The sequence below is a fragment of the Ranitomeya imitator genome, chromosome 10, assembly GCF_032444005.1.
Source record: "Ranitomeya imitator isolate aRanImi1 chromosome 10, aRanImi1.pri, whole genome shotgun sequence".
NCBI classification, from domain to species: domain Eukaryota; kingdom Metazoa; phylum Chordata; class Amphibia; order Anura; family Dendrobatidae; genus Ranitomeya; species Ranitomeya imitator.
The window spans coordinates 128,359,655-128,570,234 of NC_091291.1; the positions used below are offsets into that span (position 1 = coordinate 128,359,655).

The 210,580-nt window shown below is 47.2% G+C and overlaps 2 protein-coding genes across 3 annotated transcripts; one reads left to right on the forward strand and one right to left on the reverse strand.

Moving 5' to 3' along the window:
* Nucleotides 1-24,527: 24,527 nt before the first annotated feature.
* Nucleotides 24,528-89,729, reverse strand: KLHL17 (kelch like family member 17). 2 transcript variants are annotated; one of them, XM_069741767.1, is made up of 12 exons: nt 76,484-76,681; nt 58,772-59,033; nt 52,922-53,043; nt 49,951-50,172; nt 41,986-42,102; nt 41,695-41,908; nt 37,874-38,018; nt 37,498-37,665; nt 36,103-36,191; nt 35,771-35,844; nt 29,361-29,542; nt 24,528-25,633 (listed from the first exon to the last, which is right to left on the reverse strand). In XM_069741767.1, exons 1-12 carry the CDS (start codon nt 76,487-76,489, stop codon nt 25,405-25,407), a joined length of 1,830 nt encoding a protein of 609 aa, XP_069597868.1. In that variant the 5' UTR covers nt 76,490-76,681; the 3' UTR covers nt 24,528-25,404. The 2 variants fall into 2 exon arrangements, with proteins under 2 accessions (XP_069597868.1, XP_069597867.1); XM_069741766.1 differs by lacking the exon at nt 76,484-76,681 and adding an exon at nt 89,520-89,729 and having other exon boundaries at nt 25,293-25,633.
* Nucleotides 89,730-90,566: 837 nt separating this feature from the next.
* Nucleotides 90,567-192,557, forward strand: NOC2L (NOC2 like nucleolar associated transcriptional repressor). The gene is made up of 19 exons (XM_069741769.1): nt 90,567-90,652; nt 114,090-114,272; nt 115,304-115,478; nt 115,791-115,913; nt 122,050-122,167; nt 122,358-122,445; nt 124,623-124,701; nt 125,664-125,774; nt 126,846-126,959; nt 127,473-127,661; nt 137,788-137,927; nt 139,119-139,230; nt 156,241-156,354; nt 156,630-156,731; nt 163,682-163,825; nt 166,292-166,405; nt 182,513-182,645; nt 187,673-187,789; nt 191,837-192,557. Exons 1-19 carry the CDS (start codon nt 90,633-90,635, stop codon nt 192,004-192,006), a joined length of 2,346 nt encoding a protein of 781 aa, XP_069597870.1. The 5' UTR covers nt 90,567-90,632; the 3' UTR covers nt 192,007-192,557.
* Nucleotides 192,558-210,580: the final 18,023 nt, after the last annotated feature.

Below are 210,580 nucleotides of genomic sequence, written 5' to 3' on the forward strand. Positions count from 1 at the left end.
ACTGTAGGACAGCTAGAAAACACCATCGGGACCACCGTTGTGAGTGTTCAAGCTGCGGTGAATTTACCAGGTGACTAGCCCCCCATACCTGATAGCTGTCGGCGGACAGCTGCTTTTCCTGACTCCGCCATACACCAGAGTGCTCTGATCGGTTTGGGAGAGAGTTCCTGGGTTCTCAATAAGAGAGTCACCGGTGGAAGCTTGTTTCAGAGAGCGCAAAAAGACTGGTAGTCTGAAATCAAACATGATGGTTCCTTCTTTCCCCCGACAGCTGATGGGGCCTCCATACACTTTAAACTGTCGACCTATATTGGTGGCTTTGGCTGACGCTATTCTAATATGTATGGGAGGAGGTTACGACGTTGTAGACATTTGTCTGTTGATCGTCTTTTGAACCCCATACACAATAGGCTAAAGTCGGCTGAACCCAACAATACTGACGGGTTTGGCCGAAGATCTAATGTTTATGGAGGCACCGGCCAACTGATGGTCGGGAGAGATGTCGATCCCGTATGTCTGATTTTGTACTGCTGATCGCCTTGATCTCCATGAGATAAGTCGTTGGTCGACATGTCAGTTGGTGGCATTCTCTTAGGGAACACAGGAGGGCTCATCCGAACGAACGCTCCTGTGAACGGTAGAATCGACTGAATGATCAGCCAAAGCATCAATCGGTCGACAGCCATCTAATGTGCATGTCCAGTCTTACTCTCCTATCCTCTACATATTTACGTGTTCACCTTTGTTTTTCCCTAGATAAGTGGAGTCAATAGGCAACCAGAACCATTTATCTCCGTTCTACATAGATAATTATTTTATCATATTGGCCGTTGTTGTATTAACTTTTTATAGGATGACAGTGTTTCCGGCGGTGATCACACACACACACACATAACTCACTCTTTGTATTGAGTGCCCTTTGGCCCTTCCCTGTGTAATACATAATGTATGAGGCTTGGACAGCTCGCAGGTTCTGTGATGGGATCTTCACAGTCACTTTCCACACATGCGTCAACTATTGTCCCTGAAGATCGATGGTCCAGACTGAGCCCTGGGACACAGAACATGATAGTGTTGAGTGATCGGGTGTCCTACAGGTGTCTGGGAATACAAGGGAGACTGGAATACTTATCACTGTGTGCCGACCGCCGTTCACTCAGGTGTAGAAGACGCCGATTTTGTGTCAACACAGTCTTATCTTATGGAAACACAACCACCAGGCGTAGGCGACTTGAGACCCATTGTATACCTCTATTGAAGACGCGTTGTGCTGATTGCTTTATGGACTTAGGATCGGTGACAAAGCACATCGGACATTTTCTGCAGTCACTTGACATAATCCGATTCTTCTATCGTTTGTTGTTTTCCTCTGTTGGAGACGTTATTATGATGAGTGATTATGTATAGAAAAATAGCAGATATTCTGTGCATTACAACAGGTGTAGTGAGGTTATCCAGTGGTTATAGGCCCTGACAAAACAGCCAAAATGAGGACTCCAATGGTCCATCACTATCTGGTAGGTGACCATTCTCCTCTGCTCCAGACAGGACCCCTTCGCGACTTATGGCCTCCTGTCTCTCTCACCTCTCCATGAGTGTTTGCAAGTCTCAGTCCTTGCTCCATCCCAAGATAACACCAGGTTGTTCCTATGTCTGGACAGTCCTCCATCACTCAAAAACAGGGGCATAACTACAGTGGGCACAGAGGTTGCACCAATACCAAAGGCCCTGGAGCCTGGGAGGTGGGTGGCAAAAAAGTTCCTTTGGCTAGCATGAGAAGACCAATACTTTTAAAGACCTCTGATAGTTGAGGACCCTTTTGGAGATTTTGGATTGGCACCCACAAGTTTCAAGTTACCCACTACCTGGAAGACCACCATTCCTTATCCAGTCTCAGCACTATACAATTAATGGTGTACCAGGGACTGATACTGATGCACCTGCAAAGTAAAGCACGATATATACAGTGTAAGACAACATATATCCATGGTAACACAACATCATCAGAGCAGTATTTCAGTAGGTTTCTAGTCCTGGACGAAAAAAAGACAAAAACAAAGACTAAATGGAAGGCACGTAGGCCACAAAGTTCTTCTTTCTTACAAGCTTTAGGGGTGTAGGAAGCTAAGTTCTGGTGTTGTTCAATCCAGGTCATGGTGACTGAGGGGCCCAAAAAGCCCCTCTGCTAGTAGATTATAAATGGAAAATGGTAGGTTGGCGCCCAGGACCAAAACCACCTGGTTCCATGATTTAATTCACATCTACTACTCGTTCACAGTAGACTTTTACCTATTAAGATAAGCCTCCTACAAAAGCACAACGTCTAATATTTGGGAGCACAACGTCTAATATTTGGGAGAACAACGTCCAATATTTGGGAGCCCAATGTCTAATATTTGGCAGCAAAATGTCTAATATTTGGGAGCACAACGTCTAATATTTGGGAGCGCAACGTCTAATATTTGGAAGTCCAATGTCTAATATTTGGGAGCCCAATGTCTAATATTTGGCAGCACAACGTCTAATATTTGGGAGCACAGCGTCTAATATTTGGGAGCACAACGTCTAATATTTGGGAGCACAACGTCTAATATTTGGGAGCACAGCGTCTAATATTTGGGAGCACAACGTCTAATATTTGGGAGCACAACGTCTAATATTTGGGAGCACAACGTCCAATATTTGGGAGCCCAACGTCTAATATTTGGGAGCACAGTGTCTAATATTTGGGAGCACAACGTCTAATATTTGGGAGCACAACGTCTAATATTTGGAAGCCCAACGTCTAATATTTGGGAGCCCAATGTCTAATATTTGGCAGCACAACGTCTAATATTTGGGAGCACAACGTCTAATATTTGGGAGCACAACGTCTAATATTTGGGAGCACAACGTCTAATATTTGGGAGCACAGCGTCTAATATTTGGGAGCACAACGTCTAATATTTGGGAGCACAACGTCTAATATTTGGGAGCACAACGTCCAATATTTGGGAGCCCAACGTCTAATATTTGGGAGCACAGTGTCTAATATTTGGGAGCACAACGTCTAATATTTGGGAGCACAACGTCTAATATTTGGAAGCCCAATGTCTAATATTTGGGAGCCCAATGTCTAATATTTGGCAGCACAACGTCTAATATTTGGGAGCACAGCGTCTAATATTTGGGAGCACAGCGTCTAATATTTGGGAGCCCAATGTCTAATATTTAGCAGCACAATGTCTAATATTTGGCAGCAGAATGTCTAATATTTGGCAGCACAACGTCTAATATTTGGGAGCACAATGTCTAATATTTGGCAGCACAACTTCTAATATTTGGGAGCACAGCGTCTAATATTCGGGAGCCCAATGTCTAATATTTGGACCATTTCAGGGACCAGGCACACACCAAATGAATATCAGCCAACCCAATATTTTTGGAAGAACCAATTTTTTTTTGCAGGTAGCAAGAAAAAAAAAATGCAATTGCATTTTCAAGTGAAGAATATCAGTTCTCTGGGAGATATACTTCAGAGGAGTCCAGGCGAGGGTTCCTGTGTATGGGGGGTCATGAGAGATCAGTGTCAGCCAAACGATCATTTGTCGTCAGCTGTCCTGTGTGTATGGGGACCTTTAGACTTTATGCATTTACAACTGCCAGCAGGACATGTTAGGACTTGTAGTACCCAAATTGTCAGTTCACTGTACAAGGTAGGACATGACTGCCTTTTCTGATACCACTAGATAAGTAAAGTGCTGATTAAAGGGATGTAAATGTCATTGTAATTAACTGATGTTAATTGCACAAACAATGTTATCCTGGACAGGATTTAACCCATTGGAGTTTACTGTAGATAAAATCACTTATGCAAATTCTACATCTGTGAGGACTGGTTTCCTTTTTGTTTTATTGGGAACCAATCAAGACTAATGCCAAATCAAAATACATTTTTTAAAAGGGTATTTGACCTTTTACCCAATACCTGGCCGTCCATCTCTGTATCTATAGGTATAACATGGCATTGTGGCTCGATCGCTCTCTAGCCATATTTATTGTTTATATGTTATACTTTATAATCAATAAATTATTATTTATTATTTAATGACCTTCGGATCACTTTGGAGCCATGGCGACTTGATGGATGAACGCTCTGTAGGAAGATCAATCTTGTGCAGCCTAGAGAGGTCCACCAGGGTCTTCTCCGCCGTTATCTTGATAGTATCAAGCCATCGCTTGCTGGTCTTCCTCTTCCCCTTGTTCCTTCTATTGTTCTGACCATGATGTCCTTCTCCAGTGGTTGCTCTCTTCGTATGATGTGTCCAAAGTAGACAAATCATAGCTTGGTGATCCTTGCTTCCAGTGACATGTTTGGTTTGATTTATTCCAAAATTGATTTGTTTATTCGTCTTGACATCCAGGAGGTTGGTAACATCTTTCTCTAGCACCACATTTCGAAGGTGTTGGTTCTTTGTAACGCTGGCGTCCCTGCATGTTGTTTCCCCCTCCCCCCAGCAAGGATGCTGATATGATTACCACAACAGCTTCTTGTCGACAGCATCTCCATCCCCTGCAGCGGCTGCTGGCTCTCAGGACCTGGGAACATTGCACAGGTTTCCTGGCAGCGCACTTATGGCGTGTGTTCCTCAATTCGTAAAGGAGCAGCATGCACTCCAGAAAATGTCCCCAGCCTAATAGCTAAGAGACATTAGGTATTTAAGGCACACTCCCTTGTAGGGAGGTGCCTGAACAACGTCTAGTCAGTCTTGCACTTGCTACTTAGTTGTCAGGTCCCCATTCCTGAGTCCATCCTGTCTGAAGCTGTACCTGTAGCCTGAGTCCATCCTACGGTCTTGAAACCACTCCATCTGAACCCGCACCAATATCTGTTGCGGCCGTGATCCTGTCCCTGTTCTACCAGCTACTCCGATTCTGTACATCCGTCCCTGTCCCCTTGGGATTCCTGCTGCGGTTCTAGGGTCAGTCCTGGAGTGGTACCTGGCGACCATCTGGGGCTCAAGTCTAACCCGCTCCATGATTGAGTGGGTCCACACCCACCAGCGTGACATTCTTCTTCTGTCTTGTTTCTTTATTGTCCAGGTTTCCCATCCGTATGTTACTACAGAAATCACCAAACTATGTACAAGCCGTGTCTTCATCGCCAGTGACATGTTCCTCGATTTGTAGACCTTGTCCAGTGACTTCATTATTGATTTGCCCATAGCTATTCTATTGACTTCCGATGTCGTTGCTGCATCTTGAGTGAATTGATCCAAGTAGATTGAAGTCCTTTACAACTTCCAGTTCGTCACCGTCCATATGAAATGTGTTCCGGTTGTACCTGGCAGCAGTCAATATTTTTGTCTTTGTGTTGAGTCGCAGTCCCATGTTCGAGCTTTCCATCTTGACCCTCCGTAATACGTCCTTCATTCCATCTCCACTTGTTGCTATCAGTGTTGTATCGTCTGCATAATTAAGATTCTTGATGATTCGTCCAACTGTTTTGATTCCTTCTTCGTTCACTACAACTGCCATACCCAGACAAACGCCGCTGACCCTGAAAACGCCACTAAAAAGCACAAACAAGAAAACGTTTTCTATAGAAATTCCAGCATAAGATCTTTATAATATTAATAATAATAATAATAATAATTTTTATTTATATAGCGCCAACATATTCCGCAGCGCTTTACAAATTATAGAGGGGACTTGTACATACAATAGACATTACAGCATAACAGAATTGATAAATAATCATTTAAATTTAGATTGTAACTTGAGCAACGTAAACCATGATATAAAGGCTTCCAAACTGGACTATTTCCTTCCAAATTTAGAGAAATTCACAGGTCCCCTCCCAATTGATCCCGAAAGACTCACAACAAAGGGAGAGGTCTGTACTTGTCTGTTTGCCTAATCTAGGATATTCCAAGAGCGCTGATGTCATCCAGTGAAACTGCAGTCACTTTGCAATTATTTTTATGGTTTTTATATTATGTGTCTGTGCTTTAGGTGACGACGATCATTAATAGAAAATGTGAGTATATTGTGAAGTCAGTCTGTCCGCCAGCGTCCTGATCCCCGGCTACAGCTCATACCAGAAGCTGAGAAATGGAGCTGATGAGCACAGACAGGTGGCGGCCAGAAGTCAAGTGTGGAGGGAACAGAAAGGCCAAAGTGATAAGTGGGGGAGGGGTACAATCTGTAACATCTACTACTTTGCCAGATCTAATGTCCGCTATGTAAAGAGGAATTTTCGCTTGATTTTTAAAGTTAAACTGAGCACCTCGTCCAATTCTCGCTGCTCTACTGACTCTGTAACGATTTTTATTTTCTAGCGTGCAGTTCCGTTCCATCCAAAGTTATGTCCCCCCCCCGGTAACAAAGGTGTAAACTTTCCTTCAACCAACTGGACATACACCACAGAATTCTTTGGATGGATTTACAACCAATCAGATACACGAAGGATAAGTATCTGCCTGTATTTCTCAGCAATGAGGACAACAAGAAGTGGTCCACGTTGAGGTTGAGGAGTGTAGATGTAGTGATCGCCCAAAGAAACTTAGTGTAGCAGATGAAAGAGACATCATGCTTATTTCTCTTGGAAATCGGAAGATGTTCAGCAGTGCCATCAGCTCAGAACTGGAAGCAACCACCAATGTTTGGAGACGTCTGTCCAGAAGTGGTCTTTATGGAAGATCTGCAACCAGAAGCCATACCATCAGCATGGAAACAAAAGATCAAGTGACTCAACGATACACAAAAGCATGGAAACTAGGGTGCAGAAAAATGGCAGCAGATGCTCTGGACTGAGGAGTCAAAGTGTGAAACAATTGGCTGTAACAAAAGGCGGTTTTCTCACGGAAAGTCTAAAGAGTGATACAATTATTATTATTATTATACATTTTTATAGCGCCATTTATTCCATGGCGCTTTACATGTGAATACGGGGCAAATATAGACAAATACATTAAACATGAGCAGATAACAAGGCACACGAGTACATAAGGAGGGAGGACCCTGCCCGCGAGGGCTCACAGTCTGCAGGGGGTGGGTGAGGATACACTAGGAGAGGGAAGAGCTGGCTGTGCGGCTGTTCAGTAGGTTGAGGATCCTGAGTGTCTGCAGGAACAGTGAAGCATGGTGGAGGGTCCCTGGCAAATTTGGGGTTGTATTTCACTAAACAAGATTGGGGATTTAGTCGAGATTAATAGTATCCTCATTACTGAAAAATACAGACAGATACACTTATCCATCATGGAATACCAGAAAGGTGTCTGATTAGCTCCAAGATTATTCTGCAGCAGGACAAGGATCCCAGACATCCAGGCAATGTCATTAAGAATGATCTTCAGTGTACAGGAGAACAAGGAATCCTGGAAGTGATGATTTGGCCCCACAGAGACCTAATGTCATCATCATCCATTCGGTGTGGGATTGCAGGAAGAGACAGAAGGATTTGTGCAAGAAGATCTGTGGTTAATTCTCCAAGATGTTTGGAACAATCTCCTGCTGAATGCCTTCAAAATATGCGTGTAAGTGACTGAGAAGAACCGTCGAAGGCAAAGGGCGATCACCAAATATTGATTTAGTTTAGATTTCTCTTTTCACTTTGCGTTTTAATTCATTAAAATAAATTATTAACATTTCTATGTTTGAATACATTCATACTTTGCAACCCTTTTGCTTCGCATCGCCCTAAAACTTTTGCATGGTACTGCATGTGCCGAGTGTGTATTAGATTGCAGTACTGCTTATGTGTGTAGTGTATCGCACTATTTTTATGTACGGTATAGCACAATGTATGGCATATTATGTTTTTACAAGTGTGTGAGTGTGAGTGTACACATTTGGGGGCTCCACACTAAGTTCTTGGTCCCAGGTAAGGAAGATGTCCAGGAGACCGCAGGCAAGCAGGTGGGATGCTGGAAACTGGTAGCTGGCAGGAAACATCCAGGAGACTGCAAGCTGGTAGGAGACGTTCCGGAGACCACAGACAGCAGATGAGCAGATCGAGGTGTAAGGAGCAAGCCAGAGTCTAAAGCCCCCGTCACACAAAGCGAGATCGCTGCTGAGTCACAAGTTTTGTGACGCAACAGTGACCTCAGTAGCGATCTCGCTATGTGTGACACGTAGCAGCGACCAGGCCCCTGCTGTGAGATCGCTGGTCGTGTCGGAATGGCCTGGACCTTTTTTTGATCGTTGAGGTCCCGCTGGGTAGCACACATCGCTGTGTTTGACACCTTACCAACGACCTCGTTGACAGGACGTCCCTCATTGAGGTCTGAATCGTCATGAAATAGCTGCCATGTGACATCGTTGTACAGGTCGCTGCATCGCTGCTGGGTCGTTGGGGAGATCTCACTGTTTGACATCTCACCAGTGACCACATAGCGACGCAGCAACGATCCCTGACAGGTCGTATCGTTGTCGGGATCGCTTTAGCGTCGCTAAGTGTGACGGGGCCTTTAGTAATCCTGAAGTCTTAGTAATACTGAAGTCTTAGTGCTAAGATTCAGGTGTGTGTTTTGGTGAGCCTCATATGGCCCCAGCAGATGATCACCTGGGAATACGCCGGGCCATCTGCAAAGACCAGAATTTAGCAGACCCGGGTGAGGGAAGCAAGGCACAGGTCCGAAACAGGTGTATAATAGTAGTGGTATGATAGATGTTATTTAGAACTGTACGATTTCGTAGTCTTATTTCTCTATATGCTGTTACCAACATACTGACTGTAAAAGCATTGACTCAGATTCATCATTTGAGGGTTTTTTTAAGTCACTTTTTGTTTTTGTCTTGTAGTTTTCAATGCTGTCTTTTCTGCCAAATTCTTCAAACTATCACAGGTGTTTCTGAAATTCGGCGCAAAATAAAAAAGGCTCTCAAAAGTCGCACGTTCACAAAATCCTCCAAAAATTGTGCCAAAAGTAACTGACGTACATAGAGTCACTCAGGAGGAGGAAATTTAGTAAATTTTCAGAAAAGTTTATGACTTTTTCTTTAAAGAAATGTTGACGTAAAGATCAGAACACGAACTGAACCACAAAACAAAATTTTTATAAAAAAGGCGCAAGTTGTTTGTTGCGAAACAAAAAGTCACTAATTGAGAGATAGTCACACGAGAAAAAAAACTGGAGAAAATGCAATGGTGAATCGGACCCGTTGTGTTGGTCAGTTCTCTTGGATTGTGCGGACTCAATCGTGGTGGTTTACAAGACAAATAATGAGCCTGCTGACACTGGCGAATTTACTAGAATTCCTGTGTTACTCACACTACGTGCAAAGCCCGGCTTTCCAGAGACAACCTGCCGTATACACAGATAACCCAGCCCGATGCTCCGACGGAGGAATGCACTACGGATAAAACTAGGCTAAAGCGGGTGATGAATCCTGCGCTAGTGTATATAAACGTACAAAAGCGCATTCACAGCCCGGTCACTGACTACTTATTATCGATGACGTTTTTGGTACTAGGACCTAACACGCTGATTTGATGCAGCATTTTACATATTTGGGCTGAATTATTGATACGTAGATGACATTAGCACAAAGACCAAATGAGGACAACATGAAACCAATAGAAAACACAATGTCTAAATCTCTAGGGGTCCATGATCCATTTCAGTTGTTTGTTTCCCGAACAAGTATTGGAGGGGAGCATGAAAAACTATATTGGGATACTCCAATTTTTATCCCTGGTGTTCTTAGGCCTCTTTCACACTTCCGTCGGTACGGGTCCGTCGCAATGCGTCGGGCCGACGTACGTTGTGAAAATTTTGCACGACGTGGGCAGCGGATGCAGTTTTTCGACGCATCCGCTGCCCATTCTGCAGTCCGGGGAGGAGGGGGCGGAGTTTCGGCAGCGCATGCTCGGTCGAAAATGGCGGATGCGACGGACAAAAAAACCTTCACTTGAACTTTTTTTGTGACGACAGTCTGCCAAAACACGACGGATCCGTCGCACGACGGACGCGACGTGTGGCCATCCGTCGCTAATACAAGTCTATGGGCATAAAACGCATCCTGCGAGCACATTTGCAGGATCCATTTTTTTCCCAAACGATGGATTGCGACGGATGCCAAACGACGGAAGTGTGAAAGAGGCCTTAGGCACCAAGTGTGGGATCCACCAAGAGGCTTGGGTAAAGGTACCTTCAAACTGAGCAACTTTTGAACGATAACGATAGCGATCCGTGACGTTGCAGCGTCCTGGATAGCGATATCGTTGTGTTTGACACGCAGCAGCGATCAGGATCCTGCTGTGACATCGCTGGTCGGAGCTAGAAGGCCAGAACTTTATTTCGTCTCTGGATCACCCGCAGACATCGCTGAATCGGTGTGTGTGACGCCGATCCAGTGATGTGTTCACTTGTAACCAGGGTAAACATCGGGTTACTAAGCGCAGGGCCGCGCTTAGTAACCCGATATTTACCCTGGTTACCATTGTAAATGTAAAAAAAAAAAAAAACTACATACTTACATTCCGGTGTCTGTCGCGTCCCCTGGCGTCAGCTTCCCTGCACTGTGTCAGCGCCGGCCGGCCGTAAAGCAGAGCACAGCGGTTTACAGCCGGCGCTTACACAGTGCAGGGAAGCAGAACGCCGGGGGACGTGACAGACACCGGAATGTAAGTATGTAGTGTTTTTTTTTTTTACATTTACAATGGTAACTAGGGTAAACATCGGGTTACTAAGCACGGCCCTGCGCTTAATAACCCGATGTTTACCCTGGTTACCCGGGGACTTCGCATAGTTGGTCGCTGGAGAGCTGTCTGTGTGACAGCTCTCCAGCGACCACACAGCGACGCTGCAGCGATCGGCATCGTTGTCTATATCGCTGCAGCGTCGCTTAATGTGACGGTACCTTAATGTGGTGCACAGTGACCGGTGTCCTTGGATTTCTATCATCGGACTTGGCCTAATTCCCCTTGTTGGTGTCGGGCACTTTGTAAATACTTTGAGCACCTATTTCCTTGTTGTACAAGGCTTTAAGAGGGAGAGCAAATAGCAGCAAGGTCAGAACTTCCAGCAGATAAGATCTTCATTCAGCTTCTTCTAGTGGATTTTATCAGCCGGGTTAATTGTGTTCAGACCCCCAGCAAACACATTTGGTGTCTTTTTTTTTTTTTTACAATTAATAATTATTTTATTGATTAAGAAAAATATTATTGAGAGTAGCAGTTTATTTCAAATGGATAAATTCCTATCAACCAGTCATTGGTCTCCAAGCCGCTCCATGTCTCCGTTCTAATGGTTCCAAACACATTAAATGAATGTCTGCCAAACCTGAGGATTGTAGCAGGACCAGCCAACCTTCTAATATGTATGGTGGTGTCGCGACTCGCTGGATGGCAGATGAAGGCATCGTGGATTTTAAAGGACAGGAGCCAAAGCCTGAAAGCCAAGCCCATAGCATTATCTCTCCACTACCAAACGGTACAGCGCGCCCAGTGCAGTCAGGGGGTAACGTTCACCTGGTATTCACCAAACCCAGACTCACCCATCAGCCGCCTGATATAGGAGTGTGATCCGTTACTGCACAGAACACGTTTCCTCCAGAGACCAGTGGTGATGGCTTTACACTACTCAATCTGACACTCGACATTGTGCTTGGTGATTTAAGGCCGCCTGCAGCTGCTCGGCCATGAAGCTCCCGGCGGGGGGTCCAGTGCTTGTGCCGTTTGTCAGCAGAGTGTTGGTGACTTTTCTTCCCTCTGCTCCTCAGCACTCGGTCCCCTGTCTTGTAACATTACGGGGTCTCCACTTCATGGCCGACTTGCTGAGGTTCCTTCCACTTATCACTAATATCGCTCACAGGTGATGGAGGAATATTTAGGAGGGAAGAAATGTAATGAACGGACTGTTTGCACTGTAGGCTCCCATTACAAGATTTTGCTTGTGGGAAATGCATTTAGACATAAGTAAGGGTAATGAACTGAAGCTTTGCCCCAATTTATAGAATGTCTAGCTGTGCTTCCGTCCATTTCAATTACTTTTTTCAAGATGGACTACTTGAGAAATTACTTGATCATTTCCACACACAATGATATTTAAGTATTATGGGACCCTTGATACTTCATCCATGAAAAATGCTGGTGAAAGGCTAAACCTGGTGGAATCGCGGATTATCTAAGAGCTCACTGAATTACACCCCTGCCTAAGAAATCATAGTTTCAGAAAACGATCGGCCAAAGATGGAACTGATCAGCAGGAGACGAACCTGTGACCTCTGAAGAATTTCTACAAGACGGCCTTGTAGACTAGTCCACATCATTAATAGGAAGAAAGCTATTATTTAATGAAAGTCAATGCCACCATTCTGGGGCGAAACAGTTTTATTTGACAACTGCATGTTTGTAATGATTAAGAAAAAAGACATGATAAATGGAGAGGGATTAAAAATAAATAAATAAAAAAAACAATAGATATTGTAATACCAGGTAAACAGAATTGCATCGTAGGGAAATCTTAACAAGTCGGTTCTTTTACTTTTATTATTGCAACCAGATAAGTTGATTATTTGGTACACATTGCAATGTGGGATACATTCGTCAGAATTAGTAATACATACACCGCATAGTTTTATTCCCCCCGCCAACTTCTCAAAAGTCATGGAAATGATCATCGATCACAATGGTACGTAATCCTGCAACTTCTTATGGGATACATTTAGTAGTTTCTGCACGGGTAACACAAGTGCTCCGGAGCACAGACTCAATAGAAGCACGTTCTTTGCTATGCCAATGAGCAATCGCTGGGTTTTACACCCTTTCCTAAAAATACCAGCATTCTCCCTTCCCTATCGGAACACAGTTGTCACAGATGTCAGAACATTATTGAGATGGAAAATCCTGGATGAAGCAATAGAAAACCAGAAACACAATCTGAGCTTCCGATCATGAACGTGGTCCCAAAAGTCCCTTATTCAATGGATCAAAGAGATAACAGGCATTACCTGTCGACTGTCCTGTAATAGTAAATCCTGGGTAACAAAGTCCTTACACTTTGGGAAACAAGCACAGATGTCTCCTTTCAGGCTATGTTCATGCGGAATCTTTTTGCTAAGTTTTTCGGAACGGAAACAAACTATTTCAAGAGTTTAGAGATTTGGAGAGTTTCTGTTCCAAAAACACCTAAAAAAACTCAATGTGCACTTAGCCTAAGGGCCGGGGCAGACGGCCATAGATTTTTTTTGTTCACCAGAGAGAATTGGGTTGGTTATGCAAATTATACTCTGATCCAACTATGTTCAGAGTTTGAGCATAGAGCGATGTGATTCTCTGGGATGAGGAGAGGGAGAAAAAAAAATGTCTCCATCTTCTCCATTGTGTCCACGTACGGAAATCGAACTTCATTCAGAGGTCATCAGAATGCGGTCTGATCTTAACCATGGACTCATTGACCAAATATCTGATCAGACGTGGGTATGCAGCAATTATCGGACACGTGCATGACCCCATAGACTAACATTGGTCCTACATTTTGTTAGCTCGCACTCGGACCAAAAATCTGCCCGTCTGCTCTTGACCTTAGACTGACTTTTTTTCCGAAACGAGAAACTTTACAGAGCTTCTTCTACATTCTGACTATCTGTGGAGGTAGAACATTATTTTTACATAACAGGAAGGCGTGCAAATGTCCTTTCCAGTCTCTAGTTTCCCACAAAATCGACGATACACATATTTGCGCTTGTGGTTGGTAGAGCTAAAGCTAGCCTGAGATCTGATAACCTAAAACCACTACATCAAGAGCTTACAAGATAGAAAATGGAAGATGACGGAGGTGCGAACACAAACTTTATCAACCCCAAGGGTTAGGGTAAGTCCGAAAACACTAAATCGTACGAATTAGCAAAGTTAATGGTTCAATTAGTGTGAAAGCCCAAATACCCACACCAACACACATCTGATATACCATCCGGCAGAGCTCCTGGGTCCCCATGCAAAAATCTGTACCAGATCCCCCATCCACCACGTGCCATGTCCCCCATCCAGCATGTGTACCTTCTCTTTTACAGAAACATACCCAAAAGCTAATCATGCACATTACAACATGGTTGGCTGACCCCACCATTGGCAGAGGGTCCCTAAGAACAGATTGTATGAGGGTTGAAAATTCACTATGGACAATCGCCCTCCTACAAAGTACTGACCCTCCTTGGCGTGACTGGCCGAGGATGTGGTAAGGGTTAGCATTGTAGACGCGGCCCAAGTTACTTAAAGGGAATCTGTCACCAGGTTTTGGCCACCTAGAGTAACACAACGTAGGTACCCTGATTCCAGCTATGTGTCACTTACTGGGCTGCTTGCTGCAGTTTTGATAAAATCCCTGTTTTATCAGCAACCGATTATCATTAGAGGACTAGTAAACCTTCTGCCACATAGTCCTCCATATTCATGAGCTCTGTATAACCACGCCCCCACCACTGATTGGCAGCTTTCCGCATATGCACAGTGTACACAGAAAGCAGCCAATCAGTGGTGTGGGCGGGGTTATGCACAGCTCAGCATTCCGAGCTCTACTAGATCTGCAGAAGAGAAAACACTGATTATATCAAAACTGAAGCACCCAGTAAACTAAGTGACATATCACTGAAATTGAGGTCTCTGCCCCTACATCATGCTGCTCTCTGAAAAAGACAGCCTGGTGACAGAATCCCTTTTAAAGGCCAATATTCTAACACTAGGGGACAATCCCAGAGGACAGGAGCAGCAGATTGGGGTTCTGCGTCCTGTATAGTTATCTATGGTTATGGGGGCCATTAGTTAACCTCTGCAATTCCTTACCCAAGGACTTTAAGGGTCATATATGGCTATGATGCTGTAAGTTGTGGCCATTGGACCTGAGGTTCGGGCAAGTAGGTGGGCCGTAATATGGGGGGGCAGATGTTTTTGGATTCCCCTCCAGTAATAAATGACAATGATGTCCCCAGTAAAAAAAAAAAAATAAATTATTTCTTCCATTGCTGCATGTGTGAGTCACAAGTGGATGTCCGTGTGCGGGAGACCTGCATTGTGTCTGCGCCGGGATCTTCTAAACCAGGGATTCAAGCTTCAGGAGGCTAATTTGCATATTCCAGGTGCCTTCTGGGAGAAGCGAAGTCTCCCTAAGCTAGAAGATCGTTGGGTACAGCCGGGACCAGCTGCTTCGAAAGCATCACCAAACCAGGGATTCAAGCTTCAGGAGGCTAATTTGCATATTCCAGGTGCCTTCTGGGAGAAGCGAAGTCTCCCTAAGCTAGAAGATCGTTGGGTACAGCCGGGACCAGCTGCTTCGAAAGCATCACCAAACCAGGGATTCAAGCTTCAGGAGGCTAATTTGCATATTCCAGGTGCCTTCTGGGAGAAGCGAAGTCTCCCTAAGCTAGAAGATCGTTGGGTACAGCCGGGACCAGCTGCTTCGAAAGCATCACCAAACCAGGGATTCAAGCTTCAGGAGGCTAATTTGCATATTCCAGGTGCCTTCTGGGAGAAGCGAAGTCTCCCTAAGCTAGAAGATCGTTGGGTACAGCCGGGACCAGCTGCTTCGAAAGCATCACCAAACCAGGGATTCAAGCTTCAGGAGGCTAATTTGCATATTCCAGGTGCCTTCTGGGAGAAGCGAAGTCTCCCTAAGCTAGAAGATCGTTGGGTACAGCCGGGACCAGCTGCTTCGAAAGCATCACCAAACCAGGGATTCAAGCTTCAGGAGGCTAATTTGCATATTCCAGGTGCCTTCTGGGAGAAGCGAAGTCTCCCTAAGCTAGAAGATCGTTGGGTACAGCCGGGACCAGCTGCTTCGAAAGCATCACCAAACCAGGGATTCAAGCTTCAGGAGGCTAATTTGCATATTCCAGGTGCCTTCTGGGAGAAGCGAAGTCTCCCTAAGCTAGAAGATCGTTGGGTACAGCCGGGACCAGCTGCTTCGAAAGCATCACCAAACCAGGGATTCAAGCTTCAGGAGGCTAATTTGCATATTCCAGGTGCCTTCTGGGAGAAGCGAAGTCTCCCTAAGCTAGAAGATCGTTGGGTACAGCCGGGACCAGCTGCTTCGAAAGCATCACCAAACCAGGGATTCAAGCTTCAGGAGGCTAATTTGCATATTCCAGGTGCCTTCTGGGAGAAGCGAAGTCTCCCTAAGCTAGAAGATCGTTGGGTACAGCCGGGACCAGCTGCTTCGAAAGCATCACCAAACCAGGGATTCAAGCTTCAGGAGGCTAATTTGCATATTCCAGGTGCCTTCTGGGAGAAGCGAAGTCTCCCTAAGCTAGAAGATCGTTGGGTACAGCCGGGACCAGCTGCTTCGAAAGCATCACCAAACCAGGGATTCAAGCTTCAGGAGGCTAATTTGCATATTCCAGGTGCCTTCTGGGAGAAGCGAAGTCTCCCTAAGCTAGAAGATCGTTGGGTACAGCCGGGACCAGCTGCTTCGAAAGCATCACCAAACCAGGGATTCAAGCTTCAGGAGGCTAATTTGCATATTCCAGGTGCCTTCTGGGAGAAGCGAAGTCTCCCTAAGCTAGAAGATCGTTGGGTACAGCCGGGACCAGCTGCTTCGAAAGCATCACCAAACCGCGCGCCTTACGGCGCGCGAATTTTTGCCTGTAGGACATTATTGCAAGAGAGCTTGGCTGAGTAGATTACACAAGAAGGAAAACACACAGCAAGTCAGCAGGATCTAGGAGCAACATGGCAGATGTGACAACCTACATGGTGAGCTGCAGCATGTGCTACATGTTCACAGATCGACCAGAAGAAGAATCCAATTTCACCTGTCAGAAGTGTAGACTAGTGGCCCTTTTAGAAGAAAAGGTGCGGGGTCTGGAAGAAAGAATAGCAACTTTGAAACTCATCAAAGAGAATGAAGACTTTCTAGACAGAACAGAAGCATCTCTACTGGTCACAGAAGGTGCAAAAAGTGTCAGAGAACCTCCAAAAGCAGATGAGTGGAAGCATGTGACCAAAAGAAGCAAGAAGACCATGGAGAAATCACCAACCACACAACTGAAGAACCGATATCAAATCTTTGTAGAGGATGAAGATGGCACACCTAAGAATGAAGCAATACCAGCAAGCAAAAAAGAAAAGGGCACACAGCAACAAGTGACAGCAAAAAGTACAGCCAAGAAGCAACGAAGAGTGGTGGTGGTGGGAGACTCACTACTGAGAGGCACCGAAGCAGCCATCTGCAGACCGGACATAACTGCAAGAGAAGTATGCTGCCTTCCAGGTGCGATGATCAAGGATGTGACCGATAGGATACCAAAGCTCTTCAGCTCCAAGGACGTCCACCCATTTCTTCTGATACATGTTGGCACCAATGACACGGCAAGGAAGGACCTACCGACAATCTGCAAGGACTTTGAAGAGTTGGGGAAGAAAGTAAAGGAACTGGATGCACAGGTAGTTTTTTCTTCTATCCTTCCAGTAGACGGGCATGGCACCAGGAGATGGAACAGGATCCTTGATGCAAACAACTGGCTAAGACGATGGTGCAGACAACAAGGATTTGGATTCCTGGACCACGGTGTGAATTACTGGTATGATGGACTCCTCGCCAGAGACGGACTACACCTCAACAAACCTGGGAAACACACATTCGCCAGAAGACTCGCTACACTCATCAGGAGGGCGTTAAACTAGAAGAAGAGGGGACGGGAAGAAAAACATTAGACTCGAACAAAGACGACCCAGGAAAACATACTCAGAAGGGAGGTAAGAACATTTCTAAAACAATCCACAGTGAGGAGATTGGAACAAAACAAAATCCTCTAAACTGCATGCTCGCAAACGCCAGAAGCCTGACAAACAAGATGGAAGAACTAGAAGCAGAAATATCTACAGGTAACTTTGACATAGTGGGAATAACCGAGACATGGTTAGATGAAAGCTATGACTGGGCAGTTAACTTACAGGGTTACAGTCTGTTTAGAAAGGATCGTAAAAATCGGAGAGGAGGAGGGGTTTGTCTCTATGTAAAATCTTGTCTAAAGTCCACTTTAAGGGAGGATATTAGCGAAGGGAATGAGGATGTCGAGTCCATATGGGTTGAAATTCATGGAGGGAAAAATGGTAACAAAATTCTCATTGGGGTCTGTTACAAACCCCCAAATATAACAGAAAGCATGGAAAGTCTACTTCTAAAGCAGATAGATGAAGCTGCAACCCATAATGAGGTCCTGGTTATGGGGGACTTTAACTACCCGGATATTAACTGGGAAACAGAAACCTGTGAAACCCATAAAGGCAACAGGTTTCTGCTAATAACCAAGAAAAATTATCTTTCACAATTGGTGCAGAATCCAACCAGAGGAGCAGCACTTTTAGACCTAATACTATCTAATAGACCTGACAGAATAACAAATCTGCAGGTGGTTGGGCATTTAGGAAATAGCGACCACAATATTGTGCAGTTTCACCTGTCTTTCACTAGGGGGACTTGTCAGGGAGTCACAAAAACATTGAACTTTAGGAAGGCAAAGTTTGAACAGCTTAGAGATGCCCTTAATCTGGTAGACTGGGACAATATCCTCAGAAATGAGAATACAGATAATAAATGGGAAATGTTTAAGAACATCCTAAATAGGCAGTGTAAGCGGTTTATACCTTGTGGGAATAAAAGGACTAGAAATAGGAAAAACCCAATGTGGCTAAACAAAGAAGTAAGGCAGGCAATTAACAGTAAAAAGAAAGCATTTGCACTACTAAAGCAGGATGGCACCATTGAAGCTCTAAAAAACTATAGGGAGAAAAATACTTCATCTAAAAAACTAATTAAAGCTGCCAAAAAGGAAACAGAGAAGCACATTGCTAAGGAGAGTAAAACTAATCCCAAACTGTTCTTCAACTATATCAATAGTAAAAGAATAAAAACTGAAAATGTAGGCCCCTTAAAAAATAGTGAGGAAAGAATGGTTGTAGATGACGAAGAAAAAGCTAACATATTAAACACCTTCTTCTCCACGGTATTCACGGTGGAAAATGAAATGCTAGGTGAAATCCCAAGAAACAATGAAAACCCTATATTAAGGGTCACCAATCTAACCCAAGAAGAGGTGCGAAACCGGCTAAATAAGATTAAAATAGATAAATCTCCGGGTCCGGATGGCATACACCCACGAGTACTAAGAGAACTAAGTAATGTAATAGATAAACCATTATTTCTTATTTTTAGTGACTCTATAGCGACAGGGTCTGTTCCGCAGGACTGGCGCATAGCAAATGTGGTGCCAATATTCAAAAAGGGCTCTAAAAGTGAACCTGGAAATTATAGGCCAGTAAGTCTAACCTCTATTGTTGGTAAAATATTTGAAGGGTTTCTGAGGGATGTTATTCTGGATTATCTCAATGAGAATAACTGTTTAACTCCATATCAGCATGGGTTTATGAGAAATCGCTCCTGTCAAACCAATCTAATCAGTTTTTATGAAGAGGTAAGCTATAGACTGGACCACGGTGAGTCATTGGACGTGGTATATCTCGATTTTTCCAAAGCGTTTGATACCGTGCCGCACAAGAGGTTGGTACACAAAATGAGAATGCTTGGTCTGGGGGAAAATGTGTGTAAATGGGTTAGTAACTGGCTTAGTGATAGAAAGCAGAGGGTGGTTATAAATGGTATAGTCTCTAACTGGGTCGCTGTGACCAGTGGGGTACCGCAGGGGTCAGTATTGGGACCTGTTCTCTTCAACATATTCATTAATGATCTGGTAGAAGGTTTACACAGTAAAATATCGATATTTGCAGATGATACAAAACTATGTAAAGCAGTTAATACAAGAGAAAATAGTATTCTGCTACAGATGGATCTGGATAAGTTGGAAACTTGGGCTGAAAGGTGGCAGATGAGGTTTAACAATGATAAATGTAAGGTTATACACATGGGAAGAAGGAATCAATGTCACCATTACACACTGAATGGGAAACCACTGGGTAAATCTGACAGGGAGAAGGACTTGGGGATCCTAGTTAATGATAAACTTACCTGGAGCAGCCAGTGCCAGGCAGCAGCTGCCAAGGCAAACAGGATCATGGGGTGCATTAAAAGAGGTCTGGATACACATGATGAGAGCATTATACTGCCTCTGTACAAATCCCTAGTTAGACCGCACATGGAGTACTGTGTCCAGTTTTGGGCACCGGTGCTCAGGAAGGATATAATGGAACTAGAGAGAGTACAAAGGAGGGCAACAAAATTAATAAAGGGGATGGGAGAACTACAATACCCAGATAGATTAGCGAAATTAGGATTATGTAGTCTAGAAAAAAGACGACTGAGGGGCGATCTAATAACCATGTATAAGTATATAAGGGGACAATACAAATATCTCGCTGAGGATCTGTTTATACCAAGGAAGGTGACGGGCACAAGGGGGCATTCTTTGCGTCTGGAGGAGAGAAGGTTTTTCCACCAACATAGAAGAGGATTCTTTACTGTTAGGGCAGTGAGAATCTGGAATTGCTTGCCTGAGGAGGTTGTGATGGCGAACTCAGTCGAGGGGTTCAAGAGAGGCCTGGATGTCTTCCTGGAGCAGAACAATATTGTATCATACAATTATTAGGTTCTGTAGAAGGACGTAGATCTGGGTATTTATTATGATGGAATATAGGCTGAACTGGATGGACAAATGTCTTTTTTCGGCCTTACTAACTATGTTACTATGTTACTATGTTACTATGTTGAAAGCACTTGAGATGCCAAGTGGTGAAGGCTTCGGTGAAGAGATGCATTGTGGGAAAGGCATGCCTCTGCCACTCGCCAGTAGGAAAATCCATGTCGGAATGCATGCAAACAGGAGAGAAGGTATGAAAACCACCAGCGAGGACACGTGGAAAAGTGCTACAGCCGAGTTCCCAGGCTCGAAAAGAAGTCTACGTCATCACTTATTGCAGAAGTCGGGTGAGGTTATTCAGGCATGAGATGCATAAATAAAAATCGAGGAGCGACGTCGTTATCTTTTCCTCTATAAATAGTTTAGAAACAGAATTATGCGGAAGTGCAACAATTCAAGGTAACTTTATACAAGAACACGTAAACCATGGCAGCCAGTGGTTCTTAATAACGCAAGTTAGAAGCACCTGGAAAAAAAAAGAGAGAACGTGCAAATTGTGCCATTTGCAAAACGAAGATGTTAATTAAGACGATAGCACCCAGAGGAGTGTGGCGGAGATCCGAATAAAACATTTGCTACATGACTATGAATGACCTAATAACGAGGTGCAAATGTGCATGATATATAGCGGTCAGTGAGGTTATAGACAGAGGCGGATAGTCAGCACTGACCCTACCTTCAATGGAAGGAAAGAACTCCGATCTAACACTTCAAGAGGACTCGAGAAGTGGGCACTTCTTGCTCTCATTTTATTCCCGTTTATTCTCTGAGTATTTTCCTTTTAAAAAATTTTTTTTTTAGAGTTTTGGATCTTTTTATTTGGTGTTCATTTTTATGGTCTTTACATGGGGGTGTGGCTCATAGGATCAACAGGAGCGTGTCTTTAGACTGCTTGGCATTATTTTTTTTTTTACAGCCACGCCTCCTCGATAGAGAGCATAAAATATAACAGTAAATAAAAAAAGAACTATCTGAAACCATATGGTGGATAAAAAAAAGGAATACTCAGGAAAGCAGTGGGAATAAAATAAGAACAAAAAGTGGACACATTTTATTTGATGACAGGTCTTCAGTAAGATGGACCTGTCAAGTTGCCATAAATATATATATTTTTTTCCCCCGGTGTAAACGCCACTGATCTTCTGAATCCGGCGTTGTTTTTCCTTTGCTCCTGAGATATGGCTACTTCTTCTTTGTATGTTACTTAAGCTTTTTATCCAAATGGGTGTGGTCCTCAATTTTTCTCTGTGGGGGTATTCACTGAGGACCACGCCCAGCTGGATAAAAAAATGACTAGAATTACATACAGGAAAGAAGGGTCTATAGCTTAGGACTACAGGAACAAAAGAAAAGCATTGCCGGATTCAAGAAAACAGCGGCATTTACAACAACAGGTGAAAAAAATGACATATTTATGGCAAGTGATAGGATCATTCGAGACCCTTTCACATGGGCCAATAATCAGATGGGGGAGCATTTGGAGGAACAATTATTCCAAATCGTTGAGCAACCAGCCAATGAACAAGCAAAATGATCTTTCACGTGGCCTAAAAAAAATCATGGTAGTCGGCAGCTCATCTGTCCGTGTCTGGCTGCCAATGATCTCAGGTCTACGGTCACCTTGCCGTAAGTTATTATGAATATAGAATCATATGGCCATTACCAAGGATACAACCTACTGATGGTCTTTCACCGGAGGTGCCAACAGAACAAACTACCGTAAGTGAAATGGTGACATTACACAGGCAGATTCTAACCCACCATGACCATCAATCCTCTAAATAACAAGTGATCAGCACTCAGATAAAGTCCATTTACACGGTACTAATAAAAACTGTATACAGGCCAAACATTAGCAATGATCATCCGATCCCTGTATACTGTGGGTAAGCACACGACGGATAAAGTCCTACCGACAACAATGGATTAAGCCACAGAAACGAAGAACAAGCCTTTTGCCTATTCATGGACTGGTGGGAAGTTTACACAGGTCAGTAACTGACGATGAGTCAATTAGTGGCCCATCTAAATGGTCTTAATGGCCAATATGGCGGCATACTTCCAAGCTCTTCACTCCTTTACATCAAGATAGGACAGGCAATATATTCAGATTTGATCAAAGTGATATATATATACTGTATATGTACACACAGGTAATTAGTTGCTTAGATATACTGCACATTTGCACCTCGTTGGCAATGTTCTTGGTCGTTGAAGAGGATGTGAACCTTTTGCTGCTTCCACCCACGTTACCAATAGTAGACTACACAGGGCAACTTAATTCATCGGATATTATCATACTCCATCCTTTTCTCTCCACAGACATAAGCACTTCCATATCTAGCCAAATATAAAGCATGCAAGTTTATGTTTTTTGGGGGGCAGAAATAATGTTCGACCAAGAGCTATCTTATGCGTGTGGTCAGCATTTGAGACTAGAGATGAGCGAACCCGAACAGTAAAGTTCGGGGTCCGTACCGAACACCCATTATTCAGGCACAGACCCCGAACACGGACTTCACCAGGAAGCCTGTGTTACTGTTTGGGTTCGGCACCCTGAACACAAGATGTTTCTTGTGCTGTCATGTGCATGACAGTGGGCAAACACCGCCTCTGATCGGCGGCAAAATCATTACCGCAAGTCAGACGGCTGCGGTTCGTACACTGTGAAATGACAGTGTGTGCCCGCAGCTGTGATTGGTGGTGAAAAGTTTATCTCCGGTCACCGTCGCCTGCGTTCTAAATAAACAATTTTAACAAAAAAAACGTCCTGGGTTCCCCTGTATTTTTGATAACTAGCCAGGCAAAACTGACAGCGCTGTCAGCTTTAGCAAGGTTGGCTATCGATAATAGAGAGGTCCCCACGCCATTTTTTTTCTTACTTTTTCTAATTATTTCAAGAAATAATAATAATAAAAAAAAGATGTGGTCCCCCCATTTTAGAAAACCAGCCAAGCTAAAGCAGACAGCTGGGGCTAGTAATCTCAGGCAGTAAGGGGCCATGGATATTGGCCTCCAGCCTAAAAACAGGAGCCTGCAGCCTTCCAGAAAAGACTCATCTATTAGATGCACCAATTTTTTTGCACTTTGCCAGACTCTTCCCACTTGACCTGTGTTTATTTACAATATAACTATAGGATTAGTAATGGAAAAGCGTCTTATAGACGCCTCTCCATTACTAAGCCGTGGGCTAGATGTCACCGGACAATACAAAAGTGACATCAACCCCACAAATAGATGCGCCTTTTCTGGGCGACTGCAGGCTGCTATTTTTAGGCTGGGGGGCCAATATTCCCCAGCTGTCTGCTTTAGCTTGGCTGGTTGTCAAAAATAGGGTGACCCTATGCTGGATTTTTAAATTATTTATTTATATATTTTTTTTAAGAAAACAGCATCGGGACCTCTCGATTCTTGATAACCAAGCTTGCTAAAGCTGACAACTGAGGGTTGCAGCCTGCAACTGTCAGTTTTGCCTGGCTTGTTATCAAAAATACAGGGGAACCCAATCCATTTTTATTTTATTATTTATTTGGAGCGCAGTTTCTGGCTCACGGATACTCCTACATCAGCCGCTGCCTGCTCACTCTGTTATTAGCGGGAGCAGGCATAGGCTGATGGGAGTAGTAGTCCCATCGGCCATCACCAGTGACCGGAGGTAAACTTTTTACCTCTGATCGCAGCTGCAGGCTCACGCTGACACTTGAAAGCGTGGGAACCGCGACTGTCTGACCAGTGGTAATGATTTTAATGCCGATCAGAGGCAGTGTTTTCCGCGATGTCATTCACATGACAGCGTAGCAAACACTGGAGGTCTGGGTTCAGGTACCCCAAACCAGAACTTTTTTTCACTGTTTGGCCAAACCCGCAGAACATCCAGGGGTCCGCCCATCTCTATTAGAGACCCCATCTTCTTGGCATTTACCTAGGTGGAAGAACGTAGTTCATCTTCATGCTTTGTAAGCGGCTACAACCAAAGGTGGCCCATCCTCTCTAATCGAACAATACATTTCAACATAGCAAATGTGTGCGATTTCATTTAAGTTCCTCAGCAATTTTCCAGCATTTTGCCAACGTTGGAAGATAAATGGAGAGATGTTTTATGGTATGGAAGCTCTCTTAAATCTGAGGATGTCAAAAGTTTCTTAGCAGAAGCCTGTTCAGACCATGTAGTCCAGGGTTTGGTGACTGCATCGTACTTCTGCTCCTAATCCTGCGTCAATGTCAAGGCTGGTACTCTTCTGAGTAGACAGTGCAAAAGCGGCCATAGCCTTATATACATGTAGTGCCTATTTCCAGGATTTTTGCTCTGCATTACATCAGTCCACAGAGGATAGACCAAATATTAATATTCGTATACCAACTGCATCCAAAAGATCCTTAGTCTATTTGTATATGAATAGGGACATTTCAGGACGGATGGCATAGGCGCCATCGATTGCCTTACAGGCAGAAGACTTCCGCTTTTCAATGTAGAGCTGTGGGTTAAACTCCTTTTCTGCTCGAGGGACCTGCACAGTGCAAAGAGGAGAGCAAAGATCAACATCTTCCCTGATGCCTTATGCTACGGTGTAATGTAATGTCGCATTCAGGGAAAACCATTAACCAGAATATCAGACTGGTCTTAGGTAAAGTCGTGTCTTTACATGGCAAAGAAGTATCTGTGCAATGAGATGCAGGCCTTTCCGGCAGTGAAGAAGAAGTTACATGGACAAATGGCAAGGATCAAGAAGAAGCCCTTCAGAAGCGAGAATCTACGGTTCTTCTCCAATGGATCCACTTCATCTACGTCATACATTGGTGGCTTCTCCTGGATGTAAAGAACCTGATTCTTTGTCAGAGGCTGGTCGAGGAGACAGAAAGAGTGGGAGACGAGGGAGGAGGAAAATTGAGTAGTTCTAAGACTGCGACCCCAACGCTGCTCCTCCTGGTGAACATACAGGAGGCCGCTACCCACTTGTTGGTACGTGGGTTGTACTTCTCAATAGAGTTTAGGCTTGAGCTTCCATCATTACCTCCGACTGCATAAAGCCACCCATCCATGGCCACGAGATCATGAGTGCTTCTGTAAACAGACAAGAAATTAGATATAAATCTAAAGATGACGCACTGCCCAGGAGTACTAAGGAGATTGAATGAAAATTATTCTCCAGGCCCAAAAATGTATACATAAATGAGTGTTATAGAGTAAGGGTCCATGTACGTTGCAGGATTATCGTTCCTAGGAAAGCTCGTTTCACAATAATCTTGCAATCTGTACAGGCTGATGATGACCACCCAACGAACGAGCAAAATGATCTTTTGCAGGGTCAAATGATATCTTTTGGTCTGCACAGATCATCGATCTTGGCAGCGCATCGTCCTGTGTAAACAGCAGCTGTGCTGCCGAGAACAATGGCAGCCTACGAGGATACAGCGATCTATTACTTATTATTCAGTGCTCATCAAAAGTGCTGGGGTCGGGAAGTAGTGGCAAACTAAGGCTATGTTCACACTTTGCAGATTCCACTGCGGATTTTTCCGCAGCAGAATTCCAAATTCCGCAGTGAAAACCCGTCGCGGTTTTTACTGCAGATTTATCGCGGTTTTTACTGCGGTTTCTTCTGTGGATTTTCATCTGCAGTTTCCTATTGGACCAGGTGAAAATCCGCAGAAAAGAAGTGACATGCTGCAGAATGTAATCCGCTGCGTTTCCGCGCGTTTTTTTTCCGCAGCATGTGCACAGCGTTTTTTGTTTCCCATAGGTTTACATTGTACTGTAAACTCATGGGAAACTGCTGCAAATCCGCTGCGGATCCGCAGCAAAATCCGCAAAGTGTAAACATAGCCTAACAATCCTGCCACTGGGTGTAATAGCAAATATAGAAAAAAAAAAAGACCAGCACGTCCAAGCTAGTGTGAACAGGTGCCAACCAAAAAAAGGGTATAACTTGAAAAACGATAAAGGTTGCACCACGATTTACCAAGAATGATTACTCTAGAACACTGAAACTGCATTACCGCCATAGAAAATGGGGAAAAAAGGAAAACAAGCCCTATATAATGTATATATGAAATATTCTTATTTTTTTCTCTTTTTTCTCTATTTGTATCAAACCCTTTTTGGGCATGTGCACTCCCATTCCCATCAGCCACAGGTGATTTTAAGTAGTTAGCTAGTCCATTCCTTCCCCATAAATTGGAGGCTTTTTTTGCCCAGGAGAGGTGACATATCAGGACATAACTTTAGAAGGACGCCTTGACATGGCAGTTGGGATCACATATACCGTAATTGCCTATCTATTCGCCAATTACCTTCTTTTTACTGTATTTTTCATAGCAATTTTGCAGATGAATATTTCATATATATTATATAGCACTTTTTTCCCCTTTTTTCGCATTTTCTATGGCAGCAATGCATTTTCAATGTTCTAGAGTAATTATCCTTGGTAAATCATGGTGCAACCTGTAAATTATTGCAGACATCACTGTCCCCATTGGGGCTCACAATCTAAATTCCCTATCAATATGTCTTTGGATTGTGGGAGGAAACCGATGCAAACACAGGGAAAATATTGAGGGAAGGGGGTTTGAACCTAGGACCCCAACATTGCAAAGCACCAGTGCTAACCACTGCACCGTTCTTGCTGGAAGGAAAAAAAAGCAACTTTGCAATTTTAATTTTATTATTGAAAATCCTCTCCATTTTTAATAATGGAGGGATTTAAAATGTTATTGTTTAATGCTCAGTGGCTAGGTTAGAAGCCACTGGCTGCTGCAGGCTATCAGAAGTGGCTGGTTTCCTAGGCAAGGAGCGCTCATTGTCGGGAATCGTGGAGTTTCTACGAGCGCTTGTTGTCGGGAATCATGGAGTTCCTACAAGCGCTCATTGCCGGGAATCGTGGAGGCCTACGAGCGCTCATTGTCGGGAATCGTGGAGGCCTACGAGTGCTCATTGCCGGGAATCGTGGAGGCCTACGAGCGCTCATTGCCAGGAGTCATGGAGGCCTACAAGTGCTCATTGCCAGGAATCGTGGAGGCCTACGAGCGCTCATTGCTGGGAATCGTGGAGCCCTACGAGTGCTCATTGCCGGGAATCGTGGAGGCCTACGAGTGCTCATTGCCGGGAATCGTGGAGGCCTACGAGCGCTCATTGCCAGGAGTCATGGAGGCCTACAAGTGCTCATTGCCAGGAATCGTGGAGGCCTACGAGCGCTCATTGCTGGGAATCGTGGAACCCTACGAGTGCTCATTGCCGGGAATCGTGGAGGCCTACGAGCGCTCATTGCCAGGAGTCATGGAGGCCTACAAGTGCTCATTGCCAGGAATCGTGGAGGCCTACGAGCGCTCATTGCTGGGAATCGTGGAGCCCTACGAGTGCTCATTGCCGGGAATCGTGGAGGCCTACGAGTGCTCATTGCCGGGAATCGTGGAGGCCTACGGGCGCTCATTGCCAGGAGTCATGGAGGCCTACAAGTGCTCATTGCCAGGAATCGTGGAGGCCTACGAGCGCTCATTGCTGGGAATCGTGGAGCCCTACGAGTGCTCATTGCCGGGAATCGTGGAGGCCTACGAGTGCTCATTGCCGGGAATCGTGGAGGCCTACGAGCGCTCATTGCCAGGAGTCATGGAGGCCTACAAGTGCTCATTGCCAGGAATCGTGGAGGCCTACGAGTGCTCATTGCTGGGAATCGTGGAGCCCTACGAGTGCTCATTGCCGGGAATCGTGGAGGCCTACGAGTGCTCATTGCCGGGAATCGTGGAGGCCTACGAGCGCTCATTGCCAGGAGTCATGGAGGCCTACAAGTGCTCATTGCCAGGAATCGTGGAGGCCTACGAGTGCTCATTGCCGGGAATCGTGGAGGCCTACAAGTGCTCATTGCTGGGAATCGTGGAGGCCTACGAGTGCTCATTGCTGGGAATCGAGGAGGCCTAAGAGTGCTCATTGCCGGGAATCGTGGAGCCCTACGTGCGCTCATTGCCATGAATCGTCCAGTGTATATGTACCTTAGGCTAGGTTCACATTGCGTTAATGGGTTAACGCTAGCGGACTCCGTTGCATGGCGACATTGTTGCAATTAACGCCATGCAAAGGATCCGTTAGCGCACCCATTGACGGCAATGTGCTAACGGATCTCTAGCGCATCGCTAGCGCATGCCATTTTCGGCACGCGCTAGCCATGTCCCGTCAGTTTCGGACGGACCGCGGATGCTGCTTGCAGCGTCCAAGGTCTGTTCCTCGCTAGCGCAGATCTGGTATCTGCGCTAGCGGGATCGGCAAACGCGATCCCTTTTGGGACATTACGTTAGCGCAGTCCGTAGCGCTATGCGCTAAACGGACTGCCCTAACGCAATGTGAACATAGCCTTAACTTTCTCGAAAAATTCCTACCTATAGAAAGGGACAGCATAACAGACGTTAGATTACATATATTAACTGTTACGTATGGACATGAAACCTTCACTGAACAAAGTTTTCATCACCACAAATGAATTACTCCTCATTACAAAGCCCCCTGAGGCTACGCAGCAGGGGGCTATAGAAAGTCCCCCATCCCTAGTGTCAGCACCAATCTCCCATCTGGAGCTTATCTGATGGCAGACAATCACGTACATAAAGAGAGTTTATGTACAAGACCTTCCTTTGATGTGATATAAATGGAGGAGATGGATTATGTTGGACGGCAACTTCCGTTAGATCCGTTTACGGTTAGAAACCAATTAAATTATAAGGGCTTAGTATTTGTTGAACAGGAAATATGGGTGTTTGCGTGTGATGGTGGTGGGGTCACCGTCTGCCATATCCTAGGTTACCTCCTAATGTTCATCGGGGCCACACTCTCCCATGTGTTAGCTTTCGGGTTATATCTCTCCACAGAATTCAGGCAGCTTGTGCCATCATTTCCTCCGGCAACGTACAACATTCCCTCCAGAACGGCCACTCCAGCGCTGCTACGGCGGCTCAACATGTTGGCAATCGGAGTCCATGTGTTTATCTGTAAAGAAAAAAAAAAAGGGTTGGATAGATTTTGGATGCACCAATATTGGATTACAGGAAACTAGATGATGCCCTGATTCTAGCGCATCGGGTACTCTAGAACAGAGGTCCCCAACTCCAGTCCTCAAGGCCCACCAACATGTCATGTTTTCAGGATTTCCTTAGTTTTGCCCAGGTAATAATTGCATCACCTGTGCAATGCAAAGGAAATCCTGAAAACATGACCTGTTGGTGGGCCTTGAGGACTGGAGTTGGGGACCTCTGCTCTAGAATATGTATGTATATAGCAGCCACATAGTAGATAGCACAGGCCACGTAGCATATAGCAGACACGCAGTATATAACACAGCCACGTAATATATAGCACAGCCCACACAGTATATAACACAGCCCACGCAGTATATAACACAGCCCACGCAGTACATAACACAGCCCACGCAGTACATAACACAGCCCACGCAGTATATAATACAGGCCACATAGTATATAACACAGCCCATGCAGTATATAACACAGCCCACACAGTATATAACACTGGTCACGTAGTATATAGCAGCCACGCAGTATATAACACAGCCCACGTAGTATATAGCAGTGTGGGCACCATATCCCTGTTAAAAAAATAATTAAAATAAAAAATAGTTATATACTCACCCGCCGTTGTCCAGCGAAGCTGTGCCGATGCGCGCGCTGCTGCCGCCAGCTTCCATTCCCAGCAATGCATTGCAAAATTACCCAGATGCATCTCTGAGAACGGAAGCTGGCGGCAGCCGCGCACGCATCGGCGGACGACGGAGGTGAGAATAGCAGGATTTTGTTTTTTTTAATTATTTTTAACATTAGATCTTTTTACTACTGATGCTGCAGCATCAATAGCAAAAAGTTGGTCACACAGAGTTAATAGCAGCGTTAACGGAGTGCGTTATCCGTGGCATAACGCGGTCCGTTAACGCTGCCATTAACCGTGTCAGCTCTGACTGGAGGAGAGTATGGAGCGGGTGCCGGGCACTGACTGGATGGAAGTAGAGAGGAACTAATTCTCGCCTGGACTGTGCCCGTCGCTTATTGGTCGAGACCTTGCAGTCAATCATGGTGACCCTGCAACGTTACAGAGCGGGGGGCCGAGTGCTGAGGAGCAGAGGGCAGAAAAGTCACCACCACTCTACTGACTCCATAACAACAAAGACCAGACCTTCTCTGGTATAACATCAGCACAAGCACTGTGCCCACCCGGGAGCTTCATGGCCGAGCAGCTGCATGCAGCCATAAGCACAATGCCGAGCGTCGGATGGAGTGGTGTAAAGCTGTCACCACTGGACTCTGGAGGAAAGTGTTCTGTGCAGTGATGGACCATACATTTCTATCTGATAGACGGGTTAGGGTTTGGTGAATGCCAGAAGGATGTTACCCGCCAGACTGCATTGTGCCATCTGTACTGTTTGGTGGCGGAGGATAATACAAAGGGCTTGTTTTTCAGGAATCAACCTCTGCCCCTTAGTTCCAGTCAAAGGAAAGGTTAGTGCTTTGCAACAAGACATTTTAGACAATTGTAGCTTCGAGATTGTAGGATAAGTTTGGGGAAGACCCATTTCAGTTCCAGCTTAACAAAAAGCAAGATCCATGTAGACATGGTTGGGATAAATTAGAAGGTAGGTTGTGAGCCCGGCCTTTCCTCCAACATCAGTGTCTGACTTCACAAAGGCTATACTGGGTTGTAAGGCAAATGATATATGAAGGTCACTATGTGTCCCCCATGTGCACAGAAACATACTGAACACGATGGAGTGCATCGTAATTACAGCCACAGCTGAGGCTACCATGCCAAATAAAAGAGTGTGGACTTGGTAAAACTATTTGACCAAGCCAGATATAGGAAAACCTGACATGGGCTTTTATTATCTTGAGAGTGGCCCATGTCCACGATTCCCATTTAAACTTTCAGTTAAGGTTTGGGTGTGTCAGTATTGGGTTTTGCAAACAACAGAGCAGGAAGCTCTGTGAATGTCAGTCTCTGTAAGACTAAACACAAGCCAATGCCAAGAGGGCAAAGCCATTCCCGCACACACGAGTTACACGGTGGTGCTGTCGCCCATGGCAACAGACCGATATGGATGTCCGGCTGTGAACTGGAGGATAACGTTATGGAATTATTTTTTTAAGTTGGCTAAATAAAGACACTTAAGTTAAACTGTTTTGGGTCATGGCCTCATTACCGCATTGTTGTGAAAGCCTCTGCCTTACAGAGTGAATAGCCCAAAATTCCCACAGTTAAACTCCAAAATCTTGGAGAAATCCATCCCAGAAGAGTGGAAGTTGTTATGGCTCCAAAGTGGGAACCAACCATATTAAAGGTCAATGGATATGCGAGTTGGAGGTAATAAAAGCTGCTGTGGGTGTAATGTGGAGGTTTCCCAATACTTTTGTCCATAAAGGGTAGATTGACGACAGCTTTTTTTTCTCGTCTTCCCATTATACATGCAAGAGGCTTCGGAACAACTTACAAGGGAGCCGAAAATAGGTTCTGCCCGATACCCCACTTCTGGCATCAGCGTCTGACTTTTTACTACAAAAGAATCAGGCAAGTTGAATTTCAACATGGCTGACCCTTCTTTACCCCCAACTTCTGCAATTTAGGGAGGTTCGCCTTCACCAAAGAAATAAATAAAAAATAAATAAATCGGTTGTTTATTCAACATTCATCTAATGTGTATGGCCACCTTTAGGATAGATGGCGGAGTGCCCCCCCAGCCACCACATTAGTGTACACCGAGTGTGGCTAGTTCGGCATCTCAGCCCATTCAAGTCAACAGAGTTGACCCGCAAGACCAGACACGGCCACATTGTTACCGGCCTCATAAATGTATTAGGGCATACAGATCTCATAGAGAGGACGATTGAGATCCTGGTAAAGTGGAAAGTGGAAGAGTGGCTCATGCTCAGGCAGACTTGGCATAATCACGTATGACCCAGCCGTTCATTTATTTCTATGAGCGCCATCCAATATTAAACATTCCTCCTAATGCCACATTCTCCATCTGTTTTTGTAAAATTTTAAAATGCTAAATAAATAAAACCTAAGGCAAAAAAAAAAAAAAAAACATAAATACATTACATCTGTGTAACATTAGCAGGGCTAATTATACCCGAACACTTGTGGCTGATCTATACTTTTTTTGGCATGCCCCAGGGAAATAATTAGCACTCCTAATTAATGAAGTATTCAATGTATGTGGAGGGGAAAAAAATAGAACAGAGATATTCTGGTGAGGAAATGTCATGATCTGGAAGTGTCCATCTATACCCCTGGTATAGAGAAATGGAACATACCGTACGTCAAAAGTTTCCTAAAAGTGCAATGACTTTAATGTTATGCATGGAAAAATGGTCTTCTATGGGGTTAGGACGAGGGTGGTCCTCACAAAGGAAATGGCCCATGTATATTGTATATGATGGAACTGAAAACATGTTCTAGATATTGTGGAAATCTTTCCATAGAGGTGGTCCTGTATAGGTACAAGGGGCTATGCCCACCATTAAAATTGTATGAGGAATTTCTTAAAATTAAGTTTTCATTTTAAATGTGTTTTTAGTTTTATTATAATGATATGGGGAAAAAAGCATTATCTACATGAAAAAAATGTTGTGTAGGCTTTTTAGCAGTCTCATTATCATCACAGTCAGATTTACAATGATGGATAACACTGTCGATTACAATGTAGACAGCACAGGATCCACAATAGGTGATATCAAAGCTCACCTCCTCCTCCTCCTGTACAATGACTAATAACACCTCTATATACAGTAGATAACACAGGATCCACAATAGGTGATATCACAGCTCACCTCCTCCTCCTCCTGTAAAATGACTGATAACACCTCTATATACAGTAGATAACACAGGATCCACCATTCACAATAGGTGATGTCACAGCTCACCTCCTCCTCCTCCTGTACAATGACTAATAACACCTCTATATAAAGTAGATAACACAGGATCCACAACAGGTGATGTCACAGCTCACCTCCTCCTTTTATTGTACAATGACTTTTGCCCTGACTAGGGCATGCTCAGACACTGCTTCATTTTAGCATACCCCACTACACATAGTGGGGAAATCTGGTTGGTCGTTACATGGTCCTCCAGTTATGATTCATGTATAGCCTGTTTGGGTTTTTTTTTATTGTTTTTAAATGTGTGTGTTTTGTTTTGCTTGTATTTTTGTATTTCAATAAATCTAAGTCATTTTCTTATAAATAATAATAATTTTTATTTTTATATAGCGCTAACATATTCCGCAGCGCTTTCCAGTTTGCACATATTATCATCGCTGTCCCCGATGGGGCTCAGAATCTAAATTCCCTATCAGTATGTCTTTGGAACGTGGGAGGAAACCGGAGAACCCGGAGGATACCCACGCAAACATGGGGAGAACATACAAACTCCTTGCCTAAATGGTGATCCTTGCCTATGTATACAAACTTTTTATCTTTCCTTTTATTGTGCCTTTTTCAAGTGTGTGGCTAGTGATCCCTTATACATATGCTTAAATATATTTGTAGTGCCCTCAGTAGTTTGTAATAACGCTTCTCTCACTTACCCTGCTGTCTGTTGCTGGGCAGATGTTCCCTACAACACAATTTTACAGTAAACTATGTCTTATACTGTACACTACCAGCACTATGCTAACAATACTTATATTATACCTTAAGGTACCGTAACACTAAGCGACGCTGCAGCGATACCGACAACGATCCGGATCGCTGCAGCATCGCTGTTTGGTCGCTGGAGAGCTGTCACACAGACAGCTCTCCAGCGACCAACGATGCCGGTAACCAGGGTAAACATCGGGTTACTAAGCGCAGGGCCGCGCTTAGTAACCCAATGTTTACCCTGGTTACCATCGTTAAAGTAAAAAAAACAACCACTACATACTTACCTACCGCTGTCTGTCCCCGGCGCTCAGCTTCTCTGCACTCCTCCTGCTCTGGCTGTGAGCGCCGGGCAGCCGGAAAGCAGAGCGGTGACGTCACCGCTCTGCTTTCCGGCCGCTGTGCTCACAGCCAGTGCAGGAGGAGTGCAGAGAAGCAGAGCGCCGGGGACAGACAGCAGTAGGTAAGTATGTAGTGGTTGTTTTTTTTACTTTAAAGATAGTAACCAGGGTAAACATCGGGTTACTAAGCGCGGCCCTGTGCTTAGTAACCCGATGTTTACCCTGGTTACCAGCGAAGACATCGCTGAATCGGCGTCACACACGCAGATTCAGCGATGTCAGCGGGAGATCCAGCGACGAAACAAAGTTCTGGACTTTCTTCCCCGACCAGCGATCTCCCAGCAGGGGCCTGATCGCTGCTGCCTGTCACACTGGATGATATCACTAGCCAGGACGCTGCAACGTCACGGATCGCTAGCGATATCGTCTAGTGTGACAGTACCTTTACTCCACCACATCCTATATTACTATACACTATGCATACCACACTTTCAGTGCTTATCACACTATACACATCAAACGTCAACACATGGGCCCTTTGTAGTCTGAATCAAGGGTGGACAAATCATTGGTGGAACCTGTACAGCCACACAGGGGTCCAAGAGGTAAGGGCCCCATTACCACCTCCAAAGTCGTAAAGGGGAGCATTAACACGAATGTTTGGACTGCAAAAGGCTTGCATGCTGTTTTTTCTCTTGGGTCTCATCATAGTGCACCCCTTTATCAGCTTTGGAGGCGAAAGGCTGCACCATACCATTGGTCCATCCCTGGGTTTCGGATATATGGGTGTCATGTTTGTATGCCCACCTATAAGGCATATTTCATATATTTTTCATTGAAAGTGTAGAATATAATTCCCCTATTTAATAGGGTGAAGAATAAGCCCCAAAACCTTATAGAGAAAAATGCTAGTAAAATTTTCGAGAGTCAAGTATGTTATACGAGAAGACTGGAAATCACGAAAAGAAGAGACTGCTCCTTACTGGTGACACCTTGAACTGCAAGGAACGACAGCAATGGAGCAACTAGTGGCCGCTCTCCAGTGTCTGATGCTTCAAAAAGGGAAAGACGGGACTGCATGTACATAACATATCTAATAAAAGGTCAAATTAATTAGGTATATACTCGCATAATGGAATTATTACTAAGCAATATCCTAAAGCAAAAGCAGAATAGAGGGAAAATAATCTCTTTATTAATCACAGATAATATTATATCAATGGTTAGACACTTACTTGAGGTTCATATTTTTCCACCGTGGCCAAGTGAGAAGAACTGTCGTATCCCCCAACTGCATAGAGGTTACCATCTAAAAAGGATTAAAAAGCACAAAATAATTGGCATCATATGTTCTCCTCTTTCTCCCCACGTCTGCCCTAGAGGTGGCCATACACATGGGATTCACATCCATTTTGGTGGGACCAACCATCGAATATGGGGCAGAGAATGATGACGGAGCTAAGTGCAATGTGTCAGATCTCATATATTATTATTCCATGAAGATGGGCACAAGGAGCATGACGCTTCATTGCTAGGAAAGGAGTCTTCTGGGTAGAAAAACGCTCACCAAGTGTTGCCACGCGAACATATCTGCGTCTAGTGCTCATCGCAGCAATGGACGTCCATGTTCCGGTGAGGGGGTCATAACGCTCTGCACTGCAATGATAGCGCAATATTAGTAACGATATAAGAGTAACCATAGACCAGTAATTAATGATAATATCACCAATGAGGCTGTGCAAAGCCCGTTAAAGCAGGGGCAGACATTCATTGGTGCAACCGCAGAGGGGCCCAGGTGATAAGGGGACCGCTACCACCTCCTAAAAAGGTGCATTATGATGAGCTATCGGACTGGAAAGGGCCCGAATATTGTTCTTGCACAGGGGCCCTCATCTGTCTGTGTCCGCCAGTGCATCCAAGGATGTACACGTCTCTCTGCCCATTAGTATTGGCAATAGAGCCACCATTAAAAGAGGTTATGCACTACTCCGGCCTCCCGTTATCTGGCCTTCCAGTGTGAGTCATCAGGCGACCGCTGCAGCCAATCAATATCAGCAACAGTGGAGACTGTTTCTTCCTACTCAGACGTAACGTGACAGCTGCAATCAGGGGTCTAAGATTGGCTGCAAGAGTCACCCAAAGCCGCCTGTAGCAAGCGAAGAGCCGCACAGGGCAACTGCAGCAATGCATGAGAGCGTCAGGGGTCTGATAGGTCAGAATGGTTTTTTTTTTTACTTTAGCACCACCATGGAGCCAATTATAAACTAAGATAAAGTAGCAGAAAACTTTTAAAGGGGTTGTCAAATGAAATTGACTATTTTTATTTTTTTATCCACGATTGGGCGTGGGATACCTGACCGCCGATAAATTCATTCTCTATGGGGCCGCTGGAAAAAAGTCAAGTCCTACGACTCATAGGGAAAGAACGGAGCGACAGGAGGGCAGACGCATTCCAATGGGGATAAAAGTGCCTAATTTTGCCAATTGGTGCGGGTCCTAGCTGTCGGACCCTCACCGATCAAAAATTATTACCTATCCTGTGGGTAGTTGATAACGGGGTTCTCTTGTATGATATGTTATACACGGTACTATTGATTAGTAAGGCACCGGATACTGAGACCGCCAACCAATTGCTCGCCAAGGGGAAGAAGAGGCATGAGCAGTACGTAGACTTTCCATTGAGCCAATACATCTCTCTGCTCACAACTGAGAATAAGCTGCCCCTTTGAACAATCATTGGGGGGTCTCAAAACTATTAAAATGGTCATTTTTAATAGTTTAGTTACCGTTTAAAAGGAAAATCCTGGGATAAAATTTTACTCATTGAGTATGTTGCTGACAAATATTAACATTGGAGAGGAGGTCCCCCGATCCATTCTTATCACATGGACCCCAAGCTGCCTCTGCACCCCAGATAATACAAATAATCCTGCTGATTAGTGGTATTATTAGTATTCTGCACCTGTTTAGACAAGAAGCACCATCATATCCACCGGCAGCGTACAGCAGTCCATGAAGCACTGCCACACCAAGGCAACTTCGCCGAGTTCCCATAGAGACTTCCGGCTGCCAAGTGTTTGTCACGGGGTCGTACGACTCTACTGTAGCGAGGTCAGACGTCCCATCATAGCTGTAATGGGGAAGAAAATGGATCAGGTCCGCATAGTAACTAAATAACATTACAACAGGTCGGAGGAAGAAGATGCCACGCACATCCGGTAGCGGGTTATCTGCCCCGAGAACAGAAGGATCAGGCATGTTATAATGCAACAGCCCGATCTTTCTATCCCCCTTTTCGTATTTATTCGAGTAACCCATTCATTGCTATGAATACTCACCCACCCACTGCATAAAGCTTATTTCCGATAGCTGCAACACCCACGCGGGCCCGTCTTGTAGACATAGAAGCCACCATGTGCCACCGGTCAGTACGGGTATCATATGCTTCACAGTCACCATGTATGGCAAAGAGACTGCCACCACCTACAGACAAACAAGAAAAAAAAACACACAAAAGTGTAGGTATATAACAAAACAAGTAAAATATACACATACTAAACAAGTGTCACTTTTGTGTTGAGGGAGAGATGGCCTGGCCTGGAGGGCTTATAATCTACAAGGTAAGGGTGAAGAAGATCGCAGAGGAGAGTGGAAGCAGCTCATATGGGAGTGTGGCGGCAGCAATGGTATTGTAGGCTTTTAGCTATTCTGATTAGGTGGTGATTTAGGTTATTTATGAAGTTTTGAAGGTGGAGACTGTCTGATGTGTTGAGGTAGTGAGTTTGAGAGCATGGGGAAAGGACAGGAGAAATCTTGGAGATGGTTGTAAAAGGAGCAGAAAAGACAACAAAGAAGAAGGTCTGGTGATGACGTGAGGAGGTATCAGGAGATTAGGACAGATGTATGGAGGGGACAGGTTACAGACTGGAGATTAAATGCTGGGAGGTATCAGGGGATGAGGGCAGAGATAAATGGAGGGGGCAGGCTATAGACTGGAGATTATGAGGGGAGATATTAGGAGATTAGGGCACAGATTTATGGAAAGGACAGGTTATGGACTGGAGATGACACGTGGGAAGGTATCATGAGATTAGGACAGAGATATATGGAGGGGACAGATTATATGGGGGAGGTATCAGGAGATTAGGACAGAGATGTATGGAGAGGACAGGTTATGGACTGGAGATTACATGTGGGGAGGTATCAGGAGACTAGGGCAGAGATGTATGGAGAGGACAGGTTATGGACTGGAGATTATATGGGGGAGGTATCAGGAGATTAGGGCAGAGATGTATGGAGAGGACAGGTTATGGACTGGAGATTACATGTGGGGAGGTATCAGGAGATTAGGACAGATGTATGGAGAGGACAGGTTATGGACTGGAGATTATATGGGGGAGGTATCAGGAGATTAGGACAGAGATGTATGGAGAGGACAGGTTATGGAATGGAGATTACATGCGGGGAGGTATCAGGAGACTAGGGCAGAGATGTATGGAGAGGACAGGTTATGGACTGGAGATTACATGTGGGGAGGTATCAGGAGATTAGGACAGATGTATGGAGAGGACAGGTTATGGATTGGAGATTACATGTGGGGAGGTATCAGGAGATTAGGGCAGAGATGTATGGAGAGGACAGGTTATGGACTGGAGATTACATATGGGGAGGTATCAGGAGATTAGGGCAGAGATGTATGGAGAGGACAGGTTATGGACTGGAGATTACATATGGGGAGGTATCAGGAGATTAGGACAGAGATGTATGGAGAGGACAGGTTATGGACTGGAGATTACATGCGAGGAGGTGTTAGGAGATTAGGACAGAGATGTATGGAGAGGACAGGTTATGGACTGGAGATTACATGTGAGGAGGTGTTAGGACTAGAGATTAGCACAGAGATGTATGGAGAGGACAGATTATGGACTGGAGATTACATGTCGGGAGGAATCAGGGGATTAGGACAGAGATGTATGGAGAGGACAGGTTATGGACTGGAGATTACATGCAAGGAGGTGTTAGGAGATTAGGACAGAGATGTATGGAGAGGACAGGTTATGGACTGGAGATTACATATGGGGAGGTATCAGGAGATTAGGGCAGAGATGTATGGAGAGGACAGGTTATGGACTGGAGATTACATGCGGGGAGGTATCAGGAGATTAGGACAGATATGTATGGAGAGGACAGGTTATGGACTGGAGATTACATGTGGGGAGGTATCAGGAGATTAGGGCAGAAATGTATGGAGAGGACAGGTTATGGACTGGAGATTACATGTGGGGAGGTATCAGGGCATTAGGACAGATATGTATGGAGAGGACAGGTTAAGGACTGGAGATTATATGGGGGAGGTATCAGGAGATTAGGACAGAGATGTATGGAGAGGACAGGTTATGGACTGGAGATTACATGTGGGGAGATATCAGGAGATTAGGACAGAGATGTATGGAGAGGACAGGTTATGGACTGGAGATTACATGTGAGGAGGTGTTAGGACTAGAGATTAGCACAGAGATGTATGGAGAGGACAGATTATGGACTGGAGATTACATGTCGGGAGGTATCAGGGGATTAGGACAGAGATGTATGGAGAGGACAGGTTATGGACTGGAGATTACATGTGAGGAGGTATCAGGAGTTTAGGGCAGATGTATGGAGAGGACAGGTTATGGACTGGAGATTACATGTGAGGAGGTGTTAGGACTAGAGATTAGCACAGAGATGTATGGAGAGGACAGATTATGGACTGGAGATTACATGTCGGGAGGTATCAGGGGATTAGGACAGAGATGTATGGAGAGGACAGGTTATGGACTGGAGATTACATATGGGGAGGTATCAGGAGTTTAGGGCAGATGTATGGAGAGGACAGGTTATGGACTGGAGATTACATGAGGGGAGGTATCAGGAGACTAGGGCAGAGATGTATGGAGAGGACAGGTTATGGACTGGAGATTACATGTGGGGAGGTATCAGGAGACTAGGGCAGAGATGTATGGAGAGGACAGGTTATGGACTGGAGATTACATGTGGGGAGATATCAGGAGATTAGGGCAGAGATGTGTGGAGAGGACAGGTTATGGACTGGAGATTACATGTGGGGAGGTATCAGGAGATTAGGACAGAGATGTATGGAGAGGACAGGTTATGGACTGGAGATTACATGTGGGGAGATATCAGGAGATTAGGGCAGAGATATATGGAGAGGACAGGTTATGGACTGGAGATTATATGTGGGGAGGTATCAGGAGATTAGGACAGAGATGTATGGAGAGGACAGGTTATGGACTGGAGATTACATGTGGGGAGATATCAGGAGATTAGGGCAGAGATATATGGAGAGGACAGGTTATGGACTGGGGATTATATGTGGGGAGGTATCAGGGCATTAGGACAGAGATGTCTGGAGAGGACAGGTTATGGACTGGAGATTATATGGGGGAAGTATCAGGAGATTAGGACAGAGATGTATGGAGAGGACAGATTATGGACTGGAGATTACATGTGGGGCGGTATCAGGAGATTAGGGCAGAGATGTATGGAGAGGACGGGTTATGGACTAGAGATTACATGTGGGGAGGTATCAGGAGATTAGGATAGAGATGTATGGAGAGGACAGGTTATGGACTGGAGATTACATGTGGGGAGGTATCAGGAGATTAGGGCAGAAATGTATGGAGAGGACAGGTTATGGACTGGAGATTACATGTGGGGAGGTATCAGTGCATTAGGACAGATATGTATGGAGATGACAGGTTATGGACTGGAGATTACATGTGGGGAGGTATCAGGAGATTAGGACAGAGATGTATGGAGAGGACAGGTTATGGACTGGAGATTATATGGGGGAGGTATCAGGAGATTAGGACAGAGATGTATGGATAGGACAGGTTATGGTCCTTGTTAATATTTTGAATGGAGCTTGTCAGGCAGTGGTTGCAGGTGAAGGGTGAGGAAGAAAAGTAATGTGGGCTCAGGTGGATTAAGCGGGCAGCAGAGATGGAAGGCTGTAAAATAGCAACAATGGGAGAAGATGAAGAATTCTACATAATTTACCAGTCATTTAGTCCTGGCATTCCAGACCTACTCCAATCTGTAACAAGTATAGGAGTGTTTCTAGCCATAGTATATAGAAAAAGGTATTTTATCTTCTCACCTACTGCAAAAAGCACAGTGCTTGCTCCCTCGCATCGCCTTGGTCGGGTTCGACTGTTACTGAGAACCCCACGCTGTTCTGGCATCAGGTGGTACTTGAGCGCCTCAATCAAAAGGTCTTTGCACTCCGAATGGTGACGCACAAGAAGCTCTGTGTCTACACTGCTCATCAGGAAATCCCGGCTCAGCAAGGGCAGCCGCACACACTTCATTAACTGCAGGAAATATGGAGAGTCAGGCACCACATCAGATGCTGCAGGCAGATTTGTGGGCTCATACGTATGATTCTCACCCGGGGAACGTGCTGTCTCCTACCATCCACATCATGTTTGACCCAGTTTAGGACAGCTCGGTACACCTCCTCCTCAGAAGGGACATTCAGACTGTCGCTGGAGATTAGGTCCAGCACCTAGAACCGCAAACACATTATATAAATTAGAGACTATGAGATGAGGACCATAACAACACACATGCATGGCGCAAACACTTCATTTATTTAGGCAGATTTCAGCTAACAAACAAGCAGAGATTGACCACAAATGGAAGAAAAAAAAAAGGAATAAAAAAGAAAGCAAAAAATCCTGAATGATCGACTATAGCAAATATATATTAATCATCTTTTTAGAACAAAAATCATAAAAATAAATATAGTATATAACGGATAAAAACTGAGTGTGCAGAAATGAAACAAGGAGGACCTTTAAATAGTATCAAGTAGTGCAGAAAAAAAATTACATCCGCCCAATACAAATAAATAGTATACATAAGACCAAGTATAATGAGTGCCAACAAGAAGGCAGAGAGACAATTAGCCAACAATAATTGTTGCAAAAATAAAATCTTAAAGGGGTTGTTCACTAATGCGCTATCCCTTTTCAATGTCCCTATTGTGCCTAGGCACAGTATGGCTGCCGTACATGGCAAAATCATAACCAACCAATGGTGGCCAATGGACACAACATTTTATAGGGTAAGGGTATGGCCAAAAAGTGTGGACAACCACATCCAGCTGAAACACCCTCAATCGTCATGGCGAACATCCATGGACCTGGTGTGGGTGAGCAAACATACTGCCTGGCTGTACCCCAAAACTGCTCATTACCTGCCATATTGCATGAACATTAATAATCAATTAGAAAACCGCATCTTTTACATGCAGGCATGGTGCAACACAATCTGTAGAGTCATAATGCACTCAAAGGTTTGGTTCAGACTTTGCATATTCGATGTTTATTTTACGTGCAGATTTTCCGCTGCATTTTACAGTATCTAAAACTGGAACTCAGACACATGCTGCTTTTTTTTTTTCTTTTGTGCGGAATCCACAAATTGAAAGAGAATTTGGCTGATTTTGCTCTGTTACTGCAGTCTATAGGATAAACAATCAATTGTGCAAAAAAAAAAAAAAAATTCTGATAACTAATCAATTCGGCTAAAAAGCTAAAAATTGTTTAAAAAAAAATATTGAAAGCAAACATTATAAAAATTCAAAAATCATATCAACAGAAATGAGATTAATCAAAATATACAATTATTTAAACCATAAATTAACTGCAAAAAAATAAAATATTAAATTGGAATAATAGAACTGCCATTTCTCGACTGCTCCACTTAAAAAAAAAATGCAATAAAGTGCTATACCTACCACAAAATAGGGCAAAAAAAAAAAAAGAAAAAAAAATCAGAAAATAATGAAAAAAAAATGTTTTTATATTTTTTTTTTACTATTTTTTTTGTCACCACTAAAATAATAAACAAACTGCAAAGCTTTAGCGTTACGGTAATCGTACTGACCTAGAGAATCATGTTACCAGGTCATCGTAAAAGAAAAGCCCCCCCCAAAAAATGGCTGAATTGCGGGGAAGTTTTTTTTTTCTACAATTTCACAGCACTTAAGAATTTTTCCCCCCGATTTCCAGTGGTAAAATGGTAAAATGAATGGTATAATTACAAACTACTACTTGTCCTACAGTAAAAAAAAAAAGCCTGACGGAAAAATAAAAATCATGACTTTTAAGAACGAGCAAAATAAAAAGAAAAAAACAAAAGTGCCCCCCAAAAAAAGAAAAATCCCCCAGTCCATAAGGGGTTAAACAGCTGGCCTGGCGTTGGTTGTTTCTGCATTTATTGGTGCGTTTCTGCAACTAAAACACATAAGTACTAATGATGAGTGAATGTGCTAGGATAACGTATTATCCGAACATGCTCGGGTGTTATGCGAGTATTTTAGGCGTGCTCAGAAAATATATTCGAGTCCCTGCGGCTGTGTGTTTTGCGGCGGTAGACAGCCATAACACATGCAGGGATTGCCTGTTTGTTAGGAAATGCCCGCATGTGTTATGGCTGTCTACTGCCTCAAAACATGCAGCCGCAGGGACTCGAATATATAATCCGAGCACGCCTAAAATACTTGGATAACACCTTATCTGAGCACGTCCGCTCATCACTAATAAATACACATGTCTCGGATGTTACTCCGAGAACATTTTTTTTTTCCATAAGAACGTAATGACTCCATCAGTATTGGATTATTGAAGGTGGCGGGGGCAAAACGTCAGGTCGCTGCAATAAAGCACTACATAATAATTAGAAGTGCCAAACCGGAGCAGAAACCAGTACAGAATTAAAGTGGAAATACGAGGAAGGTAAGGAGTTAAAAGGTAAAATATAAAATGATCTTGCATTGGAGCACAGTAGCAGCCGAAAACAGGAAATATCGCACTAATGTGACAAAACAACAGCTTGACGGAGACGCTGGCAGCCGGTGACTGGAGCTTGCAGGAAATAACACAAATAGTCATTAAAAATGTGTAGAAGAAACACAGTGGGAATGGAGCCATTGAAGGCGAACAGCTGGGGACGGTTGCAGCTGATGCGCACGCAGCTTCCTGTTATGGAGTTCCCCCTTGCATTATGTCTTACAGGCCGTTGCTAGGAGACATGGCAATTATACACGGGCGCCTGGGTTAAGTTGCGTGTGCGGGTTTGTGAGGGGGCTTCAGAAAGGCGCACAATCTGTGTGGGAAGATGGAATAGAAATTATCCGAGAGACTCTCGTTACTTGGACGTCAAGGGATTAGATAAAACCCGGGGTGGGATGATGACGTGAGGGGATCAGCAGCCACCCAAAGGGTTACTTATCGATCACCACCACAACACAGTACAATACACCGGTCAATGTTTCCCAGAGTATTGCATATTTTTTTCCTCTTTTTTAATGGATGATAGAGAATACTAGGAAATGATGATAAATAGATAGATAGATAGATAGATAGATAGATAGATAGATAGATAGATAATAGATAGTCCATCTATATAAAAAATAATAAACAAAGTAATAATAAAAAAATAAGAACATGCTGACTTTTCAGCAGTCTCATTATAATCACAAACAGGTTTACAATGACAGCTATGATATAGAGATATAGATATATATATCTAATATATAAAGCGAAGTGTGTGTGTGTGTGTGTGTGTGTGTGTGTGTGTGTGTGTCCGGGATTGGCATCTGCACCGTCACAGCTACAGCCACAAAATTTTGCACAGTCACACGTCTGGACCCCGAGAGCGTCACAGGCTATATTGTGAGGCGAAATTTTAACCCAGCGCGTTCCAATTCACCACACAATTTTGCCCCTATCTACATAATGGGGAAAAAAGTGAAAGGAAAAGTGTTGGAGGCAAATTGACAGCTGCCAGATGTGAACAAGGGGGACTTAAAGAATGAGAGCGATGGCGCCAAAGAGTATATACCGTACAGTTGCTAAGGTGGGGCCCCGACATGGGATAGTCACCACACATGGGGATGTGAACACACACACAAAATGCGCCACACACTACCACGTGCTTGAACACATACACCACCCTCAGCACACATTTCACCACACATACACCAACGTCACCACATAAAAGTCAAAACACAAATGTCACCGCTCAAAACTCGCCACGCGCAAAATTCACCACATGGAAAACTCACCACACGCAAAACTTGCACACGCGGAAAAATTACCACATGCACAAAAGTTGCACCACATGCAAAAGTTGCCTCACACATACTCAAAAACGCACCACACATAAAACTTGCCACGCGCAAAACTCGCCATGCGCAAAACTTGCTGCACACAACTTGCTACACTAACCTGTCACGTGCAACTCGATACACAAAAAGTTGCTACACGCATGTCGCCACACAAAACTCAACACACACAACTTGACACATGAAACTCGCCCTAAAACACACACAAGTCTGGTATTATCCTTCAAAAATAAAAATCTGATTATTAAGCAGACAAACTACAAGAGCAACAAATGTACCATATAGGAAATATGGTAGCTGTCAATCACATGACCTGTCTATTATGTGTATGTGTGAGCTAATATATACTGCCAGGGGGAGGGCTTCCTGCTGGCTGGGGATTTATCAGGCTGCCAATTTAGCTTACAAATACTGAGGTCAAAATACTGACCAGATAACGTGTGAATGCGGTCTAATACAGGAGGAGATGACATACAGGTACATACTATACAGGGGAGATGACACACAGGTACATTATATACTATATACAGGAGGAGATGACTTACAGCAGGGGTATCAAATTGCATTCCTCGAGGGCCGCAAACCATGCGTGTTTTCAAGATTTCCTTAGCATTGCACAAGGTGCTGCAATCATTATGTGTGTAGGTGATTAAATTATCACCTGTGCAGTACAAGGAAATCCTGAAAACATGACCTGGTTGCAGCCCTCGAGGAATGTAGTTTGACACCTCTGACTTACAGGTATATACTATATATAGGAGAAGATGACATACAGGTATATACTATATACAGGGGAGATGACAGGTATATACTATATATAGGAGGAGATGACACACAGCTATATACTATATACAGGAGGAGATGACATACAGGTACATACTATATACAGGAGCAGATGACACACAGGTATATACTATATACAGGAGGAGCTGACTTACAGGTATATACTATATACAGGAGGAGTTGACACATAGGTATATACAATATACAGGAGGAGATGACATACAGCAGGTATATACTATTTACAGGGGAAATGACATACAGGTATATACTATATACAGGGGAGATGACATACAGGTATATACTATATACAGGAGATGACAAACAGGTGTATACTATATATAAGGGAGATGACAAACATGTACGGTATATAACGAGGGGAACATGAGAGGTGTGAGGTGAAAATGAAAAGATGTGAGTGCAAAATGAGAGGAATGAGGGAAAATAGTGGAGTGATCAGAAAATGACAGATGTGAGGTCGAAATGGCAAGTGTTAAGGGGGAAGGGGGAAAATGAGAGATGTGAGGGAGAAAATGAGAGATGTGATGAGAAAATGAGAGAAGTGAAGTGCTGTAACTAACCACAGATATTTACTATGCCCAGGCAACGCCGGGCTCTTCAGCTAGTATATATATATATATATAACCCTGGCAAGTGCTGTGGCCTATTGTCTGCCATGTTTGCAATTATTGTTGTATTGCGGTGGTTTTTTTTACAAGCAATTTCTAGCTCAAGTCCCCTAGAAATTAAAAAAAATTGTAAAAAGTAAACTATGAAAATTATGTACAAAAAGGGTGTATATATTACATACACACATACTATATTATATATATTACACACGCATATTATATATTAGTCAATTTCACTGCCTTTTCTGGAAACGCAAGTAAAATCTAAAAAATACAAAGATACATCTTTGGTATCACCACAAAGTAATAAAATATTATGTTTGTCCCAAACAGTGAAAAACAAAATTAAAAAACAAAAAAAACCACTTTTCCCCTCCAATAAAATAGAGTTGAAAGAGTTCAAGAAGTTGTATGGAACCCAAAAATAGTAGCAGTAAAATCTACCACTCATAAGGACCAAGGAATTAAAAAGATATAGCTCTTTGAAGGCAAAGAGGGAAAAACAAAGACAAGAGAGAGAAGTGTACTTTCGCCCAAAGACCAGCATAAAACTTAAGCCGGCCTTGGCTAATATTCATAGCTCACTTCCTACCTCTCTCTGCACAGATTACAGAGAATGGCCATTCTCCCACAGAAGTCAATGAACATTTCCAGACTATAGTTTCCTTTTTTTCTTTTCTTGTACCCAAGAGAGCTTACGCATATTGTCACAGGTTTACTGCAACACACAGGGGCCAGAAGTAAGGAGTCTGATTTCTCATATTCCTGCACTAATTAGAAGCACTTCACATTGCAGGTTCTTGCTAGCAGTGCAGGGGTTAATTTGTTCAGTTGAGCGTTCCTGAAGCTTTCCTGCTTTGATGGTCTCAGCTGTTCCGTGTTGGCCACTCCCCTTTGAAAGATATACTCTCTTTTGGGAATCAGGGATTGCCAGTGTTAGTGTCATACCGCCTGATTCTTTAAGGAGGCGTTTGAAGCATTGTTGAGAAGACTGTTGCTTAGTGATGTGTCTGTGTGCATATCCTCTTCCTCTCATTTGTTTTTTCCTTCCTTTACTTTCCTGTTGTGAATTCTGTTGTCGGGCTCCCTCCTGTGGTCATGAATGGTACTTCGGCTGGTTCTGTCCATGGACTTCCTCTGGTGGGTGTTTCTGAGTTTCCTTCCACAGGTGACAAGGTTAATTCGTTAGCTGCTGCTCTATTTAACTCCACTTAGATCTTTGCTCCATGCCACCTGTCAATGTTCCAGTATTGGTCTAGTTCACTCTTGGATCGTTCTTGTGACCTGTCTTCCCAGCAGAAGCTAAGTTCCAGCTTGTATTTCTTTGGTTTGCTATTTTTCTGTCCAGCTTGCTATTTTTATTGTTGTCTTGCTTGCTGGAAGCTCTGGGACGCAGAGGGAGCGCCTCCGCACCGTGAGTCCGTGTGGAGGGCCTTTTTGCGTGTTCTGTGTTTGTATTTTCATCTTTACTCACAGTCATTATATGTGGGGGGCTGCCTTTTCCTTTGGGGAATTTCTCTGAGGCAAGGTAGGCTTTATTTTTCTATCTTCAGGGCTAGTTAGTTCCTTAGGCTGTGCCGAGTTGCATAGGGAGCGTTAGGCGCAATCCACGGCTATTTCTAGTGTGTTTGATAGGATTAGGGATTGCGGTCAGCAGAGTTCCCACGTCCCAGAGCTCGTCCTTTATTATCAGTAACTATCAGGTCATTCCGTGTGCTCTTAACCACCAGGTCCATTATTGTCCTGACCACCAGGTCATAACACTTTCCGGTGTGCCACTCTGTTTGTGAGTTCATATTTCTATGTTTGGGATTTTCATTTATCCCAGTACGTCTTGCCATGTTAGTCTGGTTGCGTATTCTTATGCACTACAACTCCTCACTTCCCTGGGTGTGGGAGGGGACATATAAGGACTGATTTAGGAACTCAGCAAGGCACGTGGTCCTGTCATTTTCACCATCAGAAGTAATCCGGGAGCAGAAATAGCTAGGGCGCCCCTTTAGGGAAAGAGTCAATAGCCCGGGATATCCTGCAACAGTGCCTTGACAGATACACTAAGCCTCAGCCCAGAAGTGGCTTCTGTGCATATACTTCATAGAACAATCACACAAATCACAGAAAATCACAGAAAATCCATAGCACGAAGCTGAACTGAATCTCCTAAACCTTAAAAAAAAACTTCCAGTCATGCAAAGTGACCATAGACTTCTCTTGGAAAGCAGAGGCACTGATGGGCATTCCTGGTGCCAGGGTGCTATGCCATCTCCACAATGTGGAAAGGTTATAGTCAGCACTCCAGGTAGATGGTGGTGCTTAGTGGTAGGATGGATATCACACCATGGATTGCCTATTTCATCCTCCACTTATAGTACTGCGATAAAAGTAAAGCTTTTGGCTCCCAACTTCTATTCTTCATACACCAAAACCTTTTTTGTGCCAGCTGTATAGTGTCCAAGTTTAGCACGGTCATCATAAATATATGGTCTCTCCCCATCTGTCACCCCTACGGGTCAACAAGGACAATGTCCTTCAGAATGGCACATAGTGGAGAGACATACATAAGTATAGGAGAAAACACGACCCACAGCACAAGGAATTAGAGGAAATGTCCAGAAATATATAAACAATTAAGACATTTTATTCTAAGACACATGCTGCAGAAACAACCCCATTCAGACGCATAGAACAATTTTAGGGTGCCGAATTTTCTTCACCAAACCTACCCCAGAAAAATCCCCTATATTTATATATGGGTAGATATGGTGCCCCCTTTTACCATATTACAATACCAACATATCTGAATTCGGATTACCTGTTTTAAAGGCAGAAGCATGAACTCTTCAGTCTTGGACACCTCTACAAAGTGTTGCAGGACATACTTGTGCGCAGACTTGAGCAGGTCGCTACAAGAATGTGTGTCTGCAAAGCCGCGTATGCCAAGACAGTTGGAAGGGTCGAGCTGGCTGAGCAGGAACTTGCAGCAGGCGTCCCTCACTCCGTTCAGCTGCAAGAGACTGGCGGCCGGCAGCAGAGTCTGGAAGGAGAAAATCTGGGACGTCAGCCGGTGATTCTGCAATGTGATTCTACACAACTGCGCAAAGTTTGAGTTTGCAACGCGCGGTGCGATAATTCAGCACGATTAAGGTCAAGGGATCATCCCATTTTTTATCTGGTTTCAGGGGTGATTTTCATATTGCCCACACCTGTTACTTACCACCATAATTTGCAAAATAAATCTTGCCAAATGTGATTTTCTGGATTGTTTTCTCATTTTGACGCTCATAGTTGTGGTCTACCCATGATGTCAATTACAGGCCTCTCTCATCTTTTTAAGTGGGAGAACTTGCACAATTGGTGGCTGACTAAATACTTTTTGCCTCACTGTGTGTATGTGTGTGTGTGTGTGTGTGTGTGTGTATATGTGTGTGTGTGTGTATGCATCAAAACTATGAATTAACACATGTGGAATTATATACTTAAGTGTGAAACAACTGAAATTATGTCTTATGTTCTAGGTTCTTTAAAGTAGCCACCCTTTGCTTTGATGACTGCTTTGCACACTCTTGGCATTCTCTTGATGAGCTTCAAGAGGTAGTCACCGGGAATGGTCTTCCAACAATCTTGAAGGAGTTCCCAGAGATGTTAGCACTTGTTGGCCCTTTTGCCTTCACTCTGCGGTCCAGCTCACCCCAAACCATCTCGATTGGGTTCAGGTCTGGTGACTGTGGAGGCCAGGTCATCTGGCGTAGCACCCCATCACTCTCCTTCTTGGTCAAATAGCCCTTACACAGCCTGGAGGTGTGTTTGGGGCCATTGTCCTGTTGAAAAATAAATGATGGTCCAACTAAACGCAAACCGGATGGAATAGCATGCCGCTGCAAGATGCTGTGGTAGCCATGCTGGTTCAGTATGCCTTCAATTTTTAATAAATCCCCAACAGTGTCACCAGCAAAGCCCCCCCACACCATCACACCTCCTCCTCCATGCTTCACGGTGGGAACCAGGCATGTAGAGTCCATCCGTTCACCTTTTCTGAGTTGCACAAAGACACGGTGGTTGGAACCAAAGATCTCAAATTTGGACTCATCAGACCAAAGCACAGATTTCCACTGGTCTAATGTCCATTCCTTGTGTTCTTTAGCCCAAACAAGTCTCTTCTGTTGTTGCCTGTCCTTAGCAGTGGTTTCCAAGCAGCTATTTTACCATGAAGGCCTGCTGCACAAAGTCTCCTCTTAAGGTCGGAGTCACACATGCGAGAAACACGTCCGTGTCTCGCATGTGAACAGCAAGCTCTGGCGCCGGCACTTCGGAGCGGAGCGTGCGGCCGCATAGCAACACATGGAGCCGAACGCTCCGCTCCAAAGTGCCGGCGCCAGAGCTTGCTGTTCACATGCGAGACACGGACGTGTTTCTCGCATGTGTGACTCCGGCCTAACAGTTGTTGTAGAGATGTGTCTGCTGCTAGAACTCTGTGTGGCATTGACCTGGTCTCTAATCTGAGCTGCTGTTAACCTGCGATTTCTGAGGCTGGTGACTCGGATAAACTTATCCTCAGAAGCAGAGGTGACTCTTGGTCTTCCTTTCCTGGGGCTGCCCTCATGTGAGCCAGTTTCTTTGTAGCGCTTGATGGTTTTTGCCACTGCACTTGGGGACACTTTCAAAGTTTTCCCAATTTTTCGGACTGACTGACCTTCATTTTTTAAAGTAATGATGGCCACTTATTTTTCTTTACTTAGCTACTTTTTTTCTTGCCATAATACAAATTCTAACAGTCTATTCAGTAGGACTATCAGCTGTGTATCCACCAGACTTCTGCTCAACACAACTGATGGTCCCAACACCATTCATAGGCAAGAAATCCCACTGACAGGGCACACCTTTGAAGTGAAAACCATTCCCGGTGACTACCTCTTGAAGCTCATCAAGAGAATGCCAAGAGTGTGCAAAGCTTTTCATCAAAGCAAAAGGTGGCTACTTTGAAGAACCTAGAATATAAGACATAATTTCAGTTGTTTCACACTTTTTTGTTAAGTATATAATTCCACATGTGTTAATTCATAGTTTTGATGGCTTCAGTGTGAATGTACAATTTTCATAGTCATGAAAATACAGAACAATCTTTAAATGAGAAGGTGTGTCCAAACTTTTAGTCTGTTATATATATATATATATATATATTACACGTTTACTATTTTTTAATACAGATCGCTATAATATATATACCGTATATATGAAATGTAACGTAATGAAGGAGGTAGGTCATTTACTGAGGACGCGTTCACACTAAGCTGGCCAGTCATTAGTATACACTTTTCTCCTCCTATTAACATTGCAGAATGTAATACATTGAAAACAAGAATCTAATCTACTTATTGCTTAAGACTAGTGATCAACCAGATTATCAAAATCTTTGCTACAACTTCAAAGAACGGTGCCAAGTTTTCATAAGCAAACAATAATTTTCTGCAGTCAGGTGATAAACTGGAATAATAAATCTTTATTTAGATTAGTTGGATTCTGTGCAGACACATCCAAAATACCAAAAGGATTATCCTCCTGTGTGACATGGGACAGGGGTGAACCCGGGGCAGACTGCCTGCCTGGCTTATGTTGGGTGCGGGGACCCTGCCTGCCTGTGCTCTCTCACTGTCACATATGGGAATGTATGTATGTGGAAATGTCATAGTAGAGTTCACAGAGCATATATCACAATGTGTGGACATGTAACCTTGGTCCTTGGCAGATGTGAAGCCGTGTTTAAGAATACCACTGCATTCCCATACCTGCACATTCCCCTCTCCCACCATTATCTCTGCTGTGTAAGCATACTGCACCAGCTGCTCCAATGCTTGAGGGTCAATGTCATGCAAGGTCACATGAGTCTGCCGACTCTCACTCATCTCATCTGCAAAAAAAAAAAAGAAAAAAGAAAATACAATTATAGAAACCAATTTGGATTTTGCTCAGAGCAAACATGAAATAATATAAATCACTTAAAAGCACATTATCACATTTTATGGATAGTTTGTGCTGAGACTTGCGGCATTTGTGCACGCAGACCTGTATCTGAGCAGCCTGGCGTAGAGCAGGAAGAGGCGAGCAGATTAATATAATTTCATAATAATGTGCCACGTGTAAAAATAACAAAGAGAATAACATTATTTGTGGCCATTATATGACTTGAATTTTGAATTTTTTAGTAGTTTTTTCCCCATCTGCAGCTTCACTCTCTCTAATTTCCAGTCGTCTCTGAGCTAGTGAGTAGAGCCTGGAGGCTGTAATGTCTTCCCATACATAGCACACCGTAACACCACTTCCTTCGTCCCTGCATGGCTTCCCGTCCCCCACCATTCAGGGACACCAGCGTACTCACCACTCCAGGCTGTGCAGTGAGCTGCTTGTCCTCTGCTTGCTGTGTGAAGTGAGCTTCTGGTCCTCTGATTGCTGTGCATGCTTAAGGCGCCCGCACTTGCACTTTCTGATTCTTAAAGAGACAGTACACGCATTCCAAATGTGTCCCCAGCCTATTGCTGAGAGGCACTTGGTACTTAAGGCACCTCCACCTGTTGGGAGGTGACTGAGCAACATTCCCTTTCAGTGTGTTTGTGCAACTGCTGTGTTACCAGGTACTTTCCTGTTCCTGCCACCCGGGGGGCTGAATACCCAGGCCTGAACCCTGAATCTCTACCTGTGTCTGTCCTTGTCTGGATTACGACCAAGCCTGAACCTTTTTATATCTAGTCTGGATCCTTTCCTAAATTCCCTGTGTCTGAACCTACACCTATCTCTGAAACCTGAAGTGTTTGAACATGTACCTATCTCTATTCTGTTGTCACTGTGCAACATTAGTTATTAGTGTGTACACTTACTACTTCATTGTAGATATCCTTTGTGATCTTGGCCCTGTCTGTGTGTTCCTGTGCGCATCTGCCGTTCCTTGCCTGTCTGCATCTGCCGTTCCCTGTCCGCATCTGCCGTTCCCTGCCTGTCCACATCTGCCGTTCCCTGCCTGTCTGCATCTGCCGTTCCTTGCCTGTCTGCATCTGCCGTTCCCTGTCCGCATCTGCCGTTCCCTGCCTGTCCGCATCTGCCATTCCCTGCCTGTCCGCATCTGCCGTTCCCTGCCTGTCCGCATCTGCCGTTCCCTGCCTGTCCCCATCTGCCGTTCCCTGCCTGTCCGCATCTGCCGTTCCTTGCTTGTCCGCATCTGCCGTTCCCTGCCTGTCCGCATCTGCCGTTCCCTGCCTGTCCGCATCTGCCGTTCCCTGCCTGTCCGCATCTGCCGTTCCTTCCCTGTCCGCATCTGCCGTTCCCTGCCTGTCCGCATCTGCCGTACCCTGCCTGTCCGCATCTGCCGTTCCCTGCCTGTCCGCATCTGCCGTTCCCTGCCTGGCCACATCTGCCGTTCCCTGCCTGGCCACATCTGCCGTTCCCTGCCTGGCCGCATCTGCCGTTCCCTGCCTGGCCGCATCTGCCGTTCCCTGCCTGTCCCCATCTGACGTTCCCTGCCTGCCCGCAGTTGCCGTTCTCTGTATGCGCACAACTGCCGTTCCCTGCCTGCCCATATTTGCCGTTCCCTGCCTGCCCACATCTGGGGTCTTGTACACCCTTGTCAAAGGCCCAATTATTCTTGAAGCCATTCCTGTTCCTCCAGTCTGAACTGGGTCCTACACCTGCTTGCCTGTACATCAGTTGTGTCCACCAGCACCTTCATATCTCGTTGTGGGTCAGCTGCCATGTGGCCGAGGTCAGTCCTGGTGTAGCACCTGGTCACACCTCCCTGGGTTCTCCTCGGATCACGGCACTGTCAATTCCCGTGCATCCTGGGTCCGTATTGGGTAGACACTTAGTAACCCCCTCCAGGCTCTTTTCGATCCACAGCACAGTGGGACCACGAATCCTGCTCACACGAAACTGTCTTGCCGCGAGCGTAACACACACAAAGACATGAAGGATACTCACTATCCCATCTCTCAGTAGCTCAGGTTGAAAAGTAGTAGCAAGATGTTGTAGCACTAAGGTGGGATGAAACACTTACTAGAAAGCTGCAGATCCTGTTCCTCTACCTGTTTCATTCGACTTTTCCCCTCTGCAGCTCCACTCGCTCTAATTTCCTGTCGTCTCTGAGCTAGTGAGTGGAGAAAGGCCGCTGTGATGTCTCCCATACATAACACAGAAGCAGCACTGTGTTGTAGCGCTGAGGTGGGATAGAACACTAACTAGAAGGCTGCAGATCCTGTTGCTCTACCTGTTTCATTTGGCTATTCCCTCCCTCTACCCCCACCCCTCTTCATAGACTTCAATGAGCAGCTACTCTGATCACTGAGTGACATGGCAGTGGGTCTAGTATAGACCAAAATTGATTTTCACTGGTTTTCAATGTGATTAATGAGTTCAGGAGGTAGGGAAAGAGAAGAAGTGGCTCCTAGATGGAGAAAGAAGCATACATCTCTGACAAGATATTACAAAGTTTCTTGTATTTGCTTGTATTATTGAGTCATGTAAAGTCAGTGACTATGCATAGGACAAAGTCCAGTGATTCGGGGAAGGCCAGTAGTCACTGAATAAGACCGCCCACTGGACTCCTAACTATTAAAAAAGCAGGAATATCAATAGATAAAATTCAAGATGTATGAAATCTTTTTCCAAAAATTGTGTAAACAAATCTGCTCAGTTCCTTGTTTTTCTGCCGTTGGCAGCGTTGGCTGACAAGACTGCATGCTCAATGTGAAAGGTTCCCATGTTTATTTCAATGGGAGAGTGTAATAAATCCTCTATTAGATATCTCTGGCATTGGCTTATCTTCCATGGATAGAAAGGTCAGCCATGCTGACGCTCAACATGCCTAATCCTTCTATCGCAAAACATTTACTGCCGGGAAAAGTAAAAAAACTCACCCTTGTCTAATATGAATGGACACCTTAGCAAACAAGAAGAGCGTTGGGAAGGGTTTGTGTATATCCGTATACATCCCTGACTGGGTGACAAAAGGAGGGTCTCCATAGCTCACAAAATGGTTAACCGGGACCAATTTAAAAAATGAAAGAAAAACAGTTCCAAGATAAATGGCTGCTCTAACAACTGGGATAGAGCTAGGGTCACATTTATGTAAGTTTTTATTTTTCGACAAATGCAGCATCAAAATATACTGGATATTTCGGTTCAGCCAATTCTATTGTGAATCAACTTGTGGTTTAAAGGGAACCTGTTAGAAACGTTAACACCCCCAAAACATTTACAGTGCCTTGCGAAAGTATTCAGCCCCCTGGAACTTTTCAACCTTTTCCCACATATCATGCTTCAAACAAAGATAACAAATGTAAATTTGCTGCGCCACCTTTTGCTGCAATTACAGCTATAAGTCGCTTGGGGAATGTCTCTATCGGTTTTGTACATCGAGAGACTGAAATTCTCGCCCATTCTTCCTTGGCAAAAAGCTCGAGCTCAGTGAGGTTTGATGGAGATCGTTTGTGAACAGCAGTTTTCAGCTCTTTCCACAGATTATCGATTGGATTGAGGTCTGGACTATGACTTGGCCATTCTAACACTTGGATATGTTTATTTGTGAACCATTCCATTGTAGATTTTGCTTTATGTTTGGGATCATTGTCTTGTTGGAAGACAAATCTCCGTCCCAGTCTCAGGTCTTTTGCAGACTCCAGCAGGTTTTCTTCAAGAATGGTCCTGTATCTGGCTCCATCCATCTTCCCATCGATTTTAACCATCTTCCCTGGCCCTGTTGAAGAAAAGCAGGCCCAAACCATGATGCTGCCACCACAATGTTTGACAGTGGGGAAGGTGTGTTCAGGGTGATGAGCTGTGTTGCCTTTACACGAAACATATCGTTTGGCATTGTTGCCAAAAAGTTTGATTTTGGTTTCATCTGACCAGAGCACCTTCTCCCACGTGTTTGGTGTGTCTCCCAGGTGGCTTGTTGCAAACTTTAAACAACACTTGTTATGGATATCTTTGAGAAATGGCTTTCTTCTTTCCACTCTTCCATAAAGGCCAGATTTGTGCAGTGTACGACTGATTGTTGTCCTATGGACAGACTGTCCCACCTCAGCTGTAGATCTCTGCAGTTCATCCAGAGTGATCATGGGCCTCTTGGCTGCATCTCTGATCCGTCTTCTTGTTTGAGATGAAAGTTTAGAGGGACGGCCGGGTCTTGGTAGATTTGCAGTGATATGATAATCCTTCCATTTCAATATGATCGCTTGTACATTGCTCCTTGGGATGTTTAAAGTTTTGGAAATCATTTTGTATCCAAATCCGGCTTTAAACTTCTCCACAACAGTATCACGGACCTGCCTGTTGTGTTCCTTGGTCTTCATGATGCTCTCTGTGCTTCACACAGAACCCTGAGACTATCACAGAGCAGGTGCATGTACACGGAGACTTGATCACACACAGGTGGATTATATTTATCATCATTATACATTTAGGACAACATTGGATCATTCAGAGATCCACAATGAACTTCTGGAGTGAGTTTGCTGCACTGAAAGTAAAGGGGCTGAATAATATTGCACGCCCCACTTTTCAGTCTTTGAATTTCCACAAAAATTTTAAATAACCAATAAATTTCGTTGAACTTCACAATTGTGTTCCACTTGTTGTTGATTCCTCACCAAAAATTTACATTTGGTATCTTTATGTCTGAAGCATGATATGTGGGAAAAGGTTGAAAAGTTCCAGGGGCCCGAATACTTTCACAAGGCACTGTATATGACCGTTCAGCCCTTTAAAATATAAATAACTTGATCCCTTTATGACCCCAAAGCTCTATTCCAGCTGTGAGAAATTGTGCTTGTAAGTCGTGTCCGGAAGTGCATTGGGGCAGGTCGGTGCACTTACAGCTTCTCAGCCTCACGCTGTATTCCTACATGGTAACACCCTCTTCCACTTGATTGACAGGTCTTTTGCTCTAGTACACGGCCACTGAGCCGTCAATCAACCAGAGGAGGCTAGCACTAGGTAGGGTCTACAGTAGGAGGCTAAGAAGCTGTAAGTGCATCGTTACACTTCAGTGCACTTCCAGACAACATCAAAAAGCGATTTCTCACCACTGGAGAAACACTTTGGGGGGTCATAAAAGTATACACTGGCTTATCTTTTAAAGAGGTACACAATCATATTAATGATTTATTAAAAGTTTCTGCTAGGTTCCCTTTAACAACTGGTCAAAAAGGTGGACGTTTGGACATTCACGAGAACTTTAGAACTTTTGCATACAGAACGGACGTCCTAAATAAAGGTCAACAGAATAGAAAAATGGCCGACAGCACATGGGATAAGTGGATGCACGTCCTAGTTCCACTGGACCCCCATGGAGAGTGTACATACCAAGTAAACAATGAAGGACAGCATCCAATCCAGGTGAAAGTGTTCAAAAATGGATTCCTTTATTTGCCAAAGTGCAACGTTTCAACCCACATGGGTCTTTGTCAAGCATGACAAAGACCCATGTGGGTTGAAACGTTGCACTTTGGCAAATAAAGGAATCCATTTTTGAACACTTTCACCTGGATTGGATGCTGTCCTTCATTGTTTACTTGGTCCTAAATAAAGGTATCTGGAATAATAATTTTACATGGATGTGTTTTTTTTTTAGATGTGTAACAGGTACTTACTTGTAAACATGGCGTGAAAATAAGGGCTACAGGACGCCAGCACCACTTTGTGGCCCTTAATTTCCTTGGTCCCCACGTGCAGCACAATGTCACACAGGAGCCCCCGTTGGCGCATTCGGTTCATGCAGACGAAGGCATCGTGGTAGTGCCGTTTCGAATTGTGGGAGATGCTGTGGCCCTCCCGGGTCAGAAGCTGCACCGCCCCTTCCATGGCTGGGGACTGGTCTCCTGATTTCTCCTTCACTGGCTTCACTCGTTGAAGCTGTGCAATAAAAAAAAAAAAAACATTATTATTATTATTTATTATTATAGCGCCATTTATTCCATGGCGCTTTACATGTGAGGAGGGGTGTACATAATAAAAACAGGTACAATAATCTTGAACAATACAAGTCACGACTGGCACAGGAGAAGAGAGGACCCTGCCCGCGAGGCCTCACAATCTACAGGGGATGGGTGAGGATACAGTAGGCGAGGATAGACATCTACATCTACATAAAGTTTATCAGCAAACTCCTCATGGGCGTGTAACCTTTCACCGATTGGTCTAATTGAGTAAACGTAACATTATGGAATCAAAGTGGTCTCGACAACATGAAACCTTCTCCCTTCTATCCGGATTGTATACTGGGCATCACAAGGTACATATCCAAAAATAGAGACAAAACGGAAGCTTTGTGCCAATAAAAAACATTAATTTTTATTAATAAACTTTAAAAATATCAATAAAGTCCAGTAACAATCAGTGGAGATACAAAGACAGAATATACTGTCTGCTAAGGAAAATATATATACAAAACCTACCAAAAATTCTAGTAATCCCAAAAATATTTAATAAGGCTCAGTAAATTACAAAGAGGCATGAATAATAGTCCGTAATAATTACATTACGGGGGGGGGGGATAAATCCAATATCCTCAAATGTTGACAGATGCAATGGTAATAACCAGCAACAAAACAGGCACCACTTTATTTGTACCTATAGGGCCCCCTTTCCTCTCTGTATGCCCCAGCAGACTTGCCAACAACAGTATTGGTAGAAAAGGGACATTTTTAAGCCCTGCCCACGAGCAGCCACTTTTGTGCTTGGTTTATAAAAATCGCTTTCTTCCAAGAACAGCGCTACACCTGTCGACAGGTTGTGCGTGGTATTGCAGCTCAGTTCTATTGCAGTGTATTGATCAGAGCTATGATACCAAAAGCAGCCTGTTGGCCAAGGTGTCACTGTTTTTGGAAGAAAGAAGTATAGAATACATCATATTAAATGTTGGAAGGGGCAAGAGGTAGCCGTCACACCCTAGCCTCGTGCCTGAGAGGTCCTGAAGTCTAATTACATGGCTAAAGGGCCATCAGTAATATAAAAGTACATGGTAGCTGGGGGCCCCGTTATAGAGTTCTCAATGGGGGCCCAAAATCAGTTCTAAATAGAGAAGATCTAGCGTATCGTGGCTATAGCTCAATAGCAAAATTATTTTATGGTCTTACAGTAGCTAATGAGAAATGAGAATTCAAGTCGTATCCCAGCCTGAACCCAACCCTATTGTTTGCCGCTCCTTTTACGCTGCGACAGATGAATAATGCATGACTGGTAATTACCCGAATGACTAACAGCGGGAGATCAGAGAAGAACAACTGGGATTTTGTTATATTATTTGCATGCACCCAGTATTGGCCCCATTATGATCTGGTTGTATCATGAATACACGGTAAAAAATTGTTCTAAAAGTGAATGATAATTGCACAGGTTTATATTCTATTGTTCTAATTTACATGAAAAAAAAATCCCATGGCTAACACTTATATCAACTCGCAGTGAAAACGGTCCAAGCAGAGGAGTATGTGATGGAGAAGATGGTGTATTAAAGTGCCCCTCTCAATTTCCCTGTACAGCTTTACACCACTCCATCCGACACTCAGCATTGTGCTTGGTGATGTAAGGCTACACACAGCTGCTCAGCCTTCTGGCGGGGTGCAGTGTTTGTGCTGATGTTAATACCAGCGGAGGTCTGGACTCTGCAGTTATGGGGTCAGCAGAGCGGTGGTGACTTTTCTGCCTTCTGCTCTTCAGCGCTTGGCCCCCTGCTCTGTAATGTTACAGGGTCTCCACTTTGTGGCTGATTTGCTGTGGTACCTTCTACTTCTCAATAATATCACTCACAGGTGATGGCAGAAGATGCAGGAGGAAGAAATGTCATGAACGGACTTGTTACCCCGGTGGCTTTTATTACAGGACTGAGCTGGTATCAGTGAGCTCCACACCATCGGCCAATCTGTCTCACGTTAGTAAAGGTAGACGGCATGGCGGGGGCCCGAGGTCATACACCAGGGGCGAGAGGTCAGATGTAATACACCAGGGGCGAGGGGCTGGATGTTATACACAAGGGGCCGAATGTTATACACAAGGGGCGAGGGGCCGTATGTAATACACCAGGGGCGAGGGGCCGGATGTTATACACCAGGGGCGTGGGGTCAGATGCAATACACCAGGGAAGAGGGATTGGATGTAATACACCAGAGGCGAGGGGTTGGATGTAATACACCAGGGGCGTGGGGTTGGATGCAATACACCAGGGAAGAGGGGTTGGATGAAATACACCAGGGGAGAGGGGTTGGATGTAATACACCAGGGGCGAGGGGTTGGATGTAATACACCAGGGGCGAGGGGTTGGATGTAATACACCAGGGGCGAGGGGTTGGATATAATACACCAGGGGAGAGGGGTTGGATGTAATACACCAGGGGAGAGGGGTTGGATGTAATACACCAGGGGCGAGGGGTTGGATGTAATACACCAGGGGCGAGGGGTTGGATGTAATACACCAGGGGCGAGGGGTTGGATGTAATACACCAGGGGAGAGGGGCCGGATGTAATACACCAGGGGTGAAGGGTTGGATGTAATACACCAGGGGCGAGGGGCTGGATGTAATACACCAGGGGCCTGGGGTCAGATGCAATACACCAGGGGCGAGGGGCCGGATGTAATACACCAGGGGAGAGGGGCCGGATGTAATACACCAGGGGTGAAGGGTTGGATGTAATACACCAGGGGCGAGGGGCTGGATGTAATACACCAGGGGCGTGGGGTCAGATGCAATACACCAGGGGCGAGGGGCCGGATGTAATACACCAGGGGAGAGGGGCCGGATGTAATACACCAGGGGAGAGGAGGTGGATGTAATACACCAGGGGAGATGGGTTGGATGTAATACACCAGGGGTGACGGGTTGGATGTAATACACCAGGGGTGAAAGATCAGATGTAATACACCAGGGGCGAGGGGTTGGATGTAATACACCAGGGGAGTGGGGTTGGATGTAATACACCAGGGGAGGGGGGTTGGATGTAATACACCAGGGGAGAGGGGTTGGATGTAATACACCAGGGGAGAGGGGTTGGATGTAATACACCAGGGGCGAGGGGTTGGATGTAATACACCAGGGGAGAGGGGTTGGATGTAATACACCAGGGGAGAGGGGTTGGATGTAATACACCAGGGGAGAGGGGTTGGATGTAATACACCAGGGGAGAGGGGTTGGATGTAATACACCAGGGGAGAGGGGTTGGATGTAATACACCAGGGGCGAGGGGTTGGATGTAATACACCAGGGGAGAGGGGTTGGATGTAATACACCAGGGGAGGGGGGTTGGATGTAATACACCAGGGGAGAGGGGTTGGATGTAATACACCAGGGGAGAGGGGTTGGATGTAATACACCAGGGGCGAGGGGTTGGATGTAATACACCAGGGGAGAGGGGTTGGATGTAATACACCAGGGGAGAGGGGTTGGATGTAATACACCAGGGGAGAGGGGTTGGATGTAATACACCAGGGGAGAGGGGTTGGATGTAATACACCAGGGGAGAGGGGTTGGATGTAATACACCAGGGGAGAGGGGTTGGATGTAATACACCAGGGGAGAGGGGTTAGATGTAATACACCAGGGGCGTGGGGTCAGATGCAATACACCAGGGGCGAGGGGCCGGATGTAATACAACAGGGGAGAGGGGCCGGATGTAATACACCAGGGGTGAAGGGTTGGATGTAATACACCAGGGGCGAGGGGCTGGATGTAATACACCAAGGGCGAGGGGCCGGATGTAATACATTAGGGGCGAGGGGCCGGATGTAATACACCAGGGGCGCGGGGTCAGATGCAATACACCAGGGGCGAGGGGTTGGATGTAATACACCAGGGGCGAGGGGTTGGATGCAATACACCAGAGGTGAAGGGTCGGATGCAATACACCAGGGGCGAGGGATTGGATGTAATACACCAGGGGCGAGGGGCTGGATGCAATACACCAGGGGCGACGGGTTGGATGTTATACACCAGAGGCGAGGGGTTGGATGTAATACACCAGGGGCGAGGGACTGGATGTAATACACCAGGTGCGCGGGCTCAGATGCAATACACCAGGGGCGAGGGGTTGGATGCAATACACCAGGGGCGAGGGGCCGGATGTTATACACAAGAGGCAATGGAACTGAACAGCAATCCTAAATTCAATTATTAAAGAGGTTGATCAGTATTGAACACCCCTTTTCCATGCCCACAAGTTACTGGAAAAAAATAAGAAAACCCGCATACTTCCTTTATACACTTAGCGTCGGCGCCCCAAGCGCTGTGTACATATAGGGAATATTAGTTCACAGGCGTTGAATTATGGTTCCCTATGAACAAGCACTGATACCCCATGCTGGCATTGGAGCAGTAAAAACAACCCTAATAAGTACAGAAACACCTCTGTGTCTTGGGAAACACTGAACATGGCTCAGGCTTTTCATTCCACTAATCCGTGGGAGGCTTGTGAATTGGACGATAACCAATAAGACAGCTTTATTTCTGGTCGACCTGGCTTCCAGTATTAAGAAGTGTTCCTATTTTTTCACATAAAACCTGGAGAAAATAATGGTCTTTCTGCCTCCAATGCCAACATCAAATTTTAACTGTATTTTTGGTGCACAAACCGATCTAATATGTCAAAGAACTGTTCCCATTCTCATACTCGGTAACTTGCCATCCACTTGTCCTGGGGGGCGACTGCTTGTCATCATCAATATTCTCCCAGCTCCTCAGATTATACAGCGAGTCTATCCAATGGCTTCCCTCCTCTCACCGCTCAGCCTAGATGCAGGGGGACAGACAGGAGAGCAGGAGCAGAGACAGACAGGAGAGCAGGAGCAGAGACAGACAGGAGAGCAGGAGCAGAGACAGACAGGAGAGCAGGAGCAGAGACAGACAGGAGAGCAGGAGCAGAGACAGACAGGAGAGCAGGAGCAGAGACAGACAGGAGAGCAGGAGCAGAGACAGACTCGCTCCCAGCTTCCTGTAAGACGGATCACACTTGGCAACAGACCGTATACAGCGAGTTACACAGAAGAGAGAGGCCTAGCAGCGAGTTTTTGTGGATAAGACAGCATGATTGCTAAAAAGACAGCATGATTGCTAAAATACTAAAAACACAACATAACATTTTATTACCAAATGGGATCAACTAGGCTGATAGGGCCAGGAGAATTAAAATAATAGAATCCTAAAATTTTAAAGTTGGAAGGGACCTCCAGGGTCATCGTGTCCAACCCCTGCTCAATGCAGGAGTCACTAAACCATCCCAGACAGATCTCTATTTGAAGACTTCCATTGGAGGAGAACTCACCACCTCTCATGGAAGCCTGTTCAACCCATCGATCACCCTCACTATCAAAAAGATTTTTTCTAATATCTAATCTGTATCTTCTGCCTTTCAGTTTCGATCCATTGCCAAATCTTGAAAATGCGGCAGAGGAAAGAACTCAAGGACTTCGGATTTAAATGTAAGCACTCAAATTCTCCGCCTCCCATAAGAAACCATAGAAATGCAACATGATGTGGTCTATAGTGGGATGCGTTACACGACGGGGGGCTCCCTCTCTTCCCATACACCCCCACGGACGCAATCATCTGCTACAAACAAATGCTGAGCAGCCCACCATGCATTATTCATACAGGATAAACGCGGCTGCAGAACTGATGACTAAATGCATTCAGGAAAGATGTAAAAACATAAAAAAATCATAGATAAAAAGAAGCAGGAGGCGAATGTCACCCTGCAGCCTTCAGCGACTCATCAGCGAACGTTCTCTGCCATCGCGCTCCATACACCTACATGGTGCTGATTAGTGCCGGTAAAAATAGATCCTCGGGAAAAAGCAATTTCTACACATTAGTAATCACTTTTGGAAGCCGTGACGCGCAGCCCCCTCCTATGGAGGACGAAACGAGGAGGATCAAGGCAAACCAGGGTACAGATCTATAGGACGGCCATATACAGGCGGGTCAATGACTGTTCAAGAAATCCAATTAGGCTGGTAATGGCCTAAAGAGTCAACTCTTCAGTCTATAGGATCATGTTCACATGTGGTGGATTTCTGTGCAGAATTTGCATTGAAAATCCAAACCAAAGTTAAAGTTCAATGCATGTAGAGTCTATAACATGGGGGAGTGGCTTACAGGGTAATTACGCGCAGAGCAGCCTAAAGACACGCCCCCGAGGAACTCCGGAAGCCATAAAATTAGCGCTACATAAAAAGGCCCATATCTCTGGAACCGTATGGTGGATCTAAAAAAAAATAAAATGACATACTCCATGAAGCAGCAGGAATTAACTAAGAGAAACAGGATACCATTGATCCGGTAACGTTTGTAGGTGAAGCTGCAATAAGTTAGGAGCAAGAAACATTTATGCTGCTTGATGTTGAACAGAACAAAAAAAATAGAAAAGCCTCCTACAGTCCAAGAATGTTTACTGGGCAAATATAGGTACGGCACAACCGGACACAAGATGACGAAAGCTGTTATGAATAGGTAATTCAGAACCACAATGGACCTTGAAGTTCAGAGCACACAAAGTGACCTGACAATTACCCAAAAACATAGGACGAGCTCTGAGACGTGGGAACTCTGCTGACCGCAATCCCTAATCCTATCCAACCACACTAGAGGTAGCCGTGGAGCGCTCCTGACCAGACCTATGCGCCTCGAGCACAGCCTGAGAAACTAGCTAGCCCTAAGAAAGAAAAATAAGCCTAGCTTGCCTCAGAGAAATACCCCAAAGGAAAAGGCAGCCCCCCACATATAATGACTGTGAGTTGAGATGAAAATACAAACGCAGAGATGAAATAGATTTAGCAAAGTGAGGCCCAACTTACTGAACAGACCGAAGATAGGAAAGATTGCTTTGCGGTCAACACAAAACCCTACAAACAACCACGCAGAGGGGGCAAAAAGACCCTCCGCACCGACTAACGGTACGGAGGTGCTCCCTCTGCATCCCAGAGCTTCCAGCAAGCAAGAAAAACCAATATAGCAAGCTGGACAGAAAAAATAGCAAACAAAAAATAACACAAGCCAAACTTAGCTTATGCAGGATAGACAGGCCACAGGAACGATCCAGGAGAAAGCAAGACCAATACTAGAACATTGACTGGAGGCCAGGATCAAAGCACTAGGTGGAGTTAAATAGAGCAGCACCTAACGACTTAACCTCAACACCTGAGGAAGGAAACTCAGAAGCCGCAGTACCACTCTCATCCACCAAAGGAAGCTCATAGACAGAACCAGCCGAAGTACCACTCACGACCACAGGAGGGAGCTTGGCCACAGAACTCACAACAGAAAGCTGAGTCCATCTGTAACTTAAAGAGCTTGTTAAAGCCGAAGAGTATAAACAGGTTATCGAAAATCACTGCAACAATGATATTCGCCCAAACACATGCATTTAGGTAAAGATCTGGTGCTCAAATTCAACATGCCCAATCCCGTTTTCTCCGAAGATTCCGAAGCTTTCATACAAGTGTGATAGTTTACCGGTCCGGATGGAAATGGCAAGTTGAACCAACTTTGTTATGAACATCTTAGGTAAAAAAAAAGAAAAAAGAAATAGAATGTTAAAGGACGGACCAAGTTGTACTCACTGTGTAAAGTCCGCAGAACGCAGCCTGCTTTACCCTCCTGACCATCATGTGTCAGAGCTCTTCAGTTTTCGGTAGACTGTGTGTGAATGTATCCGCCGCTTTGTTATATGAAGTCCGGGCATCTGCCGCCCACTTCCTGAGCGCATGGATAAACGAGGGATTGTTCGGCGGTCCTGGGACGCACCACCGCTATGCATGCTTTTTCGATAAATGACTGGCCTTTGCTAAATTAGCATTTTTTTTTCCGTACAGTGAGCAGCATATGAAATTCCAGAATTTATTTAGACCATTAACTGTTTGCATTTTGCAAAATCAGAAAAATGTCCATTTTCGAAAAGGATTTTTTTTTTTTTTAAATTCCCTTTAATGACATATTGCAGCGAAATCTATTGCACCCCCCAATGACTTCTTTACTTCTATACCAAAAAGAACTCGAACTGAGAAGATGCTGTTACAGAGCCCCCTTTTTCTTGAAAGGGCCATGTTCCAAGTGCCTTGTGTCATGGTGCAAACGGCCTCATCTACTTTTAGGCTCGGGTGACACCAGTCTATACACTGTGTGCAGAATTATTAGGCAAGTTGTATTTTGATCACATGATCCTTTTTATACATGTTGTCCTACTCCAAGCTGTTCAGGCTTCAGAGCCAACTACCAATTAAGTAAATCAGGTGATCTGCATCTCTGTAATGAGGAGGGGTGTTGTCTAATGACATCAAAACCCTATATAAAGGTGTGCGTAATTATTAGGCAACTTCCTTTCCTTTGGCAAAATGGGTCAGAAGAGAGCTTGACGGGCTCTGAAAAGCCCAAAATTGTGAGATGTCTTGCAGAGGGATGCAGCCGTCTTGAATTTGCCAAACTTTTGAAGCGTGATCACCGGAAAAATGAAGCGTTTCATGGCAAATAGCCAACAGGGTTGCAAGAAGCGTGTTGGGCAACAAAGGCGCAAAATAACTGCCCATGAATTGAGGAAAATCAAGCGTGAAGCTGCCAAGATGCCATTTGCCACCAGTTTTGCCGTATTTCAGAGCTGCAACGTTACTGGAGTAACAAAAAGCACAAGGTGTGCGATACTCGGGGACATGGCCAAGGTAAGGAAGGCTGAAAAACGACCACCTTTGTACAATAAATATAAGATAAAACGTCAAGACTGGGCCAAGAAATATCTTAAGACTGACTTTTCAAAGGTTTTATGGACTGATGAAATGAGAGTGACTCTTGATAGGCCAGAGGCCGGATCAGTAAAGGGCAGAGAGCTCCACTCCGACTCAGGCACCAGCAAGGTGGAGGTGGGGTACTGGTATGGGCTGGTATCATCAAAGATGAATTTGTGGGACCTTTTCGGGTTGAGGATGGAGTGAAGCTCAACTCCCAGACCTACTGCCAGTTTCTGGAAGACAACTTCTTCAAGCAGTGTTACAGGAAGAAGTCGGTGTCGTTCAAGAAAAACATGATTTTCATGCAGGACAATGCTCCATCACATGCCTCTAACTACTCCACAGCGTGGCTGGCCAGTAAAGGTCTCAAAGAAGAAAAAATAATGACATGGCCCCCTTGTTCACCTGATCTGAACCCCATAGAGGACCTGTGGTCCCTCATAAAATGAGAGATCTACAGGGAGGGAAAACAGTACACCTCTCGGAACAGTGTCTGGAGGCTGTGGTGGCTGCTGCACGTGATGTTAATCGTAAACAGATCAAGCATCTGACAGAATCTATGGATGGAGGCGGCTAAGTGTCATCATAAAGAAAGGTGGCTATATTGGTCAGTAATTTTTTGGGGGGTTGTTCTTGCATGTCAGAAATGTTTATTTCTAAATGTTGTGCAGTTATATTGGTTTACCTGGTGAAAATAAACAAGTGAGATGGGAATATATTTGTTTTTTATTAAGTTGCCTAATAATTCTGCACAGCCATAGTTACCTGCACAAACAGATATCCTCCTAAGATAGCCAAATCTAAAAAAACCCACTCCAACTTCCAAAAATATTAAGCTTTGATATTTATGAGTCTTTTGGGTTGACTGAGAACATAGTTGTTGATCAATAATAAAAATAATCCTCTAAAATACAACTTGCCTAATAATTCTGCACACAGCGTATTCTCTCATCTTAGAGAACAGGGCCGACTATGTGTATCACACTCTGATCAGAGTGTGATCCGATTTTCTTGGATGAGAATATGGAAAAATAAAATTTCTCCATCTTCTTCCCTCTGTCAGACAGCGCTCGGATGTCATCCAAGTGCAGTTTGAGGTTTTCCACGCGACTCAATGACTTTCATGGTCGAGTACGACCAGAATATTAGATAAAACTCAGGTATGTAGCAAATTTTTTCCTTGAACAGAGAAAAAAAAAATTGGGCAAGTGCACAGACCCATAGAACAATATTTGTCTGAGTATGAGCTGATGTTTTGTTAGATCCAACTCTGTTCAAAAATCTGGTCATGCGCACGCGCCCTTGGACCCGTCTATTTGTTTAAAACACTGTTGGGTGCTCCCTCGAACAAAGGAGTGGCTTTTTTTGGGAGGGTGCAGCTAAGTCAAAGGAGTGTATCTAAAAGGGGATGGCCACCGCTAGGGCAACCCCTTCTTGATGTTTTGCCCCGATGAATCATCTGTGCATGCGCCATTCCAGCGGTGTCGGCACTCGCGGTCCCGGGGATCTCATGCAGCTGTATGACACGTGGTGCCTGGTGCCCAATCAGTTTTCCAAAATCTGTAATGAGGGGACCACGGGGTCAGTCAATGGCTGCGTAGTTGCATGATGCCATCTTCCAAGACCCGGAAATGCCTCCCCAAAGATCATTCCGATAGAATCAAATGCTTGAATTTTTCTTAATGCCCCAAACATAAAACGATTTGCAGGGTGTGATGACATAACGGGGGTCCTAGAATCTCGACAGGCACCCAGATTCGAGAGCTATATAATAATAATAATAATCTTTATATGAGCAAGTTCTTAATGACCTGGCTCTGGCAGGACTCCGAACCAGGATCCTGTGAATCAATTTTCTCAACTCTGTATGATGAATATCAGTTTAAACAATGAATAATAAAAAAAAAACACAATGTTCTGTAAAGGTATGGACTCTTTTCTTAGCAAAAATGAGTGGAAAGTTTCTGTGGAGTTTTTAGACTTGGTGAGAAGGATTTGGAAAGTTTCCACTCAGCTTCTGTTCCAAAAAACTCCACCATAAATGGGCATTGCATGGTTAAAAAAAAAAAAAAAAAAAGATGTTCCAGTACCTATAGTGCTGGGAGAATTCCAATGACTAGGAACCTCTCATTGAAAACGAGTGGATGACAAGTTAGGCTGGTTTCACACTTGCGTTTCAAAACGCATACGTTTAAAAAAAAAAAACGCACAGTGAAAAAACGCATGTAAACGCGTGCAAACGCTGCGGTTTTTTTTACGCATGCGTTTTTGCATGTGGTGAAAAAAATGCGGCGTTTTAACGCGTTTACATGCGTTTTTTCATGCGTTTGCGTTTTTTAAACGCATGCAGATAAATGTGTGACAGCTGCCAATCATCAAAATAAAGTAAAAAACCCACTATAAACAAAAAGAGCTAGGGTTAGGGGTAGGGTTAGGGGTAGGGATCCTAACCCTAACCCTAAAGGGATCCTAACCCTAACCCTACCCCTACCCCTAACTCTAACCCTACCCCTACCCTTAAAGGGATTAGGGTTAGGGTTAGGGGTAGGGTTAGGGGTAGGATCCCTTTATCAATTTTATGGTGTGGGGTGATTTATTAGTGTGTTTTTTTTTTTTAAACGCATGTATTTTTAATGCATGCAAACGCATGTGGTTAAAACGCATGCGTTTACATAGACAGCAATGCATTTTTTTGCCGCAAAAAAACGCATGCTTTTTTTTTGCGGAAAAAAAAGGCCCCTAAAAATACTACATGTTGCATTTCTGCAACACAACGCATGCAGAAAAATACGCATGCGTTGCAAAAATGCGTCAAAACGCATACAAAAAACGCATGCGTTTTTAATGTTAAATATAGGGGGAAAAAACGCATGCGTTTTTTGCATTTTTTACCGCAAAAACGCAAAAAAAAACCCGCAAATGTGAAACCACCCTTACAGAGCATGAGAAAGAGGACACTTCCTGGACATATTAGACTGGTGTGTGCCAAAAGCAGTTTTTTACTTCTTGTGCCTGTTAAGGGCAGGTTTTGTGTGAATGGACAGCGACTCTTTATTTCTTTTCAGTAATAAGAGATGAGGATTTTTTATTTTTTTTAAACATTGCTAATTAGATAGGTCATCAATAGATGCAAATATATTCCCGCAACCTTACGCTGAAAACTGACTTTACTCATGAGATAAATCAGGCTATAATAATACTTACACCCAGAGGAGAGGAACAGAGGGGATTCCCTATTAGCAGGGAACATATTCATTGGCAAGCTCTCACAGAGAAGGATCTTCTTGCTGTGCTAGTATTTGGGAGCTCAGATGCTTGGAGTTTCTCCTTATTAGCGGCAGATAATTAGGCGAAGCAGAAGAAAAAAACGTGGAGCTTTCCAGAATGCTAGAAATATTTTGCAGTAGCAGTCCATAATTAGAAAGTGAAGCAAATTTTCTCAGGGGGAAAAGGGGGAGGCCATTGATGCGGATAGTACACAACACAAAAAGTTATTCTAGATTGTGAATGCGGAATGCCAAAGCTTAACCACATTTGCAGAAAGACTTTCTCACTTGGGGGAGATTATTACAAGAAGGAGCCAGGATGGGGTATCTTTTTACAAGAAGGAGCCAGGATGGGTGATATTATTACAGGGGTGCGAACATGTACAAATCAAACTAAGAGTTTACATATACTATATAAAAAGACACATCTGCATGTTTTTCTGAATATCTGACATGAAAACAGAGTAAAACTTTTCCCGTATCGTGGACCAGACTCTAGTTGCGCCACTGTGGGCATGAAACAGACTATAGCAAGACTGAAAACTGGTACCAAAGAGAAGACACAATCTGACTTAAGGGTTTATTCCATACTTGCCAACTCTTCTGTGATGTTCAAATGGCTCCTGAGAGAAGGCAAGACTACCCAGTCTCCAGAAAATGCGTACATTATTAGTAGTTCTTTTCGACCTGATGAGGCTGGGGTACTTACCATGAAACTTGACGTCAGAACGGCTGTATAATCCTTACATTGAAAATGGTGGAGGCCCACAAAGCAGGAGAAGGCTATAAGAAGATAGCAATGCATTTTCAAGTTGCCCTTTCCTCAAATCAAAATATAATTGAGAAATGGCAGTTAGCAGGAACAGTGAAGGGTCAATATAAGATCTGGAAGACCAAGCAAAATTACAGTGAGCGCTGCTCGTAGAATTCAAAGAAAGGCAAATCAGAACCCCTGATTGACTGCAAAAGACCTTCAGAAAGATTTAGCAGACTTTGACGTTGTGGTACATTGGTTCAGAGACACCTGCACAAATATGGCCTTTATGGAAAAGTCATCAGAAGAAAACTTCTCCTGCATCCTCACCATAAAATTCAGCAACAGAAGTATGCAAAAGAACATCTAAACAAGCCTGATGCATTTTGGAAACAAGTACTGAGGACTTGTGAGGTTAGTATAGAACTCTTTGGCCCTGATGATCAAAGGTATGTGTGGAGAAATAAGGGCACAGAATTTCAGAAAAAAAGAACATCTCGCCAACCATTAAGCATGAGGGCGGACCAATCATGTTCTGGGTTTGTGTTGCAGCCAATGGCGCAGGGAACATTTCACAGGTAGAGGGACGAATGAATTAAATGAAATTTCAACAAATTCTTGATGGAAACTCAACATCTGTAAAAAAAAGCTAAAGTTGAAAAGAGGATTGGATTGCTTCTACAAATGGATAATGATCCTAAACACATGTTAGAATCCACAATAGACGACCTCAAAAGGCACAAGCTGAAGGTTTTACTATGGCCATCACAGTCCCCTGATCTGAACATCATTGAAAATTTGTGCCTAGACCTCAAAAAACAGCAGAAGAAGCAAGACACAGGAATCTCACAGAACTGGGAGAATTTCCCAACGAAGAATGGATGAAAGTCCCTCAAAGAAGAATTGAAAGACTCTTGGCTGGCTACAAAAAGCGTTTACAAGCTGTGATACTTGCAAAAGGGGGTGCTAATAGGTACTAACCGCGCAGGGTGTCCAAACTTTTGCAACCTGGTCAAGAAAAGCAAACAATGCAAATTATACAGGATTTATTCCGCACCTACATGTACATGCACAAATTTGTAAAAAAAATTTTTTTATCTTCTTCACATGTTCAGGATGTCTATCTCTGCAGAGATTGTTTTTCCTTTTTACTTAAATGCATGTACAGGTCCTTCTCAAAAAATTAGCATATAGTGTTAAATTTCATTATTGACCATAATGTAATGATTACAATTAAACTTTCATATATTATAGATTCATTATCCACCAACTGAAATTTGTCAGGTCTTTTATTGTTTTAATACTGATGATTTTGGCATACAACTCCTGATAACCCAAAAAACCTGTCTCAATAAATTAGCATATTTCACCCATCCAATCAAATAAAAGTGTTTTTTAACAACAAACAAAAAAACCATCAAATAATAATGTTCAGTTATGCACTCAATACTTGGTGGGGAATCCTTTGGCAGAAATGACTGCTTCAATGCGGCGTGGCATGGAGGCAATCAGCCTGTGACACTGCTGAGATGTTATGGAGGCCCAGGATGCTTCAATAGCGGCCTTAAGCTCATCCAGAGTGTTGGGTCTTGCGTCTCTCAACTTTCTCTTCACAATATCCCACAGATTCTCTATGGGGTTCAGGTCAGGAGAGTTGGCAGGCCAATTGAGCACAGTAATACCATGGTCAGTAAACCATTTACCAGTGGTTTTGGCACTGTGAGCAGGTGCCAGGTCGTGCTGAAAAATGAAATCTTCATCTCCATAAAGCATTTCAGCCGATGGAAGCATGAAGTGCTCCAAAATCTCCTGATAGCTAGCTGCATTGACCCTGCCCTTGATGAAACACAGTGGACCAACACCAGCAGCTGACATGGCACCCCACACCATCACTGACTGTGGGTACTTGACACTGGACTTCAGGCATTTTGGCATTTCCTTCTCCCCAGTCTTCCTCCAGACTCTGGCACCTTGATTTCCGAATGACATGCAAAATTTGCTTTCATCAGAAAAAAGTACTTGGGACCACTTAGCAACAGTCCAGTGCTGCTTCTCTGTAGCCCAGGTCAGGCGCCTCTGCCGCTGTTTATGGTTCAAAAGTGGCTTTACCTGGGGAATGCGGCACCTGTAGCCCATTTCCTGCACACGCCTGTGCACGGTGGCTCTGGATGTTTCCACACCAGACTCAGTCCACTGCTTCCTCAGGTTCCCCAAGGTCTGGAATCGGTCCTTCTCCACAATCTTCCCCAGGGTCCGGTCTCCTCTTCTCGTTGTACAGCGTTTTCTGCCACATTGTTTCCTTCCAACAGACTTACCATTGAGGTGCCTTGATACAGCACTCTGGGAACAGCCTATTTGTTGAGAAATTTCTTTCTGGGTCTTACCCTCTTGCTTGAGGGTGTCAATGATGGCCTTCTTGACATCTGTCAGGTCGCTAGTCTTACCCATGATGGGGGTTTTGAGTAATGAACCAGGCAGGGAGTTTATAAAAGCCTCAGGTATCTTTTGCATGTGTTTAGAGTTAATTAGTTGATTCAGAAGATTAGGGTAATAGGTCGTTTAGAGAACCTTTTCTTGATATGCTAATTTATTGAGACAGGTTTTTTGGGTTATCAGGAGTTGTATGCCAAAATCATCAGTATTAAAACAATAAAAGACCTGACAAATTTCAGTTGGTGGATAATGAATCTATAATATATGAAAGTTTAATTGTAATCATTACATTATGGTAAATAATGAAATTTAACACTATATGCTAATTTTTTGAGAAGGACCTGTATGTTGGAGTAAAAAAAAAAAACAACAAACGAACACATTTTTACAATTCTGTTTAATTAAAATTTTTTCATTGTTTAACTTTAAGGGCTCTTTTGTTTCTCTGCATATTCATCATGGATGTGATCTCTGGTCACAAATATGCTGACAGGAGCTCGGAAAAAGACAGATAAAAGAGTTAGTTACTCTCCATCTGGTCTGTCAGAACGAGCTCACTGAAGGATTCTTATTAAACCCGTTCTGCATCCATCAATAGACAATGAAATAGAGGCTAAAAAAAGCAAACAGTGCCAAATGTTTAATCACACCCAATTACAAGAAAGCAAAAATTGTCCTCCTTCTCTCATAAATTATATGTTTTCCACCACTTGTTTTCTTGTTGCTCAGTACAAGGGTAGAACAATCTGTGGACTTAGCAGGACTGGAACATATTATTCGAGCGCGCTGAAGTCACTTGGTTAGCACCCGAGCATGCTCAGATAACACCTTATCCCAGCACGTTCACTCATCACTACTAAGCTCCCCAAAATCTGCGGAGTAAAATTTTTGCTGGAGAAAAATAATACATAAAAAAAGTCAACACAAACAAACATAAATAATGCAACAGTAAAATGGCCTGGGCTTACACAATGACTTCAGCCAAGTCTGCACCTATGTATGAATATTGTGTGCGGCATGAATAACAATCTGTGTGGCTCAGCAGGGCTGCAATCAGGCTCGGACTGGCCCGCAGGAGAATAGGAAAATCCTCCGGTGGGCCCCCATGCCAGAGTAAGCGGTAATTGGCCAACACATTAATTCACTGTGTACAGACAAAAGCAGCATCTCATCATTCATTCAACAAATGAAGCTAAACAAAGCCCCCCCAAGTCATTGTTACTGGTGGGTCCCTGCCCCCGCAGTCCGACACTGGCTGCAGTGCAGAGCTACAGGCATAGGTCTAATACACTGACGGGCAGAGACAGAAAAGGCCCCTGTGCAAGAACAGTATAAGGGCCCCATAGATGATCCTAATGCAGCACCGTTTCACCTCTTTTGGAGGCGGTAGTGGCCCCCCACCTCCTGGGGCCCCAAGGTGCCACCAATATGTCTGCCCCTGGCCTAACAAGGACAGGTGAATTGCACAAGATCGGATCATCCATTTTCCAAAATGAAAAATATAAAAACAAAACCATTCAACTTCATAGGATGGAACCTTACTGCCCCGCCATGCAGGAACCTTCCCTCCATCTATGGACTCTTGTGCCCGCAGGATATAGACCACCCCGCCATTGACCCTTTATCGGGGCCCTGATTACAGCGTCAGCAGATGTCTTCCATCCTCTACTGATACATTGTTTCATTAGAACATCATTGTCTGTAAACAGTGCTGATACTTTGTTGCAAAATCTGTCAACACTGAGCTATAATATGTATCTAGAAACAAGCAGACCCTGGAGATCGTCTGCAGCTGAGTGTCCTCCTCTGCTCCATTGCAGTCCTGGTCTTGGCTGTCACTGCAGCCCTTCTAAAGACCTGCAGTCCTATCACTGGGCCCTCGTACACAACCAGACCCGGTGCAGAAAATAATACCGCCACCCGCTGTAACATATTGGATCAGGATGGCATATCATTACACGTCGTCAATGCAAAAAAAAAAAAATTACAAAAATGCAAAAAATGCAAAATTGTGTTTCCTCTATGGGCATGGAAGTAATATTGCAGCATGCGGATGGCAGAGATGAAGTCTCTGGGCTTTGTCCATAGATACTACACAGACACAGATACTATTAGTGCCAGCAGCAATGATGTGGCGGATACTCACAGACATATGGCTGTAGGTGCAGATCTTATGCTGGGAAGATGCCCGGATGCCCCGCACTCATCATGCTGCCCACTTCATTAGACCCAGCACACACTGAGAATGCCTCTGTGCACAGATCAGGCTGCTTAACTTTGGATGCCAGGGCCGGGAGCAATCCGGTTCTTTGTCATTATCCTGGAAAAAGAAGAAAAAAAACCCACCTCTCCAGAATACTAAATTGTCATGGGCTGAAACTGACGCAAATCTGAACCAACCGGGTGCTTGGATGCTTTTAAGGACGCTCCTCCCTAATAAGCCACTGCAACCGGTTTACAAAGCAGCAGGATGGGAGTGGGGGGGGGATGATTCCGGGTATTGTGCATGTTATATCCTCTACATGTCACCGACACGTCTCATTTATCAAATGGGGAGAAGCCATGGAAAGGAAGCAGCCAATAGGATCACAAGTCAGTGCCACCTTAAATATCAGAGCTGCTGCTGCTGCATGCTGAGGCTGGGAACTGGCCGCGCCACCTTAAATATCAGAGCTGCTGCTGCTGCATGCTGAGGCTGGGAACTGGCAGTGCCACCTTAAATATCAGAGCTGCTGCTGCTGCATGCTGAGACTGGGAACTGGCCGCGCCACCTTAAATATCAGAGCTGCTGCTGCTGCATGCTGAGACTGGGAACTGGCCGCGCCACCTTAAATATCAGAGCTGCTGCTGCTGCTGCATGCTGAGGCTGGGAACTGGCCGCGCCACCTTAAATATCAGAGCTGCTGCTGCTGCATGCTGAGGCTGGGAACTGGCAGTGCCACCTTAAATATCAGAGCTGCTGCTGCTGCATGCTGACGCTGGGAACTGGCCGCGCCACCTTAAATATCAGAGCTGCTGCTGCTGCATGCTGAGGCTGGGAACTGGCCGCGCCACCTTAAATATCAGAGCTGCTGCTGCTGCATGCTGAGGCTGGGAACTGGCAGTGCCACCTTAAATATCAGAGCTGCTGCTGCATGCTGAGGCTGGGAACTGGCAGTGCCACCTTAAATATCAGAGCTGCTGCTGCTGCATGCTGAGACTGGGAACTGGCAGTGCCACCTTAAATATCAGAGCTGCTGCTGCATGCTGAGACTGGGAACTGGCAGTGCCACCTTAAATATCAGAGCTGCTGCTGCTGCATGCTGAGGCTGGGAACTGGCAGTGCCACCTTAAATATCAGAGCTGCTGCTGCTGCATGCTGAGGCTGGGAACTGGCAGTGCCACCTTAAATATCAGAGCTGCTGCTGCTGCATGCTGAGACTGGGAACTGGCCGCGCCACCTTAAATATCAGACCTGCTGTGAAATATCGGTGCAATTATTGGATATGATGTGTATAGACACTGGCGGACATAGACAGGAAAGGACCCCTGTGCAAGAACAGTATATGGGCGCTCTGCAGTCCAATATCTCATCATCATGCACAATTCCACCTGCTCTGGAGGGGGTAGTGACCCCCTTTACCTCTTGGGCACCAGGCTGCACCAATGACACGTCCGCCCCGGTGTATAGACGCGCTTGTGTCACTGGCGCAGCCGCGTACTGCTGTATCTACATGTGACGGTGCCACCTTAAGAGCCGTGTGCTGCTTCTATAGCTTGTATGTAAAGATGGGGCAGTCACTGTTTGCCGTCGCAGGCGCCGTGCTTCGCTTTGTGCAGCTACTGTTTGTTGTACCCATATGTTGTAGCTAGGGCTCGTCACAGTGGCATGCAAAAGTTTGGGCACCCCCGGTCAAAATCATCGTTATTGTGAAGAGCTAAGCAAGTTGAAGATGAAATGATCTTTTAAACGCCTAAAGATAAAGATGACACATTTGCTTTTTGTATTTTAGGCAAAAAATGTATCGGCCCAGTCTCCTTTCAGTAATTTTTTAAAAGTATATATTAATTTTTTTCATTTTAAAATGGCAGAAAGGAAAATGGGCCAATGCAAAAGTTTGGGCGCCCTTAGAGATTTATGTCCTCAGATAACTTTGACCAAGGTTTCAGACTTTAATTAGCCTGTTACGGTTATGGTTCGTTCACCATCATCCTTAGGAAAGAAAAGGTGATGCAGCTTTATAAAAACGCAGCCTCCTCTAAGGTTGTGCTAAAAAAAACAGCAGCCAAGGGTTCTTCTAAGCAGCTGCCCAGCACGCTGAAAATGAAAATGGTGAAGATCCATACAACAGGAGAAGGCTATAAGAAGATAGCAAGGCGTTTTCAACTTTCCCTTTCCTCAGTTAGAAATGTAATTAAGAAATGGCAATTGGAGGTCAAGATAAGGTCTGGAGGACCAAGCAAAATTTCAGTGAGAGCTGCTTGTACGATTGCTAGAGAGGCAAATCAGAACCCCCGCTTGACTGCAAAAGATCTTCATAAAGATTTAGCAGACTTTGCAGTTGTAGTACTTTTGTTCTACTGTTCAGAGACACCTGCACAAATATGGTCTTCATGGAAGAATAATCAGAAGAAAACCTCTCCTGCGTCCTCACCATAAAATTCAGCGTCAGAAGCAAAAGAACATCTAAACAAGCCTGATGCATTTTGGAAACAAGTCCTGTGGACCGATGAGGTTAAAATATATCTCTTTGGCCACAATGATCAAAAGGTATGTCTGAAGAAAAAAGGGCACAGAATTTCAGGAAAAGAACATTTCACCAACCATTAAGCATGGGATGGATCAATCATGCTTTGGGGTTGTGTTGCAGCCAATGGCACGGGGAACTTTACAATCGACCAATTTTCCCTTTTGTGATTTTTAAAATGTAAAAGATGAAAATATTATGTTTGGCAAAAATACAAAGGACTTGTGTCATCTGTAACTTTGGACGTTTTAGAGATCATTTCATCTTCAACTTGCTTAAACTGTTCACAATAACAGTAATTTTGACCCGGGGTGCACAAACTTTTACATGTCACCATAATTCAGGTCATTTTCCTTGTGGAAAGAGCAGGGCAGAATGCTGAAGAGGAGGAGAAGGAGGAGAATGAAAACAAGGACAATGAGGAGGAGAATGAGTAGGAGAATGGGGAGGAGAATGAGAAGGAGGAGAATGAGAAGGAGGAAAATGAGAAAGAGGAGAGTGAGGAGGAGAATGAGATGAATGAGAAGAATGATAATGAGGAGGAGGAAGGGGAGGATAATGAGGAGGAGGAGGAAGGGGAGGATAATGAGGAGGAGGAAGGGGAGGATAATGAGGAGGAGGAGGAAGGGGAGGATAATGAGGAGGAGGAGGAAGGGGAGGATAATGAGGAGGAGGAGGAAGGGGAGGATAATGAGGAGGAGGAAGGGGAGGATAATGAGGAGGAGGAGGAAGGGGAGGATAATGAGGAGGAGGAGGAAGGGGAGGATAATGAGGAGGAGGAGGAAGGGGAGGATAATGAGGAGGAGGAGGAAGGGGAGGATAATGAGGAGGAGGAGGAAGGGGAGGATAATGAGGAGGAGGAGGAAGGGGAGGATAATGAGGAGGAGGAGGAAGGGGAGGATAATGAGGAGGAGGAGGAAGGGGAGGATAATGAGGAGGAGGAGGAAGGGGAGGATAATGAGGAGGAGGAGGAAGGGGAGGATAATGAGGAGGAGGAGGAAGGGGAGGATAATGAGGAGGAGGAAGGGGAGGATAATGAGGAGGAGGAGGAAGGGGAGGATAATGAGGAGGAGGATCACATTTTCATTTTACTAGGAAAAATAGGAAGCATTATGGACAGGTGATGCAGACAAAAAATAATAATAAAAAAAGAAGCTTCCACATTGCCGGCCATATGTATCGGATTAATGTCAGCTGAAACTGCAGGCTGGACCGGACAATTATTGGGGTGTATTGGGGTGTCCCAAATTGCTCTTGATGGTAGATTTGTTGGAAAAGAAAGAACAGGCTATCAGATTCCAACACGCCAGATCCAAGTGTGATAAGTCACTGCCAGAAGTGTCTGGAGGTAGCTTACTACCCTGCGTGTCTATGGAAGGTGCAGAGGTCCCCAGGCTGTGAGCCTAAAGGTACCTTCACAGTGAGCGACTTTAGAACGATAATGATAGCGATCCGTGACATTGCAGCGTCCTCGCTAGCGATATCGTTGTGTTTGACAGGCAGCAGCGATCAGGATCCTGCTGTGACATCGCTGGTCGGAGCTAGAAGGCCAGAACTTTATTTCGTCGCTGGATCACCCGCTGACATCGCTGAATCGGCGTGTGTGACGCTGATCCAGCGATGTCTTGTAACCAGGGTAAACATCGGGTTACTAAGCGCAGGGCCGCACTTAGTAACCCGATATTTACCCTGGTTACCATTGTAAATGTAAAAAAAACAAACACTACATACTTACATTCCGGTGTCTGTCGCGTCCCCCGGCGTCAGCTTCCCGCACTGACTGTGAGTGCCGGCCGTAAAGCAGAGCGGTGACGTCACCGCTGTGCTTTACGGCAGGCAGGCGCTCACAGTCAGTGTAGTATTTTTTTTTTTTAGGTAACCAGGGTAAATATCGGGTTACTAAGCGCGGCCCTGCGCTTAATAACCCGATGTTTACCCTGGTTACCCGGGGACCTCGGCATCGTTGGTCGCTGGAGAGCTGTCTGTGTGACAGCTCTCCAGCGACCACACAGCGACACTGCAGCGATCGGGATCGTTGTCTAGATCACTGCAGCGTCGCTAAATGTGACGGTACCTTAAACGCGTTCAGTCATCAGCTGTCCAAATTGTAAACCAACTAATCACATGTACATTTAGGAAGACCTAACTGCAATCAATGGGGCCATTTGTAGAATATTTTCTTTTTTTTTTTTTTTTTTTCATGTAAATGCAATTGAATTGAAGAACTTAAAAAAAACAAAAGTTCAGAAAAACCAACAAGGAACTGGAAAAGGTTCCCATACATACTGGACAGCTATTCCTTCAGCTTTTACAAGAGGAGTTAGGGCATAAATGATGTTCATGTGCTAATGCTGTAGAATAGAGAGTACCAAGACTGATCGCTCATCAATTAAATGGAATCTGTCAGCACAGAATGACTGTTCAAACCAAGCGCAGGCGATCAGTGCACCCTTGGTGTGGCAAAACAGTTCTGTGCATCTTCCCACCTAGTTGTTTTCCATCTATCCCCACCCTACTCTGGTTCCTGGAAAGCCAGAGCTGTCAATTAAAGAAGTGAAGGGCAGTAATAGATGTAAACCAAGTAAATGGGAAAATGCTATGAACTTTTTGCCAACGTCATGGTGTACCGAGCTCCTGTGCTTGGTTTGGACAGTCATTTTGTGGTGACAGGTTTCTGGTGCAAGCAATTACTTTTATTAGTCCCATGCTTATTGACATGATGTCCCCCTGTGTGAGATCTAAGTGTCACATGTCGGTCAGCATATACACTTTACCTTTTCTGAAAGGCCACAGAACCTGCAACACCATTAACAAGAGGTAACACCAACCAAACACCACCATAAAGAGCAAGGAGATCTCCAAACACCACGGAGACCAAGGAGATCTCCAAACAACAGCATGAAGACCAAGGAGATCTCCAAACAACACCATGAAGACCAAGGAGATCTCCAAACACCACCATGAAGACCAAGGAGATCTCCAAACACCACCATGGAGACCAAGGAGATCTCCAAACACCACCATGGAGACCAAGGAGATCTCCAAACAACACCATGGAGACCAAGGAGATCTCCAAACAACAGCATGAAGACCAAGGAGATCTCCAAACAACAGCATGAAGACCAAGGAGATTTCCAAGCAATATCATGAAGACCAAGGAGATCTCCAAACAAGTCAGAGACAAAGTTGTTGAGAAGTACAAGTCAGGGTTTGGTTAAAAAAAAAAATTCCCAATTTCTGATGATCCACCAGATCACCATCAAATCCATTATCATCAACTGGAAAGAACATGGTGCCACTACATACCTACTAAGAGCGGGCCATCCACCAAAACGGTCAGCCCAGGCAAGGAGGGCATTAATCAAAGAGGCAGCACAGAAACCAATGGCAACCCTGAAGGAGCCTCAGGGTTCCTAAGCAGAGACTGGAGGATCTGTCCATACGATCACAATAAGCCGTACACTCGACAGAGGTGGCCTGTATGGAAGAGTGGGCAGAAAAAAAGCCTTTTCTTACACACAAAAATTGTAAGGCTCATTTTGAGTTTTCCAAAAGACGTGGTAGATTCCCCAAATGTATGGATGAAGGTGCTGTTGTCACATGAGACCAACATTGAACTTTATTGGCCAGCAAGGTAAACGCTGTGTCTTGTGCCAAACCAACACAGTTCATTACCCCAAGAACACCATCCCCACTGTGAAACATGGTGGGGATGTTTTTCCGCAGCAAGGACAGGGAAAATGGTCCGAATAAACGGGAAGATGGATGGTGCGAAATACAGAGATATTCTTGAGCAAAACCTGTTTCAGTTGATTTGAGACTGGGACAGAGGTTCACCTTCAAACAACACAATGACCCATAGCATACTGCTAGAGCAACTGTAACGGTTTTTGCCAGGACAGAGAGGAGCCAGAAGAACGCTGCGTCTGATTTCTCCTACTCCTGCACAGATTAGAAGCACTTCAACTTCTTATTAAATGGTGTAAATTTATTTTGGCAGTGCAGGGGTTAATCTACTCTGTTGAGCGCCCCTGGAGCCACTCCCTTCTCCTATATAATCTGGGCCCTGGCTAGCACTCATTGTCAGAGTTAGCTTTTGCTGCATAGCTGGAGGCTGTTGGTTATTATTTGAGAAAGCCTTGGTGGATTTATCTGTGACTGTTGCTAGGTTTTCAGTGTATTTGATAATTTCCTTTCTTCTCCTACTTAACCCCATCCTCCAATCCCCGATGCATTCCTCGGCTGGCTGAGTGAGCATATTTGTATGTTTGGTATTTTTCGTTATCCCTGTTCGTATTACCTTATTAGTCTGGTTGGTGTATTACTATACACTACTACTCCTCTCTTCCCTGGGTGGTGGAAGGGTACAGACTGAGGGCGGATTCAGGAGCTAAGGCAGGGTACGTGGCCCCGGCATCTTCACCATCAGAAGTAATCCGGGGAACAAGGCTAGCTAGGGCGTTACATGTTAGGTTAGGGTGTAAATGTTTTGGAGTTGCCGAGTCATAGCCCACACTTTAATCCAATTGTGAATCTGTGGAAAGACTTGTAGATCGCTGTTCACCAGAGCAAACATCTAACATGAAGGAGCTGGAGCAGGTTTCCTTGAGGAATGGGCAAAAATTCCAGTGGCAAGATGTGGAAAGCTCATAGAGACTTATCCACAGTGACTTGCAGCTGTAACTGCCACAAAAGGAGGCTCTACAAAGTACTGACTTTAGGGGGCGTGGGTGGGCTGAATAGTTATGCACACTGAAGCTTTCAGTTATTTTGTCCTATTTGGTGTTTCTTCACACACACACAAAAAAAGAAAACCAAATGTTCACAGTTGTAGGCATGAACTGATGCAAATCCTAAAAGATATCAAGGTATCCATCATTTCTTGCCAGCATTAAAAGTTAGCGAAGCCCCAGATTAGTGACTTCTTTTGCAATATAACCCAGGGCCCGATTTTCTACACCATGTAGTAGCAGCTGCAGAGTGGAATTTTTTTTTATTTCTTCATGGCGGAGATATTAGCAATCAAAGTATCTGGCGCCTGATGAGTGAACTTTTGTGAGTGGGCCTCATCAGATAACAAGTCACACAGGGAGGAGTGCAGGACTCCAGTGATAGCACCCACTGGGACTTAAAAATTAACTCATTATGTATCAAAACTTTGCTAATATCTCCACAACGGAGAGGTAAAAGTGGAAGAAAAAAAAAAAAAAAGCAACGTAAAATTTGGTGAAAAGGTTCTCCCACGTAACATAGAAATCCTCATATACTGGCCAGTGCTGCTCCTGCAATGTTATGTCACATGATCACTGCAGCCAATCATCGGCCACTGACCGGCGTCAGCACTCGATGTACTTATGAAGGCTGCAGGCGATCAGCGGTCACTCATTGGCAGAAGATGTGTCGTTGCAAGTATATGATTTGCAGTGGCTACTAGAGTCCAAGATTAGAACCTGGGCCCCCTTTCATGTTGGACAGATGTATGGGCCCTCGTAGAGCTCTAAATCATTTAGAGACATACAAGACGCACCAGCTCTCCCATTATGTAGTAATGTCCCCCTCCTGGGCATATCCTAGTATATATGCTCCACTTCCTTGCCCTATCCTGGTATGTACAGTGCCTTGTGAAAGTATTCAGCTCCCTGGAACTTTTCAACCTTTTCCCACATATCATGCTTCAAACATAAAGATACCAAATGTAAATTTTTGGTGAAGAATCAACCACAAGTGGAACACAATTGTGAAGTTGAACGAAATTTATTGGTTATTTTACATTTTTTTGTGGAAATTCAAAAACTGAAAAGTGGGGCGTGCAATATTATTTGGCCTTTACTTTCAGCGCAGAAGTTCATTGTGGATCTCTGAATGATCCAATGTTGTCCTAAATCCCTAATGATGATAAATATAATCCACCTGTGTGTAATCAAGTCTCCGTGTACATGCACCTGCTCTGTGATAGTCTCAGGGTTCTGTGTGAAGCACAGAGAGCATCATGAAGACCAAGGAACACACCAGGCAGGTCCGTGATACTGTTGTGGAGAAGAATAAAGCCGGATTTGGATACAAAATGATTTCCAAAACTTTAAACATCCCAAGGAGCACTGTGCAAGTGATCATATTGAAATGGAAGGAGTATCATACCACTGCAAATCTACCAACACCCGGCCGTCCCTCTAAACTTTCATCTCAAACAAGGAGAAGACTGATCAGAGATGCAGCCAAGAGGCCCATGATCACTCTGGATGAACTGCAGAGATCTACAGCTGAGGTGGGACAGTCTGTCCATAGGACAACAATCAGTCATACACTGCACAAATCTGGCCTTTATGGAAGAGTGGCAAGAAGAAAGCCATTTCTCAAAGATATCCATAAAAAGTGGTGCTTAAAGTTTGCAACAAGCCACCTGGGAGACACCAAACATGTGGAAGAAGGTGCTCTGGTCAGATGAAACCAAAATCGAACATTTTGGCAACAATGCCAAACGATATGTTTGGCGTAAAGGCAGCACAGCTCATCACCCTGAACAGACCAACCCCACTGTCAAACATGGTGGCGGCAGCATCATGGTTTGGGCCTGCTTTTCTTCAGCAGGGACAGGGAAGATGGTTAAAATTGATGGGAAGATGGATGGAGCCAAATACAGGACCATTCTTGAAGAAAACCTGTTGGAGTCTGCAAAAGACCTGAGACTGGGACGGAGATTTGTCTTCCAACAAGACAATGATCCCAAATATAAAGCAAAATCTACAATGGAATGGTTCACAAATAAACGTATCCAGGTGTTAGAATGGCCAAGTCATAGTCCAGACCTCAATCCAATCGAGAATCTGTGGAAAGAGCTGAAAACTGCTGTTCACAAACGATCTCCATCAAACCTCACTGAGCTCGGGCTGTTTGCCAAGGAAGAATGGGCGAGAATTTCAGTCTCTCCATGTACAAAACTGATAGAGACATTCCCCGAGTGACTTGTAATCGCAGCAAAAGGGGCGCAACAAAGTATTAAGGTAAAGGGACCAAATAATATCGCACGCCCCACTTTTCAGTTTTTGAATTTCCACAAAAATTTAAAGTAACCAATAAATTTCGTTCAACTTCACAATTGTGTTCCACTTGTTGTTGATTCTTCACCAAAAATTTACATTTGGTATCTTTATGTTTGAAGCATGACATGTGGGAAAAGGTTGAAAAGTTCTAGGGAGCCGAATACTTTCGCAAGGCACTGTACATTTCACCATCCTGGTATATATGGCCCCCATCCTGGTATATATGGCCCCCATCCTGGTATATACAGTTAGGGACAGAAATATTTGGACAGTGACACAATTTTCGCGATTTGGGCTCTGCATGCCACCACATTGGATTTGAAATGAAACCTCTACAACAGAATTCAAGTGCAGATTGTATCATTTAATTTGAAGGGTTGAACAAAAATATCTGATAGAAAATGTAGGAATTGTACACATTTCTTTACAAACACTCCACATTTTAGGAGGTCAAAAGTAATTGGACAAATAAACATAACCCAAACAAAATATTTTTATTTTCAATATTTTGTTGCAAATCCTTTGGAGGCGATCACTGCCTTAAGTCTGGAACCCATGGACATCACCAAACGCTGGGTTTCCTCCTTCTTAATGCTTTGCCAGGCCTTTACAGCCGCAGCCTTCAGGTCTTGCTTGTTTGTGGGTCTTTCCGTCTTAAGTCTGGATTTGAGCAAGTGAAATGCATGCTCACTTGGGTTTAGATCTGGAGATTGACTTGGCCATTGCAGAATGTTCCACTTTTTGGCACTCATGAACTCCTGGGTAGCTTTGGCTGTATGCTTGGGGTCATTGTCCATCTGTACTATGAAGCGCCGTCCAATCAACTTTGCAGCATTTGGCTGAATCTGGGCTGAAAGTATATCCCGGTACACTTCAGGATTCATCCGGCTACTCTTGTCTGCTCTTATGTCATCAATAAACACAAGTGACCCAGTGCCATTGAAAGCCATGCATGCCCATGCCATCACGTTGCCTCCACCATGTTTTACAGAGGATGTGGTGTGCCTTGGATCATGTGCCGTTCCCTTTCTTCTCCAAACTTTTTTCTTCCCATCATTCTGGTACAGGTTGATCTTTGTCTCATCTGTCCATAGAATACTTTTCCAGAACTGAGCTGGCTTCTTGAGGTGTTTTTCTGCAAATTTAACTCTGGCCTGTCTATTTTTGGTATTGATGAATGGTTTGCATCTAGATGTGAACCCTTTGTATTTACTGTCATGGAGTCTTCTCTTTACTGTTGACTTAGAGACAGATACACCTACTTCACTGAGAGTGTTCTGGACTTCAGTTGATGTTGTGAACGGGTTCTTCTTCACCAAATTAAGTATGCGGCGATCATCCACCACTATTGTCATCCGTGGACGCCCAGGCCTTTTTGAGTTCCCAAGCTCACCAGTCAATTCCTTTTTTCTCAGAATGTACCCAACTGTTGTTTTTGCTACTCCAAGCATGTCTGCTATCTCTCTGATGGATTTTTTCTTTTTTTTCAGCCTCAGGATGTTCTGCTTCACCTCAATTGAGAGTTCCTTTGACCGCATGTTGTCTGCTCACAGCAACAGCTTCCAAATGCAAAACCACACACCTGGAATCCACCCCTGACCTTTTAACTACTTCATTGATTACAGGTTAACGAGGGAGACGCCTTCAGAGTTAATTGCAGCCCTTAGAGTCCATTGTCCAATTACTTTTGGTCCCTTGAAAAAGAGGACGCTATGCATTACAGAGCTATGATTCCTAAACCCTTTCTCCGATTTGGATGTGGAAACTATCATATTGCAGCTGGGAGTGTGCACTTTCAGCCCATATTATATATATAATTGTATTTCTGAACATGTTTTTGTAAACAGCTAAAATAACAAAACTTGTGTCACTGTCCAAATATTTCTGGCCCTAACTGTATGGCCCCCATCCTGGTATATATGGCCCCCATTCTGGTATATATGGTCCCCATCCTGGTATATATGGCCCCCATCCTGGTATATATGGCCCCCATCCTGGTATATATAGCCCCCATCCTGGTATATATGGCCCCCATCTTGGTATATATGGCCCCCATCCTGGTATATATGGCCCCCATCCTGGTATATATGGCCCCCATCCTGGTATATATGGCCCCCATCCTGGTATATATGGCCCCCATCTTGGTATATATGGCCCCCATCTTGGTATATATGGCCCCCATCCTGGTATATATGGCCCCCATCCTGGTATATATTATCCCCATTCTGACGCTGTTCTTTAATGCATAGAAAAAATAATTATTATACTCGGCTTACCCCGCCGTGCGGCATCTTCTTCTGGACCAGGCAGCTGACTTCACCGTGCAAGTGATGGGAGCACAAGTCGATATCAGCTGCTGGCCTCTGATTGGCCGGCAGCATGTATTGCAGCACACAAACCCGAGGTCGCACATCCAGTTGAAGTCTGTGCTGGCCCCTCACCTGCACGGGTTTGCTCGTGATCGTGACCCCCCCCCCCCGGTGATTTGCATACATATGGTCACAAGCAGACTATTGGGGTGCAGCCTAACGCAATGCCAGTGAATTGAGTGTAGCTGGGCAAGTCTAGTGGACATGTGGCCAGAGGTTTGCTAATCTCGTCCTTGTGGTCCTGCGCCTTCCACGCCGTGCGCACGGTGAGGATTCACCAGTCTGAAGGCACACAGAATGACTGCAGACTTGTACAACCCCTTTAATGTGCCACCTTTGATAAGTATGGAGTCATTTAGGAACCAGGGCACCGGACGTCCTCTTTTTTCTATCTTGATAATGGCTCTCCGTGGACGAAATGTTGTGATTTTTTTTTAATGTGCCAATAAAGTTTACAAAGACGTCCGGTGCCCTGACGGAGCTGATTTGCCACAAGTTACGTCCCAGGTGATAAATATGGGTCTATACTTTCCGGAGTGTCGGGCATTATTGTTTTCATTTGTTTTTGTTTTTTTTAACATATTGTAGATCACAATATTACAAAATATTATTGGTGTGACTATAGCGCCAAACTTACCAGGATCATTTATCACCAGTTATATTCTCCCTTCTCATAAGCGATCAGGGTCGGCAAAGACCCACCAGTAACAATAATTAACCAAAAATAACCTGACCCTAGGACACAAATGTATTTGTACCTCTATGTAATATTGACTTGGCTAGCTTGTTGAATAAATTATTAGATTATACCTTTTTCTGCAGATTGTAAGTGTAATAGCACTACTTATTAGCAATCCTTCTCAGGTGCGGCCCACCGGAGGATACTCCTGCTCTCCCGGGGGCCAGTCCACGCCTGTGTAACACAATTGGTTATGTGCGGAAATCCATTATTGCTTCCATCCATTACTTTCCTTTTCTGTTATGTACTATCAAACATGGACAGAACTTCGCTAAATGTTTTTTTTGCGAATAGATCAGGTACTCACCCTCTCCGCACTAGACCACCACAGCAAGTTCATGAAGGCAGATCTCAGGGTCTTCGTGGACACAATCACTCCAGTCTGTATATAGCATGATCTCCAGTCCATGGATCACAAATCAGCATCTATATTAAGGACAGCAACACCCACCATGATCACTGGCCAAGAAGTGTTGTCAGAGGGAAGGTGGGGGACTGGGGATGGCTGCAGCAAAGGGTTAAGTGATAGAATGCTGCACATGGATACATTGTAGCCACCTACAAAGCTTTATGTGTGCACAGAGGAACGTCAGGGCACGTGATGAGAGCAGATACAATGGAACTTGTCTGTATCAGTGTGTAAATCAAATACAGACAGCTGTAGGGACAATCACATACAATCCCTCCCACCAGAGAGGAAAATATTCGCTGGAAATGCCCCTCCGCATCATATGTATCACATACAACTTCTCTAAGAGTTTAGAGAAAAAAAAAAAAGAAGTTTATAAAAAGTTTTATAAAAAGTTAATTAAAGTTAATAAAATAAATGCCCTCCCGCACCATATTTCACAACCTATTCTACTATAGTCAATAAATACGCCCGACCGCATCATCATATTCGCCAAACATAGAATCACTTCCAATAGAGAAAAAAAAAACAACCTCCCGCACCATCTATATCACATAAATTTTATCTACAATAAATTGTCAGTTAGATACGCCCGACCGCAGCATAATTATAAGCCTTTTCACTCTATGAAGTAAAATGATATAAATCGATCCGCCCGCATCACGCACAGACTGGGTACTATTGAAATGTTGTCTAAGCCCGACCGCGCAGGGTTTTTTTTTAGATTTTTTTTTCCATAAAAAAAATAAAAATAGTTTTTTTTAAAACTTCGCATTCTTTGCTGCTGTTCTAGTTGAGGTAAAATGACATGTAAGGGGGAGTCTACAAAAAATAATATCTATTTTCTAACTAGTTGTGAAATAAATGGTGCAGACAGAGTTCTGGCCGCCCGAGTCGCGTTTCTACCAGTTACAGTCCAGAAACGAAGGAATGATGGGCAGTCGCGTTGCATTGTGGGACTACAGGAAGCTCAGAGCACGTTTGTCCCGTGAAGGAGTAAAACGCAGAAGCATGGCGGCGTCCGGGAAGAGGTGAGAACCGGCCGGAGAAGCGATAAAATGCCGTTAGTCTGTGCTAGAAGCGGAGGGTCGGCGGCACATGTCTGCTGTGCAGATACCGGGCGGCACGTGTGTGCTGTGCAGATACCGGGCGGCACGTGTGTGCTGTGCAGATACCGGGCGGCACGTGTGTGCTGTGCAGATACCGGGCGGCACGTGTGTGCTGTGCAGATACCGGGCGGCACGTGTGTGCTGTGCAGATACCGGGCGGCACGTGTGTGCTGTGCAGATACCGGGCGGCACGTGTGTGCTGTGCAGATACCGGGCGGCACGTGTGTGCTGTGCAGATACCGGGCGGCACGTGTGTGCTGTGCAGATACCGGGCGGCACGTGTGTGCTGTGCAGATACCGGGCGGCACGTGTGTGCTGTGCAGATACCGGGCGGCACGTGTCTGCTGTGCAGATACCGGGCGGCACATGCGGTTTGGCCTCACAGCTTTGTCTCTGTGCAGCCGGTTCTCTCCTCACATGTTGGTCGCTGGTTTTGGTGTCTCCTCTCATCGCCATTTTCCATAATTGTAACAATGCGGCAGTCCGGCTGTACTGTACTGTGAGGGGAGGCCGGCTGTACTGTACTGTGAGGGGAGGCCGGCTGTACTGTGCTGTGAGGGGAGGCCGGCTGTACTGTGCTGTGAGGGGAGGCCGGCTGTACTGTGCTGTGAGGGGAGGCCGGCTGTACTGTGCTGTGAGGGGAGGCCGGCTGTACTGTACTGTGAGGGGAGGCCGGCTGTACTGTACTGTGAGGGGAGGCCGGCTGTACTGTGCTGTGAGGGGAGGCCGGCTGTACTGTGCTGTGAGGGGAGGCCGGCTGTACTGTGCTGTGAGGGGAGGCCGGCTGTACTGTGCTGTGAGGGGAGGCCGGCTGTACTGTGCTGTGAGGGGAGGCCGGCTGTACTGTGCTGTGAGGGGAGGCCGGCTGTACTGTGCTGTGAGGGGAGGCCGGCTGTACTGTGCTGTGAGGGGAGGCCGGCTGTACTGTACTGTGAGGGGAGGCCGGCTGTACTGTGCTGTGAGGGGAGGCCGGCTGTACTGTGCTGTGAGGGGAGGCCGGCTGTACTGTGCTGTGAGGGGAGGCCGGCTGTACTGTGCTGTGAGGGGAGGCCGGCTGTACTGTGCTGTGAGGGGAGGCCGGCTGTACTGTGCTGTGAGGGGAGGCCGGCTGTACTGTGCTGTGAGGGGAGGCCGGCTGTACTGTGCTGTGAGGGGAGGCCGGCTGTACTGTGCTGTGAGGGGAGGCCGGCTGTACTGTGAGGGGAGGCCCACTGTGCTGTGAGGGGAGGCCGGCTGTACTGTGCTGTGAGGGGAGGCCCGCTGTACTGTGCTGTGAGGGGAGGCCGGCTGTACTGTGCTGTGAGGGGAGGCCCGCTGTACTGTGAGGGGAGGCCGGCTGTGCTGTGAGGGGAGGCCGGCTGTACAGTGAGGGGAGGCCGGCTGTACTGTGCTGTGAGGGGAGGCCGGCTGTACTGTGCTGTGAGGGGAGGCCGGCTGTACTGTGCTGTGAGGGGAGGCCGGCTGTACTGTGAGGGGAGGCCCACTGTGCTGTGAGGGGAGGCCGGCTGTACTGTGCTGTGAGGGGAGGCCCGCTGTACTGTGCTGTGAGGGGAGGCCGGCTGTACTGTGCTGTGAGGGGAGGCCTGCTGTACTGTACTGTGAGGGGAGGCCGGCTGTGCTGTGAGGGGAGGCCGGCTGTACAGTGAGGGGAGGCCGGCTGTACTGTGCTGTGAGGGGAGGCCCACTGTACTGTGAGGGGAGGCCTACTGTACTGTACTGTGAGGGGAGGCCGGCTGTACTGTGCTGTTAGGGGAGGCCGGCTGTACAGTGAGGGGAGGCGTACTGTGCTGTGAGGGGAGGCTGGCTGTACTGTGAGGGGAGGCTGGCTGTACTGTACTGTGAGGGGAGGCCGGCTTTACTGTGCTGTGAGGGGAGGCCGGCTGTACAGTGAGGGGAGGCTGGCTGTACTGTACTGTGAGGGGAGGTCGGCTGTACTGTACTGTGAGGGGAGGCCGGCTGTACTGTGAGGGGAGGCCGGCTGTACTGTGAGGGGAGGCCGGCTGTACTGTGAGGGGAGGCCGGCTGTACTGTGAGGGGAGGCCGGCTGTACTGTGAGGGGAGGCCGGCTGTACTGTGAGGGGAGGCCGGCTGTACTGTGAGGGGAGGCCGGCTGTACTGTGAGGGGAGGCCGGCTGTACTGTGAGGGGAGGCCGGCTGTACTGTGAGGGGAGGCCGGCTGTACTGTGAGGGGAGGCCGGCTGTACTGTGAGGGGAGGCCGGCTGTACTGTGAGGGGAGGCCGGCTGTACTGTACTGTACTGTGAGGGGAGGCCGGCTGTACTGTACTGTACTGTGAGGGGAGGCCGGCTGTACTGTACTGTACTGTGAGGGGAGGCCGGCTGTACTGTACTGTGAGGGGAGGCCGGCTGTACTGTGCTGTGAGGGGAGGCCGGCTGTACTGTGCTGTGAGGGGAGGCCCGCTGTACTGTACTGTGAGGGGAGGCCGGCTGTACTGTACTGTGAGGGGAGGCCGGCTGTACTGTGCTGTGAGGGGAGGCCCGCTGTACTGTGCTGTGAGGGGAGGCCGGCTGTACTGTGCTGTGAGGGGAGGCCGGCTGTACTGTGCTGTGAGGGGAGGCCGGCTGTACTGTGCTGTGAGGGGAGGCCGGCTGTACTGTGCTGTGAGGGGAGGCCGGCTGTACTGTGCTGTGAGGGGAGGCCGGCTGTACTGTACTGTGAGGGGAGGCCGGCTGTACTGTGAGGGGAGGCCGGCTGTACTGTGAGGGGAGGCCGGCTGTACTGTGAGGGGAGGCCGGCTGTACTGTGAGGGGAGGCCGGCTGTACTGTGAGGGGAGGCCGGCTGTACTGTGAGGGGAGGCCGGCTGTACTGTGAGGGGAGGCCGGCTGTACTGTGAGGGGAGGCCGGCTGTACTGTGAGGGGAGGCCGGCTGTACTGTGAGGGGAGGCCGGCTGTACTGTGAGGGGAGGCCGGCTGTACTGTGAGGGGAGGCCGGCTGTACTGTGCTGTGAGGGGAGGCCGGCTGTACTGTGCTGTGAGGGGAGGCCGGCTGTACTGTACTGTGAGGGGAGGCCGGCTGTACTGTGCTGTGAGGGGAGGCCGGCTGTACTGTGCTGTGAGGGGAGGCCGGCTGTACTGTACTGTGAGGGGAGGCCGGCTGTACTGTGCTGTGAGGGGAGGCCGGCTGTACTGTGCTGTGAGGGGAGGCCGGCTGTACTGTGAGGGGAGTCCCGCCGTGCCGTACTGTGAGGGGAGTCCCGCCGTGCCGTACTGTGAGGGGAGTCCCGCCGTGCCGTACTGTGAGGGGAGTCCCGCCGTGCCGTACTGTGAGGGGAGTCCCGCCGTGCCGTACTGTGAGGGGAGTCCCGCCGTGCCGTACTGTGAGGGGAGTCCCGCCGTACTGTAAGGGGAGGCTGGCTGTGCCGTACTGTGAAGGTAGTCCTGTCATATGAGGGGAGGCCCGCTGTAATGTACTGTGAAGGTAGTCCTGCTGTAATGTACTGTGAGGGGAGTCCCGCTGTAATGTACTGTGAAGGGAAACCCGCTGTACTGTGCTGCGAGGGGAGGGCCGCTGTAATGTACTGTGAGGGGAGGGACACTGTACTGTGAAGGGAAACCCGCTGTACTGTGAGTGGAGGCCCGCTGTACTGTGCCGCGAGGGGAGGCCGGCTGTGCCGCGAGGGGAGGGCCGCTGTAATGTACTGTGAGGGGAGGGACGCTGTAATGTACTGTGAGGGGAGGGACGCTGTAATGTACTGTGAGGGGAGGGCCGCTGTAATGTACTGTGAGGGGAGGGCCGCTGTAATGTACTGTGAGGGGAGGGCCGCTGTAATGTACTGTGAGGGGAGGGCCGCTGTAATGTACTGTGAGGGGAGGGCCGCTGTAATGTACTGTGAAGGTAGTCCTGCTGTACTGTGAGTGGAGGCCGGCTGTACTGTGAGGGGAGACCTGCTGTAATGTGCTGTGAAGGTTGTCCTGCTGTAATATGAGGGGAGGCCCGCTTTATTGTGAGGGGAGGCCCGCTGTAATGTACTGTGAGGGGAGGCCCGCTGTAATGTACTGTGAGGGGAGGCCCGCTGTACTGTGAGGGGAGGCCCGCTGTACTGTGAGGGGAGGCCCGCTGTAATGTACTGTGAGGGGAGGGACGCTGTAATGTACTGTGAGGGGAGGGACGCTGTAATGTACTGTGAGGGGAGGGACGCTGTAATGTACTGTGAGGGGAGGGACGCTGTAATGTACTGTGAGGGGAGGGACGCTGTAATGTACTGTGAGGGGAGGGACGCTGTAATGTACTGTGAGGGGAGGGACGCTGTAATGTACTGTGAGGGGAGGGACGCTGTAATGTACTGTGAGGGGAGGGCCGCTGTAATGTACTGTGAGGGTAGTCCTGCTGTACTGTGAGTGGAGGCCGGCTGTACTGTGAGGGGAGACCTGCTGTAATATGAGGGGAGGCCCGCTGTAATATGAGGGGAGACCCGCTGTAATGTGCTGTGAAGGTTGTCCTGCTGTAATATGAGGGGAGGCCCGCTTTATTGTGAGGGGAGGCCCGCTGTAATGTACTGTGAGGGGAGGCCTGCTGTAATGTACTGTGAGGGGAGGCCCGCTGTACTGTGAGGGGAGGCCCGCTGTACTGTGAGGGGAGGCCCGCTGTACTGTGAGGGGAGGCCCGCTGTACTGTGAGGGGAGGGACGCTGTAATGTACTGTGAGGGGAGGGACGCTGTAATGTACTGTGAGGGGAGGGACGCTGTAATGTACTGTGAGGGGAGGGACGCTGTAATGTACTGTGAGGGGAGGGCCGCTGTAATGTACTGTGAGGGGAGGGCCGCTGTAATGTACTGTGAGGGGATGGCCGCTGTAATGTACTGTGAAGGTAGTCCTGCTGTACTGTGAGTGGAGGCCGGCTGTACTGTGAGGGGAGACCTGCTGTAATGTACTGTGAAGGGAGTCCTGCTGTAATATGAGGGGAGGCCCGCTGTAATATGAGGGGAGACCCGCTGTAATGTGCTGTGAAGGTTGTCCTGCTGTAATATGAGGGGAGGCCCGCTTTATTGTGAGGGGAGGCCCGCTGTAATGTACTGTGAGGGGAGGCCCGCTGTAATGTACTGTGAGGGGAGGCCTGCTGTAATGTACTGTGAGGGGAGGCCTGCTGTAATGTACTGTGAGGGGAGGCCCGCTGTACTGTGAGGGGAGGCCCGCTGTACTGTGAGGGGAGGCCCGCTGTACTGTGAGGGGAGGCCCGCTGTACTGTGAGGGGAGGCCCGCTGTACTGTGATGGGAGGCCCGCTGTACTGTGATGGGAGGCCCGCTGTACTGTGATGGGAGGCCCGCTGTACTGTGATGGGAGGCCCGCTGTACTGTGATGGGAGGCCCGCTGTACTGTGATGGGAGGCCCGCTGTACTGTGATGGGAGGCCCGCTGTACTGTGAAGGTAGGCCCGCTGTACTGTGATGGGAGGCCCGCTGTACTGTGATGGGAGGCCCGCTGTACTGTGAAGGTAGTCCCGCTGTACTGTGAGGGGAGGCCCGCTGTACTGTGAGGGGAGGCCCGCTGTACTGTGAGGGGACTGTGAGGGGAGGCCCGCTGTACTGTGAGGGGACTGTGAGGGGAGACCCGCTGTAATGTACTGTGAAGGTAGTCCTGCTGTAATGAGGGGAGGCCCGCTGTACTGTACTGTGAGGGGAGGCCCGCTGTACTGTACTGTGAGGGGAGGGCCGCTGTACTGTACTGTGAGGGGAGGGCCGCTGTAATGTACTGTGAGGGGAGTCCCGCTGTACTGTGAGGGGAGACCCGCTGTAATGTACTGTGACGGTAGTCCCGCTGTAATGTACTGTGACGGTAGTCCCGCTGTAATGTACTGTGACGGTAGTCCTGCTGTACTGTGAGGGGAGACCCGCTGTACTGTACTGTGATGGTAGTCCTGCTGTACTGTGAGGGGAGGCCCGCTGTACTGTACTGTGAGGGGAGGGCCGCTGTAATGTACTGTGAGGGGAGGGCCGCTGTAATGTACTGTGAGGGGAGGGCCGCTGTAATGTACTGTGAGGGGAGGGCCGCTGTAATGTACTGTGAGGGGAGTCCCGCTGTAAAGTACTGTGAGGGGAGTCCCGCTGTAATGTACTGTGAGGGGAGTCCCGCTGTAATGTACTGTGAGGGGAGTCCCGCTGTACTGTGAGGGGAGACCCGCTGTAATGTACTGTGACGGTAGTCCCGCTGTAATGTACTGTGACGGTAGTCCTGCTGTACTGTGAGGGGAGACCCGCTGTACTGTACTGTGATGGTAGTCCTGCTGTACTGTGAGGGGAGGCCCGCTGTACTGTACTGTGAGTGGAGGCCCGTTGTACTGTGCCGCGAGGGGAGGGCCGCTGTACTGTACTGTGAGGGGAGGCCCCCTGTACTGTACTGTGAAGGGAAACCCGCTGTACTGTGAGTGGAGGCCCGTTGTACTGTGCCGCGAGGGGAGGGCCGCTGTAATGTACTGTGAGGGGAAGGACGCTGTAATGTACTGTGAGGGGAGGGACGCTGTAATGTACTGTGAGGGGAGGGACGCTGTAATGTACTGTGAGGGGAGGGACGCTGTAATGTACTGTGAGGGGAGGGCCGCTGTAATGTACTGTGAGGGGAGGGACGCTGTAATGTACTGTGAGGGGAGGGCCGCTGTAATGTACTGTGAGGGGAGGGCCGCTGTAATGTACTGTGAGGGGAGGGACGCTGTAATGTACTGTGAGGGGAGGGCCGCTGTAATGTACTGTGAGGGGAGGGCCGCTGTAATGTACTGTGAGGGCCGCTGTAATGTACTGTGAGGGGAGGGCCGCTGTAATGTACTGTGAGGGGAGGGCCGCTGTAATGTACTGTGAAGGTAGTCCTGCTGTACTGTGAGGGGAGGCCCGCCGTAATGTATTTTGAGGGGAGACCTGCCGTAATGTATTTTGAAGGTAGTCCTGCTGTACTGTGAGTGGAGGCCGGCTGTACTGTGCTGTGAGGGGAGGCCGGCTGTACTGTGCTGTGAGGGGAGGCCGGCTGTACTGTACTGTGAGGGGAGGCCGGCTGTACTGTGCTGTGAGGGGAGGCCGGCTGTACTGTGCTGTGAGGGGAGGCCGGCTGTACTGTGAGGGGAGTCCCGCCGTGCCGTACTGTGAGGGGAGTCCCGCCGTGCCGTACTGTGAGGGGAGTCCCGCCGTGCCGTACTGTGAGGGGAGTCCCGCCGTGCCGTACTGTGAGGGGAGTCCCGCCGTGCCGTACTGTGAGGGGAGTCCCGCCGTGCCGTACTGTGAGGGGAGTCCCGCCGTACTGTAAGGGGAGGCTGGCTGTGCCGTACTGTGAAGGTAGTCCTGTCATATGAGGGGAGGCCCGCTGTAATGTACTGTGAAGGTAGTCCTGCTGTAATGTACTGTGAGGGGAGTCCCGCTGTAATGTACTGTGAAGGGAAACCCGCTGTACTGTGCTGCGAGGGGAGGGCCGCTGTAATGTACTGTGAGGGGAGGGACACTGTACTGTGAAGGGAAACCCGCTGTACTGTGAGTGGAGGCCCGCTGTACTGTGCCGCGAGGGGAGGCCGGCTGTGCCGCGAGGGGAGGGCCGCTGTAATGTACTGTGAGGGGAGGGACGCTGTAATGTACTGTGAGGGGAGGGACGCTGTAATGTACTGTGAGGGGAGGGCCGCTGTAATGTACTGTGAGGGGAGGGCCGCTGTAATGTACTGTGAGGGGAGGGCCGCTGTAATGTACTGTGAGGGGAGGGCCGCTGTAATGTACTGTGAGGGGAGGGCCGCTGTAATGTACTGTGAAGGTAGTCCTGCTGTACTGTGAGTGGAGGCCGGCTGTACTGTGAGGGGAGACCTGCTGTAATGTGCTGTGAAGGTTGTCCTGCTGTAATATGAGGGGAGGCCCGCTTTATTGTGAGGGGAGGCCCGCTGTAATGTACTGTGAGGGGAGGCCCGCTGTAATGTACTGTGAGGGGAGGCCCGCTGTACTGTGAGGGGAGGCCCGCTGTACTGTGAGGGGAGGCCCGCTGTAATGTACTGTGAGGGGAGGGACGCTGTAATGTACTGTGAGGGGAGGGACGCTGTAATGTACTGTGAGGGGAGGGACGCTGTAATGTACTGTGAGGGGAGGGACGCTGTAATGTACTGTGAGGGGAGGGACGCTGTAATGTACTGTGAGGGGAGGGACGCTGTAATGTACTGTGAGGGGAGGGACGCTGTAATGTACTGTGAGGGGAGGGACGCTGTAATGTACTGTGAGGGGAGGGCCGCTGTAATGTACTGTGAGGGTAGTCCTGCTGTACTGTGAGTGGAGGCCGGCTGTACTGTGAGGGGAGACCTGCTGTAATATGAGGGGAGGCCCGCTGTAATATGAGGGGAGACCCGCTGTAATGTGCTGTGAAGGTTGTCCTGCTGTAATATGAGGGGAGGCCCGCTTTATTGTGAGGGGAGGCCCGCTGTAATGTACTGTGAGGGGAGGCCTGCTGTAATGTACTGTGAGGGGAGGCCCGCTGTACTGTGAGGGGAGGCCCGCTGTACTGTGAGGGGAGGCCCGCTGTACTGTGAGGGGAGGCCCGCTGTACTGTGAGGGGAGGGACGCTGTAATGTACTGTGAGGGGAGGGACGCTGTAATGTACTGTGAGGGGAGGGACGCTGTAATGTACTGTGAGGGGAGGGACGCTGTAATGTACTGTGAGGGGAGGGCCGCTGTAATGTACTGTGAGGGGAGGGCCGCTGTAATGTACTGTGAGGGGATGGCCGCTGTAATGTACTGTGAAGGTAGTCCTGCTGTACTGTGAGTGGAGGCCGGCTGTACTGTGAGGGGAGACCTGCTGTAATGTACTGTGAAGGGAGTCCTGCTGTAATATGAGGGGAGGCCCGCTGTAATATGAGGGGAGACCCGCTGTAATGTGCTGTGAAGGTTGTCCTGCTGTAATATGAGGGGAGGCCCGCTTTATTGTGAGGGGAGGCCCGCTGTAATGTACTGTGAGGGGAGGCCCGCTGTAATGTACTGTGAGGGGAGGCCTGCTGTAATGTACTGTGAGGGGAGGCCTGCTGTAATGTACTGTGAGGGGAGGCCCGCTGTACTGTGAGGGGAGGCCCGCTGTACTGTGAGGGGAGGCCCGCTGTACTGTGAGGGGAGGCCCGCTGTACTGTGAGGGGAGGCCCGCTGTACTGTGATGGGAGGCCCGCTGTACTGTGATGGGAGGCCCGCTGTACTGTGATGGGAGGCCCGCTGTACTGTGATGGGAGGCCCGCTGTACTGTGATGGGAGGCCCGCTGTACTGTGATGGGAGGCCCGCTGTACTGTGATGGGAGGCCCGCTGTACTGTGAAGGTAGGCCCGCTGTACTGTGATGGGAGGCCCGCTGTACTGTGATGGGAGGCCCGCTGTACTGTGAAGGTAGTCCCGCTGTACTGTGAGGGGAGGCCCGCTGTACTGTGAGGGGAGGCCCGCTGTACTGTGAGGGGACTGTGAGGGGAGGCCCGCTGTACTGTGAGGGGACTGTGAGGGGAGACCCGCTGTAATGTACTGTGAAGGTAGTCCTGCTGTAATGAGGGGAGGCCCGCTGTACTGTACTGTGAGGGGAGGCCCGCTGTACTGTACTGTGAGGGGAGGGCCGCTGTACTGTACTGTGAGGGGAGGGCCGCTGTAATGTACTGTGAGGGGAGTCCCGCTGTACTGTGAGGGGAGACCCGCTGTAATGTACTGTGACGGTAGTCCCGCTGTAATGTACTGTGACGGTAGTCCCGCTGTAATGTACTGTGACGGTAGTCCTGCTGTACTGTGAGGGGAGACCCGCTGTACTGTACTGTGATGGTAGTCCTGCTGTACTGTGAGGGGAGGCCCGCTGTACTGTACTGTGAGGGGAGGGCCGCTGTAATGTACTGTGAGGGGAGGGCCGCTGTAATGTACTGTGAGGGGAGGGCCGCTGTAATGTACTGTGAGGGGAGGGCCGCTGTAATGTACTGTGAGGGGAGTCCCGCTGTAAAGTACTGTGAGGGGAGTCCCGCTGTAATGTACTGTGAGGGGAGTCCCGCTGTAATGTACTGTGAGGGGAGTCCCGCTGTACTGTGAGGGGAGACCCGCTGTAATGTACTGTGACGGTAGTCCCGCTGTAATGTACTGTGACGGTAGTCCTGCTGTACTGTGAGGGGAGACCCGCTGTACTGTACTGTGATGGTAGTCCTGCTGTACTGTGAGGGGAGGCCCGCTGTACTGTACTGTGAGTGGAGGCCCGTTGTACTGTGCCGCGAGGGGAGGGCCGCTGTACTGTACTGTGAGGGGAGGCCCCCTGTACTGTACTGTGAAGGGAAACCCGCTGTACTGTGAGTGGAGGCCCGTTGTACTGTGCCGCGAGGGGAGGGCCGCTGTAATGTACTGTGAGGGGAAGGACGCTGTAATGTACTGTGAGGGGAGGGACGCTGTAATGTACTGTGAGGGGAGGGACGCTGTAATGTACTGTGAGGGGAGGGACGCTGTAATGTACTGTGAGGGGAGGGCCGCTGTAATGTACTGTGAGGGGAGGGACGCTGTAATGTACTGTGAGGGGAGGGCCGCTGTAATGTACTGTGAGGGGAGGGCCGCTGTAATGTACTGTGAGGGGAGGGACGCTGTAATGTACTGTGAGGGGAGGGCCGCTGTAATGTACTGTGAGGGGAGGGCCGCTGTAATGTACTGTGAGGGCCGCTGTAATGTACTGTGAGGGGAGGGCCGCTGTAATGTACTGTGAGGGGAGGGCCGCTGTAATGTACTGTGAAGGTAGTCCTGCTGTACTGTGAGGGGAGGCCCGCCGTAATGTATTTTGAGGGGAGACCTGCCGTAATGTATTTTGAAGGTAGTCCTGCTGTACTGTGAGTGGAGGCCGGCTGTACTGTGAGGGGAGACCTGCTGTAATGTACTGTGAAGGGAGTCCGGCTGTAATATGAGGGGAGGCCCGCTGTAATATGAGGGGAGACCCGCTGTAATGTGCTGTGAAGGTTGTCCTGCTGTAATATGAGGGGAGGCCCGCTTTATTGTGATTGGAGGCCCGCTGTAATGTACTGTGAGGGGAGGCCCGCTGTACTGTGAGGGGAAGCCCGCTGTACTGTGAGGGGAGGCCCGCTGTACTGTGATGGGAGGCCCGCTGTACTGTGATGGGAGGCCCGCTGTACTGTGATGGGAGGCCCGCTGTACTGTGATGGGAGGCCCGCTGTACTGTGATGGGAGGCCCGCTGTACTGTGATGGGAGGCCCGCTGTACTGTGAAGGTAGTCCCGCTGTACTGTGATGGGAGGCCCGCTGTACTGTGATGGGAGGCCCGCTGTACTGTGAAGGTAGTCCCGCTGTACTGTGAGGGGAGGCCCGCTGTACTGTGAAGGTAGTCCCGCTGTACTGTGAGGGGAGGCCCGCTGTACTGTGATGGGAGGCCCGCTGTACTGTGATGGGAGGCCCGCTGTACTGTGAAGGTAGTCCCGCTGTACTGTTAGGGGAGGCCCGCTGTACTGTGAAGGTAGTCCCGCTGTACTGTGAGGGGAGGCCCGCTGTACTGTGATGGGAGGCCCGCTGTACTGTGATGGGAGGCCCGCTGTACTGTGAAGGTAGTCCCGCTGTACTGTGAGGGGAGGCCCGCTGTACTGTGAAGGTAGTCCCGCTGTACTGTGAGGGGAGGCCCGCTGTACTGTGAGGGGAGGCCCGCTGTACTGTGAGGGGACTGTGAGGGGAGGCCCGCTGTACTGTGAGGGGACTGTGAGGGGAGACCCGCTGTAATGTACTGTGAAGGTAGTCCTGCTGTAATGAGGGGAGGCCCGCTTTACTGTACTGTGAGGGGAGGCCCGCTGTACTGTACTGTGAGGGGAGGGCCGCTGTACTGTACTGTGAGGGGAGGGCCGCTGTAATGTACTGTGAGGGGAGTCCCGCTGTACTGTGAGGGGAGACCCGCTGTAATGTACTGTGACGGTAGTCCCGCTGTAATGTACTGTGACGGTAGTCCCGCTGTAATGTACTGTGACGGTAGTCCTGCTGTACTGTGAGGGGAGACCCGCTGTACTGTACTGTGATGGTAGTCCTGCTGTACTGTGAGGGGAGGCCCGCTGTACTGTACTGTGAGGGGAGGGCCGCTGTAATGTACTGTGAGGGGAGGGCCGCTGTAATGTACTGTGAGGGGAGGGCCGCTGTAATGTACTGTGAGGGGAGGGCCGCTGTAATGTACTGTGAGGGGAGTCCCGCTGTAAAGTACTGTGAGGGGAGTCCCGCTGTAATGTACTGTGAGGGGAGTCCCGCTGTAATGTACTGTGAGGGGAGTCCCGCTGTACTGTGAGGGGAGACCCGCTGTAATGTACTGTGACGGTAGTCCCGCTGTAATGTACTGTGACGGTAGTCCTGCTGTACTGTGAGGGGAGACCCGCTGTACTGTACTGTGATGGTAGTCCTGCTGTACTGTGAGGGGAGGCCCGCTGTACTGTACTGTGAGTGGAGGCCCGTTGTACTGTGCCGCGAGGGGAGGGCCGCTGTACTGTACTGTGAGGGGAGGCCCCCTGTACTGTACTGTGAAGGGAAACCCGCTGTACTGTGAGTGGAGGCCCGTTGTACTGTGCCGCGAGGGGAGGGCCGCTGTAATGTACTGTGAGGGGAAGGACGCTGTAATGTACTGTGAGGGGAGGGACGCTGTAATGTACTGTGAGGGGAGGGACGCTGTAATGTACTGTGAGGGGAGGGACGCTGTAATGTACTGTGAGGGGAGGGCCGCTGTAATGTACTGTGAGGGGAGGGACGCTGTAATGTACTGTGAGGGGAGGGCCGCTGTAATGTACTGTGAGGGGAGGGCCGCTGTAATGTACTGTGAGGGGAGGGACGCTGTAATGTACTGTGAGGGGAGGGCCGCTGTAATGTACTGTGAGGGGAGGGCCGCTGTAATGTACTGTGAGGGCCGCTGTAATGTACTGTGAGGGGAGGGCCGCTGTAATGTACTGTGAGGGGAGGGCCGCTGTAATGTACTGTGAAGGTAGTCCTGCTGTACTGTGAGGGGAGGCCCGCCGTAATGTATTTTGAGGGGAGACCTGCCGTAATGTATTTTGAAGGTAGTCCTGCTGTACTGTGAGTGGAGGCCGGCTGTACTGTGAGGGGAGACCTGCTGTAATGTACTGTGAAGGGAGTCCGGCTGTAATATGAGGGGAGGCCCGCTGTAATATGAGGGGAGACCCGCTGTAATGTGCTGTGAAGGTTGTCCTGCTGTAATATGAGGGGAGGCCCGCTTTATTGTGATTGGAGGCCCGCTGTAATGTACTGTGAGGGGAGGCCCGCTGTACTGTGAGGGGAAGCCCGCTGTACTGTGAGGGGAGGCCCGCTGTACTGTGAGGGGAGGCCCGCTGTACTGTGATGGGAGGCCCGCTGTACTGTGATGGGAGGCCCGCTGTACTGTGATGGGAGGCCCGCTGTACTGTGATGGGAGGCCCGCTGTACTGTGATGGGAGGCCCGCTGTACTGTGAAGGTAGTCCCGCTGTACTGTGATGGGAGGCCCGCTGTACTGTGATGGGAGGCCCGCTGTACTGTGAAGGTAGTCCCGCTGTACTGTGAGGGGAGGCCCGCTGTACTGTGAAGGTAGTCCCGCTGTACTGTGAGGGGAGGCCCGCTGTACTGTGAAGGTAGTCCCGCTGTACTGTGAGGGGAGGCCCGCTGTACTGTGATGGGAGGCCCGCTGTACTGTGATGGGAGGCCCGCTGTACTGTGATGGGAGGCCCGCTGTACTGTGATGGGAGGCCCGCTGTACTGTGAAGGTAGTCCCGCTGTACTGTGATGGGAGGCCCGCTGTACTGTGATGTGAGGCCCGCTGTACTGTGATGGGAGGCCCGCTGTACTGTGATGGGAGGCCCGCTGTACTGTGAAGGTAGTCCCGCTGTACTGTGAAGGTAGTCCCGCTGTACTGTGAAGGTAGTCCCGCTGTACTGTGAAGGTAGTCCCGCTGTACTGTGATGGGAGGCCCGCTGTACTGTGAAGGTAGTCCCGCTGTACTGTGAGGGGAGGCCGGCTGTACTGTGAGGGGAGGCCGGCTGTACTGTGAGGGGAGGCCGGCTGTACTGTGAGGGGAGACCGGCTGTACTGTGAGGTCAGGCCCGCTGTACTGTGAGGTCAGGCCCGCTGTACTGTGAGGGGAGGCCGGCTGTACTGTGAGGGGAGGCCGGCTGTACTGTGATGGGAGGCCTGCTGTACTGTACTGTGAGGGGAGGCCCGCTGTAATGTACTGTGAAGGTAGTCCTGCTGTAATATGAGGGGAGACCCGCTGTAATGTACTGTGAAGGTAGTCCTGTTGTAATATGAGGGGAAGCCGGCTGTACTGTGAGGGGAGGCCGGCTGTACTGTGAGGCTGTACTATAGCTGCAGGGTGGTCTCTTCCGTCTCCAGTGGCGGTAGCCCATTCTCTATGTGCGGGGCGACCTCCATCTCCAGCAGGGCCCCTTCTATAGGTGCTGGGAGGCCTCCTCCATCCTCTGCGGGGCCCTTTCTATAGGTGCTGGGCACCTCCTCCGTCCCTGGCTGTAGCCCGTTCTATAGCTGCTGGGCGACCTCCTCCGTCCCTGGCTGTAGCCCGTTCTATAGGTGTTGGGAGGCTTCCTCCAGGGCCCGTTCTATAGATGCGGGGCCACATCTACCCACCATGACAGGGACGAGCCCTGAAATCATTCTCAACAGGTGGTAAGAGTTGAATCCAACCTGCAGTCACCCCTCCGCGCTGCTCCCCACTGGATGTCACATAAGTCATCCTCCATCTAGCTTGTACGGGGGGCTCCGGACCGCCCCAGGACACAGAGGTTGGGGTACAGATACTTTTGTTTGACCCCTCTGATGAGGAGTCCGTTAGACTTTGTATGTAATGTGTTTACTCAGTTTCACTCCATACATGACCGCTGCAACCAATCACTGGCCTCTGCAGTCTTATGCTATATGTACTGACATCATTGATTGGCTGCAGCGGTCATGTGATCCCTGCAGTGAGTGGCCTAATCCTTAATAAATGATGGACTTAGATTTCGTCTGAAACATGTAAGAAACAATCTCCTATTTCTCAGATGTTCCAGGATCCTCGGTGTTGTCACTTTTTGAATCTTGTTTAGGCCCCTTTCACACATCAGCTTTTTTGCCAACAGTCGCAAACCGTCGATTTTGAAAAAAAATAACGGATCTGGCGACTGATGCCGCTGGATCCTCTCTTTTCTCATAGACTTGTATTAGCGACGGATTGCCTCACGTTTCATCCGTCTTTTGCCGGATCCGTTTTAAAATTGTTTGTCTGGCGGCCGGAAAGAACGGACAAAGTAACGTTTTTTTGTGTACTTAGTAAAAACGGACAGCGATGACGGATCTGTCGCCGTCCGTCATTTGCTGGAATGGAAGCCTACGGGCCCCGGAACCGTCAAATGATGGAATCCGGCGTCAGATTCCGTTTTTTTAAACTGAGCATGCTCCAGTTTTTTTTTTTTTTTAAATTTAGGATCCAATTAGCCAAATCCGCTAGTCGTATCCGGCTAAAAACGGATCAAATCGCTTCAGTTTCTCACAATCTGCAACCGATCTGTCGAGCCAATGGATTGTGTCTGATGGCAAAAAACTGATGTGTGAAAGGGGACTGTAAGGGTACCGTCACACTATACGATTTACCTACGATCACGACCAGCGATATGACCTGGCCGTGATCGTAGGTAAATCGTAGTGTGGTCGCTGGGGAGCTGTCACACAGACAGCTCTCCAGCGACCAACGATGCCGAGGTCCCTGGGTAACCAGGGTAAACATCGGGTAACTAAGCGCAGGACCGCGCTTAGTAACCCGATGTTTACCCTGGTTACAAGCGTAAAACTAAAAAAAAAACAAACAGCACATGCTTACATCTGGTGTCCGTCACGTCCCTTGCCGTCTGTTTCCCGCACTGTGACTGCCGGCCGTAAAGTGAAAGTACGTCACCGCTGTGCTCTGCTTTCACTTTACGGTCGGCAGTCACAGTGCGGGAAGCAGACGGCAAGGGACCTGACGGACACCAGAATGTAAGTATGTGCTGTTTGTTTTTTTTTTAGTTTTACGCTTGTAACCAGGGTAAAAATCGGGTTACTAAGCGCGGCCCTGCGCTTAGTTACCCGATGTTTACCCTGGTTACAAGCGAACGCATCGCTGGATCGCATCGCTAGATCGGTGTCACACACACCGATCTAGCGATGACAGCGGGAGATCCAGCGATGAAAGAAAGTTCCATACGATCTGCTACGACGTACGATTCTCAGCAGGATCCCTGATCGCTGCTGCGTGTCAGACACAGCGATATCGTAACGATATCGCTGGAACGTCACGAATCGTACCGTCGTAGCGATCGAAATGGTATAGTGTGACTGTACTCTTAGACTCATGCTGGTGTGGTAGATGGAGGCAGGTATATCTCGCCCAGGTGTTTGTCCTATGTGAATTAGGCCACTCAGTATCTTCAGGGTGCTAATGGGTTAATGGTTGCAGGAATAAAAGATGACCAGCTGGGTGTTTCCAGCGTCTGCCTGGGGCACACAGATTGCCTGCCTGTGTGAGACAAACATGAGTGAAGAGCTCTGCTCAAGATCTGTGTGATGTTAGCTGGGTGGGAGAAGCCCCCCAGTTGTTGAGATGGCAACGTATTTGTTTAGTTAGTGCCGGACAGGCTAGGATTTATTTTTATGTTTTGTTTTGTTCATGTTGCTTTCACGTTAATAAATCTGACCTGAGGTCAGCCTGCTCAGAAACCTGCTGTATGCCTCAGATTCAATGCACAAACCACGTGACCTTTCATCCCAGAGTGTTTTGTCACATTGTGGTGGAGAACGCGGGCATACCGTGGCACAGGCGACAGCATGGAAGACGTGGTGAAAGCCTTAGTACAGTCCACTGCCGTACAGCAGCAGGCCACTGCCGCACAGCACGAAGCTAATCGCTTGATGGCCGCACAGCTGAAGGAGTTACTGGACATGACGGTTGCAGACCGCCAACTTCTCCAACAGGTGGCGCAGCGCCTGGTGAGCATGCCTGACGCTGACCCGGAAGCAGAGTCCAGAAGGATCCATGTGAGTCGATACTGGCAAAAGCTGACTGCAGAAGATGACGTCGAGGCATACCTGACAACGTTTGAGCGGACGGCATTGAGAGAGAAGTGGCCGAAGGCACGATGGGCCGATTTGATTGCCCCGTTTCTCTCCGGCGAGGCCCAAAAAGCTTACCATGATTTGGACCCGGAGGTCGCTCAGGACTTTGAGAAGCTGAAAGCTGAGATCCTGGCCCGGCTGGGTGTGACGACGGCTGTCCGTGCACAGAGGGTACATCAGTGGACATACCAGCAAGATAAACCGGCGCGGTCTCAGATGTTCGACCTGATCTACTTGACAAAGAAATGGCTGCAAACCGAGGTACTGACAATACCCGAAATAATCCAGCGTGTTGTCCTGGACAAGTACCTGAGAGTACTACCCCCAGCGCTGAAAAGGTGGGTAAGCCAAGGAAATCCCACGACAGCGGATCAACTTGTGGAGTTGGTCGAGCGTTATTCCGTGGCAGAAGGACTTCCCGACGACACCGCCAACCCCCGGTCTGTGCCTCCTCGTGGAACCGGTAAGACTGTTCCAGGGACCACGGGTGAAGGAAAATCGCTTAAAACTGTGGGGGAGGAGTCCGGGACTGTTCGCACTCCGAGACCAAGAGTATTGGACGGTGGTCTCAGTAGGGGACCTGTTAGGTGTTTCCGCTGCCATGAGAAGGGTCATGTTTCTGCGAACTGTCCTGTTACCGCTGAACCCATGCAGTGCGACGTTATAGACTCTAGAAAACGCATGTCTTTGGTTACACAGCTAGTGAGTGTGAATGCGGGTCAAAATGATACAGTGAAACACCTGTGTGAATTATCTGTTGATGGGAAAAATGTTGTGGCATTACTAGACTCTGGAAGTGTGGTGACTCTGGTGAAAGCTAGTCTGGTGGCACTTCCGTCTGGTCCGTCTGACAAGTTTTCTGTGACTTGTGTGCATGGTGATACCCGCTCGTACTTAACAGCGGTCATATGGATTTCTACTCCCTATGGGTCAGTGCAGCACAAAGTGGGACTCGTTCCCGCATTGTTACAGGATGTAATCCTGGGCAGGGATTTTCCCTATTTCTGGCAGTTGTGGGAGAATCAGTTGCTCCTTCACGGTAGCTGTACCCGTGAATCTTCTCCCATGCCATCTGGAGGTCCCGAGTCCCTAGAGGAGACCCCACAGGAAGATGTTGCTGGGGAGGTTAGTGAATCTAACCTTCAGTACCCCTTCTCCGTCATGGCGGGGGAAACAGAGGAAACTGAGGAACCTCAGCGAGAGGCGGAGGCAGACATCCATCCGGCACCCTGCCTGCCAGATTTGGGAGTCCAGGTGGATGACTTCCACAGCGAGCAAATGAAAGATCCTACCCTGACTCCGGCTAGGAAAAATGTAAAAATGATAGATGGGGTACCCGTAGAACCTGACACTAGGCTAGCGTACCCGTATATGGTTCTTGAAAATGATTTGCTCTACCAGGTAGAAAAAAAAGGGGAAGACACAGTGCAACGGTTAGTGGTACCCAAACCTTATCGGCGGAAGGTACTGGATTTGGCCCACGGACATAAAATGGGGGGACATCTGGGGGTACAGAAAACCACAGAAAGGATATTGCATTGTTTTGTTTGGCCTGGAATACATTATGATGTGCGTAACTATTGTGAGTCCTGTCCAGAGTGCCAAATCGCGGCCCCTAAATCTCAGTTCCGTAGCCCTTTGGTACCCCTTCCTATCATCAGGGTCCCTTTTGAGAGAATTGGAATGGATTTGGTTGGGCCCCTTCCCCGATCCGCACGTGGGCACCAACATATCCTCGTCATCGTGGACTATGCCACTCGTTACCCGGAAGCCGTCCCTTTGCGTAACACAGCTACCAAGACGATCGCCAAGGAATTGGTACAAGTGTTTAGTCGGGTGGGAATTCCAAAACAGATACTCACCGACCAGGGGATTCCCTTTATGTCGAGGGTAATGAAGGAGCTCTGCAGGCTCTTACAAATAGACCCGTTGCGTACGTCTGTCTATCACCCTCAAACAGATGGCCTGGTTGAGCGCTTCAACAAAACCTTAAAACAGATGCTCCGGAAGGCGATAGACAAAGATGGGAAGAACTGGGATTACTTGTTACCCTATTTGCTGTTTGCCATTAGGGAAGTTCCCCAGTCTTCCACAGGATTTTCGCCTTTCGAACTGTTGTACGCCCGTCGTCCCCGGGGACTGCTGGACGTCGCAAAAGAAACCTGGGAAGGTCAAGTCACTCCCTTTAAAACGGTGATCGACCATGTAACACAAATGCAGGATCGTATTGCCGCTGTCATGCCCATTGTTAGGGACCATATTTTACAGGCCCAGGGAGCACAGAGGCAAAGTTATGATAGAGGCGCTAAGGTCCGTACATTTGCACCCGGCGATAGGGTGTTGGTCCTAATCCCTACGGTGGATAGTAAATTCCTGGTGAAATGGCAGGGCCCATTTGAGGTCCGAGAAAGAGTTGGTGAAGTGAACTATAAAGTGTACCAGCCGGGTAAGAGAAAACCGGAACAGATTTATCATGTGAATCTGATAAAATCCTGGAAAGACCGCTCTGCCCTAACGGCCTGAAACGGGCTTTGTGCTCTCAGCCCCTACTACATAGTAACATAGTAACATAGTTAGTAAGGCCGAAAAAAGACATTTGTCCATCCAGTTCAGCCTATATTCCATCATAATAAATCCCCAGATCTACGTCCTTCTACAGAACCTAATTGTATGATACAATATTGTTCTGCTCCAGGAAGACATCCAGGCCTCTCTTGAACCCCTCGACTGAGTTCGCCATCACCACCTCCTCAGGCAAGCAATTCCAGATTCTCACTGCCCTAACAGTAAAGAATCCTCTTCTATGTTGGTGGAAAAACCTTCTCTCCTCCAGACGCAAAGAATGCCCCCTTGTGCTCGTCACCTTCCTTGGTATAAACAGATCCTCAGCGAGATATTTGTATTGTCCCCTTATATACTTATACATGGTTATTAGATCGCCCCTCAGTCGTCTTTTTTTCTAGACTAAATAATCCTAATTTCGCTAATCTATCTGGGTATTGTAGTTCTCCCATCCCCTTTATTAATTTTGTTGCCCTCCTTTGTACTCTCTCTAGTTCCATTATATCCTTCCTGAGCACCGGTGCCCAAAACTGGACAAAGTACTCCATGTGCGGTCTAACTAGGGATTTGTACAGAGGCAGTATAATGCTCTCATCATGTGTATCCAGACCTCTTTTAATGCACCCCATGATCCTGTTTGCCTTGGCAGCTGCTGCCTGGCACTGGCTGCTCCAGGTAAGTTTATCATTAACTAGGATCCCCAAGTCCTTCTCCCTGTCAGATTTACCCAGTGGTTTCCCGTTCAGTGTGTAATGGTGACATTGATTCCTTCTTCCCATGTGTATAACCTTACATTTATCATTGTTAAACCTCATCTGCCACCTTTCAGCCCAAGTTTCCAACTTATCCAGATCCATCTGTAGCAGAATACTATCTTCTCTTGTATTAACTGCTTTACATAGTTTTGTATCATCTGCAAATATCGATATTTTACTGTGTAAACCTTCTACCAGATCATTAATGAATATGTTGAAGAGAACAGGTCCCAATACTGACCCCTGCGGTACCCCACTGGTCACAGCGACCCAGTTAGAGACTATACCATTTATAACCACCCTCTGCTTTCTATCACTAAGCCAGTTACTAACCCATTTACACACAATTTCCCCCAGACCAAGCATTCTCATTTTGTGTACCAACCTCTTGTGCGGCACGGTATCAAACGCTTTGGAAAAATCGAGATATACCACGTCCAATGACTCACCGTGGTCCAGCCTATAGCTTACCTCTTCATAAAAACTGATTAGATTGGTTTGACAGGAGCGATTTCTCATAAAACCATGCTGATATGGAGTTAAACAGTTATTCTCATTGAGATAATCCAGAATAACATCCCTCAGAAACCCTTCAAATATTTTACCAACAATAGAGGTTAGACTTACTGGCCTATAATTTCCAGGTTCACTTTTAGAGCCCTTTTTGAATATTGGCACCACATTTGCTATGCGCCAGTCCTGCGGAACAGACCCTGTCGCTATAGAGTCCCTAAAAATAAGAAATAATGGTTTATCTATTACATTACTTAGTTCTCTTAGTACTCGTGGGTGTAAGCCATCCGGACCCGGAGATTTATCTATTTTAATCTTATTTAGCTGGTTTCGCACCTCTTCTTGGGTTAGATTGGTGACCCTTAATATAGGGTTTTCATTGTTTCTTGGGATTTCACCTAGCATTTCATTTTCCACCGTGAATACCGTGAAGAAGAAGGTGTTTAATATGTTAGCTTTTTCCTCGTCATCTACAACCATTCTTTCCTCACTATTTTTTTAAGGGGCCTACATTTTCAGTTTTTATTCTTTTACTATTGATATAGTTGAAGAACAGTTTGGGATTAGTTTTACTCTCCTTAGCAATGTGCTTCTCTGTTTCCTTTTTGGCAGCTTTAATTAGTTTTTTAGATAAAGTATTTTTCTCCCTATAGTTTTTTAGAGCTTCAATGGTGCCATCCTGCTTTAGTAGTGCAAATGCTTTCTTTTTACTGTTAATTGCCTGTCTTACTTCTTTGTTTAGCCACATTGGGTTTTTCCTATTTCTAGTCCTTTTATTCCCACAAGGTATAAACCGCTTACACTGCCTATTTAGGATGTTCTTAAACATTTCCCATTTATTATCTGTATTCTCATTTCTGAGGATATTGTCCCAGTCTACCAGATTAAGGGCATCTCTAAGCTGGTCAAACTTTGCCTTCCTAAAGTTCAGTGTTTTTGTGACTCCCTGACAAGTCCCCCTAGTGAAAGACAGGTGAAACTGCACAATATTGTGGTCGCTATTTCCTAGATGCCCAACCACCTGCAGATTTGTTATTCTGTGAGGTCTATTAGAATAACAAATCTGCAGGTGGTCGGGCATCTAGGAAATAGCGACCACAATATTGTACAGTTTCACCTGTCTTTCACTAGTGACTCCTGATTTCAGCAGCGAGTTTGTGGTACAAACTGATGCCTCTGATACTGGTGTCGGAGCTGTACTTTCCCAGGTGAGGGACGAAGTCGAACACCCGGTCCTCTATCTCAGTCGGAAACTGAATGTACATGAGCAGAGGTATGCGGTGGTTGAAAAAGAGTGCCTAGCCATTAAATGGGCTCTCGACTCCCTCAAGTATTACCTGGCTGGTAGGAAGTTTAGGCTGGTCACAGACCATGCCCCTCTCAAGTGGATGCACCTCCACAAGGACCGTAATAGTCGGGTAACCCGGTGGTTCCTTGCCCTGCAGGCTTACTCTTTTACGGTGGAGCACCGACCTGGGGTGCAGATGGGGAACGCCGATGCCCTATCCCGAGTGCACTGTTTCAAAAGTGTTCTTGCTCGACCGGAGTGGTCTGAGCAAGGGGGGGGGATATGTAAGACTCATGCTGGTGTGGTAGTTGGAGGCAGGTATATCTTGCCCAGGTGTTTGTCCTATGTGAATTAGGCCACTCAGTATCTTCAGGGTGCTAATGGGTTAATGATTGCAGGAATAAAAGATGACCAGCTGGGTGTTTCCAGCGTCTGCCTGGGGCACACAGATTGCCTGCCTGTGTGAGACAAACATGAGTGAAGAGCTCTGCTCAAGATCTGTGTGATGTTAGCTGGGTGGGAGAAGCCCCCCAGTTGTTGAGATAGCAACGTATTTGTTTAGTTAGTGCCGGACAGGCTAGGATTTATTTTTATGTTTTGTTTTTTGTGTTGCTTTCACGTTAATAAATCTGACCTGAGGTCAGCCTGCTCAGAAACCTGCTGTACGCCTCATTCAATGCACAAACCACGTTACCTTTGACCCCAGCAAAGGCGATCCCAGAGTGTTTTGTCACAGGACTAATCTGAAAAGCAACTGGAAAATCCTTTTTCTTTTGATTTATGTTTTGGCCACATGGGGCAAGAGTGGTGATTCCAGCGCCCGAATATCCTGGAAGCTGCAATCAGGTGAGCTGGTGTATGCGTGGCTCCAGCTAAAGCCCCCCATACACGTAAGACTGATGTCAGCGAGCGCGGCCGATGGTCTAATGTATATGGGGGTCCTTGGGGAGAGAAGGATTTGGCACATCTGATTTCGGACCGCCGATCCCTTTGTTCTTGGTGTGAAAATCCACCCCACTAATTATGGGGAAGTCCGAAGAGATGAGGGTCCGGCGGACGGCCATCTGTTCTGTGCGGGGGGGGGGGCTTACTTTTCATCATTGATTGCAGTCTCTCTGCTGACCTTGTTACTGATGGTGAACTCTGCGTTTTTTTTTTCTTCTTCTCCCAATTAGAAAACTTGCTCAGCTGAGTGTCGATGAGTTCCTGACAACCGGCTTTGATTCAGACGATGACTCTGCCGAGAAAGAGATCAACGTATCCAAGAAGGAGACGAAAAGCAAGAAGGTAAAAAAGCTGAAGACGATGAAGAAGAAGACGACGGAATTGGAGGGCGCAGCGACTACCAATGGGAAGATGTAAGTGCTCATATAGCGAGATGTTACTTATGATCACTGTTCTGCCGTCTGGAGGTCGTCAGATATTAATTGTGGTACTGTTTGATATGAACGTAAAAATGTAAAGTTGCGCTGCCCTCTCCGACCATAAAGCTTAAGAAAATATATACCCAGAATGGTGAGAACTAAATAATTTCTTACCTCTCTCTTGCTGCACTGTCCGCTTCCCCTGCTGCCCCTCCTCCTGCCACACTGCCCTTTTCCCCCTGCTGCCGTTCCTCCTGGCACACTGCCCTCTTCCCCCCGCTGCCGCTCCTCCTGGCACACTGCCCTCTTCCCCCTGCTGCAGCTCCTCCTGGCACACGGCCCTCTTCCCCCTGCTGCCGCTCCTCCTGCCGCACGGCCCTCTTCCCCCTGCTGCCGCTCCTCCTGCCGCACGGCCCTCTTCCCCCTGCTGCCGCTCCTCCTGCCGCACGGCCCTCTTCCCCCTGCTGCCGCTCCTCCTGCCGCACGGCCCTCTTCCCCCTGCTGCCGCTCCTCCTGCCGCACGGCCCTCTTCCCCCTGCTGCCGCTCCTCCTGCCGCACGGCCCTCTTCCCCCTGCTGCCGCTCCTCCTGCCGCACGGCCCTCTTCCCCCTGCTGCCGCTCCTCCTGCCGCACGGCCCTCTTCCCCCTGCTGCCGCTCCTCCTGCCGCACGGCCCTCTTCCCCCTGCTGCCGCTCCTCCTGCCGCACGGCCCTCTTCCCCCTGCTGCCGCTCCTCCTGCCGCACGGCCCACTTTCCCTCTGCCGCTCCTCCTGCCACACCGTCAGCTTCCCCTGCTGCCGCTCCTCCTGCCGCACGGCCCACTTTCCCTCTGCTGCCGCTCCTCCTGCCGCACGGCCCATTTCCCCCTGCTGCCGCTCCTCCTGCCGCATGGCCCACTTCCCCCTGCTGCCGCTCGGCCGTCTTCCTCTGCTGCTGGTCTTTGTGTTGTAAATAAATATTGGAAAAAAACGTATTTTATATGAATCTGTACAATAACTCTACAAAATTGTTTTGTTATTATAAAGGAAGTTAAAGAAAGGCAAAGCTTCTGAGCACAAGGACCAACTCTCTCGCCTTAAAGAAAAAGACCCAGAGTTTTACAAATTCCTTAAAGACAATGACCAAAATCTCTTGAACTTCGATGACTCCGATTCTTCAGATGAAGAAGGGGCTCTTCACCAGCTCCCTGACCACCTAGAGGTTAGTACAGAGGTTTAATCCAACATCCTTATTCAAAATATTTGGAAACCCCGTCCCCTTTGGTGTCCAACTGCATTTTATAACCACATTCGACAGGAGGTGATCGGTGGGTTGCATCAGTCAAACCCGCAAATTCTGGTATTATAGTGATATTACTATATGGTAGGGGAGAAGGTATGTCCCAGCATGTTGGGGGTGTTTTTGCAAGATTTTTAGAAGATCTCGGTGCAGAAGCGTTGTGGCTAAATTTGCTTTCATGCTCTCTCATGTTTGCAGCCTTCTTAAGGATACAAGTCTTATTTTCTGTTTTAGGAAGCAAGTGATGACGATGATGAAGATGGCGATGAAGAAAACGATGATGACAAGAAGAAGAAAAAACTTGATCAGATCATCGTTACTTTGAAAATGGTGCAAGCATGGAAAGCAGAAATCAAGGTGTGCAACTTTTCACATGAGTTATGTATATTACACCTTTACCTTTTTCTTCATTGTTAAAACTACTATATCTACATGGACAATGATTTCAGCTAATGCTAGTAGACAACTCTAGTGTTGAGCCAATGTGCTCGGATAAGGTGTTATCTGACCATGCTCCGGAGCTAACCGGGTGACTTTGGTATATTCGAGTCCTTGCGGCTGCATGTCTCACGGCTGTTAGACAGCTGCAACACATGCATGAATAGTCTATTTGTTAGGCAATCTCTGTATGTGTTGCAGCTGTCAAACAGCTGCGAGACATGCAACCATGGGGACTCGAACATATTCGAGCATTCCGAAGTCACCCGGTTAGCACCCGAGCATGCTCAGATAACACCTTTTATTCGGACTCCCATGACAGCACACGAGAGAGGGGATCCGCCCTTAAGGAACAGGAAACCTACAGATACAAAAGGGCGGCACCTCTCCCCATGCATCAGTTGGTTTCCTGTTCCTGAAGGGACTGGATGCCTATAGATACTACAGGAGTCCAGGCCGGCCGGACCGATTCTGGTGGCGAGAGGGTCTCCCACTTCGGCCGGTGCGGGTACCTGAAGTAGTCACGGTGGCCCTGGCAGGGCGGCACGGCGGTGACTAGGCAGCGAGGAGCGGTCGCCAGGGGGTGTCCGGTCTCCGGGGCCAGCGTCTGGTAAGTCGCCCTTCCCGTGGGCTGTGGGTCTCTCTGGAGCAGGGGGGAGCGCGGCGGCATCTGGGGGGCGCCGATCGGATCGTAGCTGGCCGGCCTCGGCGTTCCACGAGAGCTGCAGCGCTGACAGGAAGCGCTGTAAGCTGTGGTGACGTCGGGGGGCGGAGCCAGCGACGTCTTCCGGATCGGTAAGCTCCTGCGCATGCGCGGGGGCTCCAAGATGGCGGCGCCCACCGGAGATCATGCCGCAATCCCTCCGGAGCGATGATTGATTCCCCACAGCTGCGGGGGGGCGGGAAAATTAAACAAGCAAGCTGGGCAAGGTGCGCTGACCGAAGGAGGGGCCTTATAAGGCGGCTCCAGCAGCATGTTCCCGGGTTCTGGCTCCAATTTACTGAAAATGGATTCAGATCAGGATCAGCAGGTTGTGCTGCTGGAACAAGCATCCCAGAGACCCAAGGAGAAGGAACATGAAAAAAGAAGCGATGGTTCGGGCCGCAGAAGCTCCTCCAGACAGGGGTCTGGAGGGTCAGTCAAAAAGGATCCCCCTCGTGCTTCGGTATTTCTGGGTGTGAGCAGCCACTGGTAAGTGATCTTCGAGAAAGTTCACTTAGTGACTAGTCTCCCCTCATGTGTTTTATGCAGGGAAGGAAAAACGTCAGTAAGGCGAAGCATAGGGAATGTGCCATCTGCGGGGTTCCCTTGCCTGACTCACACCCTAAAAAACTATGTGACCCCTGTATCCAGCAGACGGTGAGGTTCTGGAAGGAGGGGACGGGGTATAGCATGTAGATTTTACACTCTAGTCTACCTTACTTATCCCCGTAGGTAGCCGAAGAATCCTCCTCTATTACGGCCAGTCTCAAGGAGATGATTAGAATGGAGGTTAAAGAGTCCTTTAAAAACCTTTCACAGTCAGGAGGTTCTAGGCAGAGAACTGAGTGGGCATCGGATTCGTCTGTGGAAAAGGACAAGTCCGAAGAATCAGACAATTCAGCAGCATCATCCTCCTCTTCGGAAGAAGACGCTGCTCGGTTTTGCCTACCCCTAGAAAGGATAGACAAATTGGTAAAGGCGGTCAGAGGCACAATGGGTATATCGGAACCCAAGCCTCAACTATCCAAAGAACAAATGATGTTCAGTGGATTGGAGCAAAAGAAGCGCAGAGTGTTTCCTTTAAATGAGAAAATACAAGATCTTATTAATAGGGAATGGAGGAAACCTGAGAGAAAAGGCTCCTTACCACCTGCGCAAAAACGCCGATACCCTTTTGATGACCCAGCAGTAGGTAACTGGGAGAAAGCACCCAAGCTGGATGCAGCAATTGCCAAGGTAGCTAAACGATCTTCTCTCCCATTTGAAGATATGGGAACACTTAAAGACCCCCTGGATAGGAAAGTGGATACCTTCCTGAAGGGAACCTGGGAGATGGCAGCTGGCTCCTTAAGACCTGCGGTAGCTTCAACCTGCACGGCAAGGTCAATGATGGTCTGGCTGGACCAGTTGGAGACCCAATTAAAACAAGGGGCCTCTAGAGAGTCCATTCTCTCAGCATTACCTGTAATCCAGGAGGGGGCGGCTTTTTTATCAGACGCCTCAATTGACTCCGTAAAGTTGGCAGCTAGAGCAGCAGGACTTTCTAATGCTGCAAGGAGAGCCCTATGGCTGAAATGCTGGCCGGGGGATATGCAGGCAAAAGCGAAGCTCTGCGCTATCCCTTGTAAAGGCGAATATTTATTTGGGCCTACCCTGGATGAACTCCTGGAGAAAGCAGGAGATGATAAGAAAAAGTTTCCCAACCTGTTCAATCCATACCGTCGTCCCTTCAACAAAAGAAGGTTCAACCGGGGAGGAAAGCGAGCCTTTTCACCAGGGAGAGATCGTCCCAGATGGGAGGATAGGCGAAAGCGAGGTACAGGTCTCATGTTTCGCCGTAACCAGACGGAAAATAAAAAACAAGACCAATGACTGGCAATTCCAGTGGGAGGGAGACTATTGCATTTCTCGGCAGAGTGGTCGAAAATCACAAACAGCGTTTGGATAAAAGACACTGTTTCCCATGGTCTCAAGCTGGAATTTGTTCATATTCCACAGGACAAATTTAGGTTAACACCCTGGCGCTCATCTCCCACTGAACAATTCGCCCTAGAAGAGGAAGTGAGGACTCTTTGTTCCAAAAATGTTTTGGTAGAAGTGCCGTATTCTCATGCAGGGGAAGGGTTTTACTCTCCCCTGTTCCTAATCCAGAAGCCTGATAAATCTTACAGGACCATTATAAATCTTAAGGGTCTCAATAAGTTTTTGGTGAAACATACTTTCAAAATGGAGTCCATCAATTCGGCAATAAAAATGCTTTTCAACAACTGTTTCATGGTAGTAGTAGATTTGAAAGATGCCTACTATCATGTACCCATTCATGCTGATTTCCAACGATACCTGAGGGTAGCGATACTAATGGGGGGTAGGATTCGACATTTTCAATTCAGAGCGCTCCCCTTTGGGATCACCTCGGCACCTAGGGTGTTTACTAAAATAATTGCGGAAGTTATGGCGCATTTAAGAGAGTCAAATATCCTTATAGTCCCCTACTTAGACGATTTCCTCATTGTAGGTAACTCGGTAGATCATTGTCTGTCACAATGGGAGATTGCTAAAACCAAACTAGAACGGTTGGGTTGGATCATAAACTTTGAAAAATCTAAATTACAGCCCCTAAATGTTCAAAAATTCCTGGGGTTAATGTTGAATTCAGTGACACAGCAGTGTCTCCTCCCTATAGAGAAAATGGACCAAATTCAGAGTTTTGTATTAAGAGCAATCAATACACCTTCCATGACACTTAGGCAAGCAATGTCTCTACTTGGGTCACTCACATCTTGCATCCCAGCAGTTAAGTGGGCTCAGTTCCACACCAGGTCCCTACAAAATGAAGTCCTGTTCCATGACAGAGCCTTAGGAGGCGCATTGAATGGAAAATTGACATTGAGGCCGATAACATTGAATTCCCTTAGATGGTGGCTAGATAAACAAAATTTATCAGCAGGGGTTCCCTGGATGATAGATGTCACCCACGTGATAACCACGGATGCCAGCTCTTCAGGGTGGGGAGCCTATATGGGAGACATGGTGGTCCAGGGACAGTGGGAACCCTTCACAACATTTTCATCAAATCAAAGAGAGTTGTTGGCGGTTGAACTGGCTGTTAAAAAATTCCTCGTATATCTGCAGGGCCAGCACGTCAGAATTCTGTCGGACAACAGAGTGGCGGTCGCTTACATAAACCGGCAAGGGGGAACTCGTTCCGAAACTTTAATGCAGATCACGGATCGGTTGTTCCAGGTGGCAGAGCTCAATTTTCTATCTTTGACAGCTCTTCACATCAAAGGAAAAGAAAATGTGGCAGCAGATTTCCTCAGCCGAAATGTGTTAAAACAGGGAGAGTGGTCTCTCAACGAGGACATTTTCAATCTTGTCGTCCGCAGATGGGGTCAACCAGTGGTGGATCTATTCGCCACCAGAAACAACAGAAAAGTAAAACTTTTTTGCTCCCTAAATCCCAGGGAGAATCCCCTGGCGGTAGACGCGTTTCTCATAAAATGGGATTTTCCACTAGCCTATGCTTTCCCACCACTGAACCTGATACCTCTAGTGGTGAGGAAAATCAGGGAGGATCGAGCGAAAGTCATCCTTATCGCCCCCTTTTGGCCCAGAAGAACCTGGTTTGCCTGGCTCAAGACAATGTCTGAAGCGGTCCCCTGGGTACTGCCAGAGATCCCGAACTTGCTTTCGCAGGGACCGATCTCCCATCCACAAGTGACGGGGCTCCATTTGACGGCATGGTGTTTGAACGGTCACTATTAATGGGAAAAGGCTTCTCTCCAAACTTGGTGGAGACGCTCCTAAAGAGTAGAAAGCAAATAACTACGAAAATCTACTCTAGGACTTGGAGAAAGTTCTTGTCTTGTTCAAAGTTTAATATCCAAGACGGGGTGCCAGTACAACAAATCCTAGAGTTCCTACAAAAGGGGTTCGAGTTGAAACTCTCTCCTAGTACCCTTAGGGTACAGGTCTCAGCTTTAGGTGCCCTGTTTTCCTGTAATATAGCGAATAACTACTGGATAGCGAGGTTTATGAAGGCAGTTAGTAGATCTACACCACTGCATAAAGACAGAACAGTTCCATGGGATTTAAATTTAGTTCTGTCCTCTCTAACTAAACCCCCCTTTGAACCTCTGCAGGAGGCCTCGATCAAAATGTTGACACTTAAGACAGCCTTCCTGATCGCCATAACCTCAGCTCGCAGGATAGGGGATATACAGGCACTTTCCAGAGCTCCTCCATACACTGAAATCTTGTCAGACAGAGTAGTCCTTAGACCAGACCCAGCATATCTGCCAAAGGTGGCGACACGGTTCCATAGATCACAGGAGATAGTTTTGCCGTCCTTTATTCCTAATCCCTCTAATCCTAAAGAGCAGGAGTTTCATACGTTAGACGTCAGGAGATCTCTTCTTCAGTATATTTCAGCTACTGATAATTGGAAGAAGGATGGGGCACTGCTTCTTTCCTTCCAAGGTCCAAAGAAAGGATTTAGAGTATCAAAATATTTACTGGCTAAATGGATTAGGGAAACTATCTCTCTAGCTTATACAGCAGGTGGGGGGCCAGCTCCGCAGAACCTAAAGGCACATTCCACCCGGGCCATGGCGTCATCCTGGGCAGAAAGATCTGGAGTGTCAGTGGAGCAGATATGTAAGGCGGCCACATGGTCATCCCCTTCCACTTTCTTTAAACACTATCGGTTGGATTTGGGGTCCTCCTCTGATCTTTCCTTTGGGTTAAGGGTGCTACAATCTATAGTCCCTCCCTAAGGTAGCTTACATCTCTGTAAATCTCTCGTGTGCTGTCATGGGAGTCCGAATAAAGCATTAAGCTACTTACTGGTAGCGGCATTTTTCGGAGGCCCATGACAGCACCCTTAGTTCCCTCCCTATTCACGTGGGGGTAGCACTTCCTGATATGTATATAGCGTAATATGTAAATCTCACGTATGGTGTCTTATTACAATAATGGGTTATTTTGTTTCAAATGTATATAATGTATATATTGTATATTTGTGTACCACTAACCGCGGCAGTCCTCTCAGGCTCTGAAATACAACTGATGCATGGGGAGAGGTGCCGCCCTTTTGTATCTGTAGGTTTCCTGTTCCTTAAGGGCGGATCCCCTCTCTCGTGTGCTGTCATGGGCCTCCGAAAAATGCCGCTACCAGTAAGTAGCTTAATGCTATCCATGCACGTTCACTCCTCACTACACCACTTTTTAGAGGGACCCTGTCGACAGATTCATTATACCCTGACCACAGGAAACATGATTTTATTTTTTTAGTAATACAATATAATGCTCAAGTTCTGTGAAGTTATAGCCATCACTTTTGTTTGTGTTCAGGTTGATCTCCGGCCAAGACTCTTTCATGAAATTGCCCAAGCTTTTAAAGCCGCTGTGGCCACCACACAAGGAGAAGAAGGCGGTGATCCCAGTAAATTCAAGGTCGCCGACACCGCAGGTGAGGACCAGAACTTTTTTCCCTTTGCGTAGAATACCTGGGATCCATAGAAATAGAAATGATCTTTTTATTAGTGAGTCCACATAGTTTTTGGATGTGTCTCCTAACTCCTATAAGAACCTCCTGGAGCCTTTCTCCTGACTTGGTGGTCTTTTATCAGGCTATTGACTAATGTATTTCCTCTCCGTAGTGTTCAATGCTCTGGTCACATTCTGCATTAAAGACCTGTTCGTGCTCCTCGAGAAAAAGCTTCAGCTGAAGCCAGCGAAGGGAACAAAGTAAGCGTTCAAATGGTGTTTTTGTTTAATTCTTTCCCCCTTCATGACTTATACATTTGACTTGGAAATGATGCTGGTACGGGAGCCGTCTCGGGAGCTTGCTCTGCTCCACACAAGGCAGGGGTTGGTGTATGTGCACACCACGTCCTCAAGTGGGTCTGCTCCGTAACCTTCCTGAAAAAGCGCTCAGAAGAACAAACATCGGCATCTTTATGTAAGAACGACTTGCCGTTGAGATTCTCAATGTTTTTGAGGGTCTTTTAACCACTTCAGGTTTCAAAAGATGCCGAGTGGCTTAAAGGAGCGACGTGACCATTCTGCAGACGGCTTCCGATTAGAAGGTGCTTCATGCTTGCAGTTAGTCAATCAGAAAGCTCAGAAGACATCATATGGTTAAAATTCTGTTGGAAAGGACAGAGAGGAAACAGGAATTTCAGAGATTTGCTTATTACCAGTAGGGGGAGACTGTGGGCCACATGCTGTCGCTGGTGGCTTCTGCCCAGAGGATTACTTAGTTTGTCCATTCGCTGGTTTTGGGGAGTGGCACAAAGGTGTCGGAGACTCCAGAGATTTTAAGTCTTCACTGATTTTTATGCAGATCTATACTCTCGGGTGGATGGATCGGTGGGAGACACTGGTATTTTTTAGAGGGACGTGGGTTGCTTAGGTTGGGTGATGATGATGATGATGGGGAAAGTTAAGAGGCACCCATTACAGATGAGGAGTTATCGGGCATTACAGTCAATGGCAAACGGAAAGGCGCCAGGAGTGGACGGGTTACCTGCTGAAACTTATAAAAGTATGGAGGAAGTGTTAGTGCCCAGATTAAGGATGGGTTTGGAGGAGGCTGAGTAGAGGGACTTCCATGAGAGAAGCCATAATAGTGGTAATTCCGAAGGAGGATAAAGATTTATGGCAAACTGAGTCATTCCGCCCAATTTCTTTGCTCTTTGCTGTATTTATGGATACAGCAAAGCCATAAAAATGCTGTAACAAGCAATCAAGAAGTCACATCTATTGTTTAAAACCAGCCAAGGTAAATCAGACAGCTGGGGGCTAATATTATCAGCCTGAGAAGTTCCATGGTTATTGGGCCCTTCTCAGCCTAATAATGCCAGCCCACAGCCATCCCAGAAATGGCGCATCACATTAGATGCCTGACTCTTTCCGATTGCCCTGGTGCGCTTCCAGTTGGGGTAATGGTAGACAAAGGTGATGTCAGTTGTGATTTTCCCAATAACACATCTGTCATCAAGCCCTGGGGTTGGTAATGGAGGTGTTAGACACCCTCATTACTAACCCGGTAAAAAAAAAAAAAAAACACTTTATTTGAATAAAAACTTCCCCCACACTATCCCTCATTTACCAATTTAACAAAGTTCTGTCATAGTGCATGTACCTTGATTTTGGGCTCCGGCGACTGAGTAGCAGTAAAGGTACTGCTATTCACAGATGCTGGGTAATGACAACTCTCATCGGAGCCTCCGAGTCTCAAACAAATGTTTTTTTTTTTAAACGTTTTTTTATTACCAGGTTTGTAATGGGGGTGTCTGATGGACATCTCCGTTACTAGCCCCAGGGGCTTATGGCAGCTGTGATTTTTGACTAATTGTCCCAACTACCTTTACCACCGCACCAGGGCAATCATGAAGAGCTGGGGAAAGCGCCAGAACTGGCTCATCTCTGATGCGCCAATTCTGGAGTGGCTGCGCGCTGGTATTTTTTAAGTTGGGATGGGCCCATTAACCATAGACCTTCCCAGCCTGAAAATATCAGTCCGCAGCTGTCTGCTTTCACTTGGCTGGTTATCAAAAATAGTGGGGGTGCCACGTCATTTAAAAAAAAAAAAAGATTGCTCTGATGGAAGATCGAAAGGGTTATATGGCTCTTTTTAGAAAAGGGAAAGCCAAAAGTGCAAAAAAAAAAGTGAGGGTGAGTTGACAGGTGGCCACATTTTGGAGCTGAATCTGTTCTGTACGTCTGAGGTTGTTTTGGCGGCGGGTGCATGGATTTCTGCAAGTCCCATTCAGATAAATGAAACTGTCGTATGGATTTTTGTTTGATTCTCCCACTAATATGTTGTCGTTTTCGCAAATTATTTTGCATATTAAAAGCGGCTTTATTGTACGTCATATGGAGAAGTATAAATACAACGGACGTGTTTTTATTATTTCTAGGCTGGTGAACCCGACAGACAGCGCCCTATGGAAAAAGCTTCGTCTAGACATAAAGATGTATCTGAACTCCGTCATCCAGGTAACCGGCTGGTTATACCGTAATTATGATGTTTACACATTGTGCAATAAATAAAAAGATTAACAATGATAAAGAAGTAAGACCTCATTCAGATGGAGTTTTACGTGATCTATTTTTTTTATTTATTATTTTTTTTTAATGTGCCCCGTTGTAAGTGTGTCTTCGGAATTAGTTGGGGTTGATAGAGTTCCTATCTTTTGTGTCAAAATTAAAGTGCTAAAGTTCACCATCTTTAGGACAGTCTGACTCTATGGGCTGGGGAGGTCCAAGGTAAGGTGCATTGAACTACCTGGTGATGCCAAGGGTGCACGGAGTGCCTGTGCTTGGTTTGAACAGTCCTTTTATGCTGACAGGCAACATTGCTTATAAGGGTTATCCAGGACTTGGCTTATTTTTCCCTAACAGACTAAGAACTTGGAGGAAATTGCCAACTATCTTCCTTCAGTTCACAGCGATTACAGACCACTCCTGACAGTTCTTCCTCTGCGGATGCGGCATTGCTGCTGATTAATGATGTGCGAGTGTGCTCGGATAAGGTGTTATCTGAGCATGCTCGGTAGCTAACAGTGTCTTCTGTGAGCTTTAATAGCCTGTTCGAGTATCCTTGGCTGCATGTCTCACGGCTGTTCGACAGGCGCAACACATGCAGGGATTACCTAACAAACAGGCAACCCCTGCGTGTGTTGTGGCTGTCGAACAGCCGCGAGACATGCAGGTGTGGGGATTCGAGCACACCAAAGTCACACGATTAGCTCTTGAGCATGATCAGATAACACCTTTTCCAATCCTGTTCAGTCATCACTCTTGCTCATGTTATGCTGATTGACAGCAGTTAGGAGTCAGGAAGCTGTCTGTCAATCACCATATCAGCAGTGACACCATCAACAGAGCAGAGCGGAAGAGAAGAGGCTGCTCTGTCGACATCGCCAATGATATATGCAAACACTGTGTTTATTTTCCAGCTGCTTAACTGCCTCACCGAATCCACAGTCAGCGCCGCCGTTCTCCAGCACGTTAACAACACTGTGCATTTTTACCTCTGCTTTCCAAAACACACACAACAACTTCTTAAGGTAAGAGCTTCTCTGCCTCTGGAGTTCCGGCCTCTCCATGCAATGTACGACAGGCTATGGATTTGTAAAGATCATGTGTTGTTCCTGCAATTGCTGCCCATTTAAGTAGCAATCAGTTTCCAACTACACTTTTATTTATTTTTTATCTTCATCTAATTGCTATCAGCTCTGCTCCCGGTCCCCTGCTGCAGCGCTGCCTCCCCACTGCTGCAGCGCTGCCTCCCCACTGCTGCAGCGCTGCCTCCCCACTGCTGCAGCGCTGCCTCCCCACTGCTGCAGCGCTGCCTCCCCACTGCTGCAGCGCTGCCTCCCCACTGCTGCAGCGCTGCCTCCCCACTGCTGCAGCGCTGCCTCCCCACTGCTGCAGCGCTGCCTCCCCACTGCTGCAGCGCTGCCTCCCCACTGCTGCAGCGCTGCCTCCCCACTGCTGCAGCGCTGCCTCCCCACTGCTGCAGCGCTGCCTCCCCACTGCTGCAGCGCTGCCTCCCCACTGCTGCAGCGCTGCCTCCCCACTGCTGCAGCGCTGCCTCCCCACTGCTGCAGCGCTGCCTCCCCACTGCTGCAGCGCTGCCTCCCCACTGCTGCAGCGCTGCCTCCCCACTGCTGCAGCGCTGCCTCCCCACTGCTGCAGCGCTGCCTCCCCACTGCTGCAGCGCTGCCTCCCCCCTGCTGCAGCGCTGCCTCCCCACTGCTGCAGCGCTGCCTCCCCACTGCTGCAGCGCTGCCTCCCCCCTGCTGCAGCGCTGCCTCCCCACTGCTGCAGCGCTGCCTCCCCACTGCTGCAGCGCTGCCTCCCCCCTGCTGCAGCGCTGCCTCCCCCCTGCTGCAGCGCTGCCTCCCCACTGCTGCAGCGCTGCCTCCCCACTGCTGCAGCGCTGCCTCCCCACTGCTGCTCCCGGCCTTTTGTTGACGTGCTGTAATACAATCCCTGGCTCAGCGGCGCCCCTCTCTCTCCCTTCTGGCATCATAGATTTTAGTGAAGATTTTGCGCTATCTTATCTCATCGCTTTATGTTTATGCAGAATTAAGCATTGCGTTGTGTGTCATTTATAATATGTCGTCCTACTGCAGAAAGCCATTCATCTGTGGTCTACAGGAGAGGAAACTGTCAGAGTTTTAGCATTTTTGGTTCTGAACAAGATCTGCAGATACAGAAAAGACTCGTACCTCAACCCGGTGCTGAAGGTAAGTCCTGGGCTTTCCTACTCACTGCCATTCACCCATTGATCCAGTTACTGTAGGGGCTTCTGGCTGTCAGTAAAGGGATCCTGTCCGCCATCTATAGCTTCTGTGCTGCGCTGACTGACTGCAGAATGATAGAACAGAGAGTCCATCAGTGAGCTTGGTGGAAAGGTTATAACCCTTATGAGCTCCTCTAAACTGATTTATTTCCACCTCAAAATTTAGCCCATCTGTCGTGCGTTCATAACTCAGCTGAGAGGCACGGAGACAAAAATACTTATAATCCCACTCTTTAGCTCTCGTACAGATCCTCAGTTTGCTCATTCTGCAGCGAACTGTAGACAGTGCAACACAGAGACTATAGAAGGCAAATGGGTCCTTTGTTTTTTTGTTGTTTTGCAATTGTATTAAAAACCAAGAAACAAACTATTGTATTTTCGGAAACATTGAAGAACCCTCACGTGTTGCAGCTCGTCCTCTTCTAAATTAACAAGTGTATACGTTTCTATACCACAGAAAATGTACATCGCCTACGTGAAGAACTCGAAATTTACTTCTCCCAATGTCCTGCCGATGATCAACTTCATGCAGAGAACTCTGACGGAGATGTACGCGCTGGACGTGCAGAGCTCCTACCAGCACATCTTCATCTACATCCGGCAGCTGGCCATCCACCTGCGCAGCGCCATGACCCTCAAGAAGAAGGTAGGCAGCCGCCCGTCCTGCAGAGCAGCCGCTGTCCTGAGCTTCCAGAGCAGGACCTCCCCCAGTCCAAACTGGTGTTCCTTTGGAGAGATTCTGCTCCCAAAAAAGTTGTGAACACACCCTTATAGAAACCTCCTTACTGGTTGCTGTGGCCAGTTTGCTTATGTCTTACCTTTTGTTTTATTGGTTCAGGTTTTTATGACGTATCATGGTGGTTTGACAACTTAGCACACATTATGCGTCTTAACAGCGCACACACTCTGCCTCCAGCATGGCTATGGTTAATCTGCTAAAGTGCAGCCACAGCGCCACCTGCAGTCCGTTATATAGTAGCGCTGCTCAGTAAATTATAGCTGGATAGATAGAATAAATGAGAGAAAAATGTGAGTATTCATATATATGTGTGTATATATGTGTCTGCGTGTGTATGAATATGTATGTATATATCCAGATATATATATATATATATATATATATATATATATATATAATCTCTCTCTATTATTATTATTATTATTATTATTATTATTAATAAAAAAAAAAAAAATATATATATATATATATATATAATATATATTTTTTAATTGCACGATGAGCTATTATCATATTAATAGTAATATTACGCCATGGTGAAGGTGTGATCCAGGTCAACATCCATCTGCAGTGGCCAAATGAAGGTCCCTGGGTCTGCCATCCTTGTCTATTAGGGTGGCAGAGGCAGTGCTTCATTTGGCGCCCTGTTAGCGGGATATATATGTTTTTATTTCTTCGTTCTTAAGTGTCATGCCTTACTCCTCCCTCCTGCACCTCTGCGGCCCGTGTTGTGTGCCTATCACTGTGTGATGGTAAGGTGTTTGCATTTTGTTAGTGCAGCCTCACTGCCCCCTACAGTCCGTTCTGTAGTAGTGCTGATCAGGAAGGGAAGCTGGGGATTGTCAAAAAATTTGTATTTTTATTTCCACTTGTGGAGAGCGAATTGACTTTTGGAGGTGGCCCATGGTAGGAATGACGATCGCTTTCTCTCCCCCTTGTGGTGATTGATAGAACAGATTCTACATGAATCCTGAAGAAGGCGCAGACCTGCCGCTCTGGGAAAATGGCGTAAGGGCAGAAACTGCTGTACCCTCGCTGTATCACTTGCGTCCATCACAAATTACCACTCGCAATCAATCAACGTTCATTACCTCTCCGGTTCCCCTTCTCCATGTTGGGGTAGAGGCACTCGCCTTATACTCTTTGGTAAAATAATAGAGTAACACGGTCGTCGTAGACGTGTGCCAGCCTGTGGAGCTTTTTAGGGCATTTCTGCCAGGTCTAGAATTGGTATGAATCGATCCATAGGATCCAGTCCATCGGCGATCTGTGGTCACTGGACCGGAGACTGGTGTATCACCTCTGGCATCCATGGCTCTTCTTTTTGATTAGTCGGCCTCGCAAGATGTCAAGTGTCACGCCAGACCGGCTAATCAGGAGCGGAGCCATGGACGCCATAAGGTAATCAGCAGAGTCCTCCTGCTCTTGTCCAAGTCGTGAGCAGTACAGGTCTACTCTACACCTTTGTCCCATGTTTCCATACTGGGTCGGCATTAAATCTTACTCTGAGCTCATTCACCCTTCCGATTTTTTTCCACTTACGAGAAAAATGGACCCTGAGTTTGCGATGTGCTTTGTAGAGGATAAAATAAGACCTCAGCGATACAGCTCACATGGCGTGCGACATCGACGCGTTTCAGGTGACCTGGTACCCTTATCCATGGTCAGGTCGCCTGAAACGCATTGATGTCGCATGTCATGTGAGCTGCACACAAACAATAAAGTAAAGGAACGTTGTGTATACACTTGGAATATTAGCCCCTTAGTGCCAAATTTTTAAAATCTGACCAGTGTCCCTTTATGTGGTAATAACAATGGAACGCTTCAACACATCCCAGATATTTTGAAACGTTTTTTTCAGGACACATTATACTTTATGATAATGGTAAATTTAGGTGGATATGTTTTGTGTTTATGAAAAAAATCAGAAATTTTAGAAAAATGTTACAAAATAGCAATTTTTAAACTTTAGATGATTATCCCTTTAATCTAGATAGTCATATCACAGCAAAATATTAATAAATAACATTTTCCACATGTCGGCTTTCCATCAGCACCATTTGTAAAATGTTGTTTTATTTTGTTACCATTTTAGGAGGTTTAAAAATCTAGCAGCAATTTTTCATTTTTTCAAGAAAATGTACAAATTTTTTTTTTTATTAGGGACTTATCCATGTTTGAAGTGCCCTTAGGGGTCTCATATATTGGGAAACCCCCAAAAGTGATAGCATTTTAAAAACAGCACCCCCAGACATATCGAAAACTGCAGTCGGGTAGTTTATTAACCCTTCAGGTGCTTTACAGGAATTAATGCAAAGTGGTATGACAGAAATGAAAATGTGCATTTTTACCACATAAATGTCGCTAACTTATAAACAGGTTACAACAGCCGACAGACTCTAAAGCCGCTATTTGGTCGTGAATTGCCATGGCAAACATCAGGACAACAAAATCATGATCTGAGGGCACCAATTGGGATAAAGAAGCCCCCACACTCTGTTAACCATTTATATGATGTAGTCACTATTGACGGCAGCATCTAAGGGGTTAAACAGAGTTGGACGGTGCAAACACTGCTCGTGGGTGATACAGCAGATTGTCAGCTATAGTGGGCAGCCGACAGCTGCTGGATTGTCACCTGTGTGGGGAGGCTATTCTCTAATATCTCAGGTCAGTTAAAAGACGTATTTGCTGTCATTAAGGGGTTAAACCTATAAATACGATACACAACTGTGTATATATTTTTTTTTTTTATTTAACAATCTGATCAATAAAATTAGAAATCACAAAGGAAATTTTACTCTGGTTGAGCTTTTTATCAGGAGGTGTGGTTGTCACATAATATCACAAATTACCGTATTTACTCTAATCATTTAATGCCTAAAAAAATAATAAATAGCAGAGAGGTCACATAACAATATATAAAATCTAGTGGTATGATCTTTAAGGTGACATGTGCCAGAAAGTGATAAGTGCTCAATGATCTATCAGAGTAAAGTGCTCGTATAAGGAAAAAAAGAGAAGCTGACAGGTATGCACAAACCGCACTCTCGCTCCAACGCGCGTTTCGCCAAACCTTTCACTGTGGATATTTATACATCAAATGATTAGGGTAAATACGGCAATTTATACAATGACCTATCTAAATAATCATGTTATGCCTGCCTCAGATGATGGGCACCTTGCCAGCTCCTTATGTATGCTGACTAAACTGGTGCATTGTATTCTTGGGTTCAATTTGCCTTTATGATGAATATTAGATTATGCTAATCATGTTTATACGTATTTGACATCGTTCAGTACTTTTATATTCATTTATTTTGGCTATCAAGGATTTATTATATCAGTATTATCTAATGGATAGATACTCACAATCATTGAGTATTTGTGATATTATGTGACAACCCCACCTCCTGTCAACTTTTACTTTTGTTGAGTTATTTTCCTTTGTGCTTTTTAATAATTTTGGCATTCTGATAAAATTAAATTTTATATATTTAAAGGGAAGCTGTCACCCCGAAAATCGCGGGTGAGGTAATCCCACCGGCATCAGGGGCTTATGTGCAGCATTCTGTAATGCTGTAGATAAGCCCTCGATGCTACCTGAAAAAGGAGAAAAAGACGTTATATTATACTCACCCAGGGGCGGTCCCGCTGCTGGTCAGGTCGGATGGGCGTCTCCGGTCCGCTGCGGCGCCTCCCATCTTCTTTCCATGACGTCCTCTTCTGATCTTCAGCCACGGCTCCGGCGCAGGCGTACTTTGCTCTGCCCTCTTGAGGGCAGAGGATAGTACTGCAGTGCGCAGGCGCCGGAAAGGTCAGAGGCCCGACGCCTGCGCACTGCAGTACTATCCTCTGCCCTCAACAGGGCAGAGCAAAGTACGCCTGCGCCGGAGCCGTGGCTGAAGATCAGAAGAGGACGTCTTGTAATGAAGATGGGAGGCGCCGCAGCGGACCAGAGACGCCCATCCGACCTGACCAGCAGCGGGACCGCCCCTGGGTGAGTATAATATAACTTCTTTTTCTCCTTTTTCAGGTAACATCGGGGGCTTATCTACAGCATTACAGAATGCTGCAGATAAGCCCCTGATGCCGGTGGGATTACCTCACCCGCGATTTTCGGGGTGACAGGTTCCCTTTAAATACAGTTGTATATAGTATTTGTCGGTTTAATATGTCAAGTGAACTGTGTCGCTGATGTCTTATTTTATCCTCCACAAAGCACCTTGTGAATAAAACCCTTTAACAGTTTGAGCTGAATTCACGGTTTTTTTTTTTTTTTTACTGTTGCTCCGCACCCTGACGCAGTGTCTTCCGAGCTCCAAAAGAACCCAAGATGTCGTTTGCGCAGAGTGTTTGCGCAGAGTGTTTGCGCAGAGTGTTTGCGCAGAGTGTTTGCGCAGAGTGTTTGCGCAGAGTGTTTGCGCAGAGTGTTTGCGCAGAGTGTTTGCGCAGAGTGTTTGCGCAGAGTGTTTGCGCAGAGTGTTTGCGCAGAGTGTTTGCGCAATTCACATCTTGGATAATATATTCCGAGATACCTGCTGTCTGTATTTTCGGTGGTAGCCTAGATTGGTCTTGTGTAGTGATGAGCGAATATACTCGTTACTGGAGATTTCCTGAGCACGCTCGTTAGTGCTCGGAGATTTGGTTTTCTTTGCCGCAGCTGGATGATTTACATCTGTTAGCCAGCATAAGTACATGTGGGGGTTGCCTGGTTGCTAGGGTATATGTCCGTTTTGAGAATAAGCTGGAGATTTGCGCTCTGTATAGCACTGTTGATATTTCCAGAATTGCCATTCACGCACTGCGTAGAAATGACGCACAGAACATCGCCTGGCGCTGCAGATTTGAAGCTCCATTTACTCGCCCTTTGCATTGTGAACTGTGCGTAAATTCTGCTCATTTTTTATTTATTTTTTTGCTGCGAAAATATCAGTTTTATGGCGTGATTTGCACATCCATGTTTCACGAGCCGACTACGGGCCATGATGCACAAATCTGCCGTGGTCTCCTGACCCAAACCTGACAGCACCATAGGCATATATTATTGGGCTGTCCCATTCGGATCAGGAGACCCACGAGCGGTCCGTACTCAGAATGTGGCGCACAGATCTTTGGGGCTTTTTCTCTGATTTACTGAGGATACGCTGTGTGGGAAACGAACCTATAATAGTGGCGGTGTTTGTAGAAATGGGTCGTATCATCCGTCTCTAAATCCCAGGTATCTGGCGGTAGTGACCGCTCATTTACCTAATCCGGGCAGCAGACACTTGCGATGGTGTTTGTTTCATTACCCTCGTTTAATGGAATTAGGTTTAATGCTGTTTGCGGCGTCTGGATATGTATCCAATCCCTTTTACGTTCAGGTTTAAGGGTGATTAGTTCCTGCAGACTCATCAGATTGCTTTACGAAGCTTGTGAAACCTAGTGTTCATGTTGTCACTCTTGTCTGGCTCTATGACCTCTGTTAGAAGCTTATCCCTATGGGGCAGACTCTCCGGTGAAGGGGGGTCTTAGGCTGGGGCAGACTCTCCGGTGAAGAGGGTCTTAGGCTGGGGCAGACTCTCTGGTGGGGGGTGTTAGGCTGGGGCAGACTCTCTGGTGGGGGGTGTTAGGTTGGGGCAGACTCTCTGGTGGGGGGTGTTAGGTTGGGGCAGACTCTCCGGTGGGGGGTGTTAGGCTGGGGCAGACTCTCTGGTGGGGGGTGTTAGGTTGGGGCAGACTCTCCGGTGGGGGGGTATTAGGCTGGGGCAGACTCTTCGGTGGTGGTGGTGGTGGAGGAGGGGGGGGGTGTTAGGTTGGGGTAGACTCTCCGGTGGTGATGGTGGTGGTGGAGGAGGGGAGGTGTTAGGTTGAGGCAGACTCTTTGGTGGTGGAGGTGGGGGGGGGTGTTAGGTTGGGGCAGACTCTTTGGTGGTGGAGGTGGGGGGGGGTGTTAGGTTGGGGCAGACTCTTTGGTGGTGGAGGTGGGGGGGGGTGTTAGGTTGGGGCAGACTTTTTGGTGGTGGAGGTGGGGGGGGGTGTTAGGTTGAGGCAGACTCTTTGGTGGTGGAGGTGGGGGGGGTGTTAGGCTGGAGCAGACTCTTTGGTGGTGGAGGTGGGGGGGGTGTTAGGTTGGGGCAGACTCTCCGGTGGGGGGTGTTAGGCTGGAGCAGACTCTTTGGTGGTGGAGGTGGGGGGGTGTTAGGTTGGGGCAGACTCTCCGGTGGGGGGTGTTAGGCTGGAGCAGACTCTTTGGTGGTGGTGGGGGGGGGAGGGTGTTAGGTTGGGGCAGACTCTCCGGTGGGGGGTGTTAGGCTGGAGCAGACTCTTCGGTGGTGGAGGTGGGGGGATGTTAGGCTGGGGCAGACTCTCCGGTGGGGGGTGTTAGGTTGGGGCAGACTCTCCGGTGGGGGGTGTTAGGTTGGGGCAGACTCTCCGGTGGGGGGTGTTAGGCTGGAGCAGACTCTTTGGTGGTGGTGGTGGGGGGAGGGTGTTAGGTTGGGGCAGACTCTCCGGTGGGGGGTGTTAGGCTGGAGCAGACTCTTCGGTGGTGGAGGTGGGGGGGTGTTAGGCTGGGGCAGACTCTCCGGTGGGGGGTGTTAGGTTGGGGCAGACTCTCTGGTGGGGGGTGTTAGGTTGGGGCAGACTCTCTGGTGGGGGGTGTTAGGTTGGGGCAGACTCTCCGGTGGGGGGTGTTAGGTTGGGGCAGACTCTCTGGTGGGGGGTGTTAGGTTGGGGCAGACTCTCCGGTGGGGGGTGTTAGGTTGGGGCAGACTCTCCGGTGGGGGGTGTTAGGTTGGGGCAGACTCTCCGGTGGGGGGGGGGGGGGGGGGGGTGTTAGGCTGGGGCAGACTCTCCGGTGGTGGAGGGGGGTGTTAGGTTGGGGCAGACTCTCCGGTGGTGATGGTGGTGGAGGTGGGGGAGGGGGGTGTTAGGCTGGGGCACCTTTAGTACTTGCACTCTTGCCTAAGTTTGTTAGAACATATGATGATTTTTATAACTGTATGGAGTAATAAACTTTCATTTTTATTTTTTCCTTCAGAGATTTAATAACTGTAGTGCATGTCGCTAAAGATCAGGGCTCTGTTTGTTCTTTCGTCCTTCATATGTAGCATTAAATAAACCTTTTTTTCTTTCATTTCAGCACATTTTGCACAACTCATTAGTGCAAGTGGATATAAGCCATTTTAACACCTATCTTGTGACAGAAATGTTCTGCTTTCTCCACTTGTTAGCCACTAATTCCAATCTCAAAGTCCCAAGTCAACGTTTATTCTGGGGGGAAAAAAAAACATAAAATCACCAAAACAAATTTGAGCTAAAGACTCCTTACCAGTTCACTGAGAAATCAGATTGCAGATGAGGAGCAGAATGAAGGGGAAAGAGAGGCACAGAGTGCTGAGACTTTATCTCACTACAGTGCTGGCTTCACATCTACACTGCTCAGTAGTGCTGTATAACGTTCATGTTGCGGCTGCTTTTGAACATGTTCTATAGACACAGAAGAGCAGGACTCCCTTATATCTGTGGGCTGTGTATGGGAGACATCGTAGTAGTGTCTGTGTTGTCGGCGGTCCTCTATCTCTGCGGTGATGCTGGGTGTTCTGATAACCGCAGCAGCCATCTATTGGTTACAGCAGCAATGTTTCTGCACTGCATCCCGACCAGTAATCGTATACCGATGGAGACCGCTGGGGCGGTGCTGGATGGAACAGGAGAGTTCTGAGTTTGTTCTTTTCTCTTTAAAAGGGAAATGTCCGGGAAGGTGACGGATCCTCTGTAAAGGTACTGTCACACTAGACGATATCGCTAGCGATCCGTGACGGTGCAGCGTCCTCGCTAGCGATATCGTCCAGTGTGACAGGCAGCAGCGATCAGGCCCCTGCTGGGAGATCGCTGGTCGGGGAAGAAAGTCCAGAACTTTATTTCGTCGCTGGACTCCCCGTAGACATCGCTGAATCGGCGTGTGTGACACCGATTCAGCGATGTCTTTGCTTGTAACCAGGGTAAACATCGGGTAACTAAGCTCAGGGCCGCGCTTAGTAACCCGATGTTTACCCTGGTTACCATCCTAAAAAGTAAAAAAACAAACGCTACATACTTATCTTCCGCTGTCTGTCCTCGGCGCTCTGCTTCTCTGGTCTGGCTGTGAGCGCCGGGCAGCCAGAAAGCAGAGTGGTGACGTCACCGCTCTGCTTTCCGGCTGACCGACGCTCACATCCAGAGCAGGAGGAGTGCAGAGCACAGCGCTGGAGGACAGACAGCGGTAGGTAAGTATGTAGTGTTTGTTTTTTTACTTTTAGGATGGTAACCAGGGTAAACATCGGGTTACTAAGGGCGTCCCTGCGCTTAGTTACCCGATGTTTACCCTGGTTACCAGTGAAGACATCGCTGAATCTGTGTCACACACGCCGATTCAGCGATGTCTACGGGGAGTCCAGCGACGAAACAAAGTTCTGGACTTTCTTCCCCGACCAGCGATCTCCCAGCAGGGGCCTGATCGCTGCTGCCTGTCACACTGGACGATATCGCTAGCGAGGACGCTGCAACGTCACGGATCGCTAGCGATATCGTCTAGTGTGACAGTACCTTAAGTGTGACGGTACCTTAAGTCGCCTTGTCTGTGCTGGGCGCGGCCGTGGTATCTTTGCACAGGTGTCTGTAGGATGACGCTGGCCCCGTCTGGATTTAGGATTGTATAACAAACTCTTAATTGGATGTTGATAGCGGGGGTCTTCTCACTCCACAGCTCAGACAGATACTGATAAGCCAATTATTTTTTTTGCCCCCAGATTTGTTTACTATAATTCTGCATCAAGCTGCTCGCTGCCGAGAACCAGTCTGTGCTGCAGACGCCTAATATCTGGTTAGGGGTCTCTTGCCTCTAGGACTTCCTACGTAAAGTCATGGTAAAGGTTGCTGCCAGCCGGTGTCATTATTACCAGCCCCCTTTATGCCATGACAGATAAGGGGTTAACGCAACAATAACAATTTGCTCATCTCTGGGACCCAAAACGACGAGGCGCTGGTCTCTGGCTTCGGCCCAAAGAGGCGCTGGTCTCTGGGATCCCCTCCCACGACAATGCGCTGGTCTCTGGGACACCCCCTGCCGATGAGGCGCTGGACTCTGTCTGGGACCCCCCCCATCCTGATGACGAGGCGCTGGTCTCTGGGGCACCCCCCACGATGAGGCGCTGGTCTCTGGGATCCCCTGCCATGACGAGGCGCTGGTCTCTGGGACACCCCCTGCCGATGAGGAGCTGGTCTCTGTCTGGGACCCCCCCCCCCCAAAAAAAAAAAATGACGAGGCGCTGGTCTCTGGCATATCCCCCCCCCCACGATGAGTCGCCGGTCTCTGTCTGGGACCCCCTCCGATGACGAGGCGCTGGTCTCTGGGGCACCCCTCACGATGAGGCACTGGTCTCTGGGATCCCCTGCCATGACAATGCGCTGGTCTCTGGGACACTCCCTGCCGATGAGGCGCTGGTCTCTGTCTGGGACCCCCCCTGATGACGAGGCGCTGGTCTCTGGGGCACCTCTCACGATGAGGCGCTGGTCTCTGGGATCCCCTGCCATGACAAGGCGCCGGTCTCTGGGACTCCCCTTCCCACCCCCCCACCCCACACACACACACACACACACACACACACACACACACACACACACACACACACACCCTGCCGATGAGGCGCTGGTCTGTTTGGGACCCCCCCTTTCCTCGATGGCAAGGCGCTGGTCTCTGGGACACCCCCCGACGACGAGGCGCTGGTCTCTGACCCCCCTGAGGATGCGGCGCTGGTCTCTGGGACACGTCCCTCCCGACTATTCGCTGTAGCACTTTGAGCTCTGTACTTTCAGATTCATTGCTAATGAATTGGGTAGGGGTGCGCAAGTGCCGACCTCTCTACTCACACGGGGCCGATCACACTGAAGGCTACTACAGCACAAATTGCTGGAACACATGTTGATCGGGTGACACGTCTGCACTTCATGCACATACCTCACTTGCTGTCGGATAATAATGCTCCTTTTGTTTCCTTTCTCTGCGCAGGGGGCTTATCAGTCCGTATATAACTGGCAGTACGTTCATTGCTTGTATCTCTGGTGCCGAGTGCTGAGCACAATCCACCCCAACGAAGTCCTGGAGCCTCTGGTCTATCCGCTGGTCCAGGTCATCACTGGTTGTATCAGGTAGGACCTGCAACAGTTGAGTAGGGCCATGTTCGCACATATGAAAACAAGAATATATATATTTATTTCACGTCTCCATTGCTGAAATATTAGCAATCGTATGTTTTGCACCTAATGGGTTAACACCCACTTAACTTTAGTTAAGCTATCTGTTTTCACTGGGTGGTGTGTACTTCTGCCTCCTGTATGATGCTGACCAATCGTAAGCGGGCAGCAACATAGAAGTGCAGAAGAACCTGTGATGTCATCAGGGTCACATGACCTGAGTCCACAGGTCCTGTCAGCCGGAGTGTGCAGCCTAAATAAGCACTGGACATATGTTACACAGCGCAGAAGTATGGAGCTATTAACTCCAGTGAATATTTCCAGAAGCCCCTCTGCTTTATAATATATATCATAAAATATATATATTTTTTTGTCAATTTTAGATGATGCTCTGTTTATACAGAGGCCCTGAAATCATAAACCGCAATAACATTGCAGGGATCTGTATTGAATTTTTTCACTTATTCCTTTACCTCACTTGAGCAAAGGGAGAATTAATCAGTCGATGGTTGGAATATCCGGCTCCAGTTAGTCTGGAGATTTTCCATCCGTTGAACATTTTACTGCGACGTCGCTATATACCCCACATCCACCATTAGGTGGCAGCGTTGCACCAATCTCAGATCCCGTTAATGGCGGTGTGCTGATCTAGAGACGATACAGGGCAGGAAGTCTGCTGTGTGCAAGAAGACCCCAAAATATCAAAAATCTACCCTTCTTCTAAGCGGTGGTAATATGTGCATTTGCATGGTTTTTAGGGAGCTCACAAAAAGGACAGATAAGAGTGTATTTTCTCCTATTAAATTGTCAGATGGAGCTCACTGATGGATTCTCAGTTAACCCGTTCTGAGGACGAAGCAGCGCAGAGGCTATAGAAGGCTAACTATGCAACATCTGTATTGGCACCCAATTACAATAACTAGTTTTGACCAAAAATATATTCCTTAAATGTTAAGTTCCAAAAGGTGGAAAACCCCTTTAATGCACATAAGCTACTTCTTAAGGTTAAACTTGACGAATAAGCTCGGCCTCTCTCCTATGGCCACACAGCTGTATTCCTATACATCGCTGTAGTACTGGGCCACCATCTTGTTTCCTAGAGCTGCTGTATTACGCTGTGTTAATACTTGTGCCTTCTTTCTACAGACTGGTCCCGACTGTCCGTTACGTCCCCCTGCGGATGCACTGTGTCCGAGCGCTGACCCTGCTGTCAGAAAGCACCGGAGTCTTCATCCCCATATTACCCTTTATCCAGGAGGTACGTTCTCTGCCTTGTCTGCGTCACTCTGACCCTGCACGGTCTACGGCGGCGCTTTTCTCATGTTACCCGAACTTGCAGGAGCAAAAATCCCCATGTGCTCACATTCAGCGAGCTCTATACAGGAGGTAGAATTCCTGCTGTATATAGATCTAGGTGTCAGTATTTTTTTCAAATCAATTTTTTGCTTCTCATGGATTTTATATGAATCTGGGGGAAGATAAATTGTCGTGCTGCTGTCACTTGCTGATGAGTGGGAGCCTGACTGCGGAGGACTCCTGTCAATCAGGAGGACGGAGAGGCCTCGGCAGCATCGTTTCTGCACAGCACCACTTCTGTCTAGACGCCGTGCCGAGAACTGCAACCCAAGCAAAGCCGACTGACACAGCGGCCAGACTGCAGGGGAAAACGTATGGCCTCTTCTTCATACTCGCCGACCATGGTTGTCCCGTCTGATGGCAAGTGCGGGCAAATCTTGCCGTAATGCCCCTCTAAGTAAGGGTTAACTATTCATGAGCAATGAATCGGAGATGGCGGCGACTAATCCAGACATTGCTAAAATTTTGCATTTGCCAGCCGTATTCAGCTGGGGGTCTGCGGGGGCATCTCACCTCCTCCGATCTTATATTGATGACCAATCCTATGGATAGGTCATCAGTTATTAACTCCTGGTCAGCCAGAGGCTACTTTACGTTCCATTCCCTTTAGCCCCTTCTTACCCTGTGCCACAATACTGCGCTGTAGTGAGCGGGTTGTCCCTGTAACCCGGTACTGTCACAATGCACAGTTACTGTGGGCACATGGGATGCGTGCCATGCCAGCCAACACCCTAATCTAATAGCCAGAATTAACCATAACACCATATGGGCACACTCAGGTGCTGCGGCTGTCGCGCTGTGGTGGGGAGAGCCGCGGCCAGTCCGTGCACTGCGTTCCAATCTCCAACTGATTTGCGCAAACTGCTGCAGATTATTATTATTTTTTTTTGTACATTTTGTTTTACATCCTTCATATGGTAAGAGAAATGGCACTGGTAATAAAAATACAACTCCTCATGTAACACAAAAAAATCCCTCTTAATTCTGTGCTGGCAGAAAAATAAAGTAATTTCTCTTGGAAGGCGAGAATAAAAGAAAAATTGAAGTAAGAAAACCAAAATAATTAATTTCTGCATCCAGAGGTGAAGAAGGCCTGTGACGTCAGATCTTCTGTGTCTTTCGGGTCAGTTATCGTGTCCTATTCTAATGAACGTGTCACGTTACCGGCCCTGCTCCCTGCTGGAGTGCAACCGAAAACCTTTTTTTTTTTTTTTTAAAGAGGATCTTTAATCTAGGCCAGGGGTGTCAAACTGCATTCCTCGAATGCTGCAAACAGGTCATGTTTTCAGGATTTCCTTGTACTGCACAGGTGATAATTTAATCACCAACTCAATATTTGTGTAGGTGATTAAATTATCACCTGTGCAGTACAAGGAAATCCTGAAAACATGACCTGTTTGCAGCCCTCGAGGAATGCAGTTTGACACCCCTGATCTAGGCCATGTCTTGACGGGGTTAACAGCTCTTTATAACGGCGTACAAGTTGGAGCGAGAGTGGAACGCAGTGCACGGACTGGCCGGCGGCTTTACCGACTCAAATGCATTAATGATCAGGCTGTGGTCAGGAGAGCCGTGGCCAGTCACTGCGTTCCGATCTCGCTCAGATATATACGCACGTCTGACTGTGCCCTAAGACGCATTAAGGACCAGGCGTAGTCTTGGCTTAGCAGTCGCCTCGCTCCATGGTGCCGCGTATTGCATATTTCTATCCGATCTTTGCCGATTCTCACATTTAATGTTTCCTTCCGTCGGTTCCTCCTGTGCGAGCGTTGAGGTCTTGCTGCTGCTCATGTTGATTGACAAGTTCTACCCCGTCCGCTAATAGGCAGGAGGTTTATCATCCGCGGAGCAGGATCGCACCATAGTAGCTGTGCGAGCTGCTAAGCTCCAGCTCATCCCATCAGCATCAGGTCTGAGACGCGGCCTCTGGGTGATTCATATCCACCTAATATTAATGTCTTCTGTCTGTGCAGCCGTACGTCACCTTCTCGCCTCATTTTCCTTTTTGATCGGCTGCCTGAGCTCTATATATATTTTTTTTTTCCTTTTTTTTTTTTTTTTCTTCCTTTTTTATCTCCTATCCTCACTCTCTCCTGGCCAAGTGCGGCAGTGACGGTGCTGCAGCGGCTGAGGTTTGGGTGGAGGTTTTTTTATTGCTGTTCTTGGCTCTAGTTTGCCTCTTGGTAGCATTGGGATTGAAGATGGGAAGCGGCGGAGGTTTGTGCTGCCTCGTGATGCTCGGCCTGTCCCACAGCCAAGATGTTGTTCAGTGGAAGGAAATACTTTTGCGGCTGCTCGGCTCCGTCCAGCCCACATCCTTCTGTTCCTTGCCAGCTTCATCTCTGTGATCCTTTCTCTTCTCCTCCCGGCAGGTCCGTGACTTCTGCCTGCCGCACATTTCCACTGGGGAGTCGTATGTATAGGCTCCGTCATTGCTCATCAGATATACTGATCTACTGTACATTGCAGGCTTTTCTTTTTCCCCTTATTTTCCATCCTCTGTGACCTTTCGGCAATGCTTTTATGTCACGGGTTAGTTTCAGACTAGATTGCTATACAATGCAGGTGTTAATCAGGTGGACTGCACCGTTCCATACAGGATCTGCCACCCCGATGGCCTCATCGGTTACGTCACTCTTGGTTGCGGTCTGGCAGGGTCCAGGGGGTCGGCCGTAGCTGCGGTTAACAGGATCAGAACTTCTAATAAAAAAGCGGCAAATCCCTTTAATGACACATTTAGGAAGAGAAGGGGATAGGTGAATGGCAGTAAATTATATAAAACCTTAAACTTTTGTTGATTTTTTTTTTTCAAGCACTTAAAACTTGTTCAGGAGAGCTAGTGGGGTGAAAGATGTCACCTTTGTCTGACCGTTTAGATGCAGTAGCTGCAGTTGATTGCAGCATCTAATGGGGTTAAACCGTCCTAATTATAAATGATCTCTGATCCCAGCAGATGGTCTGCTACAGAAGCTTGGACCTGATGTATGACTGACATGTTGGCAAGGGGTTAAAATGCCAATTTTAGAGGTTCTGACACCCCCCCCCCCCCCACCAGCTGACCATAGAACTCAGAGACTGGATATACACAAAATGGGTGATCGGTGCATCGGCGGCACCCAGTGCTTTCCGTAATCTGCTGTGGTCTGGTGTAAAGGAGCCATCACCGGAGCTCATGACAGCTGATCATAGGTGGTGCTAGATGTTGGACTCCCACCGGTTTTAATACTGATGACCTAGTCTCAGGACAGGTCATCAGTATTAGTACTGGCCACTTTCAGATTACATCAGTCAGTCTCGGTTGCCCATTTATAGGATACCCAGCGGCTCTAATAATTAGATTTTATTTTATATAAATACCCTTTTATTCTAGGGCTAAATCATACAGAAGGAAGTGGAAATAAAACGGGTATAAATGTTTTAAGGTGTGATATAAGAAAAATATTCTGCATTTCGCATGCTATAATTTAGATTTTCTGGTGCCGGTAAGTGTTCGGCTCATCAGCTGAGCCAAAGCCTTCATTAGTCATTTAACACTTGGCGGCGGAGCTGCGCATCTCTCAAGGCCCATTTACAGGATACGATGGCCGGGCAGTGATATCATCCCGTTAGTTAAATCTTCTAATAAGTGGAGAGAATTCCTTGAATAGGAGGTCGCCTTCATTTTTTTCTTTTTTTTATGCATGACCAATCCCATCAATAATGAGCAATATTCCTGTCGTAGATCACTTTGCTCATTTACATTGAGGATCTTAAGGAGAGGATTCATCATCCTCAAAATATAAGACGACCATGGCTGTCAAGAAGTTATAGTTTCTCAATAGGCGAAGTGCCAAAAGTTTCTGATCCCTGTCAAAGGGAGAATGGATGGGTGTCCTCTTCATAAGACAACCACTTTTATTCCATCCTGATAAGATTAGACTCCCTCTACCATTTTTTTTTCTTAATAGCAGGTGCCCTTTAAAAACTTCTGGCTTCATTTTAATAACTTGGGATTATTATTCGTTTTTTATTGAGGTGGTGGGGGGATACTCAAGCCATTAAGAAAAGTCGAAAGGATTGAATCGCTTCTGATACTTTCATGAATTATTTTCCCGAAGCGATTTGATGGCGCCCCTAGTTGGTGGTATTGGGAGCAGCATGGATGGAGAAAGCAGGAGCTGTTAATCTCAGACACCTGAGGTTGTAAAGTCTGCGCATTCACCGTGCCCTTTTGCAAACCAGACGGGAGGTTTAAAGATTCCCGTCTTCTAATGGTTTTACAAGAACCATTTTCTAATTAAATGATTGAATTCACAGTGGAAGCCTCTTACAGAAGCAGATTGGAAAGTTTTAAACCAGGATATCCGTACGACGCAAATAACCCGTGCACTTCTGGAGTCAGGGTTCCGTGTCGGGGTCAGTGTTCCGTAGGGGTCAGTAGGTCACCATCAGGCCACTGGACAAACAGAATAAGTGTGTCCGCGTATGCATTCAGTGGACATATGTTTGCGTTTATGGATCGTCGGCAGGTCACCGCCCGACCTCGGATCTCTTGACCCAAACTAATAGCTTCAATAAATGCACCAGAGGGTATTAATTCATGTCGTGAGATCTGCGGTGGAGCGCGGACCTGCGGTCAATAGAAGAGCGCAGTTGAGTGAATTAGCTTTTAGAACCTATAAATTGCTCACCCTGCCTCTTGCTGCTTAGCCCGTTTCACCTCTAGTTTAGCGACCCTTTAAAATGTCAGACATCAGATTAGACTGAAGTCGCCACATCCCACAATTTCAGCGGGGTCAGATCTCTATCTGACTCTCTTGAATTTCGGCGGCCCTTTAAATAAGGCGTAGAAGACTGACAGCAGCTCTCGTAGAGAACACAGGCGCGCTCCGCTCCATTGTGTAGAGCGGTTTTCTGTGCTTCATCCCAACAGATGTTCTTTTGTTGTATTTTTGTTTTGTCGTTGCTGTGTTAATCATTGTTTCTGATGAAGGTCTGATAACCGTTCTACTGAACTGCACTAAAAAATTTGCTCTTCACAGTGACCACTCTGTTTTGCTTGTCTCTTGTACTCCTGCGACAGATCATCTCTTACAATCATCCACAGTAATCTGCAAGCATTGATGGATTCCATTTTCCTTGAGATCTTTTCTCTACAGCTGCAATATCTTGGTGAAGTCTCTTGTCGTGCTCGTTGCTCACTGCTCCGCAGTTTGGTGGGGACATGTGTAGATGCGAATGTTAGAAATGAATCTTTAAGGACATGTTACAGCCAAGATCCTTATGTGCTGAGCTTTTCCACAAACTTTTCATAGTTATCTGCTCTCGAGTTTCCCAAAAAATGAGTTACCACTAATGCGAATGCAACCCGTGCTGCAGTTTTCCTTGGCTTCAACAAACAGAAAAACTCCTCATCTTGTAGAACCTCGCGTATCTGAGGTCCAATAAAGACTCATTTCTTTATCTTTTCTTCACTGAACATTGGAAATTTTGCAATGAGGGACTTGAATGATTTTGTATTTTTATCAGTTTGTGCTGGAGGGTCTCTCCCTGCAGATTGTGCTGGAGGTTCTCTCCTCCTCCTCCTCTCCCTGCAGATTGTGCTGGAGGTTCTCTCCTCCTCTCCCTGCAGATTGTGCTGGAGGTTCTCTCCTCCTCCTCTCCCTGCAGATTGTGCTGGAGGTTCTCTCCTCCTCCTCCTCTCCCTGCAGATTGTGCTGGAGGTTCTCTCCTCCTCCTCCTCTCCCTGCAGATTGTGCTGGAGGTTCTCTCCTCCTCCTCCTCTCCCTGCAGATTGTGCTGGAGGTTCTCTCCTCCTCTCCCTGCAGATTGTGCTGGAGGTTCTCTCCTCCTCCTCTCCCTGCAGATTGTGCTGGAGGTTCTCTCCTCCTCCTCCTCTCCCTGCAGATTGTGCTGGAGGTTCTCTCCTCCTCCTCCTCTCCCTGCAGATTGTACTGGAGGTTCTCTCCTCCTCTCCCTGCAGATTGTGCTGGAGGTTCTCTCCTCCTCCTCTCCCTGCAGATTGTGCTATAGGGGCTCTCCTCCTCCTCTCCCTGCAGTTTGTGCTGGAGGTTCTCTCCTCCTCCTCCTCTCCCTACAGATTGTACTGGAGGTTCTCTCCTCCTCTCCCTGCAGATTGTGCTGGAGGTTCTCTCCTCCTCCTCTCCCTGCAGATTGTGCTGGAGGTTCTCTCCTCCTCTCCCTGCAGATTGTGCTGGAGGTTCTCTCCTCCTCTCCCTGCAGATTGTGCTGGAGGTTCTCTCCTCCTCTCCCTGCAGATTGTGCTGGAGGTTCTCTCCTCCTCTCCCTGCAGATTGTGCTGGAGGTTCTCTCCTCCTCCTCTCCCTGCAGATTGTGCTGGAGGTTCTCTCCTCCTCTCCCTGCAGATTGTGCTGGAGGTTCTCTCCTCCTCCTCTCCCTGCAGATTGTGCTATAGGGGCTCTCCTCCTCCTCTCCCTGCAGTTTGTGCTGGAGGTTCTCTCCTCCTCCTCCTCTCCCTGCAGATTGTACTGGAGGTTCTCTCCTCCTCTCCCTGCAGATTGTGCTGGAGGTTCTCTCCTCCTCCTCTCCCTGCAGATTGTGCTGGAGGTTCTCTCCTCCTCCTCCTCTCCCTGCAGATTGTGCTGGAGGTTCTCTCCTCCTCTCCCTGCAGATTGTACTGGAGGTTCTCTCCTCCTCTCCCTGCAGATTGTGCTGGAGGTTCTCTCCTCCTCTCCCTGCAGATTGTGCTATAGGGGCTCTCCTCCTCCTCTCCCTGCAGTTTGTGCTGGAGGTTCTCTCCTCCTCCTCCTCTCCCTGCAGATTGTACTGGAGGTTCTCTCCTCCTCTCCCTGCAGATTGTGCTGGAGGTTCTCTCCTCCTCCTCTCCCTGCAGATTGTGCTGGAGGTTCTCTCCTCCTCCTCCTCTCCCTGCAGATTGTACTGGAGGTTCTCTCCTCCTCTCCCTGCAGATTGTGCTGGAGGTTCTCTCCTCCTCCTCTCCCTGCAGATTGTGCTATAGGGGCTCTCCTCCTCCTCTCCCTGCAGTTTGTGCTGGAGGTTCTCTCCTCCTCCTCTCCCTGCAGATTGTGCTGGAGGTTCTCTCCTCCTCCTCTCCCTGTAGATTGTGCTGGAGGTTCTTTCCTCCTCCTCCTCCTCTCCCTGCAGATTGTGCTTTAGGTTCTCTCCTCCTCCTCCTCCTCCTCTCCCTGCAGATTGTGCTGGAGGTTCTCTCCTCCTCCTCCTCCTCCCTGCAGATTGTGCTGGAGGTTCTCTCCTCCTCCTCCTCTCCCTGCAGATTGTGCTGGAGGTTCTCTCCTCCTCCTCCTCTCCCTGGAGATTGTGCTGGAGGTTCTCTCCTCCTCCTCTCCCTGCAGATTGTGCTGGAGGTTCTCTCCTCCTCCTCCTCCTCCCTGCAGATTGTGCTGGAGCTTCTCTCCTCCTCCTCTCCCTGCAGATTGTGCTGGAGGTTCTCTCCTCCTCCTCTCCCTGCAGATTGTGCTGGAGGTTCTCTCCTCCTCCTCCTCCTCTCCCTGCAGATTGTGCTGGAGGTTCTCTCCTCCTCCTCCTCTCCCTGCAGATTGTGCTGGAGGTTCTCTCCTCCTCCTCTCCCTGCAGATTGTGCTGGAGGTTCTCTCCTCCTCCTCCTCTCCCTGCAGATTGTGCTGGAGGTTCTCTCCTCCTCCTCCTCTCCCTGCAGATTGTGCTGGAGGTTCTCTCCTCCTCCTCCTCCTCCTCCTCCTCCTCCTCCTCCTCCCTGCAGATTGTGCTGGAGGTTCTCTCCTCCTCCTCCTCCTCCTCCTCCCTGCAGATTGTGCTGGAGGTTCTCTCCTCCTCCTCCTCTCCCTGCAGATTGTGCTGGAGGTTCTCTCCTCCTCCTCCTCTCCCTGCAGATTGTGCTGGAGGTTCTCTCCTCCTCCTCCTCTCCCTGCAGATTGTGCTGGAGGTTCTCTCCTCCTCCTCCTCTCCCTGCAGATTGTGCTGGAGGTTCTCTCCTCCTCCTCCTCTCCCTGCAGATTGTGCTGGAGGTTCTCTCCTCCTCCTCCTCTCCCTGCAGATTGTGCTGGAGGTTCTCTCCTCCTCCTCCTCTCCCTGCAGATTGTGCTGGAGGTTCTCTCCTCCTCCTCCTCCTTCCTGCAGATTGTGCTGGAGCTTCTCTCCTCCTCCTCTCCCTGCAGATTGTGCTGGAGGTTCTCTCCTCCTCCTCCTCTCCCTGCAGATTGTGCTGGAGGTTCTCTCCTCCTCCTCCTCTCCCTGCAGATTGTACTGGAGGTTCTCTCCTCCTCTCCCTGCAGATTGTGCTGGAGGTTCTCTCCTCCTCCTCTCCCTGCAGATTGTGCTATAGGGGCTCTCCTCCTCCTCTCCCTGCAGATTGTGCTGGAGGTTCTCTCCTCCTCCTCTCCCTGTAGATTGTGCTGGAGGTTCTTTCCTCCTCCTCCTCCTCTCCCTGCAGATTGTGCTGGAGGTTCTCTCCTCCTCCTCCTCCTCCTCCTCTCCCTGGAGGTTCTCTCCTCCTCCTCCTCCTCCTCCTCTCCCTGCAGATTGTGCTGGAGGTTCTCTCCTCCTCCTCCTCTCCCTGCAGATTGTGCTGGAGGTTCTCTCCTCCTCCTCCTCTCCCTGCAGATTGTGCTGGAGGTTCTCTCCTCCTCCCCTCCCTGCAGATTGTGCTGGAGGTTCTCTCCTCCTCCTCCTCTCCCTGCAGATTGTGCTGGAGGTTCTCTCCTCCTCCTCCTCCTCCTCTCCTCCTCCTCCTCTCCCTGCAGATTGTGCTGGAGGTTCTCTCCTCCTCCTCCTCCTCCTCCTCTCCCTGGAGGTTCTCTCCTCCTCCTCCTCTCCCTGCAGATTGTGCTGGAGGTTCTCTCCTCCTCCTCCTCTCCCTGCAGATTGTGCTGGAGGTTCTCTCCTCCTCCTCCTCTCCCTGCAGATTGTGCTGGAGGTTCTCTCCTCCTCCTCCTCCTCTTCCTCCTCCTCCCTGCAGATTGTGCTGGAGGTTCTCTCCTCCTCCTCCTCCTCCTCCCTGCAGATTGTGCTGGAGGTTCTCTCCTCCTCCTCCTCTCCCTGCAGATTGTGCTGGAGGTTCTCTCCTCCTCCTCCTCTCCCTGCAGATTGTGCTGGAGGTTCTCGCCTCCTCCTCCTCTCCCTGCAGATTGTGCTGGAGGTTCTCTCCTCCTCCTCCTCTCCATGCAGATTGTGCTGGAGGTTCTCTCCTCCTCCTCTCCCTGCAGATTGTGCTGGAGGTTCTCTCCTCCTCCTCCTCCTCCCTGCAGATTGTGCTGGAGCTTCTCTCCTCCTCCTCCTCCTCCTCCTCCTCCTCCTCCCTGCAGATTGTGCTGGAGCTTCTCTCCTCCTCCTCTCCCTGCAGATTGTGCTGGAGGTTCTCTCCTCCTCCTCCTCTCCCTGCAGATTGTGCTGGAGGTTCTCTCCTCCTCCTCCTCTCCCTGTAGATTGTGCTGGAGGTTCTCTCCTCCTCCTCTCCCTGCAGATTGTGCTGGAGGTTCTCTCCTCCTCCTCCCTGCAGATTGTGCTGGAGCTTCTCTCCTCCTCCTCTCCCTGCAGATTGTGCTGGAGGTTCTCTCCTCCTCCTCCTCTCCCTGCAGATTGTGCTGGAGGTTCTCTCCTCCTCCTCCTCTCCCTGCAGATTGTACTGGAGGTTCTCTCCTCCTCTCCCTGCAGATTGTGCTGGAGGTTCTCTCCTCCTCCTCTCCCTGCAGATTGTACTGGAGGTTCTCTCCTCCTCTCCCTGCAGATTGTGCTGGAGGTTCACTCCTCCTCCTCTCCCTGTAGATTGTGCTGGAGGTTCTTTCCTCCTCCTCCTCCTCTCCCTGCAGATTGTGCTGGAGGTTCTCTCCTCCTCCTCCTCTCCCTGGAGGTTCTCTTCTCCTCCTCCTCCTCCTCCTCCTCTCCCTGCAGATTGTGCTGGAGGTTCTCTCCTCCTCCTCCTCCTCCTCCTCCTCCTCTCCCTGCAGATTGTGCTGGAGGTTCTCTCCTCCTCCTCCTCTCCCTGCAGATTGTGCTGGAGGTTCTCTCCTCCTCCTCCTCTCCCTGCAGATTGTGCTGGAGGTTCTCTCCTCCTCCCCTCCCTGCAGATTGTGCTGGAGGTTCTCTCCTCCTCCTCCTCCTCTCCCTGCAGATTGTGCTGGAGGTTCTCTCCTCCTCCTCCTCCTCCTCTCCCTGCAGATTGTGCTGGAGGTTCTCTCCTCCTCCTCCTCTCCCTGCAGATTGTGCTGGAGGTTCTCTCCTCCTCCTCCTCCTCCTCCTCCTCCTCTCCCTGCAGATTGTGCTGGAGGTTCTCTCCTCCTCCTCCTCTCCCTGCAGATTGTGCTGGAGCTTCTCTCCTCCTCCTCTCCCTGCAGATTGTGCTGGAGCTTCTCTCCTCCTCCTCTCCCTGCAGATTGTGCTGGAGGTTCTCTCCTCCTCCTCCTCTCCCTGCAGATTGTGCTGGAGGTTCTCTCCTCCTCCTCCTCCCTGCAGATTGTGCTGGAGGTTCTCTCCTCCTCCTCCTCCTCCTCCTCTCCCTGCAGATTGTGCTGGAGGTTCTCTCCTCCTCCTCCTCCCTGCAGATTGTGCTGGAGCTTCTCTCCTCCTCCTCTCCCTGCAGATTGTGCTGGAGGTTCTCTCCTCCTCCTCCTCTCCCTGCATATTGTGCTGGAGGTTCTCTCCTCCTCCTCCTCCTCCTGCAGATTGTGCTGGAGGTTCTCTCCTCCTCCTCCTCTCCCTGCAGATTGTGCTGGAGGTTCTCTCCTCCTCCTCCTCTCCCTGCAGATTGTGCTGGAGGTTCTCTCCTCCTCCTCCTCTCCCTGCAGATTGTGCTGGAGGTTCTCTCCTCCTCCTCCTCTCCCTGCAGATTGTGCTGGAGGTTCTCACCTCCTCCTCCTCTCCCTGCAGATTGTGCTGGAGGTTCTCTCCTCCTCCTATCCCTGCAGATTGTGCTGGAGGTTCTCTCCTCCTCCTCCTCCTCCCTGCAGATTGTGCTGGAGGTTCTCTCCTCCTCCTCCTCCTCCCTGCAGATTGTGCTGGAGCTTCTCTCCTCCTCCTCCTCCTCCTCCTCCTGCAGATTGTGCTGGAGGTTCTCTCCTCCTCCTCCTCTCCCTGCAGATTGTGCTGGAGGTTCTCTCCTCCTCCTCTCCCTGCAGATTGTGCTGGAGGTTCTCTCCTCCTCCTCCTCTCCCTGCAGATTGTGCTGGAGGTTCTCTCCTCCTCTCCCTGCAGATTGTGCTGGAGGTTCTCTCCTCCTCCTCCTCTCCCTGCAGATTGTGCTGGAGGTTCTCTCCTCCTCTCCCTGCAGATTGTGCTGGAGATTCTCTCCTCCTCCTCCTCCTCCCTGCAGATTGTGCTGGAGGTTCTCTCCTCCTCCTCCTCTCCCTGCAGATTGTGCTGGAGGTTCTCTCCTCCTCTCCCTGCAGATTGTGCTGGAGGTTCTCTCCTCCTCCTCCTCCCTGCAGATTGTGCTGGAGCTTCTCTCCTCCTTCTCTCCCTGCAGATTGTGCTGGAGGTTCTCTCCTCCTCCTCCTCCTCTCCCTGCAGATTGTGCTGGAGGTTCTCTCCTCCTCCTCCTCCTCCTCCTGCAGATTGTGCTGGAGGTTCTCTCCTCCTCCTCCTCCTCCTGCAGATTGTGCTGGAGGTTCTCTCCTCCTCCTCCTCCTCTCCCTGCAGATTGTGCTGGAGGTTCTCTCCTCCTCCTCCTCTCCCTGCAGATTGTGCTGGAGGTTCTCTCCTCCTCCTCCTCTCCCTGCAGATTGTGCTGGAGGTTCTCTCCTCCTCCTCTCCCTGCAGATTGTGCTGGAGGTTCTCTCCTCCTCCTCCTCCTCCCTGCAGATTGTGCTGGAGCTTCTCTCCTCCTCCTCTCCCTGCAGATTGTGCTGGAGGTTCTCTCCTCCTCCTCCTCTCCCTGCAGATTGTGCTGGAGCTTCTCTCCTCCTCCTCTCCCTGCAGATTGTGCTGGAGGTTCTCTCCTCCTCCTCCTCCTCCTGCAGATTGTGCTGGAGGTTCTCTCCTCCTCCTCCTCCTCTCCCTGCAGATTGTGCTGGAGGTTCTCTCCTCCTCCTCCTCTCCCTGCAGATTGTGCTGGAGCTTCTCTCCTCCTCCTCTCCCTGCAGATTGTGCTGGAGGTTCTCTCCTCCTCCTCCTCTCCCTGCAGATTGTGCTGGAGCTTCTCTCCTCCTCCTCTCCCTGCAGATTGTGCTGGAGGTTCTCTCCTCCTCCTCCTCCTCCTGCAGATTGTGCTGGAGGTTCTCTCCTCCTCCTCCTCCTCTCCCTGCAGATTGTGCTGGAGGTTCTCTCCTCCTCCTCCTCTCCCTGCAGATTGTGCTGGAGCTTCTCTCCTCCTCCTCTCCCTGCAGATTGTGCTGGAGGTTCTCTCCTCCTCCTCCTCTCCCTGCAGATTGTGCTGGAGCTTCTCTCCTCCTCCTCTCCCTGCAGATTGTGCTGGAGGTTCTCTCCTCCTCCTCCTCCTCCTGCAGATTGTGCTGGAGGTTCTCTCCTCCTCCTCCTCCTCTCCCTGCAGATTGTGCTGGAGGTTCTCTCCTCCTCCTCCTCTCCCTGCAGATTGTGCTGGAGGTTCTCTCCTCCTCCTCCTCTCCCTGCAGATTGTGCTGGAGGTTCTCTCCTCCTCCTCTCCCTGCAGATTGTGCTGGAGGTTCTCTCCTCCTCCTCCTCCTCCCTGCAGATTGTGCTGGAGCTTCTCTCCTCCTCCTCTCCCTGCAGATTGTGCTGGAGGTTCTCTCCTCCTCCTCCTCTCCCTGCAGATTGTGCTGGAGCTTCTCTCCTCCTCCTCTCCCTGCAGATTGTGCTGGAGGTTCTCTCCTCCTCCTCCTCTCCCTGCAGATTGTGCTGGAGGTTCTCTCCTCCTCCTCCTCTCCCTGCAGATTGTGCTGGAGCTTCTCTCCTCCTCCTCTCCCTGCAGATTGTGCTGGAGGTTCTCTCCTCCTCCTCCCCTCCCTGCAGATTGTGCTGGAGGTTCTCTCCTCCTCCTCCCCTCCCTGCAGATTGTGCTGGAGGTTCTCTCCTCCTCCCCTCCCTGCAGATTGTGCTGGAGGTTCTCTCCTCCTCCCCTCCCTGCAGATTGTGCTGGAGGTTCTCTCCTCCTCCTCCTCTCCCTGCAGATTGTGCTGGAGGTTCTCTCCTCCTCCCCTCCCTGCAGATTGTGCTGGAGGTTCTCTCCTCCTCCTCCTCTCCCTGCAGATTGTGCTGGAGGTTCTCTCCTCCTCCTCTCCCTGCAGATTGTGCTGGAGGTTCTCTCCTCCTCCTCCCCTCCCTGCAGATTGTGCTGGAGCTTCTCTCCTCCTCCTCTCCCTGCAGATTGTGCTGGAGGTTCTCTCCTCCTCCCCTCCCTGCAGATTGTGCTGGAGGTTCTCTCCTCCTCCTCCTCTCCCTGCAGATTGTGCTGGAGGTTCTCTCCTCCTCCTCCTCTCCCTGCAGATTGTGCTGGAGGTTCTCTCCTCCTCCTCCTCTCCCTGCAGATTGTGCTGGAGGTTCTCTCCTCCTCCTCCTCTCCCTGCAGATTGTGCTGGAGGTTCTCTCCTCCTCCTCCTCTCCCTGCAGATTGTGCTGGAGCTTCTCTCCTCCTCCTCTCCCTGCAGATTGTGCTGGAGGTTCTCTCCTCCTCCTCCTCTCCCTGCAGATTGTGCTGGAGGTTCTCTCCTCCTCCTCCTCTCCCTGCAGATTGTGCTGGAGGTTCTCTCCTCCTCCTCCTCTCCCTGCAGATTGTGCTGGAGCTTCTCTCCTCCTCCTCTCCCTGCAGATTGTGCTGGAGGTTCTTGATTGCACAATATTCAGCTGAAAGTCTTCACGTTTTATCATTTTATGCAAATTGTGTTGTGACAAACTACAAAAACTATTTTGATAAATCTTTATTTTTTTTCCTCCTTTGAGAAAGTGGTAGACTGAATATTTTTTTTCTACATGAAGTGTTAGATTGTAAACCATAAATTCCATTGGATCCCTGCCCCTATTGGCCAGACATAAGGGAAAACTACTGAACGTCTGATCTTCTCTTGCTGGAACTTCTGGCTTATGTTAAAACTTCCTTATAATCCATCAATAATTGATTTTATTACACTCACAACTTTCGTTCCACATAAAAAATAATAGGGAAACCTTTTTGATAGCGCGGCTTTATGGCGCAGCGTATCCGCCTGCAGAGTGGATCGTGATTGATTTGGAGATGATGAAGGGTGCCTTTATCGTTTTGGGAATATTTACATGAGAGCACTTCGTAAAATCACATTCCTCGCTCATAAAACCCACGGAAGACTTTGAAGCAAGAGTCTTGGAAGACGGACGTGTGAATAACTTTTTTTTTTCTTATTGGTTTACGAAAGATTTGGATGTCTTTCCCAGCAATCGTGCCGGTATATTGCAGGCAGCAGAGATATTGGATTCCTGATCTTGGCCGCCGAGGAGTTACGTCATTAATACAAGCCCTTTTTAGCTTTTCTCACCCCTGGCGTTCGTGTTATTCCTGGGAGGATGCCCTGTCTGGTTATACATTACCAATACATGCTGGCTAACCTCTCTGGTATATAGATGAGGGGGTGCCGAGCGAGGAACGCCCTCTATGGTATCCATATGCCATAGTACAGGCTTCTGCAACCTACGGCACTCCAGCTCCAAACATGGTGGGAGTTGTGGATTCCCAACAGCTGGAGTGACGTTGGTTTGCTGTAGCAAGACCTATTGTCAGGGAATGCTCTAATATTGGCACTCGGGGCATGCTGAGGGTTGTAGTTGCCCAACAGGAGTTGTCTCAGGTTAACGACCCCTGCTGTAGTCGGACATCTAGCACTCTAGGATCATCAGTCTGCGGCCCTCAAGCTGTCGCAGCATACTGAGAGTTGTAGTTTTCCACCAGCTGGAATGTATTAAGACTGTTAATGCATGTTGGGGGTTGTGGTTTCCCCACACCTATAGTGCTGCAGGATTAATAAGATGTACAGGTCCTTGTCAAAAAATTAGCATATAGTGTTAAATTTCATTATTTACCATAATGTAATGATTACAATTAAACTTTCATATATTATAGATTCATTATCCACCAACTGAAATTTGTCAGGTCTTTTATTGTTTTAATACTGATGATTTTGGCATACAACTCCTGATAACCCAAAAAACCTGTCTCAATAAATTAGCATATTTCACCCATCCAATCAAATAAAAGTGTTTTTTAATAACAAACAAAAAAACCATCAAATAATAATGTTCAGTTATGCACTCAATACTTGGTGGGGAATCCTTTGGCAGAAATGACTGCTTCAATGCGGCGTGGCATGGAGGCAATCAGCCTGTGACACTGCTGAGAGGTTATGGAGGCCCAGGATGCTTCAATAGCGGCCTTAAGCTCATCCAGAGTGTTGGGTCTTGCGTCTCTCAACTTTCTCTTCACAATATCCCACAGATTCTCTATGGGGTTCAGGTCAGGAGAGTTGGCAGGCCAATTGAGCACAGTAATACCATGGTCAGTAAACCATTTACCAGTGGTTTTGGCACTGTGAGCAGGTGCCAGGTCGTGCTGAAAAATGAAATCTTCATCTCCATAAAGAATTTCAGCCGATGGAAGAATGAAGTGCTCCAAAATCTTCTGATAGCTAGCTGCATTGACCCTGCCCTTGATGAAACACAATGGACCAACACCAGCAGCTGACATGGCACCCCACACCATCACTGACTGTGGGTACTTGACACTGGACTTCAGGCATTTTGGCATTTCCTTCTCCCCAGTCTTCCTCCAGACTCTGGCACCTTGATTTCCGAATGACATGCAAAATTTGCTTTCATCAGAAAAAAGTACTTGGGACCACTTAGCAACAGTCCAGTGCTGCTTCTCTGTAGCCCAGGTCAGGCGCCTCTGCCGCTGTTTATGGTTCAAAAGTGGCTTTACCTGGGGAATGCGGCACCTGTAGCCCATTTCCTGCACACGCCTGTGCACGGTGGCTCTGGATGTTTCCACACCAGACTCAGTCCACTGCTTCCTCAGGTTCCCCAAGGTCTGGAATCGGTCCTTCTCCACAATCTTCCCCAGGGTCCGGTCTCCTCTTCTCGTTGTACAGCGTTTTCTGCCACATTGTTTCCTTCCAACAGACTTACCATTGAGGTGCCTTGATACAGCACTCTGGGAACAGCCTATTTGTTGAGAAATTTCTTTCTGGGTCTTACCCTCTTGCTTGAGGGTGTCAATGATGGCCTTCTTGACATCTGTCAGGTCGCTAGTCTTACCCATGATGGGGGTTTTGAGTAATGAACCAGGCAGGGAGTTTATAAAAGCCTCAGGTATCTTTTGCATGTGTTTAGAGTTAATTAGTTGATTCAGAAGATTAGGGTAATAGGTCGTTTAGAGAACCTTTTCTTGATATGCTAATTTATTGAGACAGGTTTTTTGGGTTATCAGGAGTTGTATGCCAAAATCATCAGTATTAAAACAATAAAAGACCTGACAAATTTCAGTTGGTGGATAATGAATCTATAATATATGAAAGTTTAATTGTAATCATTACATTATGGTAAATAATGAAATTTAACACTATATGCTAATTTTTTGAGAAGGACCTGTATAGACAGGATTTTCTCTAGTACAGGGGCAGCAACCTGCAGCTCCAGCTATCAGGGCATGCTGGGAGTTGTAGTTTTCCAACAGCTGGAGTGCCACAGGTTGCTGACGCATGGATGGGTCATTGTCATCAGAAGTCCTGAAATGGCGCGTCTTATTGCTGCCGTTCCATTGACAAGTCAGAGCCGAGGAATTACATAATGACACATTAGTTAATTGCATATTAATTAGAAAATACCAATCCTCTGGCAAGTTAACCGTCCTGGAAGACATCCCAGATGTACAAACCTTGATGCGTATGCCCGCAGCTGCATTGGCGACTTTGTGTTTTGTTTTTATTTATTTATTTATTTTTGTTTTAAGTTGAGAAAAAAAGTACTTTAATTTCCTTTTTTTCTTTTTTATTCTTTGCAGATTTTCCAGCAAGTGAATTTTAACAAACGGCCAGGAAGGATTAGTGTAAAACCCATCAACTTCGCCGTGATCCTGAAGTTGTCCAACGTGAACCTCCTGGAGAAAGTGTTCAGGGTAAATGATGGCGTTATATCCTCCTCTACATGAGCAGAGCTTGCGAGCTCTTTTTTTCTTTGCAGCTTGTAAGTCCTATTTTGGAGCTGGCTGGGATCGCAGGAGCGGGTTGTTAACGGCCAGCTTCGGTTCAGTGCTAGGCAGCAGCGGTGGTCGGTCTCCTAGGCAACAAGCTGCAAATAAAATAAGTGTTTATAAATGAAGAAAATGCTCCATCCATAGCTGTGACTCTGACCATAGTATTCAGCAGCACTGTTCTTTGTCGTTACCCACAGGACGGCCTCGTCGAGCAGATCTACGACCTGACGTTAGAATATGTGCACACCCAGGCCTACAGCATTGGCTTCCCTGAGCTGGTACTTCCCTGCGTTATACAGGTAAGACGGATACTTGCACGTGATTATAGGATGATCTATATTCTCTTCTATTAGATCGTAATCACTTTCATATTTATACGTCGGTTAATGTCCAAGTGGCTTCCTCATCAGACAGCCCCTCTTATATTTGGGAAGAAAACCTCTGTTTAATCTCTGTTTAGTTGCAGAAAAATTCTATCCGATTTTATTAGAGGAGCAATGCATCTTGTAGAGTCCCGCCAAGGGATTTTCTTGCCATATCTAATTCACCTATAATTCTTTCCTCTACGGCATCTCCCCTCTTCCTTGGTTTCCTTGTGGGAGAGGGGGTGTCTCCCCTGTTCCTTGGTTTCCTCAGGGGAGAGGGGGTGTCTCCCCTATTCCTTGGGTGGGGGGGAAGGGGACGGCGTCTCCCCTCTTCATTGGTTTCCTCGGGGGAGGGAAGGGGGGGACGGCTCCCCTCTACCTTGGTTTCCTCGGGGGGGGGGGGGGGGGGGGGGGGAGGGGGGTGATAAAGAGGGAGGGAGTCTCCCCTCTTCCTTGGTTTCCTCGGGGCAGTTGGGGGGGGCGCATCTCCTCTCTTCCTTGGTTTCATCTGGTGGCGCCCCCATCCTTGCCGTCCTCTGGTGGCGTCCCCATCCTTGCTGTCCTCTGTTGGCTTCCCCATCCTTGCCGTCCTCTGGTGGCGTCCCCATCCTTGCTGTCCTCTGGTGGCTTCCCCATCCTTGCAGTCCTCTGGTGGCTTCCCCATCCTTGCTGTCCTCTGGTGGCGTCCCCATCCTTGCTGTCCTCTGGTGACTTCCCCATCCTTGCTGTTCTCTGCTGACTTCCCCATCCTCGCTGTCCTCTGGCGGCTTCCCCATCCTCGCTGTCCTCTGGTGGCTTCCCCATCCTTGCTGTCCTCTGGTGGCTTCCCCATCCTTGCTGTTCTCTGCTGACTTCCCCATCCTCGCTGTCCTCTGGCGGCTTCCCCATCCTCGCTGTCCTCTGGCGGCTTCCCCATCCTTGCTGTCCTCTGGCGGCTTCCCCATCCTTGCTGTCCTCTGGCGGCTTCCCCATCCTTGCTGTCCTCTGCTGACTTCCCCATCCTCGCTGTCCTCTGGCGGCGCCCCCATCCTCGCTGTCCTCTGGCGGCGCCCCCATCCTCGCTGTCCTCTGGCGGCGCCCCCATCCTCGCTGTCCTCTGGCGGCGCCCCCATCCTCGCTGTCCTCTGGCGGCGCCCCCATCCTCGCTGTCCTCTGGCGGCGCCCCCATCCTCGCTGTCCTCTGGCGGCGCCCCCATCCTCGCTGTCCTCTGGCGGCGCCCCCATCCTCGCTGTCCTCTGGCGGCGCCCCCATCCTCGCCCATCCTCTGGCGGCGCCCCCATCCTCGCCGTCCTCTGGCGGCGCCCCCATCCTCGCCGTCCTCTGGCGGCGCCCCCATCCTCGCCGTCCTCTGGCGGCGCCCCCATCCTCGCCGTTCTCTGGCGGCGCCCCCATCCTCGCCGTCCTCTGGCGGCGCCCCCATCCTCGCCGTTCTCTGGCGGCGCCCCCATCCTCGCCGTCCTCTGGCGGATCATATTAGTCTTGTGAGTCATGTATCGTCTTGTAAAGAATTACTGTATTTTCTGGCGTATAAGACTACTTTTTAACCCTCGAAAATCTTCTCAAAAGTCGGGTATCGTCTTATACGCCAGGTGTCGTCTTATAGGGCAGGTGCGGAGTAATCTGCGGTCGCCGCATATTGGGGGGTTAGCGACCCCAATAACGAGGTGAGGGGGCACCTCACCGGGAAGGTGTAAGTGAAGCAGAGGCAGAGAAGGAGATAATAGGATACAAGGGTGAGCCAGATTAGTGAAAGAGGAGTGTTTTTCTAGGCTCAGCACCGCGCTCTCTCTCTTTTTTGCATACCCCTGGCATCTCAGACACTGACAGTTTGCTTCACTTACACCTTCCTGGTGAGGCGCTCCCTCACCTCGTCATCGGGACCACTCCCCCCACTATATACTTCGACCGCAGATTGCTCCGCACCCACCCTATAAGACGACACCCGGCATATAAGACAACCCCCGACTTTTGAGAAGATTTTATATTTTAACTGGAAAAGTTGGGGGTCGTCTTATACGCCCAGTCGTCTTATACGCCGGAAAATACGGTATGTGTTTCTGACCAGTATGAAGTAGAAAGCCACAGAAGTCGCTCCGTAAACTATAGAATCAGGCTGATGGTTGAGCCGTTCTGTAGCTGCTCCAGAGTTCACTGCGGCTACATTTACAGTCATGATATATAGGCGCGAGGCTCGGCATTGCTGAAAACATTAAATTATTTGCAGCCTATCAGGAGACAGATTAATAGTCCATGTGGAGGCTTTGTAATATATCCCAGATGCACGTTGCGTTTCTCGGTTAATCATCTTGGCCTCGTCTCGCTGATCTCCTCTGCCGGATAAGCCGGCGGTGTATGTGTGCGCTGTCCTCACTTACAGGTGTCTCGTGTGCACTATTCTCACCGGTTAAGCCGGCGTATATTATTTTTATCCCTTTTTTGCCCTGACCATAAATCACTAGAGCAGAATTTACTTTAATGTTAAATATTTTCTGCTCCCGATACGAGCTTTGTTTCGTCAGCGTTGCGCCGCGGTCCGAATTCTGTCTCATTTATCTAACGTTGCGCACATTGCATGGATTTATTTTAACAAAAGATGTCGTTATTGCAGTCTAAACATCGGGCCGTACGCAGAGGAAATTGATTCCTTTTTGCCACATGTGGACTGACGTATTGAGATCCCAGCTGTTGTTTATCACTGGGGGGGACTACTACGTCTTTGCTGCTACCATTTCATAAGGGGCCCAACCTTATAAGTTGAGTAACTCTTGAGAACACGCTGCACTTTCTGCTTATCTTAAATTGCAGCCTATCTAGTACTTCAGAGCTGAATTCACGGTTCAGCTTTGAAGTACTTGGCTGTTATGGCATGGAAGGGCTAATTTTCCCTGTTTCTGATTATCACAAAGTGCATGGTGTAAAGATCACCCGTCTCCGAATACATCGCACCAGAGCAACCCCAGGGCATGCAGGAAAATGTCAGCGTTGAAGATTGCAGAATTGTGATTGCTGCTCTGGAGTATAAGACTGGGGCTACTCAGAAAAGGATCATGTTATCCCAAAGTCACTGTGAAGCCCAGACTTTTATAGATTTTAGCCTCTCAACGACCGCCTGCTGTCATTTTTGGCTGTGAGCGACATTGCATCATTAGAGGGGGGTCTGCAGCTCTAACACCTCCAGTTATTGGGGGTACCGCCTTCACTTCGGTCTGGTCTTGTTTAGCACAAAAACAGACTTTATTTAGCACCCGCAATGAAGACCATAAAGTGAGGCTGTCAGCACAAAATGACTGTACAAACCAAGCACAGGTGCACCCTTGATGGTGGAGCAGCTCAGCGCACGCACCCTTGATGGTGGAGCAGCCCAGCGCACCTTCCCACCTACTTGTTTTCTAGCTATCTCCTCCCTCCTCTTCCTTGATTGACAGCTTTGGCTTTACAGGAGTCAGAGAAGGGTTGAGATAGATGGGAAAGGTGCACTGAACTGCTCCGCCACTCCAGGGTGCACCGCGCGCCTGTGCTTGGTTTGAACAGTCATTTTGTGCCGACAGGTTCTATGAGGTCAGGAGACCTGCAGCCGGTCCTGAAATCAGTCCGTTCTTCGACCTTGAATTTTGGACGTGTGCACCTGACCCAAAATGAACGTATTATTTCCGCTCCCGATCCTTTTTGTGTATGAGATATTTTGCACAAACGACCTCGCACCGTTTAGGGACCGGACTTATAGTGCTTGGAAATTCGGACAGGTGCCCATGTGAACGTAGCCTGGTATTGCCTCTGGTATCTGATGCAATGTGCCAGCTTAACAGAAGGGATCTGCGAACACCAGCCACCGGTGCACAGACTGTATATATTTATATTTATAGAGTTTTTTTTTTTTTACTTTAATCAGTTCCGTTTCCTTTTTTTTTTTTTTACCTTCTGAACTTTTTTTTTCTTCTCTGCACTGCTCTGTAATTACACCTGCCGCGGAGCCGGAGAGGTGCGCGTCCATAGGTGACTTGTGTGGGTGTGAATTGACGCGTAGCCTCGGTGAGAACAGTGTGTGTGCGAGCATCATTGGCAGCCTGACAGCTTCTATCCAGATAATCGCCGGCTGGCGCGCCTCGTGGGTGATGCGCTCTTTCTGTCTCGGTGACATGCACTTTCCCCCCCCGGTGTTGGGAGAAAAAGAGCGAGGCGGCAGAGTTGTTTTGGCAGACTGCAAATCCCAGCTCCGGAGCGGCGGTGTGCAGCTATTAGTCTCTCTTTATTAACCCTTCCCTGGCGTGCGTTTAGAACCTTTTTTTTTTTAATTATTATTATTATTATTATTATTATTTTTTAAATTTTAATATCAGCCCCATAATTTGTGGTCTGCCCAGCACCGCGGGGGTTACAGGCTGCAGTTTGGGTGCTCGTCAGAGATCTGTTTTCGTGTCGGGAGGCAGCGAACGCTCCCAGCGAAATCTATTTTCAGCTCGCAGCTGCGAAGGCTTCAGGATGTTTTAGTAAGTGCGGGTCAGCCATCCCATATTAATTATGGCAAAGTTTGCTGAACGAGCCGCCCCGCTCCAAAAAAGATGGCGTCTCATCACTTGCAGACTGGCGTAGATAAAACGATAATTTTAAAGGGCGTCTATATCTGTTTTTTGTTTCTGAAAAAAAAAGAGTTAGGATTCTTTTTTCCATTTCTTAACCCTCGTTGCACATTGAAGTGATCAAGGGCGCAGTCCATGGAAAAGCGGATAGACACATGGCACTGTCCAAGGAGCGCCAGATGTCGTGTGCCGCGGGGTCACACACACACGGATTAGACTGCAGAGCCTTCCCAGCTGACGTTAGCACGGAAATTTGGAAACCTGCCCCTTTGTTTCACCCCCCTACACCCCCTTTTCTCATGCGTCATCCATTAGACCACACGTTGACACGTAGGAGACCCCCAGGCAGTCTGCGGCTCAGGGCTCTGTTAGCTGTTACCCTCCCTTATCCCTGCCCGATCCCAGATGTGTGCGCGGAGAAACTCGAAGAGGGGGACTGGGAACGGAGCCCGCCGTCTCCTGCCAGAGGGGCTTCTCTCCGCACGGCTGCAGATGTGCGAACAGCCGCTCTGAGGCGTAGCGGCCTCGGGGTGTGTGCCGACATCGGGGGCTTCGCCAAAGTTTAGAGATTAGCTAAATTATCCCAAAAGCGCCTCTTTAACAAAAAAAAAAAAAATAGTTTTCACGTCATGGTAATTAAGGGGTCTGGAAAGAGCAAACCGTGGCTCGATGTGCCCCCTGATGCCGAGCAGTTCAGCCCCCGGTCGTCACACGGAGAGGTGATTTATTTTATTTTTTATTTTTTTGACATTTAGGCGATCATGCAAGTCCCAAACGTCTTTGTGAGACACAGGGTTAATAATCTCCCCTATAGGTCTGCGTGGAAGGGATGGAGTAAGCTCGGTGTCACGGTGCCCGCTGGGAGTAGTAGTGCCGCAGATTGCCGACTCCCGCCCTACAGTGCGGCCAAAAATTGCGTCAGTCGCACAAGTGCTGAAAAAAATATCCAAAGATAGAAACTACTAAAACATTACCCATACTGTACACCCATGTAATACCGCACATTGTCTGCTCCATAGGCCGGCAAGAGCTTAGAGCACAACTGTCCTTGTCATACCAAACCTGTAGAGAGGTGGGGTCTTCCTCCTCCCCCCATCCTCAACATGAAGCTTTCGGTGCACATAGCAGTCTAATCAGTCCAGGAACGGTCTTCATTCTCATTCTCCTTAACTTGCCATTCACTGTTTTTGTTTTATTTTTTTTTCCTTCGTCATCCACATTCTGCCAGCATTATACGTACTGGAACTTCCTTCTGTCACTTCCCAGCATGCATCATCCCCCAGCTTTGCTCAAATAGTTTTACTTTTCAAAATGGGGTCTAAGGAGTAACGTTTCTCCTTGTGCAGGGTAACAAGCCAAGCCTAGCCTGGCATGTCAGAGTGAGGAGACTTAAAGGCCATGTATGCTCCTCTCGGAAATTTAAATATGCAAATTGTCTCCTCACAGAGGAAGAGGACTAGAGCTCTATAGTGCCACCTATTGGATGCAGTGATCCTAAAAGTCAATATGGACTATTTAACGAGCCTTGCAATATGACTTGGGATAAAAGCCAAGCCAGAATCTGTTGGCAGACAGTGTTTTGGGATGCTGCCACTCATCAGTGCAAAGTATGAAATCTGATTTGGCTAGGTTTGTTTTTTATCCTGAGTCATATTGCAAGGTTCGTTAAGAGCCAATATTGACTTTTAGGATCGCTGATTCCAATAGGTGGCGCTATAGAGTTCTAGTCCTCTTCCTCTCTGAAAAGACAATTTGCATACTTATTTTCCAAAAGGAACATGTATGGCTTTTAAGTCTCCTCACTCTGACATGCCAGGTTTGGCTTGTCACTCACCACAAAGAGAGACGTTGCCCTTTAGACCCCAGTACAGAACCTCTCACCTATCCAAATCAGATCTCATACCTTGCACTGAGGAGTGCAACACCCCGAAACACGTGTCTGCAAATTAAGATTCTGGTTTGGTTTTAGGAGGCTAGAGTTCTAGTCCTCTTCCAAATGGAAAGCTTGCCTCTGTTATGCCTGGAAGCGGAGAGTCGGAGACGCAGCATGTAGCGAGGCAAAGACCCTCCCCCACTTCCTGTAATCCGCCTCGAGACTGATTACACTTTGCAACAGGCAGAAGAAAGAAATCTAGTGACCGTCCATTAGTGTCGCAGCCACAAGACTTCTCGCTCCATCATGTCTGTACGCTCTAATTTGGCGCATCTGCCAGCGTACGTGCAATTATTGGATTTCTGTGTCTTGGCAATTTTTTTGTTTTTATTACCGATTTTTCTCATTTTTTATCTTCCCACCCCCCCCTTAGCTGAAATCTTTCCTGAAGGAATGCAAAGTGTCCAATTACTGCAAACAGATGCGCCAACTGCTGGAGAAGATCCAGGAGAATTCGTCCTACATCAGTAGCAAGAGGCAGAAGTGCGCCTTTGGGGTGTCAGACAGGGACGCCGTGGTAAGTAGCGCATCGATGACGCCACCGGTTTTCGGGACCTTCGGTGATGCTCGGTGGTAAATTTTCATTTTTTTCCCCCTGTAAATATGTAATGGCTGAAGTCGCTTCCAGTTATCCACATCCTGAGTTTAGGGGAACTTTTACGTATAAAATGACAGTTTGTGGTTTTTTTTTCTTGACATTAATGGGGTAAAGGGAAACAAAAGACTAGGGGCGGATATATCATTGGGGCCCCTGTGCGACCACACAGGGGGCCCATTTCTACCCCCAAAGCAGGTGCAATTTTGCATTTTAAGAGCTTTTTGGGTGCAGAGAGTCCATATATTCTTGGACAGGGGCCCTTTTCTGTTGTCCGCCAGTTAAAAATAATGGAACCATATCCTGCACTAATCTTTCCTGCAAGAAAACAAAAGCGAGACGGGTATGATTATAATTCGGGATTAAAACAAGACCTAACCAGTTGCATGTGTAGCACATACCAGCATGCCACACTGGGAACACTGGTAAGGCGTTTGCTGTTATCGCAGTGCATAGTTAGTGGGGTCCCTTATATCTGGCATGACCTTCTGTCCTCCCTTCGTTCCCCCCCAGCCGTGGACCCCCGCGTTGCCGGTAAGACCTCCCATGCATTACACTGCAGTACATTGCAGGCACCTCTGTCTCCAAAGGGAGCAGATAAATCTTGATAATTAGCATTGTGTTGTTTGCCGGCTGACGGAGCCTGATCTCCTCTGCAACCCTAGAACAGCACGCACGGATGTAATGCCTTCATAAATATTTTAATGGCAGACTGCTGGTAATATAAATCAGGGGGCTGGGAGTGCCAGAAGCCGTCCGTAGACACTCTGGCACCACCTCGCAGGGACAGCGGCAGCGGGAAAGTGTCAGATCAGAGACACCCACGTGTTGCGGTCTCTGCAGCAGGATGAAGTAGTGCTGGGGAATTGCAGGTGGTGCCACTAAGTAAGAAGACGGATTCGCTCAGAATGGGTCTAGCCGTACATAATAGATGTTACCGGCTTTGTCCTCTGCGTCAGGATTTGATTAATTAATCTAAATGAAGCTGCCGAGGCATTATGCATCCAGACAGACTGTGCTCGGGGTCCGGCTGAACCGGAGACTGCTGCCGTACTGTCATGCCGGCTATTCTGGATTCAGAAAATAAAAGGTGTTTTTTTAAAATCTGACAATGAAGTTTTGTCAATTTCCAATACACTGATTGTATCAGCCTTTATCAAGATCACCGCTTGCTGTCATTTAAAAGGATCCCATCATTAGGACCCCTATATGATCGCCAGAGTGAGAAACCTGTACTAGGGGACACACGTCCTCGGCTGGAGGGGCGTGGAATGGAGCGTCTGTGGTGGTGCACGCGCCCTGCCACTCCATTCTAAGCACCTTCATACCGTCTAGTGTTTGGGACCCTCGGCAGGAATAAGGATCCAGCATGTCAGCTTTTAGTCATTGAATGTGTTGCGACTACGAGCCGCGGGGACTCAGAACATATTATTCGAACATGCCGAAGACCCTTGGTTTGCACACGAGCATGCTCAGATAACACCTTATCCACACGTTCGCTCATCAGTAATGATCACCCAACTTTCCCAGACACCTGACCTGAAATGTAAACCGTTAACAGGGATATACGGGTGCGAGCGATGTCTGCTGCAGGACTGGACGTGTTCGCACATGTACATACGATGTTCCTGTTCATCTCCCATTCCCCGGAGACTCGTCCCCCCCCCCGGTGTCGTACACATCCTGCGCTGCTTACGCACGTGCAGTCTCGTCTTGGCGGAAATCCTGGAGCTTCCAGTTGTCAGATGACGCCAAGAGCGCACCTGTGGGTAACATTGAGGTCTCGCACCGGGGCCTGGAAGCTCTCCGAGGGCTTCATTACTGGAGAAAAGTGCAAGGAAGCCAGAGAGGATTTCACGTGTTGGGAAGATGTCGCAGCTGCCGGCGTCCTTGTGCCGCACCTGATCAGTGTGCGCTATTGTACGGGGTCCTTATTCTATGGACAGGAGCTGATTAAGGGGGATATATAGTATGTAATGCATATGACATATATAGCATGTATTTTTTTGCATTTGGGTTTTATTAATCATTTTGCACCATTTTGCGTTTTTACCGCCTCTAACTTTTGTTTTCCTGCACATTCAGCCTTGATGTGATCTGTGGTCATAAATCGGCGGACAGGAGTTAAGAAACCGATAGTTACAAACTCCTTCTGGCGGCCTGGCTGAACGAGCTCGCTGATGGATTCTACGATAACTCATTCTGCAGCCGGCAATGGTGCACCACCAAGTCTATAGAGAACAAACTGTGCCAAATGTTTAATTCTACCCAATAGCAACATTGTTTTTCCCCCTAAAATACATTCATTTAAGTGGGATAAAAAAATCACTGGAGGACTGACGTTTGCTACTTTGATTAAAACTTTAAAAATTTTTTTTTTTTTTTTAGCTAAAATGGGAAAAACAAGTCAAGGCAGAGGGAACCCCACTGACCAAGTATTACACCACCTGGAAGAAACTTCGTGAGAAGGAAATCCAACTAGAGATCAGCGGCAAAGAAAGGGTAAGTCTCCATAGAGAAGGTCGTATAGTCTTGGGGCCACCATGAGGACAGAACATTATATTGTATCACTGATAGGACGCCGGAGGGGTTTTCATCGTTTGGCACTAGCATGGGTGGTAGTAAATCGCTTCTGCCAGGAGGGTTTATCTTAGGGACTGCTCACTGGAAACATGCAGGACTTGTGCAGCCGTCCGTGCAAATCGGTCTAAGCACGATCCGGTCGTGTCTCTCTCCACCCGAGTGTCACATCCACACTCCTATATGACGCTGTGACTCTCGGGTCGGTCATGCCGCAGCCGGTCCCTTCTCGGACTCTGTTCAGTTTTGGGAATATGGACGCAGAGGATAAGCGTTCGTATTTCTGATACTGATATGTTGGTGTCCAGTGCCTTCGTTCAGGATGGGTGCTGATGTGATTGAAGTGGAAAGGTGGTAAAGAAGCGCAGAATACAGACAGAGATCTTTAAAAAACAAACAAACCGTAAAAAGGATGCGTTCTGGAAATGCACCGCTTATATTCCCCTTCCCGGATTCGGCAGAGCGAATCCGTTCGGGGTCGTCATTGATCAGCAAGTGTCTTTCCCGGAGGAGTTAAGAGCTCGGCCGCGTCTCTGCACGACTCTGTCACGGGATTTCAGCGCTTATTTACATAATGCTAATCCATCGCAGGAGCCGACGGCTCAAGGGATTAAGGGGGTATAAATCCCGGCTGTGCGTCGTCGGTGTGCTCGGCATCACCAGCAGGGGGCAGTGTTCTCTCTTACAAGATGGCAGCAGGAGTGGCTGTGCGGAAACCGAACCCGCAGCAGGTAAATATTGCCATGTGCTCGGGACTGCGACCACCAGCATGCTCGCCCCATGGGACGTCGGGTGTCACAATCTCGAGACTTTCTGCAAATTCTGCACAAGACTTTATTTCTGGTAATATCTCTGTTCAGGGGATTCATTATGTAAAATATTAGGAAATTGCAAAACATCTTTAACATATTGATTTTTCCAGGAGCCTTTCTCTTCGTGACAGCAACAGTTCTTAAAGGGAACCTATCGTTTTATAAAAATTACCCGTCAGACGCTTTGGTCCGGCAAATTATTGCACCCGACTCCGTCAGAAGTTTTTACTAGTGGGATCCAATCTCTAGAATGAAGGCTGAGCGATGTGCGGTCAGATCGGCAGTGCCGGGTCCTTGTTCGGGAGACCAATGTGCTGGGAAAGGACTCATATACTATCTATGGATCCGTACACCTCACACTGGACTATTCAGGAAAAACCCATCAAAGCCTAATGGGTCCGGCACTCGGTTCTTCTCCTTCATTTTAAAGGGAATCTGTCAGCACAAAATGACTGTCCAAACTAAGCACAGGCGCTCGGTGCACCCTTGGCATGGCGGAGTACCTTCCCACTTGTTTTCTCTCTCTATCTCCGTGTCCCTCTATTTTGGTCAAACATGCAGGTTAGAAGATGGAGTGAACTGCTCTGCCACGCAAAGGTTGCACCAAGTGCTTGGTTTGAGCAGTCATTCTGTGCCGACAGTCCAGTGAAGTCTCCGCACAATTATTCCAGCGCACAGCAGCACGTCTGTCGCCTGTTCACCTTCCCTATGGCCGTCTTGAGTTTCCATCAGGGATCTATAAACCAGCGATTTCAACCTCTTGCTTTCCAGCTGTTGCAAATGTACAGCTCCCATCATGCCTGTACTATATGATAACGCTGCAGTAGGGAATTGTTATTTAAGCAGTTCCCCATATATTTGCTGCATGATCCAGCAGATGATTCCTTTCTGCAAGAAGTTTGGGCTGTCTGGTTCGGAATCAAATCCCAAAGTTCTCCCACCTCGACCGCCGGGATTTTTTTTTTCCACCCTGGCTTTATCCGTCTCTGGCCCGTCGTCAAGCCGAATCCCGTTTTGTCACAGAGGAGGGGGGTGCAGTGCGACTCGCTCTTTATTCGGACTCCCATGACAGCACACGAGAGAGGGGATCCGCCCTTAAGGAACAGGAAACCTACAGATACAAAAGGGCGGCACCTCTCCCCATGCATCAGTTGGTTTCCTGTTCCTGAAGGGACTGGATGCCTATAGAAACTACAGGAGTCCAGGCCGGCCGGACCGATTCTGGTGGCGAGAGGGTCTCCCACTTCGGCCGGTGCGGGTACCTGAAGTAGTCACGGTGGCCCTGGCAGGGCGGCACGGCGGTGACTAGGCAGCGAGGAGCGGTCGCCAGGGGGTGTCCGGTCTCCGGGGCCAGCGTCTGGTAAGTCGCCCTTCCCGTGGGCTGTGGGTCTCTCTGGAGCAGGGGGGAGCGCGGCGGCATCGGGGGGGCGCCGATCGGATTGTAGCTGGCCGGCCTCGGCGTTCCACGAGAGCTGCAGCGCTGACAGGAAGCGCTGTAAGCTGTGGTGACGTCGGGGGGCGGAGCCGGCGACGTCTTCCGGATCGGTGAGCTCCTGCGCATGCGCGGGGGCTCCAAGATGGCGGCGCCCACCGGAGATCATGCCGCAATCCCTCCGGAGCGACGATTGATTCCCCACAGCTGCGGGGGGGGGGGGGGGGGGCGGGAAAATTAGACAAGCAAGCTGGGCAAGGTGCGCTGACCGAAGGAGGGGCCTTATAAGGCGGCTCCAGCAGCATGTTCCCGGGTTCTGGCTCCAATTTACTGAAAATGGATTCAGATCAGGATCAGCAGGTTGTGCTGCTGGAACAAGCATCCCAGAAACCCAAGGAGAAGGAACATGAAAAAAGGAGCGATGGTTCGGGCCGCAGAAGCTCCTCCAGACAGGGGTCTGGAGGGTCAGTCAAAAAGGATCCCCCTCGTGCTTCGGTATTTCTGGGTGTGAGCAGCCACTGGTAAGTGATCTTCGAGAAAGTTCACTTAGTGACTAGTCTCCCCTCATGTGTTTTATGCAGGGAAGGAAAAACGTCAGTAAGGCGAAGCATAGGGAATGTGCCATCTGCGGGGTTCCCTTGCCTGACTCACACCCTAAAAAACTATGTGACCCCTGTATCCAGCAGACGGTGAGGTTCTGGAAGGAGGGGAGGGGGTATAGCATGTAGATCTTACACTCTAGTCTACCTTACTTATCCCCGTAGGTAGCCGAAGAATCCTCCTCTATTACGGCCAGTCTCAAGGAGATGATTAGAATGGAGGTTAAAGAGTCCTTTAAAAACCTTTCACAGTCAGGAGGTTCTAGGCAGAGAACTGAGTGGGCATCTGATTCGTCTGTGGAAAAGGACAAGTCCGAAGAATCAGACAATTCAGCAGCATCATCCTCCTCTTCGGAAGAAGACGCTGCTCGGTTTTGCCTACCCCTAGAAAGGATAGACAAATTGGTAAAGGCGGTCAGAGGCACAATGGGAATATCGGAACCCAAGCCTCAACTATCCAAAGAACAAATGATGTTCAGTGGATTGGAGCAAAAGAAGCGCAGAGTGTTTCCTTTAAATGAGAAAATACAAGATCTTATTAATAGGGAATGGAGGAAACCTGAGAGAAAAGGCTCCTTACCACCTGCGCAAAAACGCCGATACCCTTTTGATGACCCAGCAGTAGGTAACTGGGAGAAAGCACCCAAGCTGGATGCAGCAATTGCCAAGGTAGCTAAACGATCTTCTCTCCCATTTGAAGATATGGGAACACTTAAAGACCCCCTGGATAGGAAAGTGGATACCTTCCTGAAGGGAACCTGGGAGATGGCAGCTGGCTCCTTAAGACCTGCGGTAGCTTCAACCTGCACGGCAAGGTCAATGATGGTCTGGCTGGACCAGTTGGAGACCCAATTAAAACAAGGGGCCTCTAGAGAGTCCATTCTCTCAGCATTACCTGTAATCCAGGAGGGGGCGGCTTTTTTATCAGACGCCTCAATTGACTCCGTAAAGTTGGCAGCTAGAGCAGCAGGACTTTCTAATGCTGCAAGGAGAGCCCTATGGCTGAAATGCTGGCCGGGGGATATGCAGGCAAAAGCGAAGCTCTGCGCTATCCCTTGTAAAGGCGAATATTTATTTGGGCCTACCCTGGATGAACTCCTGGAGAAAGCAGGAGATGATAAGAAAAAGTTTCCCAACCTGTTCAATCCATACCGTCGTCCCTTCAACAAAAGAAGGTTCAACCGGGGAGGAAAGCGAACCTTTTCACCAGGGAGAGATCGTCCCAGATGGGAGGATAGGCGAAAGCGAGGTACAGGTCTCATGTTTCGCCGTAACCAGACGGAAAATAAAAAACAAGACCAATGACTGGCAATTCCAGTGGGAGGGAGACTATTGCATTTCTCGGCAGAGTGGTCGAAAATCACAAACAGCGTTTGGATAAAAGACACTGTTTCCCATGGTCTCAAGCTGGAATTTGTTCATATTCCACAGGACAAATTTAGGTTAACACCCTGGCGCTCATCTCCCACTGAACAATTCGCCCTAGAAGAGGAAGTGAGGACTCTTTGTTCCAAAAATGTTTTGGTAGAAGTGCCGTATTCTCAGGCAGGGGAAGGGTTTTACTCTCCCCTGTTCCTAATCCAGAAGCCTGATAAATCTTACAGGACCATTATAAATCTTAAGGGTCTCAATAAGTTTTTGGTGAAACATACTTTCAAAATGGAGTCCATCAATTCGGCAATAAAAATGCTTTTCAACAACTGTTTCATGGTAGTAGTGGATTTGAAAGATGCCTACTATCATGTACCCATTCATGCTGATTTCCAACGATACCTGAGGGTAGCGATACTAATGGGGGGTAGGATTCGACATTTTCAATTCAGAGCGCTCCCCTTTGGGATCACCTCGGCACCTAGGGTGTTTACTAAAATAATTGCGGAAGTTATGGCGCATTTAAGAGAGTCAAATATCCTTATAGTCCCCTACTTAGACGATTTCCTCATTGTAGGTAACTCGGTAGATCATTGTCTGTCACAATGGGAGATTGCTAAAACCAAACTAGAACGGTTGGGTTGGATCATAAACTTTGAAAAATCTAAATTACAGCCCCTAAATGTTCAAAAATTCCTGGGGTTAATGTTGAATTCAGTGACACAGCAGTGTCTCCTCCCTATAGAGAAAATGGACCAAATTCAGAGTTTTGTATTAAGAGCAATCAATACACCTTCCATGACACTTAGGCAAGCAATGTCTCTACTTGGGTCACTCACATCTTGCATCCCAGCAGTTAAGTGGGCTCAGTTCCACACCAGGTCCCTACAAAATGAAGTCCTGTTCCATGACAGAGCCTTAGGAGGCGCATTGAATGGAAAATTGACATTGAGGCCGATAACATTGAATTCCCTTAGATGGTGGCTAGATAAACAAAATTTATCAGCAGGGGTTCCCTGGATGATAGATGTCACCCACGTGATAACCACGGATGCCAGCTCTTCAGGGTGGGGAGCCTATATGGGGGACATGGTGGTCCAGGGACAGTGGGAACCCTTCACAACATTTTCATCAAATCAAAGAGAGTTGTTGGCGGTTGAACTGGCTGTTAAAAAATTCCTCGTATATCTGCAGGGCCAGCACGTCAGAATTCTGTCGGACAACAGAGTGGCGGTCGCTTACATAAACCGGCAAGGGGGAACTCGTTCCGAAACTTTAATGCAGATCACGGATCGGTTGTTCCAGGTGGCAGAGCTCAATTTTCTATCTTTGACAGCTCTTCACATCAAAGGAAAAGAAAATGTGGCAGCAGATTTCCTCAGCCGAAATGTGTTAAAACAGGGAGAGTGGTCTCTCAACGAGGACATTTTCAATCTTGTCGTCCGCAGATGGGGTCAACCAGTGGTGGATCTATTCGCCACCAGAAACAACAGAAAAGTAAAACTTTTTTGCTCCCTAAATCCCAGGGAGAATCCCCTGGCGGTAGACGCGTTTCTCATAAAATGGGATTTTCCACTAGCCTATGCTTTCCCACCACTGAACCTGATACCTCTAGTGGTGAGGAAAATCAGGGAGGATCGAGCGAAAGTCATCCTTATCGCCCCCTTTTGGCCCAGAAGAACCTGGTTTGCCTGGCTCAAGACAATGTCTGTAGCGGTCCCCTGGGTACTGCCAGAGATCCCGAACTTGCTTTCGCAGGGACCGATCTCCCATCCACAAGTGACGGGGCTCCATTTGACGGCATGGTGTTTGAACGGTCACTATTAGTGGGGAAAGGCTTCTCTCCAAACTTGGTGGAGACGCTCCTAAAGAGTAGAAAGCAAATAACTACGAAAATCTACTCTAGGACTTGGAGAAAGTTCTTGTCTTGTTCAAAGTTTAATATCCAAGACGGGGTGCCAGTACAACAAATCCTAGAGTTCCTACAGAAGGGGTTCGAGTTGAAACTCTCTCCTAGTACCCTTAGGGTACAGGTCTCAGCTTTAGGTGCCCTGTTTTCCTGTAATATAGCGAATAACTACTGGATAGCGAGGTTTATGAAGGCAGTTAGTAGATCTACACCACTGCATAAAGACAGAACAGTTCCATGGGATTTAAATTTAGTTCTGTCCTCTCTAACTAAACCCCCCTTTGAACCTCTGCAGGAGGCCTCGATCAAAATGTTGACACTTAAGACAGCCTTCCTGATCGCCATAACCTCAGCTCGCAGGATAGGGGATATACAGGCACTTTCCAGAGCTCCTCCATACACTGAAATCTTGTCAGACAGTAGTCCTTAGACCAGACCCAGCATATCTACCAAAGGTGGCGACACGTTTCCATAAATCACAGGAGATAGTTTTGCCGTCCTTTATTCCTAATCCCTCTAATACTAAAGAGCAGGAGCTTCATATGTTAGACGTCAGGAGATCTCTTCTTCAGTATATTTCAGCTACTGATAATTGGAAGAAAGATGGGGCACTGCTTCTTTCCTTCCAAGGTCCAAAGAAAGGATTTAGAGTATCGAAATATTTACTGGCTAAATGGATTAGGGAAACTATCTCTCTAGCTTATACAGCAGGTGGGGGGCCAGCTCCGCAGAACCTAAAGGCACATTCCACCCGGGCCATGGCGTCATCCTGGGCAGAAAGATCTGGAGTGTCAGTGGAGCAGATATGTAAGGCGGCCACATGGTCATCCCCTTCCACTTTCTTTAAACACTATCGGTTGGATTTGGGGTCCTCCTCTGATCTTTCCTTTGGGTTAAGGGTGCTACAATCTATAGTCCCTCCCTAAGGTAGCTTACATCTCTGTAAATCTCTCGTGTGCTGTCATGGGAGTCCGAATAAAGCATTAAGCTACTTACTGGTAGCGGCATTTTTCGGAGGCCCATGACAGCACCCTTAGTTCCCTCCCTATTCACGTGGGGGTAGCACTTCCTGATATGTATATAGCGTAATATGTAAATCTCACGTATGGTGTCTTATTACAATAATGGGTTATTTTGTTTCAAATGTATATAATGTATATATTGTATATTTGTGTACCACTAACCGCGGCAGTCCTCTCAGGCTCTGAAATACAACTGATGCATGGGGAGAGGTGCCGCCCTTTTGTATCTGTAGGTTTCCTGTTCCTTAAGGGCAGATCCCCTCTCTCGTGTGCTGTCATGGGCCTCCGAAAAATGCCGCTACCAGTAAGTAGCTTAATGCTATTTTTCCGAAGGCGTCCAGACACGAATGTCTTTATCGCCCGCTCCGTCCTAACCCCTCTCTGCGTCAGCGTTCCCGTACAGGCTGTGTGCACGCTGTGCTGATTGAGTGGGCGCTGCAAACGCTCGGCGAGCAGAAACATGCAGGAGAAACGCGCGTCTGAGACGTTCAGGTCTCCCACAGTGTTCCCTTTATCTTGTACTCGTTAAAAAAAAAAAAAAAAAAAAAAAAATCTGCCCATAGAAATACTTCAAAATATTGATGAAATACCAATGCATCTGTGTTTCTGGTATTTTCTGCTGGACAAAAACTAGTGCAAAATTGTGGCAAAATGCCGCTGCTTTTTTTTTTTCTTTCCTCCAGCAGTCATATTTATAAAGATGATTTTTTTTTTTTTTCTCAATTTTTTTTTCAACTTTTCAGAGGAAAAACTGCACTCGGATGCCACCTGAGTGCTATCCTCCATTTTATTTTATTTTCTGCGAAAAAATACAAATAGAACGTGTGCAAATAACAGCTGTGTGAATGAGGCACAAGCTATTTGCACTTTATTTTTTTGTAAAATCGCACACATTGCAAATTGCGCAGCTTAAAACTTCCCACTTTCACAAAGCTGCGATACATCGTCCTCGGACTGTGTTCACACTGAGGTATTTGGAGCCCAATCAACTCCCAAAATCTTTCTCAAAAATTGCTGGCTAAAAAAAAACAAACTCATTCCTATTCATTTCTATGGAAAATTCACTTTCCAGTTCATATGAGGAGTTTGTGTTTTATTTTTCAAGAGGTTTGGAAAAACGCCTGATGGAATCCACTCTGCTTGGCACTGCCCAACCAAAAGGCTTCAACAAAAAAAAAAAATCATTTCATGGGGGGAAAAAAACACTTCAAAATCCTCATCAGGAAAAAAAAAAAAAAAAAAAACTTCCCATGAACAGAACATTTCCTGAAGCGGTTTGTGCTAGAAAAACGCAGCACTTTTCAAAACCTGGAGAAAAAACAAAAACAAAAGACCGCTGTGTGAACTTGGCTTATGGCTGGTCTTGGGGGTCTCCAATTTAATGGGGCTTTCTATTGTTAGGTCAGTTTTGGTCACCAGGCTCAGTGTGTGTGGGGAAAAAAAACCTCACCCTCCCCAGGTCCAGAATTGATCTCCGCCTCTGCTTTTGGTGTATTGTTCCTTTAGAGCACCAATATCATTTCGATTGCGCTGCAGCCAGTCACCAAGCTCGGCAATTCTGCCTGTAAGTGCTGAGCTCAGTGATTGTAGCAGTGTTATTGACATGATATCAGCGCTGCAGACAATAACAGACATTGGGAGCAGCAGTGGAGACTGTGCTGGACCCAGGAAGGGTGAGAAAGGCAATTGTTGTTAAAAAATGCTTTATTAACCCTACTCGGGTCCAGCACCAAGTCTCCACTGCTGCTCCCGTTGTCTTATTGTCTGCAGCGCTGATGTCTTATTGTCTGCAGCGCTGCTACAATCACTGAGCTCAGAATTTCATGGCCTCTACACAGGCAGAGTTGCTGAGCTTGGTGACTGGCTGCAGCGCTGTCGAAATGACATTGGTGCTGTAAGCAACAAGGCAGAAGCAGACACGGAGAATCAGCGGTGGACCCATATTGGACGCGAAAATAAACCTAACATAAAAGAAAATAAGAAGTATAAAGGCACATGCAGCACCATATGGCGGCATGCGCAGCGCCCCCGGCTCCGTACAGCTGTGTGCACGAGGCCCGAGACTTGTGGACGTGAGACCTCCAGATATAATGAGCCCGTAGGTTTCCCGGAGAGCGCGGGCGGCTGCAGCGCGGGCGGCTGCTCTGGTAGATGTGACGGCTGTCTGCGGCGGCGCCCGTACGCGCTTGTGCGTAGGTGAGTGTGTGAGAGCTTTCGTCTCTCGTCAGCGCTAATAATTACCGCGCTAAGCATTTTTCCTGGAGCTTCTAACAGCCTCTAATGATGCCGCTGTGGAAGGGTGGCAGCAGTCGTTAGCTCCTTCATTAAGAGCAGCAGATTAACGAGCGGAGGGCTCAGCTACTTCAATAAGAGGGAAAAAAAATAAAATCGAGGAAATAAAAGATGCCGGCCTGGGAGGCTCTCGCGGGCTTCCTGTTATCTCATTATCGTCTGCTTATTAACGAGGGGTAGCAGCGATCTGACAGGAGAGAGGGGGCCGCCGCCGCCGATGAATCCCCCATTGTGTTCTGCAGATTACATAATCCTATTTTTCATGCTGACTTTCCACATCCAGAACTGGAGGGATCAACAGTTGTACCCTTTCTATAAATGGTGTCCACGGAGTATATTGCACAGTGATGGAATATACAGCACAGAGCCATGTAGTATACATCGCAGAGCCATGTAGTATACAGACTTAAAATAAAAAATAAACATATACTCACCCGCCGTTGAAGTTCTGGCCCTGTGTGCGGTACACGCGGCAGCTTCCGGTCCCAGGGTTGGTATGGGCGCGGGACCTGTGATGACGTCGCGACCGTGACGTCATGGCAGGTCCTTGTCGCATACCATCCTTGCCACCGGAACCTGCCGCTTGCATGGACTGGTCACCGGAGCATCGCGAGGAGTGGGAAAGGCGCCGGAATGTGAGTATATGATGATTTTATTTATTTATTTTTTATTATTTTTAACCTTAGATCTTTTTACTATTGAGGCTGCATAGGCAGCATCAATAGTAAAAAATTTGGTCACACAGGGTTAATAGCAGCGTTAATGGAGTGCGTTACACCGCGGCATAACGCGGTCCATTATCACTGGCATTAACCCTGTAACATAGTAACATAGTTAGTAAGGCCGAAAAAAGACATTTGTCCATCCAGTTCAGCCTATATTCCATCATAATAAATACCCAGATCTACGTCCTTCTACAGAACCTAATAATTGTATGATACAATATTGTTCTGCTCCAGGAAGACATCCAGGCCTCTCTTGAACCCCTCGACTGAGTTCGCCATCACCACCTCCTCAGGCAAGCAATTCCAGATTCTCACTGCCCTAACAGTAAAGAATCCTCTTCTATGTTGGTGGAAAAACCTTCTCTCCTCCAGACGCAAAGAATGCCCCCTTGTGCCCGTCACCTTCCTTGGTATAAACAGATCCTCAGCGAGATATTTGTATTGTCCCCTTATATACTTATACATGGTTATTAGATCGCCCCTCAGTCGTCTTTTTTCTAGACTAAATAATCCTAATTTCGCTAATCTATCTGGGTATTTTATTTCTCCCATCCCCTTTATTAATTTTGTTGCCCTCCTTTGTACTCTCTCTAGTTCCATTATATCCTTCCTGAGCACCGGTGCCCAAAACTGGACACAGTACTCCATGTGCGGTCTAACTAGGGATTTGTACAGAGGCAGTATAATGCTCTCATCATGTGTATCCAGACCTCTTTTAATGCACCCCATGATCCTGTTTGCCTTGGCAGCTGCTGCCTGGCACTGGCTGCTCCAGGTAAGTTTATCATTAACTAGGATCCCCAAGTCCTTCTCCCTGTCAGATTTACCCAGTGGTTTCCCGTTCAGTGTGTAATGGTGATATTGATTCCCTCTTCCCATGTGTATAACCTTACATTTATCATTGTTAAACCTCATCTGCCACCTTTCAGCCCAAGTTTCCAACTTATCCAGATCCATCTGTAGCAGAATACTATCTTCTCTTGTATTAACTGCTTTACATAGTTTTGTATCATCTGCAAATATCGATATTTTACTGTGTAAACCTTCTACCAGATCATTAATGAATATGTTGAAGAGAACAGGTCCCAATACCGACCCCTGCGGTACCCCACTGGTCACAGCGACCCAGTTAGAGACTATACCATTTATAACCACCCTCTGCTTTCTATCACTAAGCCAGTTACTAACCCATTTACACACATTTTCCCCCAGACCAAGCATTCTCATTTTGTGTACCAACCTCTTGTGCGGCACGGTATCAAACGCTTTGGAAAAATCGAGATATACCACGTCCAATGACTCACCGTGGTCCAGTCTATAGCTTACCTCTTCATAAAAACTGATTAGATTGGTTTGACAGGAGCGATTTCTCATAAACCCATGCTGATATGGAGTTAAACAGTTATTCTCATTGAGATAATCCAGAATAACATCCCTCAGAAACCCTTCAAATATTTTACCAACAATAGAGGTTAGACTTACTGGCCTATAATTTCCAGGTTCACTTTTAGAGCCCTTTTTGAATATTGGCACCACATTTGCTATGCGCCAGTCCTGCGGAACAGACCCTGTCGCTATAGAGTCACTAAAAATAAGAAATAATGGTTTATCTATTACATTACTTAGTTCTCTTAGTACTCGTGGGTGTATGCCATCCGGACCCGGAGATTTATCTATTTTAATCTTATTTAGCCGGTTTCGCACCTCTTCTTGGGTTAGATTGGTGACCCTTAATATAGGGTTTTCATTGTTTCTTGGGATTTCACCTAGCATTTCATTTTCCACCGTGAATACCGTGGAGAAGAAGGTGTTTAATATGTTAGCTTTTTCCTCGTCATCTACAACCATTCTTTCCTCACTATTTTTTAAGGGGCCTACATTTTCAGTTTTTATTCTTTTACTATTGATATAGTTGAAGAACAGTTTGGGATTAGTTTTACTCTCCTTAGCAATGTGCTTCTCTGTTTCCTTTGTGGCAGCTTTAATTAGTTTTTTAGATAAAGTATTTTTCTCCCTATAGTTTTTTAGAGCTTCAATGGTGCCATCCTGCTTTAATAGTGCAAATGCTTTCTTTTTACTGTTAATTGCCTGTCTTACTTCTTTGTTTAGCCACATTGGGTTTTTCCTATTTCTAGTCCTTTTATTCCCACAAGGTATAAACCGCTTACACTGCCTATTTAGGATGTTCTTAAACATTTCCCATTTATTATCTGTATTCTCATTTCTGAGGATATTGTCCCAGTCTACCAGATTAAGGGCATCTCTAAGCTGTTCAAACTTTGCCTTCCTAAAGTTCAATGTTTTTGTGACTCCCTGACAAGTCCCCCTAGTGAAAGACAGGTGAAACTGCACAATATTGTGGTCGCTATTTCCTAGATGCCCAACCACCTGCAGATTTGTTATTCTGTCAGGTCTATTAGATAGTATTAGGTCTAAAAGTGCTGCTCCTCTGGTTGGATTCTGCACCAATTGTGAAAGATAATTTTTCTTGGTTATTAGCAGAAACCTGTTGCCTTTATGGGTTTCACAGGTTTCTGTTTCCCAGTTAATATCCGGGTAGTTAAAGTCCCCCATAACCAGGACCTCATTATGGGTTGCAGCTTCATCTATCTGCTTTAGAAGTAGACTTTCCCTGCTTTCTGTTATATTTGGGGGTTTGTAACAGACCCCAATGAGAATTTTGTTACCATTTTTCCCTCCATGAATTTCAACCCATATGGACTCGACATCTTCATTCCCTTCGCTAATATCCTCCCTTAAAGTGGACTTTAGACAAGACTTTACATAGAGACAAACCCCTCCTCCTCTCCGATTTTTACGATCCTTTCTAAACAGACTGTAACCCTGTAAGTTAACTGCCCAGTCATAGCTTTCATCTAACCATGTCTCGGTTATTCCCACTATGTCAAAGTTACCTGTAGATATTTCTGCTTCTAGTTCTTCCATCTTGTTTGTCAGGCTTCTGGCGTTTGCGAGCATGCAGTTTAGAGGATTTTGTTTTGTTCCAATCTCCTCACTGTGGATTGTTTTAGAAATGTTCTTACCTCCCTTCTGAGTATGTTTTCCTGGGTCGTCTTTGTTCGAGTCTAATGTTTTTCTTCCCGTCCCCTCTTCTTCTAGTTTAACGCCCTCCTTAACAACCCTGTGTGAGGGCTGACTGGAGGGGAGTACGGAGCGGGCACTGACTGCGGGGAGGAAGGAGCGGCCATGTTGCCGCCGGACTGTGCCCATCGCTGATTGGTCGTGGCAATGGTCATGGGCGTTTAGCCATGACCAATCAGCGACTTGGAGTCCATGACACAGAGGCTGCGGCCAATGAATATCCGTGACAGACAGACAGAAAGACTGAAGTGACCCTTAGACAATTATATAGTAGATATTTTTTTTGTGGCTATTTAATTTTAGAGGGTTACCTATTGAGGGTCGCCGGGCGCCACTCTGTATTTTAACAATTTTCTGTTCTGCCTCAAGTGTATCGCGTATAACATAAATTTCTGGTGGGTTTTTTGGAGGGTTTTTTGCCGCCTTGTCTGTACTCATACCCCAATGCTTTTCCAGACTGAGTAATGATTAGCGATGAGCGAGCGTGCTCGGATAAGGTGTTATGCTCGTGCGTTGAGTGTCTTCGGTGTGCTCGAATACTGTGTACGGGTCCCTGCGGCTGCATGTCTTATGGTGGTTTGGCCGCAACGCATGCTGTCAGACCAGTGTTTCTCCACTCCAGTCCTCAAGACCCCACAACAGGTCATGTTTTCTGGATTTCCTTAGTATTGCACAGGTGATAATTTCATCACCTGCTCAAGTATTAATTTCATCGCCTGTGCAATACTAAGGAAATCCTGAGAACAGGACCTGTTGTGGGGTCTTGAGGACTGGAGTTGAGAAACGCTGTGTTAGGCAATCCCAGCATGTGTTTCAAGTGTCTAACAGCCATGAGACATGATCCGTGGGGACTCGTACATAGTATTCGAGCACACCGAAGACACTCTATTAACTCTCGAGCATGCTCGCTTATCATTAGTAATGATACATTCTGCTCCTTCTAGGTTGGTTTGTACATCCTACATCGACCTACCCTCCAATAGGTGGCAGTAGAGGGCAGCTTTCCTCCTCTTAGAGGACAGCTAATTTGCATAACTTTTTCCCAAGTTTCATTGCCTGGCCTATGGCTCCCTCTGCACGAGGAGAAACCAAGACCACACTGGCAAAGACCGCGGCCAGCTCTGTATTGAAATAAATCAAAACCCCCGAAACATCTGTCTGTAAATTAAAAGGGAAGCTCTGCACATATCCCACTGATCGGCAGTCAGCAGCTCTGGTTGCTCCACATTGAATGGGGCCACATTTGAAGTTTATTTTCAGCCATGGCCAGACCTGATAATAGCTGATCTATGGGGGTGCCAAACATACGACCCCCATCGTTCTGATATACGTATAGGTCATCAACATCACATGCCAGGGGAACCCCTTTAAGGATATGCCAGGGGAACCCCTTTAAGGATTAGTCAAAGATTGATACTAGAGAGCCAACTTTCTTCCTATGTGTGTCCAACCATGTAATCCCCCACTGTGTAGTATTTATTCTTAGGATTTGGACACCCCCCCAAAAAGTGTAAATCTGAACAGCTCGTGTAGCCTGAGGTCACCAAGCTCAGCATCTCTGCCCGTGTGGAGGGCACGAAGTGCTGAGCTCAGTGATTGTAGCAGCGGTGTTGACATGAGCTCAGCGCTGCAGACAATAAGACATTGGGAGCAGCAGTGGAGCTCGGTACTGGACCATAGCCACCCGATACAGCACCATATTGTCCCATACAGAAGCCCTCCTTCTCCTCCTCCCATCAAAGTTTTTATCCTCTTAATATATTGCAGTCATCATATAATATGGCACTGTGTGCTTACAATTGCTCATTTTGCCTTTTTACCCAGCTAATTCTTCTCTTTTTTTCTGATCTATATATAAACAGGAAGTCTCTCTTCCTTCATTTATCAATTCCCTCTTCAACTCCTTCTGCAGCTGCTCCCTTCTCCCTTTGCTAGGGTATTTTGCAGTGACTCATGACTCATACAGGGAAAATTGTCCTCCTGTTTCTACATACAGCTTAGAAGGATTCAGCTAGTCAGTTTTCAATCACATGATGTCATAGACCTAATGGACAAGAGAAAAATTAGCTGGGTAGAAAGGCAAAATGAGCAATTGTAAGTACACAGAGCTGTATAATATAATGACTGCAATATATTAAGAGGATACAAAGGTGATAGGAGGAGGAGGACTTCATGTGTCATGGCATGGTATACATTGTGCCGTAGGTGAGAAATGTTTACGTTCAGTCTGTGCCTTTTCTATTTTTCAATGGAGAGCGAAGAAGGAAAAGGGTTAAAAATTTGGATTTCATAATTTTTCAATCATTATCGTCAAATCTACGGAGCTTAGTAGAGCTACTTTGTTAAAGGGAGTCTGCCAGCAGAAAATGACTGTTCAAACAGGCGCTCGTACATTATGGCACGGCCAGAAACCTCTGTGCTCCTGCCCAGGTACAGGTTTTTCATCTTTTTTCCGCCCTTCTCTTCCTCGATTGACAGCTCTAGCCTTAGAGGAGCCAGAATGAAGGCGGTGATGGATGGAAAAACAAAAAGTAGGAGGGAAGATGTATTGAGCTGCTTGGCCACACCAAGGGTGCACTAGGCGCCTGTGCTTGGTTTGAACAGTCGTTTTCTGCTGACAGATTCTATGGTAATGTCTTTTCAACTGCTCAGCACCAGTAGACCGTCCACTCTTCGTTGTATCGGAGTAGGTACATGACATGGGTGTGACCATTTCTTTATTTGCTCTCCTATTGATAACTTTTGTTCTTTATTTTTTTCTTTAGATGGAGGACTTGAATCTCCCAGAGATCAAGAAGAGAAATCTAGAGAAGAAGGTGGAAGATAAGAGAGAATTCAAAGACCTGTTCGAATCCGACAGCGATTCCGAGAGCTGCGCAGGGGGTCTGTCCCTGAAAGGTGAGCAAAGATGAATGTACCGGGATAGCGCCCCCCGGTGGTGAGGATTGTCCTAGCTCTGTGTAACCACTTCACAGCAAATGCAAACTTTTTATTATCTTTACAGGCGGGGAGTGAATCCTGTAAGAAAGTGTTTGCCCTACTCGAGACATTGATTTAGAAAGCACTTGTGTGTTGGCAGGGGCAGGCGAATGCAAAAAAAAAAGAAACAAGATTTTGCCAATTTTCTACGACCTGCTGGTAATTGCTGCTGCAGACTGTCCTCGCTATCTGGGGTTGATGAGCCTTTAATTAGCCCTAAAGGGAAGCCGTTTTGGGCGGCGTATTCTTTAAGGCCTATTATTGTGCGCCTCCTCGGCTTTTGGACCCTAATTTGAAACGCAATTACGATACCAATGAGCCTGATGCAGATGTGAAACCTGGCTTAATGGCTGTCGCCGGGCTTCATGGAGGAAGATTTACTTGGCCGGGAAGCTGTTTATCTGCATTGATACGGTTCACACACAGATGTAAGATTAGTTCAGCAGGAGGTTTTGCATATTTATCCAGAAGAGCATCTGTGAGGTCAGACACTTATCTTGAGGCTCAAAATCTCTGTTATAAAGTTGATCCCAAAGTTGTTGGATGTGGCTGAGGTCGGGGCTCTGTGCGGCTGGTTAGGTTTTTTTCCAAAGGTGCTTTATACCACTCCATCCTACGCTCTGCATTGTGCTTGGTGATGTAAGGCTGCATGAAGCTCCCAGTGGCGGGGGCGCAGTGTTTGTGCTGGTGTTAATACCAGAGGAGGTCTGGACTCTGCAGTTATGGAGTCAGCAGAGCATTGTGACTTTTCTCTGTTCCTCAGCACTCGGCCCCCCGCTCTGTAACCTTACAGGGTCTGCACTTTGTAGCTGAGTTACTACGGATGATACTCTTCTGATCATTGTCTCTCATCCTCATTTATACTTTACAATTTGGGCCCAAAATTCTATTGGACCTCAGTCATCTCTCTGACTATTTCTTAACATCTGCCTCTGCCAACATTATAATTAGTGAGTAAGAAGTTAGGTGTTCACATATTAAAGGGGTATTATTATCCCTAAGATCCTATCCCATATATTCAGTAGGTATAATAATAATATTAGTAAATGCTTCCAATTAGAAATGTAGTATAGTTCTTCTGATTAGCTATGTCGCTTACCCCGTGTGCAGGGCATTGCAGTAGCTTAGATATCCAAGGTTGCAATCACTAACAACTAAATTACGAACGGTGACTATATGAGTGGTCCTAACCATGGATACTGAAGCTACTGCCATGCCTGCACGTGAGGTAAGCGATCTAGCAAACCAGAAAAACTATACTATAATTATAATTGTAAGTATTTGCTACTATTTTTATTATTACTCCTCCCACAGTATTTGTATATGATTTCCTATCTTAGGACTAGTCCAGTACCAGCTCTCCTGTGCAGGCAAGAGGTTGATGTTTGACTGTGATACACGGATGTGTGAAACCAGCCTGATGTAGACCGCCATGTACAGACTGCCTGTGGATCTTCTGACCCAAACTCATTAGCTTCATAGGCCTCTATGAAACGCGGATGTGTGTAATGGGCCTGTGAACTAGAGGAAGTAATCACCTGTGACTGTTCTCATGCTCCTCTCCACTTGCTCTGCCCTTTTTTATTTTTGCCATATCCCCAATGCAGCTGAAGATTTCCTCTGTTTTCTATCAGGAAGCAGTCATTGCATGGAGTCATCAACTGTACAATTAGTTATAAATCTTCTCTTGACTCACTACCTGTCTATAGTATGATTTGTCAGTAATGCGTGCCGAATCATCAGTGTGTTCCATGTAATACAGCCTCATACTGCTATTTCCTGCCTCCTGCTTGTTACAACTTACAAGGAGTAACTTATCACAAGCAGGAGGAATCGCTTAGCTGTGTGACCTAAAACTTCTGTCCTATCACTTGCTGCTACCATATAGGACTGAGCACCACAAGAGACTCTGCCAAGCCTGAGGCATCAAGGAAATGTAGGCTGCAGGACTTTGCACACAAATTCATCAGAGGACCTATTTGAGAGGTGAAGGATATCCCATGAATAGCTCCTCAACCTAACCTCTTAATAACGCCCCTCATTCAGCATTACGTGTAAGGCTAGCCCTTTGCCGCTGCTTCTTCTTACACCATGGTTTCTCTACCCCTTCGTTCTCTGTATCTTGCACTTGTGTTTTATTGTTTTCTCTTCTCTTATGATCTTTTTTTCTTCCCTGTAGTTTTTGTTTTCGCTCTATATCTTTGCTTTCCTTTTTCTAGTCGTCTGTGGGGTTTGCACATTTTGAGATATATCTCATCCCTCTTGTACATTCAGAAAACTACGTTCCGTAGACTCTCTTCTCTGACGGGGGTCCTCTTTACTCATCCGGTGGGACCAGGTCTAGAGCGGTGACCTCCATGATGAAATCACTGTAGCCCCACCAATATCCCGCCTCCCGCCCACACAGCAGCTTATATGCCTTGCCAAAAATCTGTTGTTAATTCTGTCCGTAGGTCCCACACAGGCCTCGCTGACCGCAGGTGGACCTTCCTTTTGTAGCTCATGACCCCTTAGGGAACGAGAGATAATTTGGAACATCTGTCCTCAATGGCCCGGACTACAACATGCTGCAAAGATTAGCCGTCAGATGTCCGCTCTCCGTGCACGATATGGGAGCGCTGAGGAACGGCCGGCCCTGTCAGGTTGTCTTTTGTGAGAACGGTCAATGTTTCCAGCTGTATATGAGAACATAGACCTGGATTATTACCGTTATACACGGGAATTGTCAACTCATTGACCATGTAATTATGCTGGCACAATGCATAGGCCATTTACAAACCTACATTTGTACGCACGCACGCACGCACGCACGCACATATAAGACGCTGGTGACAGATCTGTGCCGGAGCACACCGTGCAGCCAGGGCTTATTAATGGCTCTCCCAGCACCGCCGGATGTTCTCCTCGTCAGGTAATTAGCGGAGAGGAGTGGGCAGCTGGAGTATCCGTGAGAGCCCCTCTAATGAGCAGCGCGAGTGCTTACTGACGGCGCGCTAATGGACGCTGGAGACCTGCCTCGTTACTCTGCCCGCATTCACCCCGCGCAGGGCTCTGTAGGTTTCTCTCCTCACCGCTTCTCACTGATTGAATCCTTCCGTTCTTCTCGCACATCACCTGTTTTAAAATTCCAGATTTTTTTATTTTTTTTTCTTCTGTAATATGTCACTCCTCCTTGATGATCTTTCTGTCTGTGTTTTTCATTTCATGCCTCTCGTCAGGCCTCTCGAGCATTTCACGGTGTTACGCTCTCTCATTCAGGAACATTCTCGCTTCCTGTCATCCAGACTTGGCGTTCGCACCCTGCCGGATTTATGTTTTTGTCAGGACACTGCACGCATAACACATCCTCCTCGTTGTGTGGAGCGCTTGGTTCCCCCGGCCTCATCTGTGCTAGTCTGCAGCATCTGCAATGTCGCCCACTCTAGTGCTCTGCGCACCGCTGCCGTACTACACGCTCCTCACTCCCATATTGCCGCCTAACTGGGAAGACTTTCCTTTTCTAACTAGTGATGAGCGAGCGTGCTCGGTTAAGGCGTTATCAGAGCATGCTCGAGTGCTAATGGTGTGTTCGAGTCCCCGCGGCTGTTTGTGAGACATGCAGCAAACAGACCGACAATCCCTGCATGTGTTGCGGATTTCATGGAGCCGCGGGGACTCAATCACACTCTACTAGCACTCGAGCATGTTCGGGTAACGCCTTATCCGAGCACGCTCGCTCATCACTAGTTATCGCATTTTCTATCTTCAGGATCACATCACTCTGCTGCCTCACGTTTTTTTGCGTGCCGGAGGGCGGTGTGGCCCTAATGATTGACAGTTCAGGCTAGCGGCATGCATGAGCCCACCGCCTCATCAGTGTCCTCTCTTAGGCCAGGTTCATACTGCGCTAAAGCAGCCCGTTCAACGCATAGCGTCGACAGGGTGCATTAACGCTATAGCATACATGCCATCGCGTTATGCTATACCGCTATCGCAGATGATTCATCTGTGCTAGCGGTGACGGAGCCTCAGGCGCTGCAGCCTGCGTCCGAGGCTCCGTCACTGAATGACGGTATATCGCTAGCGCATGCCGATTATGGCATGCGTTGGCGATGCGCCCGATAATAGGGGTTAATGGCAGCGTTAACGGACTGCGTTACACCGCATTATGCCGCCGTTTAATGCAGTCCGTCTAACGGACTGCCGTAACGCAGTGTGGCCCCAGCCTTATGCAGAATGGGTAATGTTGGCCCCTGCTTGCAGCATGGGAGGAGTGGAGGAGCTGTAGCAAAGAGCTTGTAAGCGCGGAGTTTCATTAGCAGTCCAGCCACTTCTGATCACACTGCAGTGGTGGCTGGTAACCTAGGCAGTAAACCATAAACCTCAAAATCCCTCCATTCTTGAGAACGGAGAGTAACAAGTAAAGAGCCAAGTTGCTTATTTTTAAAAGCTGATGATGAGACAGAGAAACTCCTGGAGATGGACAGAAGCGCGCACACAAAATAGGGCAACACCGTCTGGCGAAGGGCTAGTGAAAGCGATGGTAGCGTGTGCAGGCACAACACCTATAAAAGCGCAGCAAGCCGCTGCCCCGCGCCCGGCACAAGGGGTTGTTCCAGGCGTACAATGGTGAAATGGAAACTGGCACGCTTCCAATCTTGGTTTTTATACATTTCGAAAGGCGCAAATCCGTCACAGAAACGCGTTGGTATTAATAAAAAACAGATTTGGAATCCCAAGGATCTTTATTCCTGCCTAATCTTGCCACTTTCTTTAATAATTTCAACCCAACATTACATTTTGAGTAGAATTAAAATTGTTATATTGACCGGACATTAGCGGAGACTCAGCCTTACTAGATGAGGAAAAGGATCTTTTATTTTTTTTTAATGAACCACCGCTGCGACCCCCTTTAGTGCTCATAAATTGGATCCGTAACATACATAATTAATTTCCTTTCTTATCAGCAAAGTCAAAATCGAAGAGCGGCGCTGATTCATCCGACGAGGACTCTGATCTGAGCAGCGAAGGAGAAGAGGGCGAGTACGAGGTGGAGGACGACGATGACAACAGCGATTTTGATGGTGAGATCTGGAACCTGTTAACTAATAATCCATGCCTTGGCCTGCTGATCAATAGTGATGAGCGAACGTGCTGGGATAAGGTGTTAACTGAGCATGCTCGGGTGCTAAGAGTGACTTCGGCGTGCTCGAAAAATATGTTTGATTCCCCGCGGCTGTTCGACAGCCACGACACTTGCAGGGATTGTCTGTTTGTTAGGCCATCCCTGCATGTGACAACCAAGAGACAGTCAGCTGCGGGGACTCGAACAAATTATTCGAGCATACCGAAGACACTCTGTAGGCACCAGAACATGCTCAGATAACACCTTATACCAGCATGACAAATAACTGGAAGCGCTTTTTATATTGCGAATGTTATAATTTGTGATTGCACAATATGCCTGTTTTTTTGTTGCTTTAACACAGGGATCAGTATTTCCCGCAGTTGCAAAAAAAAAAAAAAAAGTGTTTTTGAGTTGAGGGAATTGCAGGAATCTGGAGGCATTAAGGGGTTAATGCAGTACAGCTGGCCGGTAATGAGCTGTGGAGGCAGTGTGGGACAGAACGCTTTATCGCAGGCCCTGTGTCATTAATCACCAGATACAGGGAGAGCGGAGATCTGGCAGGCACACCGCACTACCGCTCCCCCCATGTGCACATTTACATAGCCCGATACTCATCCATCCGATCATACGCCGAGCCTCCTCCCGGAGATTACCGTCACATCCCAGATTCCGGGCACATAGTACGGAGGAGGCGGCGGGAAGGATTCCGCAGTTTATATGCTTCACTTGTCTTTCCATTCCCTGATATCAAATGCGTAATGATAAAGAAGTTTTATAGAAGCATGTGTTTTTTTTTTTTGTTTTTTTTTATGAAAGCATTAAGACTCTATTCTGTTATATATATTCCCAAAATATGAAGTTATTTCCATTCCATAAAATGAGAAAATTAGAATTAGTCGCTTTCTGCTTAAGGGTCTGACCCAAGCAATCCCAAGAACGAGGCTAGATACCGGCATTATTCCCAAAATATCAAGTTATTTCCAATCCATAAAAAGGAAGATTAGCAGATTTGCACACCGATATCTGCCGCTTATTACACTACCAGGAATCCTCGTTTACCTGCTGGGCAGTTTTTTTCATTTTTTTTCTTTTTTCATGGGGAAATTTGACCGGAGATTAAGACTTTTTTTTTTTTTTTTTTTTTTAAAGTCTCCGTGTGTCAATTCTTTCTGTGGATTTTCACTTTGTAATAAGTACGGTCAGATCCGGGGTAAATCCACCTATGCTGCTATCAGATGTGGCAGAAAACTCCACCCGGGAGGGTAAGAGTGGAGCGTCCGTAGCTGATGCTCTAAAGTCCTGCAAGCCTCTGCCCACCTGCCAACATCCCCTGCTCCTCTCTTGATAACCTCTGCCCACCTGTTGACATCCCCTGTTCCTATCTTTATGACCTCTGCCGACATCCCCTGCTCCTCTTTATGACCTCTGCCGACATCCCCTGCTCCTCTTTATGACCTCTGCCGACATCCCCTGCTCCTCTTTATAACCTCTGCCGACATCCCCTGCTCCTCTTTATAACCTCTGCCGACATCCCCTGCTCCTCTTGATAACCTCTGCCGACATCCCCTGCTCCTCTCTTGATAACCTCTGCCCACCTGTTGACATCCCCTGTTCCTATCTTTATGACCTCTGCCGACATCTCCTGCTCCTCTTTATAACCTCTGCCGACATCCCCTGCTCCTCTTTATAACCTCTGCCGACATCCCCTGCTCCTCTTGATAACCTCTGCCGACATCCCCTGCTCCTCTCTTGATAACCTCTGCCCACCTGTTGACATCCCCTGTTCCTATCTTTATGACCTCTGCCGACATCCCCTGCTCCTCTTTATAACCTCTGCCGACATCCCCTGCTCCTCTTTATAACCTCTGCCGACATCCCCTGCTCCTCTTTATAACCTCTGCCGACATCCCCTGCTCCTCTTTATAACCTCTGCCGACATCCCCTGCTCCTCTTTATAACCTCTGCCGACATCCCCTGCTCCTCTTTATAACCTCTGCCGACATCCCCTGCTCCTCTTTATAACCTCTGCCGACATCCCCTGCTCCTCTTTATAACCTCTGCCGACATCCCCTGCTCCTCTTGATAACCTCTGCCGACATCCCCTGCTCCTCTCTTGATAACCTCTGCCCACCTGTTGACATCCCCTGTTCCTATCTTTATGACCTCTGCCGACATCTCCTGCTCCTCTTTATGACCTCTGCCGACATCCCCTGCTCCTCTTTATAACCTCTGCCGACATCCCCTGCTCCTCTTTATAACCTCTGCCGACATCCCCTGCTCCTCTTTATAACCTCTGCCGACATCCCCTGCTCCTCTTGATAACCTCTGCCGACACCCCCTGCTCCTCTCATGATGACCTCTGTCCACTTACCAACATCCCCTGCTCCTCATGATAACCTCTGCTGACAACCCCTGCTCCTCTCTTGATGACCCCTGCCAATATCCCCTGCTCCTCTCATGATGACCCCTGCTCCTTTCATGATGACCCCTGCTGACATCCCCTGCTCCTCTCATGATGACCTCTTCCCACCTGCTGACATCCCCTGTCCCCTGCTCCTTTCATTAACCCCTGCTGACATCCCCTGCTCCTCTCATGATGACCTCTGTCCACCTACCGTCATCCCCTGCTCCTCTCTTGATGACCTCTTCCCACCTGCTGACATCCCCTGTCCCCTGCTCCTCTTTCAATAACCCCTGCTCCTCTCATGATGACCTCTGTCCACCTACCGACATCTCCTGCTCCTCTCATGATGACCTCTGTCCACCTACCGACATCTCCTGCTCCTCTCATGATGACCTCTGTCCACCTACCGACATCTCCTGCTCCTCTCATGATGACCTCTTCCCACCTGCTGACATCCCCTGCTCCTCTCTTGATGACCTCTTCCCACCTGCTGACATCCCCTGTCCCCTGCTCCTCTTTCAATAACCCCTGCTGACATCCCCTGCTCCCCTCTTGATAACCTCTGCTCACCTGCCGACATCCCCTGCTCCTCTTGATGACCTTTGCCGACCCCCACCTGCTCCTCTTGATGACCTCTTCCCACCTGCTGACAACCCCTGCTCCTCTTGATAACTTCTGCCAAAATCCCCTGCTCCTCTAATGACCTCTGTTCACTTGCTGACATCCCCTGCTCCTCTCATGATGACCTCTGTCCACCTACTGACATCCCCTGATCCTCTTGATGACCTCTGCCGACATTCGCTACTCTTGATGACCTCTTCCCACCTGCTGACATCCCGTCCCCTGCTCCTCTTGATAACCTCTGCCGACATCCCCTGCTCCTTTCTTGATGACCTCTCCTGACATCACCTTTTCCTCTCTTAACTTGCATTTATTTGCTATCCCTTTAAGAGATGGAGCATGTAGTATTATTGCATGTTGCATATTGGAATTTTTACACATTCCTTAGTATCCTCACATTCTCAGAGGCCAGCTATTCCTTTCGTTACAGACCTCTGTATTCTGCAAAAATGTGCTGACTGGACGGTCTCGAGATGCACAAGTTCTGTAATCTAATTAATAAAAGGAGCAGTTTTGATAATAGCCAAAATAATTTCCTATGTAATAAAGTAGTTGGTTTGCTGCATTGCTGCAAAAGTGATGATCGGTGCCGATTCACCGATTTGTTAGCATAATGCGTCTGTATTTTGACAGCAAACTACAAAGGATCTAGGAATTGAACAACTGGACATGTGTATATACATAATTAATCCTTTTATTCCCGGACAGTACCGTCTTAATACAGCAGTGCCCCCCATTATATAGAGGACTACGGGCTGTTTTGTGCTGGGGGGGGGTTGAATCCTCACGAGAAAGCGTCTTTCCTTCAGACGCACATCTGGCTGCAGCGCTCGGCTTGGCCAAGTGTCCTCTCTATCTGGATGCTGCAGAAAGCGGCGATAAATTAATGAGCGCCGAGATTAATTAGTGATGAGCCACCCTCGGCCGGCTTGTTCCTTCCTGATAAAGCAGAATTTATATTTGCTCTTCCGCCCACAGGGGAATCGCAGGATGAAGAAGACGACGAGGAGGAGGCGGGAGACGCCGGAGCGCAGAAGAAAAAGATCCAGAAGAAGGGGCCGCAGCGCCTCTCTCAGGCCGACCTAAAGGAACTCGCCAAAGGGGAAGAAGATATTGTGCAGGATCTCGAATTCTCAGACGATGAGTAAACATGCGCCGGGTGGGCCAGTAACTCTTTCTCTGCTGGTTGCCCTTCTGCAAGTGTCTGACCTATCTGTCTACTGGACGCCCGCTGCCAGCTATTATACTGGTATAATTGGCACCTTTGCAGGCAATCCCGGAACATGTACCATTATCGTGCCCTGCACCCCCCAAACACATGACGGGCGAGCAGATGCAATGATGAAGTGTTACCGAGCTGTGATAATTAATATTTCAGTGCCTGCGGGTCGCACGCAGTCACAATGCAGCAAAGATACTGTGGGAAAATCTGGTTCCGTTGTCGGTGATTTGGGGCCGGCTGTGTAACCCTTCAGTCAGTGCGACGTCCCAGGGTCTCCACATGTCGGCCACCCGCTGAATATCACATTCACTCTAATGTATAACAAGACGCGGTTCATTCTGATCTACATCTGATCCTGCGGCATTGGATGTGGCCGTGCGGACTGGACATGTCTGGTCTTGAGAAGGAGGACTTACTATTGTGTACAGAACATGTTAACAGATATTATTTTTTAATATAAGACCCACTACGTCTCCACATTTGTTGAGTTTTTATTTAATCTGTGTATTGAAGAGGAGTGATGAAAAGTAGAGTGCTGAACCGGGGAGTGCTTTGTGTGTGAAGGCGAGAAGTTTTTATATTGAACTCTGTCGGATGGGCAACCAGTGCAACGACTGGCACAGGGTAGAGGCATCGGTGTAATGTTTGGTGAGGAATATGATCCTGGCTTCAGCATTCAGGACGGATTGGAGAGTTTAGTAAGAAGGAGACCGATTAGTAGAGAGTTGCAGTAATCCAGACGAATATGAATAATCGCTACAGTAAGACTTTTTTGCAGATTCAAAGGTAAGAAAAGGTCAAAATTCTAGAGATGTTTGAGGTGTAGGTGACCGGAGCGAACAAGCGATCGGATGTAGGGGGAAGAAGAAAAAATCTGAATTGAATATGACCCCATGGTGCAGGGGAGTAATGGTGGGACCACACACGGAATTGGCACTATCTGACATAGGTTAGAGGAGGAAGGAAAGACGAGGAGTTCAGTTTTTGACGTTTTAGATACTATTTTGATATTGAGGACATAATGACAGCGGAAAGACACTCGTTGGTATTTTGTAGCAATGCAAGAGATGTGTATAGTTGGGTGTCGTCAGCATAGAGATGGTACTGGAAACCAAATCAACTGATCGTTTGTCCAATAGGGGCGGTGTATAAGGAGAAGAGTAGGGACCTAGGACTGATCCTTGAGGAACCTGACCGTAAAGGGAAGAGGAGCCAGCAAAGGATACGAGAGGTAGGAGGAGAACCAGGAGCGAGTAATACGCTAGAGGCCGAGGGCGCGGAGCATAGTGAGGAGGAGCTGGTGATCTAAGTGACCATTACTGATCATGATTTGTGCCGAGTCTCTTTCATTGCAGTAGAAATAAAATTACGATGTGAATCTCCATCTTCTACCATATTGAGCCCTAAAATTCTACAGAAAGGAAACCTCGTTTTGTTTTTATTTTTTAGTTTCCTTGTATGAGCTTGGCCATTATCGCAACTCTTGAGAATATGAGCAGTCAGATGTTGCATGTTCAGAGACACTGCATCTTGTGACTTCACGGACGCAGCCTTGTTTTATCACTCGGCCAGCCATGCTGGGTTAAGTAGAAGACCTTGGCGGTGCCCAACCTGCGTCCAGATCTGACGATGACTTGACAACCACCAGTTCGGTGCTGCCCTCCATCAGAAGTCGTCATCTCTCAGCCGTTCACAGATGCTGATGGTGAGTATTCACATATAGCCCCAGTCCTTCTCCAGTATAACCAGTGGCACCGCCAAATCTTTACGAGATCTCGAGCGAACACCTGCTGGATGACGTTGATGATGCCTGAGGTTATTTGGGTTGTCTCTTACAAAATGGTTTCGGGCAAAACCGGAAACACAAAATCCGTATGGACGCACGACACACACATTAATAGGACGGGACTATGTTACTTAGACACATCTTTAGATAAACACGTGGAATGGATTATTGATAGTGTTGAGCGAACGTCCTCGGATAAGGTGTTATCTGAGCATGCTCGAGTGCTAACGGATTGTCTTCGGCATGCTCGAATAATATGTTCGAGTCCCCGCAGTTGCATATCTCATGGCTGTTCAACAGGCACAACGCATGCAGCCGCTGGGACTTGAACATGGTAATTGCGCTCGCTGAAGACGCTCGGCTAGCACCCGAGCATGCTCAGATAACGCCTTATCCGAGGACGTTTGCTCATCACGAATTATTGAGGTCCAGTGCGGGCGGCACATCAGGCGGTGACCATTTCTGGGTCAGGACAAATTAATCAAACTACATAGTTACTATAAGGCTTCCAGCAAGTAAAATATTAGATTTTCCTATATGGTTTCCCCTTGTGATCCAGTTGTGCCAGATCTGGGCGCTGTGCCGCTGCACGGTGATGCTTACCGTCTGTAGTCCCCAGCTATAAAACGTGGCCCAGCGGTTTTAAGAAAACATAAAAAAAATTCCTCTTTGTTCTGCACAATTTCAAGAGTATCCCGTCCAGAGCTGTGTGCATTAACCCTGTCCTGCCTGGCGGCATAACATTTCTTCCCGTCATATCTTGGGAGAACTTGGCCGTTGAGACTGGAAATTTCATGCAGATGAAACTTCTATTAATTATCTTTGCCAGCATGGATCCAAAGAAAACGTTCTGGCGCAATGAGGATTTCATATTCTGTCTTTAATTAGAAGTGTGATCAGATCTTGGAGAAAAGTTCTAGAAGTTATTACTGTATCTGTTTACATATTTCACCGTGTTCCTCGTAGATTGGGCCAATAACGGAACCAGCAATGTACCCTTCTAAGCCCATAAATTAGCCATTGTGTCAGGTCTCTGTTCTTAGTGCTCTGAAGTCGTTGGGTTACGTCCACACTTGTCCGATACTCTGCAGATTTTCCCCGCAGAAAATCCTCTGCGTATTTCAGCCCCAGCGATGTGGATGAGATTGTGAATTGCTGCAGAGACTGTCTGCGGTCGGCATCGGATGCCACTGAGGATTTCACATCTCCTGCATGCCAATTTATGGGGCGGATTTTACTTTTTGCAATCTACAGAATTTCCACAGCAAAATCTGATAACATCCCGGTATTGGACACCATTCACTTCCCTGTCCCCAGTTGCACCTCAGTGGTAGTCTGGGGCAGTGAAGACCCTAAATTTGCATCCCGTGGAGTCTAGGACGGTGAAGCGGTTAGTATCGAATATCCCTTTTTGTGTAGTGTATGCCTTATTTTTTACAGTATCCCTGGAGGTCTGGGGCAAAAAGGAGTCCCTGGTCGACTACGACAATTAAGAAGTTCACGTCTTTTTCCCTGGTGGGCTAGAGCAGTGAAGGTGTTGGCATCTGTATTCCTGGTGGGTTAGTACAGTAAAGGGGTTAGCATCTCTATCTGCTGCCAGGTACACATGAATTGGCCAATTTATGCCCTAAGCATTCTCAATTTTTTATATTTGTAGTGCAGTAATGCAATTCAATTTTCATATTTTATGTTTGTATGCTGTGGCGCTACAGAGTGCTGCCTTATCTGTTTGATTGTATATGAGTTGGCGATTCTAGGTAAGCATCTGTACAGACCTAATTTATGTTTGGATGTGTCAGTTGTTGTGTTTTTTTTTTTTTTGATAGTGAAGAGGTTAGCATCTGTATTCCTGGTGGGCTAGGGCAGTGAAGGGGTTAGCATCTGTATCCCTGGTGGGCTAGGGTACTGAAGGATTTAGCATCTGTATCCCTAGTGGGCTAGGGCAGTGAAGGGGTTATCATGTCTATTCCTGGTGGGCTAGGGCAGTGAAGGGGTTAGCATGTCTATTCCTGGTGGGCTAGGGCAGTGAAGGGGTTAGCATCTGTATCCCTGGTGGGCTAGGGTACTGAAGGATTTAGCATCTGTATCCCTGGTGGGCTAGGGTACTGAAGGATTTAGCATCTGTATTCCTGGTGGGCTAGGGCAGTGAAGGGGTTAGCATCTGTATCCCTGGTGGGCTAGGGTACTGAAGGATTTAGCATCTGTATCCCTGGTGGGCTAGGGTACTGAAGGATTTAGCATCTGTATCCCTGGTGGGCTAGGGTACTGAAGGATTTAGCATCTGTATCCCTGGTGGGCTAGGGTACTGAAGGATTTAGCATCTGTATCCCTGGTGGGCTAGGGTACTGAAGGATTTAGCATCTATATCCCCGGTGGATTAGGGCAGTAAAGGGGTTTAGGTCTGTATTCCTGGTGGACTATGGCAATGAAGATGCTATGTCTTTTTCCCTGATCTGCTAGGGTAGTGAGAGAGTTAGAATCTGTATTCCTGGTGGGCTAGGGCAGAGAAGATTAAGGCTATTTGCGCACGTTGCGGATTTGCTTAAAGAAATTTTGGCACGGTTTCTGCATCTCTTGGCAGAAAACGCAGTGGAAATTCCGTGCGTTTTTTATGTGGGTTTTTCATGCGATTTTTGTATGCTTTTTTTGTAAGCTAAATAACGATACATTATTAAAAAAAAATTGTGATGTAATTTCCTTGTTCAACCTCTTCAGCCAGATACCCTCCTTAATATTAAATAGACACACACACACACACACACACACACACACACACACGCACCAGCCTATGTAGGAGCATTAACATAATTAACCTATATATGCTGTAACAAAACAGCAACTGTCAGAAATCTGCATGAAACGCTTTACCTGTTTATTTTTCAAAAAATACAAAAAAGTAGCGAGGGCTCACGCATAATTTTCATAACCAGCAGAGGGAGAGCTGAGGGCTGATGTTAATATTCTGGGAAGGAGCCAATAGCCATAAAGTTTCCCAGGCTACTAATATCAGCTCACAGATGTTTACTTCGCCTTTACTGGCTAGTTTACAGGGGAACCCCAGAAATAATTGACATGGGATCCCGCTATAAAATCGAACCAGCAAAGGCTAGGCAGACAGCTGCGAGCTGATATTAATAGCCTGGGAAGAGGCCATGGATATTGGCACCTCCCCAGGCTAAAAACATCAGCTCTCAGCTGCCCTAGAAATGGCGCATCTTATAGCTGTGCCAATTCTGGCATTTTGCCTCGCTCTTCCCACTCGCCCTGTAGCTGTCGCAAGTAAGGTTCATATTTGTGGGGTTAATATCACCTTTGTATTTTCAGGTGACATCAAGCCTACGGCTTAGTAATGGAAGAGGCTTCTACAAGAGACCTATCCATTACTAATCCTATAGTTATATGGTAAATACAGCCAGAATAATGTCCTTAATAATCGCACAGACTCCTTTAATGAATCTAAATTTACCATACTTACTAAACGCCTAATCCCCAACACCCTCGTCTCCTGCAAACAAAAAATAAACCAACATATATTATCTTGTCCGATGAGGTCCATTTAATACTGAGTGTCCCACGGCGATCTCACGTGTAGAACAGTTACTTCAGGAGATATGACCGCTGTACCCAACCGCCGGCGATACACTGACCGGAAGTAATCGCTCCCGCAGTGTATCACTGCGCTGCCGTGAGAGTTCACCGGAGTTCATCAGCTCCAGTGCTCTCACTTACGGCACTGCTGCGTGAGAACTTTCTCATGCCGTAAGTGAGAGCAACAAAGCTGCTCAGCTGATGTTCTCTGGCGAACTCTCATGGCAGCACAGTGATACACTGCGGGAGCGATCACCTGTCAGTGTATCGCCGGGGGCTGGGTGAGATCGACATGGGACACTCAGTATTAAATGGACTACGGTGGGCAGAAAATATTTGTTGGTTTATTATTTTTTGCAGAAGATGTGGGTGTCAGGGATTAGGTGTTCGGTGAGTATGTACTTTTTATGTAAATATGTAATTCTATATTTTGTTTTTTTACAATTGAACACAGACGCTGGATGATGAGACTACTCTCCCATCATTGGCTCATACGGACTCTGTTATATGTGACAGCAGACATAGCCAGATGGGAGTTGTAGTCTCATCACACGACGCCTGGGTATACGCATGCACTTATTCTCCGCCCACACACTCTTCCTTCCTTCTGACATCATTTCCGTTGACAAATCCCAGCTTTTTTGGCAGAAAATCCGCAGACATTTTTACACCTGCATTTTTGCTGCGGATTTGAGTGACTCAATGGGTGCAGAAACGCTGTAGATCCGCAAAAAGAATTGACATGCTGCGGATAATAAAACTCCGGCAATAAGGAAAGAACTCTCTTGATCATGTGCACAACACTTCAGGAATGTCATTGATTAACATTATTTAAGTAATCATTGCGTTTTTGGAGCATTTACGCTCGGAAAAAAATGCTGCTGAAACGCTACAAATCCGCATTGTGTGCACATGTTTGTTAGGGTGAGTATTTCTTTTTTTTTTGCAGTGATTATCTTAGAGGGAAACATTAGGACCATCACTGGTTTCATGTGAGCATCAGGCTTCAAAGTTGCACTCATCTAGGACGGAAGGTGATTTTGACTAGAATTTTCCCTGTGTAACACTGGATTAGTGGGGCAGAGCCAAAATAAAAAAAAAAATATATATTTTTGCACATGCTAGTGGTTACCTTTAGTTAATAAAATTGCACTAAGTTTCAGTCTGCAATTTTCAATCCTTCGTTCATTTTCTCTAGTTTTGCAGCCTGATTAATGATTCAGATTTTTCTCTTGTGGGAGTGTTTCTCCAAGTAATAAAGGCTGGATGCGAGGCCTGTGTGGATCCAGCGTGCTGCTATTTCATTGGCTCATGTATCAGCACAGCTTCTATCCTGCTCTTATTTTCCCAATGTGCTTTTCTACAGCTTTTTTCTGCAGTCCCTGAGACTGTACATGCATTCTCCCCTTTCCACTACATAGAGATCTTTGTACAATTCCCAAAATTGTAATGATGACCATTTAGAAATGTGCTTCGCGTCTGTATTTAGTAAGCAAATAAATATATATATTCAATTGTGAACAGAGCATTTAAATGTTATGCACTCTTTCGATTGCAATATTTTTAGTTTCATTGAATGAAAGAAGACATAAAAATAATGCTTGTTGTATATTGGTTATTACATAAGCTATCATTTTATGTGTTCGGCACTTCCAAACACACCCTGCGTAATCTGATCCCGTAATTGTGCTGTTTTATTTGTCCTTTACTTCCTACTGTCGGAAACTCCTCAACATTGAAATTTGCAACACCAAAAAGTAAAAGTGTTATATTTATGGAAATCACAGGATGGATAGATATGTTACTGATATTTAAAAAAAAAAAAAAAAAAAAAAAAAAGGAAACTGCATCTTCAAAACATCTCGACTTATTCAATATCGCGTATGAGCACAGAGAATCCCAGCACTTACAGCTTCGGCTGCTATTAGTGAGGTTATTAATGAAGAAGAAGGTTCTACTGCACTAAATGCATTTGGGCAAATCATCAAGATCCACTGCTGGCAGCTCCTGTGTGTGACCAATGATATGCTCGATGGGAGACAAGTCTGGAGATGCTGCAGCCATGGTAGCACGTTTAGGCCACGCACGCTGCTCACAGGAACACGGGCATCATGTATCCTATTGAAAAAAAAAACAGTTTGGAGAAATGACCGTACCACTGGTTCCACCACCAAATCAATATACCCAAGAGCTCTTCGTGCACCTGGAATCAAGACCGGAGGGGTCCGTCTGCTGTACATTATGCCACCACACACCATAATCTCAAGAGTAATCTGTCATGAAGGGGAACGGAGGTCTATTCTCTTAAGTTATGACTCACGCTTTTGTATTGGATGCAGTGGTAACGAGAGATCATGTGGGACTCTGGGAGGCTGGTAGTAGTTGTCAACCCCTGTAAAATCATGACCTACTAATAAGATATGTCATCAGTTTTTGGTTCATCCAAGTCAGACAACTGGGACTCGTAACAATCTTGATAATTAAGGTGACGATGCAGTTTCAGAACCACAGTCTCTCTCTCTGATTTTCCTGCCTAGAAGATCTCCTGGCCGCTCCACTGTGCAGGAACTACTGCATGCCTCCAACCACTTGAACGGGACTGTGCTGCATTTCCCTGAATGGCGGGTGACTGGGAGGGAGCACAGCTGTGAAGGAAAATACAATGAAGAGGTAGCAGCATTAATGTGGTTGTCTGGCCTTCCAATGCAAGTCTGAAGTCACTTTATTAGATTTGCATAGATGCGGCCACATGCCAACTAGACGTGCCCTGCCTCACTCAGTGCAAGGGTATTGGGCGAGGCCAGACATGTCTAGTTGGAATGTGGCCGGGAGTATGCAAATCGCATACTTGTGGTCACATGATCGCCCGCTCCCAGCATTTGTGAAACCTCAGTGTGCAGTACCCTAAGGTACATTGTACGTCCTGCACCAAGCACTTGTACCCCAAGGCCAGACAACCCCTTTAAACCTGTACTGTGTCTCTTTCTCTAAAAATGTATCTGGGCTCCAGTGGTAAACCATTATGGATCAGAAAGTAGCACGATATCCTATCAATATTCCATTTAGTTTTTAAGTTCTTGCCATCTGTATGTTTTTCTTACAATATAAGGAATTACACGGTGGTTGTGGCAAATACCGAAGGAGTCCCGAAAATATAAGCTGTGTAGCTTGTTAGATATTGATGGACAGTCCCAATAAGGCTACGTTCACACTAGCGTTATGCTAGTTTGCGTCGGGTGACGCATGCGTCATGCGCCCCTCTATTTAACATGGGGGCGCATGCGTTTGTGTTTGTTGCATTGTGTGACGCATGCGTCTTTTTTGCTGCAAGCGTCGGACCAAGAAAACGCAACAAGTTGCATTTTTCTTGCGTCCAAATTTCGGCAAAAAACGACGCATGCGTCGCAAAACGCAGCGTTTTTGCATGCGTTTTGGTGCGTTTTTGCGTGCGTTGTGCGTTGCGTCGCTGACGCAGCGGCGCACAACGCTAATGTGAACGTAGCCTAATATTTCCTTTATTTGTATTCCTATAATCTGGTAATGTTATTTCTGACCCTACAGTTCAGTGTTTGTCCGTAGAGCCCTGTGCCATCAGGGTCATGTCACCACTTTGTATAGATTGTCCAATCTTCACCCTGGTTCCTAATTCAGTGGGGTGATTTCTCCATGATGGGGTCACGGTGACGCGTCTGCAGGAAACTGCTAAAAATGTATTCACATGCTAAAATCTTTTTGCAGAAGTTTCCACGAAAGTTCTGTTGATCTGAATGCAGTTTGCTAAAATCTAAACACACCTCATGGAAATGGAGGAAAACCTTGTACTAGCAGCCTTATCCGGACATTATAAGGTAAGCCAACCACACGTACAAGACTTTGGGCTGAACACTGATCGGGTCTGATGTGACACCGCTACCCAAATCTGACTGTGACCAAAAGGTAAAGTTATCAGAAAGTGACCTATTGTTCAAAATGTGTTACTGTTAAAGAAGTTGTCCACTACTTGGACAACTTCTCATAACCCACGCTTGACCCCAATAAAATAATAAAGCCTATACTCGCCTCTCTTGTCGGCACCGTTCCTGTGTCGGCACTCGCTCTCCCTGGGTCTTGTGCAGCGTCGTGACATGTGACGCCGGCTGCCAAAAAGTACTGTCGTAATTGCCGGCACAGAAGGCGAGTATAGGCTTTATTATTTTATCACGGCCAAACATTTTGATCCTAGAGTGGACAACCCCTTTAAATGATTTGGGTTTTTTAACCTCCTCCTGTACAATGACTGATAACACCTCTATATACAGTAGATAACACAGGATCCACCATTCACAATAGGTGATGTCACAGCTCACCTCCTCCTGTACAATGACTGATAACACCTATATATACAGTAGATAACACAGGATCCACCATTCACAATAGGTGATGTCACAGCTCACCTCTTCCTGTACAATGACTGATAACGCCTATATATACAGTAGATAAAACAGGATCCACCATTTACCATATGTGGTCACCGCTCACCTCCTCCCCCTGTACAATGATTGATAACACCTCTGTATACAGTAGATAACACAGGATCCACCATTTACCATATGTGGTCACAGCTCACCTCCTCCTCCTGTACAATGACTGATAACACCTCTATATACAGTATATAACACAGGATCCACTATTCACAATAGGTGATATCACAGCTCACCTCCTCCTCCTGTACAATGACTGATAACGCCTATATATACAGTATATAACACCGGATCCACCATTTACCATATGTGGTCACAGCTCACCTCCTTCTCCATTGACAATGATTTTGCTCAGATTAGAGCATACTCCGATAACGCTTCTATACAAACAAATGTGGTCTGAGTCCGTCTATTGCTGCCCATGATGTTCTGCCCACCAGGAAGTATGACTCTAATATTAGGCCTAGTGGCCAGTTTGAAAATTGCAAAATATTGATTTATTATTTTCCTTATTGCTTTAAAAGAAAAATAAATGCATTTACATAAGAACAGGATTGGAGCTGTAGGTCTTACTCAATGACACATTCCTTTTAAGCCATAAATACAAATAGTGGGAAAAATCCATTCTAATTGTCCAGAACATGTCCCCAGCCCCAGGACATGCTAGGAGTTGTAGTTCCCCTGCAAAGATTGTAGACCACAGTTGCAGAGTATTGATGCAAATGTTTGATCCACCAGTGGCCGTGTGAAGCCGACATTTCCCATTCATGGTGGACATAATGGCAGCACCTGTCCTGCAGAATACCCTCTGCTCAATAGTGAAGTGAGGGCTCTTGGCCTACTGTCAGGAGGGACAATGCGGATCAGCCAGTGTCTGAGCGCTGCCAACTATTCTGTTTTATCCCTAATATAAAGGAAATGTTACAATAGGCCCGGCGATTCCTGGGATCCCATCCTGTCCGCTAATCACCGTCACAAATTGTAACGCGCTACCCCCTTTGATAGAAGTCTGTGTCCAGCTTAGCCAGCAGTCAGTGGCTGTCAGTCAGCAGCACAGGGCATTAAGGGTTGACCTCAGACGGTCTGTCTGTAGCGGACGTCACTCTAGTAAATGGTCAGTCTTTTTTGTTAGTTCTTGGGCAAACAAGGTTCTTAAATTAGACCTTCCACCAAATGTTTCATGTTGAAATTGACACAGGTTGTAATATTGGCTGAAGAAAAGAATAAAACATATATTTTTTTTATTATTTAGAATTTCATCTTTCTATTGTGTAGATATTGGCTATCAAATATTTGGCATCTAGTGTGTTAACTTTAGCTAAGTCCCAGTGGGTGTTATCCTATAGTTTTCACTGGAGGCGTGTACTTCTGCCTCCTGTATCATGCTGACCAATCATAAGCAGGCAGCAGCATAGAAGTGCAAAAGAACCCGTGTGATGTCATCAAGGTCACATGACCTGAGTCCACAGGTCCTGCCAGCCACAGTGTGCAGCCTAAATAGGCACTGAAGATATGTTACACAGTACAGTAGTGTGAAAATATTAACTAGTCAATAGTTCCTTATTTCTTTTGGCCGTGTAATATATATTACTATCATTAGGTTCTGTAGAAGGACGTAGATCTGGGTATTTATTATGATGGAATATAGGCTGAACTGGATGGACAAATGTCTTTTTTCGGCCTTACTAACTATGTTACTATGTTACTATATCCAGTGGTTCAGAGGAATGAATATAATAAGCCGATTAGACATACTTATATGCTGATAATTTAGAGGGTTATTCCCGTTTCCAGAGATGGGTTTTGTTGGATGGTGCTTATAAATATCAGCAACTTTGTCAATTATTTCTTATTAAAATTTTCTGCCGTTCCTGAAATATTTACAATTTTATTTTCTTTACAAGTCGTTGCCTTGGAGACCACCTGAAATTCTCATTGCTCACAAGCTCTTGTCTCTTGAGCTTGTATCTTGGTTTTGAAGCTAGACAGTATGGCTGAAGCTCGCTGTTACCTAAAAATCCCAGCCAACTTCAGTGCAGTGTTTACAACCTAGACAGCAACGGTGGTCGGTAACCTTGGCAACGTGCTGTAAACAAGTGTTAATATCTCAAGAACGGCTGCAAATTTTTATAAGCAGTAAATTATAAAAGTGATTGGTTTTACCTGCACTGTCCGGCAATATTCATCTATCAAGACAAAACTAGCTATATAAATTTTTGGTTTTGTTTTGCTACTTCACAACCTGGAATTTCACTTTTTTTTGAGGGTTTGCATCAGCTCGTGTAAAGAACATGCCTACAATTGTGAACATTTGGTTTTCTTTTTATTATGAAGCAAACCACAAATAGGACAAAATAACTGAAAACTTCAGTGTGCATAACTATTTACCCCCTAAAGTCAGTACTTTGTAGAACCTCCTTTTGCAGCAATTAAAGCTGCAAGTCACTTTGGCTAAGTCTCTGAGATTTCCACATCTTGCCACTGGGATTTTTGCCCATTTCTTAAGGCAAAACTGGTCCAGCTCCTTCAAGTTAGATGGTTTCTTCTGGTGAACAGCAATCTTCAAGTTTGACCACAGATTCTCAATTGGATTAAGATCTGGGCTTGGACTATGCCACCTGAGAAAATTTACACGTTTCCCCTTGAACCACTAAAGTGTTGCTTTAGCAGTATGCTGTGGGTCATTGTCTTATTTGAAGGTGAACCTCTGTTCCAGTCTCAAATCACTGACAGACCTAAACAGGTTTTGCTCGAGACTATCCCTGTATTTTGCACCATTCATCTACCCCTCGACTTGGACCATTTTCCCTGTCCCTGCTGCCGAAAAACATCCCCATAGCATGATGCTGCCACCACCATGATTCACTGTAGGGATGGTGTTCTTCAAATGATGAGCTGTGTTGGTTTATCATCAGGAATAGAGCATTTACCTTGGTGGCCAAATGTTAAATTTTTGTCTCATGAGACCACAGCACCTTCATCCATAGATTTGGGGAGTCTCCCATGTCTCTTTAGGCAAACCCAAAATTAGGGGGTGAATTTGAATAAAACAATACTCAGACGAGAATCTGAGTGGATATTTAGGATGCAGTCACAGTAGAGTATTGGGAGACAGAGATGACTGGCAATGCATGCATTTTATTTTAGCAGGCTGTGTGCACATATTTTTGAAGCTTAATTATGGAGCCATATTTAAAGCCTTGTTTGCATACCGACACACCAGAAGAATGTGAGCTTGTCAAAGCACCACCTTTCTAGATCATCTATGTCCCTGACCTCCTGATGAACCACAAATATGGCGAAACGCGTCGAAGCAATTCAAGAACACGATAAGTGTCTTTCTTTTTCTTGATCTGATGGATGCATGGATATCCACATTGTCTTTTTTCTTGTGAGTCAGCTTGGGGGGCTTGGAGGTGAGGAATGACAAACCATTAACAAAGACTGATTGAAGTCTCTATTCAATATCATTGTCAACACTACAGACTCATAGCGAATACTGTACATATTATTCTTTATACATTTCCCTTCCTATTTCACTTTAGTGACCAGGGAAATAAGGGAGAGCTGTCATCGAACGGGGGTGCCATTCTCGTATCCTAGGGTGCCAGCCTCCGCTGGTAGGTAGTCACAGTACTAGGTTGAGAATTGGGAAATACAGGATTTTCTGACTGCATCAGATTTTTTTTTTTTTTATCTTTTTTTGCGCTATGTAATAATACACAATTATACACCTGCACGGGGTCTTGGTGTGTGTTAGACATTAGAAATAAAGTATTTTTTTAAGGGATTGTATGTTCACTACAGTATTGTCTTCCCTTTGAATATTAATTATCGTTCAACAATACATATGCACTTGACAAGTTTTAGTTATCTGATCTCATAAATTTATGCCTGTATTTTTCTCCCTTCCCCAACTTAGTTTATGTAGTGCCGATGCATTACACACAAATCGGATTACAAAAATATTTAAACCAAAGTTGTAATGTAACAAAATAAGCAAAAAATCAAAGGGGTTGAATACTTCCGCAAGCCACTGTATACTTGCATTAAGGAAAGCTATGCGACTTCCAGTCTACGGAGGTTTTTTCCCCATTTTCACTACTGTCCTATATAGTTGGGGAAAGTTTTTAGATTTTATCGCAGCTCTACTCTGGGGGTGGACCGTTGGTAATCTATGACTTTTCGAGCTTTAGAACTCCGGTCAGGAACATGAGAAAGCTGGATGGAACCTTTATGATGGATGTAAGGGCAGCCATATCAGTTGATGTCTATCTTGCCCAGAAACGGGTAAAACCAAAAGCCCTTTTGATATCGGTTGATTATCGGCCAAATATTGCGCCCATCCGCTCATATCGGCCAACGTTCGCTCATCCGTCAGCAGATCGCATCTGCGCAACCTAAAACTCTTCACACTGCGTAAGGACATATAAGCAATCATTTGTTCCCTATAGGGCTTCCAACAAGCTGTGACGACGAACAATCTGGGAATTTGCTGGTTGAAAATGCTTGACGGGAGAGGACGGCTCAAGGACTTGATTTCCGAAGGAAATGCTCAGAAAATTCTGATCTTGCCGGGAATAAAGCCGCTTCGCCTTGACTGGCTGCATGATCACAAAAGTAGTTATCATCTTGCCAGACTAAATCCATGCTGTCAGCCTGTCTGTCTCCACTCGGAGGGTAAAGAACCCGCCACTCTGCCGGCGGGATGGGTCCTATCAACCGTCATACTCTAATTCTGAAGTGCGGCACACACTGGATGCAAGGCAACCCGGTTAACCTGGCAGGTCAGGCTGTTCTGCCTGGTTTTGTCAGCAGGCAAAGGGTTATCAGGAAGTTCTGGGGAAAAACAATCCTGGTGGCGGCTTTACACTCAAAGGGGAGACCAAGAAATAAAACCTTTGATGTCACTACAAAGCACTGACTTCACAGCAGAAAAGAGTAACCTGCACAGCGGCGGCGCTCGCCACGCTTATTGAGCATGCAAAATGCCTCCAGGGCTTCATCCTGTAGGGATTGTGAGGCTTTACGGATATACGGTTAACCATTACCCTGCTTTGGTTCCTCGCCTATCAAAATAAGCCATGGACCTGCCAGGCTCCATGCCCATCAAAACACTTCCTAAAGTTCACTGATAAATCAGTATCAGACCCCCTCCTCTATTTTAGTAAGGAGAAAAATAAAAGAAAATCAGCAGATGTAGGAGCTGAATTATGGACAGAATGGACCTGAATCTATAGAAACAAGCAGTGGCGCAATTAGAGCCTCATGGACCCTGGGGCAACGCTTGCACGTATGCCCCCACCTTCATGTTGGTCAGATTTATGGGCATTTGTTGCATTCTAGATCCTACAAAGATATACATGTTAACCATCATCCATGTAGTGATGTTCCCCTCCTGTCCTGGCCCCTTGCTTTAATAATGTCCATTCTCCTGGCCCCCTTTCTGTAATGTCACTCTTCCTGGGCCCCTTTCTGTACTAATGTCCTACATCCTGGGCCCCTTTCTGTACTAATGTCCTCCATCCTGGGCCCCTTTCTGTACTAATGTCCCTCTTCCTGGGCCCTTTTCTGTAATAATGTCCTTCTTCCTGGTCCCTTCCTGTAATAATGTCCCCCATCCTGGCCACTTCCTGTAATAATATCCTTCCTGGTCCCTTCCTGTAATAATGTCCCCCATCCTGGCCACTTCCTGTAATAATATCCTTCTTCCTGGTCCCTTCCTGTAATAATGTCCCCCATCCTGGCCACTTCCTGTAATAATATCCTTCCTGGTCCCTTCCTGTAATAATGTCCCCCATCCTGGCCACTTCCTGTAATAATATCCTTCCTGGTCCCTTCCTGTAATAATGTCCCCCATCCTGGCCACTTCCTGTAATAATATCCTTCTTCCTGGTCCCTTCCTGTAATAATGTCCCCCATCCTGGCCACTTCCTGTAATAATATCCTTCCTGGTCCCTTCCTGTAATAATGTCCCCCATCCTGGCCACTTCCTGTAATAATATCCTTCTTCCTGGTCCCTTCCTGTAATAATGTCCCCCATCCTGGCCACTTCCTGTAATATCCTTCTTCCTGGTCCCTTCCTGTAATAATGTCCTTTTTCCTGGGCCCTTTTCTGTAATAATTCCCTCCATCCTGGTCTCTTTCTGTAATAATGTCCCCCATCCTGGCCACTTCCTGTAATAATGTCCTCCTTCCTGGGGCCCTTTCTGTAATGATGTCCCCCATCCTGGCCCTTTTTTTAAAACCATGTTTCCCAGCACATCCATCTTATATAGGTGTTGTTGTAGGCGGGCCCTTCTCCTGCACGGGCCCATTGTGCCCCTGGAAACAAGTACATACTGTAGCTTTCAAAAGTATTCACCCCCTCCCCATTTGCATTTTTTATGTTTTGCTACCTCACAACCTAGAATTTCACTGTTTTTTTTTTAGGGTTTTCATCAGTTCATGTAAATAACGTGCCTACAATTGTGAGCATTTTTTATATTGTGAGGCAAGCAACAAATAGGACAAAATTACTGAAAAAGTCAGTGTGCATAACTATTTACCCCCTAAAGTCAGTACTTTGTAGAGCCTCCTTTTGTGGCAATTACAGCTGCAAGTCTCTTTGGATAAGTCTCTGAGATTTCCACATCTTTTACTGGGATTTTTGCCCATTCCTCAATGCAAAAATTCTCCAGCTCCTTCATGTTAGATGGTTTCCTCTGGTGAACAGCAATCTTCCAGTCAGACCACAGATTCACAATTGGGTTAAGGTCTGGACATGGACTAGGCAACTCCAAAACATTTACACATTTCCCCTTAATCCTCTCGAGTGCTGCTTTAGCAGTATTCTTTGGGTAATAGTCTTGTTGGAAGGTGAACTAACATCCCAGTCTCAAATCATTGGTAGAGTGAAACAGGTTTTGCTCAAGAATATCCCTGCATTTTGCACCATCCATCTTCCTCATGACTCAACTATTTTCCCTTACCCTGCTGCCGAAAAACATCCCTACAACATGATGCTGCCACCACGTTTCACTGTGGGAATGGTGTTCTTGGGGTGAGGAGCTGTGTTAGTTTGGCGCCAGACATAGTGTTTACCTTTGTGGCCCAAAAGTTCAATTTTGATCTCATCTGACCACAGCACCTTCCTCCAGTTACCTTTGGTCTCTTTGCTGCCTCTCTGGTTAATGCCCTCCTTCCCTAGAATGAGCGTTTTGGTGGACATCCCTCTCTTGGCAGGTATGTTATGGTACCATGTCCTTCCCATTTGATGGATTTGATGGTGATCTGGGGAATCTTCAGAGATTGTTTTTTTTTTTTAATTTATTTATTTATTTTAATAACCCAACCCTGACTTGTACTTCTCAACAACTTTGACTTGTTTGGAGATCTCCTTGGTCTTCATGTTGTTGTTTGGTTAGCGGTGCCTCTTGTTAATGGGGGTGTTAGCTTAGTGGTGCCTCTTGTTATTGGTGGTGTTAGCTTAGTTGTGCCTCTTGTTAGTGGTGTTAGCTTAGTGGTGCCTCTTGTTGTTGGTGGTGTTGGCTTAGTAGTGCCTCTTGTTAATGGTGGTGTTGGCTTAGTGGTGCCTCTTGTTAATGGTGGTGTTGGCTTAGTGGTGCCTCTTGTTCTTGTTGGTGGTGTTAGCTTAGTGTTGCAGACTCTGTGGCCTTTCAGAAAAGGTATAGTGTATATACTGACAGACCACGTGACCCTTAGATTTCACACGTGGGACTTCCTGTCACTAAGCCTGTGATTTACGAAGGGAATTGCTTGCACCAGAAATTTTTAGGGGCTTCATTGCAAAAGGGGTGAATACATACACATACGCACATGCCAATTGTCAGATTAAATTTATGTTATCAAATAGCTATGTCCTATATTTTTCTCACTTCACCAACTTAGACTAGTGCTGATACATCACACACAAATAGAATCACAAAAATATTTAAACACAGGTTATAATGCAACAAAATGGGTAAAATGTAAATGGGGGTGAATACTTTCACAAGCCACTGTAAGATGATTGGGGCAGACTGGTTTTTGTTGGGGTGGAAGCAGGGCCCAGTTGCTGGTACCTAAAATTCAGAATCTGTTGTCTTTGTGTCAGTATTTCCACACACCCTCGGCTACACAACTCGTATGATAAATTTGTAAATAAACAGTAATGATGGTGACATCGACGCCACCGTTACCTTTCGCCTCCACAACAGGGACCATGACTGTAAGGTATACTAGTTATAATGTACAGCGCCATCATATTCCACAGCTCTTTACAGACATTATCATCGCTGTCCCCATTGGGGCTCACAATCTAGATTCCCTATCACTATGTCTTTGGAGTGTGAGAGGAAAGCGGAGAACCCGGAGGAAACCCACACAAACACGGGGAGAACATACAAACTCCTTGCAGATATTTATCCTTGGTGGGATTTGAACCCAGGGCTGCAGTACTGACCGCTGAGCCACCAATGTTTCTGGTCTTGGGTCCAGTGATCTAAGATGGATGAGGTTTCCTCCTTCCATATACAAAGATTAACGGAGGGAATAAAATGGTAAAGAGCAGCCCTTAGGCAATGTGCTAAGATGAGCAGATCCTGAGCTGTGGACATACCTTGTGTATCACCTATAATCTTTAGTCTTCACTATGGTTTTCCAATGCATCAGTTGTCCACTAAACC

Excerpts from the sequence above, each read along its gene's own strand:
- NOC2L (XM_069741769.1), top strand. The coding sequence starts at position 90,633 with ATGGCGGCGTCCGGGAAGAG. Across the intron at positions 114,273-115,303 it reads GCGACTACCAATGGGAAGAT|GAAGTTAAAGAAAGGCAAAG; the intron begins GTAAGTGCTCAT and ends GTTATTATAAAG. Across the intron at positions 137,928-139,118 it reads GTCATCACTGGTTGTATCAG|ACTGGTCCCGACTGTCCGTT; the intron begins GTAGGACCTGCA and ends TTCTTTCTACAG.
- KLHL17 (XM_069741766.1), bottom strand. The coding sequence starts at position 89,621 with ATGGACTGGAGATCATGCTATATACAGACTGGAGTGATTGTGTCCACG. Across the intron at positions 59,034-89,519 it reads GGTGGTCTAGTGCGGAGAGG|CTTCAACGAGTGAAGCCAGT; the intron begins GTGAGTACCTGA and ends TTTATTGCACAG. Across the intron at positions 37,666-37,873 it reads AAGCTTTATGCAGTGGGTGG|CTATGATGGGACGTCTGACC; the intron begins GTGAGTATTCAT and ends TCCCCATTACAG.